The sequence below is a fragment of the Drosophila virilis genome, chromosome X (assembly GCF_030788295.1).
Source record: "Drosophila virilis strain 15010-1051.87 chromosome X, Dvir_AGI_RSII-ME, whole genome shotgun sequence".
Classification (NCBI taxonomy): Eukaryota; Metazoa; Arthropoda; class Insecta; order Diptera; family Drosophilidae; genus Drosophila; species Drosophila virilis.
The window spans coordinates 14805435-15053447 of NC_091543.1; the positions used below are offsets into that span (position 1 = coordinate 14805435).

Here is a 248013-nt window from a genome sequence, read left to right on the forward strand (position 1 = left end):
TATCAACAACAAGAAGATGAAACGTGTAACACATTCGCCAGTTAGCGCAGGATTTCAATGTGCCAACGCTTCACGAAATTGCATACCCTGTACAAATGTGCGAGCCTATGTGACAGGCAGAGCAGTAGATACACAAGCCCAAAGGGTGCTTATATGTATATATATAGTACTTCTTTAGATCTGTTCGACAATCTTTTATTTTATATTAAGGGCGACATCTTTAAACTAAGTAAGTTTGACAACAATCGGAAGGTAAACCAGGAAGTTCTTCAGGCGTTCATTTGTATAAATTTATAAAGCTAAAATAAAAATCACCAGAAAGTTGTGCATGTACAGGGTATGCCCCAAACGCACACTCTCGGCTAGATCAGAGTTTTCTTTTTTGGTTGGGGGGGGGTTTTTCTATCTTAAATTTTTTTCATAATGAAATTTGTGACCCAGTCGCATTGACACGTGCGAGCTGCCGTGTCAGGCGCCCTTTGGCGCTCATTTTGCTGCTGCTGCTGCTGCTGCTGCTGCTTGTCGTTGTTGTCGAATTTAATGCGGTTTGTTATTTATTAGATTTACACAAATGGCATTTTGGGGCCAGTCAGAACCTTACTATCCCAAGCGCCTACCGACGCTTATCGCCTGGGCGCCTGCCAGGCGTTAAGTGCTTGGCCCAACTCTATCGCCTGCTGTGCACGACCAGCACAAAGTACAAAAAAAAAAAAAGGATATCTTTGGCATGCCGAACATTTAATACCCTTGTAGATATTTAAGTATAGTGAAGCTCGTAACTGCTGAGTCTGGGAAAAATATTTTGGAAAGCAGAGTATTTTTCCATAATAGAACCTTCTTTTCGACTGATTGTTCCTATTGCAGTTATATGATATAGTAATCCGATTTTGATACGATTTTGCGTACATGTGAAGAGCATGGTAAAACTTATAAACGCCAATTTTCGTCAAGTTAGCTTGATAAACCAAAAGTTTCGAAGCAAGATCCTGTTTTTCGACTGATTGTTCCCGTGGCAGCTATATGATATATTTGTCCGATCCGGACGAACCCATGCAGAGTTACAAGGCGATAGCTTTAGCCTGGGAGACAGACGGTCATGGCTATATCAAGACGACTGTTGATGCTGATCTTCATATATATCAACTTTATGGGGTCAGAGCTGTGTCCTCTTAGGCGCTACAAATTTCATAAAAAATAATAAAGCCGTCTAAAAGTGTATAGGAAAAGGGAAAAGAAAGAAGAGCGTAAGAAATGCGTATTAAAATTATTGAAAATTCATTCAAATGTCAGGAGCGCAGCGTACAAAACAGACGCAACATGTCGTATGCGTAATATTAAATATTTAAGGCGCTTACATTTTTAATGCCTACCCGTTAGCAATGGGGTTGATTAAGTTGATGCTCAAACCCAAACTCTCGCAATGGGCGGCAAGTGTGGCAGATGTATGAAAGATACGAAATGCTGTGCACGCCAATCACGTGAGACACGCAAAATATTCACACGGAATCGACATAAGAATCGTAATTAATATTGTGCGAGTCGTAGGCGCCTTAGGCTTTATTCGCATCAGATTTCAATTCGCTAACGAACTGTAATTATATTAATTTCAAATCGATGAAGCTGCTTGAACTTGAACTAAAATAGCCTAAACGGGCCAAATCAATTGCTATGGCAACCAGCGCATGGAACTTCATTATTTTGACTAGCCCAAATGTGCAAACTGTGTGCGTGAACTTGAACTCGTTTAGTTCAAGTTTATTTAAGCTGAACTTGAAATTTCGAATTGCAAATCAATCATACGCTCATTGCACTAATGGCGCTGACATTCATATTTTAAATTCAACCCAATATCCACATAAGCCTTCGTCGTATATTTGTTATCTTAAGCAGCTTATCAAAATTGGCATTGAGTATGATTGCGACCAATTAACTGCGTGGCTCTTAGTACATTTTCCGATGTTCAGTTTATAATTAAATTTAAGTTAGCTGCTCAGCTGAACAGACAAAGGAACTATGAGTGTCACTTATCAATGGCCGAACAGACATTATTTTTTTAATGCCCCACGTAAGCTTCAATTAACATTCTTGCATATGCTTTTGAGCAGGCAATGCACAAATGCATCGTGGCCTTTAACTTTTGCATTAGAAGCACCTCAAATGTCGACAGTCTTGCGTATACCTGCAGCAAGAAACAAACAGAACAAGACAAAAACAAGTAAGAGCGCTAACGCGGCGTTCGCTCGACTAGGTGATACCCTAGCTAACGTTGCAAGCCCTTTAAGAGGGTATCATACGTTTGTCATGAAATATGTAACGCACAGAAGGAAACAGCTCCGATCCCATAAAGATCAGACTCAATGGCCGAGTTGATATAGTCTTTTCCGTCTGTCTCTGTCGTCTTGTAACTTTGCATGGGTTCGTCTGAATCGGACAAATATATCATATGGCTGCCATGGGAACAATTAGTCGATACACAGGATCTTGTTTGGAAACTGTTTGGTTTACCACGTTAACTTAACCAAAATCGGCGTTCATAAGTTTTACCATGCTCTGAACAACATCGGAGCACTATATCACATAGCTGCCATACGAACAATCAGTCGAAAATGGGATTCTTTTATGGAAAAATATTCTTTCCATTATGTTCTCACATGCTTGAATCAGGGCTTAAATATGGCATATAAATGTGAGCATGTATCAAAACGCAAGGCTCTTAAGAACTGAGTTTTGGCCATTTTAGCAAGGCTGGGACAACTATTCGAAATATCTAATCATAGTATAATCACATTATTATCATATTATATACAGATACTATACTGCAGCGCTTATGATTGTCGAGTTATGCGCAAAAAACAATGTCGCAAGATTTGATATGTATTGAGGTAGCGAAAATAAGCAAAGATCACGGTAAACAATTTCCAATGGATTCAGAGTATGCAAAACAAAAATGCGGAACTAATCAAATGAACTGGAAAACAGCGAAGTGTTGTCGGCACGTGCGACAAAAACAGAAAACAGAAAAAAAAAAAAAAACAACAACCACAACCACAACAAGTGCCCGGCAGCCAACATATTTTGATTGCCTTTCGCCGGTTAACTGGTTATTGTTGGTGGGATGCAATTTAAATCCAATGGGTCCCAACAATGATAAACAACTCGCTGACAAGGTCAATAGCAAGTGCGTGCAACGAGCCGGCGAACGGCAACATTTCAAATTCCCTCGCACGGCTGCAAGCTCTTTTTGATTTTTAGCATAAAATCTGCATATGCCCAGAGTGCCTCATATACTAATCTATGTGTGCATACTGGCGGCCATTGTCCGGCATTGCACGAGCCACCTTTCGCTTAAAGCCTGAACCCACTGGAAATGGGTTAAAAGGATATCATATGCTTGTGCGTATGCAACAGGCAGAAGGAAGCATCTCCGACTTTATACATATTCTTGATCAGCATCAATAGTCGAGTCGTATGTATGAGCACATCGAACCTCAGAACTTATAAGAGATAATGCCGTGAAACCTAGAACGTAGGTCCTTTTAGCGCGCCGCAGTACAAGTTTTCTTGTCCGATAATCGATAGCTTGCCCCGTAACCAGGCAATCGATACAAATCGATATCGAAATCCTGTTTTTTGAGCAAGTCTCTTGGGTACTAAGAGCTAGAGTCACCAAACTTGACATATAGCTTCTAGAATAGTATATATAGATATATAGATCGGTAGGAGAAGGCAATTGTGCTTTACTTTGCTTTGAATTCAATGCCTCAATACGCATTTCCCAACTGTGAGAATATTTAGACTTTTGCGTTCGAATTTATATAAGCACGTATATTACTGCGCTCTATGTGTCGAAGGTATCATGCAAGCAGCTCATATAACAACTTCTCCTGGAAAAAAGATTCCTGACGCATTTAGCAATGTTTCGCAACGTGTTGTGCGGTCGCAGAAATGACAAACCGTGTTTATGCAATAATATCAATTTCCCCCACGTAAATGGCTCACGTTTTTTGGTCTAAAGAATTTATTGGCATTGGCTCTAACACATTTTACTGGCTTTAAGGCGTCTTCGGGACACGCGCTCCGCCTGTGCATTGCCAGGCGAAACAAAGAAAAAAAAAATGAAATAACCAGAATACAGAACTGACGCAAATACAACGCGGCGTATGCGTAACCCAAGGCTAGAAAAATTGAAGGCAAGGCAATGCGAGCTTTATATACACTATAAGAAATATAATTTTTGTTATAATAATAGCCAGATAGAACTATGGATATTAAATAGATTCATTCAAATGATCAATTTGCCCATTTTACTTTGGTAAAGTTTCTCTTTTGTTTAGCCGGAAAATGTTTAGAAATCTTTGAATACCTTAACTCTTGCCATATTCATGCTACTTAGAAAGACAAAAAAAAATTTTAGTGAAAAAATTCAGAACAACATTTATATTAGCAAAAAGTTCAATTGTTGCCCAAAATAAGATATTTATTATATGCATATTTAATATTTCTGATGCCAGAATCAACCCGCATAAATTGCAAACACGGTCACATACACATGTTACCCATTTATATGTGGCACATGCAGCGTAAAAAAGGAAAAAAAGAAATTCAAACGATTTGCCGCTGAATTTCTATAGATTTTTATAAGGCGCACATACATAAGCCCCCATCCACACCTACCCCCTAATCTCTCATGACCAAAACCCACTTGGAGCCCATAATCAAAACATCTTTCTGCCCACAATCCCAGTTGCCTTTTTCGCTTTCACATTATGCACGTTGTCGATGTTGTTGTCGATGTTGTTGTTGTTGTTGTTGTTGTTGTATTGTGAAGAGGGAAATATGATTACAATGGTTGACACAACACCCGTGCCACGTGAAAAGGAAAAGGTGGGCTGCACGTTGTGTGCGAGCGTGATTCCACACGCATGCATATGTGCACAAATCTATACACAGATTGCTTATGCAGAAATATAATTATATAAATATATGAATTAGTAATGTTAATTTTTTAATGCATAAATAAAAATATATATAAATGTATAAATATGAACACATATGTGCATATATAAAATTTACAGCTGTTTTATATAACATATATTTTATACCCTTACTGCAGGCAAATATTTTACTTTTCCTACGAAACTTATTTAATATACAATTTTCTCGACCTACATTTCCAATTAATCATAGTTTTGTGAACGGATAAAGCGATTTATCGTTTTAGCGATATTTTTATTATGATCTCTAATTTCCAGATTTTTATAAATATAATATGTATATATATACCTATATATAAATATTCAACTTTGATCGGACTATTATCGATGCTCATAAAATACAAATTGTCTGCTTTCGCATGAAAAATATGTTAGAGATATTATAAATATAGTTGATTGAACTCCCCTTTGATCACATTATGATCGATTCTTATCATTAAAAATAAATTTTCTGTTAATTTTCGTATGCAAATATGTTAGATATGAGAGATAATAAGCAAGCTGATTATTATCGATACTTATCGATGCTCATAAAATACAAATTGTCTGCTTTTGCATGAAAACTATGTTAGAGATATAATAAATATAGTTGATTGAACTCCTCTTTGATCAAATTATTATCGATGCTCATTAAAAACGAATCTTCTTTTTTCTTTTCTATGAAAAATGTGTTAGATATGAAAGATATTAAGCCCAGTTTATTATTATCGATACTTATCGATGCGCATTTAAAGAAAATGTCTTGTTACGCTTGAAAAATATATTTCGGCACAAGATATAATAAATCAGGTTGATAAGACTCGTCTTTAATCGAATTATTATCGATACTTATCGATGCTCATAAAATTTAAATATATTAGATATAGCATATAAAGAAACTATCACAGATTAAATCAGAACCAAGACATGTTAAGTGAAAACTTTTCTTGTCATCAAGAATCAATCACTTTACTTTTGCAGCCAAAATGAGAGCATTTGGAGCCCGCAAAGGTAAGCTTTTATTTGGATAAAACGCTTGAATTTTTCATTAAGGCTGTTTGCGCAGTGCTTAATTAATTATAATGGTAATTATAAAATTCGTTTTTAAATCGTTGTCGGTTATTTGCCATGTGCTTTTAGTAAATTCAATTATTTGCGGGCCGGCCACGCGGACGTATCGTATTTATTAAGCAGACCACAAATTCGCTGGTTGGCATTTTAATTAACTTAAAGTGCAAATACCTGGTATTAAGTATTCAAATTCTAATTGAATGACATATTTGGCGTAATATTTTCGAGCTACTCACGTGTCGCTGAAATGAAACAAGATGAAGAAATATTAGATAAATTAAAAAACACGTATATATATTAATGTATGTCACTAAAAACAATCGGAAACATAGTTTGAAGGAAAGGCTTTAAAGAAACAGAACCGTTTTTCTGTTGCAGCCTGTACATATGTCGGAACTGGTCAGATCGAATAACTAAGTATATCATTTCCCAAATAAATTTTCATCAAACTCAGCATTTACGAGCTTTATTCTTCTCACACATCGCCAACAGGCAAGGGTCTACAAGGGTATCAAATCTTCGGCACATTAGGGATATACCTACATTATCGTTCATTCAAATTCTCAACAAAACAATCTCTTTGAATGTACTTCAAAATGAACCCGAACCACCCACTTACTGTAAATATCTAAACTAAGCTACTTTCAAGCTATTGTATACTATAAACAAGTAAGAGGTTCTAGTCGGGAGCTTCCGACTAGGGGATACCCTGAACCCTCTTCTTCCAATATTAAGTGCATATATATATTCTATTTTGGAAGCTATATGTCAAGTTCGGTGATTCTAGCTCTAATTATTTACAAAAATTGCCCAAAAAACAGAATATTGATATCGATTTTTATCGATTGCTTGGAAACGGCGTAAGTTATCGATTATCGGAGACAAACTCGATCTGCGCAGGCACTAGCAGCAGCTCCATATAATTTTCAAGTCTCTAGCTCTTATAGGTTCTGAGAACCTTGCGTTCATACATACGGACAGACGGACGGACGGACGGACAGACGGACATGGCTAGATCGACTCGGCTATTGGTGCTGATCAAGAATATATATACTTCTTCCTTCTGCCTGTTACATAAATTTGGATTTTGCACAAATACAATATACCCTTATACCCATTTTTAATGGGTTCAGGGTATAAAAAGGAAACATCCCAACTTATCAAATGAACTTAGCTGAAATTAACTTTTGTTTTAAATCGATATTTATCGAGGCGTTTCTGCAAACGCGCTGAGTGACAGGGCAAATTAATTGAAATGCATTAAGAGAATATATTAATATGAATTTGCTTTTAGCAAATTATCTAAAAAAGTAAATGTTATAGTCCATTATGCATCTAAATATGCAAATGTACCACCGCTAGATGTCGCCACACTGCAAATATATGTGCACTTGAAATATTGTTGCCTGTCAAAGGATAATTTTAGAATTGGGCATTAAGTTGTCAACGTGCCAAAGTTAGTTACACGCCAATTTCACTTAAAGTTTCATTTGCTGTGAATTTCTGTCTGTGTGGGGGTTGCATAGAAAACCCATCTAGCTGCTTGTCAAAATCTGTAAAAAAAACTAAATGTCAAAAATACGCTCTGCTGCAAAGCTTGACGAGAAAATACTCCAGCACACATTTATATTGGTCTTTGGCGATGTGTGTGTGTGTGTTTATATATATATATATATATAAATATATAATTCATGCACATATTAGCCTAAAGTTCAAAGCAAAAGCGAGCTCAGGTCGGTAGTGCCCGGCTAGAGGATGCCCTGTACCAGCTTCGACCAACACAAATGAAAAATACTTGATCGGTTTATAAAATTCCATAAACTTTAATGTCCGATATATGGACGGACATAACAAGAACAACTTTGCGATTGATGCTGATCAGGAATACATATGCTTTATTACATACATTTGCACAAATAGGGTATTCATTAAGCATGCCATGGAATACATCAGTCATTGTATTCTTAGATATTATGCCATATAAAATGTCTACGGGGCAAACTAAATTTATGATTGGCTCCGTTGAGAGTTCAGAGTAAAAAGCAAAGCCTCGACTAAAGATTTCCGATTATTTTTATTTGGATATTGTTTAACTAATGCTTATCTAATACAGAGAAAATATTGTCGAAGCAATGTAAAAAAAAAAAGTTTTAAATATTTAGAAATATTCGAAAAACAGTTTCATTTGAACCCAGCTCTTATATGATAAGCTAACCCATTTAAAATGGGTATACGGGTTATTGTATTTGTGCAAAATCCAAATGTATGTAACAGGCAGAAGGAAGAAGTATATATATTCTTGATCAGCACCAATAGCCGACTCGATCTAGATCCAGCCATGTCCGTCTGTCCTTCTGTCCGTATGTATGAACGCAAGGATCTCAGAACCTATAAGAGCTAGAGACTTGATAAAAAGATGTAGGTGCTCCTGTTTCCGATAATCGATGACTTACTCCGTTTCCAAGCAATCGATAAAAATCGATATCGATATTCTGTTTTTGGGCAATTTTGGTAAATAATACATATAGCTTCTAAAATAGAATATATATATATGCATTTGATGTTGGAAGAAGAGGGTTCAGGGTATTCCCTAGTCGGGAGCTCCCGACTAGAACTTCTTACTTGTTTCTATAGATCCTGTTCCGTTTCGGTTCAATTGAAGCCCGGTTTGCCCGGTCTTGTTATAAAATGCATTAGCGCACAACTTTATAAGGTAAGGCAAGCAAAAGAAAATGAAGAAAAACAAAATTGTAGCTTCAGAGAGCTGAAGGCGAAAGCGTGCTCGCTGCGGGCATCGAATATTTTTCCAGTCGCCAGAAATGTGTGAGGCATTTGCAAAGGCCAGTAAGCACACACGCACAGCAGCCACACACACACACACACACACACTAACACACATAGCTCAGCACACTTGGTAAAGTCAAAGAAAAGATGCAGCAAAGTATTTGACGCTCTTGGCTTTGTTTGGCAACAATTTCTAAGCGCATATTTACTTCAAATTTTTGTAGCAAGCTACAGTTTTGTTTCTGTTGCTGCTGTTGTTGCTGTTGTTGTTGCAGTTGATGCAGCAATATTGCAAAATGTTATTTCTTACTTTTGTTTCTGTTGCTGGCATTTATATCAAAGTTTTTGGTTTGGGCAACGGGCTGGATTTTGCATATTTAAAGGTGCCCCACGTTGCATACATTTCGGCTGGCTGCAACTAAATGCGGCAGTAACCCTTTTGCTTTATATGTTTTGTGACGCAAGTATCTGGCCAAGGATAGAGTTTTTAAGCACGATTGCTGCATACTACCTTCAACATTCCACTTTTGTTATTGTGCAGCAGCTGGGGCATAGTAAAAGCATTTGAATGCCAAGTAAAGTTCACATTTTCGGTACAATTTAGTCAAAGCGAGTTGTTCTATGGACATTATTATGACAAATATCTGTTTTATATTCTATTTTGAAAGTTTGCCTTTGTTGAGCTTCAAGTTTTGCCTGCAATTAATTTGATTCAATTAATCATAATATTTCACGGGCTTTTCATCTTTGACAATGGGCTAAGCAGATTGAATAGAAGCCTGCAATTAGCATTGGACACTTTACAAAATATATACCAGCAGCAGATATTGCCCGGCTTTGTCAGGCTCAAGTTGTTTCTTCTTTCAATTTTAGACTAAACTTTTTAAAATCCTTGTTTAATCTTAAGCTTTATGGAGCTTTGAAAGTGAGCATAGAGCCGCAAATTCAATTGCACTTTAGCTCGCATTTTCCATTCACGCAGCGTGTAGTTTGGGAAAAGCATCTCGAATGAATTTTTATGAAGCTCTTTGAGAAGAAATTTGAAGCCGACGAAGGTTTCCCACCAATTTTCCACAGTTTAGGGTTTAGTTGTTCCATACTCGCCTAAGCGAGCTCCTTCTTGGCCGTGCAGCTTGGGCTTTACGCTGCTCTCCCTCCAATCAGTCCAGCTTCTAATATATATATATATATATACTTATAGACATACCGATATCATCAATCTATTATTATTTTCATTCATATCTAACTACTCCATTAACATAACATATCCAGTCGGATAGCTAATCCTATTTCTTTCTCGCACTTTTATCAATTTAAGTATTTTTAACTTTATTTCGTTTACCCGCACTCGGGCCACTTAACTTGGCCCAATATGCATAAATTTTGTGTAGCTACAATGTTATGCATATTTCATATGTTATCACTGCGACAGTAAGATAAGAGACACACACACACACATGGAGCCGCACGTGTATGCATATGGAATGCGTTTTTCGGGTCAATTTCAAGGTTCAGTTTATTCGTGGTGTGAAACGAGAGCAGACAGATTTTTGCTTGCTTTCATTTGTAGCTGGGTACAGCCCATTTTGATGGTGAAAACAGTAAAGCGCAATAAAAATGCCGCAAGAAATTAAATTTCTTTTATATTATGATAAATTGCTCAAAGTGAAATGAAGCCAAAATAGGTTAAGAGAGATGTATTGAAAAAAGTAACTGCTAGTTCTATCAAACACGCTCAAAGATTAAACGGCTGTCAATCTCTGGTTCTATCAATCATCAAGTCGGTCAATCAATTTAATAATCAATTCGTTAGTAGGTCAATCTTTTTTTCAAACAGTTTGTAAGTCAGTCAATCAGTAAGTCAATCATTAGTCAATCAATTAGTCAATCAATCAGTCAATCAATCAAGTGCACTCAATCAATCAAATTATTTATTCAGGTAATTCATCTATCAATCAGTCAGTCAGTAGGTCAGTTGCCTAAGATATCAATCAGTTCGTCAATCAGTCTGTCTGTCAGTCAGTCAATCAGTTCGTCAATCATTGTGTCTAGTACTCAGTTTTTTCTTTCGCTTAATCCTTATTAAGCGAGTCCATCTTAACTGCAAAAAGCACTATATTATCCAGATGACAGACGCACTGTGTGTCATCTGGATAACACACACAGCACTCACACACACATACACACACACACACACACACAGAATATACACACAGAGTCCAACGCGACAGCTGCCGCTCAATTAACAGACTTAAAATAAAGTCAGTCGCAAATATTTACAACGGCATCATCTGGAGAATGGTAAATACTTGGCTAGGGTAAATGGAGAATGTGTAACGGATGGACCGGGGTCGGGGCTGGGTAGTGGGTGGTAGCTGGTACACTGGTGAGACTGTAGCTTTCGGCCTGGCAAAAGGATAAAAAGCCAACGTACTTCATTAATTTTAATTAAGCGCCCACAGCATGACAAAAAGTGAACCCCAAAATGTGAGGTAGGCCGTAAAATCCACCTTTTGTACCATTGCCGCCTGCTAAATGGTGACGGGTAACTGGTGACTTGTAACTGGTGACGGGTGACTCTGGCAACTGGTGACTCTGCTAACATGCTGAAATGTATTTCGCGTCCCGTTTTACACCCGAAGAGATGTGTCGTAAAGAAAGAGGGGCAACAAATAAAACAAAATGCAAGAGTATACCAAAAAAAAAAGTAAATAAAAAGAACTGAAAAGGAATAAAATTAAATGGAAATTAATATTAAATAATGAACTACATGGAATATTACTTAAGGCAAACAGTGCATATTATATAAAGAAAACTAAGATAATAAATAAAACAAAAATAAAAATTATGAATAACCTGAAATTTCACAAAAACTATTTTTCAAATTATTTTAAGCAAATAATAATAAATTGAATTCAAATATTAATTAACATTTTTGGAATATTATATAAAATATTCTCCAAATTATATAAAAACAAATATAATATTAATTAATAATTATAATTATATGTATTACATATTATACTTTATGTATTATATCCCAAATATTTTATATTGTATCATAAGATAAAATATATAAATATTATATTGTTTTTCAAACGATTCCTTAAACAAATTTGCAAGATTTTAATTAAAAGAGGTTTTAAATTTTTTACTTTGTCTTTCGATTTAAAATAAAATTCATTGGATACATTCCTCTAGTCTGACAATTGTGTTTCAGTTAAAGATTTTATCTCATTTTAAAGTTAAATTTCCATTTTGATAAATCTGTTATCGAAGTTATCGAAGCACATTTCCAATGGCAATCACGAGCGCATCTCTGGTCGCGCCTTAAAGTAGGCAAACATTTTCGCTAGGTGCCAGCGAAAGTGACAAATTAGTCGCTGGCTTTTTAGCTTTTTGCTTTTTAGCGTTCGCCATTTTCCAGCTGCCATTTTTTTTTTTTTTTTTTGGCTAGCCTTGAGATTTTCCAAGGAATAATAAATAAACGTCTCATGCCTTTTGGTGCTCATCTCGCAACTCTCTTTCTCTCTCTCTCTCTTTCTCTCTCTCTCTCTCTCTCTCTCTCTCTCTCTGTCTCTCTCTCTCTCTCTGGCCGTTTGTTTTTGTCTCTGTCTCACTGCCCAATCGGAGGAACGTAGCCGATTTTTAGTCTGGGGCAGCGCCTTATAAATATACATGTCGTGGGAAACATTACCATCTACATAAATAAACATCTATGTAGATCTCATGTCATTCGGTTAACTTTTTGGCGCAACGCGACCGCAAAACTTGAAACATTTCAATTTGGCTACGAAATGGTTGAAGTTGGCCGCATTTCCATGAGCTCGAGGCGAACTGGTCTTGTGGGCTGGGTGGATAGGGCTTGGGATGCGTGTGGCTAGCGAGCGCTTAGCTTCGCCTGGACTCAACATGTAACTCAAAAGCGGAACTCTGAATGCGTTGGCCACAGAACCACATGCAGACCAACAAACATTAAAGTGTAACTGTTAAATAAGTAACCATGGAGGAGCATGGAGAGGCATGGAGAAAGAAAACGTAAACTGAGATAAAATAGAAAATTGAAGCAAAATTGTTTGCATACGTATATGTGGACTAAAGGGCTAACAGAGCATGTGGTTAGATGCTGAATAAAGAGGCCATTGAAAATAAAGGTAGGGTATTTCATAATCGCCATATATGCTATGCATATAAGTATCTAAGATAGTAGAAGCTGTATCATATAAAATTTACACAGATTATTCCGAGCTGCGTTCACCTTAAAACTAACATAAAAAAGTCTGATTTTTAGACTTTTTTCCCGACTTGCAGTTGAATATAAGTTATTCAAGCCGTTAAATTGATGAAGTTACTGAAGAAAGCATTTGCCATAGAAGGACGAGAAGGCGCCGGGTACAGACTTGTTCGCAATCGCTATTCTTCATTTTATTTTCATTTTGCATTTTGAAACTGTCACAAAATTGATAAACAAATATAGTTCATGCCCTCCAACCTGTTCTAGTTTAGTTCTCAGAGGCCTTGAGCAATGCTCATAAACCTAGGTGGCCTTAGAGCGAGTGATTAAATGAATCTTAAGTGAATTGAATGAAATGAACATTTAGATTGCGAATAGTTGGCATAAGCCACAAAAATCAGCAGTAGCGACCTCAAAGAACTAACAAGTCCCACTAATCTCCAGCGTTTGAAATTTAAAACCTTAAACTAAGCGCACTTGCGATAAAGAAACATACAAAAAAAAAAAAAAAAAAATTACATATATATACTATATACAAATAAAAAAAATGAGGAAAAAAAAATAAATAAAACCTTCGCGCTTCTGGAATTAAGAAAATCCATTTAAGAAAATTTTTTTAATTGAAATGCGCGCGCGGTGCAGACACAAAAAAGCCATGAAAATGCCGCACAGAAGGCCAGAGGGAAAGAACGTGCAATAGCAAATGGGGAAGATGGTGGAGGGGGGAGGGTGGGCGTGGGCATGGCTTTGGCTTTGCTGCAAAACTAGCGAATAAGCAAATTGGAGCAACACGAGAAGAAGCAGCACAAACACCAAAAACAACATAAATAGTGCAAATCATAAAAGTTGCGACGAAAAAAAAAATGAGCAAAAAAATGGCCATAGAATTGCCATACACACACACACGCACACATACGCGCCGCGGCTAATTAAATTAAAAATGTATCCAAACATGCGTCAGGCCAGAACTTACTAGTCCACCATTTCAATGTCATCCTCATCGTCGCTGCCAGCGTTGTCGCCAACCCGTCGCCCATCATCATCGACATCATCATCGTCATAGAATTCGGACTCCTGGGCGGCATTGCTGCTGCTGAAGCGCTCGCGGCTACGTTCGCGGCTTTGTGGTCCGTTCGTATGGCTGATGTTGCTGCTGCTGCCACGCCCACCATGGCCAGTTGCGCCCATGCGGCGTCTGGCATTATCATCCGGTGAGACAGCAGCACGTCTGCGTATCGATTGTACCGGCAGGCCGATACCCTGTTCGAGCTCCTCATCCTCCTCATCGCTATCGATCTCAATCTCGTCCAGATCACGTTGGCTAATGCTGCGCTCCGGCATGGTTACTATCTTTGGCTAGCTTTAACTTGCGTTTGAGCACGCAGGCACACACACGCACACACACACACAACACTTGATCGTTAACAAGAAAAAAAAAGGCACAAGAAGTTGTTGTTGACACGTTTGGGTCCGGAGCGAGACAATCAATAATGGACCAATTCAATACCAATACGATACTCGAATACAGGCACAGACACTGCCACAGCTGGAGACTTGCACCGAACGCATTCAAAACTGCAATTGCCGCAGCGAGTGCGTCCCCAGTTGGCAGCAAGCGGCCAAAGCAGCCAATTGACTTGTTGTGGGGCTTCGAAAAGGCCGCCAGGTGATTTTTCGCTGCTAATTCAATTAGCAGCAAGCACTAAGATATAAAGCAAGCACTTTTTTTGTTCTTTCACTTGTTGTTTGTTTTTTTTTAAATGGGGTCAGCGATTTTTGGGGGCGACATTGTGTGGCGGCCAGCAATCTGTGCACCTGCCTGCCTGTGAAGCCCATGCGTTAAGCCAATGCGCTTTAAATGTGAAAGTATCTTTCAGATACAAAAATCAGACAGCTCCAAAAGTATCTATCAGATACAAAAACCAAAATAAATTAAAAGTATCTTTCAAAAACCAACAAAAGAAAATAAAGTATCTTTCAGATACAAAAAATTCATATTAAGAAATGCAAACGTATCTATCAGATACAAAAATCAGACAGCTGCTTAAGTATCTTTTCGATATAAAAATCAAAAAACAACAAGATTATATTTCAGATATAAAAATCCAATTAATTGAAAACTACATATCGGGTACAAAAATCCAAAATTTAAAAGTATCTTTCAGAAACACTTTAAGAAATGCAAACATCTTTCAGATACAAAAGTATCTTTCCAATACAAAAATCAAAAAAACTGTGAAAGTATCTTTGAGATACAAAAATGAGAAATCTACAAAAGTATCTTCCATACAATAAAAATCGCAAAATGAAAAAACTGCAAAAGTATCTTTCAGATACAAAAAGCACGCTTCAAGCGACCAGCTTAGTTCTTTCTGCAAGTTTGTTGTTTCCGCATAGAAAGATACACGTGCTCAGCACCCTTCAACTGCCTCACACCTCCCACCACGCTCTCTGGGCTTTGTGCTTTCAGTTTTAATTTGAATGAATGCAAAAGTATGTAATTGTTTTATTATTATTTTGAGTTTAATTGTTTTTACACCCTTCTACGGGGTGCCATAATTTGGTCACGAAATGTGTCGCCGACAGCTTGGGGCTTATATATTATACTAGCAGGTATACTCCGGCTTTGCCCGTGGTAAGTATAAAATGAATTCTCTCAAAGATCTTCGAATATTAGTTTGAAACCAATCGGAAGTCAAACACAAAACTTTCATACAATCGATTTCCACGTATTCATTAAGCTCTTATGTAGAGCTTAGAATACAAGTTTGAAGCTAATCGAACATAGCCTCAAAAGAAGAAAAAAGTTGCCAGACTCAGATGCTAAATTGATCTAGACCAGGAACACAGAATCAAACGTCTAGCAAACCAGATGAAATTTGACCGAGTGAGAGGGGAGGTGGGAAATTTCGACCTATGTCTGTATAGACTTTTCAAGGGTGAGTGTGTCAGTCAGTCATTCAGGATAAACATCATTAGACATCATTGACTTTTACATATGAACAAACACATATCATAATCGGACTATAATATATTCTATATGGCTAAACTGGACTTGGGCCATTGCAACAGCCACAAATTGTCGTGAGGACTCGAGACCGTGTCCTGTCTGCGAAGCTTGTCCTTTGCCAAGAACTGACTTTTTGGACAAATAATAATCATATAAATAAATAAAAATGTCCTATTCTGTTTTTTCCCAGCCTCCATTTCAAATGCGATAAATATTATTTGCCAACTTTTTGTCCGCTCACGCAAAAGTTGAGTTATACACACATTTTGTCCTTTGAGTCCTGCCTATTTTATATATTGATTTGATAATAGACCGAAAAATGAGTAAAGTATTAATTTTTGACACAGTATGGCAACCAAGAGCAAACAAAAAAAGCAAGTAAGAGCTCGACTAGGAGATACCCTATAGCCAAGGCCAAGCTGCCGTTACAAGCACTCTAGCTGCCTTCTCTGCTTCACATTTTCTCAGCGGTTCTGTTTCTTCCTCCCTTGTAGAAAGTTTCAAATAAAAAACTGTACATTTTAACCAATTCCTGCAGTTACAGGCTATGCAGTCTCGCCTGTTAAGTACGCGCTGCTGAGCAAGATAAAGGGTAACTATTAGTCGGTCATTTGTCTGCTAAATATATTGATTTTCGAAGCTGGCATAGCGCATACGGGCAGCTGGCTTATTAGCTAGCTATTTGCAAACAGCAGCAGCAGCAGAAGAAAAAAAAAATGATTAAAAATTATCGGCTGGTCGACTGTTCGGCTGTTTGGCCATTTGACGGCCGCTTTGGCAACGTTTCCGGCGTAGCCGGCAAGCCAAAAGAACCATAAAATCGAAAATGAGCTGAGCCAAGACACAAAGGCAAAACGCGCGCATTTAATGAGCCATTTCAATGCCAAGGCGCGGAGTGTGCAGCCAGTTGAAAATGTTTTCATACCCTAGTCACAAATTGCAGACGAGTATATTATTGGTCTTGTGCATTTGTCGTTCTGGCTGTCTGTCTGTCCTTCTGTCTGTCTATAGCTGGCAACTTTGTATATATTTCCGGGTTTTTTCTTTATTTCTTATAAGTCAGATGGACTGGTAGATCGATAGATCGATAAATCGATGCATAGATAGATAGATAGATAGATTGATGGGCAGAAAGATATATGGACAGACAGATAATATGGATAGATATATCGATATCGATAGATAGATATATCGATATTGATATATAGATATATCGATAGATACATAGATGTATCGATATCGATATATAGATATATCGATAGATACATAGATGTATCGATATCGATATATATATATATAAATCGATAGATATAGATGTATCGATACATATATCGATAGATATATACATCGGTAAATATACAGCTATTGATAGATGCATGTGTCGATTAATAGATCAATTGATAGATATATAAATAGATAGTTAGCTAGATAGATAGATGGATAGATAGATAGATAGATAGATAGATAGATAGATAGATAGATAGATAGATAGATAGATAGATAGATAGATATATCGATAGCTACATAGATATATCGATAGATAGATGGATAGATATATCGATAGATAGATGGATAGATATATCGATAGATAGATATATCGATAGATTTACAGCTAGATAGATGGATACACAGTTGGATTTATAGATAGAAGGATAGATTGATTGATAGATATTTAGAGAGATAGATAGGAGAAAGCGTGGAAAGACCGCAATTCCGTATTTTGTGCATTGAGAATGATGTGAAAGGTTTTTCTTGAGATACAATATCTTTTTTAATTTATTAAGTTTTTTTTTCGACTTTCCCAGACTTAAGTCGATAAAGTCACTTCAACTAACATCTTCACCCAACGTCAACTACAGAACAGAGTATTAAGCAGTCGTTCCCTATTATCTTTCACTGTTATTTGTTTTCTTCCTGTGCTTTTTTTTATTATTTTTCCAAAAATTATGGCAGACCAAAGATTGCAATTACATGTAAATAGGCATATGCATATATTATACAATAACTCATGTATTTTTTGATACAAATATTAAATAAATTTTCTTGCATTCGATAAGTTTGATCAAATTCTCCTAAACTATAATATTTTCTGTTAAATGCTATGCGATATTCGGAGACTTTTTTGCGATGATTTTTCATTCTTTAATTGGTTTTAAGCGAATATTTTAAAGAATTATACGCTTTTTCCATCTAAATATTAAACAGAGTTATTAAATTTTTGCCTTCTACAACATTTGCTATTAAAAATTTGCAGACTTTTAGGAATTTTTTAATTGGTTTCAGAAATTTATTCGAATTTTCAGCAGAAAATCAAAATGAATTCAAATATCGATCAGAAACTATCGAACTATAAGAACTATCGATAGTTTTGCCGTAAACACGCCAACATATTCTCAAGTTTTTCGGAATCAACTCATTTGTGCAGAATTTAATTAGTTCAAGTATTTGAGGAACGAGTATGGAAAATGAATTATTAATTAATTAATGTGCTTGATTTGGTTTTGCCAATGAATCAATTTCTGAAACGTTTTAAGCTAATTAGATAAATGTTATTTTGACATGGCCAATGCAATTGGCAACTTGCAACTGCAATTTAATATTTTATACAAACTGCTCTAAACTGTCGCGTTGCAATTAAATTAATGGCAATTATTGATGTCAGCGAATGACTCGAATGACTATTTAAGCGCATGTTAATTAAGGACCGTTGCACTCGCAACTCGCAAACAACCCAACACCGATTTGTATATCAATTATGCATACGAGTCGATGACGCGATGACGTCACAAACCGACAAAACCAATGCCAAGGCCATCGTCGCAAACTCTTGTCAGTCACTGTGGCAGCCAGCTGAGTGAAGCAATTACGCGCAAGACGAAGATAAACACAAAGGCGGATGTCAAAAGCAAAAGCACAGGGGAATAGGCACAACAACAACAAAAATAAACCCAAAAAAAGTGAGAAAAATACAACAACAAATAAAAGGTGTCAACAGAAACAACCTTCGAACTGTGGCGAAAACCTAACGCAATCTTTGTAATCAGTGTTATAAAATTTTTAAATATTTATAATACAAAATAAAAGTGTTAATAATTAAAGCTGACTGCTAATGGCAGCTATTAAGCGAATATAAATAAGACGAAAATAAACAGAGCTAGAATAAATACCCTGGCCAGTTAAGATAAGCTCAAAATAAAGTAATTGTGCTGTTTAAATTAAATATGCCAATATGTTTAAGGATCTTGCAACACTAAATTCGCTTAAAGGCAGCTTGCAGTTCTTTACAACACTGAATTCGCAATATGACAACTTTGAAGATCACATATAGCCGACTTTGCTTCTTACCGAATTACAAACAAGTCCACAAAACAAGCAAGAGAAAAAAAAGAAAACATTAAGAATAGAATAAAACAATAGAAATAAGAAAACACTCGTAATAATTTGTTAAGCAACCCACGTTGCGAATTCTGAGTAATGCTTCACACAACGCACACACACAACAAACCATAATATATTTTAATGAATCTATATGCATATAAATATATTATAAAAGTGCTTAACTCGCCCCCAGCTGTGCGGAGTCACGCGAGAATAACAACAACAGCAATGGGGCTGCCCATATAAATTATAAATAATTGAATATTTTGTGACGTCGCAATCGCATCGCATCGCATCGCATCGCTGTTGATAACAGCGATAACGGCTCGTGGATGGCCTTATCAGCTGTGCCCAAGCTCTTATCAGCAAGGGGCCTAAAAGACAACACTTAAACGCTCGTTAAACATGACTAATTAGTGCGAGCTGACAAGGCCAGAGTATCAGCGTGATTTCACAGTTACTTCGTGACTTTGTGAACCCAAATAGCTAATAGAATGCTATTCATCGAATTGGATATGCAAACAGTCTGATAAGAAAGCTGTCTAACGTGTTAAGGCCTGTCCTTTAATATGGCTGGGAATCCAACAAGAGTTTTCTAGGGTTCGATTTTAATCGAATTCGATCATATTAATCGAAAGGTTTAAAATCATAAATAAATATAAAAATGATATACAAATAATATTTAAAAAAATAAATAAATATTGTTATGGCAATAATAATAATAATGTCAATTCCAATTGGACAGCCGTATCAGGAATTGTTAGCTGTTCCGCGCAGCACTTAAAATCAATTAAATATTATAACTAACTGTAATTGAATTACGATAGACATAAAGGAGATGCATTTGGCCTGGTGCAAAAGCTTTTTATCCATTTTAACGGCAACTTAGCGACTTAGCTGCTTAATTAAAAAATTAGCGCAGCTGTCACATCAATTGGAAATTGCAAATTGGAAATTGGAAATAATGAATGAGTGAATGGATGAATGCATGAATGAATGGTGGATGCGAGGGGGGCACACTTAATAAAAGTGTAAAGAAGATGCTGGCACAACAAGTCAGGCAAATAAACAAGTTCAAGGCCAAGCACACACACACACACACGCACACGCACACATTTACACTCACCTGCCGTTGGCTGCCGGCTGCGCAGCTGCTGCTGCTGCTGCTGCTGGCTGCAGCGGCGACGTCACAAGCGTCGACGTCGGCGTCGACGTCACTATCACAGTGTCGGCCAGCACGGGCCTGTAGATGAGCGGCTTAACGTTGCGTTCGATGTCGTCCAGGAAGACGACATCGTGCACGGGTATGAGCCGATGATCGGCCACATTAAAGTGCAGATCGCGGAAGGGTATGTTCAGCCGACAGCGCAGCGTGGACGAGGCGGCTGCGTCCGTATCGTGTGGCGGCAACTGCAACAATAACAACAGACAATGCATTCCAATTAGTTGTAAGCCAATTGGAATTGTAAATCCAATTGAATAGGATGCAGCACCTTGATTTTCCCATTGGCCGCAGAGAACATTGAGCACAATCAAAAAAAAATAAATAACAATATTAACTAATAGAACAGCCGCATAGCATTCGGCTATGACAAACACACACAAACACACACACACACACACAGCACAACAGCAAAAAATATATTTAAAAAAAAAAAAATAAACAACAAAACTTTCAACACGCGTGCGTACGTCGCGTCGCGGCAGCGCGCAGCGGCAAAGAAAATAGGCAAAACAGAATGAAAGACACAAAAAAAAAAAAAAACAAAAATAATAATATACAAAGTCTGGGCACACGGAAGAAAACACAGTTAACTGTGCTTACGATTTGTGATTTTTCTTAATTAAAATGTTTGTGGCACATTTAAAGCTCATTGGACTGCGGCTGCGGCTGCGCCTTCACTTTGCATTTCACTTGCCCAATGCGGCAGCATTGCGACAGCCAGCAACAAAAACAACAGACACAAATTCACACACAACGGCAATATAATTTATAATCTTGAATGACGCCTGCTGCGCAGCCCCCGTACGCTAAGCAACTGGCGCCGCACTCCAATTGGTCCATTGGCTGGCGATCAGTTTAAATCAGCTGTCTAACTGGCTGTTTAATGTCTAGGTGGCAACGCCAATTAACCAGCCAGTAGCCAGCGCTGCCAGACAGCTGGCTAGCGGCATTCGCCAACACTGATGCGCAGCATTTGACAGCACTGTGCAGATAGAAGCAGCAGAGCAGCAACCAAGCAAGCCATGAGAAATGTAAAGATTTTATAACATTTAAAGTACAAACACTATAAGCAATATTATAATACACCGACAATCAGGTAAGTTACCAGCTAATTGTGTTAGCATTTGTTTTTGCAGAGGCGCAGCCCAACATATTTCGCGCTGCTCTGCCCAAACGTACACTGCTGCGTCCATTTGTATATACGCGAGTGCCTGTGCATGTGTGTGTGTGTGTGTGTGTGTGCGTGTGCGTGCGTGCTGGCGGCAAAAACAATGGCAGCATAAAGCGTGAGAGCGAGAGAGGGAGAGAAAAAACATGCTGCAACCTCTGACAGATTGACTGCAATTGCTTTGAAGGCAATGTCAAGAAAATTAATAATATTTTTCAATACAGCTGCAATTGCCATTATTTAATTTATATTCATTTCTGTGAATTTGCTCTTTTTTTTCCCCAGAATTTGTGCAGTCGCAGCAGCGTGCCCCGAAACATTTGCACAGTCTCGGAGACAACAAGAACAAGCACAAACGATTTAACAACATTTATATTGTTGGCTTTTCGTTTAGTTTTATTTATTTTTTTTTTTGGTTTCTTTCGGTAAGTAACTGAAAATCAACAAATGCAACGGTGAATGCTAAGCTTATTTTTGTGTTGCCAGATTGTGTTTTGTGTGCCGATTGTGTGCGCGCGCGAGAGAGAGAGAGAGGAAGAGCGAGAGAGAGAGAGATGTCGCATACCATTTTGCTGGTGCAGCCGGGCGCACGTCCAGAGACGCGCACATATTGCGACTATGAGAGCGTCAACGAGTGCATGGAGGGCGTCTGCAAGATCTATGAGGAGCACCTGAAGCGGCGCAACCCGAACACGCCGACAATCACCTATGACATCAGTCAGCTGTTTGACTTTATCGATACACTAATTGACATTAGCTGTTTGGTCTATCAGAAGAGCACAAACACATATGCGCCCTACAACAAGGACTGGATCAAGGAGAAGATCTATGTGCTGCTGCGCCAGGCCGCGTTCAGTCCGAATGCCTAAATCAAAATCAGCCCAAACCAAATACCAACAACAACAACAACACCAACAACAACAACAGCAGCTGCAACAACAAAATATCGAAATAGAGAAGCAAATCCGCAAATGAATCAAGTTGTTTTAAACTTATTTCTTTGCATAGAAAATAGAAAAAACGAAACGAATAAGAAAAGCCTAATAATAATTAATTAATAATTAATAATTAATAATTGCAACAAACAACTCGAAACATTGCGCATTTGCGGATTTTCTTTTCCAATTTTCCAAACTAAACTAAGGCAAATGGCAAATGCTCTACAAAATGATGATAAATGCGAACCTTAATTTTTTTTGTATTGTAACGATAATATAATGTATGTATATATATATATATATATACAAATGACAACACACAACGCTGCCTGTGCTATTTAATTGGGCGGCACAACTGCGCGTCTAAGACTTCGCATTGTAGAGTATTCAATGTCTGCTAGGCTCAAAACATTTCGTATCAGAACCAACAAACATTTGTCTTTGCCAGCTTTTCGGATTTCCGCAGTTTATTTTGTATATTCCTTATTATTCCAATTGTTAGTTAAACATCGGAATGTTTTGATGCTCAACTTTGCGGATTATATATAACTTAATTATACTAGTTAATTCCCATCCAGTCCGTCTTCCAATCCCATACTGTCCACCCTTCCCACCTTTCTAGTCCGTCCTTCTTATCCCATCCAATTCATCTTTCCCATCCTATCCAGTCCGTCCTTCCCATCACAACCAGTCCGTCTGTCTCATCACATCCAGTCCGTCTTTCCCATCTTTCCAGTCCGTCTAATCCTATCCAGTCCATCTTTCCCATCGCATCCAGTCCATCTTTCCCATCCAGTCCGTCTTTCCCATCTTTCCAGTCCGTCTTTCTTATCCTATCCAATCCGTCTTTCCCATCCCATCCAGTCCGTCTTTCCCATCTTTCCAGTCCATCTTTCCCATCCCATCCAGTCCGTCTTTCCAATCCCATACTGTCCATCTTTCCCATCTTTCCAGTCCGTCTTTCCCATCTTTCCAGTCCATCTTTCCCAACCCATCCAGTCCGTTTTTCCCATCTTTCTTAACTTAAATTGCGGTCAAATATTTTGAAAAATTTATTTTCTGATGCATTTTTCAAACATTTTATTGACGCCGTAAGTCTTCCCTATTTATATAGACATGCATACAACTAATTATATAGAAAACGATAATATATGTATACATATATATATATCTATTTTTTTACGACCCCTAAATGCGTTCTCGAGTCTCTTAGCCCAATTTTGAATGCTTTGTATTTGAGGTGAACTTTGTATTTTGTTCATAAGTTAAACAAATTATTTGAATGTTACGGCAGAAAATGTACAAAATTAAGTGGAAAATGAAGTTTTTGACATTTACAAACAGAAAACTCAGCTGATTTGCCAGATTTGAGTCACACCTTCAGTTTGAACCGCGAAGTGCAGGGTATCATAAAAATAACTGTTAACTGCCAGTTGACAACTTTGAACGTGTGCGTGTGTGTGTGTGTGTGTGCATTAAGACAAATAGAACCTTTGGTCGTTTTGGCGATAGTAGCATCAGTAGCCCGTAACGAGAATAAATAACAATAGCTCTAGAAATACAACAAAAGCAACTGCAAAGCTGAAGCTGGCTCAGCAATGGCCTTGGAAAGCGTCAGCGTCGGCGTCAACGTCGGCAGCGCCAGCGTTGCCACAGCTGCATTGAACTTGGCGTGCGTTTATTGTTTTTTTTTTTTTTTTTTGTTGTTTTAATAATTGCATGTATATTACTTTTAATTAGCCCGCCAAGTTGATGTAATAAACGCAAAAGCTACGCTATTCGATTTAGTTGTGATATTCAGAACTGGTTTCAGCACCTGTTGCGACTCCATCGACCAACAACAACAACAGCGCTGCCAATGTCAAGTTCATGCCGTATTTGGCCACACACAACGCACACACACACACACACACACAAGCATACGCACACGCACACATGAAAACTGAAATGCAACCGTTGTGGCTATCTCTTTCGTTTTAAAGATTTCTTTCAAGTTCTTAATCGCATTACATTTAATTAGATCTATACAATAATGAACGCATATGTTAATTTAGTTGCGTTATCTAGCTTGCTCTCTACTTCTTCTTCTTCTTCCTCTTCTTCTATATGTTCTTTAGTCTACCTCACTTATGACGCATTTGCCGTGCTGGAACAGCCTCAGCCTCATATTCCATTTCATATTCCAATTGCAGTTTCGGTTTGCTGCGTCGCTTCGATGTTGCTGCCGCTGCCGCTGCTGGCGTTGCTTTTGACTTCTTCTTGGCGTCGCCGCTCAGCTGCTTCTTCGTCGATTTGGCTGGCACTTGGGTATCCTGCGTGAAATGTTTACGTTATAATACACGATTAATTTTCAATTGTTTAATAGCAAATTTATCACTCGAATTGGAGTCAAGATGCGCGCGCGCGCGTTCGCCGACTGCCGCTCAATGTTGAACGCTTTAGAAGTTAGCAAGTCGTCGTCGTCGTCGCCGTCGCAGTCGCAGTCGACGTCAACAGCGCTGCAGCGGCGACGCCGGCCGGCGACACAAGTGCACAAGCTTTTTTAAGAGGCAAGCGAGTTGCCAGCTTGTCTTGTTTTCATTGCAAATTATGGTAATTAGGATTGTGCAATGATTTAGCATGAGAAAAGAAAGAAATAAGGCAAATAGCAAGAACAACAAAGCCGAGCGACGAAATGACATGCAAATGACAATATAAAGTAAGTCAAGCGGCAATTTGCGGGCGAAAAACAAAAAAAAAAAACAGGCATATTTTTTACCTCTATATCATCATTATCATCATCGGACTGCGCGAAATCGCTGTCCATTTCCACTTGTTCCCGCTGACCCGAATCGCTGTCATAGTCAGCCTCATCATCATCATCATCATCATCTTGCTGGTCTTCATCGTCGGTATCCGCTTCCACATACTCTTCCGTATCGTTGAGCGCGCGTCGCAGCTCGAGTGCCTCGTCCTCAGATGCATCCGCTTCCATTTCCAGCTCTTGTTCGCGCTCCTCATCCTCATCCTCCGCCTCCTGCTCATCGTCCTCGTCCACATGCTCCGCTTCCAGCGCCTTGTTAAAGGCCGTCTGTGAAAAGTTATAGATATCCTTGTAGGTGCCTATTTTGAGACGCGTCAATAGCTCCTTCTCGATATGATTATCAATCTTGGCCGCAACGAGCGCCTTCTGTTCACGGCGCGCCTCGCGTCGCTCGATCTTTGTGGAGAGCGGCACGATCAGCTTCTGGCGGCGCAGCTTCAGCTTGCGCATGCGCATCAGATACTGTGTGATCTTGAGGAAGCGCTGCTTATTCTTGGCTATCATGTATTTTGGCCAAAACACAAGATTCTCATTGATCTGTTCGATGGCCTTCTCGAAGTTGCGCGACAACTTGATGCGCTCCCACAATTTGCTGGGCATATGCGCCCGCTCCGCCGTCTTCATAAACAGATAAATGATGCCCTTCTCCTCGCGCACTGTGGCATATTGTGAGTTGGCCAAGGGGCAGGTGCGCCGCGTGCACAGGCCGGTCAGATTGTATTCGTGGCGACAGAAGGTGCGCGTATCGGTTCTGCAAAACAGCATATACCATCACACATGCCATCTTATATATTCAATTGTATTTAATGCCACTTACTTGACTTTGTGCGAGCAAAAGGTTTTGTTGATGATGCTCCAAACGACCTGTGCATTGATGGAGGGCGGGGGCAATGTCATTAATGGGTAACACAGTTGTACGCTCTCTACTTACATCGTCGTGCTGCATTTTGCGCCCGTTTTACGTATTAACGCTTCAGCTGTATATATTTCTGATAAATTTAATTTCTTTTTGATTAACACGTGCAACGTGCAAGCGGCTTCAAAATACAACAACAACAAAACACACGGTTCGTGTTTGACATTCGCTTGTTCACGTTCACGGGCTGTGTGACCAGTCGACATATCGATACTATCGAGACTAGTATGCATAATTTCGCTATATTGATGTGCTGCCTAATATTTGTGTTTTCTATTTTGCATTGAAAACATACGACTGAGCAATATAGAGCGAAAATTCGTTGGCTATTTAATGTCATTAATGTGCGAGCATGGCAAATGTAATGTGTGACCATATCAAAAATGAACATCACAATTTTGCTGCCTAGCGCGCTGCATACCTGGCAGCACAGAAACCTATCGATAACGATAAATCTCAAACAAACTGACATTGAATAACTAGAGCTAGCCGCTGTCACTGCCCGGTTTTTTTTTTTTAACACACATATATAAATATATATATATATATATAGGCCCTAACGCATGGTTTGTCACATTTGCCCAGTTGTAGTTGATAATAGTGTAAGTCGAGCATTAAATTCATAAATTCCAACAACGAAACAAAAGTTTTCAAAAAATAATAAAAAACAACAACAACAACAACAACAACAACATGCAAACTCTTATATTGATGCTTGCCGCCAAAGCGGTGCCACTTTTGGCGCTCATTTTTGTGCTCACCTTGCTGGCCTACAAGTGCTACATAAATGTGCGGTAAGTTGACTGAAATCATTTACCGCAAGCCGCTAATAACGACATCGCGCACCAGCTCACGCTTTGACATAACGGTAAATTGTTGGTTCTGCAACAAGAATTTGCGCGTGCCGTTCGAGCAGCGCAACAGCTGGACCTGCCCGGATTGCGAGCAGTACAATGGCTTTAACAAGGACGGCGATTACAATCGGGACATCTTGTCGCAGCGCGACTGCAGCAGCCGCACGGACGCCAACAGCTCGCGGGGCAGCAGCAGCGCCGCCACAAATGGCCACTGCGCGAATGCATACTATGCGAATGGATTGACGCCGCCGCAGGAGAACGGCCTGTGCGCGCAGTGCAATGAGGCGCAGCGCTTAAAGATTGAGAAGCTGGCACAGTTTGAGCCGCGGCACGAGTCGCGCTACGACCAGGAGCTCAAGGTGTATCAGTAAGTAGCCGCTGGTCCAGCTTGGCATATTTGATTCACGATTTTTGTTTTACTCCGCTTGGCCGCTGCAGGAACGAGCTGGAGCATAGGTATCGGCTGTGCGCCAGCTGTGAGCGGCATGTGAACAAGGTGCTGCACGAGAAAAAGAAAATGGTGCTCGGCTCCAAGTTTCTCAATTTCATAATGAAGGGCGCCGCCTTGCTGAAGCAGCCGCATTTTCAGCGTCTCGCCCGCGCCCAGCAGCAACGACGCCTGGCACGCTATCGCCGCCTAATGAAATGGCTGACATTGATCAATATTGTGTGCCTGGTGTGCAGCCTGCCGACGGCAACGCCCGAACAGTTCAGCTGCATGCTGGGCATATTGGCCAAGCCCTTCTTCTTTCTCTATTCACATGCGCTGACCGTGCTGCATCTGCTGATCGACTATGCCGGCGAACTGTTGACGGAGCAGCCCTTTGCCGCCAAATTGCTAATGTTCGCCAACATTCTGGGCAAGCTGCTGGTCTACTCGATGGGCATGAACCAGACGCAGGCCGGCCAAGCGACATTCAGCGTCTGCTACACCAGCCTCTATCCGTATGCCATGCTGGGACTCAGTTTCATAAGCAACTTAATATACGGATTCAAGCTGACGCGCTACACCGTGCTGCTGCTGCTGTGGAGCATCTATGCCAAGGGCTCCTTTCTGCTCGTCGAGGCCATCGATGGCGTCACCTATATTGTGAGTACTCTCAATTATCCAAATACGCCTATTCATAAGTTAGAAATGGGAAATGCAAGTCAAGTGTATTCCACAGAATCCAGAGCTAGGTGAGATTCGTAGAATCTCTTAATCGCTTAAGCTTGTGTCTTTATGCAAGAGCCGAATCCTATGCCAGGCTCTCTCTCTCTCTCTCTCTCTCTCTCACTCCCTTTCGATGGGCTGCAGGGTAACTGGCAGTCGGTCAGCGTCGACTCTTGTGCTTAACACGAAACTAACAACGAACCCACTCCCCATCCATTTGCAGCTGCTGGGCAGTGTGGCGACAATGCTGCTGCTGAGCAGCAAGCAAACCGATAGCCTGGAGCAAATGTCCGCTGGCGAGAGCTTCCATCGGCTGTGCGCGGACGAGTGCATCCATGACGATGAGACCATCAGCATGTTGAGCCAGCAGCTGAACTGTCAAAATGCCAGCAATGCCACCAACAATACCACCGCCAATCTCTCGCTGCCTGGCTCCGGCTGCAGCACTCCGCAGCTGCGCTCGCTGGGCGCCGGCCAGGGCAGCAGCAATACGGCAGTTGGAGCGCCCCCGCCCCCGCCGCCGCCGTCGGTGCTGTCTCTGGACTCGCTGCGCCTGACCACGCAACAGACGCCCATCCATCGCATGCTGGCATCGCCGGCGCCCAGCTATCACGCCACATCGCCGTCGCCCATGTACGCGGCCGGCAGCTTGGACCAGCAGGCCTGGCGCAGCAGCTATGCCGGCGTGCAGCACACGGATGCACTGAATCTGGGCCAGCCGGTTGCCAATGGCTGGCAGCGTGCAGTGTATGCGACGGGCCTGGAGCAGCGGCCGCAGTCATCGTATGGCTTTGGCCTCGACCAGCGTCCGATGACGCGCTCCACCAACAATTTGCTGTTCCCGCCGCGACTGCAAATGCAGCAGCAGCAACAGCAGCAGCAGCGGAATGGCGACATTAGCGCCTGGGTGAATGCTGCCAGCGCCAGTGCGCATCCGGATTTGCTGCAGGAGCCGAGCACGGCCAATTTGATGCACTGCAGCTACAATCGCGATCTGTCGCGCACCTCCTCGCAATCGTCCGGCTTTGAGTCGCAGCTGGGCAACAACAACAATCTGGCGGCACGTCCCGATGTGGCCATGCCTCAACCATTTTGGGCCCTTCCAGCTGCTACACAAGAGCTGCAGCCACAGCAATTCCAGCAGCTAAATCCTTCGGCTGTTATGCGCGATTGTCTCTGGTCGGAGCAGCGTCAGTTGCGCGTGCCAGTGCCCGCACCTGGCTCCACGTACGCCGTCCACAGTGAACTGGGACGCAGTGCAGCCGCCAAGAGCCAGAGCGATTATCGTCCGGGCGACTTGCTGCGCAATTGGATGGATCGCAACGGAGTCGCCACGCAGAAGACCAACGGCTGATTCGTCTTTGAAATTGATTTCAATTTAGTTTTCGTTCTAGTTCTAGTTTACGTTTATTTCGCATAGTTCAATTTTAACGGTATCTTTTGCACGGGTTCAATAATAAACACACACACACACACACGCACACACACACACACACACAATTGAACTAACGCGAGGCTAACGGAGCTCATTATCCTACATCGACTCAGGCATTTATGACGCTATATGATATTATTAATTAACTAAATAGGCTATTTCTAGGCATTATCCAAAGTAAAAGATATCTTTTAAAAATATGATAAGTTTAAACCCTAAAATAGGGAATTTATATTTTTATAACGAACTTGTTGAGCAGCTAATAACGCATATTTTTCCAAGATATCTTTACGAACTATGAAACTATATGCAATTGTGCATGAGACGGAAGTAGTTAGCTATTTATTGTAGTCAGGAAATTGTTAAACCTTAGAGATATATACGTATGTAACTAGATTTGAATGAAGTTTTGAATGACATTAAAATTGAATATATGCATTTATATTAAATCATTTATATATCTAGTCTGATGTATTGCATAAATAAACACAAAAGACAAAAAAAACAAAAGTGACTGTTTAAATACATTTAAGTTGACGCTGCATCATTTGAGCCACAAATACTGCGAATGCGCTCCACTGTGCGCACGACAGCGCTCCACTGTGCCCAGGCACAGCTCACCGAACGGGTGGCAACGCCGCGCCAGACCGGCAAAACAGCTGTGCGCGCGAGCAGAACAGCAACAATACGAAAGTAAAATATAAAAAATAAAAAAAAAAAAAGTAACTTAGCAGCTGCAGTCATAGCGAATGCAGTTACTATATATATAATCGGCATTAAAATTGAATATATGCATTTATATTAAATCATTTATATATCCAGTCTGATGTATTGCATAAATAAACACAAAAAAACAAAAAAACAAAAGTGACTGCCTAAATACATGTAAATTGACGCTGCATCATTTGAGCCACAAATACTGCGAATGCGCTCCACTGTGCGCACGACAGCGCTGCCAGGCACAGCTCACCGAACGGGTGGCAACGCCGCGCCAGACCGGCAAAACAGCTGTGCGCGCGAGCAGAACAGCAACAATACGAAAGTAAAATAATAGAAAAAAAAAAATAAAAAAAAGTAACTTATCAGCTGCAGTCATAGCGAATGCAGTTATTATATATATAATCGGCATTAAAATTGAATATATGCATTTATATTAAATCATTTATATATCCAGTCTGATGTATTGCATAAATAAACACAAAAAAACAAAAAAACAAAAGTGACTGCCTAAATACATTTAAATTGACGCTGCATCATTTGAGCTACAAATACTGCGAATGCGCTCCACTGTGCGCACGACAGCGCTGCCAGGCACAGCTCACCGAACGGGTGGCAACGCCGCGCCAGACCGGCAAAACAGCTGTGCGCGCGAGCAGAACAGCAACAATACGAAAGTAAAATAATAGAAAAAAAAAAATAAAAAAAAGTAACTTAGCAGCTGCAGTCATAGCGAATGCAGTTACTATATATATAATCGGCGGGCATATAGCAAGACGGCATCGATCGATCGTGCGCTAATCGTGGACACAGAGAGCGGCGACAACAATTTGGCAACAATTTGGCAACAATTTGGCAAGATGAGCAGTCAGCAGAGGACGGTGATTATTTTCAAAACGGAATCGGAAAGCACGGATGTGTATGCGGAGACCTTGCTGGGGCACAATTTTCAGCCGCTGTTCGTGCCGACACTGAGCTTCGGCTATAAGAATCTTGAACAGCTGCGCAACAAACTCCGGACGCCGGATAAATATGCTGGCATCATATTTACAAGTCCGCGTTGCGTTGAGGCCGTTGGCGAGGCTCTGCAGCTGGGCGAGCTGCCCGGCGGTTGGAAGCTATTGCATAACTATGCTGTGGGCGAGGTTACGCACAATCTGGCTATGAGCATGCTGCAGCAGCTGTTTACGCACGGCAAGCAAACGGGCAATGCCCGAAATCTGGCTGATTTTATTGTGGACACATTTGATGGATCTCGAAATTTGCCGCTGCTGTTGCCGTGCGGTAATCTGGCAACGGATACGCTGCTCTCCAAACTGGTCGAGAACGGTTTCTGTGTGGATGCCTGTGAGGTGTACGAGACCAAATGCAATCCACAGCTGGCCGAGTGCATGGAGCGTGCCCTGAAAGCTGAAAATATTGAGTTTCTAGCATTCTTCTCACCGTCCGGCGTGAATTGTGCGTATGAGTACTTTAAGGCGCACAACATTGTGCCGGATCAATGGAAACTGGTGGCCATTGGGCCGAGCACGCGGCGTGCTCTAGAATCGCTGGGACTGAAGGTCTTTTGCACCGCCGAGCGGCCGACGGTGGAGCATCTGGTGAAGGTGCTGCTCAATCCGCAGGAGAGTCGGGAGCGTTTGGTGCGTGAACGCATGGATTTAGCATAAATTTGTGGGCACATTTAGACGTGTTAAGTGTGTTTTAGTTATTCTTGTTCTGTTGCTTTCTTATATTTTTTTGACAAACAAACAAGCTATATTGACTATTTCTATCTATTTCTATGTGACCTCCATGAGTACAAAATTAGTGAGCCCAGCATTAGATGTTGCGCATTGTATTGTTATTTTTGATGCCAGATACTCACCTCAATTGAAGCTAAATAAATTTGTTTCTTTTGTTTTTCTTTCGTATCTATATTTACATTTGGCCGACATTATTTGAATACCAGTTGGACGCGCCGATAGAATTATCGACTGGCTGTGGCGGTTGGTCGATTAAATACTAGCAGCATGATTGCGCTTCATTTTTTTTTCTTGCTGCTACAGTCATCCGATACATGCTAGTTGAAAACTTCGATAGGTCGAGTTAATCGAATATCGCTCGCTGTTAAAGATTGTCGACCATAACTGAAGATCTATCGCTAATTGTGGCCATACCTAATGTAAACGATCGACAGTGCGTTTTGCTTAATTTTAATAATAAGCATAATAATTGCTAGGCAATACGCAGCGAAAATTTCAGTCAAATCTGCAACAAGGCAAATCGATTTAAATATCAAATTACGTTGCATTGGAAACGCCGCCGCAGTTTGAAAGCGCAACAAGCCGTCGTCGCATACACACACCAACACATACACAGGCACATATGCGGTGACACCCAATAGCAGCTCGGCATACCAATACACATTGACAGCTGCCGCCGGCAAAAAGCAGTTTCTCTTTTTATTCGTGACTCTTGTGCTTTGGGTGACGATACTATCGATACTATCGATTGTGGTGCAGCTCTAGCGACAACGACAGCGAAGTAATTTTTGTGCTTTTGTGCCCGCCGCGCCACTGAAGCAGTTTTATTCTATTATTTTTTTTTTTCGTTCAACTTTTGTGTGATTTTCTGCGCATTTATAGCCAATAACAAACAGCGATAGCTATATTGGTGTTTGTGAGTGTATGTTGCGTTGTACATAAAATAATAGAGAACAAAACTCCACGCAAACACTTTGTGCCGGTGTCAGCCGAAATTGCAGGTGAGTTCAGTCAAGTTAATTGGTTTTCTCATATCTTACGCCTTTTCAATTAAATGTACATTATGTGCAATTGTACATGTGTACCTAGTATAAAGGTTCTTTATTATTTTTTTTTTAATGTGTGATCATGCAGCATTGAAGGCAATAAAAATGAAGTGGGATGGCAAGAAAGCAAGCAAGAACCGAGCAAACGGAATGAGTGTGTAACGCAATGTTGAAATACCGGTGTGCGCGGCGTCAGTGTGCATACATACATATACCACTGTGCGTGCGTGTGTGTGTGTGTAGCAAAGTGTGTGAGAGAGAGCGCGACTTGAGTTAAGTTGGTTTGAGTGAGTCATTAACCGGCCTGCGCGCCGCTGTGTCAACGTTTTCTGTTTTTGGCATTGCAAATTGGCAAATTTGCTGCTGACACTTTTTATTGTCTTGTATTTACTTGCTAAAACATGCAACTAACACAGTTTCGCTGTCTGACAGCAATAGCAACAACATTAAGCTAGAACACAGTGGCAATCAGAGAGACAGACAGAGAGAGAGAGAGTGTGAGAGTGAGAGGCCTTTTTGATGCATGCGTTCGTTTGGCTCTCTTCGCCGTCGCCGCCGCCGCTTTAAATAAAATTCGCCAAAAAGTCGGTTAAATTTTTGAAATTGAGTGCCAAGCCTGAGTTCGCCTTAAAGTAGTTGGCGCGCGCGCCGCTGTGTGCTAGAGCGAGAGACGAATGTCAAATAATGTGAGAATTTGTATTTTTTAATGCATTCTTTTTCCTTTGTTGTTTATTTCTCTCTCTTTTTTTTTGTGGAAGTGCCAGCTGCCATAAATCACTGTCGCTGCCCGCCGGCTACCTATTTATGCTTATTGTTGTTGTTGTTGAAGTTATGCTAGGCAAAGCGTGTGAAAATTGCAGTCAATGTCGCCTCGCAACCACCGTTTTTCCAGAGTCGTCGAAAGTTTTTCCACACACACACAGACACACTCACACAAAGACGCTGCCGGCGTTGCGTCGTCTTGTATTGTGTTACCGTCTTTCTTTGTGTCTGCAGGTCGCTCACTTCCGTCTTTATCATGTGTCGCCGCACACACACACACACACACATGCATACAAATTATGTATATGTATGTAAGTAAATATGCACGCGTATAAGTTTGTCCAACAACAGCGTATTATCTAATTAGCATAAAGGCGCATTTTCCAGTTAGAACTCGGCATCGTCCCATTGTTGACTTTATAAGCTGTACAGTGCTGCCACCTTTTAAACGACCAAAAGACCAAGGGAAAATAAAGCGAAAAATAAATATGTATGTAGGTACATTCTGGTGTTCTTCCAAATCGAAAAGTTTACACTCTATTTTTGCCTAAAATATAATTGATGCCTATAAATAGTCGCTTAAACTAAACTGTTTTTTAGCCAGACTCCGGTCAAATGTGAACCACATTAAATGACAAATTTTTAGATCTGTTCGAGTAAATCACATTCTTGGTATACAATTTATCGAAAAATTGCTGTACAAATATTAGAATTCCCTCCGCCTTAAGATAGTCAGATTTGACGGGAAACGCAGAACTGGCAACGCTGGCCTGGTTCTGCCATACAAACACACACACACACACATATATACATATATATATGGGAGCTGTTTTTTAGAATTTTATTGAACCGGGACATTAGTCAAACGCTTTGCTGTTCTGGTTCTTTATGATTTGTCCAGCATCGCAACGGCTTGACATTCCCAAGCCATTTGTAACGGTTTGTCTTGTGGCAACCAGAAAGTAGCCGCATTGAGCAAAAGAGTAGAGCAAAAACCGCAAAGCCTATGTCGGCACCCAAGTTCTAATCTTTAAGAGCAGCAGCAGCGCAGCAGCATCAGCAGAAGACTCCCCGCACTGCTGCTCTTCTCTGTTGCGCTTGGCCCATTTTAGACGCTAAAGCAGCAACTCCGCAAAGCGAGAGAGCGAGAGAGTGCAAGAGCTCGAGAGACAGCCAAATGATTTAACAGCGGATGCTGCGACGCTGTTGTTTACACTCGCTCACATACTGGCAACGCCAACGCTCTCTCAGTTTCTGCGTATGCGTTTGTGTGTGTGTGTGTGTGTGTGCGCTCGCGAGAGCGTGTGTTCATTCATTATTTGATTTATCGGCCAAAAGTAGAACGATTCGTAATTAGCTTGTTGAACATGCCCAAAACGAAAAGGCGGCCAAAGCTGTGCCGCTCCACTATCTTTCTATCTCTCTCTATCGCTCTCATCAATTAGCACCTTATATTTTTTCTATGATTTATGTACATACATGTACATTGCTGCGCTCATCCGCTATAAAATGAGACAAAACCAGTTTGTGTGCCAGAGTTGCCATTTTGTGCGAAATTTGCGTAGATACCCAACGATTTTGTTGCTGCTGTTGCTGTTGTTGTTTTTATTGGGCTGCAAAACAAAGCGCTGGCAAGAAGCAGCAGCGGACAGCCACAGGTAAGCACCCAACGTTGACGTCTCTGCCAGCCGCTGTTGATGTGCGTTCAGAATTCAGCGCGTGAACACGTGAGCATGAACAATGAACAATTTACACATTATTCGTAAATCGAAAGTTTCTTACTAAACTACCAAAATTCAAGCTGATGACTGACTGGATCTGGAAATGCAATTAAAAATGAATGTAAATTTACTTTCATGACGCGCTAATGTCTTAAATAGATAAATGACGATTATTATTTTCACTTTTAATTCAATGTAACGTTTTTCGCTCCCGATGCGCTCATCTCTAGCGCCACAGTCGATCGTCGCCTTGGCTGTGCGTCTTTGAGCACTGAGTGCTGCTCCTCTGTTGCGTTTGTGTGCGTGCGTGCGCGCGCGCCTCTGTGTGTGTGTGTGTGTGCGTGTGTGTTTGGCATTGAATTCGCTGAATTGAATTTTTTGCACAGCAAGCAACAACAATCGTAGCAGCAGAAGACGCGCTGACGTCATTGACTCTGCCGCCTGTTGAATTTATTTGTGATGTGAATATTTTTAGGCAATGAATATTAAACAGAATTTACAATTTGCATTTTGGGTGCAGACAGCGATGCGGCAACAGCGTCAGCGTCAGCGGCAGCGCGGCAGCGTTGACGATGTCACACAAGATTTCGAACTTGAAAATTATAATGGCGCTCTCTCTAACTCGCCCCCTCTCTCTTCTTCTCTCATTGTTTCGCTCTCTCAATCTCGTAACCCTCACGTGGGCTGGCCATGAAGCGCAACAGACGGCTGCGCAGTCGCTGCTGTCCGGCACTCTCACTCGTTTGTTTGCTCAAGCATCCGACTGTGCCGCGTTAGGATGGATTTTCATGTTGGGGGAGGGGGCTGTGCAACAAGTGTGCAGCGGCTTGCTATTGTTGTTGATTTCGTTGCTGTTGTTGTTGCTGTTGTTGTTGCAGTACCGTATTTTATGTAAATTAACCAAAACGAGTTGTCGTTATGCTTGACTAGTTAAGCGGGCGCAGCGGCGCGTAGAGTACACCAGCAGCAGCGCCCGTGGTGGGGGCTGCATTACGTAACAAAACAAAACTAATACGAAACGAAAAACGTTAAGAGCGGGCGCTTGCTTTCAAATTTCAATGAGCCAGCGTTGCCACCTGACAACGGCTCAACTGGCACTTGTTACGCTCAGCGATCTCTCACTCTCCCTCCACTTAGTTGTGTGTGTGTGTGTGCATGTGTGTGCATGTGTATGTTTGAAGCTTCAAGTCAGCCGCGTGACTTGCTTTTTGGGCTGCTGGCCGGCCATTACAATTTCGTGGAGCATCTCTCGAGAATCGAATGCCGCTCCAAACCCCTCACCGTCCGTTGCACACAGATAAAAACGTTGTGCGCTCGCATTCGCTGCGCTGCGCCGCGCCGCGACGTCGGCTCATTTCGCATTTGACTTTCGGTACGTATAGTCAGCGGATAGCGCAGAAAATAAACTGTCGAAAAAACCAACTGTTATTGTTGTTGTGTTTGTCATTTTTTTTTTTTGTTTTTTTATTTGCACGTGTGCAAGTGAGAGTGCAAGAGCGCGAGCGCAACTGCATGCGAGAGCTTAAGCGCGCGCTTTTATCGTATAATAATTTGTGCATTATTTGCATGTAAGTAGAAATATTTGTGCACTGCTGGAACATAGGTGTGTGTGTGTGTGTGTGTGTGTGTGTGAGAGTAGAAATGGGTGAATTTTGTAGTGCAGCCAACATCGTTGATTTGGCAACGCCTTAAAACTGCTGCGCTATCACCCAGAGCAGCGCCAGCGGCTGCCCAATCAGAATTGCCCTTCACCCACTTATTGAAAACAGTGTGAGAAATTAATCAACGTCAAAGCAAAAGCAAAACTCTGGCAGAGACGCTGCGTCGTCGTTTAGTGGGTCAAACGCCGGACGACCTCCGACGCCGCCCCAAAACGATCCACACACAATCAAACAAGCTAACCCGCCCTTTCCGCCCGTTGCCCCATTGTCTTATCCAACAGATGCCTGGCGCTGTTGCTATCTTATCTGCAATATTGGACAAAAGTCGTTAAACATTGCGTGCAACACACTCGAAACGTCGGCGTCGACGTTAACATTTACGATCTGCGATCTCTTTCTCTTTCCACAATTCACCATTAAACATTGCGTGGGAGAGCTTTTACTTTTGCTTAAAACGCTTTTGAAAGTGAACAATAAGCAGCGAAGCCGACTGCGACGCTGACTGTCAAGTCAAGCAGCGCTGACCTTACACTGAGTGCAAACGCGTGCAATGCGTAAGGGGAGAGAGAGAGAGAGAGAGAGAGAGATGAATATGATGGCGGTGCAGAGGAAGAGAGACAGAGAGGAAGTGAGTGTAATTCAAGGCAGACGTTTATAACAACAGCAGCAACAGCAACAACAGCAACAACAACGGTTCATTCTTATTACTTCTTTTGTACTCTATTCCGAATTGCAGTTTATTGTAGATGTTGAACGTAACGCGTCTGTCATATAGACACATGTTAATATGTAAATGTTAAATCCAAGCATAACAGAATATACATATATATATTTATGTATGCCTGTGTGAAGTACATATGTATTTTGTGTTGTTCTTTTGTGCTCCAAGCAATTGCAACAATTTTTGCTCAAGTTTCAGTTTGCATTACAATATTTGTTTATCTATAAATGCTTCAGTCAATAGCTGTATATACATATGTATGTACATATATACAATATGGCTCCACCTTTCGGAATGAACTACAATTAGCACGCACAGCTCCTCGCCCCGCTAGGCCAATCATCGTTATATCATTTGCTCAGAAATGTTTCTTTTTGTAGATTGCGTATTTCTGGAGCGGCATTTTTTTTTTTTTTTTTTTTTTGTATTATTTTTATCAAAAACAAAACGAACCAAAAGAAGAAACAAAATTGATAAACTATTTTCAAAGTGGTTAGCTGTGTATATACGTAATGTTCTAATTTGGGTTGTGATCGCGGACGCCTATCTTAGAGCCGCGAATATTACTCAAGATGCGCTTGTGTGTGTGCGTGTGTGTGTAGACTTTGGTATTGCTACGCCACTCAATCTTGCACCTGCAGCTGCAGCTTCATCTGTGTGGCATTGAGTGAACTTTCAATTGATTGCAGCTGCTGCCGGATGAGTCAGACCTAAGCTACTAACTTGCAAGGCCCACCCCCTCCCCCACTCACACTGTTCACTGTTATTGATATGCTTTGGCGCTCATATCGCACAAAATGCCGCATGCCTCTATCTCGCTCTCACTCTCACTATATGCATATACAAATGTAAGTGTTTGTGTATGTGTGATATTATTTCCTGTGCTATCTTAAAACAGCAACAATGCTACTGCTGCTGCTGTTAACTGTCTTTCTTTGCTCTCTTTTGCTTCGCCTCGCTCTCTCTCTCTCGCTCTCTCTCTCTCTTTGGCTGTTACTCGCACGTAAGCTGGCGCTGCCGTTGCCATTGCTATTGTTAAGCTTTGGCGTCGTTTCAGCGCACAATGTGCTCTATTATAGAATTTGCCATTTAGTCAGAAGCAAACTTGCTAACGCGCCTGTACAAAGCACCGCACGCAGCAGCAGTATTTGCTGAGCAGAGTCTAAGTTAGCAGTTAATAGCAGCAGCAGCAGCTTAACCCCGCCCGCACTCACTCGCGCTCACTTGCCGACTCTCCCATTCTCCCACTCTCTTTTGGGAGTCATCGAAACGCAGCAGCGCAGCAGCAGCAGCAGCAGCTGCCGCCGCAATCGCAGCAACAAGCTTTTATTTAGACAGTCGCGACGGCGCGCTCGTTTTAAGCAGACGCAAAGTTTTTTGTGACGTTTCGAATTCGCTTTTTTTTCTGTGGAAATTGCAATTTGAATAAATGTCGTTTTTTTTCGTGTGCTGTGTTCAAGTGCAATTTGTATGAATACAACAAAAACAACAACAACAACAACAACTACTACTACAACAAAAATAATAACAATAACAATTACGACAACAGCAGCAGCAACAAATTGCTTGGGTTGGTATAAAAAAAATATATATATATGTATTGAATTTAACAAATTAAACACATGCATAGAAATGGCCCATTGTGTGTGTGTGAGTGCCTGCTGTGTGTGTGTGTGTGTGTTTGTGTGTGCGTTGTCCAGTCAACGGCTTTTCTAAATTGACATACTTTCTAAAAGCGCTAGTCAAGCAGCAACAACAACAGCAACAGCAACAACAACAACAAGCAAATCTGACCAAGAGCCAACAACAAGCTGTAATGGCAATGGCTAAGTGCCACAGCAAATACCGCCGCCGCTGCTTGCAGCAGTCGAGCTTACAACGGAGACACAGAAACAGAGACAGTGCCTCATAAACAAGTTGATAGACAGCCGAGCAGCAGCAGCAGCAGCAGCAGCAGCAGCAGCAGCAGCAGCAGCAGCAGCAGCAGAGGCAGAAGCAGAGGCAGGGGCAGCAGCGCCCGGCGGCGCGGCAGCGGCTAGCGACTCGTTTGGCCAGCGACTAACTGTAAAAAAATGCAATCATGCCTAGTTAGTTGAGCTGCAACAGCCTCTACACACATATTGGCCAAAATCTCCATAACTGTCGAGCTATGAAAATATCATATTCAATGGCATTACAAGTGTTGTAAAACGAAAACAAAATCAAACAAATATTAACAGTATTGGTAAAAGTATTACACATGAAATTAGCCGAGATCTGATTGCATCTCTCTTATGTTAATTCTACAGAATGAACTCGGAATCGAATGAAAAACGCAAGAAAATGTTGCATTAGATAGTAAACCAGCCATTTTCCACGCGCGCAGGTGAAATTTCCTAAACATACTCTACAGATAAACCATCCTAACAGTCTATGAATCATAAGAGTATAAACAAAAGGACAATTTGTAGAAAACCACCCATTTTCCACGCGCGCAGGTGAAATTTCCCTAACATACTCTACAGATAAACCATCCTAACAGTCTATGCGTTGTCATAAGTAAATGGAATTATAAGAGAATAAAGAAAAGGAATTTTTTTTAGAAATCCACCCATGTTCCACGCTTGCAGGTGGAATTCGACAGATGAACCTTTACTGTTGTTATTATCAATTATCAGATGCTGTTAGCAACTACATATATTTAATCCTGGAGGGGGGGTTAAATATTAGCACAGATCGTTTCGTTGCCCCTCTGCTGTAATTACTCCATTTGGTTAATTAGCATTGAAAGCACATGCTATAATAATAAAAATTAACTCTCCAAATGCGCACTCGAGATCTGCATCGAAGATCGTTTAACAAAGATCACATAATATTGTGAAAATGCACGATTGCATGTCGAAAGTTATGGATGATAATTCCACTCCGGTTTGCTGGCATGTGAGATGAGCGTGTTTAAATGCATTTAAATCGGCTCTTTAATTTATAATATTAGCGCTACAAAACGTACACAGCCAATATTTGTTTTGTGGCAATGAAAAATCTTCTCCACTTATTTGCGCTCACTCTCTCTGCCGCAGACTCTCTCCGGCACACTCTCTTTATCGCTCAGCTGTGCTCTGGTCTCCGGCTGGTCTAGCTAGTCTCTTGTCAGTCAGGCCTTGTCTTGCTGCTTGGGGAGGCCATTGGCCATTGTTTGGCCGCATTGCTAAAATTCCGTAGCTTTCTTTTGTCTTTTTGCAGCTTTCTTCGGTGTTGCTATGTAAATTGTTTTTGGGGGCATCTCAGCTCGTCGCTGTTAATGCGCTGTTAACGCGCTGTTAATTTTGTTCATTCTGCTGTCAAAAATCAAAATGTCATAATGCCAGTTTTTGAAGGTCATTATGGCGTTTTATTCTGGTAGAGCATGCGCTAAGGTGCTTGAATGCTTGATTGATTTTGACACCCTTTCAATTGCATTGATTCATTGTTGTTGTTGTTGTCGTCATTAGCATTAAATCAAAGCGCAAATGTCAAAGGCAAATACACGAAACGCAAATGTAAGCGAGAAACAGGTTCTCTTAAATTCATGGCGATTGTCGAAAAAGTTTACAGCTTTTTGTCTTGTTGTTGTTGTTACAGGTGCAACTTGTTATTGCATACAAATGCTTATTGATACAGCACACACATACACACACACACACACGTACGTACGTACGTACAGAAAGCTCGTAGGCGCCGATCGGCAGCGCTGCAGCCACTGCTCTCTTCTCTCTCTCTCTCTCTCTCTTGCTCTTGCTGTGCCGCTCTCTTCGCTTGCTTTCCTTTGCACTCGGCCTATGTCGAGCTTTGCACTGCGCTTTTAAGTGTGTTGCGTCAAAGTTCAAGGTGTACAAAATACGATAAATCTTGAAACATGCTTGTTAATAACTTTATGAGCGTGTGCGTGTGTGTGTGTGTGTGTGTGGGTCGCGCCTGCTGTCTCGCTCTGACATGCTTTAGCCAACGCTTCAAACTGAGCTCATCAGCAGCGCAGCAGCAGCGCAGCGGCAGCGCACACGTTTAAAAATAGTTAATTATTAATTGACGAAATGACTAATTGTGCAATTGAGATTTTTTGTCGTATAAGTAAATTTGTATGTGTGTGTGTGTGTGTTTGTGATTTTCTTTGATTGGTTTTTGTTGTTGTTGTTGTTGTTGTTTTTTTTTTTTTTTTCATTAATTTTCGTTGTTTGTTTTTACTTTTGCATGCGTCAAGGTAAAAATCGTCAGTAGCAAACAATTTAATTTTAACGGCGCTTGACGCGATGAATCAGTTTTAAAACTCAATGACGGCAATGCTCGTTTATAGCCAGGCTTACTCAGTTAGACATTCTGATAAGTATCTGGGCGAAATCTCACACACACACACGTAGAGGCACAACCACTCACATCCACATTCGGCATTTGCCAAAAAGGTTTGCCTCTGATTCAGCATGCGTTGTCGCCTGTTTACATTTGTTGCTCTACCCTGTAACCATTGAAATTGGGTTAAAATGGGTAAATTGGTTTTGTGCCAATTGTTTCATTTGATATCTTCATAATATCGATAAATATCGATATACTTTCGATAATTATATATTTCTAAACAAGCCTTTCTATGCGCAACTCAAGGTGTATAAGAGGTAGAAGCAGCAAATGTTGTATGTTGGATCGCGTTTCGATATCTTCCATATGCACAATATCGATAAATATCTATATATACTGTTTCGTTCGATAACTTCATAATCTCGATAAATATCGAAAGTCTACACAAGCCTTTCTATGCGCAACTCAAAGAGTATAAGAGGTAGAGGCATCAAATTACTTGTGTAGGATCTCGTATAAATAATAATTCACTTTTCCGACATCTGGTTACAGGGTACCTTCCCGTCGCACACTGCCGGCTGGGGCACTTTAACTTGTTCTTCATTTAAATTTTATCTGTTATAAAAAGTGTAGCTCACACCTTGCTATTTCCTTGTTCGGTTGTTTGTTTGTGCCGCATATTTCGCTATCATTTGACCTATTTAGCGGAACATTGCCAAAGGTTTTGATTGATTGATGCCAAATTTTTGCCAGCTGAGTTGGCAGAGCTCTCTGGTCATTAAATGGTTAATATAACCATAAACTTCGAGTAGTACTCATGCATTTATGCATTCAGGTTTCTGAGTCTTAAACTAAGGCTAACTAAGGCTAAGACTAACTAGGCTTTGACTAGACCAAAACTATTTCCTTTCGTTGCCCCAAATTCGTGTTCAATTACTGCAACGTTTAGTTTGTTTTACAAACCAATTAACCGGTATATAATTGTATTCCACGCATTTTCCACTCTTCGAGGTGGAACATTTCTGAAAATGGCGTCGTATTTATTTTAAACGGAAAGCCCTGCGATAAAACGCTTGCGAATCTTTAAGGCAACTATCTAATTTTGCGCTTTTCAATAATTTTGCTGTACGCGATGCTGTCACGCGATACTGTCACGTTTTACAACACTACAAACGTCAGCTAACCTCACTTTTATGCATTGCCATTTGTTTGTTCTTAATTTTTTTTTTTTTATCGTATTGTGATCCGTTTGGAAATGTTCTTTTTTATTCGACAGTCTCGATTTGTGTGAGCTTAATTTGTTGCCGCTGTTTGTTTTAGTTTTTTAATGTTGTTTTAATGACAGCTGCGACGCGCACGAAGTCGCTGTCGCTGTCGACGTCGCAGTCGCTGTTGTTTTGTTACGTTACGTGTTGCTGCACATTTAAAAAAAAAAAAAAGTTTTCGTTGTTCTTGTTACTTTTCTGTTATCGTGACTTACATTTGTATCGCATAAATCAATCGTGAAGCTACGCATAAATCCGCAGCATGATTCGAGGACTAGCGCGAGGAATTCCCAATTAGTCAATCAACTGGCGATCAGATTCTATAAACATACGCACACACACACACGCACAAATGAGTCACTCACTCAATGGAGACTTTAGCCAACTCTACAATTCAAGTGTCTGGCCGCAGCGACCGCGACCGCGACTGCATATCGTATGCATAACCTCAAAACTCAATGTCACGCATATTATATTTATACTCACGTGTGTGTGTGTGTGTGTGTGTGTTTGTCCGTCCATTGTCTATTGTCAGTGGGTTTTTTTTCTCTCCCTCTCTCCCTCTCTCTCTTTCTCTCTCATCTTTTTATTGTACTGTATTTGTTTTTGTTGTTGGTTGACGATTAATATTTGCGCTAGTGTTGAAGCTAAATGAAATTAACTAACGAGTTGCGGTTGCGGCTGCGGCTGCGGCTATCATAAAATAAGTTGCAAATAATAAAAATAATAACAGCAAATGCCAGATGAGGCGGAGTATCACTTGTTGTCTCTATTATCCCTATCTCTGTTGCGCTCCCTTTGTGTGTGTTGTGTGCGTGCGTTGTGTTGCATCATAAAATTGCCGGCGCACAGTTTTGCATGCACAAATTGTCGTTTCATAACCGCAGAAAAAAAAAAGAAGCTTGATACCTGCAAAAAAAATAATGACACACAAATGTACGTTTGCACACGTACATGCATAAAACAAATAACGGGAGCATAACCAATGTAAAACATAACCAACATACATACATTAAATCAAAGCTCGGCTCTATCCCTTCCGCGCTCTCTCTCTCTCTCTTTGTCCACTTAGCGTGCTCTTAAGCTCTGCACGGCTGCAGTTCTGTTACATCGCAGTTTTGGGCTTCTCTTCTCATTCGCAGCCTGCAAGCCTTAAGCCGTTAGTTCAGGCGTTTGCTAGCAACTGGCGCAGGCTTATTTAGGCTGAGTGACAGAGACAGAAAGAGAGCAGTTGGGTGCGTGCTTTTGTTTATCGATAACGCAAAATTGGGGAAGAGAACAAGCAACTCAATTGTGTCTGTCGCTATTTGAGTTGTCATTCATTATTTTTGTCTATTTGCCAATTTGTAATTGTTTCGGGCGCGGAACGTACACAACAAATTTTTTATATAAATTATTTTTGGAGCAATTGCTACACAAAACGGGTTGATGGGTGCGTTTGTGTATGTATGTGTGCATGTATGTATGCATGCATGTGTGTATGTATGTTTGTATGTTAGATAAGATATGCACATGATTTCATTGTACAAATACGGGAGAACAGTTGCTAACGGAAGTGACGTTGACAGCAATCGAAAAAAAAATTAGGTACTAGGCCGACCACACAAATGCGATGCCAATTTTTTCATAATTACACGATTTTCTTTTTTAGTTGTTTTCATTTAGTTGACTTGCCCAATGTGTTTAATGAGGGCCAAAACATTCGCTCGACTCACCCACGAACTATTAAAGAAAAAAGAAAAATACGTCAATAGAAGCAAAAAAAAAAAAAAAAAAAAAAAAGTAAAAAATTACAACTTCGGCTATGGAATGCACGTAGGGCGACTTTACGTGGCCAACGCTGATAAGCGACACGTCTCCGTCCGTTATTATGTAATATGACCCAATTGAGATTATCATAAAACCCGAGCAGTACGATATACATACATATGTACAACACACAATACACACACAGCAACAGCAACAACAACAGCCACAAAACACGTAATAACTATTCGAGCAAATTAGCCGGTCGCAGGCTTCCTATAAAAACTTTCCATTGATTGAGCTGCAAACAACCAAAAAAAAAAAAAAAAATTGTCAACAACAAAAAAAAAAAAATAAATAAATGCCAGCTGCTCTTTGAAAAAAAAAAACAATGTTCGCTTTGTCTATGTGTGTGTGTGTGTGTGTGTGTGTCCATGTTTGTTTTTTGCATGCACAACTTTCTGTCAAATTGACCAAAAGAGCAAATTTAACATCATGTTAAAAGCGCAGATCACGCTGACTTACTAACGGTGTCTCTCTCTCTCTCTCTGCCCCGAGAGAGCTTTTATGCGAGCAATTATTATATGAAATTCATATATTTTCAAGTGTTTTTTTTTTTTTTTTTTGCGTGTTTGAATAATTACGCATAAAAATATGTAGCTTATAATTATGCACAACTAATTGTTGTTATATGTTGGCAATTAAACCAATCATAAAGTGACTGAGGCGCAAATGTCAAAAAAGAAAACATTCGACTATTGTGTGTTGCTTTTAAATTTATTTGCGTGCCGTGTTAATTATGGCTGCGTTGATGTTTTTTTTTTTTTTTTGCTTCCGTTCTTTCCATCTTATGCATACGTGCCCTTCCCCCCTCCACCATCCTTACCACAACTACATTCTGTTAATTCTACGCCCACCAAGTTGTTGTTGCTATCTTGTTGCCGTCTCTCTCTCTCTCGCTTTCGCTGGGATACTGTCGCTGACTTTTAACAGTTGCCTTCTGCTGTTGCTGCTGCTGTTGCTGCTGCTGTTATTTACTTTACGTGCGCGCCATTTGCTTGCTATGAAGAACATTTAAGCCTAATTTGCTTCATTAAGTTGTCACATTTTGTATTTTTAAGACGACAGTCTGTCTATGTGGCAGTGTGTACATAAGCTTTTTAGATATTTTCGTATAGACATTAACGTCTTTCATCTGAGCTTTTTATATTGTATGTTATGTACATATTTATAATTAACAGCTGAACTAAAAATATATATTTGTTTTAACCTGTAATTAACATTTGTTGCTAAGCCAAGCCGCTTGTCTGACTGTTTGCCCTGTCTTACCTGTTCTCATTCACGAAACAAAACAGAATGCGTAAGAGTGCCATAGATTTGTGTGCTCGACCTCTAGATGCCCTGTAGTCTGTAGGTAATATAAGAATTAAAGCTTTTACATTAAAATGTTCGGGAGAAATATAAAAAAAAAGAGAGAAATCGAAAGGTTGATATTCAAGAAAATACAGTTTTAATACTTTCGCCCAGCATACACTTTCGACGCTTCAAGTACAGGGTATACAGACTAAACAGTTTACTTGGTCAGCAGCGATTCATTTGTACGCTTGATTGCCCCATTTTAATTATTGGCCACACAACAAACAGTTAAAACAGACAATGAGAGATGAAGTTAAAGAAAGTGCGAGCGGGATGGATGAAAATCAACGCGCCATGAAAAAGACGCATAATTGTTGAAATTAAAAGTTTGGCGCAGAAAATGTTTTAGCTATTTATTTAATGATTATTTATTATTATTACGATATGCCTCTTTTACGACTCCAAATGAAAATGAAAAGTAAAAGCGAATGGCAACAAGAAAATAATAATAATAATAATAAGACAGCGCACGCTGCGGCTGCTCTTGTTGTTGTTGTTGTTGTTGTTGTTGTTGTCATTTCGCTTTTATGTAGTTATTTGGCTTCCATTGCGTTGCGCATACGCAATGCGAGCGTTGCGTCGCCTCGCGTCGCTCTCTTACGACGCTCTCTTACATCTTTGCTTGCGCTCAACGCTCAAAAGCTCTCATTAGTTGCGTTTGTGTTTGTGTGCTTTTTGCGCTTGTGGTTCCGTTGGTCAAGCATTTAACGTAAAACGAAAACGTGATTTTTGGCCCGCTGCTTTTAGCTTGAACTCATTAAATGCAGTTAATGGATATTAAACATAAACAAAACAATGAGCAAATGTTGCGCGTGGGTTAACCCCCGGCGATATTATGTAAACGTAATGTGCATAACATAACTGTGCATATCACAGTGGACGCTTCGCTTAGTGCTGAGCAACGTATTGTGTTATCGATAATTTAAGCTGCGCTCCAGTCCTAGTCCATAAATGCGTCGCTCAAGCATTTTCGCCAAATCATTTTCATTTCCGTTTGTGGCGGTAAACTTAAAAGCCACCAGACCAGCCCTTACGCCTCCCGTTCGTCCCTCTCCTGCATACAAAACAAAAAAAAAAAAAAAATCAAGTCACAGATTAAGCAAAAGTAAAATGAAATAAAATCAAATAGCAATCAACTGAAGTAGGAAATGACGCATGGTTGCTCGAAGGCAGGATGGATGCATTGCTCGTAACTAAACGTTTGAGTGCTATGAGTATGTATGTGTGTGTGTGTGTGTGCGCTTAACATTCAAATGATTCATTCATCTGCTGCCAATAGACGCTCCGTTTTGGCCCTCAACGCTTGATTCAATCCAAAGGAATTTGTCGCTTGCCGCTGCCGCTGATTAGCACCATTTCGCTCATTTACAGCTGGCAAGAAATAATATGAGCTCATTTCAAAATTTACGGTACAGCCCACCACTCGAGTCCAAGGCAAATAAATAATATTTAACAGAAATCTCAAAATAATAAATATGAAGCAACAACAGGAAAGCGAGTTCATCGAAGCAAGCGGCCAACGATTATGGAATACCCTGTATTTTACAATTATCATTTATTTCTTGGTTTAAATATTATTTTTTTTGTGAAGATTTTAATATTTCATCTATTCCATTAGAGAAAGTTTTTGCTTAAGAACTTAAGAACACAAATTTTTGCGCGTAAATTTCTTTGAAATATATGTTTGTTAATAAAATGTTTACCAACACTGACATTCGTATGAAAAAGCTGTAGGAATTTCTATTTGTTGAATCTGAAATTGATATTAATTTAACAGCAGTAATAAATTTCTATCGAAGTTTGGTTTCCAATGAAAACGGAAATTTGAATATTTACTAACACTGGCGTCATCTTTTTGCTTTTCAAAGTTAGCTGCTAATAAAACACGTCTTTTGTGACAAGCACAACAATTAACAAGAATTTCGGATGATAAATACCAATACGAATTCCTTAGATAGTTTTTTTTTTTCTTATGATGTTTTGTAACCAACAACACTTAAAGAGTGTAACATAACTTACTTGTGTGTAAGTGTGTGCATGTGTGTGTGTGTGTTGATAGAGTAGTAGTTTGTGTTTAATATATATGTGTGTATGTGTATTTATGTACACTCGAAGTTCACGCAGAAGCGATAATAAAGTCGGCATGATGTCATAATTTGTGCAAACCCAACAACAACAATGAAAACCGAAACTTTGGAATGTCTTTTGCCTTTGCAGCTAATGATTATTAATTTGCATTTCGACGGAAACCGTTTGTTCAGGCTCGTTTCAAAAATCATATAGTGTATATATATATATATATATATATATATATATATATATATATATATACGAGTAAGTCAAACAAATATGGCGTCTCGTGTGACGTCAGTGTTGGTAAGCGGCGTTTCAAATGTCATATGTCAAAATGTCAATTGAGTTTTCATGGCATGTTTGACAGCTTTTGGCCACAATAAACCAAAACAAACAGCAAAATGCCTTTAAACATATGCATTTAATATTCGATTTAAGTTCTTTCGTTTCCATATTAAATATAAATAGCTTCAAGAAATTGATGCACTTGCTCTGGCCTCGGGTGGGTTGGTTCCATTAAGAGTTGAGCTTGTCAAAATATATATATGAAAAACGAGCGGTTCCTCTCTTTCTTGATTTTTGGCATTTCCGCTCGAAACATTTTTATCAATATTTTTCGAGTGCGCGCTTTAAGTTTTGATTTAACATGATTTCATAATTAGAAAGAAAAAAAAAGGCAGCAAATACAATTACTAGTTGTTTTTGAGGCTGCATTTTGCGTTTGTCAATGTGCCAGGTGAAATCCGAAAGAAGCGTATATACCAGATATAACCACATGCGCCAAGTGATATATACAAAACACACAGCTCCTATATATAGGAATTATGATCGTGAGCTTTCCATTTGCAGTCGCTTGGCGTGTGCAGAAAGCAACTGTGCCCAACAGCTTTACAATATTTATTTGTCTTTCATTTTGCTGCCCCCAAACTAGTTTAATCGAGACATATATTTATTTTTGTTCTATTTTCTCTCAATTAATTGCATTATTCTCCTGTCAATTCTCATTGCAGTCTGAACCAGTACTGAGGTAAAAGCAAACAGACACGAGAGCAAAGAAACGCAAACTTCCAAAAATTTGTGGCAACCCAAAAACTGTTAAAATTTCACTAACAACGACTGGGTGAGGAGAGACAAGCAGCAAAATGTCGCCAAAATCGGTAAGTAAAGCATTAAAATGTACATAATTGAAGTGGCAAATGAACTGTGTGATGTAACACTGCAAAGTGGCAACCTTTACACATGTAAAAACAAGCTGGCAGCACTGTTCACTGTACCCCGAACTTTGTTCTACCAATCGCGTACTGCGCGGGCACAAGATAGAGCTACATTCTTATAAGCTCGACTCGTTTAGAGTTCGTGCAAACGTCCAATGGGTTCAGCGCTAAGAATTCGCCTAGATATTTGGTAAAGCCAACAAAAGTTCAGTGTTGGTTAACATACAAGATGTGTAAGTGTTGCCACACTGTTTGCAAAGAAATCAACAAGAATAATTGAAATGTAGTTTGAAGTAGTTTGTTCGTTCGTCTAGAATTGTTATGCCATTAAAAATAAACATGCAAATCTACTTAAAAACATTTGATAATATGCACATTTATATTATTTTCATATGTAGACATTTGATATCAAATTGAATTTCAATCGTTATGCAATCAATCACAGCAGCAATCAAATTAATGAAAAACTCATTTCATGTTTTGAGAGCGCTGATAAAGAATAAGAAAAGAACACCAAAATATTATGGGAATGGCAACAAGCTTGTAAACTATGATAGATTATCAAGCACTTGGACATCGATATCAAAAATAAAAAAAAAAATAAAAATGTCATAGCGAGTGTGTACTTTTTCTTATCAATCATGATTGACAGCAGAACTTGCTGAAAAATTAAAAGACGTCATCTGCAGAGCGTCATTGAACTGGCCAAATGCCTGACGTCGAAACATTTAACTTGGCATTGAGCCAAAATAATAATAAAATACAAATATATTACGATGACGTCAAATATTTGCGGGCGACGTCATAATGCTTGTCGCCCCCCTACCATCCCTTGGAGGTGGGAATCACATTGGCGTTGCCCAATTTTTTTTTTTTTTTTTTTTTTTTTTTTTTTTTTGTAGCCGTCTTGTGCTTTTGCGGAATTTTCTATCAGTTGACAGCTTGGACGACGTGCAAAAAACTGATTTGTTGCGATTTCATTTCATTTGATTCAATTTGACTGACAGCGAACAGGGCAGACGGACAGAGCCAAAACAATAATTCAGTCAATAAGTTCAGTGTCAACTATTATTTTTATTTTGCCCACTATCTAAAGAGAGTATATTTTTTATGAAATGCGGTTAGCACGTATTGTAAATCGTTAAAACAAATGACCTCAAAATTGAGTTTCAAGATAAGTTCTCCGTGTAAGTATTTGTCGCGTGTGGGGAAGTGGGGTGTGTAAAGCACAGAGCTCTAGGTGTAAGTTTTTTGTCTTCTCCTTTTTGGCTACTCATTCGTAAACGTTTCCACTCATAGCTTGATGCGTTTGAATGATCTCACATTGTCTTGTTTCCGCTCTGATACAGATAGACATTTTCAATTCTTGCTTTCTGCTTTGTGTCTCATTCGTAAACGTTTCACACATTAGCTCTTACGTTTTATCGCTTAATCTATCTATCTTCTTTGCGGCGCATTCGTAAGCGTTGGAAATGGCTTTAGCATGCTTTAATAGGCTCTATAGCTAAAATGCCATAAAAACAGATTATCTTTTACGTAAATTCGAATAAGGCAGGGTAAAAATGATGGGACTTCACATATAATTTATATGCCCTTTCGTTATTCTTGATGTACATATTTACCTTAATGGGCTTGGCTAATTGCAGCTCTAATAGAACTGACAGCCAACGCGCCACATGATTGACGCTGATTTGTTTATTCAGGCCGGGCCCCTGCCCACTGGTCAGCTCAGCGCGCGAGCGAGAGAGAGATAGAGAAAGGCAGTGAGAGGGGGGGTAGAGAAGGTGAAAAGCACAGCTGTATTAATGTCTCAGTTTAGTCATTTGTCTATCTATTTTTAGCTCCATAATTAACATACAATTGCCAGCAAGTAGGCGGGGGTAAAAAAGTGAAATGAAAAATGAAAAAAAGAAAAATACGTAAAATCGAATTGAGGGAAAATATAATTCCAGCGTTTGTCCATTTCACTTTGTCGCTGTGACGTGGGTGCTCGGCCCCCGCCCCTTGCCGCTCGCCTCTCTTGCAAGTGCCACCCTTGCCTCTTACACCTGATCACGTGCTGCCTGAGACTGGGCCTGGGCCTGGGCCTGGGCCACTTTCTCGTCAATAGAGTCTATCGACTGTTGTGTGGAATTAACTTAAATACCAAATGGCGCTTTTCCATTTTCCTCAGTTGCCGCTGGACAACAGAACGACGCGCATTGTCTAAGTTTTCTTTTTGCGGGTCATTTGTTGTTTTGTTTTTTTTTTTTTGTTGCAACGCGTGTCTTTCGTCTCTCTTCCTCTGTGTGTGTGCGCGTGTGTGTGGGTGTGTGTGTGCGCCACGCGCCATCCCAAATTTTGCAGCTATTCAAAAACTACTAAAAAACGCCTGGCCGCCCAAAATGGTCGTCGTCTCCGACAGCCGTGCGCGGCTCTCGCGCTATGCCGGCAGCGTGAAGCGCAAAATGGTGCGTCCTCCATGTTGCATTACATTCCACTCGGAATACCCTTGAGGAGGGCATTTCAATGTAGTGTGTGTGCCTGTGTGTGTGTGTGTGTGTGTGTGTGTGTGTGTGTGTGTGTGTGTGTGTGTGTGTGTGTGTGCCTGTGTGCCTGTGTGTGTGTGTGTGTGTGTGCTTCCTCCTACAGTGGTCGCTTGCTAATTAGAACTCTTCGGTTCCGCTGATGCTCCCAATTTAAGCTAATTATATATTATATGAATGTAATGTTTTAACATTTTTTTTACATGAATAATTATTTATAAATAATAATAATAGGAATTTCAGTTTCAAGGCTGATTCTTATTTCTTGATAATTCTAATTGGCGAGCTGTCACTGTGTTTGAACAGCTTTTAGTCCAAATTGTTGAATAGATTTGTTAAATATATATAAGCTCAAAGATTTGATCGACAATTTATATTTTTAATACCTGGGCTCAAAAATATAGCTTAACGATCTTTCTTATGAAACCAGCTTAAAAATCTAGCCGATAAATCCAGCTGATAAATCTAGCTGATAAAACCAGCTTATTCAGGGTAATTCTTCACCGTGAAATTTAGCTCGTTTCTTTTTTTTTAACCTTAAAGCAAAGCTCTCTTTGGCTTCAGTTCTGCGATTGTTTTTTAGAGAAACAGTTTTTTGATTATATATATTTAGAGATTGTCATATCTTATCTTATGGCATGCAGATAGTTCAGTCCTATAACATTTATAGCTGTATTTTGCAAGATTATAAAAGGTTTCATCATATTTTTTAATAGTCAATGCCCAAAAGTTTTCCCCATTAATGTAGCTTTGTATTCTGTTTTTGCATGGAACGAGTTTCAAGAATCTTTTTTTTTTTCCAATATATACTTCTATCTATATATCTATATCTGTCTATGTCTTCAATTTGAAAGCTTGCACGTTTTTATTGGTATTATATATATTACTAAGGCGCACTATGCATTTATTTATTGGAGCTGTAAAATATGAAAAGCATCTTAAGAAATATCTTGGCTTTAAGCCAAAGTTGCATAATCACAAATACTTACAAATGAAGCATTTGCTGTTGGGCAAGAGTTTGCCATAAACTGTTGGAATTTGACAAACTAATTGAATAATTCACGACTCCGCCAGAAATATGCGACTATTTGCAAATATTTTCTTGTTTTTTCTTGTGCTTTGATGCATTTAAATGGTTTCCGGCTTGACAAAAAAATAAAATAAAAGTTAAAGTGGAAAAGTAACGTCACATAGGCCAACTTTTTGGCATAGCTTGAGAGCAATTTGTCATGCAGCAGCCGGCGCTGCCTATCAAAAAGCGACAAATCGACTCGCAGATGAAGCACACGGCCAAAGACTGAGTGAGAGAGAGAGAGAGAGAGAGAGAGAGAGAGGAGCAGAGGCAAAGCTAGGAGAGAGGGAGACGTGAACTGGTTGATTATGCGGCGGCTGTTTCCGTTGCCACACTCGCATGCACAGTGGGGCCAATGTGTGAGCTATGCTTGTATTATGCACGTACAGTAGACATAATAGCAGCAACAACTGCAGCAACAACTGCAGCAACAGCAGCAGCAACGTGTATTAACCCAAAAACGTTAATTGGATTGAAATGAACGTTTTCAATTTCCTTGCATTGTGTCACGTTTGATTTGCATTGCAAAAAAGTGCACTAATAAACAGCATAGAGAAATAGAGAAGAAAAAGCGACAATAACAACAACAACAACAACAACGCGCCAATTTACGTAGCAAAACAAATATGCAAAAAGTTAACAACACGTAACAAGAACTGGAATCATCTAGAAAGCGCGACATTTTGCACTCAATTATGAATTATATTGGAGCCTACGAGAACTTAGTCATAAAGATCGTTAAAATGCTCTAGAAAAAACTATTGTGGCATTTGAGCTTTGAAATCTATTTTCTGCAACAGCTTAGTTATCGATATCGATAATCGTTATCGATAATACTAGGCGATATCGATAACGTGGATTCATTCACAGAACCTTACGTTCAGAGCAACATTTAGAAATTCGATAAATATAACTTTTGCAAAGTTTTTACTCTATATGAACCTCGCTCAGCATTGCGCTTGATAATGCGATAACTGAGTTATCGATAACACGCTTTGCAAAAAATAACTTTGCAATATTGTTGCAAAAAATTCGATTTGCCCCAATTGGAAATAGATATGAGCGTAAATGACAATTTATTGATATCAAAGCAGAACAAAGATAGTTTCACACACATTTCCACATCGATAACAAGGGGAAAAAAAAATAAAAAATCGTTTGCTTGATCATTTAATGCTTTGATAAACGAGCAAAATTTGCTCGCATTGGAACTGGACCTGCGAGCGGCAACTGACAAAGGAGGATTATATAAGTAAAATTGGCCCAACATGTGGGGCGTGCACGTGTCAGCTAATTACGGGCGGGAAAGCTCCATACAGGAAAATCACGCTCGGGAAACGGCAAAAAGCAATCAACCATGACAACAACAACAACAACAACAACAACACACATAGATAGCCAATGGATAGACTAGCTGTTAAGCTTGTTGACCGCGCGGGTTGTCTAGAGAAGTCATCGTTATACAAGAGGTGCCCCCAGTCACATGGGCGTGTAGAGAGAAGAGTGGAGAAGGGCTGAGAGGAGAGAGGCAACTGTGTGAGCGTGTCTTTCTGTGTTTGTGTGTCACTTGACCAATTTGTTTGCCGCATGGTGGTGAAGGGTTGAACGCCAGAAAGAGAAGATAAGAAATGACCAAAACCCATTGAAATGGAAGAAATCACATGAACCAAGCACATGAGAATTTCAATTCTAATAAAAAAAAAAGAAGCTTAGGGATTTGTCATCCTAAGGAAGTAAATGTAAAAATCCCCAAAGATTCCTAGCTTCCCAATTGACGTCTATAAACCGATAGATTTGACCATGTTCATATCTATATTATTATTCTTAGGCAAGTGTTATCGTATTGGGGATTCCAAGTACACAAATTAAGAAAAATGCCTGAAACTAAAATATATTTATGATTACATAACTTCTACTACATATTCCCCATTTTCTATATATATTTTTAGCTAAATGTGCGCGTCACGACAATGGACGCTGAACTGGAGTTTGCCATTCAGTCGACAACGACCGGCAAACAACTGTTCGATCAGGTGGTCAAGACGATTGGCTTGCGCGAGGTTTGGTTCTTTGGTCTGCAGTACACCGACTCAAAGGGTGACTCCACATGGATTAAGCTATACAAAAAGGTAAGCAATTAAAAAAAAAAAAAAAACAACTATACACAAAAATTTATAGCTATATATCATAGTATTTTGCAAGTATATTGTGTTTGCCATAAAATCTACTGGATTAGACAATAATTAAGGTTATGTGTTCATGTTTAGCCTGAATCGCCGGCCATAAAGACAATTAAATATTTGAAACGTGTTAAGAAATATGTGGACAAAAAGACCGCTGATGGCAATGGACACAATCAGACGGATGAAAGCGAGGAGGATGACGATGCCGATGATATGGTGGGCCAAATCAAAAAGAAAGAAAAAAAACAACTAGATATTGCTAGTGTAACTCGCTAAGAAATTGCCTCGAAGCATTGTGACTCCTTTTTCCTCAATGCACCCTACTACCCTACAAAATTGCTAGCTGTGAAAATTGGCAACGCTGTAAAGTGAAAATTGCCAAGAAGCCAGTTGGCAAAGCAACCGGGATACGCTTGTTTATATTGTGTAATATATTTTTGAAAATGTTTAAATTCAAATATTCAATCCGTCGATCGAAGGAACGTTAAACTTAGCTAGTTGTGAAATTTGGCAACGTCGCGGCTGAAAACTGGCATCAGCGATAGCTTAAATATTGCTGTTTTCGCTGAAATCCTTGTATCTATCGATATGTTGGTATATTAGACCTTGCATGCCTTCTCCCCCGCCTCTAAAATGTAAAGTTTGCCAATGAAAAACTTAACTTAATATAATTCTTATTGATCTCTGATTAATTCTCCATTAAAAAACATGCTGCACACTTTTGCACCGAACGCACACACAACTGCATAGACTGGATCAATGCCGTTCTCCACATGGGTAACCCAATTGGGCAATATATAAATTAAATTTATGTAGAAATATTTAATATGTATTAAACATTTAAAAGGAATGCTTTTTAGCTACTTGTATATTAATCAAATATCAATCCGCTTGTATAGGTTATGAATCAGGATGTGAAAAAGGAGAATCCCTTGCAATTCAGATTCCGTGCCAAATTCTATCCCGAGGATGTGGCCGAGGAGCTAATACAGGACATCACACTGCGCCTGTTCTATCTGCAAGTGAAGAATGCCATATTGACCGACGAGATCTACTGCCCGCCGGAAACGTCGGTGCTGCTGGCCTCCTATGCGGTGCAGGCGCGCCACGGTGATCACAATAAAACCACTCACACAGCCGGTTTCCTAGCGAACGATCGCCTATTGCCACAGCGTGTCATCGATCAGCACAAGATGTCCAAGGACGAATGGGAGCAATCGATAATGACCTGGTGGCAGGAGCATCGCAGCATGCTGCGCGAAGATGCCATGATGGAGTATCTGAAAATTGCCCAGGATCTGGAAATGTATGGCGTTAACTATTTCGAGATACGCAACAAGAAGGGCACCGATCTGTGGTTGGGCGTCGATGCGCTCGGCCTTAACATTTACGAGCAGGACGATCGGCTAACGCCCAAAATTGGTTTCCCATGGTCCGAAATACGTAACATTTCATTTTCTGAGAAGAAGTTCATTATCAAACCGATTGATAAGAAGGCGCCGGACTTTATGTTCTTTGCGCCGCGCGTTCGCATCAACAAGCGCATCCTGGCCCTCTGCATGGGCAACCATGAGCTCTACATGCGTCGTCGCAAGCCCGACACGATCGATGTGCAGCAGATGAAGGCGCAGGCGCGCGAAGAAAAGAATGCCAAACAGCAGGAGCGGTAAGTGGATCCCACAAAGTTTCCACCAGTTCTCATACAGATTCTATATGTCATCTCTTGTTTGTTGCCCAATTGCAGCGAGAAGCTGCAGCTGGCGCTGGCAGCACGTGAGCGCGCCGAGAAGAAGCAGCAGGAGTACGAAGATCGACTCAAGCAAATGCAAGAGGAGATGGAGCGCTCACAGCGTGATCTACTCGAGGCACAGGAGATGATACGACGATTGGAGGAGCAGCTGAAGCAGCTGCAGGCCGCCAAGGATGAGCTTGAGCTGCGCCAAAAGGAGCTGCAGTCTATGCTGCAGCGCCTCGAGGAGGCCAAGAACATGGAGGCCGTCGAGAAGGCCAAACTTGAGGAGGAGATCATGGCCAAGCAACAGGAGGTGCAGCGCATTCAGGACGAGGTCAATGCCAAGGACGAAGAGACCAAACGCCTACAAGACGAGGTCGAGGAAGCACGCCGCAAGCAGGTTAATCCGCACCACATACCCATTATCCGTCATCATCATTCATCTTTTCCATTTGTTTATGCATCTAGGCTGAGGCTGCTGCTGCGCTGCTGGCTGCATCCACCACGCCGCAACACCATCACGTGGCCGAGGATGAGAACGAAAACGAGGAGGAGCTGACGAATGGCGATGCCGGCGGCGATGTGTCGCGCGACCTGGACACAGATGAGCATATCAAGGATCCCATCGAGGACAGACGCACGCTGGCCGAGCGCAATGAACGTTTGCACGATCAGCTCAAGGTGCGTGCAAACATACGAGCCAGCAGAGCGGCATATTTAACGATATACGTGCTGCGACCCAATAGATAACCTTTCTAGATAAATATGCTAAGATATGTAGATAAGACTTTTTGGCAAAATGGGCGCAGCAAACAGTTTATTTAACTATCTTATCATGGCATGGAGGAATTTTGAAAGAACTTCTTTTGTTATAATTAGCGGAAAATATGTTTAGAAAAGAAGAGAATTGTGCAGCTAACAATTGCTGAGTTTGAAGATAAACTTTTTATTGGATAGCATATCATATATATGTGAGCAGGCTAAAACTTGTAAAAGCCATGTTTGATAGGGATATTCCGAAAAACAAGCAAGAGAGAACTTAACTTTCTATGACAACTAAATGGTATAGTGTTCCCATTCAGTCAGTTCTGATTTAGATACTCTGTGTATTCGCAAGACGCACCTATGCAAGTTTCCATGATCGTAGTCTTAAAACTGCGAGACTAGTTAGCATAGAAGCAAATGATGTGCCTATATTGAAGCAGCTGTTATTCTTGATGTCTCCTTCTATACGTTCGGCATTCTGTTATAAATTTATAATATCTAGAATAAGTTAAGCATTTTAAACTCATCTCAATTGAGCATCAGTTTGGTTTATAGCTCAAAGACTCAGTTAAATACGTATTTGAGCTAAACTTAGCGAACGGCTGGACACTATAGAACTGTTTTTTTTTGTTCAAGAACTATTTCACACATTGTTCGTGCCTGTTTCTATCTCACTCTCTCGCTCTTTTGCAGGCCCTGAAGCAAGATCTGGCGCAGTCACGCGACGAAACGAAAGAGACGGCAAATGATAAGATTCACCGTGAGAATGTGCGCCAGGGACGCGACAAGTATAAGACATTGCGTGAGATCCGCAAGGGCAACACAAAGCGTCGCGTGGATCAGTTTGAGAACATGTAAAGCGCTGGCCACGCCCCAACAAACAACTATTAGCAGCGCTCTGTCCTAAATCCCGAAGGCAACCACAATCCAACCACCAGCACCATATCGACGCAGCGCGCCCCCCACACCCCACGCACCACACAACACAACAGCCCCTCGCACTCAACCATCAATAGCCAAGCTTACACTGAACCAATATGCAGACCAATTAATATATATATATATATAAATAATTTTTTTTTTGTGACCTTATGTAAAGAAGTAGCCGAAAAGGAGGAATCATATGTGGATCTATGGAGAGTATTAGTTAAAGGAAAAATAATAGAAACATCCGGTTTTGACAGTCTAGTGTTGAACGACAATCATACAATGAAACAGTCAATCAATCAATCAATCAATCGCTTCCACCACCCTCTTTCCTCAGTCTAACAAATATTGTAATATGGTCGCAAAGTTTGTTTAAAAAAACACACACACAAGCCTCCGCCGCACCGCCACCCTGCCCCACAATCCCATTTTCTTTGTCGGTTTTGTGCGCGCATCAAAATGAGAGAAACAACAACAACATGAAAAATCAACAACAACAACAACAACAGCTATTTGCATTTTCCCCCGTTATAAATATTATTTTTATTATTATATAATTACTATTTTTTTTAAATTTGTATAATTAAATAAGAACTTGATTAATTGTTTCTTAAATTAACTTGCAAAAGAAAAACAAAAAAAAAAAAACAAACAAAAAAACAAAACAAAAAACAAAACCAATATTTTTAATTAATATTATTACAAAAAAAAAAAAAAAAAAAACTACAAAAAACGAAAACACAAGTGAGAGAAAGAAAAAAAATATATTATATAAACTATATTTTTCTTCTTTATTTTTGTTTTGAAAAAATCGTAAAAAAAAAAAAATATTGTGAAAAACCAAACAAAGAGTTTTTAAATTAAACAATAAAAATGTAAAACAAAACAACAAACGAAAAACATGGAATCCGGCGACAAATCAATTGACTAATTCCTTACGACCGGCAAAAAAATCGTGAGTATTATTTATTGATTAATTATTAAAAAATTTAAAATTTGTTTTTGGTCGAGAAGTGTTCAAGATATATGATGACTCAGACATATGATATAATTTATGGTAATACAATATACGTGAAACGTGTTTAATCGAAATCTTTTCGAGAACTTTTAAAGTAATTAATATTTCTTATGTCAATTTTGAGAGAATATCAAATTTCGTCTATTCAAATCTGAGTTCGAATTTATATGAAAATTATATCTTTAATGTTTTTAGGATATAATATATATATTAAATATAATATTTATGGTATGTTATATATTTAATATATATAGTATAGAAACCTCAAACCAGGAACCTCGAAAACATTCTTAGGTAGAGTTTTCGAGCTTCCAAAAACTGAAACGATTTCCATGAAATATTTTTACCATGCAAAATTTTTCTTATTTTTAGTGCTTTGGCGTAAGTTTTGGAAGTGTTTTATGTTTGGATAAGGAATACATATAAATTGCATAATTCAGGAGTTAATAACGCATCACATCCGGAAAATAATCATTTGTAATGTAATTAGTAATTAGGATTTTTGGCTGAATACTTATAATTATTCTTGATGGATTTTTCGACATTGGCGTTATTTACTTCTGGTAAGTTTCTGCAGAAATCTTGTACCGACATTTTTGAATACTTAACTAGGTTAAATTTGCTCTAAATCAAAATCTAAACTAACACACACCCATTTTATTGTCCAGCTGAACATGTGGTACTTCCCGATTTAATTTGAAAAACAGTGTTACCACACTTTGTTGTATATTTTTTTTACTTCCTTTTATTAATAATTGGTGGCTCCCATTTAATATTTCTGCTTGTTGTTACAATAATATGGGCTTTGTTATGCGATTAGTTTAGACGATTTTGAAGCAGAATATGATTTAATGATCGTTTGCGAAATGTTATCTACGTGGGCCAACATTACGCAGGGTTGATTCGTATTTCTAGTTGTGCTCGTGGTGCCGAGAGATGGCGCCACTCTAAAAAACAAAAGTGTCTGATAGGCGGCGGATTCGAAAGGCCTGTTCCGAGTTACGTTTTCGCCTGTGTGAATTAAAGTAGTTTTTAGCTGAGACAAATTGACAACACCAAAAACTTAACTAAACTGAATGTTGTTAGCCAAATTTCGTTGTTTCACTTAAATGGACAACATTTTGGGTGCGATAAATAAAGAAAATTTTTATTATAGTTTTTTTTTTTCTAGCGCTTTATTAATGTAAATATCAAACTGATAACAATAGATACATCAGCTATATACGTGCATTATGCATACAAGTATCAAATATGTTGATTTAAAAAAAATAGATATCTATATATATATATATATATATATATGTATACTATATATATATATGATATTTGTATACCAACCAACCGCACAACTTAAGAATACGAAAAAAAAAAATGCATATATCAACTCTGATCGATTTGTTCGCGTTTCGTTTTTAGCTATATAAAAATATACATGCATTATACAGTCATAGATATTGATGCATATAGATGGGCTAATCTATATATATATATATATATATATATATGTATATGTATATGTATATGTATACGTATATGTATATATATGTATCTGTACTGATATAAAACATATTTTGAAGGCACATAATTACAGGCGCTGGCCGGCGGGGCACTTGGTGCCCGGCTGCCTTGTGGCGCTTGGATGGGGTCGTTCCTCTTCCCCAGACGGATACATTCCAAAAGTGGTCTGTGTCTCAGTGTGTGTGTGTGTGTGTGTGAAATGTACAGTAATTGAGTATGTTCATATAGAAGTGTTGTTGTAGTTGTTGTCGTTGCTGCTGCTAGTAGGGATTGACTGCGGCTAGGCCCACACGCCCGCCGGAACGCGCAAACACGGGCTCCGCATAGCTGTGCCGATAGCCCTTGGGCATGTTGGACAGCGGCTGTTTGCCGGAGCCGGAGCCGGCGCTGTTGCTGCTGTTGGGCGTCGGCGCCGGCGATGGATACCGCTCGGCATGGTGCGGCACGCGCGACGAGCTAGACTTGGATATGGGCAACGGCTCCGTCGGCTGCAGATATTCGCGCGAATGGGCGCGCATCTGGTGACGCGACTGCGACTGATGGCTGTCGCGTACGCGCTCACGTGCCCGGTCCCGTTCACGCTCCTGTCGATAGGGATCGTGTGGTGGCTCGCGTATATCTTCAGTGCGTCGCATGGGATAGTCGCGTTCGCGACGTTCCCGTTCTCGCTCCCGCTCCCGTTCCCTCTCGCGTTCCCTGTCGCGCTCTCGCTCCCGTTCCTGGCCATGACGCATATTGCTGTTGCTGCTGCTGCTGGCATGCTGCAGCTGCTCCTGTTCCCAGTGCTCGCGCGAACGAGCACGTGAACGGCTCATGATGGGCTCCTGCGGCTGTACGGGCTGCAGCTCCTCCTCCTCATCGCTCCACTGCTCATAGCTGGGCGGCTCCACGGAGCCGCGACGCCGACGCGACGACGATCTGTAATCTGTTGTTGATGACGCTGACGCTGCGGGCGCTGCTGCTCCGCTATTGTCGCGCTCATCCAGATCGTAGCCGCGACTGCTGCTGGTGCGTTCCATGGCCCGAAACTTGTCCTTGGCATCGTGGAAGCGCTCACGTGGCGACACTTGACTGCCAGCGGCGATTGGATATTCCCGGCCATAGTCTGTCGGATCACGACGTGCGCCATCCCGGCTGCTGGGCTTGCGGGGCGGCTCATCGCCGTAGCGCATGCCCGTTGATTTCATCATCTTCTCCATGCTCTGTATGTAGGGTAGGCTCTCTGCCTCGCGATACGGATTGCGATCCCTGGAATGCTCGCGCTCTCTCTCCCGCTCGCGCTCCTTCTCTCGCTCTCGCTCTCTGTCGTGGCGCTCCCGTCGCTCCGCATTGTTGCTGTTGCTGCTATTGCTGCTGCGCGTCTGCTCTGCGCCGCGATGCACTGCCGCATACTTGTTGTGCCCCACGGGCATTGGCTGCACGGGGCCCGGCAGCTGCTCAAACGGCAGCTCGGCAGGATCCACATAGCGATGGCGACTGCCGCCATAGCGCTGCGCCTCCTCGGCTGCATAGGATTTGAGCTGTTGCTTCTTGGATGCGTACTCCATGAACTTTTGCTTATCGGTTAGATTCTCCTTGCGGTAGCCGGCAGCGGCAATAGGCAGCTGCTTCTGTTGGGGCTCACTGCACGGATCCGAGTCATCAAAGTCATCCAAGTCGTCATCGTGAAGGGAGCGCTGCTTGACACGCTCCCGCTCCCGCTCCCGATCGCGTTCTCGCTCCAACTCTCGCGCACGCTCACGCTCCCGCTCCCGTTCGCGATCCCTGTCCTGGCCGGATAGCTTCTTGTTGAGCAAACGATTGATCTCATTGTATTTGTCAGTGTCGCGCAGCTTGGCAGCTGCCTCATGCTTGGCCGTTTGCGGCTCCAGCTGCATAACCCGATTAAATTTTGCATCATAGTCGGCCGGTCGTACAATGATCGGCTTGATCTCATCCTCTCTCGACCAGGACTTGGTCGCGACGGCCGGCGTCTTGGTGCGCTCCCGTTCCATTTGGCGCGGCACATACGGCTTGGCGGGCAAATCCCGCAGATAGCTATCCTCCGGCGGCTGCACAGCGCTCTTGCGCTTCAGCTGCGCGTGATGCGGCAGCGCAATTTGTGATGGCTTCAAGGCAATCACCGAGTTGTCCGCCTCATTCGACCAATGCTCGTCATCTGCGCAGGCAGCGATTAGAAATTGACTTTTTGATAAGTTTAGTTGGCTACTCACCACTTGAGCTGTTCAGCTCCTGACGTTCCGGACTGGGCGCCAGATCGGAGCCAATGCCCGAGGAGCCGCGCGAAGAGACCTGCTTGCCATTGGCCGTGGTGGCCGGTGCGGCAACTGTTGCTACCGCTGCGGTTGCCGCTGCTGTGGCAGTTGCTGCACCTTTGGTCGGCCCGGCGCCGCCCACAATCAGCGCATTGCGACAGCGCCGCAGCTCAATGGCCGTCAGATTGCCCTTGGAACGATGCACTGTATCATAGTCGCGCGGCGGCAGCAGCAGCGGCGGCCCATTGCCATTCAGCTTGGCGCGCAGCTCCGCGGCCAGCGAGTCGAACAGTTCGCTGTTCTGTTGCGCCGTCAGCGGCGGATGACCATGTGGCAGTGGATGTGGATGATGCGAGTGATGTGCCAAATGATGCTTGTTGCTGCTGCTGCTGCTGGCATGTGGCGGCGAACGGGAGACTGGCGAGCCGGCCAGACCCTGCTCCTCGCTGCACTCGGATTCGCGCGTGCTGTTGCCCGTATCGCTGCCCAGCGAGCTGCTGAAGCGCTTCGGTGATGTCTCATGGCGGCGCTGCTGCTGCGACGGATGCGCATAGCTGCCACTGGAATGGTGCTGCAGATGATGCTGCTGCTGCTGCTGCTGCAGCTGTTGTTGTTGTTGTTGTTGTTGTGACTGATGATGTGACGACTTGTGCGAGGAATCGTGCCTCTTGTCGCTGTTGTGACCTGGTGCTCCGCCTGCGGGCAGTGGCGGCAAAATGCCCAATCTGCAATGCCAAGAGGATCAGATTGCGCAATTTTCAAAACAAATACTTATATTTGTGAAATAGTATTAGAAATAGTAGTAGAAATAGTAGTAGAAATAGTAGTAGAAATAGTAGTAGTACTAGTAGTACGGCTAGTTGCCTGCACTTAGACTTGGACAGCTTATCTATTGCTATTTACATTTGATTATCGTAACTGCCTTGGTAGGGTTTACGGTTTGAACCAGCTTTCTGGTTTGAGTTTCGATTCGTGAAGCTGCTTTTACGCATTATTTTATCCTGTGTATACTTATTGCAATGGAATTCGCTTACACATATGTTTTGGGCAAACGTATGTAAGAGTCAGAAGGAAGCATCTCCGATCTTATAAAGTGTATATATTCTTGGTCAGCATCGAAAGCCGAGACCTGAAACATTGTAAATTGTTTGTTTTTCGATAATCGATAACTTGCCCAGTTTGCAAGAATCTTCATCAAACACTCTGAGGTTTGAAGGGCTAGAGTCACCAGATCTCACATGTAGCTTCTAGTGTAGTAGTAGTATATACATATGGAGTATCTTTAATTTCTTGGAGATTCCCCTAGTCGAGCACTCCCAATTAGAGCATTCTTTCGTGTTTTCCTTCAGACTCATTTCGACTCTGTAATATTGAGCTACGGTTCCTAAGCTCTTATATAATCGCCGAATTTCTCTTGAACATCTCACGATCTTGAAGATGCTTATCAATAACATTTAGCTGAAAGCAGCTACAAACGAAATTGCAGACTTGAAAAATGTGGAAATGGGGGCGCATGGTCGAATGGAAATTTGTTAAATGCACGTTTACCGCTTTGATCTTCAAGAGTTCAACATGTGGCAGGGTTGCTACTCATTTAAAAGCTGCGGCTTGCACAAAAGTTCAATTGATGCCAACGGTTTCTCATGGCTGTGTGGGGGGCAGGGCAGGTAGATCTTCTACAATTTACCGCAAAGCTGAAATTAATTGCATGCCGACCCGTCGGGCGCAACAAGCAGGAAGCAAGTGGCAACCAGCAGGCAGCTAAGTGCCAACCTGGCAACCTGGCAACCAGGCAGCCGGCTTTGCCCACCTAGACATTTAGACAATCCATTAACCGATCTCTGCCGTTGTTGCCGCAGATCGTTGCATTTGCTACTCATGATAATGACATGGAGATGCCACTGCATTTGCAGCTGACTTTCCCACCAACTCAAGAACTACTTACTATCATTTATGTGTACGTGCATGTGAAATCGATATAGCGAACTAAATTTGGGTGTATACAATTACATTATGAACTGTAATTGAATGTGAAGTCTACAATTTCTAGTTTTAATATGTTTCAAGCTTCGTTTAAAAAAATATTGTTGCATTGCTTAAGCGATTTGAAAAGTAAATCACCAAGTTTTTGCGATTTGAAAAGTAAATCGCCAAGTTTTTGCGATTTGAAAAGTAAAACCCAAAATAAAACATTTGCAAATTCATAAGTAAATCGCAAAGTTGAAGTGATTTAAAAAGTAAATCGTAAATGCAATTGAAAACTGAAAAAGTAAACATTTGCGATTCGAAAAGTAATTCGCATCATTGAAGCGATTTGAAAAGTAAATCGCAAAGTTTTTCTTAGATCTATAACACTTTCGATTTGAAAAGTAAATCGTATTGTTTTCGTGATTTGAAATGTAAAAAGCTAAGCTTTCGCGATTTGAAAGAAAAACCCAAGACTTTGCAATTGAAAACTGGGAAATTAAATATTGACGATTTGAAAAGTAAATCGCAAAGTTTGTTAACGATTTAGATTTGCGAACTGAACGTGATTTAAAAAGTAAACGCATTATGATTTAAAAAGTAAATAGCAAATGTGAAAATGAAAACCCGTTGAATGAAGAATACAGATATATTTATGTGAACCCACCTGGTCTCGAGCTCCTCGAAGCGCTTCTGATTGTCGGGCCGATTGATTAGTATTTGCAATTGTAAATGCAACGCCTCGGCCGTTGTCTCCGAGTCGCAACGATAGGCGTGCACATGCAAGGGGCATTTGGTGGCCGGATTATATAGGAGCAGCACACAGGCAACGATGTCATCGGTCTGCACGGAGCTGGTTATGGCACTGTGTGGTATTAAATGCTTCGACGAGCCCTGTTACCGACCGATTGAAATGACAATAAACAACAGCAGAAACAGCAGAGAGGAATGTGTCTTGGGTGTGTGTGCGAGCGAGTGTGTGTGTCTGGTGGGGTGTGGCGTATGCACTGCACTTACCTGCACGATTTTGATGCCCTTGTGCGAGACCTGCAGCGTCACCTTGAGCGGCTCCTGGCCGCGCGATCTGTCCACCAGATACGGCAGCACCGAGTTAATGACGCGCGCGCCACGCAATCCCTTCGCCTCCTCGGCGCCCAGGAACCAGACATAGTAGGAGGCCTTCTGGACGTCCCGACGCAAACGTAGCGCCATTTTCTGCGATCAATTTCGATTATTCAGTTGACTTCAATTTATGGATTGCCAGACGCTAGCTAAGTACTTCTGGGCATCTGCAAGAAAAACCACACGTAATTGGAAGATCAGCTATCTGCGTGTCTCAACTGGATTAAAGAGAACTATGTACGGCATTTCGAAAATCTTAGGGAAATGTGTTCGGCATGCATTTCTTATATATCTTGCATGGAGAGGTGAACCTGATGCAATTTTTACTGAGAGTCAATTAAATTGCCATCAAATAAACATTAGATGTTGACTTGACTCCGAGATATAGTCGTCTGATGTTAAGTTTACTTTATCTTTAACTCAAACTCTTTGATCAACTGATGCAATAAAGCTCCTTAAATATGAAGATCTGATTCTCGGCCTAGTAGGAAATTGTAAGCCCGAGCTAAACAAGCTAGTCACAAGAATTAAATACTGAAAGCGTTAAAGACTTAATGGCAGACTTTAAAGAAATTAAGCCCAGCTTAAATGTGCATAAAGCAAGAACAAATCCTTTTAGCATTAAATAGTTAAGTACGCTAAGAAATGCATGTCTTATTTATGGGATATGCCAAGGGGATGATCATCAATCAGAAAACGAACCAGAAGATTCGGGCGACTGAATGCGCATTAGCGTCTGGTGGAATTATTTCGCTCGTTAACATGGAATATAAGTGGAATGCTGATCGATCGGACAGGAAAAAATCTCAGCGTATTCCACGGCCAGCTGCGTTAAGTGCTTAATATTTATGCTCAGGTTAGGCATGTTTTGCGGCCTCTCTAACGGCATCTGATACTCAGATAAACTTCAAATTTCCCAGCTGCCGTTGCGTTTTCATAATGTACTGCCATTCAGCTGCATGTAGGCATATGTTTGCCTCAGAAACTGGTGCTATAATCAAGTGGGCAGGCAGAGAACGGCCTCAACGCTGCAGACATGCTCGTATATCTTCTCAATAATATTCATAATCGATGAGCCTGTACAACTTGTTGTGCGACTCGAATCTCGTTTATTTGTTTCAACTCGGTTCTTTTTTTCTTTTTTTGTTCGTTTTTACTGAATATATTTGTTTAACAAAACGAAACAAAACAAAACAAAAATCCGAAAGAGCAACAGCTACGTATATTTATCAGTGCTATATGCCTGGCATAATGTGTGCCTTTTAAATTTACATATGACACAAAAGCGGTTCCAACAGCACAAAAGCTGCTAAATAAACGAAATTATTAACCTTAAAAACATTTTTTAAGCACACACACACACACATACACATACCTTAACATCGAGAACGAGCATAACAAAAAGTGGAAAAACACCCAAAATAAATTCTGCAGCATCAAATATATATTCAGAAGTTTACATTCCTTTTCTTCAAAGCTCGCATGTTATGTTTTATGCTCTTATAGAGAGTATTATAATTTTGTCATGAAATGTGTAACGCATAGACATAAACAATAATGTTTATATGAACATATATTCTAGATCAGCATCAATAGTCGAGTTTCAATATGCTCCATAGGAACAATAGGTCTAAATGTAGGTTTGCTTTTTGGCCAAGTATTCTGTTTTCCAAGATATTTTCATTTGCTTTACTAGTCTCACATATCTGCAAAGCGCAAATACCCTTGTAGGGTATTATATCCTTCTTACTTTTTCGTTGGTTGCTTTAATTTATATATATATTTAGTCAGTATCTATATAATAATTGTTGAATCTACCATTAAATGATTTACATGTTAGATTAGATCTCATCTTGTGGAACTACATTTTCTATAAACTTCAAGCGTTTTTCTTTTAGCTCTGGCCATATTTCCCACAATTTTATGAATAGATTTATTTAATATGATAAAAAAACTCTGAAAGATGTGAGCAGAAATTTGGCCATTTGCAGTTTATATAACACTGAGAGCAGAGTATCTACAGCCGTATAGAGTATTAGACAATATTCCAACTTGTTTTTAAGATAATTTCTTGAATGTGGCTGAACTTGGGAGTGGCCATGAGTTTGCTCTTAATTATTGCATTAAAAATTCTGTAAGTTGGCGTTTTATTATAATATTGTATGCATATACATATGTATATATAGAGCGTATTTTCCTTAGTATTTCATATATGCAAAAAGTAGAAGGACAGAACAAGCTCAAATTAAATTAGCTAAATTTGAGTGCTAATAAAGTGCTAATGTTGATATCTATATGTATCTGTAGATGCATCTATATATGTATGTATGTGTGTATGCCGTGTATCTGTATCTTTTTCTCGATTTCGTATACGAGTTTATTGTGCATCATGTCACTATTTTTAGCATCAATCAGCATTTTGGGGCTTTAATATTATGCGTTTTAAAAAAAAAAGAAACGAAGCTCATTCTGGCTAAAATTACCAACGAGCTAATCGACATTCGCATTAGTGTTAACACCAAGAATTGGCATTGATGCAAAAATTATAATTCTCTTTCGAATATGGCAAACTCCCCTTCCACTTGTTTCAAATGCGTGACTCATTTTATTAAAAATATTTTGTATATGCGAATTGCTCAATATTCAATTTCCAGTGTCCGGTGTCAGCGTATTTGATATAACATTTAACTTGCACAGAACTCGTCTTAAACTCGTCCCCTCCCTCTCTCTCTCTCCCTCTCTCTCTTTCTGCTAAATTGATATTCAGTTGTCATTTGCATGGCCAAAGAACTTGTTAATATTAATTGATGCCACTCGCTGGCTTTTTCTTTTTATTTTATTTTTTTTTTTTTTGATAATCATTTATCCCATTTAGTGGGATCAATGGAATCGTGCTTGGAATACATGAAATGCCAATTACCAAGTGCTTATATCTTGTGCACAAAAGTGTAATCAATTGAAAATATCCCATTTTCTGCAATTGAAATACCTTTATTTCGCCAGATTTTCACTATTTGTATTATTATATTCATAATCGATTTTTTAGTACATATTTTAAGAATTTCTTTCAGTTTTGATTATGATATTAATTCCCCGTATTTTACTTTAATTGTGCAATTTAGACATTGGCTGCAAGTGTTCTTAAATAGTTTTGAGAAAACTTTTAACACTTTTTGCTGCTCTTCAACTATTCGATATACCATATATATAGAACTTATATAGAATGATTTGCTTCTATTGTAAAAGGCAACAAAGAGTTCTTTTGCATTGCTGAGCTCAGTTTAGATGTTGATTTTCCAGAGATGCGAAGGTATTCATCGATTTCAGCGCTTAATCAAACAAATTGAATTCTGCAAAGCTGCGCCTCGAACAGATAGGAAAGAGTTTCGCCTAAGCGATAGATTTGCGAAAGCAGGCAATATATTGCTTGAGCATTAAAATTGATATCATTTTAGCATGCTATTCAGGTTAAATATAAGCCTAACATATGGCAAGGGAAAAGAGCGACACCTGTGTTTTAGCCGTCTTCTAAGCTACAAACTGGCTTCTGCTTTCTATGATTAGCTGCGCCTATAATGCATATATGTATGTATGTATGTGTGTTCACATGATCATTCATTAAATAAAATCCATTCATTCATGTTCGGTTGGCTTTCTTTGGCGCAGTCGCAACTGTTTTGTTGTGTTTGCTTGTGTTTGTTGCCATAGCGCCCTCTTTTGGTGAGCGGCTGCAGGCCGCAATTGTCATTCTTTTGGCATTCTCTTCAGTTCGCTTATTGGATTTTGCTTTTGCGCACACACAAAGTGCTCACAATAAAATGGGTTAAGCGCATTTGACGAAGACGCCGCAAATGAAGCAAATTGGTGGCACACACGCACACACACACACGCAGCAACACTCATACACAGGCACTTGCACTGTTCTGTTTTTGTTTTGCTTTTGTTGTTTTTTGTTTTGTTTTTTTTTTTTTTTTTGTTGCTCTCTTTGCGTTTGTTTGGCTGCCATTGCTGTTGTTGTTGTTGTTTGTGGCATTTGCTCCATTTCAGCTGAACTCGATCAATGAACCGTTTAATACATACACATACAGACACACGCAGACACAAATACATGCGGCAGTTGTGGCGTTTAAATTTCTACAAAACTTATTTGATTAACGGTAATTGCAAGAGCGCAGCAAGGCGACTGCGAGAGAGCACAATCTGTGGCTCTCATCATTTCTCACATACACACACACACACCTTTGCTTGTTCAGCACAGCGCACAGTAAAAAAAAAAAAGAGCGGCTTCTGAGCTTTTGTTGTTGTTGGCAAATGTTGGCTCTGCTTGTATTGTTGTTGTTGTTGTTGTCGTTGCTCGCTTGGGTTTTGTTTAGCACGTTATGCGCGTACCGTAACTAACGACGTCTCAACGCTTTGGCCGTCTGCTAGCGACTGACTTTAGCTCGAGCTGCTGGTGCTGCTGCTGCCTGCCGCCTGGCTAACTGCTGGACAGGTATGCACACACACACACACACACACACAGAGTGTCAGTATATACATAGATGTGCATGTGTGTGCTGTTGTTATTGTAAGCCGCCGCAAAGAAAGTCGAGTCGCACGTACAAAGTTAACGCTGCCGCTGCCGCTGTCGCTGCCGCTGGCTCTGCCGCGAAGTCTTTGGCTGGAATGTGTTGAAATTAAGAGTTGTTGGGTTTTTGGGCGCAGCGTTGCCGTTGCCGTCGCCGTTGTTGTTGGCCCTGGCCAGGCCAGTGCATGTTGTTATTTATTTATTTATTTTTTTTTTTGGCTTAGACAGGTGTAGCAGGCGGCTGTGGCTGCGGCCACTGCGGCGGCTCTTGCTGCTGTTATTGATATAGCATTGAGCACTTTGAAAAGCCGTCGTCGTTTCTATGCATTCTACAAGTTTTCCATCTACACACACACACACACACATACACACACACACAGAGACACAGACTGTGCTGCAAAATTGAAAAACTTGGCATTTAGCTTGGACGTCACTTTGTTGGCCACAGATCGAGTGAAATCTGCACAAAATTATTCTATATGCCTATAATCGGACAGGTTTGTTGTTGTTGTCGTTGTTGTTGTTGCTTTTGGCCACGGAAACGGAAATGCTCAAATTTAGCCAGTTGCCGCCAAAAAGGTGTCGATATACACACATACACAATATTTCCAACATACTTTCGAAACGCTCCGTTTTGTGTCTCTTGTTATTGTGTACCAGTTCATGGCATCAGGCCAAATGTCTTAAGAATTTCATCTCAAGTTTTCCACTTGAATTTTCATAATGAGAAAACCGTCCACAGTTGTAAGTACACGTAGATTAATTGCTTAATTGCGACTTAAGATCCGTTGCAAGCAACCTTAATTGCTTTTATCTAATCTCATCTTGTTGCTAATAAGTGGAAAATGTCATAAAATGATTGATAGTCATTTTTGGTGCTCTTCTCTTCTCTCTTTTTTTTTTTTAATTGTTATGGGTTTATCTAATAATGTGCACTGATATTTTTTTAACACGCTTTTGGCGGAAGAACATGTTTGCGCAATCAATTTGTAAAGTTTAAAGGCAATTGCTTAAGTTTTTTTTTTTTTTAAGACTAGACTAAAAATTTACTTTAAAATTTAATTGTGTTTCGTAGAAGAGGTTGGCTATAAGCCTCGTGCGAATAGGTAAAAGATACATGAGCATATATATATATATATATAGAAAGCTTTAGCTATAGCTTTCAACGACATGAAATGTTTTTTATATTTTATTCAAGATTTTAGAGTAAGTAATCCTTATCCGTGGAAAGGTAGAAAGTATACCCAAAGTTGTTGATCTACTTCAAGAACTATTTTGTTTCGAGATTGCCATAAAAATATGTTTTTAGAATATGTCTGGGGACTTTTTGTTCTTGTAGCAGCGGAAAATTCTTTTACTAGAGTTCAGTTCTCGAAGAACTGCTAAAAATAATTTATCATCTCTTTAAAGCAGTTGCCCAAATCAATCTTTGGCCCAAACAAAAGCCGCTTCTAGTTTGTAGAACTGCACGATTTCAGCTCTTGCTTAATCTAGAAGACCTTTCTCAATTCTTGAGCACATACCACCTGGTAAAAAAAAAAAAAAACAGAAAGAAACTCAAATTTACTTGCGTGTTGAACTCTCAATTGATATGCATAGCTGTGTTACCTTTCGGAGCTGTGATTGCTTATGAGCGGGCAATTATTGTTGTAAATGCCAAAGCGTAAATTTGTTTACGGCCTTGGTTGGCGAATTGTGATTGCTTTTGGCCACATAGACGGCAGCACAGAAATGCATTTGCAGCACGTTTTGTGCCAAGTGCACAGCCAATTACAACAACAACAACAACAACAACAACAACTGAGACAACAATTCACTGGCAACTGCAATCTGAGAGATTTCACCAGCGCTTTTGACAAATCCCTGCTAACCTGCTGACATGCTATTGGCGCAAAGGCCCCGCCTCCCCGAAAAAAAGAAACAAGCCAGCAGCAGAGCAATTTCACTTTTCACTCATGGAAAAACTAAAAAAAAAAAATATAATAAAACCCGAAAAAAAATAACAAAATATAATAATAATAATAATAATAAAAACTTTATACGAGCACACTTAATAATTTGCAATTAAATTCGTCGATGGTCGTGCCGCATGGGAACTGGTTGCCTATACACTTATATTTTTGTAGTGCAGTGTATATCAAAGGTATTATTAACATTCCCATTCAGCTTGACAGCTCCGAGTATTGAAATATAAGCAAGTTTGAGCTTAAGTTCATAATCAATTTGGGTTTTTTTTTAAATTGGATTTTCATGTTTTGTATGGAAATTAAAGGGTTTCGAGGTATTGCGGGAATATCGCATTTAAGAAAATTCTTAAGAACTAAAGGCAAAAATACTAAAAAAAAACTTCAATTGTTAAGTAATATTATAATAAAAAGGGTGTATTTATTGAGTGGATGAATAGCTAAACAGCTAAAGTGAGCTGTATAACATGCTGTGAAAATTGTCAGAGAAATACTAAAAAAATAATGTGTTAATACTGAATCAGTATATTATAGCGAAAAACTTACCCCTACAACATGCTGTGAATATTCTCAAAAAAATACTAAAACAAAAACCAGCTATATTTTGGATTTTGCTCTTTTGCATTGACTGATTTATTTAGTGCATTTCCGCTTCGGTGTGATCAAGCTAAATATTTGCTTGCAGCATTTTATTTATTAATTTTTTTGGTGAAATCAAGCAAGTCAAAGCGCAAAAATCGAAATCGCTTTTACAGAGTTTTGTCAGCGCCCTCCCTACCCCCTTATCCCGGCAAACGGCCAGCCAACTAGTTGGCAACGAGCATGTGGCCAAGGCCGAGCTGAATCAAAGTGAATCAAGCCGATCGCTGTGTGCCATTAAATCAAAAGGAAGAAGCAACTGCCACGCCCACGGCCTGGCAGGCAGTCAATGTCGCCGCAACAAGTAGTAAAAGCAACAGCAGCAATAACAACAACACGAGAAACTGATTTGTGACGGCCTCGGAACAAGTGGCTTTCTTTTGGGTGCGACGACTTGCAGCGAGAGATCTGCTTGAAGATCGCCAGATTGGAGATCGGAGACCAGGGACTCAATGCACAGCTGCTAAGCGTTTTTAATTGAATCGCAATGAAAAAGAGTCTCGAACGAGAAACGCGTTAAACCGCTTTTGATTTTTATATGTACTCCATGCGCCAGGCCAGGCCTGGCCAGACCAGACCAGGCCCGACCAGACCAACAACTAGCCACTAGCCGCCACCAGCGCCTGGGTAAAAGTGGGTAATCATCATTAGCGTGCCGCGGCCGCGGCCGAGGCCGGGGCGTGCGGCATGGCAATACCAATCAGCTTCAGTGGTGGACAGCAAACGACCCCCCAATCCACAATCCCCAATCCACCATCTTCGGCCAATTCCAATTCCATTTCCAATTCCAATTCCCACATCTCTGTATGTGCTTATAGATTAGGCGGTGAGAGTGCGACAAAAGCCAAAAGCCGCCATCGCAGTCAAAGAAAATAAAATTAAAACATTTTAACTGCCTGCTTATAAGATGGCAACCCACACACACACAGACACACACGTCAAGTTGCATGCCACAGCGCAGCAAGTGAAATTGCCTCCCATCCACATGACCGAAGATCGCTCCGCTTTGCTACACTTCCCTGCCAACCCGCTGTCTCGTTCCACACACAGCCAAGCCGACAAATAGAAATTTGATCTATTTCATATGATTAGCGCGCATATAAATTGACTTCCAGCCAGCTTGGCTCGCCGATGGAAGACAGAAGACAGAAGACTGCTTCAGCTTGTTTATGTTTATGGGCGCCGAACGGGTCGGCTCATTGATTGAGCGTTCCGATTGATGAGGTGAAAACGCATGTGGGTGTGCCCAAACCGAACCTAACCGAACTGAACTGAACTGAACAGAACATGAATACAATCCCAGACACCATCATGAGCACGCACAACATTCCCGTCCGATTGGCATTGTTTTGGTGGGCGTGGCGGCAGCTGCTCCTGGCACTGAATATACAGCCGAGGGCTGTAGTTAAGGTGCATATTAATAGCTAGGGAGAGGCTATGATCAAAGGTAGCTACTATCACACCCAGTTACACTTCCCTCTTCTGAATGCTCTGTAATCATGAAATGGGTATGCACTTAAAGATGCAAGCCATTAACTTCATTCGAAAGTTAAGGGTACTTAGCATATGATTGCAGGGTATATTTATATCTATCAGTCTCTCCATATTCCATTTATGTGCACCTGCATCTGCAGATATCTGTTTGTCCATATATATCTCCATCTCCGGCTGCACTTGTATCTGTATCTGTATCTGTATCTGTATCTGTATCTGTATCTGTATCTGTATCTGTATCTGTATCTGTATCTGTATCTGTATCTGTATCTGTATCTGTATCTGTATCTGTATCTGTATCTGTATCTGTATCTGTATCTGTATCTGTATCTGTATCTGTATCTGTATCTGTATCTGTATCTGTATCTGTATCTGTATCTGTATCTGTATCTGTATCTGTATCTGTATCTGTATCTGTATCTGTATCTGTATCTGTATCTGTATCTGTATCTGTATCTGTATCTGTATCTGTATCTGTATCTGTATCTGTATCTGTATCTGTATCTGTATCTGTATCTGTATCTGTATCTGTATCTGTATCTGTATCTGTATCTGTATCTGTATCTGTATCTGTATCTGTATCTGTATCTGTATCTGTATCTGTATCTGTATCTGTATCTGTATCTGTATCTGTATCTGTATCTGTATCTGTATCTGTATCTGTATCTGTATCTGTATCTGTATCTGTATCTGTATCTGTATCTGTATCTGTATCTGTATCTGTATCTGTATCTGTATCTGTATCTGTATCTGTATCTGTATCTGTATCTGTATCTGTATCTGTATCTGTATCTGTATCTGTATCTGTATCTGTATCTGTATCTGTATCTGTATCTGTATCTGTATCTGTATCTGTTCTGTATCTGTATCTGTATCTGTATCTGTATCTGTATCTGTATCTGTATCTGTATCTGTATCTGTATCTGTATCTGTATCTGTATCTGTATCTGTATCTGTATCTGTATCTGTATCTGTATCTGTATCTGTATCTGTATCTGTATCTGTATCTGTATCTGTATCTGTATCTGTATCTGTATCTGTATCTGTATCTGTATCTGTATCTGTATCTGTATCTGTATCTGTATCTAGTCAGTGATTGATTAGAAATTAAATACTCCATAGATACTTTCTTCCCGTTTTTTAAACTATACTGAAGGTTCAAAATCAATGAGTTCTTTTAGATAAAAGATAAAAAAGTGGATCGTTTTTTGGTTTAGTTTTAGAGTAGAGCACTTGGGGCCCAACCAGTGGCATCTGGCATGTGCTGTCAATTGTGAAGATTCTTGGAAAACTGCACAGAGTTCAAGCCAAAAGAATAATAATAATAAGAAGAAAAGGCTATAAAGTGTATTGTACTCTGACCCTTGTAGAGAGACACGCGCCCAAAGAGAAAGAAAAATTCTTGAAGCAAAACAGCGACAGAGCAGAATTCAGTGGCAGTCAAGTATGTTTATAAGCTGAGCTAGCAAGAAGAAGGGGTAGAAGACGGAATTGTAATTATATCATTTAATTTTGGTAAAGCAACGAGCAGTTAAGCTAAACAGTGCTAGATGTGAGACGTGCGAGTACTTGGGTCAGGCCAACAAGATTTTGTTTAAGTTATTTTTTTTCTTTTGGGTAATTGCGAACCTTACGAAGCGTTAAAATCGCGTAAAGATTGTCTAAATTTGATTGTAGTCGCAAATGGCTCTAGGAACTGAAACTTTTTTTCCCCAAACAACACGGGCGGCTAGCATAAAGCGCCATCTAGCGGCCACCATATATCCAAGTCGGTTCTCAATTAACAATCACTTGATTGATACATCTCTGCATGTGTGTGTGTGTGTGTGATTGCGTGTGGCTTATCAATCATTGTATCTGCGGATGCGCATGCGTGTCTGCTGCCACTCACCAGAAAAAGAAAAAAAAATGGGGGTGTGGCTGCATTGATGGCCTTGCCTATTGTATTGAATCGATTGTATAACCAGCGCAACGATCGAAAGCCAAGCGCCAGGTTTATATGCCTGCCATCAGGTAATTTGCATCGAAGCCCAACAAAATTTTACAATCACTTCAAAAGCTGAAAAGCGTCCGAAATTCGTCGATCTCATGCGAAGCGTTTGATGCGGGCATCAGCCATATGAAAAGGCGGCGCCTTCAGATGCCAGGCCAATGATTAAGACTTGCGAGCTAATCACAGAGTATTAAACAAAAGTGTGTCATAGAAAATAATTATACGACGTGCCTGCATAATCATGCGTTTTACATAGACAGCGGCCGGAGGCGATCGTTACAATAAAATTAAGATCGTATTTAGCATAGCTAGTTTTTTGTTTTTCTATTTTCATAGGGATTTTCATATTGTAATTTTATTTAATTTAATTAATTTGGCTGCAGTGCTTGTTTCTTTTTTTTTGTCTTATTGTCCTTTTTTCATATTTCGGGAAGTGTTTTTCTCTCTTTCTAATCTTACAATCTCTATTTCTATAGTTATTTTTCTACTATGGGGAATTCTTATTAACTCTCTAAGGATTTTTATTTTACAACTGTCAATTTCCTATCTCTCCCATTTATCTTTTACTCTTTCTACCCTTTTCTATAACGATTTTGATTTATTTACACTAGGAATTTCCCAGCTTGCCTTTTCATTTCTTTAAAATATGTATATATGTATTTTATTTATATATACTATTATTAAGTGTTTATCATGATATTGAGCAGTACTTATAGTCTTTGTCTTTATTATACAACGAACAAATTGATCATGAGTTTTGCCAAAGCATCGCAAATCCAACACAAATGTACAATAAATCATGAATCAATAAATGAGCAGCACTACATACATACACGCACACATATTTATATATGTATATATAAGTATATATATATACATATATTTATTTATTTATATACATTATCTATTCATTTGTGTATACTCTTTGCTGAGCTCTTCACATAGGCTAAGGCAAATAAAATTTTTGCTCATTGTTGGCAAACAGAAATCACAGAAATTGATTTGTTTGCTTGCATTTGTTTGTCTGCTTCGATCGTTGCACTTTCACTTAATAATTTTTTATATAAATAGAAATTTCGTATGTAATTTATTTAATTTTCAGCAAATATAAACAGCTAATACGTGTGTGTGGTTGGGTATGTAAAAGTTAAATACATATGGCTAGATCAATGATACCAATAGTTATTCCGTTTAAGTCAATATTTTTTAGCCATGACTCTGCTTAAATTCCTATCTTTTTTGTTGTTGAACTTTTTATTTCGAAGATTTCTATTAAATATACTTAGCACAGTTGCCGCTTATCCGAATTCATTAGCATGTGCAGCAATTGCTTAAAAAATTATTAAATCGGCTCGATGAATAAAATTGTTTATCCTAGCAAATAAGCATATTTATGAAACTGCTTGCGCTGATTGATTGATTGACTGACTGATTGGTGATTAATGCGCAACCGAAATCGTAAGAGATAGCAACCTGTATTCCACCCGAATATGTGAAAAGCTTTTGAAAACCGGCTGCATGCAGCTTTTTTTTTGTTTTCAGGCTCAATTAATTCACTTTAACGTTTGCAACTGGGTGAGAAATGCGTGGAATTGTGTTTAAAAATGTAGAATTTATAACTTGACCTGCGCAAGACGTAAATACTCTTATATCAAGCTGCGCTGCATGAAATAGATGTATTTTTAAATATTGCTCTTCTTGGCGATTTTCATGCATTCAGGCAAGACCTATACACTTCTTGGCTTGGCTTTGCTCATAAGTGTTATATTCACGCATTATGTTGGCCTCAGTTCAGCTTTTACTCTCACTCTATTTAATTCATGTGCACTCTCTCTCATTTTATTCATCTTTCTTTTCCTGCGCTTACTCCATTTCCCTGGCTCTCTACTTATATTGTTCTTTTAATCGTGCGTGTGTATTTTTATGTCGATATTTACATATATATATATATATTTATATGAATCTATATTAAAGCAATTTAGATTTTTTTAGATTTGCCTCTTTTATAGTTTTAAATACTCTATTTGTATTGATCAATAGTTTCGATAGCTTTGCTGAATGTTATCGAAATGATTATAATTATTTTTTAAAGTAAATTTTGATGGTTTCCGGATGTGCAGCTTTTTGATAAGTTATTTAGTTATGCGAGAAGTCTTTACGTATTTTGTTGTTGATCAGCTGAAGGGCTTTAAAAACAATAATCAATCATAAAATCGATGCTGTTTTTATTCTCGTTCTATTGAACAACTCATTTATAGATAAATCATTTAAGAGCGAAAATTAAGTTGAAACGGAATTTGTTAATTAATTTTTGGTGCCTTGGTTAGTTCCGCAAAAACACATCGAAACCAATGTTTAGGGTGGCAAAGTTAAAAGCTGTGCATAGTTTTGGCTGGCAGTCCATTAGTTAGTTATCTATTGATGGCCTGTTCGTTATTGGGTGGGTAATAGTCGTAGCCATTTTAGCTGGCTCATTGCCTGGTATCCCATATAAACATTACATCATGACGTGCTCGCTGCTCGCAGTAAGCCCATAAAAAACCATACCTAATCACATCATAGTGGGCTGTGCCAGAGGAGGAGTCCCAGTGCCAGACTCAGTCTCAGTCTCAGTCTCGGCTCCCAGGCCCCGCCAGAGGCCATTACGGTTACTGAGACTGGAGGAGGCTGCGTCTGCGGCTGTTAGTTGCACAGTGGGTTAGGTTTTTGTTTTGCTTCCTGATTGCGTTGCACGCATGACAGGTGCTGATTAGTTGGCTGACACCGAGACGATGAATGCATCCAAATGGCTGCCGCTGCTGCTGCAATTTTTCGCGACTTGCCACAAATGCGTTTTTGCGTCTTTTACGCTTTTACGCTTTTACGATTGTCGTCATTCTGTGTGTGGCGCCCCATAAATAACTGGGCGAGATTTCGACTCGGCTTATGTAACTGTGCAGCCTCTGACTAGCTCAAGATGCTGCACGAAGCTAACTAAAAAATGCGCATAAGTATATAAGTATATATATATAAAAAAAAAACTTAAAAACTTAAAAAACGAAAAAAAAAAACAAAAGACTTAAGACACGAACTTTATGTATTTCTTTATTTTCGACGGGCCATGTTAATGTTATTGTAACTGTAACCGACCTCTGCTGGTTGCTGGTGTGCCATGCGCTGTTTCTACTCATTTCCTATTAATTTATGTTAATTATTTGTAAAAGAAAGAGCCACACCATATGCCCGTTACCTCCCCACCCCTCCCTGTATTCCGTATTCCGGTACCGCGCTACTCTGGTACCCCGATAGCCCATTTGGTCGCTTGGCTGCCTTTGCTGCTGTCTCTGCCTGTCTTTTAGCTGTCTTTGGCCCTCTTCTGAGCGTCGTACCGTACCAGACGCGCGCACACAAGTTCACTGACTTGTTGACAATGAATTGACAAAAGCCAAAATGCCAGACGCCAACTGTGAAAAGAGGCGCAGTCACAGCAACTGAATTTAGTTGTTGGGCCCGAGACGGTGGCAGCGTCAGAGTCAGAGTCAGAGTCAGACCCCAAGATAGCGTTAACAATGAAGATGATACCACAACACGGGCATAAGTACCAATACACATGTGTGGCTGCCAGCTATAATGGAAGTCAAGTGTGTGTGTGTGTGTGTGTGTGTTTGCTACAAAGCGAGGGATCTGCGAAGTATTAGAGAAGCAAATATATAAAAATTTAATTATCGTTTTCTCCTATCCCGAACTTGTTCTTGTTCTCTTTGCATATCAATATTAAATTTTGGTGGCAACCCTCGCTATGACAGCGTACGCTAGGCACAACAACCCCAAATATTTAAGTTTGATGTGTTGCAAAAAAGTGGAAGCATATTTAAGGCGATTTTTTAGCCGGCGTATCGAAAGATTCTTTTTGGCTAAAAATTCGGCCCGCAGCGGCCGCAAATTAAAAACATTTATTTAATTTTTTTTCTCATATATTTAGTTGTTTTTACCCTGAGTTCTTTGTTAGTTTTGTGTTTGTTGTAGTTGGTTTTTTCGCAGTTGCTTAGAAATTGATGCCGATAATGATGATGATTATTGGTTCGCTTGCTCGACTGCTGATGCGTTGCGGCATTTTGATGTGCTTACCGCAGCTGATGTCATGGCAGGATTTAGAAGCCGGTTTCTCAGTTTTTTTTTTTATTTAATTAAAATGTTTTGTTAACCGCACACTCAGCATTTGTCAGTCAAATAAGCAACAAATAAAAGGCATTGAAATTAGAAACAAATATTAAATGAAATATTTTCGCTTTGCATTGGGTTTAGCACTTTGAAATAAAATGAGCTTTAATTAAATACAAGCATTTTAATGCTAACAGTAGCTGTTTTTTTTTAAATTGATATTATGAAATTGATATATGAAATTCGAAAGAATAAAATGCAGAAAAAATTCGAGCACTTTATAAAAAGTATGACTAGGGAAAGAACAAAGCCGATTACAATAAAAATATTTTAAAAGTTTTTAATAAGAAATATTGCTTTATTTTTATTTGATATTCCGGCATGAAAAAAGTAATGGTCATTAATTATTTCATTAAGAAATAATATTAAAAAAATGTGAAAACCTAGTAAAAGACTCTAGTCGGGAGTTCGCGACTAGGTAACTACCCTAACTCCTCCTATACAAACAGCAAATGCGAGTAGTTCCAATTGATTTATTTATTTTGTTTATAACTTAGGAAATTACAGATGATATTCAAGAAGCTGCATGTCAAATGTTGGTGTTTTTAGCTTTTACATACATTTGCACAAGACCTTTTTAACATTCATACCCTTTATATTATGGGTTCGGGGTATAAATTTATTTGTTTAAGCTTCGAAATCAAATAAAATAATTGAATTATAATCAAAATGTCACCCGTATTAATGAGTTTTTTTTAGTATTGTAAATAATTTCAATGCAAAATTAATACTCAGATCACGTTTTTTTTTCCCCTCAACTCGCAAAAATCGGAAATAAAGAAAAAAATATGCCAAATTATTTCAAAGTTAAAGGCAATTAGATGCTTTAATTGGCTTCTGGTTCAGTTTCATTTCGGCAACCGGTTCGCGTCTCAGCTCTTGGCTTATTGTGCAACAAACTGTAAAGAGCTGAAAAGTAGTATCTGTTGGCCTCTGGCTGGGCAATTTCCGGCAGTTCTAGCAACAACACCTGCTTGGCTCTAAGCTCATGTCTGGTCGCCCTCCCCCACACACCTCCAGCCGTCTGTTGTGTCCATTTTGTGCGAAATGCGATTGGAAATGGTCTCAGATTTTTGGGTACATTTGTCTTAAAACACTTTTTTGCGGCTTGCCGTTGTTATTTGCCCCCAATTGAAGCGTTTTGTACTTGAAATGACTTCATTTGCACGACTTTTGTGGCTGCGGCTTTTGGCTTTTTCGGTTGTTTTGTTTTACTTTTTACTTTACTTTGTGTTGGCTTGCTTTGTTTTATTTATTGTCCGCATGTACTGCATATCAAGGTTAATTGCCTATCCCTCTGCCAGCACACCCCTGCAAACACTGTCCAGTTTAGTTGCTTTGGATCGCTTTAGTTGCGTGCGCACCTTTCCAATCAATCAGGCTCAATATTTATTGATGTTTGTTTTCATTTGGCTTTTGTCGTTGTCATGCACGCAATTTGCATGCGCCGTTAGAGCCCGGCCTGAAGTAACTGTAAAGCCAGCTAACATAACCATAAATGGAACTCCACTCACACACACACAGACACACACAAGCACACAGCTCCAAATGTCACGACGCGTCGCCCACGCCTCAAATTCGAAGCTCGACTCGTCTGAATGGCCAAGCTTTATTTTGTCTGCGTTATTTGGGAAAGTTCTTTTCAAATCAAAGCATTGGCCTATAGGTTTTCCAAAATGAAAATGTGTCAAGAAGTATAACTGGGCTAAGCCCGGAAGTGAGTTCCCATGCATTAGCATAAGAAATATATGAATTTATTCGTCTTGGCTATGTGCATAGATTATGTTATACTTACAATAGTTCAGAAAGATCAATCATAACCAGTTCTTATTACATCTGGCCGTTGTATAAAACACGAAATATTGCACAATAAGATTGTATAAAAGAAGAAGCGGCTTACAACAAGTGCAATTCCCTTAAGCTAGGCTCATATCCATCAACATTCGTCGAAATTATGTTCAGCATCATGAACCAACTTACGTTATATCCAAGAGAGAACTCAAATCAATCGTATCGGGAATTTCAGTTCATTTTAAAGACCTACAAAAAGCAGAATCGACTTACAATCTCTTATTTATTTAAAGGTCAAACTCAAAAACAACTTTTAAGACACGAATACCAAAGATGAACGTCGTTTTAATAAAATTCAAGATTTATTTATTTATGCCAATAATCCCACTTTTTTAAGGCATTTTCATGTTCGTTTTTATTTAATTTGTATAATCTAAAAATCTATCCTACTTTTTCTCTGAATTTTTCCATATATTTATTCTTGAATTTCTGTATTAATTACTTTTGAAAGATTTCTTTAATTAATTATTAAACAGATATAATTTATTTTGGATCTGTGATTTCTGTTACTTAACATAATGTAAGATTACATAAAAGTAGTTCAAAAGTAGCTCAATATTTGAAAGTAAATGAAAATTCTGTTAGCTGGCTGTAGCTAAAAATATGTTAATGCGAGCTAAAAGTGTTAACTGGCATTTTAACATAAACAAATTGATTGTATTATCCAGCTTCCAATTTGATGTTATCTTTGGCATCTTTTGAATAACATAAATTTAATTCAAAGACAGCTCATTGTGTATGCAGAGTTATCTAACATATGCGCCTGCATATATATCAAATGTGTTCTATATTAGCAAATATGCTCAAATGTATATGTTAATGCCTTAACAGCTGTAAATGGGTAAATTAGTTGGCACTAGAAAATAACGTATGCATATGTCGCCAGGGCTTGACTTTGATTTGTTGCTGTGATAATTTTGGTTTTATTTGGCCAATTAGGAGCACGTTTTGGCAACTTTCTAAGCAGCAATAGGGAAAAGCAGCTAAAAACAGAGGCAAACCTACAGACAATTGCAGGACATTGTGCGCGCAGTAAAACAAAAGACTTAGGCGACAAACTTGCTGCTGGCATTAAGCCCGAATCGAGCTGCATTTTGCCGACAAAAGGGGGAAGAGCAGTTGCAGGCTGACTGTCGCTGACAAGAAAATAGCAAGAAAAAAAGACAAGACAATGAAAAGTGAAATTGTCTCGATAAGTTTTCAGTTTTCAGTTTTCAGCAGTATACTTTTTTTCGGGGCACGTTTGTTTGTTTTTCACATATTTCAGCCAGCAAATCAATGAAAGTTGACGCCAAATGCAGTCGAGGCGAGCATGAAGCATGTGGGCTTCCAGGCAGCCGGCCAGACAGTCAGCCAGCCAGGCAGTCAGGTAATTTGGAATGCTCGCATAATCAAGCCAAAAATGGCAGCGAAAACTATCGAAAAAAATAACCAAAGTGCCATGCAAAAGTGGCAGGAGAAAGGCGACAACAACTGCGACAACAGCGATAACTAGAGAAGAGAAAAGCCAAGAGCAGGCGAGTTTGAGTGGCAGCTGAGGCAACTGGCCCAACACCTGACCATTTCAGCTGGTTGGGGTAGGCTGGCACACATATGGCTGAAGGACGTGGCCCAAAAGGTCAATACTAAAGACGTTTGGCAACCGCAACGAGCAATTAAACATTCAACAAGGCCTCAAATGACAGGCTAACAACTTTCACCAAACGCCTGCCATTGGCACAAAAGAAAGAAAAAAAATCAAAAAACTCTCATGTCATGTGGCTCAACACAACGTACCCCTACCCCCACCCAATAACAGCAGGAGAAGCGGGAGGGTATATCTATGCATGTGAGAAGCGGCGACAAAAATCAACACCCAGGCAGCCAACGATGTCAATCAGAAATGCCAACCACATGCAGACAAGTTGAAGTTTTGATTTCTTTGCTCTTCATGAAATTTCATTGAGAAATGCTGAAGGTTAAAATGCAATTGAAGACTCGAGTGGAAAGTTAAGTTCGACTGCCACGAAAATGTTATGCTCTTTACACAAATGAATGAGTATCTCAACAGTTTGTTAATTGGGCAGCAAATGTAACTGTTTGCGCTTTGAAGAGGGCCCATCAGCAGTTGCTTTTCATAATTGTATATTAAATATGCCCGGACACAAAAACTAAATTGGAATTTAAATACTCTACACGCATATGTGTGCATAAGTCAGTATATATATATATATATATATATGTGTGTATATAGATAGAAAGGATCTGCATGTCATGTACATATGCCAGCATTTGCTTACTTTGCTTTGTCAAGAATGATTATTTAGCTTGGGCAAACTTAGCACACTTTTTGTTTTGGCCCATTGCGATGCCGTGGGAACTTGATTTCCAGCTTGGGCAAATATTCAGAATAGATACCCTATAGATCGGCTCGTAGGCTGTTTTAACTGCCAGCAATTAAATCGAACTGGAGTAGCTCTCAAATTGTAGCTTAATTGATTTATTGTTTTCTCGCGCCGGGCTTAAGCGTCATTCAATGGAAAAGTTTTTGAAATCGATTTCGATTTTAGTTGCCCCCAAAAGTATCAATAAATATTGTGTTCTTAATGATCGTTCACATTAATAGCTTTTATTTATATTTTAACTACGTGACAAAACAATTATTTATTGCAAATATTATTTGTAAATTATTGAAGCTATTTTCAACCAGTTTTGCAGCTTGCCTTATGTTAGTAACATTAAGATCAGAATATTAACTGTCAGTATATTAAATTTTCTAAACGCAAATGTGCGAAATTCTATAAGTTATGAGGCTGAATGAGATTTCTGAACCAGTTCTATTATATTTGATTCAATTCTTGTGCGGGTTTCAAGCCGGAACTAGTATGTGCATTTAAAGCCAGAACATACATCTGGTAATTATAGCAGAACAGGTTATATAGTTTTTAAAAAATGAATACGTTTATAGAAATATATAGTTTATTTGCCTAACTATTGCTAAGAATATAAACTATATCAAAATACAAATGTTAAACAACTCACAAAAGTGATGCCCATATTTTTGTTGAATTGATAGTTGGCATTATCGGCACTATCGATAGTTATTCGATAGTGAACTATCGATCATGCTGAAAATGAAAAATGTTACAAAGAGAATTTCAATTCAATTGATTTAACAGTCCAACTCGATGGTTCGATTCTGACAAGCTGCACGACATATCCAATATGCCCTGCCACTGCCGCACTTTAAGGGGTATGCGCGCTGAATACAAAATATATCCCAAATTGTGCATTGTGCAAGTTGTTTTCATTATTTGTTGTTGTGGTTGCCAAGTGTCCACTTGACGCCACATCAAGTGGCGCCCACCCCCCGCTACAGCCCCTCGCCCCAGCACGATTGTGTCTTACCAAATTGAACTTCGACTTTTAAATGCACAGCGTGGCTTTGTTTGTTGTTTGCTGTTGTCGCTCTTATTGTGCATTTATTTTTTGTTGGTTGGTTTTTGTTTCTGATTATTTCGATTATCATTTAGCGCACATTTGCGTCCATTTGTTGCTATTGTCGTTGTTGTTGTTGTCTTACAGAAATAGTTCATTAACATTAGCTTTCTATGCGTTGTTGTTGTTCGGTTGTTTCAACAAATTAACGCCCAAATATTTTGTATGTCATTTTAATGCGTCTTTTGTTGCATTATTATTTGTTTGCCTGTGGTTTGTTGTTATTGTTGCCGCTGCATTTGTCAAATGCATTTTGAAAATCATGTGAAAATATGCATAGACAACGTTAAGGGAAACATGACAATGGCACAATTTATGCCAAATGCATTTAAATACGAAATGCATCAAATATTTTCCTTTATTTTTGTTTGTTTCCTTTTGTTGCATGACATATCAAACATTTCTTGGCGTCGCATGAACTTTGAATTATTGTTGGGAAAGCGCGAAAAGTTTGTTAGCTATTGTTATGCAATATGTTTAGATTTGTGTTTATACTTATAAAAGAGCTGAGGAATTAATTGAAGATTCAAAGAAAGCTAACTGATTCTTAATATAATCTTCTCTGCTGCTGAATATAAATCAATGTTCAATTTTAAATAAATATCATTTCTTTTTAACAGTTTCTTTAAAAAATTATAATAAAATATATGAAAGTAATCCATGTTAATTAGCATTGTGATATAATCATAATGAATTCAACTCTATGACGAGCTATGGCTTTATAACCTCTTCTTGAAACTTTACTTGTGATCCGCTCTAAAGGATTCCTTAAAACAAGAAAACTCAATTCAAAGCTCGCTTTTCTTTTCCACATAATTTTTTAATGACTGTGGAAGCTTGTATATATATTCTATATAATTACACTCAGAGAAACCCTACTTTTAATTATAAAAAAAAATATATATATAAACTAAGAACTAGATCCGATCTGAAGAGTACCTGCAGGTAGACTTAATGAATAAAACTCTACTGGTAGCTCTTTTTCTTGATTTTACTTTTGAATAGACAGACTTTTATGGCCATATTATGTAACTACACTCAGAGAAAACTCTCCTAATTCTAAAAGTTGTATAGATAGTTATTTCGAGAAATAACCTTTTTTAATTAAGCAAATTTTACATAGACTTCATTATGGAATGTGTACAAGCCGTATATTATTGAGATCATTTTCATGCTACATACATTTTGTTATATTTCGAACTGTATTTAAGTTATTATTTACTATATTTGGCATTTAAAAACAGAACTTAAGACAAGTATTTAGTGCGTATGATAGGCAGGTGTGATACTCCTTTAAGGGCAGCAATAAGAATATATTATTAAATTATTATTAAATAAATATAAGTTAAATATTAAACGGCCAAATACCAAAATTATTTAAGTGACTTACATGCTGCAAAGCTTCAAACGTGCTGTTAAAGATCTGCAAAAGAAGAAGAAGAAACGGAATAGTATGTTAACATTTGATAAATGTGAACAATTCTTGGAAACATATCTAAAGTTTGCACGGTGCAATCTGGCAATGACAAAATGCCAGGCAATCGCTCAAATGTCACACGACAACAAACAACAGAAAAATGTCATAACAAGCTCCAAAAAAAAAAAAAATGAATAAAAAATGCCAATTGCAAATGCCAAAGCGGCGGCCCACCTAAAGCGCACAAAATAGGCACAAAAAAAGGTAAGAAAAAATCGAATGAACAGAAGAAAAACAAACACAACAGCAAATTGTCTACAAAAATAAACAAACCGACAACAATTATATTCTGGCTGGCACAGCCACAGCCCCAAAGACAAGCAACAACAACAACAGCAACAAGCAGCTTCTGTGACCCACATAGGCGGGCATTGCAGGCGGGTAGGAAGTGGCGGTAGCTGCAACTTGTTGGCGAGGAAGCGGCCAAAGAAGCAGTTGGCCAAAAGTTTCAATTGTTGTTGTTGTTGTTGGATAATTGCAGCATTTTAAACCGCTTGCATTGTTTTGGTGGTTTGGTGGTGCCGCCTCTGCTGCTGCTGCTGCTGCTGGATTATGCAACCGCACGAGTGGCAAACATGAAGAAACAGTTATCTGTGAAATTGCATCGACAAACGTGATGAACGTTACCCCAATAGAGAAAAAAAGACGACAACACCAACACCAACTCCAACAACAACGGCTACAGCAATTTTAGACACTAACTACCTAACCGGCACCAGGTATATCTAGCACAAGCTCTCTTCCGACTTGAGTGCGCTTTTGCGCCTAATTCTCATGTCATGGCGAATAGTTTTTAGATCTCAGACAATGCCACGTCGAGGCAGCCAACGTGCTGCGGCAAAGATGCTGCACTTTTACTGCGCTTTTCCCACACCCGCGCCCACGTACCACAGGCAACAACAACAACAGGCAACAACAACTTGACACAGTCACACAATACATGCATTTGGCTACATATTGGTTGGGTTTAGTCAGTTACCTAGTTAGTTGGTTGGCTTAGTTGTAGCTGTAAATGCGAGAGCTGCTCACAATGCCATTTAATTAGCTGAGAAACAATTCTGTCCCATTATCTAAAAATCAGCTGACGCTTGTACCAGTTGGGAATCGTAGGCGAAAAATTGTAGAAAATGTCTATAATAACTATGCACACTTGATTTTTTTTTGATAAATGATGCGATAGCTTTGAGTTAATGTTAAAAAAGACCTCATCAGGTTTTGTTTCTTTGAGTGGGAGGCAAAAAACAGGTAATAAATAATTTAGAAATTAGTAGCTTCAGTGTTCATAGCTTGTTTATTTTTATTTTTTGTATACCCTTGTAGAGGGTATTAGAATTATGTCGTGAATTCTGTAACGTATAGAAGGAGATACCTCCGACCCCATAAACTATATATATCCCTCTTTCATTTTCATCAGAGCCAACATTTACGAAGCTTTACTATTCTGACATATCTGCAAAATGCAGCGTGTGAATGTTCTCAACTTTTTCCTTTTACTTGTATTCTTGGCCACTAAATTAAAAATGAATGCATTGAATATTAAAATATACAATTTTCTGCTGTGCTATCATAAAAGTTATAAACTTCAATAAGTTGAGAAAGGGTCGTGCCATAAGAGAAACAAAACAGGGCTAGCAACAGATAAGGCCATAAATCAACTGAGTCGAATGGGCAAGAGTCATTTGAATAGAGTTATTTGGGGGCGTGAAAGAAATTCACACTCGCGTTAATATTATCCCAAAATAGGCTCAATCAGAATTCGTATCACTTTAGCAGACAAGCTACAGTGATAACTCTCTTCGGCGGACAGCGCCGGACAAGAGTTTTCACTATAGTCTAATTCCCAAGAAATTCAAATACTGAGCAGATATTTCGTTTGCAGTTCTCGCCTTAGACAAACTCATCTGCGTGTGAGTGAGTGTGTGTGTAGGGTAGTGTAGGGTAGGGTAGGGTATTTGTGTTAACATTAAAGTTGCGCCTTGTCGTGTAATTACGTTGCGAACAACAGAAACAACAACAGCAGCAACAACAAACACAATGCACAGTTGCATTTAATGCGCCTAATGAGCGGTTTGTTCTGCAACAACAGCAGCCGCAATTGAGTCAACAACTGCAGCAGCAGCAGCAACAACAGCAACAACAACAACAACAACAACAGCAACAATGGCAACAACAAAAAGTCGAGCAAACGTGCAACTAATTTACCGCAGCATTTTGTTCCTATTCACATTTCGTAGTTGTTGTTGCTCTGGCTGCTGCTGCGGCTACTGGCTGTGCCACATTTTTTGCGTCACTTGTCTTGGGGGCAAGTTCGTTTCCTAAGTCTTTTGTTTTGCACAGCGTGGGTAAAAAACCAAAAAAATAAAAACGACTATATAATGCAAATCAAAGCCGAAAACAAAACCAACAGCAACCGCTGATTTTGATGGCTGTGCCACGCCCACAGCGTGCCAGTTAACAAAATTCTTTTCATTTCATAGGGGCGCGAGCGGCTTTTGGGGGTAGGGCATACTTCACATAGTTGTGCTGCGCTGCGGCGCGGCGCAACTCAAAGCCGTTGAATAAAAAAGCACACCAAATAATAATAATAAAAAAAAACTGTATTTATCTTACGAAATTCGATTATGAAATTTGTGGGCGAAACTTATTCGATTTCGAGTGACTCGTTTTATTGTTTGAGTGCATTGAAAGCACAAGTCACGCTTTCTTTGAAGCCAGCAACAGCATTGACACATTTGCACTAATTAAAAGTCAAGTGTTAATTAAATCAAGCAACAATTTGTCAAGGATGACAATCGTAACAGACCTTTCAAACATTATTGCAATTGCCTTTTGCTATTCATATAATTATGACAGCGGGCGACAGACCATAAAATCTTGCATATGTTAATTGCCTTTGAATTTGCTGTGTTCGCTTTTGGTCATTAATTATTGTTATTATTATAATTATTATTATTTAAAAAACCATTTTTAAAAATGTCTGCAAATGTTGTTTATTTTAAAATGTTGATAAATGCCATTACGTTAATACTTGCAACTAATGTAAAACAAAAGTTATATTCAAATTTGTATGAGACACATTTTAAAATTATGTTCTACAAAGCTTTTTTTAAATTTTTATCAAACATAATATGTAGTATAATCCACCATTAAAATTTTAACAATCTTAACAATTATTCTCATAAAAAAGTTGCATATTTAACGTTTTGATATAAAATATAAATTAGTGTAGAAAAAACATAAAAAATATATATTATTCAAATAAAATATGAAAAAAATATGTTTACAATAAAAACATACAATGTAACGTTTCTATTAAAATAAAATAAAAATTGAAATAAAATAAGAAAAGTACACATATACACATAACAAATATATGTATATATTTCTTATCTTATTTCTTTTAATATTTCGTTTTAACATATTTTATAATAATAATGATATATTTCATTATACAGTCTAAACAAATATTAGATATATCTTATATACATATATAAACATATTAATATATTAAGAGTGGTCTCATAGTCAGATTTCATATATGAAGAGAACGACTTGACTCCCGCAGTTTAGTTGGGTGTGTTTTATGGGATTACGTGACCGAATCATGCTACCCTCTGCCAGGGTATAAACCGGCTATCTTTTTATTTAACCATTTATTGTGCACTTTAGTTCATTAACTTACAGCTAAATTTCACATAAAGTCAACAAGTTTTCAATTTAGTGGAAATGACATTTGTTTATAGAAGTTGTTTGCCTTTTAGTGCGGCAAGTGCATGAAGACACATGCAATATCGTAAAGTGTCGAGTTTTGTGTTGTTGTTGTTGTGTTTTTTTTTTTTTTATTATGGTATGAAACCAAAAGCTAAAGAAACTGAAATTGAAATTGAAACTGAGTAGAAAGAAGAAGAAGAAAAATATACTGAAAAAGGAAGCGTCGCGTCGCATCAACCGCATCGGGGGTAAACAAATTAAACAAAGTTGCTTAGTTGCCGAACTGGCGAGTTGCTTAGTTGCTTAGTTGGTGATTACGTGGCCAGGGCCTGAGATCATTACATCATCCATTGGCGTCACATCATTATAATCGAAGAGCCGCAAAAAAAAAAAAAAAAAAAACAAACAAAATAACTAAGACAATGGACGGGCCGTACAGGGCCGATGCTATTGCTGTTGATATTGCCAACATTGTTTCCAGCTCTCAGTCTGAGTCTCAATCCGAATTTTAGTCTGAGTTTAAATCTCAGGCACCCAAAACACAATAGATATATAAATATAGATAAATATAAAAGATGTGCCTGACTATCAGATGCCTCGTGCCCAGCTCAGAGCTGCAAATGGAAAGCCTTAAGAATTCTCTAATTAGTAGATGTTATTTCTAACGGCCAAACTTTAACCCATTTTTTAAATGTTATTTACCCAGATCGAACAAGTTAACACAGCAGATCAAGATAATGCAATCATGGGTATTCGCTAAAGGTCACCTGCAGACAGCACAACACAATTACAGGGTATAGAAAATTTGCAATGCTTCAATGGAGCGACTTGCGGTCATATGATAGCCCTGCCTGGAACTGGAACACACGATTCACTATTCACTAGAGTGAGTACTACTCACAACTCACACAACTGATGAGTGTTGACTGGGTCTGAGGTTTTGCTTGACTTCATTTGCTGCTATTGTTGTTGTTGTTGTCGTTGTTGTTGCAGATGTTGTTGTTGTAATTAAGGTTTTTTTTTGCGTACACTTTGCGTTTTGGTTTCGGTTTCGATTTTAGTACGTTTCGTGTTCATTCGACTCGAACCCTGCTGCCTGAGAGATTGAGATTGGCACTGTCGACTGTGGAGTGTGGACTGTGGAGTGTGGCCTGGGCCTGGGCCTCGCCTCATGCATATACATATGGTATATACTTATATGGGGAAGTGTTTGCATGCAAGGTAATCGATATATCAGGCGCTCAGTGTTCAGTGCAGGTATCGAATGGGTTCGTGACGAAGGGGATGGGGAAGGGGAAGGGGGCGCGTGCGCAGTCTTTTATCTAATATGCATCACGTAATCGCAGTAATTGTCTAGCATTAGGCGCTGCATTCAACCGCAGTTGATTTCATACTATTTGCCTACATATGTATTTTCTCTCTGCATTGATACCCACAAAACCCCCAATCAACGAAGGCGCATTGTTTATGACTTGTGATTATGTCACAGTTTAGCTCATTCGCTTCCTTGTGCTCAGATATTGTGAATCGTATCTAAACTTGGTCCACCAATAAGTGGGTAATGTGAGCGAAAATTTGACAGATGCATTCGCTGCACAAGGCAATTGTCAGCTGGCACGGCGTAGATGGTTAAAGAGCCTATCTGATTAACAAACGAATCGACAATACGACTTTATTTTACTTCATAGACATAAGCTTGTGTTCTAGTACTGAAAAAATAATAATCAAAAAGTAAATAATAATAGCAAAAAAAAAAAATTTTAAAAAATAATAAAACTAAATATATTAATAATAATAATTACGCTAATAAATACAATAATAATAATAATAATAATACTAATAATAAAAATAATAATTATAATTATAACATATTCTGGCTTATAAAATACCTAAATAGTAAAAAGTTTAACTTTGGAATTCACCGGAAAACTTTTCCGCATCTTCTGATAACAGCCATTAAGCTTATCAATTTTTTTACAATCAGAATTTTATTATAATTGCATTGCATTTCCTCAAAAAAAAAAGTAAAGGAAAACCCGAAAAAAGTGCACTTTAAGCTTATTAAGCGCCGCTTGTGAAGCTGTCTTCGTTCAGCTATTATCAGCCCAATTAATCTAATTTTGACCTCTCTGGTAGGTGCAATGCCCTCCAGACGAGGGCCTCAAATTCCGTTACGGAAGTGCCCGCTTTAATTGCATGTGTGGGCTGCAGCTTGAGCTAATAGCGGCTGTAGTTGAACTGCATGATGTACAGTGAACGTTCGATAGATAAGAAGAAAAAACAAGTAAAAGGTGCTCAAGTCGGGAGTGCCCGACTAGCAAATGCCCTACACCTCCTATCAAATGCAGCTCGCTCTATAAGAGGGGGGGGGGGGGGGGAGATATCAATTTATCGATTGCTTAGAAACGGGTCAAGTTATTAAATAATCAGAAACAAGCTCGCACTGCACTGAAAAACTATGTTAAGTTTTTAAGTCTCTAGCTGTTACAGGTTCTGAGATCGAAAGACGGACAGACATGTTTCGATCGATATATATACACTATGGGGTCGGAGATGCTTCCTTCGGCATTTTACATACATTTGTAAATCTTATTTTCCAAAAAACCCTTCGATGAAATTTTACTTCTAAAAGTCGAAGGTATCTCTAGGTTCGGCATTTCCTACTAGGCTACTCGTATTTGTTTTTGAAATGTTTTTACAACATATGCGATGTTTGTTTGTCTCTTTAAGTTGAGGCTTCGACAAGATTATAGCCTTCATGGGCTTGTTGTTATTGTCATTTTTTTGTTGCTTAATTTAATTTTGTTTTACGCAGCGCCTCCGGCACGCCCCTCTGCGCTTGCACTCTCCGCAGACATTGAAAGGTTTCGCCTTGAATTCACATATCGAAGAGGGAAATGATTTTTTGTTTCTTATTTATTTAAGTTTAATTTTTTTTTGGGATCTCTGTGGGAACTTTTCAATTACGATGCACGAGTAGCTGGTCAAGGTAACAAAACGCGTAATACAACAACAACAAAACAACAACAACAACAACAACAACAATAACAATGACAGCAACTGGTTCTATAAATCATCGTTATTATTGTAATTGAAAATGTACTGTCTAAACTTTTGAATAGGCAAACGCTGAAGTCCGTATTTGCAATCAATACCTTAGGTATTTATTAGCTAATTTTGTATTTTTGGCCTATGTTTGCATAATATTTATTAATTGTTTGTAACTGTAAAAAATATGAACAAAAGGCAACGAATACAAGTTTTATAAGAAAGGATTATCACAAGACTTAAAAGCGGGCAAGCGATAAAAATTATAATAATAATAATAATAATAAAACAAATATAAAAATGAAATATTAAATAAAAAAAGCTAATCGCGTGCATTAAATACGAGTTGGTTAAAAGTCATGAATCATTCTCCGACTCGTTTGTCTATTGCCAAATTTTCCATTATTTTCGAATTGCGGAAGCTGAAAATTATGGCATGAAAAGCGCCGACAGACCCGGCACACACACACACACACACACACACACACTACAATAGAAGGTATTAATTGTTGCTGTGGAAAAAAAATAGCTATGTGCTCGTATAAAGTGCGCTTAATTGGTTTAATAATATTTTTTAATGTATTTTTGTTCAACACAAATTCTTTTATGTGGAGCATGCAAAATGTGTGTGAGAAACGAGACCGGCTATAGGCTAAAGCCCAGTACTCTGATATATATATAAACATTATATATGTAGGCTTAAATTAAAAAATCGATACAAAATGTTGGCCTGTTGTCCACTTCCGTGCTTGATGGCAGCAGTTAGTGGGTCATTGAAGAAGTCAGATACAACAAAAGCAACAGCAGCAACAACTGCACGACTGTTTTTTGATTGGCCTTTTATGAGAGATCGCATAAGAAATCGATTTTGTTAAATGCGCCGAAAAGGTCATATTTTGTTTCGATCGATTGTGCTACACTTGACTCTAAGCGCCAAGAGGCTAACAAACAAATAATGAACAGCCAAGTTGGCGCTCTGCGCGAACTGGGTCGAACTGCTGAACAGGGTCAGAAGTCAGTCGTTGTCAGAAATTGTCAAATATCGCAGCCGGAGACTATATATACATTATTAATATTTGAGGCTAAAATAAATAAATAATTCAAATTAATTTTAGTTATTTAAAAGAGATGTAATATTGAAAGATCATCGTGACAATGCCCGTTTCATGTTTGAAACTTTTGCAAAAATCTATCCCCTGAATTGAAAGTTGTCTTAAGAGTTGTCCGCCATATGTATGAGTGTGTCAAGCTCACATTTTATTTTCAAAAATCTCTGTGTAAATTTACGCTTCGTATTTGAAACTTTTGCCAAAAATGTATCCCCTCAATTGGGACTTAGGTGCTTTAGTCTTTATAAAAATAATTTTTATTTTCGTGCAATCTATATTAAAATATAAATATTAAGTACTTATTAAATAACTCTGCTAGAAGAAATCAAATTGAAAAATTGCCCTTCTATGCGATTCTTTTTATGCTTGCTCTGCAGTATGATATATAATATGATATAGTTATGTTGAAAATCTGATAAATATTCATCCATACTCTCTTGGAACTAAGTTCTTCTTGCTTATTACCCACTGCTCTTTCCCTATACCTCTGTCTTTTCTATTCTTATGTTATGTATGTCTTATGTTCTTTTAGTGTTCTACAGCAATTTCTGGACTCCGCGCTGTGTAAATTGTGGGTAAGTTCACATTATGTGTATATTTCTGTATTCATTAGATTAAGTCTATTCATGTCCATCGCCCAGTCACAAATCCATATCGAACAACTGAATTGCAGCAAAAATACATTTTATAAATCTAAAAAATACAATTTTTCAAATAGCCATCATATAAATTAAAGATAATAGGGTATATAAAGGGGTTACGGATTGGATGGCTTGCCACATTTTTGGTACTTGTCCAAGCTGTCTGTACATTTTTTATACACCTCGACTGCCATTGCATTAAATTGTCATAAACTTGTATTTTTTTTTTTTTTTTTGGTGTAACTGAAACTTGTTTCGCAGGGCAAGCTGTAAACCTCAGCGAAATAATGAAAATGAAAACGATATACGAGTGGAAGACGTCTGGCACCGGGTCAACTGGTTGTCCAAGTGAACATTGGGCGCTGCTCGACCGCCAAAAAGACAATGCGAAATAATCATAATAATGGCAACAACGTTGCCCCAACAACAACAACAACAACGAGAAAATATGTAATAAAAATAACAAGCTACACAGCAACAACAAGATTTATGTCGCATGACATTAATGACGGAAATCTGAAGCAGTCGCCTGAAGTGGCCGCCAAGTAGACGCAGTGCGTCGCCTGCCCAGCCAGTCAGCCAGCCAGACAGTTGGACAGGCAGAAAAAAAAAGTGAAAAAAAGTGGCCTCTGAGCTTGCAAAAACAAACAAAGCAACTAAAATTGACAACACTTTCAATTGTCGCATGTCGGCAACGTTGGCCTGAGAAACATAGAAATGCGCCCGCAATTGCCGCGGCTCCCTCGTTGTCCCACACCATCCACTCCATCCGAACGGGTCAGCCATTCGGATTGTTCAAAACGTAAAAAAAAAGGAAAAACAGTCGAAACAACACGCGGTGGGCAACGAAATTTTATGCTTTTTAATGAAAACAAAAGTGAAACACGATTTGGTCAACGGGGACCACTTGATGGCCAAGTGCCTGACGCTGATCCGTGGGCTCAGCGAAACTAAAAGTGGTTATATTAACATTTCATTAAGAGCCAAGGTTCACAGCTAACTAACTGCTTCGGATCGGATCAACAGGGGAAGTCCGTCCGGGCAAGACCGTCTGGGGTGGGTCCCCGAAAAGTAGCAACAACATTTTCTAAGAATTTCGGCTAGTTCTGTTGAGCCACACTTCGAATACTATAGATTCTATAGAGCAAGTCTTTATACATTGGGAACAAGCAAAAAAAGAAACGATAAAGTTAGGTTGACTTCAACATGATTAAAAGTTAATACCCTTGTAGACATTTTGCAGATGTGTGGGAGGAATGAAGCTCTTAAATGCTGAGTTTGATGAAAATATCTTTGAAATCAGAAACTAGTTTTGGACCGATTGTTCCTATGGCAGCTATATGATATAACACTTCGATGTTGTTAGGACTTTGCCTGTATATATGAGGAGCATGGTGAATAGAAGAAAGAAATATTTATACCCAAAAAAGTTTTCAATATAAGAACCTACTATTCGACTGATCGTTCCTAGGGTGGTTCCCATTTCTGGATCCTATATCATACTCTTCATTCAACGAACCCAATTTCTAAAATTACTGGGTTTTTAGGAAACCAAATCAGAAATCTATTTTTAATAGTACTCAATTCACAAATCATATATCTTCTTAATATAATTATAAAACTGGGCCTAATGCAACAATGGAACATGGGAAACTGCATTTCATATTGAAAAACTTCATTATGTTAATGAACACTACAAAATTGGTCCAAAACAAGCTATTTAATGGCATATTAGCCACGTCAGTAGCCCACTGGGCTCCGAATTAGGTTCAAAGGCAGCACAGTTTATCAATGTGGTAGCAATAATTACCAATTGTCTAGCCACTTTGATTGGCCTCTTAAAACTGTCTGGCTAAGTTGGACATCTAAACTGAAGAGCATAAAATTGCTTGGGCTGTGCCTGGCCGGTCCGAAACGAATCCGTTGACAATGCATATTACCTGGGCACATGGGAGCGGCTTTCTAAGCTGGCCCCTGGCAAAGCATTTGTTGTATTTTTTATTTAGCGCTCGAAAAGCGTTTGTTAATTTGCATTTAATTTATTTTTGCCATAAAATGCAGACAGTGCCCCCCATAAATTGTCCATTGCTACCGTCGCCGTTGGCTCGCCATTCCCAAGATCAAAAAGATTCAGCCCCAGCCTCAGCTCCAGCTTCCAACTCTAATTCCAACTCCAACTCCCAGCTTTAGTTTCAGCCGGCCAGACCTGGCTCTGGCCATTTCCAACCGAAGCGAATCGATTTTGGCAGTGTTTTTTTTTTTTTGTTTTTTTTCGCTCGTCTTGATTTTGTTTTTGTTTCTCGGCTCGCTCTCTCGTTGAGAGAAAGGTGCTGCTGATCAGTTGGCAAACCAGTAACAACAATAACAACAACAACAACGACGCACGCGCAATTCACTTTCTAATGATGCACATAAAAAATAAAAAATCAAAGCCAAAAAAACCAAAACCAAAAATAAATCAAAAATATAAATACAAAAAACCTGGCAAATATAAAAGTAAATTTCCAAAAAAGAAAAAATCTCTTTCATTTACAATATATTTATTTATGCGCCTTTGGCGGTGACCGCAACAACCGCAAAAATTTACAGCAAATGCAATAAAAAAGATGTAAAAAAGTTAAAATAAAAACAAGATTTGGCGCAAAATATCCTGTCATAAAATTGTCAAATTTATGCGCCAATTAAATATGCGAAACTCGAAAAATATTGAATTACTTGAGCCTTGCGCGCGTCGTTCACTTTTGCAATTAATTATACAGATATATATTATATCTTATATATTTATGCATATAAAGCATTAATCCTTCTATTGCTGCACCCAAAAGGGTACAAGCTGAGTTAACATCAGGAAAACACGTTTCCGAATATGAATATGAAAAAAAAGTGATTAACTTTATCCTTTATCCAGCATGCATTTGTATTTCAAGCTGGCATTAAACGTATACAGAAATTGCCGTAACAGCGCCAGCATAACGTTCACGAATATAGCGTAAAAGGGAATTAAAAAATCGCAAATGCAATAGAACAAGCTTGGCACAGGCGATTGAGACCTTGCACACATTATATGCCGCTCAGCGAATATATACGAACTGCTCTGACCGATAGTTAAGTTTTATAGCTATAATTAACTAATGGTTTTAAACGATTGCTTTTATATAAGTACACGTACTTAGGTTGATTACGCAGCAAACGCGCTCACAAAACGTATTTCACCTGCAGTTAAGAGTGTTTGGCAGAAAAAATTCATTTTGACTGTAAACTGGTTTTGTGGTTGGCCTTTTTTGGCGGGTTTTTCGTTACCATTTAGATGAGTTATAGGTGAAAATTGTCGCGAAAGTCGTGAGTTATGAATCGGTTGCTGTTACAGCTCGTAACGCATGCAGTTGTTGTTGTTGTTGTTGCTGCTCAAAGAAAACAGCGCCGTGAAGGTCAAAAAACTTTTAAGCGCTTCGTTGGCTCCGTTTTCCAGGTGTTGGCTCTTCTCTGGTTGTGGTTGTTGTTGCTGTTGCACGAGTATCATGGCATTTTGCTGGCATTTTAATTAATTAAAGTAAATCGCTTTTGCTCAGCGCGAGCCCCACAAAACGCATTTATCATTCAAAAATTAGCTCACATTTCCGTTCACCTTCAATAAATTGTATTTGCATGTAATTTTTAACAAGAAACCAGAGAAACATCAAAACAAATGCGGGTGAAACATCTGGATATCAAATAGATCTATGGCGGAACATTTACGAAAATGTTATGATCAACAAATGCTAAACATTTAATTCGTACATCTGATAATGAATTGGAACTTGGGTCTAGAGTTCGGTTTTTTATTCGTTTAATGTTATTATGAGAGGGTAATAAAATATATTTCGCATTATGTATTTGATATTAAGTTTCTAAATAAACAGATATCGGTTCGTTGAGGATTTATGTATATATGATATATACATATGTGAATATATGCTCTATATTTAATTATAAATTGCATTTTTAAGAAATCGTTACTGATAATACCTAGCTAAACTAGATAGTTTCTGTGCCTACGTTTAATTATCCTTTTCTCTGGTTACACCATTACCAAGAAAAGAAAGTTTATTGCTTAAAGGCTAGTTTGATTTTGTTTGTCTTAATATCTAGGCTGGAATGGACAATATTTCAGTCATATGTTGCCTTAAATTTAGGATAAATTTGGGCTAGATTTTGGAATGGATTATACTTTTGTCAAACATCGCTTGAAGTGCAGAAAAAAATGGATGACATTTTCGGATAATATTTGTACTAATATCTGAGTGCGAATGGACTTTATTATAGTTTTAGAAGTATTATATTTTAAATTTTACGAAAAATTGTCTAAATGTTGGGCTATATTTGTCCTACTATCTAGGCGGGTATGGATTATATTTAGGTCAAAATATTTTGTGCTTAATTTAGACAACCGTGGACTTGTTTTAAGTTTAAACTCCTAAAATCAAGTGAAAATTTCCTTGGACACAAGCTTAGGCAAAATTATTTTTGTTAAATAAATAGGTTTTTGCGACTATTAGAATTTTATTCTAATATGTATTTTTGTTGCGTTTTGTATGCCTCGGTATATTTATCGACCTAAATATGCCCAAATAGTAAGCTTATTTACCCCGGCACATAAACCCTATATATAACCAAAATGTAATCTTATTTCCTCAACTGATTTGCCCATTCATATATACATAGAAAATGTAATCTTAAAAGCCATATACCATAATATGCTACATTTTGGCAGCTACCTTGAAAGTAAGGCTTCATAAAGTCAAGCTTAGCTCGGGCGGAGATGGCGAAATATATTGCTGGGCAAAACTAACTGCTAACCTACTAACAGTTATATTTGTATTACTATTATTATTATTATTATTATTATGGTATTCTCCATTTCGCCTGTTTCATTATACGAAACAGTTAAATTAATTTTGAAAATTTTTATTGTACTACTTTAGCATTGTCTCTTTTGTGTGGTTGTTGTTGTTGTTGTTGCTATACACTTTGGCTTAACTGTTAATCTGACGTCGCTGTCAAATTTGTTGTTGCCATTGTTGTTGCTGCTGCGCTTCTCACGCGCCTTAATTAAATTGATTAACGCTCGCTGTCGCTGTAGCTGTCGCTGTCGCTGCTTGCGCCTATGCGCCCCTACACTTTAAGTGGGTTCCTCTTCTGGCTGTCAGAGCTTTTGGCATTTGTGCGTGTGCGTAGGTTTTTGTAGCTTTAGCATTCTTTTCACTTTTGCTTGCTGAGAGTGTGAAATTACAATAACAACACAATGGCACCTGCGGCGCGCCTACAACAGCAAACGACAGCTCCAGCTGCGAGTGACAGCCAGCCGGCGCGAGAGCAGGTGGACGTAGAAACACAAAGAAGAGTGAGCCAGGGAGAGGGAGAGAGCGCGACCGATATACAGAAAGTGCGAGAGGGAGGGAGAGCAGCAAGGCGGCTGGCTGCATTGTTCGATTTAACTTTCACTGATTGCCCGTTGACAATGCGACGATGCGACGTTGGCGTTAACTTTGGCGCCGACGTTGACGTCGAAGCTGGCGCAGACCTTTGGCATTGTTGTTGTTGTTGTTGTTGTTATTGCTGTTGCTGTTGCTGCAGGTGTATACTGCATGTGTGTGTGTGTGTGTGTGTGTGTGTGTGTGTGCATATACATATTAACGAGCAAGTACACGGCCTCCGCCATGCATCTATGGCAATTATTTTGCGCAGAAATTTCATTTACTTTCTATATGGAAATATTTGCACACTTTAAAAATCTTGAAAGCTTAGAAAGTTTACACCAATGGGGTAACGCCCAGGCCATGCCGCAGACTCTCAAAGATGATGCCCCAGCCAAGTGGGCAATTTCAATTTCAATTTTTTTTTTGTGTTTTTTTTTTTTTGAGTTTATTGCGTGCGGAAGTTTGCGGCCTCGTTTCTTCATGTTCGTCATCATCATCATCTGCGTCTCCTTCTTCTTATGTAGTTGGTGTTGTTGTAGCTGCTAATTAAATGATTGTTTGATTTTATTTTGACAGATAAACGCGAATAGATTACAAAATGCGAACACACACACACACACACACACAAACTTTAGTATAATGGGTCGCCATTTAAAAAGCTGTGCGAAAGTTTTATTCGGAATGTCATCTTGAGTCAACTGGTTGATGATGGATTGGTGAAATGTGTCAAAACGGGGTGTGCGAGCTATTTGGGTATTTTTCCGAGTCGAGTTTAATTTGAAAATAATAAATGATAATTGTATTTGTATAGCAATGAATGGATAATATTACTATGGAAAACGTATATCGATGGATAATGTTCATTCATGGGTATTAATTAAAGACACCAGCTTTGCTCCTATCTCAAGGCTCATTCATTGCAAGGTATGCACCTATAAGATAGCAAATATTGTTGCTTTCATTTCGTATATGCTACCAATGGTATTTTAATTGGTTGCTGCATTTGTGGAGAGCCTTAATTCAAGCGTGACTTAGCTATTAAGCCGTGTTCTCTATACAGGCCTGTGTGTCTGCTTGTGTGTGTGGTATGTGTGGCATGTAACAAGCTGCTTCACGCTGTTGCACACACACACACACACTCTAACACACACACACACACACACAGACACTCGTCTGCCTAATCAGCCACAATGATGCTTTGGCTATCCCCCAAGAATTCAACTAATCTCAATACCGAAATCGCAACAAGAACCGCATCCAGGTTGAAACTGGCTCAACGAGTTGTCTATGCAAAAATCAGTTGGTTGCATGATTTATTTGACATTTGGTGCAGCGCAATGCGGCAATAATAATAATGAAAATAATAGTCGGCTATAATAATAACAATAAAAAAATGGCAGCAACAAGCATTCAATTCAAAGCAGCGAAGCGCCAAAGACAACTGACCAGCTGAAGGGCGGGAGGTTGGGCGGGTGAGTCCGTTGGATCGGTTGGGCGGTTGTGGAGTTTTAGCCAAAAAGAACTGCAAGCGAAAAGCGAAATATATGCTGGAAAACTTGTTTGGCCGCAGCTCAAAGAAAAATCGCTGATAAAAATAAATAACGAAAAGCTTTGGCCTCTCGACTTCGTCGTAGTGCAACACGAGTCCACGACTCGGACGCAGCCAGCGAGGCGGACGGAGAAGCTCGTGTCGAAGAATTTTCCAGCAACATCTTGATTTTGTGTGCGGCTCGCTGCAGAAATTGCACAGTAAATTGCTATACATATACATAATATACATAATATACATAATATATATATATATATATATATATACGTATATATGCCCAATGGACACTCGGGCCACCCATCCCATCCCATCCCCCCTCGACAGGCCCTAACAGTTCTAACAACGCAGCACCCGTTGCTGCAGCTGCTGCTAAACTTGATTTCTATGTTGTTGATGTTGTTTATGAATTTCAGCCCGATGCTGTGCAGCATCAGACATCAGACCAGAGGCAACCGCAGCACTTGCTCCCCTCCGCCGTCCTAGGTGAATGGTCAAGTCATAAATAAATCTTGCAACGCACCGCAGCAGCAGCAGCAGCAGCAGCATCAGCAGCATCAGTTGCAGCAGCAGAAACGGCTGTGAATTGAACTGCAGATGTTGTCTGTTTAATTACCTACACACACACACACACTCACACACACACAGCGTTGCACACACCTCAGCGTATCTTAGTAGACACAAAGATTTCTTGCCCTAATGCGACTGACAACACACGGTTGTTGTTGTTGTTGTCGTTGTTGTTGCCGCTGCGGTTGCTGTTGTTGCCCCTTTCTTCGACACGGGCAACACTTCTTGGTACCACAAATTCCCCCCTGTTTGCCAGCGCCAACATAGCCCATTCACTGGCCACGTTCAGTTCAGTTCACTTGGCGCGCAAAGCTGAGCCGAGAAGCGTGAAAAGCAACGAAAAACAAAAAGAAATATCAAAAAAAGAAAAACCTGCAAACTGCGACCACCAATCCAAAAATTCAGGCCAAATGTCTCAAGTCAAAGTCATTTCAACCTCTGGTGTTTGCCGCACGCCTCTCTATGCAATTCTCAATGTGTTGAGTTGCTCAGCTTAGCAACTGTTGCAATTCTCACTGTTTCTCTTACCAGCTCTCCCTCTCTCTCTCGCTCTCTATCTATCTATTTTGCTTTTACATAAATTTGCATAGATATGGGTTTCCTAGGTACTGCTAGTCGTGCACAGACCTACATACAATATGTGCATATGCATATCTAAACTTTACTTGCATTCATTTGTAATTAAATAGGTAAGTGCAGCTTTCTAGACACTGCATTGTCTGTAATAAATCTTGCATTCAAAGCCACAGTTTGCTAAGTTAAGTTGAAACCCAGCTAGATTTTGTTTATAGTCTAGTTTATAGCCCCAAGAATCATTTATCAAACTCACGTTGGGCACCGCTTTGTATAGTGTGCTTGATAGACGAGCTAATGTCCCATAAATATACATGCTTGGATTCTCCTAATAGTTTCGCTTTACTTTGTAAATGTGCCTCTCCTTAGTTATATTCTCTGCGCCCACGTTGGGCGCCATTTTATTTATAATTTCACTATGAAATTGTACTCATGTGTATTCTGTTATTTCACTTGTCGTTCTCTATTCATTGTTTAACTGTCGAACTATCTAGCTTCTCGCTGTTCTAGAAATTTAAATACTGGATAATTAAGTTTTATTTTACTGTGTTTGTATTTACTTTCGACTGATTTCGAGCTGCGTCTAATAAGTGTGCGTCCATCTTAACGTTGCCATGCCTTATATCAGCGAACATCTGGGAATATTTTGACAAGTACATTTAGTAATTTTGTAATTAGCTGGCTGTTAATTTCGCACCCAACATGGGCCTTTCGCTGCGCTTCTCATGCTGATTACTTGAAGCGACTTCATTCGGTAACTTGGCCATGTCAGTTGGCAGCACCGCAGGCTCAAGTGCCGCAGTTCTGGTTTGGCGAATGCAGCTCTAGAAAGTGGGCGTGTCGACGTCTTGACACCACACACAATTTTCACCCAGCCAAGACGTCGTGAGCTACACTTGACGCTTACATTTGGCGTTGCAAGCGTTGCAGGCACCACAGAAACCACTTGTTGTTCTTGTTGTTATTGCTGTTGTTGCTGTTGTTGTTGTGGTTATTGCTGTGGCTATGTGGCACACACAGACACCTATCAAATTTGGATCGCGCTCTGTCATAAAAGCCAACACACCGGCACACACAGCAAATTGGCTTAAAGTGTTCCTCTTCTTCGTTTTTTGTATCATCTAACGGCAGTTCTGGAAGATTTGGCTTACCCCGTTTGCCGCTCGTTCTTCGTCTCTTTCCCTCTCCCTCTTGCTCTCACAGTTGATGTTCAGCTTGTCGCGACTTTCAAATTGCACTCGCGAGTTTCTCTCTTTCTCCCTCTCAATTCTCAGCACTGTTGTTGCGCTTTAAGGACGCAGGACTGGGGCATGCAACAAGTGTCACAAACAGAAAAAAAATGAAATACAAATTATGCGAAGCACACAAAAAAAAAAAAAATAGGAATCACAAACAATTGGATGCGGTTCGGTATTTTTGGTATTTGGTGTTTGGTTCATTCGCTGTTCGCTGATTGGTGGCAACAACCAACGTTGTCGAGTCGCGCGCACAAACTAACAAGGCACCGCACAACAATAACAACAAGCGGCAGCCAAGACGCCAGCCAAAACGTTCGCAGAGAAAACAACTAAGCCAACTGTTAACTATGCCACACCGACTCCGATTATACGCTAACTGCGCACAAAAAAGCGTTTAGCAGAAAAACAACAGACAACAAAAAACAATTGATAAGTTCTTAGCTTAAAAAAATGTCCTTGTTTAAAAATACTTTTTTACTCCTGGAATATAATGAGCCTAAAGTATACATATTTATATATTTCAGATACAATTTTTACAGTTCACAAAATATAGTAAATACATAAAGTATAAAAAAAAGTTTTAGGAAAATGTTTGTGGCATTTTCTCTGTTTGAAAAAGTTTTAAAGAAGAGCAAATTTAAAAAAATATTTCAAATTTCACTTTTTGTTGTAGCATATTTTTTACATACTGGAAAATATTTGTAGAAATTACTTTCTATGTTTTGAGAAACATTCATATATATATTTCACACACATATATATTCATATGCTACAGATCAACTCTTGTAGTGCACATAGCCAGCTACGCAAGTGTATTAAAAACCGGTTGGCTTTGACGGCGTTCGCGTCGGGCTCGTCTTTGGAGCGCAGGCGCAGACGCAGAGGCAAACGCAGCGAGCGTAAAGTTTTGTTTCGGTTTCGGAAATGGCATAGAATATCGGTTGGGTATTTTCTTTAACGGCTTCTTGCTGTACATATAAATGTTCTACGCGACATTAAATGTTTATATAACGCCGGTTGGCTTCACTTAATGGGCCATGTTCAGATAAATATTTATTTATTTCCACTGAATGCATTTATTGGGTTAGTTTTGTGGGGGTCTTGAATATTATTTAAGTTGCGTTTGTCTTGTTTTTAGTAACTTTTCTCAGCTTGATAAATTTACTACTTAAGATTCTTTCCCTTTACCGTTGAGCAGCTTTTTATTTAACAGCAGAAGAGTTAATAATTGTTAACATTTGTATTTCTGTAAACCAATATCGTAAATTCAAATATCGTAAGTGTTAAATTGGTTCGTGTCCCAGCTAATAGTGGCATACTTTTAGGCGCATTCAGATTTATTGTTTGACTACAGATGTCGCCAGCGTCTCCGTTGAAAGTTGGAACAATATAGTTTTGTGGAAGACAATTTTCAAAATAATTTCAATATTAGTTCATCGGTTAGAGAAGTCTAAAAGTATGATATAATACCCGATATATTAATGTATATTATATCTATTGTCGTATTTCATATATCTGTTTCTAAATGAAAATGGAATGAAATTCATTTTATTATAAAAAATATATACATATTTTGCTATCCAATAAAAGACAAATTATTATTCATATCAGTATGAAATTCAAATTCAATTTAAATTCAAATGAATTGTGTTTTGCAAAAGCCTCAAAATAGAAAATTAATGTTCTAGTAAGCTAAACAAAAATGTGGTCCTATTAAAATAGAACCCAGCTTACATAATAAAATTATTAAAAATATTTTCTAAAATTTCGCAAACTTAAACTTTTTGGCAATTTTCTAAAATGAATAAAGAAAACATGCTTAATGTGTGGAAACGAATATCTTAAATTGTTCCTAAGGGCGTGTCACACTTAAAAAATAATGCAAAAAAAAAGCAAAATTTCGGTATGAAATGTGTTGCATTTGGCAATTTGCGTGTGCAGAAGAAATTTTTAATTCAATTTTGATTTCATTTGTAGTTCCGTGTTTTATGCAAAAATATTATCATAGCGGCTGTGTGCAACGGCTGCGGCTGTTGGCATTCATTTTTTCGCTGCGTTTTGGAAGCGTTTTTTATTTTTATTTTTTTTTGGTTTTGGGAACTTTCATCATGAAAATCATAAAAGTTAAAGCCAATTTTTGGGTTATGTTTTCGCAGCACGCACAAAAGTTTCGGCTCAGACGCAACACCCGCGGCTTAGTGCAGCCAAAATAATATCTAAATGTACGTATGCGGCTATATATGTGCATATACGTATATATATATATATATATATATATATATGGCCATATACAGATATAGATATAGATATATAGGGTGCCTTTTGTGCCCTTTTTGTGCGCAAAGTTCAAATTGAATGCCGGAAGTGCTTTGCGATTGCAAATGCAAGTGTAGTTGGAGGTTGTGCAGAGCACCGGGAAAGGCAGGGGGGGATGTGGACAAACTCTGGTAACTGCTGCTGGTGAGGAGGTGGAGGTGGTGGATGGCGGGGTGTGACTACGCTGATAAACGAACTTGAACATTTTTTGACAGTTGTGCGTATAAATCTTGAAATGTTTTAATTTGCTTGCGAATCGATTTAAAGCGCCCGCGAAGAAGAAAAAAGAAGTTAACCCAAGAAACGAAAACAAAAACCGGGCACAAGCAAGCGAAACGTGGCCGGAGCAATGGAATCGTAGTCGTTCCAGCATCGTTGCGTATGATTTATGAATGACATTTTAGCTTACGGCTGACCCGATCAAGCGAGAGTCCGTGAACTGCAACAACCGTTTGGTAACATGCCTCTCAAAGCGCGGCACTTAGTGGACGGAATTTAAGGAAATTCACTATCGATTAACATGTCAAACCAGGCAGATAGAAAGAGAGCGAGAGGGCAGGTTAAGAGAAGTGAGAGATTTAGAGAAAGTGCTTGCTTGCTTGGGAACAAGCCAGAGGGCGGTAGAGAGAGATATGCAGAATAAGATTGGGAAAGCGGGATAGAGAGATACTGGTAAGAGGAAATGTACAGAGAGACAGAGAAAATAAAGAAAAAGAAAAGAGGGAGAGAGAGAGAGAGAGAGAGAGAGAGAGAGAGAGAGAGAGAGAGAGAGATAGAGAGAGAGATAGAAGAAAAGAAAGGGAGATATGGTGAGATGTTGGAAGAGAGTGCAGATAAGAGAGCGAGACAGAGATTGAGAGAAGCCTAGAGAGCGAGAAGAGAAAGAGAGTGAGGAAGAGAAAGAAAGAGGGTAAGAGCCAGAGACAGATACAAAAATAGAGAGAATGAGAGAGATCGGAAGCAAAATGGGGCCCCTCTAAAGCCGAGCACAATGCCAATTACCGAGGTGCTGCACTTCATCCATCACAGGCTAAGGTTGAAGATGGCATTCATAGAGGGGCGCCCACAACAGCAGCAGGCAGCAAATAATGCAGTTGCCCCAATTTCAGCTCTATTGTGGCAATCCACACCTCCCCCTGGCTGCTGCTGTGCGATTGCGTTGCATTTCTGAGAAAGCGAGCATGTTTTCCACGGAAATCGTTCTTCGAAGAACTGGCCAGCCTGGCTGACTGACCACTCGGGGGGTCTTGGCTGCTTTTTGTCGAGTCGACAGTTTGGTTTCAGAGACGCTTGAAATCGTATAAAATCACCCAATGAATTACCTGCTCCCCCGCAGCAGGCACGACAATAGCTCAATGCTGCTTCTTGCATTGCCTTACCCAACACTGGTAACATACATATATGGCGCAGATTTAGGTCAGAAATTCTATGATTGAATAATTTAAACGAGTGAAATTGAAAAAGTATGTAATTGAAGAGCTCAATTTAATATTTATATATTCTTTGATTACATTTCAAGTTAATATTTAGCATTTAATTACTTATATATTAATTTTCTCTCTTTTTCATAATGTCGTTAAATATCGATTTTGTGAAATGGTCTTCTAAACTTAGCTCGAAGATTGTAAGAGCTTTATGCACCAAACATGGTATATAACAAAACATTTTGATAGATAGAACTTTGTTCTTTGATATGTACACACTCTTTCAGTTCTCATTTGAGCCCTGAAAATGACACACAGATCGGATGCTAAGCGCCGAAGGCAAAAGGGAGAAAGTAGTGCAGTCGCTGCATATGTGATATGAATGTAAGGGTATGCGAGGTTCGTTCAGGTGCTCGGCATTAGCTTTGTCGCTTTTTGGTGCCGCGCGAATTAGCCAAAAGCTGTTGCCGGTTGCCGTTCGCGGAGTGTTTACCTTTGAAGCGTTGCAAGCGCGCCATTTTTTTGTTGTTGTTTTCTTTTTTTTTTTTTTTGTTTTTGTTGCCATTCTCCAGTCAGCAGTGAGCAGTGACCAGTCGGCAGTCGCCCGTCGCCAGTTGGCAGTTGGCAGTTGGCAGTCAGCATTGAGCAGTCGCTGGGCAGCCGGGCAATTCATATCATATTTTTGCACTGACCCCCGGCCCCAATGCAGAGCAGTGCAAGGCAGAGAGATAGAGATAGAGAGAGAGAGAGAGAGAGAGAGGGAGAGGGAGGGAGGGTGGAGCTGAGGAGCGGTGGCAGTGCAAAAGCGGCTCTTCGTTTTTGCTCTTGGCGTTTATAGATTGAGTACTTTATCAAAAAAACGAGACATCAAAGCGTATATCATGTCAGCTGCAGACGTGCAGAGGGAAATGCCAAGCCAGACGCAGCCAAATCCAAAGGGGGCAACAGAGACAGAAAAGCAGATGGAGTAAGTGAGAGAGAGCTAGAGAGAGTGAGAGAGGGGAGCGGGGCAGTAGATGGCAGTCTGGTGAGAGGCGGAGGCATGTGCTGCATTTGCATGCAATGCCCATCTCGATGCCAAAGCCTTTTTGTGGCCCGAACCAGACCAGATCAGACGAGGCTCAGTCTCAGGCATGGGTATGGGCACGGGCCAGAGACCATAACTTAGCCAATGGCCAGTGGAGTTGTTGTTGTTGTTGTTGTTGTTGTTGTTGCTGCTCGGGCGCCATTTTGTTTATCTTTGTCGCTGAGCGGGTGCGAAGCCTGCAACAGGCCAGAAAGTTAGGATACCCAGCCCCCATCCCCTTGCACGCACGCACACACACACACACACACACACACGCACACTTGCGTACGCTATGGAACTTTTTCGCTTTGATACTAGCTGTAACGGTGCGTGTGTTAGTGTGTGTGAACGTATATGCGTGTGTGTGTGTGTGCTTATCAAGTGCTAAGCATCTCAATGAAGTTGTCTCCATCTGAATAAACACACACACACATACGGACAAACGTTTTTAAGCATATGTATATATACACATACACAGACACACACTTAACAACATATACACACACACACACACACCTACACTCATATACAAACATATATACACGCGCAAGTGTCACAAACACAGACATCCACACTTATAGACATATATATATATATATATATGCACACTTACACACACCCATGCACAAATACACACACACACACCCACACCCATAGTCTAGCTGCAATTTGTGGACGTCTTCTTCTCGCCACGAACTGCTCCCACATTCTTGTCCTGATTTCGATCTTGACTGCGTCATGATCATGCCTCATTAGCTGCATGTACGATATGTAAATGCCTCAAATGAGTCGCAGCAAGCGGCTTTGAATGAATAACTCGTCGAATGTTCTTGTTTCTTGTTGTTGTTGTTGTTGTTGTTGTTGCTGCTGCTGCTGTTCGGCATCAATGAGTTGCCATTGTAGTCTTAGCCACATCCATGCAATATGCTGTGATTATGTGCCCCTCGGCCCATGCAATGTTGTGGGCGCCAAATCAGATGGTCGCCGCCGTTGAGCTGTTGCGCGTGGCATATGTCAGGCATTCAAATATCTGCGATACGCAACAAGCATCTATTGTGGTTTGCTGCCTGCGTCAATAAAATAGCTAAATTATTTAATTTGTGGTAAATGCTGTTTTATATAAACTAATACGTTGAAATGCTATCTAAACCCGGATTTTGTAAGTGTAGAATCTAGTTGTCTATTTATTGAAAAGAATTTTCAAATACTTCCTCAGCCCAGCTGCCGTCTAATTATTAATAATTAGAGATAGATAAACTTCTGTCCGGCTGTATCTATGTGAACTAGTGTCTCAGTCTTAAGGCTATCGTCTTAAAACTTTGCTGAGGTCCGTCTTCTTGTAGCAGGCAGAACATAAGTCGAAATTGGCCGGATCAGAGAGCTATATAGCTGACATAGGGAAGATCGGTCGAATGGTAAGCTCTTATATGGCAAAAAGTGATGGGGGTGGAACATTTTGACCTATGTCTATATATGATATTTGAGGGTACCATTTTACATTAATTTTGAGTAAAAATTGTGTTCCAAGATTTAGATGCCAGATTGATCTAAAGGCCAAACCAAGAAGAAAGAGGCAAGCCTTGCGGGAATCGGTTGAGTTTTGATCAAGTTTTGGGGGTGGGAAATTTCAATATATATCTATGTAATGTATTTATCTATGTATCTATGTAGCCCGTGGCACAGCCATAATAAGTTCTCTCAAAGATCTTCGAAATTGAGTGTGAGGCAGAAGTTTTTCGCCGATTTTTTCACCCATACCCCGTCAGTGAGGCCAAACAGTTTTATTATTAATATTATATAAAATTAAATAATTAATATTATATTAAACGCCAAAAGAATCCCTGAGTAGATTGTTCGTTTGCTGCATTCAGAGATCGTTATTTGGCAAATAAGTTTTTCCATTTAAGGCAACTCGAAAAGGAAATGATCTGTGCAGGTTGGGCGCATATGAAGAAGGCATCAGCGTGGCCCGAGCCACAGCAGGAAATCACAAATCAAAAGCGTTTTTGATTAATTTTGAATAAATGCAAATAGCAAACAAGCAAGATTCGCACATTTCGCCAAGGTTATACGACTGACAGATGCACAAGAGCCGAGTCCAGGGCCTGGACATGGATACACGGTCATGAAAATGGACACGGCCCTGCTCAACGGCTGGTGCTCAGGCGCAGGCACAGGCACAGGCACATGCACAGGCACAGGCGGGCACAAGGGAGCTGCCAGTGTGCTTCGTGGAATACGCTCTGGCCATGGAGTTTGCTGATTCCATTCTTACGGCTGTCGCTTTTGATAAATTTGACGTGCAACGTTGCGAATTGTGTCCTTTGTTGTTGTTGTTGTTGTTGTAGTTGTTGTTATTATTGTTGCTGCTTGCCCCGTTGAAAAATAACTTGTTGTGATAATTTCGCTGGGGAATTTGTTGCGCAAATATCAAAATAAAATTAATTTCGTTGATTTTTACACAGCTCCTATCCAGCTTCAGCTTCAGCTCCAGCTCCAGGTCCAGGCCCTGCACTTGCCTCGCATGCTGCGCGAGCTCGTAAGAGTCCTGATCTCCCTCTCTCTCTCTCTCTCTCTCGCTCTCTGCTTCTCTGTTTCTCGCTTTTTCTTTTTATGAATGGGCAACAGGTCGAAGCAGTCCTCAGAGCTGCCTGCCCTCCATCTGTGTGTAGATCTGAAGAGATTCCCTGCCGACGTATTCGACGTTGCACCGGAAATTGAAATTTTAAAAGTTTTGACGTTTGTTTAGTTTTTATTTTTTGTTAATTTTTTTTTTTTTTTTTTTTTGCTTTGTTTCACCCAATTTGTATTTTTGTTGTTGTTATTGTTGTTGCTTTAGCTTTTGCCATTCATTTGCAGTTGTTGTCTCTGTTTATTTATGCAAACAAATGCGTTTAAATAAAAGCGAGCTGGAAATTGATGTGACCATAACACGAGCCAGTTCAGCTTCAGATGGCCACGAAAAACAATACCACAAAAAAAAAATATAACAACAACAAAATATTAATTGACTGGCTGACTCTCGAATCGGATACGGTAGACACACACACACACACAGACAGAAATACACTCAGACACATCGCATATACCTGATTCATTTACCATATTTGTTTCTCGACTATGTGCTCCTACATCCATCCGCCTGTCCATCCATCTCATGCCTATCTGTCTCTCAGTCTGTCTCTCTGTCTCTCTGTCCGCCTGTCTCTGTCCGTCTATGCTCATATAACGTTTTCCGTTTCCGTTTCCGATTTGCGTGCTCTTTCATAACTGTTTTTGTTGTTGTTGTTGTTGTTGTTGCTGCTGCTGCTAGCCGGGTTATCAGCGGTCAACAGTTATCAATTTTGTTAATTTAAGCGTGGCCGCGACATATTCACTATGGAATAAATTACTATTACACAATAATTCCAAAAATATTCATGTCTGTATACCCTGGCTGCCGTGGTATACAAAGAATGTCGCAGACGCTCAGTTACATATTAATCATAAGCAATACAATTAAAAGCAAACGTAAAATAAAACGAGAAAGCGCCCTGCTCTTGTCTTGTCTACCCCTGCAGACGTTTGCCTATTGATGATATGATGTGATATATGATCAGTCCTTAACATAAGATATTTGATCTGTATATTGTACAATTCTAGAAGCTATATGTTAAGTGTAGTTACTTTAGGCCTTAATATCTTATCGATTGCTTGGGAACAAGCACGAACTGCGACTGCACGAGGAGGGCCTAGTTCAAGTTTTTAATTCTTTAGCGCTCTTTTTAAATAATGTTAAAGGTGAATGGCAGGGCTAAAATATATTATTAATATTTTTATAAATTTAAATAATAAATCTATATATATATATATATATATGTGTGTAAGGGCATTATTCATATGGTTTATTCAATATTTTATATCGTCCTGTCCGCGCACATGTAATCATATCAGATCTATGTATATCCTGTGAGCTGGTAAGTGGCTTAATTTGGCCGCCGTTTGACGGATTGACGCTTTATCCTTGCATCGGCTGGCACATTGTCAACTGTTCTCGAGCGAACAACTGTGCTGCGATGTCTATTATATTCGCTGTTGTACTTTTTGCAATAAGTGTGTACCATGTGTGTACCCTCTGTGTGTGTGCGTGTGTGTGCCACATATATCGAATGTGGCAAGAAAAAATAAAATATATATATATATATATATATATATGTATATATGTATAGAGTAAAATTTGCACAGAATTATAAATAAAATATTTGCATTTTTATTGAAAATTAAAATAATTTTTCGTGCAGTGCGCGTACACACACGCACACACACACACACGCGCACACGCACAACCAGGACTCAATTTATTTATATTAAAATAGAAATTTTAAATAGAAAATTACGTCGCATTCAGCTGTGCATATTTACATAAACACGCACGAACTTATGTATTGAACAGCAAAGAAAAAAATATATATTGTATCACATACACACATCCAATTCATACAATTTTATAGAGTATGTGGGACTTTACAGCGCGAAACGGTAAATGGGATACCCTCTCAATTATTCAATTATCAAAACAATCAGCTACAACAAACGTTTATTTTTCCTTCATGCAGCAATTTATACAATTTTTTATTAACTGAAATTATTTCAAATGCAAATAAACTTTGCAAATCTTCTGCTACAGAAGTCCAGGGCTCTAGCTGCCGTGTGAACAGAATATCTTCGAAATCTGATGAACAACATAAGGATCTATACACAAACGAGTAGAGTTTGCTAAGCATCAAAACTAGACTTTCATTGAGGGAGTCGAGTCAATGCGCTTTACAGAGTATTTTTAGAAGCTGTCAACGGTGTCATGTAAATTTTGTGTGTGAGAGCAAGTGCATGTGTGTGTACGTGTGTGTGTGTGTGTGTAAATTGCTGATGCGTCAATTTGTTGTATGCAGATGAGTTGTCATGAAGACGCCACAGCTCTGGCCACCAGCCAGTTGCCAGCATCACGCTGGTTTCTGTGTGGGGAACTGTCATAAAAATGGTTGTTGCTTCATTTAAGCAGCGCGTATGGCACGTCAACAAGAAAAAAAATCATCATCGAAATAAAAAAAAAAAAATAAATTGCAATTTAAATTATATGTATGTAAAAGCGTAAATTATTCAAACACTCATCAGCAGATTTCAGTGTGGTGTCTAAAATATCAAAAGAAACGCTGGCGCTGGAGCCAGCGAGCACTGACAAATTGGATATGTGTTACTTATGCATAAATGTAATTAAGTGTGTTTGTGTTCAACAAAGCCACCCGGCTTGGGGTTTTTCCAGGGTATATGGGTCGAATTCTATCAGGGCTTATATGCTTTTATTTTATTATTATTTTTATAAATTGGAATATTTAAATAAATAGGAATACTTAAATAAATAATCAAAAGAATATTTAGGTATATCCAAAGGCATAAAATTAAATAAATATTTCTAAAAATATGTAAATATCTTCCCGAATATTATAATTAATATCTCTTAGAATAATAATACATTTTTTGTTGTCTAACAAATTACTAATGTAGTTATTCTTTTTTTTTTTTACAGAAACAAGACCAACCTATTTAATTTTCAAATTTTCTTCACTTTGCGCATTTTTCGGTTGACAAAAGGTAAGTTCTAAAATGATTTTACATTTACAATGAAGTCTTTTAATGAGCTCTTAAAATATTGTTTAATTTTATGCAAGCTCTCCTGCACTTTGCAGGGTGCTCAAAAGTCTGTAATGCCCATGCTAGCTGTTGTACTTTTTATCGAATTCCGTTGATGCGCATATTTCAAAAAAATATATAAAAAATGTCGTTATATATTTTTTTTTGACTGGCTCGCTGATTGGTTGGTTTTGCCGTATGTTCGCTCAATTTCGAGCTCCACTAAATTGTCAACTGCAGTTTAGTTTCGCTTTCAGCGATTTCTGCTGCAAATTATTAATTTGCTATATGTACTCAAAAAGAAACTGTGATAGTATTGATAAAGACATCAAAGCTGTAGAAGTTATTTAGGGAAATGTTGTTATAGAAACTAAATGATAACCAAGTCGTTGCAATGCCTGCTTAACAAATTGTAGGCGTAGCATCGTTTACGAAAGCGACACAAAGCAGAATTGACAAATCAATTGCTCACGAGAGCGTACGCAATGTGTGCAGAGAACAAGTCAAGCTACAGTTGCGGTATTTGTACATTTTTAGCTTGATATTTTACTTAATTATGTATCCACTTAATAAGTACATTGAGAGAAGGAGGTACTTTAAAGTACTTTCAAAAAAATATAAGCCGCAGTAGCTCAAATCCGAGAGTGTTTCATTGACCTGGCGAGAGAGGTGCGAAAACGTCAATGTAACAAATATGCTGTTGTTCTTGTTGCACTTTGTGTGATATGCGAAAAGCGCATTAAACATTAAGCGGCCACAGTGAACAGATGGGAACACACATGCGTGTAGGGTGTGGGAGCGTGCTGTATGTAGATGAATGTAGGTGCAACGGGCTGACAAAGAGATGCAAAGGTTGCAACACCGAGTGGATTTGTCGCTAAACCCGACAGCTTAGTGTGAGGCACAACAGCTGCCTGCTTGCACTTTGTACCTGTGCCACACAAGCCGCTGCCTCGGTCTCGGCCAGTGCCTGTTACTGGGACTCTGAGTCGGAGATTGCAACTGCGTTCGGGCTGTGGCAGCGGCAAGTGTCAACGGTGATTTGCATACAAAGCCAGCCAGCAAGGTCTTTAAACATTTGTTGTTATTGTTGTTGTTGTTGTTGTTGTTGTTGTTGATATTGCTGCGCGTGCGGCTCATCATCATTTGTCAGGCGAGTGTTCGGTCTGTGACTGGGACTGGGATTGGGTAAGGGTACGGGCACGGGCAGCGTCTGAGTGCCAAGTGCGGGTGCCGCTTGATAGCTGATGGGTTCCGGGTGCTTTGCTGCTGGCTGCGCTATCTTAAATCACAACTGCCTCTGTTCGCTGTCCCCTGCTCGCTGCCACCTCACTTTCATTATCCGCAAAGGGTTTTAAGCTGCCTCTCAATGCGGCAGCCTCTTTAGGCTCTTTAGGTTTTTACCTGTCCCAGTTGTTGCTCAATTTTGCTGACTTATTGTTGGCAATTTGTTTGCGCTGGCCTAAGCCCAGACTGCTGTCAGTTTGCGTTCAAATATTCGGCTACAACAATAACAAGCCTACCCATATCCAGAGTGCATGCCATGCCCACATTTTTGTGGTCTCACAACTTGGCTAGGCACTTCATTTCAACCGAAACTGAACTGATTCAAAAAAACTATTCCATATAATTAGCCAAATGCAGTCTGTATATATAAAGGTTGTAATATATATATTTTTCTGAACGTATGTATTCTATTAGATCTAACAATCTATTGCCCCGAAAACGATTTAAAATGAACAACTAGTAGATTCTCAAGAGAGAGAGAGAGAGAAGCAGAGGCTGTCAAGCTTAAACTTATCCAAGATGAATTGTCTCGGAATGTGTTTTTTTTATGTATATTTAGAAGCGGGTATTTCGCGCTCAAATTTTAAATATCCCCTTTCCACTCATATTCCGTCCATGGAACGAAACCGCAAGCCTCTAAATTGTTTTTGCATATTAAAAATGACTTTAAAATACTACAATTAAAAAACCAAAATTTTCGATTAAAGTTTTTTTTTTTCCATTTTACCCGACCATAAAAATCGAAATGTATTTTCAAGCTTTTATAATACTTTTATAATAAGGAAGCCGTCAACCATTTTCAAGATGAATTTGTGGATCTCTTTGAGAAATTTGTGAAACATATCTCAAATGAATTTTCCCATAGATCTGGAATTTTTCAAAGCCCCAAGCTTAAAAAAGAGAGAGAGATGCGATAGATAATATCTAGTTTCACATCTATGTTCTACTTGGATAGCAAAGTTGTAAGCAGTTCCCAATTTATTATTATTATTATTATAATATTTATAAATATTATTGTTATTAATTCATAACAATTATAAGTAGCATTTGTGATATTGGGTCTCTGGAGGTGCTCTGGATTTTTTCTGCGGTAACCACAGCAACAACAACGACAAGGGAGCACGCATGAACGCACTTGAGGGCAGGACACAGACGTTGACAATGAAGAAGAAGAGCTGTGGCTGCGGTTGTGGCTCTGGCAATGGTCCGGGTTCGGTTAGGTGCGTAGCCGGACGGATCGGATGGGGGCGGGGCGTGTCGTGGGCAGTGGTGCGAGTGTCAGTGTCGTGTGTCAAGTGTCGACGCTGACGACGCAAGTGTCAAGCATCTGAGACGGAGACTTGAACCAGGAGCCCAATCTCTCCCAGGCGCTGACGTTGCAGGTCACCGCCCATTGCCAGCGACTGTATGGGGAAAGGTGGGAGGGGCTGGTTGTGGGGGGGGGCATGGCATTTCGGGGACTGGGACCATGTGCAAGGGCTAGGGTAGCTGCCTGACCATGGCAACCATGGCAAGTGGCACGCACACGAGCGCAAATAATCATAATAAAGAAGCAGAAAAAGAAGACGAAGCAGAGTAAGGTCCTGGACGACACTGCTGTGGCCATAGGAAAATCTTATTTCACGCTGTAAACCACAAGGGAACGTGCCAAACACCGCAAGCAATAAATGAGATGATAGCGATGAGCAGAAAAATTGCGAGACTCGGCAGCAGGCAGGACATGCGGACAGGGCCGGACAGAGCGGACAGGCGAAACATGGTGACATTGTAATAATTATGCCAAAGATTATCCTTAGACCCGCACACGCACACGCCGCAGAAGGAGACGACACACACTCTGTGTGAGAGCGAGAGAGAGAGAACGAGTGCAAACGAGCGGGTGTGAGGGCGACGACTGTGCCGCAGGATATGGCAACACGATGAGCGCAGGACACAGCGCTGGCGACGTTGGCAGCCGCGAGCGAGCCGCGTTAAGTAGATGAGCTTCAATTTGTGTGCCTCCTGCCCGGTCTGTTAGTCCTTCCGTCCTTAGTGCTGCGACCTTCCGTTCGTGCGTGCGAGTGCCTCTGCATGTGTGTGTGTGTGTGTGTGTGTGTGTGTGTGTATATGTGTGCTTGTGTGTGTATTTTCGCTGTTGCCAAAGGTCCTGTCCTGTCGTCAACGCCTGTTGATGTTGATGGCCTCCGTGCACGACGGATATCCTGTAACCAGATTTGCTCTATGTGATTAAGTAAGTCATTGAGATGGTCTTGGTGCCGATAAGCCAGCCCAGCACAGCCCAAACCCGAACCCAAGCCCACAGCAGGCATTCGACCCACGCGACCTCCTCGCCCAGCTCGACCAGTGTTGCCGTCGCGCTCGTTGATTGCTGTTGTTGTTGTTGTTGTTGCTGCGCTTTATGATGCCCTCGGCTTTTATCGCATTTGCATCTTAAAGTTAACAAACAAATGGCAAAAAAAATATATAAATAAAAAAATAATAATAATAAAAATAAAACAGAAAACAGCTCTAACCAAAAAAAAAAACCAAAACAAATAAATAAAAAACGGGAATTTCAAATAAATTTGCAGCCGCTTTTTCTAGTTCAGCTAATTAACGAGCCCGAAAAACGGGTGTTGCACTGTGTGACAATTTGAATTAACTCTAATGTAATTTAATTTGTTTCAAATATATTAACGTTAACTTTGTCAAAAGATTTTTATCTAAATAACACCTAATATTTGAAAGACGAAATATATCGAAAATCGAATCGAAAATGTTCTCATTTTTTTATCTCATATTTAATAATTAAATAAAACCCAATCCAATTTTTGATTTAATTTAATTTGTTATTATTTTGCAATTTATCTAGAGAACAAAAAGAAAACACAAACATTTAATTTAACTAAAAATATTCATTTATTAATTTTTGATAAAAGAAAAGTCAAACAAAATCAATGAACATTTTTGTTAATACATTAACTTATATAGATTTGGTAGAATATTGTTCCACTGTGCGACCTGTGGCCTGACTGCCAAACTAATTTCGCTTCATTGTGGGCGTGGCAGACAGCACTCGTGACAAAAAGATGGACAGCCCCAGTAAACAAATGGCAGGCATCCTGATAGACAGACAGCCAGCCAGATGGCAGCTGCTGGCTGAGAGCTGGCAATAGCGAGCGGCAGGGCGTGGAGCGTGGGGCGTGTGGCAAGGGGGGATGGAGGACTGGCGACAGTTAGTTAGTTAGTTGGAGTGTCGGCGGTTATGCCATAGGGCGGCCATGGAGCAGCCAGAAAATCGTGCATAGTTTGTTTGTTAGCCTGTACGGCTATTGTTGGTTTTAGATCCAACCATCTGGCAGCCAAAACTGTTGGCGACTTGACTGACGCGGACACGAAACAAAACTGACACTTCAAGCGACACCCAGAAGCGACACGACGGCCCAAACAGACAATAGATAACAACAAAGCATTTTACATTTATATATATATATATTAATGTGCAGTGCACGGCGTGAAAAAATTTCAACTTCAACCACAACAACAACAGCAAGAGAATAATACAACTGAAAAGAAAACGGAAAATCTCATCAAAAATCAACGAACAAGTCGCGTCACAAGTCACACAAAATTGTCATAGAAAATAACAACAACAACGAACTTCCTGGAAAATTCCAACATATTTTCAATATTGAAATTTCCAAATTGAATTTCTTACTTCAGTTCGAGCGCCTTATTAACTGCAGGCAAGGCAATTTACCCGAAATTGTAAAAAAAAAAAAGGAAAACAAACAACAAAAATTAGACTAGGACTTCCAAGGAGGGGAAGCCTAAATTGTATTTATCAGTGTCTGGAGAAACTTTTCTATTTGGGAAATGCGCTTTGTCAAGCTATGTCAATGCAATTTTTTATAAGCATAGTTTATTACGTGGCTTCATTTCCAAATCTATTTTATTGCTATCTCAGATGATTGCATAGTATGCATAGAATAAATCAGATCATGTTTCTACAATTTACAATATCCAAATTTTATCATTTGACAAGCGATACGTTTGAGTGCTGACATTTTGAATTCGATAACTGTTTTTTCAATCTGCCGCCTGGAACGCTTTGGGCTGATCTCAGCGATTGGCGTTGCGTAATTTGAGCCGCTTGCATTTACCTTATTTCACAGTTCGCTTTGTGTCTTGGCCATGCGACTTAATTACAGAGTACACACCACTTGCCGTTGGCTCTGCCAGTGGTTGCGGCTGTGGCAGTGGCAGTCGCAGTGGCAGTGGCAGTGGCCTTGCTGCTGGCAGTAGCATTTGTAGCTGGTGTTGAGTGCATATGAGCTGCCTGGACTGGCATCGGCAGCGGCAACGACATCGTAATTGGTAGAGGGACAGAGACCGGGACCGGGACCGGGACCGGGACCCGGTAGCTGTTGTACTTGTAGCCACCAACTCAGTTTTGCGACGTTCCCCTCCAGCTTGTGGTGTCCCGTGCTGTCGTTGTTGTCGTGCGCCTCCGATTAGATGTGGCCGTAAGATACGCGCACGTTTATTAGATTCCATTAACTGATTGCGAATGCATATGGTGTGTGCTCGTGTGTGTGTATGTGTGTTTGTGTGTGTTGGCTTTGTATGCATGCAAAAAGCATGCCACGCCCCTCGAGCAATCGAGCAATGGCACCACCATTGCCATGCCACCGGCCAGCCACAAAACCGGACTATCGAAATCTATTCAATTAAAATGCATAACTCATAAATCTCGTAAAATATTGCATTTTAATACACAATCTATTTGCGCCTTTTTTGCAGCCATTTCTTTGTCACACACGTCTAATTTGTCGTACTTAGCCAAGATTTCAATCACAGACAGCCGCGCGATGAATGCACTCAATAAACATTCGAACTGGTCGTGTGTTGTTAGCTTTCTAAAAATATAAATTTGCATATACATTTATATTTAAATCTTTTATGATGTGCACTAAAAATCAATTGGGAATTAAAGTAATAAGGGAAAAATTATATAAAATAAAATACTATATATATGTATGTATATACATGTTTGTATACATGCATGTATTAAAACTCTTAATAACTTTAGCAGCATGAATGGTTTTGTTATTAAGTAATAAAGTAATTACACTGTAATCCCATACAAGCCAATACACACACACACACAAATACATATATGTATATATATATATATATATATATATATATATACATATATATATACTTGCACATAATAGAATATACATGTATGCATGCGCACATGCCACATTTACACACATTTACATGCCAATATGTGCAGTGTGCACATAATCCATAGCCATATGCAAAGGGGCGTATACTTGTGCTTGATGTTTTATATTTTACTCCCTAAGGGCAGTTTTTTCTTTTTTTTTTAGCAATATGTATATATACAAAATGTTCTTTGCTGATCGATTGACTGACTGCGTGACTGACTGATTGGTGATCAACAATCCGTGAGAGATAGGTATTGCAACTTTCTTTTGGTTCGAATGTGAGCAGTAAGGTGGGATTTTAGAGAAAAAGGCTTTCAAGTGTAGAAAACGCTGGTTCAAACTTGTTTTAGATACATCTAACATTATTAATATGCTTTGCTTTGCGAAGGTGACGTCATATGCGTTTGTGACTTAGATGTCTGCGCGTCGAACTGTCAAATGGCAGCACGCTGGTTCTAAATCAGCTGCATTTTGCAATTTGCGTGTTTGTTTTAATGCTTAAAGAACGTAAACGTAAAAAAATGCTGAAAGAAAATTCAATTTTTCATTTATTTTTATTTGCATTGACAATCGATATGCTTGAGCTCTGACGCTTTGAATTCGATAAAAGATCCTTGCCTCTTCCGCATTAGCTCTCGATAGGTAGAATATTTCTATCTTGCGATATATATACTTTTATTTATTAGCTTTAATTGTAAAACATTTACTAGATTATAATACAAATTCGTAGCTAAAACAGATTTTATTTATATAGGTTTTAATAAATAATATAATAATTATAACTTTCAGTTAAATCTATCTGTATTTATATGAAATTATCTTGTTTAAAGAGTTCTTTTTTAAAGTAGATCAAATAAATTAGGTATTAGATTTAACCAATATAGTGTTTAGATCAGATTATCTTGGATTGGAGCATTCCTTTCTAATGCAGGTTAAATATATGAAATATTAATAACAGCTATTCGATCAATCCATCAGATTATCTTACATTGCACACATCCTTTCTAATGTAGGTAAGATCAATTAAATATTAATTTGTATTAATAATTGTTTTGCATGTGCTCCAAGTAAATTGATCTAGATACACTTCTTAGTTGATCAACTGCTCTTTCATAATTCATATTGCATAAATATTAAAACCTTAAAAAAAAAGTGGCAAGTGCGACATGTAGATCTTTATGCTGTCATGTGAGAGTAAGCAATTTAAAATTAAATAATATTGACGGCAACTGTTTACTTTGACCGCTAGTAAAAAACAAAAAAAATAAATAAATAAAACAAACAGCAATGGATTCAAAAATAAAAAATGAAAAGAACGAAATATGTCGAATAAAGTTGATGTGCATATGCTTAAAAATTCAAATATTTACCGAAACAGCAGAGGCGTAAAATTATTATTATTTTTATTATTATTGTAAATGGGCCAGCGACAGCAGCAACAATATCTATAAAAAAAAAAGTAAAAAAGAACCAACATCAACTGCAGAAAAAACAAAAATAATTGCCACAACAAAGTGTGCATGCACATATATTAAATGTGCAGCAGCAAAAACATGAATTAAATAATAATAAAAATAAAAGCAGCGCAAATACATGCAACATGCATGTGCAACATGCATATGCAACATAAATACATGCATGCATGCGAGTATGTGGACAGGAATGCATGTGTGTGCGTGTGGTGTGTGTTACCAAAGTTGTTGCCATTGTTTTTGTTGCTATTGTTGTTTTTGTTGCTATTGTTGTTGTTGTCATCACCATCAGCGCGTTGCCATTGTCGCCAGCTCTCGTTAATTCAAATATTTATTTATGGCAATAATGACAAAATGCATTTTGCCCATCAACACGAAGCAATAAAAAACACACAGGCTAACAAAAAACCTGCAGTCGGTCTAGACTGTTCGCATTGCAGTTACCCTGCAAAGCTGCGCCTAAATACCTGCATTTAAGTTTATTTATAAAAATATAAAATTATCCCTGTTAAATCTTAAAAGACAACAGAATTTAAATATGAAACTCTATGACAACAAATACTGAAATATGCTTGGACTTGACAAAATATGAGTGTTAACATAATTTCATAGATCAGTAAAAGAAATAATTTCATATGATAAACATTTATAAATGAATTTGTTATCGATTTTATAGTATGCATAGCATACATACAGAATACAGGCGTTGGCTAATACGGGGCTTCGGGAAATTCCATCCGCATGTGTGGAAAAATCGCAAATTATATTTGTATGCACATTTTTTGTTTGCCATTCGATCGGCCTCAAGCGCATTTTCAATGATCTTTGCTCAAATTCATTTGAGGGGTGTTTGTTGAAATGGGGCTCAAAGATTTGTTGGGTGACGTTTCGTGTTCAAATTTATTTCCAGCAAACGTTTTTTCCTCATCATTCAATCGGCTTCAAGATCATTTGAATATTTATTTGTTACGTTTTTGGGCGGCAAGTGTGGGTCAAAGTTTACTCTTCAGTTTTGAGATGCTCAACGTAAGACATTGCGGAATCCTTTGATTCCGTGTTCTCTTAATATAAGACTATTCTTGTATATTCAATTTAATATTAAATAATATTTGAATCATTTAGTATACATATACATATATATTTTATTTAAAACGAATTCGTATCATTTTGAATTAATTGAATTCTCGGCCAAAATGTTGCTCGCCTTAAGAAAAAATCAATATAGTTAAATTTATGTTAATATTTTGGCTGAGCATAGATGAGAGCTGGCTGGTTTGTTGTTGTTGTCTTTGAGGTCTAATGGGCTCTAATCGGAAGACCAGTGGCCAAAATGTGCGACACGCTCGTCGCGCAGTTCAATGAACGTAACCGGAACGAAACCGGAGCGAAGCGCAGCTCCGACTTACTATTAGAGTGCGGAGAATGGGTACGAGCATAATGCATATTAGTACGAGCCGAATGAATGAGCCAAGTTAAACGCTGAGAGATTGGCAACAGCAACATCAGCGGCAGCATTGTTGCCCGTTTGGCTGTGCAGCAGCAGCAGCAGCAGCAGCATCAAGCAACATCAAAGAGGAGGCAACACACGACTGACATAATCGAGACAACAACGATGCCGGACAGGAGTGCTTCGAGTTCGAGTTGTTGCCGATTGGAGCTGCCGCCGTTGCCGCTGTTGCCGCTGTTGCAGCACCAATGCAATTTCATTTTAAAAGAAAAATTAACGCGAATTGTTAAAAACAAAAAATAACCAGCAAGCTGAAGGAGACAGAGCGATAGATGCGAGACGGGGCGAGCGCGAGCGTGGTGCATGTGGCAGGGGCAGGGCTGCAAAACAGGAGTGCGCATAGTGCAGCCAGCAACAACAACAACAACAAATAATTGGTAATCTTGCAGATATAATGATAATCACAACAACAACAACAACAACAACAACAACAACAACTGAAGCAGACTCCGGAGACGGAGTCGGAGCCGCTGCCCCAGCCAGATCGTAATGTTAACGTGCGCTGAATGTCCTCATTGAAGTGAAGGTAAAAATGGCAACAGCAGCCGCTGCAGTCGCGACGTGCCCCGGCCACAGCTTGCAGCCTGCCCATTGGGGATTGGGTATCTCGGCTATTGGGGCCTGGCAACTGGAAACTAGCAACCGGCGACTGGCGACTGGCGACTGGGGTCTCGGCTCTGGTCCGTCCACTCGACCTGCTCTCGACCGCGCCGCTACGTGAGCAGCACACGGCGTGATTACGGGCGGTTGCGGTTGCAGTTCAGGCTGCGGCCGCCTCGCAATGAAATAACCCAAGCAATTTCAAAGCAACAACAACAACAACAAGGAAAGCAACAGCAACAAAAAAAAGACGCAGCAGATACCCTGTAAGTCGACACATTCGGTATATCTAACGCTCCTTGCGATTCCCAACAGTTCTATAAAAGTTGAAAGAGTCAAAAAGAAAAAGTAATATAGCTGGCAGAAAAATCATTATGTGGCTTAGTATGGAAATATATATCATATATATCTTCTAGGGTATTTATAGGGTATTTATAATTGGGCTAAAATGTGGCTTTGTCTTACATAAAGCTGACTCTCAAAGGCATTGGCAAAGTTTAAATCAAGTTGCAAATGTCTTAGCAAAATTTAAAACTTTTGTTAAGCAGTTGATTCACATTTTGGGGTTGAACAGATATACCCTATAAATATGTGATGGTTACTATTTGAAATATATGCATAATATAAATATGCATCAATTCATATGTGAAGCATACAAGTGTTATCATTGAGCCGCAAGTCTCTTTAAGGCAGTGCTCTATATACCCCATTTGTGGCATATTCCAGGGCATAACAACAACAACCACAGCAGCAGCAATTGCAACTTGTGGATAGAAGAAGTGCAATTCAAATGGCAACTGTAGCAGCGACAGCAGCAGAGACAGGGACAGAGGCAGCGGCAGAGGCAGCGGCAGCCATAAACATAATTTCATATCTGAAAACGCAGCAGCATATAAACTATGCTCGGCATACTACACACACACACACACACACACACGAGTGTGGCCATGCGGTGGTTGGGCGGTTGGGGGGTCGTTCGCGAAATCAAAATAAAACGATGGGCGTTTATCGTTATGCGAACTGAATAACTTCTGGAAGTTTGTTTTCTCCGCTTTGCTGCCGGCTGCTGCTGGCTGCTGGCTGGACCTCAACCTGTATCTGAACCTGGTTGGCCCTTGCATTGACTATAACCGATTCACTGCCAGCCTCCACTTGCCTACAACTCCTACTCTTGCACCTCGGCCCGCAACCCGCTGTCCAACCCACCCCTCTGGCAGCTGATGCTTTTGGTAGTTTTGCAATTCAAACGTGCCACCGAAACGTAAAGTTTCTTCAGTTTGTTTCGTTGGCCTTAGTTTTGGTCTTGGGCTTTGGTTTAGTTTTCGTGTTTGGTTTGCTTTCTGCTGCTGCTTCTTTCTCTCTTTATTTATATACATATTTGTATACCCTCTCATTGGATAAGCTTATCAGTTTTACAAGAGACGTGTAACGCGTGGAAGGAGATGTCGCCGACCAGTCGATATGGATATGTAGTTAGAAAGAGTTTCAAGGGTATTTAAAGTTCGTCATGCCGCAGACACACACAGGCTTTCATGTTTTTTCTTGTTTGCCTGCTTGGCTCGCTGCTCTTCAAAATTATTTCCTGTGTGCGCGCCTCTTTTCATTCTGGCTGGCTGACTAGCTGGCTGGTTGGCTGGTTGGCTGGTTGACTGTCTGCTGCTTCTTCTGCCCATTCAATACTCTCGCATAGAAGGATCCATCTCCGATGCATAAGGTACACATATGTATTTATAGTAATAAACATACATACATATATTCACGATCAGTATCAACAGTATGAGAGTCTGAAGTCTGCATTATAATAATTGACACAGCAAATGCCTTGATCCCGTTACACTTTTCGACTGAAGCTGTACAAGTAGCCCGTCGCATGGCTTTTGATCCCGTTATCTCAGCTGACGGCGAAAGCTCTTTGGCAAGCAGTCGGCCGCGCAGGAGCTTTCTGAACTTTAATTGTGTTTGAGCAATTGTCGCCCTAGCGTAGGCGAGCGACTAATGAGGCGATTTAGTTTGTGCGCGTCTGTCCTGCTGATCGCTCGTGTCCTCCGCGCGTGTCTGTGAAAAGTCTTTTAACAAACGCCTCACATTGTGTATAGTGTGTTAAATGCCGTTTGCGTTGTGTGAGTGTGTTACACTCGCCCTAAACAGTCGCTCATTGAGTAATAGATGTTTATCACTCAAAGACAATCGCTAAACTACGTTTCGTTACGTTGTTTCATTTTTGGCGCAGAGCTTTTTCGCTCTGCACAAATTGGCGCCATTTGAACGGAATCCAGCAGCATGGCGAAGAAGAGTGTGAAAGGCAGAATGGAAGAGATCAAGAGAGCAATTTGAAGCAGGTGAGCGTGCTCTCATATTTATGAGCTTACATCAACTAAAATACAGCTCGCTATTTATGCACCCTCTCGTACTCTTATTTGTCATTAATTGTAATTTTAAGCTGCCAGGGTATACACTATTCGGCGTGCCAAAGATAGCTTGTCCAACTTCTTTATCTCATAAGTTTTCAGCATGAGCAAAGTTCTTGCGCCTAGCCGGACCCGTATCCATAGATCTCTGCGTCCCGTTTCTGCTACCCATGATACTCTGTTCGCTGCCTATCGAAAGACATCGATTCGGGGTAGCTTTTGGGGGGCTTTGCGGCTTGTGAACAGTTGCTGACAAAAGTATTTGGAAACAGCCGAGCATAAGGCGTACATTCATATGCTTAAGCTAATGCCATAGCTTGTAATTCTCAAATGGTTTAAGCCCCAAGTTGCGAAAGCAAGTTGAAAGCCAAATTTACTGCCAAATGGCGAACATATAATACCTTGAAAGCAAAGTAGATAGTAAAAATTTTAAGTAGTTGTAAATAATTCAAACAAACAAGTAAAAGTTTAAAGAAATAAACGAAAATGATCGACTGCCAGATGCCCTGTACGCCGCCTTTTAACATACAGAAAGCCTCTGTATAAAAATTTGATAAAGATTTTAGATAGATAAGAAAGCAGATGCAATATTTAATTTGATGTAAGATGTATTTAACAGCTAAATTGTAGAGTATAGCATATACAGCTTTCGCAGTAACTTACTGACTGAAGCTTAAGACTAGGCTATAACATTATGAAAGTATTCTTCAGTTATAAATTCCTAATGCAAAGCTAACTATAGGAAACGACTTCCTAAATGCTTAAGAATTGATTGCCCCTGGAAGCTTTCTCTCTGGCCATGGCTCGAGTGCTGCATGTTGCGGCTTTTATACAATGTGTTGACTGTTATTAACGTTGAGGAGCAAGACTTTACAGTCTTTAGTTGGAGCTGGAGTTGGGATCTTAATGCAGCAGCAGGCCATTAGGAGAACCTTTTTCATAGCTCTCTGGCCTCTCGTCAGCCGTTAACGTATTGGCTAATTAGCTTTTGGTCTTTTTGTGCGTGCACCGTTTGGACTGGTTGCAAGTATGTATTGTTGCAGCTTTTCCGTTTGTCGTTTGCCATTCGACATTCGACATTTGCTGCCTTTGCCGTTGACCGTTTTTCACATTTGCTATTTGTCGCCGCCGTCAACGTCGCCGTCGTCTCTAATGAATTTTCAATTGTTAGTGCCGTTTTATGAGGTGTCCCGCCGCGCACTTTGTTGCGCAACGCCAGCTAGCCGGGAATGCTTCCGAACAGCTTCTGTTTTGCTGTTAATGTCGACTGCAAATCTAATTACAAATCACAAATGGCCAAAACGCTCGAAATGGCTCATAAAAACGGCGACCAGTCGAGCGCATTACGCAAAACGCTGCCCCAAAACCCGACCAGCCAATATCAGGAGCCACACACAGAACGTGAAACATTAGCGGAAAATTGAAAACCCACAGGCGATCGTTAGCCCCATAAAATCAATCCAAACTAAACTCACAATTCATTCAGCACCGTACTAAATCATACACTTGCTGACTGCTGACTGCTGATTGCTGATTGTTTTCTTTCCCTTGGCAATGAAATGTCGAGAACTATTAAATTGGATATACTCCCATTTTGAAAACTCGAAAACCAATTACATATGTATCTGTCGTATCAATACTTGAATATGTCCATAAAATTGTTGTCGTACTCCATCTTAAGACTGGCACTGTTCAATATATGTTCAAACTGTTTCTGCGGTTCCTTTCAAAGCCATAAAAACAATTGTCGAGCGTATTGGATTATTTCAAAAACTATAATTATTTTGTTTGTCAATTAACATAAATCCAAACTTTTCTTATAGATAGTTTAAATGTTGATTTCTGTTTGTTAATTGAGCACACAATTAAATTTCAAATATATTTCGAGCGTAGATTTCCCAGTTAAACACAAAGCAAATGTACCTCAAATGCAGTTTTTTATGGCGTTGCACACATTGTTGGTATTCAGCTGTTGCTGTTGTTGTTGTTGCTGTTGTTGTTGTTGCTGTTGGCAGCGTCTGTTTGTTACGCATACGACGCATTGGTTGCGTCGACAGCATCAAATCAGAGAAATGGCGCCAGCAAAGTCGAGAGTCGAGAGTCGAGAGGCGACGCACGTGACCGTCGCGACGTGCCAGATGTGGTCAAGCTGAAATGCAAATTGGAACTTCCGTTAAATTGATGCAGCTGGCATTCTCATGACGAGTAGCCGTCCACGGCCAATCATTGCATTCGACTGCAACAAAAATCTGCCGGCAATGGCTGCCGCATCTTCAACCTTTGCAACCGACGCTCGATGCGCTAGCTGTTGCACGCTGAGTGCTGGCAGTCAATCAGACGTTGCAGCCAGCTGCCAGCTGGCTGGCAGCTCGTCAGCTTCCAGACCAGGCCAGGCCAGGCCAGGCCAAGCCAGACCTTAGCTGGCTGATGAATTATGAGACTCGGCAGCGCAGCCTCGCTTTGCCGTTTCGACAAATGAGCTGAAACTGAAACCGCAGCCAATGCCAAAAACTGAGTAAAACTGTCTGCTGGCAGTTGAATTTTCTAAATTGATTTATGTGTCGGCAACGCTCGCTAAGATTTTTAATGGCACGTTACGCTTTTAATGCCTTTTAATGTTAGTTCATTTCGCCTGATTCGCTTGGTTCTTTACTGGTTCCTTTTTTTTTTTTTTTCATCATATTTTTTGGGTCCTTGCGTTCTCGGCTCTGCTGCAACTTTTTGCATGCGCGTTCTTCAGTTGATTTATTAAAAAAGTTGCAGCTAATAAATGTCACATAAACGTGTGTGTATGTGTGTGTGTGTGTGTGTGTGTGCGGCTCCTCCTATGTGCCCGACCTATTCAAGCTGCAGCCATACACACTCTCCTCTGCATGCCCCAAATGTTGACAGCTCCTTATCACATTCGTTAGCTGGTTAGAAAATTTTCTAATTACAAAACTAACATTTACAATGTAACTTAGAGACAAGCACAGTAACAACAACGTGTACGTGTGTGCGTGTGTGTGTGCGTGTGTGCGTGTATGTGTGTGTGCAAACAAAGCAGCAGTTGGCAGCACTGTGCATGTAAAATGGGCTGCACTGCGTGTGTGTGTGTGTGTGTGTGTTTGAGTGTGTGGCAAAAACAGTGGCAGGACTTTGATGCAACAAGTTGCATACACAATTAGCACACACACAGAGACACACACACAGACACATGCACACGCACACATGAGCAACATGAGCCGAGCTCCCCTGCTCGTGCTCGTCCTTTCGCTTGCTCTGCTTCGCCTTTGCCAGCGCCTGCATCTGCTCCTGCTCCTGCCGCCTCGCTGTGCATCTCTGAGGTTGCGGCTGTGGCAGCGCCAGGAAGCGTCTGTTCAACTTTCAAGTGCTGCTCGACGATACTCATAAAATTCCCTCCAGGTAATTTAAGTGTGTATCTCTCTCTCTCTCTCTCTCTCTCCCTCTCTCTCTGTGTTTGTATCTCCGTGTGTCTATATTGTTATTGTGGCACTGGACCTGAAACTGGGCCTGGCTACGCATAACAGCAGAAAGTTGTGTCCTCTTGTTGTCCCACGTCCACCTGCCTCCTGACCATGTTGCACTTTTGGCCACTTAAAAGCTATGCACTTGCCACAAGCCAGGCATAGACGAATTATCAAGGCCTTGGAGAGTAGGCATAGCTTTGGAGATCTTTAGGCTACTCTTGATGAAAGTATTCATAAAATTCATAAAATTGTTGTATATATGTTTTTAATATTTTAAGTTTTAAGTTTGATAACATATTGGCTTAATTTTAATTTTTTAAACAAAGAAACCCAATACAAAATTGCCTTTAGTTGAGCAGGTTCGATATTTTAATAATATTCTTTCGAAAGAAATTAAGAATGCTTGAAATATGATTCAAAATAAGTTAGAAAGACAAACATGTTTATGCTTTATTCCCAAATGTGACAATATTTATGATTGAACACATTCAACCGACTCGTGAAATCTAGCAAATTCTGATCTATGTTTCCAAGTTAAGTTTATGTTCGTGAAGTTTCTTAATAATTGTGATTTTTAGTGCATTAAAAATCGTTCCAACAAGCAGATCGACAAGTCTTGAGTTTTAAGCTGCACTTAAATATTTTCTGAAATATTATTTTTGGCTAACTTAAATGAAATGTTGGATATGTGACAAGCGGAAATTGCAAATGGAAAGCGTAACTAAAGTGCGTTGAGCGGCAGTTGTTGGTGTTTTTGGTGCTACTAGCAAGCGTAGAGTAGATACTAGTCAGACTCATTGTTGTTGTTGTTGCAGTAGTTGTTGTTGTTGTGGTTGTCGTTGTTGTAGGTAACGTTGACGTTGCTTTGATTCGCTGCATTTAATGAGCGTTGCTTTTGCGCCTGCAAGTATGCAGTTAAATTTTGTCAAATGCATTAAAACGTTATTAAGCTCTGCCCCCGGCACGTGTGCCTGTGTCTGTGTATGCGTGTGTGTGTGTGTGTGTGTGTGTGTGCGTGTGTGCGTGTGTGTGGCATGCATGTGTTTTAAATATTTAATTATATTTAGCTGCCTTAAGTACTTACAGTTTTGCGCTCTTAGTGACAAGGGCACAGACAACGTCACTTGAACAAATAATCCACAAATTATAGTCGCATCTGTGTGTGTGTCTGTGTGTCTGTGTGTGCGTGTGTCACCGTGGTTGCAGTCGTATGTACAACGTTGCGTATGATTAACATTTGCGCTTGGACAGTTCGAAACTGGCCGTCGGCAAATGCTTTGGCAATTTGTTCTTGCTCTTCCTGCGCTTATCTAATTTCTTACGCAAGAATACTTTTAATATGCCAAGACAAATTGGAAATTAACCAAACCCATCGAAGCCCCAGCCAAATACATTAGACAAAGATGGCTGTCCGTTGGCCAGAAAGAGATAGCCAGCCAGGCAGCCAGGCAACCAGACAGTTCGCGACGCAGTTGGTTTCGCATAGTTTCCCAGTCAAGTGCTCGAACAAATATATTTCCATAAATAATTTTTATAAAAACTTGTTAAAGTTCAAGACAAGTACGAGTAAATAAATAAATGCCAGCACAAGCAACAACAACACGGCAAGCAGATACAAAAACAAAAAAAAAGAAATGGAAAAAGGGAAAAGGAAAGGAATATACTTAAGCTCGCTCGCAATATTCGCGTGTTATTTGTTGCAGCTACATGTGGTAAAACGCGGATGTGCGTCCGTGGCCAACCATGCGACTTTATGCCCTGCAGCACAAAGTAAACACACTTTTTTTTGCCAGCATCTTCATCGCAATGAGCTACAATCAGAATGGCGGGCGCATCGCTTAGCTAAGGCGAAAGCGTAATCATTTTAACTTTAAAAAAAGATCCAAAAACGGGGAGGAGTTTTCTAAATTAGCTTGTCGGTAATATTGTTAGATAGCATAGGCATTCCCTTGATATTTATGTATGTGCTTGCATAGATATAAACTTAAACAAGCGCAGCCAGTGAAACGTTTAAGAAAACCACACAAAAGAGAATTGAAGAGAGCCAAAGGCAAATCTAATGTTCTAGCGAGAAAGAAAGGGCGCGAGAGGAAGAGTAGCGACAAAAGGCGTAAGCGGGATAAACCAAATGAGGTATGAAGGTACTTTATATATATAAAAAAACTCGGACGTTTTTAGAAAAATACTTCGAAATTGTTCTGGTACTATTATAATAATTCAAGATTAGAAAAATATTTAAGTATTCCTTAAATGTTAGATTGTTAAGAGTTAAATTTTAGGCGCGCTTTAGTTTTTTTTTTGTATATATGAATCATAAAACTTGGGAATCTTTGAAGAGTTTTCCCATCTGATTAATCAACATAGCCAAGTCTTGCATACATAAGCGATATTTACACAAATATAACTTTCTATTGGAACGATTTTTAAATGCTTTACTTAATAGTACTTTCTTTTAGGTGTTTTCTAAATGGGCTTATTAAGATCTTTCGCAATTTCTGTGCAATTGCAGCGCATTTTTGCTTCGCGCTGTCATTGTTTCCTTTGGGTGCTGTCGACCTGCGGATTGCAATTGCTCTCCCCGCGACATAGTACACGCAGCCCCCCCCACCCCCGCCCAACCCCTCCCCCGCCACCATCTACCCCACTCAGCTGAGTGCCCGTATTCATACTCGTACGAGCATTCGTATTTCAGCTTCCTTTCGCATTCCGTTTACTTCGTTTGGTGCGGTGCGCACATTTTTCTTCTGATTTCAGTTTTTTTTTTCTTTTTTCTTACTTTTTTGTACTTTTTTTTTTTTTGCATCGTTCTGTTCGGCAACTTTTCGTGGCCATAAACACGTACGCGTTGCCTGGCAGTATGGGCAGCTGCTTTTATCTCTTCGCTCCCGAACATACACACACATGTGTGTGTGTACTCCCAGCAGAGATCGTTGTTGTTGGAAAAACTCAATTTAGCTTTTTGCAACCTTACAAAAAAAAATAAGGAAGAAAGGAGAGAGAAGCGCAAAGCGAAAGAGCAGCGGAAGACGAAAAAAAGTTCCTTTTTTTTCTCGTGTCATTTTTCTGAGTTTCTGTGCGCAACGAAAAATCCACTTGGCCAACACGCACACATACACACACAATCACACACGCACACACTCGCACACACTCGCACACACTCACAACAATAACAACAAAAACTACAAAATGGCTGTCAACGTTGCTAACATAACCAAAAATGCCGAGCAGCGAGAAGCGAACACCGAGCACTGCCAAAATGACTTTCTGGCAAGGCTGGACGTGCCTCACTTGCCGCTTATTAGAAATCAAATCCCATAAAAGCCACACTGAGCCCAGGAGCAGACCAACAGCAGCAGCCGCAGCCATGGAACGTTTAATGGCACAGAAAAACTAACCCAACCAAAACTGACTGCTCCCAGCACTACCCCGCCCTTTGGCTCAATACCACAAGGATAAGGCGCTGCGAAATGGGGGCGTGTCATAAATATAAACACTGTTAGTCATACTGTAACATAAACTCATATATGTGCATAAACGACTGACTGACATAGTCCAAAATGCAAGATTTAGTTGAGAAGCTGAAAATTGATCGTTTTACGTTTCACTCGTTAATGTGGAAAATGGATGGATTCATGTTTGAATCGACTTTTTTGAATACCATTCAGCTTTAACCTCATTTTTCAAGTTCCTTCTGAAAACTCTTCCAAAATGAAATTTCCTGCGTGGCAAATTGAAGACTGCCGTTTAATACCCAAGTAACCTGCCCTATTTTTTGTACATGCATACATGCATATATGTAAAAATGTGTAAATGTATGTTTGGATGCTTGCTAGCTTTTACAAAATGTTAGACGATCAACACCCGCCCGCAATTAAATAAAAGTAATTTTCGGATAAGGAATGCCCTACTCCGTGATTCTCATGAATTAAAGTAGACTTAGAGATTTCCATACTCCGATTAAAAATAAATTATGATATGCATGCGGTTGGACATGTATGCATGTGTATGTGTGTATATGTATGCATGTGTATGCGTGTATGTATGTATGTATGTTTGTATGTATGTATGTATGTATGTATGTATGTATGTATGTATGTATATATGTATGTATGTATGTGTGTATGCATGAATGCACGTATGTATGTATGGTTGCATGCATGTATGCATGTATATATGCATGTATGCATGTATGTATGCATGCATGCATGTATGAATGTATGTATGTATGTATGTAACAAATTAAGTTGGCAATTGATTATGTATGTATTTTAATATATTTACGTATGTATATGAGTACACTTTTGTTAATGTGTTTATATTGTGGAAGCTGTCCAATATAGAGGCTTTCAATGCTTTTAAACTTGATGTTTAACTATTTTTTCAACCGAAATAATACGAATTTCCCTATTCGATGCAGAACATTTGTGTTGCCTATCAGGCCAATATACAAACTAAGAAAATTGTCCTGTGTATCAATATAATTGTGAATTTGATCATCAATTAAGTGCAAATTGTGAGGCTTGGTTAAACTTTAATGGACTGCCTTAGTCTGTGCCAAGGACAAAACTGAGAAGTATTTATTGTGATTTTATGGGTCGAGTGGGTCTGGCGGGTGGAAAGAGGGGGCAGCTTTGGACTTAACATATTGTCGTCGTTGCACGAATACTATCTATGACGCACACGCAAATTGACGATGGAGAACAAAGTCGAAGGCGCTGCCAGTTGTGGCTCTAGCCTTGCAACGACTTTTGCAATGACTTGCACAATGCCAATGCTTGTAAATCTGAAATATTGTCTTTGGCAGCGTGGCTCGAATCAGTGAGCAAATGGCCACGGCCCGGGGCAGCTGTTGTGTTAGGGGAAGTGGGGGCCGGGCGGCGCCAAAGCGGGGGATGAGCTTGAGTGGACAATGAGCTGACACTGCACAGAGTTGCGATATAAAACCGAAATCGACAGAAGCACGCACACACACGCAGACACACACACACACACACACATATATATGGATAGACAGGCGAAGGGACGAAAGTTGACTCGCCTGTGGTTTGTGTGTGTGCGCGTGTGCTTTTGTATGCGTGTGTGTGTGCGTGTGTGTCTTTGTGTGCGTGTCTGTGGATCCCAAATCTGCCCCCGGGGCGGCATCCAGAGTAGAGCGGAGCAGAGCAGAGCAGAGGAACAGTTGCCATAGCTATAGACATGGGCATAGCCATATCTGCGGACGCACAGGACATGGGACAAACAGGACAACAGAGGACACGGACACAGCCATTGCCATGGCTGGGCGGCTGATATTTTGTCATTTGTGTCACGTTCGCCATTCATGATGATTTCGTTCGTGCTTCTCGCTTTCTCTCTCTCTCTTTTTGTATCATTCTCTCTTTCTCTCTCTCTCTTTAGCGAATGCGCCTCATAGCTTGCGCTCTCGCTCTGCCCTTGTAACTGTATTTGTAGCTGTAGCTGTAGCTGTATCTGTATCTGTATCTGTATCTGTATCTGTGGCTGGCATTTGTGCGCCATTTTGCCGTTTTTATTTATGAAATGCAGCTACTCTACGCCCGTGTGTCTCCTGTCGCCTGTCTCCGGTCTCCGGTCTCTGGTCTCTGGTCTCTGGTCTTCGTTCGCCAGTCACCAGTCGTCGCTTGTTGGATCTGATGCCCGTCTCCCGTCTACCGCCTGCCCGCCTGCCCTTACCCGCTGCGCCGCATCTATGTGTGTTATCCTTTGGCCAGCCTTACATTCATTTTCCCCATTTCGACTGCCACAATAATTCTCACGTAGCCAGTTTCAGCTTCAGCTCTGTCTCCATTTCCATCTCTATTCCCAGCTCCATATTCCCGTTCCAGACCCATCTTCAGCTCTGTGTAAATGTATCCACTTTCAGCATTTTTTTGTGCAAGCATAAATTTGCAGCATTTTTCCTTGTTCAACAAGAGAAACAACTAAGAGTGCTGTGGTCGGTAATGCCCGACTAGGAGATACCCTGAGCCCCACCTCTGACTGTATAAAAACACAAGCTGCAGCTGTTATTATTATTTTTTTATTCTCACAAACAAGTTTTTATCGTCATTATGAAAATGTCACGAGATATGGAAAAAACGATAAGCCCGCTTTAAGTTCTGGAGTCATGAATCGGCTCTGATTCTCCACCTGATCGAGAATATATATATACATATATATAATTATATGTACTTACATACCTACATACATGCTTTTGCTTGTGACATACATTTGCTCAAAAACATAATACCCTCTCTAGCCATTTTCAATGGGCACCAGGTATAAAAAAATACAAATATAAAAGTAAAAAGAATAAAGAATAATAACAAAATCCATGGAACAAAACTTACCTACATTGTGGAGGTGCAGAGGGCTGAGGTGGAAGCGGGAGATAAGCGCAGATAGCGTCAAGCAATTTTCTATGCCGGCTGGCAAGGGTCGCTCAACGAATTTGCAGAGAATTCGCACCAAATTCCATTAAACAAAATGAATAACTAAATCAAGTAAAAGCTAACATCATTCGATATATTTTTGGCCAAGTCCCTGGTCAACAAATCTGAAGGAAAATAAGTTTAATGGGAATCACCAAAAAGAAACATTTGTTACCCAACACTGGTCAAAAATATGCTTTGCACATCTTTCATAAAAAGCCTTTATATTGAAGATATTTGGTAAGGAATGTAGGAAGTTGTTCAAAATAAGAATTTGAGCAAACCTAATTCAATTTGATTGGCAAAGCTCCTATAATTGCCGAGAAATACTTGAATAATCTTTTCGTAAAATATATATTAATGTGTGATGGAAGGTATCGCATGCGTTCGAGATACGAGAATATGCCTATGTTTCATTTGTAAAGTCTTCTAGCTCTTAGACGGACTATCGTACGAATCGCCTCCATTCGCAATTCCTATCCATTATATATATATATATATATGCCTTTTGCAGTCATAAAAATAGAAATGAAAATTAAATTAAGTGCATATTCAATTTGTAGCTACAATCCACAAAGGATCTCTCTATTTGCTTTATTATAATAATAACATTTATGCCTTAAACAGTCAGACATAAAGCTATATATATATACATATATTTATATATATTTATATCCATAAAGAATATATATATCAGTATAGAAATAATGTTACCTGAAACATATTTCAAAGCAGACCCTGAGCTTGTAGCAAAAAAATAAATTTCAAGTCTGTTGAACACAATTTTGTATCCATTTTCATTTTCATTTTGATTTCGATTTCGGTTTTGATTTTTGTTTGTAGTTCCATTTGCATTTCCTTTGAACTTCTTTGGCCGCCCTCTCGATTGGTTGGTTTGCGGTTTCAGGCATCGTTTGGTTTTGCGCTGGAATAGGTAAAGCTCAGTTTTTAACTGGCAACGTTGTCAAGTCCATGAGGGATTTCCATTTTATTAGCACACCAAAAACTCATGAAACAGGCAAAGGACGTGCATAGTTCACAGTTTCCATACTCCAAATAGAGAGACACGCCCCCCCCCCCCCCCCCCCCCCTCCCCACACAGACCCTCGGATCCCCCATCGGGCTTGTGGCCATCCCTTCCATATCTAATCCACTTTCCGGTTGGCCGTATTGCGAGCCAATGCAGTGCACGGGAAATGTATTTGACAAAATATTTCAGTTATTTACTTTTGTTCAACATAACGATGGCAGCCAACTTTTAGGCTAACAAGCAGACAGCCGGAAAACCAAACATAAATCTTGTTACATTTATGTGGCTCTAACACCTTTTTTTTCCCACATTTTTTTTGTTGTTGTTGTTGTTTTTTGTTAACATCATCCTGCTTCATTTTTTATTTAACTTTTATTTTTTGTTTTGTTTTTGGTAATCGCTACTGTTGTGCTGGCAGTTGTTGTTGTTGCTGTTGTTGTTATTATTATTCTTGTTTGCTGTCGCGCTCAGAGTTTTCGACGAAAAGTGAAAAACATGTGGAGGGACGCACTTCGGGTCCGTCGGGGCTAACAACGGCTCTGACAAAAACCAAATGAAACTTTATGCATATTCAACTTTTTACATTATTCCTTGTGGTCGACGCAAAGTTGCAACAACAACAACAACAACAGCAACGAACACAACAATAACTGTAGCAGGTCAGCAAGAAATTGCTTAACCAGAGACCCCACTGACAAAATACACATTTGTTATATATGTAAGCTTCACTTAACTAACATTTTGTTCTATTTAATCAGTTGATTTTCCTCAAATCAAAATATCATTAATTTATCAACTGCACCAAGTGCAGCCCTCAAATATTAAATGGCCACAAATGCTACCAATTAAGGAACTTTGCATTAGAGAGAGAGAGTGTGCGAATTGCGACTGGAGGACTAACTGAAGGAAAGGTCAGCGGCTTAGTCAGCGAGTGCTTAAAGTTCTTACAATGTTGGCTTCTTTAAGTAGTTGTAGTTACACTAAAAATTTAGTCACGAGATACTTAAGCAGCCGAAATATTTAAGTCATATTTATCATGTGGCACCTATGGAAACTTTCGGCTGCAGCTAATGCAGTATTATAAAAGGAAAGTCTTTGTCTACGAAAGTATTTAATATTCTTAATCTTCGCATCTGTCTTCTTACTGTCAACTTAGTTAAAATGTGGCTTCCAGAATGTTTTTAAGCTTTGTTTGAATTAGCGTTTGTATTTATTTCGCATATTGAATTAACAATCAATCCAGAACTGCAATGTTCTGATAACAGTTTGTATTAAGCCCCAAACTTGCAACTGGCCAAATCGCTGGTGGGCGGAGCATTGTGACAAATTTAAATCAAGACTGAAGTATCTTTTGCTTATGAAGCAGTTCCTCGAGGGCGCGGGGAACCGATAAGTGTGTCGGCAATAACAAAGGCAACATCTGAGTGGGTGGAGGTGGAGGGGCTGTAAAATTGGTATAAGCGAGAGCGGGAATGGGTTACAATTGCGCACATGGACACAATTTATGCGCAAAATGTTCACAGTTTAATTTAACAATGCATTTTGCATGCTTCAGTCAGCAGATGCACAGATACAGATACAGACAGAGACACAGAAACAGAAGCAGATGCAGATGTAGATGCAGATACAGATGCAAATGCACTTGCAGTTGCAGATACAAATGGCACTCACTGTTACATTTGCCAAGGAAATGCAGACGACGAATATAACACAGATAACTGAAGACTCGAGCTATATGCCAAGGCTGCAGCTTTGCAGCTGAAGCTCAAGACGGAGGCACTCAAATCAAAGCCAAAAACTGGACCATAAATAACTGTGCGTGTGTGCGGGTGTGCGAGTGTGTGCAGCCATGTCAAAAATATGTGAGAGCCAAGTTGAAAGGATGACAACACTGCAAACTAGGAAATTTAAATTTGAATTGTTGACGCAAACTAAATAAATGCGAAGTCGCCATGATTCAGAAATACCCTCTCATTCTCTCCCTCAATCTCTCTTTCTCTCTCTCTCTCTCGCTCTCTCTCTCTCTCTCTCTCTCTCTCTCTCTCTCTGCCTATCAGACAATGGAAATTTCGGGAACGCTACGAAACGTAACGAAATCAAAAATCTGAGCTTAAAACTTCCAAAAATTTAAACTGGGAATAAGCCTAGCAAACGAATTGTTAGCGAAAGGTGTGAGTGTGTGTGTGTGTGTGTGTGGGTGGTATGGGCCGGGGTGAGGAGTGGAGGGTGAGTGTGGCAACTAGTTTACTCCATGGATATATGTCGTATGGCGTGGGTAAGGGCCAGGGGGGCCCAGGGGCCATACATGTCACAAAACTTGGAATGAATGACGTTACGTGAAGTTGACAACATGTCAAAATGGAGAAAAGATACCGTAAACGGACAGGACAGGATGGGCAAGCAGCACGGAGCTGGAGCGAGGGGGCTGGTTACGAATGGGGCCGGGCTCGAAAATGGTTGGAAAAGTTACCTACGGCGACGAGCAGCAAGTTGCAAACAAGTGACATTTATGTTGCCAAAACAAATAACAAAGCGTTGCGGAAAGCAAAATGTGCTGGAGTGAGGCAGTGAAAGAGGGTGTGCGGGGGGGGGGGGGGGGGGTGGAACTGCTTGAGGTTAACAGTATGGGGTTGCGGGTGCGGCTGCGTGTGTGTGTGCGTGTGTGTGTGCCTGGGCGGGGAAGTGGTCTCTCCCTGGCTAAATCAGAAGTCGCAAATATTAGAATAAAGACTGTGCCATGTGCGAGCGAGACGCAAACAGAGACAAGACACATGTGCAGCTGTTGCAGCCAAAGCAATGCAATGCCAGCACACACACACACACACACATACGCACACATACACCAATGTAGACACACACACACACACACTGGCAGGGCTTGTGCAGCTCGCACACGAAGCTCAACTCTCAGGAAAAAGTATTTTTCCGCAACAAACAAGCAAAAGTGACACACAACAGCAGCTTATTGTTGTCGTTGTTGTTGTTCTTGTTGTTGTTGCCCTTGTTGCTTGTGCTGCTGTTGTTGCTGTTGTTGCAACCTTTATGGCGCCAAGCATTCGAAGCAAGGCGTGGCACTTGAGCACCGCCCACACAACGACAACGCTCGCAAATGTTAGCTTGGCTTTGATTTGCTTGCAATACCGCGCAATCACAGCCAACTAGGCGGGCATATACATTCTCATGTCATACCAAGATATGCATACATATTAATCTTAATGCATGTATGTAAGTATTATATATATAGATATAAAACACTTATTATCCAGCCCGGTTGCAAATTGGAAGCTGCATTTTATATTTTTGTTAAACATAAGCAATTTTCACCCACACTTGTGAAATATAAGTGAGAAACAAAAACTATTTTGTGAACCACCCGATTGGCTTTAGGCGCATTTAAACAGATGCATATTAAAACTCCTCAAACATGTGTCACACAATTTATGATTAATACTTGCTGATTCTGAAAGTAAAATGATTTATTTGAATTAAATTTTGTATATAAAGTAAACATGTAAATGCATATGTGAACCATTCCCTAGGTTTCGGCACTTTTTAGGGTATACCATAGTCGGTCAGATTTGAGCTGTCACTTGTTCGGCTTCCATTTGCTGCTGTAGTCGTAGTCGCTTTTGTCTCCGTTGTTGTTGTTGTTGCTCGTTTTGCGTCGCATCGTTAGCCGTTTGCTCCGTTAACTCCCCTTTGAAAGGGGCCTTTGTGAGTGGGTGGCGGTGAAGGGGCGTCGAATCTGCATGTCCTTCTGGGGCTGGGTTGGGGGCGGCGCGCGTGTGTTTGCATATCTGAGCACTGCGATCGCCAAGTGTCGTCGCAGTCGCAGTCGCAGCCGTAGTCCTGCGCCTGCCATGGGGCGTCCGTTTGCCATGCTGTTTGCTCGGTTCGTGACTGCGATAGGGGGCGTGGGCGGACAGGGCGGGGGGCGGCGCCAGGCACTTGACTCCTGGGCGCTCCTTTGTGTTTGCCTCGTGTTCGCGTCGCCCAAGCCAAAAGTTTATGGCACGTCGCGGCTTTTGTTTCTCTGCCCCTCTTCTTCTTCCATTTGCTGTTGTTGTTGTTGTTGTTGCTGTTGTTGTTGACATCGATGCCCCGCTCAGTGCCCCCGCACTGGGCGTGGTGGCTGCGGCCTTATCATGCATTTGGCCAACATTTTCTTGCCACTTGCTTGTTTGCTCCAGCGATTTTTGATAACTGACATTTGTTGGCGTTCGGCTACAAACAACTGTAGCTAAAAGGTGAAGCACCAGCAGCCAAAGGGGCCAAAAGCTAATTTTCTACTTCTGGCCAAATGATAGGAATGTGCAGCATGCAGATTGCCAGCCCGATATCAGCAATTGGAGCAGCTGCGCTCAACTTTTGCCCAGATTAGACCTTAGGTCACAACAATTTTCGTGGCGCCTCTCACAACTTTTGTTTGCGCCAACAAAAAAAAAAAAAGAACAAAAAAACAGAATTTGAAAAGCGAAAATGATGCGAAAACTAGAGACTAGAGACAGCAACTTATTAGACAGATTTACCGGAGCTTAAATTCACAAATATTTCGTCTTAAACTTAACTGAATTGGAGCTGCAAATAATTTGAGATTCAATAAATGAATTTAACAAAATAAAATAAGCATTAAAGTGTTTAATCTGAAGGACTTAACACTAGTGCTCCTTGGAATTAGCTTAATGCATGTATTGCAGATAATTTACGGATAGTAAAAGCAGCTTAAATACTATTTAGCTGCACGTAATTTGTTACATTCGTTTTTTAATAACAACAGCCTAGATCTGTATGAATATTCTTATGTATTTTAGGCCGAAATCCTAAGCTGATTTTAAATATTTTTTGAATACTTTGTCTAAAGATTTGCTAGGACCTTAGCTAATCTTTTAAAGATCCTTTTACGAGAATTTCTGAAAAGTTTTGCCCCGATTCCAATAGTTGCGAATAAGGCTTCAAAGTAGTTGGCAAAGATTCAAAGCTTTCCACGGACAGAAAATGAGTGGAAAAGTGATGCTTAAAACTTTGAAGCTTAAAACTTGCCGCTAAGTAACCGTTATGCATCTTCTGCCCTCCGATACCTAGAGCAAACTAAGTTTACATAACTATTTTTGAGCATAAAAATAAAAGAGTTGGGCATCGCCCTGCTCTGCGATTCTCATGAATTCAAGTGCGACTACATGCACATGCTTCGACTTTAAGTGTTGTTGCATGTTAAACATGCATATGTTGTGTGTGTGTGTGTGCGTGTGTGAGTATGTGTATTGACAAAAGGCTGGCAGTGCAATCGAAAGTAGAGTGTGATCGCATATCGATAACACTTTCGATGCACGGCGAATTGTTGACAGCAACAAAAACAACAACAAGCAGAAGAAGAACAACAACAATTTAGCTTTAACAGGTGACAGCTGCCAGGTGCAGGAATCGTGACACGCGCTTCGTGAGACGTGAGCACGTCGCGGCTGGCGGCTGACGGCCGAAGGCTGAAGGCGGCGGGACTGGGTGCGCGATTCGGCCAACTGCAACGGGCAAGGACATTGACAACTGAAACTTCAGACAAATGAGCGCGCGCGGTCTAAACACCAATACAGAAGCGCGCACACACACACACACACACGCACACATCGCGCACACACACAGTGCGGCAGACAGACGTGCTCAATGTGGCGCAGGACCAGGACAGGCAGAGGCAGCCAAGCACTTCACAGCTTAACACCCTAATGTGCAATATTTTTGACTCCCGCACACACACACACACACAGGCACAAGCAGATGTATAAAAAGGAAATACAGGAGGCTGGCAAGTCGCTCCCGCTTCCGCTCACGTTCCATGACGCTTGCCTGCCCCCATGCCCCCTCTTCCCATTAGTGCTCAACCAGCTGTCGAAGTCGAAGGCGCGACTGCGTTGCCAGCAGCAGCATCCGCATCCGTATAAGCGGCAGCCGCCAAGCGCCACTCAGCAAGCTGCGCTGCCCCTCTCTGCGCCCGGCAGCAGCACCACGAGCAGCAGCAGCAGCAGCAAACGACAATGGCGCTCACACGCACGCACACACACAAGCACACACACACACACGCGCGCATACAGACAGCAAGTGGGCGCCACCCACTGCCCAACAACAAAGCTCATTCGTTCGCTCGCTCACACTTATGCTCTGTCGCGCTATCTCTGGCTCGCTCACACACTCACTCTCGCTCTCGGGAGTGTCAAAGCAGCTGCTGCTGCTGCTGCTGCTTCTTCTTCCCTATTTGAAGTTTGGGATTTTTTTTTTGGTGCAGTTTTTCGTGTATTTTTTGCTTGTTTAATTTTTGTTATTTTTTTTTTTTGTTTTGCTCATTTTTTATTGCGCTTGATCTTTGGCTTATTACCATGTCACGTTGAATGCGAAATGCGAACGCTGCCGGAATACCAAATGTACACACACACACACACACACACACACGCACGTCTGTGTTGTGTTTCCTTTTTTCTCGCTTTTTTCAATTTTTTTTCTTTTTTTTTGTTTTGCTCCAATGCGTTAAAACGCCAAAGGGGCGTTGAATTTTTCTGCTTTGCTGCTGCTGCTGCTGCCTTTGACAACGCTAACGACAAGACTTTGGCAGCGGCAGCAATGCCTCTTCTTCTTCTTCTTCTTCATCTTCTTGCTCTTGTTGTTGCTGTGCCTAAACTTGCGCCTTAAAAAAAGCTACCTTGTATTCTTGCCAATGCAAAGTTTGCACAAGTACAGAGCAAAAAAAAAAAAAAAATAATACAAAAAAAATAAAATAAAATAAATAAAATAAAATAAAAGTAAGAAAAGTTGCGACCAACAGTTGACAGTCCAAAAGCATTTGACATTTTACCTTGGCAAGGCAACAACTCGCACACACACAGAGAGACAACAGACACGCACACACACACACACACACGCACACGCACACGCACACATGCATATGTCTACACACAGACAGAGAGACAGAGCGGCGAACATGAATGTGACTGTAACAACACGAGCAAAAGCGCCAAATGTCACTTTGAAAAATGCCATTGGTTCGACAAACTTTCTGCCCCAACCAGCAACAACAGCAACAACAATAACAGTCAACTGCTGCTAGTGCTTGCAGAGAGGATGCGCAGCAGCAGCAACAGCAACAGCAGCAGAGGCAGCAGCTACGATAGCAGCGACAGCAACGATATTCGAACGCTTCTGCCATGAAACCGAAACCGAAACCGAAACCAGTTGCTTAGCAACGCCCCCTTCTAACCGCAAACGACGACGACGACGTCGACAGCAGCAGCGGCAGAGGCAACAGCAACGGCAACTGTCGCCGCAGCCGATGACTGCGACAAATGTCAGCAACAGACTCCATTGCTATTTTTGCAGCAGCGTTGTGTAGCAGCTAGTTGTCTCGCTCTGGCGCATGCAGCTGCATGCGCAGGGGAAATTGTTTGCCATTGAGCAGAGTGCGCGTGTATGCGTGCGTCTGTGTGAGTGAGCGCGCATGCGATTCGTACACGACCATCGCTAAGGGGTAGGGCAGACGCTAGCAGCAACAGCAGCAGCGACGAAAGCAGCAGAAGCAGCAGCAACAGCAGCAGCAGCATCAGGTATCGGACTCGTGTACCGGTTCAGTTTGTGTTTGGCTGTGTTTCGCCTTCGCATTGCCATTCGCTCGCGCTCGCTCTGCCGCCGTCGTCGTCACCGTCGCTGTCGACGCAGCGAGTTTTCGGTGTTCGCCTCGTTGCTATTGCTGCCCGTTGCTGCCGTCGCCGTTTTCAGTTTTTGTTTGACGTTCGCGTGGTGCGCTCGCATGTTGCGGCCCGTTATCGTTATCGACATCGATACGTTACCGTTTACCGTTACCGTTGCCGTTCTTTCGAAAGACGTTGCCAAAAACAAAAGCCGTTAACCGACACACAAAAACAAACAAATTTTTGAAGAACAGCTGTTCGTGTTCCTGTTTCTTGCCTCAATTACTGCTAAACCCGCCGCGTTCCGCGCGTCCTTATTTTTGGTTTTAACACTTAGCTGTGTCGCGATTCGATGCGATTCGATTTTTTTTCGAGCACACAAGAAGTTGTTGCCAAAGTTTTTTTCAAGTGAGTTACTTGCCAAGGAATACAATAACAACAACAACAACAACAACAACAACAACAACAACAACAACAACAACAACAACAACAACAACGCCCAGCTCCTTCCCTGCGAAAGAAAGTGCCAAGTGGATTACTAGCAAGAAGAATAAGAAGAAGAAGAAGAAGCTTAACAACACATACAAAACATAAATAACAACAACAACTGTAAATACGAATTACAACAATAACAAAATCAGCTGCCAGCTGTCGCGTGTTTTGCCGCCGGCATAAAACACAACAACACACGTGCTCCAAACATCTCGCTCGGTCTCTCTTTATACCGCTCTTGGCCGCTCTCTCGCCCCCTCCCTCGCTCGCACCTGCACTCACTCTGCCTGAGTGGGTGCGCCTGTGTGCGTGTGTGCGTGTGTGTGCGCACGCGTTCGTCGCGCCTGTGCGTGTAGCATTATCATCGTGACCATTATCATCTCGCCCCCCAGCTTCGATATATTCGATAACAAAATTCTCACCGAGGCATCCAAAGCGCCCCTCAGGGCTGTCGCGCTGGCGTCATTTCTGGGCGACGGTTTTGCCGCCCTCGGTAGCCGAGCACCACCCGTCAAGGATCTAATGGCATTTGGTGCGGTCCTGCACACAAATCAGCACAATATAGGTGAGTCCAACAGTTTGGGGCCAGCGTGGGTTAAGCTGCTCAAAATATCGGCTACGTCATGGGTTAATCCGACAAAAAGATCAGTATCAAAGTAATTAGCTAATAGCTTGTTCCTTTTTGCTCAGCCTGGTCAGCATGGGTTAAGTTATGTTTAATGACTTTCTTGACAAGGATTTTAGCAGAGAGAACCTTGTTTTAAATATATTATTTTTAACTCTTCTTTATATGTGTATCTTAACTCATATAAAAAAAAAAACCTTCGCTTTTTCGAAAACTTCTGAAATGATCTAGAAACTGGCAAATCTGTCGAAAGACTAAAAGAAATGAACTGAAATGAAATGGGCTTAAAATAGAGCTGAGTATTAGTTGTAGTTCATTTGAAAATTCGGAAAACTACAGAACTTATACCAAGCCTAACTATTTGGGCGCTTAGTCACGGTTTTACGATTAAATCGCATACGAGGGGCAACTGAGAATGTCTGCAGACTTGATCTAAAGATCCAGTTACTTGATCTTACTGTGCCTTGACGCTTATTTCCCATGAGATTAAGCTTAATCAAGCATATTTTTGCGGAACACAATTAATACATATCCTAAGAGGAAAGCACAAAGTCTCCAAGACATATGCCGCATGGCTTAAACATAAATCATTATAGGCCCAATGAATTTCGGATGGAAGTCTTTAATCCTTTCAATTTCGTGTGCATAAATAGTTGCTGCTGCGAGCAGCCCAGGGCATTGGGCGCACATGGGTTAAACATTGTGATTTGGCCGGACAGAAAAGTTTCGCTCGTCAATTCCTTACTTTTTGCCCCTATTTTGTTTTTGTTTTTGTTTTCTTGTTTATTTTTTTTTTTTTTTGGCGTACTGTTTTGGGACAAGCATGAAGCAAAGTTTTGCACTTTTGAACTTGCTGCAGGGTCGCATCACACACTACCGAGCCGCTAACTCGCAACCCGCAGCACCCAGCACCCAGCACCCAGCACCCAACCCCCAACCTCCGACCTCCAACCCACAAGCGACTGCTGGACTCTTCGCGCTGCCGCTGCGCTCCTGTTGCTATCTTCTTCCTGTGCGCCCATTTTGTGCGCCTTGCTGTTGGCCGGGCAAAAAGTTTGCAGCGACTTGTCAAAAGTTTTCTTGTTGTTGCAAGCTGTTGTTGTTGTTTCTGTTGTTGTTGTTGCGAGTTGTCGCTGTTGCAAGTTGTTGTTGCCGCTGTAGTTTGTTTGACTGTGTTGCTTTTTGTTTTATTTCATTTGCTCTCGTGTCAAATTTTCACTTTTGCTGACTGTTTAATGTCAGCCAAAAACTTTGAATTCTGCTGCCCAGTTGACGTCTTTTGCCTCGGCTGCGTCGGCTGCTTCGACTGCTTCTGTTCCTTTTGCTTTCGCCCCCAAATGGCCAACAAATTGCGTCAACAAATTTGTAAGCCTGCTGATTTGTGCATGCACATCGCCAAATGGGACTCAAAGCGGCCCATAAAACTGCCGACTTGCAGCTTGGTGCTTGCAACTAGCTGCTTGCAGCTTGCCAACTTGCCAACTTGCCAAGCTGCCAACTGACGACTCATAAATTGTGGACTCCGCTCGGACAGGCGTTGCAAGTGTGGCGGCAGGGAGGTAGAAAGGCGTGCCCCCCTTCGGAAGGGGCAACAGAAGTCAAAAGTCAAAGCTGTCAACGGGCACAGACGGGGCCACAAGATGGGGCACGGCCATGGGGCATACACATAGAACAAAGCGCAGCCAAAAGTCATAAAACATTTGCAACCTTTTTTTTTTGTTTTGTTGTATCTGCTGGTTGCATCTTTTCAATTTTGTTGTTGCCGTTGCACAGCAGCAGCAGCAGCAGCAACAACAACAAAAGCGCAGCAACGCCTTTAACAAAGTTCGCCTGCTGTTCATCAACATTTATGACTGTCCTGAGTTGCAGCTGATGATGATGATGATGACGTTGACGATGATGAAGATGAAGAATGTTGGGCCTAGCTGGCTGACTGACTAACTGCCTGGAAGCTGCCTCGAGCTGCCACAGGCCGCAGGCAACAATATTTGCAGCCTCATATTGCTGCTGCTGCTGCAACAGCAATTGCTGCTGCTGCCGCCTCCGCCTGATCTTGCAGTGGACGTCAATGCGGTTCCAAGTACGTCAGCATTTTTTATGCGCCATTTTCTTCATCATTTTTACGGTCAACAGTTGCTCAAGTCGCTTTACGAGCCACCAGCAGCAACAGCAGCAACAGCAGCCGCTACGGCAGCAACTGTTGCTGCTAGAATAGACAAAAAGCTGGCAGTCTTGTGTCGATTCTATGGCTTTTTAGCTCAGCTGCTTTGATTTATTGAGCAAAAAGCGTAGCCGGCAGCAGCTGCCGCGTTTAGCCTGAAGAATTGCGCATTTCGTATATGGCGATGTTAGATGTCCATATGGGCGTGGCACCGACTATAAATTAACCAGCATAATGAGCCGTTGAGATGCAAAAACCGAATGCCAGAAAAGCCCTCAGCCTCAAATTTTGCCACTGGGTGGTCACACAATTTGTGGGCAGTTAGTTGGGCAAACAGAAAGAGCAAAAAAAAAAAAAAAGAAGGGAAGATTGTTAACTCTCATCTGGTGCTTAAGGGCTTTCACAGAAAATAGCTGCAGGTGGATTATGGCTGACTTTTAGGCACATTTGGCAAGCACTTAAAAGAAGCAAATCCCAAAACTGTAAATTATGTTGCAGGCTGTAAACTTGTTGAAGGGACATGCGACAATAGCTAATACAAACTTCTTGCAATTCTCAAGCACTTTAAGCAGTCAAATTCTAAAATACGATACAGGTTGTTTAGTTGCTCGACGAACACACGTGACAATAAAGAAAACAGACAACAGTTTTTATAATTCTCAAACAGTTCAAGCGCACAGCTCTCTCTTTTTAATATTTGGTTTACTCAATGATAGTCACATATTACCTATAATTGTCAAAGTAACTTGCTTTGCGTTTTTAGTTTAGAAAATGTTGAGAAAAATCACTTTGAATAGACCTAACAAATTTGCCATATTCAACTTTTAATTGAAAACGATTTGAATTGAAGGAACATTTCGAATTAGAATATTTTGAATGAGCCAGAAATCTTTGTTATATTCAAAACTAGAATAAAAGGAGGTTTTAATGGTTGATCGATTTTGAACATTATATAAAAACATTTCTGATTCAGAGATAAACATTTGCTTGCCTAGGTCTATAAATATTATTAAATATATCGCAAGAATGTGTGAGTACTAGAAGATGCAATTATTCTGAGAAAATACTTTGAATATACCTGAAATCTTTGGCTTATGCAAAGTGCATCTAAAACATTTCTAAAATTGAAACATTTTCAGTTCGTATAGTTTATCTTTGCCTAATCAACTATTCATCCTCACTTCTCTTTTATGTATATATATAAAAAGGGTATTTTAGGGAAAGCTTTTCTTTTGCTAAATGTCATAATATGCCAACAAATCCTTTTTTCTTCAATTCCTTTTTAATGAAACTCGTTTGATTTGGCCACAAAAACCAAAAAAAAAAAACAAACAGTGGCAAAAGGCATATTGATCGTTCAGTGGGGCGCATTGATAGCATGGGCTAGCTAATGGCTGCCGATCTTTGGCATATCATCAGATAAATAAATAAATAAATAGAATAAATGAAAATTAATAAATAAATATATAAATAAAAAGGAAATGCTGCCGTAAGCCAGCGCGAACTTGAAGCTTAGCTAAAATTATTTGACGGCCGTCTCAGGAATTGAATACTTATCGCGCCGGCTGTCTCCCGCTTTTGGCCCATGATATGCAAGTTATGGGGCCCACCAACCGTTGGGAACTTTACCATTTTGTGCCGGCCGCTTCAGCTGCAGAGCGTCGGTCGCGGGGGGAGCGGGTATTATGCCACGACATGGCCACATAGGACGATGCTTTGGGGCCAACGTCGTCGCCTGTCTGACAGTCTATATACATTTTTGTTTTGTGGTTCTCGCTCCTTTTTTATTTTAGTTTTTTTTTTTTTTTTTGCAGTTTAGCTCGAAGCCGAAATAGTAATTCACATTGAATGGCTTCGGTGGTGCGACTGCGACAGCGACTGCGGCGGCTGTTCTGGTTTCGGTGGTGCGCTCTGTGGCTCTTTTATGATTTCTTGGCCGTTTTACGATTATTTTAAAGCTGTCAATAGTCAACGTGTGAGATAATTTATACGCCATAAATTTCAATGCAAGCACAACTCGAGCTCTGAGTCCGACTTCGAGTAGACGAAAAAAAAAAAAAAAACTGAAACAAAAAGCACAGGCAGATTTTTTTTTAGTCGTGGACTTTTCACTAGACCGCGCGGGGCACGGGGCGCGGAGGCTGGCAACATCATCAACAGGTTCTATTGCGCTTTTTTTTTTGTTTTGTTTTTATTTCAAAAGTTATTGTTGTTGTCTGTGACCATTTCGGTTGGGCCACAATTCATTTGTGTAGCTTATCGCCTTTTTGGCTTGATTTACTGCCCCGGCAATACCAACAACAACAGCAACAACAACAACATTAAGTGCACTCAACAGGTTGTTTAACACTTGACACGGGGCATTTGGGAGCCATAAACTGGGCCAACGAAATGAGAGCCCAGTAGAATCTCGGGCTAGTTATATTAGTTTAAAAAAAGAAGAAGCAGAACAGGCTAAAGTCGCCAGAGTTGTTGTTCTTCTCAAAATATAATTGAATATGTACACATATGTTTGGCAAATGTTTAAACTATTTTTTTTTGGCTGCAAGTAAAGTTTTTTTTTTTCGCTTTTGTCTCAACTCATCCGCTTTGTTCGGCGTGTAGCTGTAGCTGAAACGGTAGCCAAAGCCTCGGGAATTGATTTATAACCAAAAGACTCGCCAAAGCGGAGAAACAAAATACAAGAGCAACAACAACCACAACGACTACAACAATAGCCCATAAACAATAAAAACAACCAATAAAAAATGAACAACAATTTGCAGCGAGTTTCCAATTGAGCCACTTGACGCGCTCTCACGCAGTCGCAGCGTCTGTTGCCGTCGCTTCACGGGGGGAGTGGTAATGACCTTTAACCCGCAAGTCGCAGGTCCAACTCAGGACAGCGTCCGCGCAACTGGGCCCGGCTCTTGCCCTTGCGCTCAGCTCCCCGCCCACCTTCCCCGCGTCCGTCTAGCGGGCTGTCTTCGGTTTACTCGCGCTGCCCGTTCGGCTGGAACCAACGCGCCCAAGAAAAACGATCGCGCCGCAGATGACCGCAGCTAAATGCGATTAGTTCCGAGTGCTTCGACAGCAGCCGCAGTCGGAGTCGGAGTCGCAGTCGCAGTCGCAGTCGCAGTCGCAGTCGCAGTCGCAACGGCATCGTCAGCGTCAGCGACAGCCACCCGACAAACTTGTCGCTGGCCAAGTACAAAAGAAAATGTGTGACAAGTTTTCCTAGTTTGAAGAAATTAATTAAACTCAAAGCTAAAATTCTACAGAAATAATTGCTAAGAGTTCGTCAAAGAATTTCGTTTAATGTTTCTCAAAGGTTCGCAGTAATTCAGTAGTTCAGTAATAGTTAAATTGGCAAGAGAGTAGTGTATTCAGATATAATCAATAAGAATTTACATATCAAATTGGCTTGCATTCAGTATTCGTATATACAATTATGAAAGATATATATGTAAAAACAAATACAATAGTAAATTACAGCCACAGTCTGAGTAAAATGTTCCACAGACATATATATGTCGTGTATCCAATAAATTATTGTGAGTATTATTTTGAATGCTAACGATTAAGTGTTAGTAAGAATCAGAGAATTTGACAGAAGGTACTGCTATTTAACATAACTGTCCTACTTGTATTAGGGTTGCTACTGAAAGCATGGTGTGAGACAAAAAAGATAGTCTCTGCCGAGCATGGCCCGAGTGTGTTGTATAACGTCCAGTTTGCTATAGTGTTGAATGTTCACTAACAGTACTAAAAGTCAGAGAAGAATATAGAATGACAAGAGCATGAGTAGTATGCTCGAGGACGATGAAAATTATTCATTCTAAAAGTGGAAGTCATAGAGAACAGACGTGCTCGCTCCTAAAAATATAATTATTTTGTGACTATAACGACACTCGGGACTTGCTGTACTGCCAGTATGCCTAATTGCAAAGAAAGTGATTTCTCTGTTCCGACATCAGAAGTGGGATTAGGCGATGCCCCTCCACGAGGCAATTCTGACGATTCGTGGCGTCAGCTTTTGGAATCTCAAAATCGAAATATTCTTGAGATTATTAAAGCAATGCAGATGTCAAATTCAGCATCCTCAACAAAGAAGAGCATCTCGTTGCCAAAGTTCAACCCGGACATTGCAGGCGCAGATGCAAATGCCTGGTGCAAAACTGTGGACATAATACTTGACGATAATCCTATTGAGGGCAGTACACTGGTGATGACCCTCAGCGGCTCCCTAGAAGGAAGCGCCTCGCCCTGGCTTTCTCAAATATGCTATACTGGAATGAACTGGCAAAATTTTAAGGAATTGTTTTTGCAACGTTTCGTGGGAATGGAAACATCGGCGGCAACTTTAATGAACATTTTTAATGGCCGACCGAATGATGGCGAATGCCTCTCCGTATATGCGAGCCGTCTTGTGACCTCACTTTTATCCAAATGGAAGACAGCGAACATGGAGGAAATTGCAGTCTCAGTTGTTTTGGCACATACATCGAAAATCGACAAAAGTCTGCAACGTATGTTATATACGACTAATATTAAAAGTCAAGACGAGATGCAACAGCATCTGAAGGCCTATGCTTATGGAAGGTCAAATGGAGGTCTACAGCCAAATATCCCAATGGAACCAGATCGCAAGAGATCGAAAACATATGGCATTAAATGTCATCATTGTGGAAACCTCGGACACAAAATGGTCGAATGTCGCAAGAGGAAGTATGAAGAAGGCAACGTGTCAAAAAACTCAGCATTACCTAAAGTTCGATCTGCCGTTACCTGCTTCAAATGTGGCGATGCTGGCCACATTGCGTCTTCATGTACGAAAGGAGTTTCTACGAGCGGTGTTGGATCACATGACAAGCGTATAAACATCTGTTGTGTGTCCGAGCCAAAAGGAATCCTGCGTCAATCTGGTGAGCTCGTTCCATTTTGTTTTGACTCTGGAGCGGAATGTACGCTCATCAGAGAGAGTTGTGCCGAGAAATTTTCCGGAAAAAGAATTAATAATTTGATAGTTTTGAGGGGTATTGGAGAAAATCCTGTGTATAGCACTATGCAAATCTTGGCTACTGTTAAAATTGATCAGTACTCCTTAGAAATATTATTTCATGTAATAATGGATAAGTTTTTGAAATACGATGTATTGATAGGCCGTGATATACTCGGATTAGGCTTTGGAGTCTCCATCGAGGCCGACAAATTTGAAATGTACAAAACCAAAACTGTTGATGTACTAATAAAAGTGCCAGATATAAGTTACGTAGAGCATCTGAATAACGATAGAGCATTAAGCAACACTGATAAGAATCGTCTGCTAGAATTATTGCAAAACTATGCTGATAAATTTATTGAGGGTATTCCTCAAACGCGAGTGACTACGGGTGAACTTGAAATCCGCCTGCTTGACCCAAATAAAACTGTACAAAGGCGTCCGTATAGGTTAAGCATAGAAGAAAAAGAAGTCGTGCGAAATAAAGTAAAAGAATTGTTAGACGCAAACGTTATACGTCCTAGTTGCTCTCCATTTGCAAGCCCAATGCTGATGGTAAGAAAGAAAAATGGAACCGATCGACTATGTGTCGATTATCGGGAACTGAATGCTAATACGGTCGCTGACAAATATCCGCTGCCTTTGATTTCTGATCAAATTAATAGACTGAGTGAAGGCAAATATTTCTCCAGTTTAGACATGGCAAGTGGTTTTTACCAAGTTCCAATACACCCAGACTCTATCGAGCGCACTGCTTTTGTCACGCCAGAAGGACAGTATGAATTTTTGGCCATGCCTTTTGGATTAAAAAATGCTTCCTCGATTTTCCAGCGCGCAATCGTGAGAGCATTGGGTGATTTGGCTCAAACGTATGCCATCGTCTATATAGATGACGTGTTAATTCTAGCGAAGACAAAGGAAGAGGCACTTGAAAGGCTACAAACGGTCTTGGAAAACTTGTCTAGAGCTGGATTCTCATTTAACATTACAAAATGCTCGTTCTTGAAAACAAGCATAGAATATTTAGGATACTTGGTTGAAGCGGGTCAAATTCGACCAAATCCACGCAAGATACAAGCGTTGGCCGAATTGCCGTCACCGCAGTCAGTAACGCAGGTGCGACAATTCATAGGCCTAGCCTCGTATTTTAGGCAATTCGTACCAAAATTTTCTGAGCAGATGAAAGCTTTATATAATCTCACCTCCAAGAATAATAAATTTGTCTGGAAGCCGGAATATGAGGAAATTCGTCAAAAAATCGTATCAATTTTGACTAATGACTCCGTTTTGACAATTTTCGATCCACTAAAGCCAATTGAATTACATACAGACGCAAGTTCTATTGGATATGGTGCTATTTTAATGCACAAGATAGAAAATAGACCCAGAGTCATTGAATATTACAGCAAATGTACGACAATGGCTGAAGCAAAATATCATTCATACGAGCTTGAGACCCTCGCAGTTTACAACGCAGTAAGACACTTCCGCCATTATTTACATGGTCAAAAATTTATTGTGCATACAGATTGCAACTCCCTGAAAGCAAGTATCAAAAAAATTAACCTTACCCCAAGGGTACATAGATGGTGGGCATATCTGCAATCATTTGATTTCAGCATTGAATACAGGAAGGGAGAACGCATGTTACATGCTGATTTTTTTTCGCGCAATCCGTTGCCTACTGATTATAAATCCTCAGCGAAAACGGTTGAAATGCACATAAACCTAGCTGAGATAACCGACGATTGGCTTCTAGCCGAACAGCAACGAGATTCTGACATTGCTTCCATAACCTTAAAATTGCGAAACCATAAGATGGGAGAAGCTATCTCAGCGTCGTACGAATTGAGAGCAGGAGTATTATATCGAAGGATTCAAAGAAATGGCAGCACAAAATGTTTGCCTGTAATACCTAGAGCCTTTAGATGGTCAGTCATTAACAATGTTCACGAAGCCATAATGCATTTAGGGTGGAAGAAAACTCTAGACAAAATGTATGCCAACTACTGGTTCGAGAAGATGTCTAAGTATGTGAAAAAGTTTGTAGAAAATTGCATTACCTGTAGAGTGTCAAAACCACCATCTGGTAAGCTACAAATAGAAATGCACCCGATTCCTAAAGATGACATACCCTGGCACACTGTGCATATTGATATAACCGGAAAATTAAGTGGCAAAAACGACTTAAAAGAGTACATCATAGTTCAAGTTGATGCATTCACAAAATTTGTTCACCTTCAACATACGCTGAACCTTAATACGGAAAACTGCATTAAGGCAGTCAAAGAAACTGTTGCACTATTCGGAGTGCCGGCACGCATCATAGCTGATCAGGGTAAATGTTTTGCTAGCACAAGGTTTAGGGAATTTTGTTCTTCGCAGAAGATAGGTTTACACCTGATTGCGACGGGCGCCAGTCGAGCAAACGGCCAAGTAGAGCGTGTCATGAGCACCTTGAAGAGCATGCTCACAGCGGTTGAGAGTAGTCAGCGATCCTGGCAAGACGCTTTAAAAGACATACAGCTGGCAATAAATTGCACGACAAATCGTGTAACGAAATATAGTCCGTTAGAATTGCTAATCGGTAAAGAGGCAAGGCCGTTAGGAATGATAACAATATCAGATGAAAAAACAATTGATAAAGATTTAATAAGAGCACAAGCGAAAGATAACATGGTGAATAACGCTAAATATGATAAGGCTAGGTTTGATAAAAATAAAGCAAAAATTGTAAAATATAAGCTTGGTGATCATGTCCTACTCAAGAGGGAAGAACGAAATCAAACGAAGTTAGATCCCAAGTTTAAGGGACCTTTTGAGATAATCGAAATACTTGATGGAGACAGATATTTATTAAAGTCATTGACGAGTAAGCGCACGATTAAGTATGCACATGAGTATTTGCGAGCTTTTCCAAGCAACAATGTATCGGAGGAGTTGATAGATTTGAGAGATGATGAGTGTGACAATGTTGAGGACATTGCTCAAGACACTGTGGCACTAAGAGAGAGTGCGGTTGGGCTCATACACGATGGCTAAGACCGCACCATAATACTCACGCCGTGCACAAGTGCTCGATCATGGCGTGCTGAAGCGGGTGATATTATGGCGGGGGTCAGAGGTTGAAGGACCTGTATGGATCCGCTCCATGTTATCGTTGCTGGGCAGCAAGAGCCTATAGACGTGTGATGACAGAACAACAACAAAAAAAAAAAAAAAAAAAAAAAAAATAAAAAAAAAAATAAAACCTACAATGACCGATGATACTGCTGTTTGTAAAGCTATTCTTAAAGTAAAGTAATGACTAATAAATTTTACCCAACAATTTTGACTATGGCATGATCTAAGCGAAATGTACACACGAGGACGTGTGAAATGTCAGGAAGGCCGTGTCGTGTATCCAATAAATTATTGTGAGTATTATTTTGAATGCTAACGATTAAGTGTTAGTAAGAATCAGAGAATTTGACAGAAGGTACTGCTATTTAACATAACTGTCCTACTTGTATTAGGGTTGCTACTGAAAGCATGGTGTGAGACAAAAAAGATAGTCTCTGCCGAGCATGGCCCGAGTGTGTTGTATAACGTCCAGTTTGCTATAGTGTTGAATGTTCACTAACAGTACTAAAAGTCAGAGAAGAATATAGAATGACAAGAGCATGAGTAGTATGCTCGAGGACGATGAAAATTATTCATTCTAAAAGTGGAAGTCATAGAGAACAGACGTGCTCGCTCCTAAAAATATAATTATTTTGTGACTATAACGACACTCGGGACTTGCTGTACTGCCAGTATGCCTAATTGCAAAGAAAGTGATTTCTCTGTTCCGACATATATATATACTCGAATGAATTTTAGAAATTTTTATTTAAATTTTGAAGAAATTTATATTGAGTGTATGAGATCGTTGACATATCTTATATATATATATATATATATAATAAACCAGCCCAGGAGATAGCAAAAGTGCTTTCGCATACCTCCTCGGGAAAGACGAACTTTTTATACAACATCCATTTAGATAGAAAACCACACAGAAATTACATGATATCTGAATTAGATAATGAAACAGAATTTTTGCCTGGTGTATTAAGTTGAATATATCTGCTGTTGTTCTTCTGTACGTGTGTGTGTGTGTGTGTGTGTGTATGTATTTCTTCATATCTTTCCTCCTGTGCTTGCTGCGTGTGCCGTTTGACCAAGTGAAGCGTTGCAGACGGTGCGGGCGTCCCTGTGAACCGGGTCCACATCATCAATAACCGAAAAACGCTCAACATAATGATGCGTGTAATGTTGCTGCTGTCGCTGGTTGCCGATCGCAACGGCAACAGCAGCGACAGCGGCAACTGCAACACCTTCGAACTAGCCGTAGCCCTAGCCCTAGCCCTAGCCCTGTGTGTGTATGTCTCCATCTTTCGGCTCTCTTTCCGCATGCTGCTGCTTGTGGCACTTCATTTGGTAACGCATCTTCAGGCTGAAAAGATCTCTCAGCGAACTCCCAGCCATTCGCCGCCTTTTGTGCGTCGCTTCGATCTCAATGAGCGGCAATTTGTTATGCGTTTTTATTGTGCGTTTATTAATTTGATTATGGCTGCATTATAAACTCGGCGGCAAATGGTATTTATAGGCATTGCTGCCTGCACGACATCGTGTTGTCGCTGTTGACACGCCGCACAGCAACATGTTGCAGGCGCCCGCTCATCAGCAGCAGCAGCAGCAGCAGCAGCGGTAACCGCCGCAACATCAGCAGCAACAACAACCGCAACAACTTAAGGCACGTTTTTACTTTTTAATACTCATATGCAAATTAATTAATCAAAATCGCGCGCATACACGTGTCGCGGTTGTTGTTGTTGCCTTTGTTGGCAAACCATTTGCGGCAAAACATCAAAACGCAGCGCGAACAACACAAAAAAATATGTGTATAGTGTATATATAAAGAAGAAGCAGCGGGCGGCAATGCCGACGTCGTTACGTTAAGAGGAGCGTTAACGTAAAATTTGTTTGGCAACGAACCGTAGCCAATCGCACATCAACGCATGCCCCATTCGCCGCGAACCGAATTGAACCAAACTGAACCGAACCGAACTGAACCGAACCGAATCGAACTGAACCGATCCGAAGCAAAGCCGAACCGCTTACTGAACCCTTTTCGTAGCTGAACCCTTGCAATGAAATATAACTCCTTGAGTAGCTGAGATCTAAGGAAGTTTTTATTTGTTGAAGTTTCAAAACTTTTATCCATAAATCTTATGACATTTAATTATGGAACTCTTATGATATTGTCCTTATTCAAATATTTATTAAATAAAAGTTTAATAAGTTTATTATAGAAATAGATTTAATTGGCTCTACATTACTTTCAGAAATATCATTCTACTCTAGTCCCCACTTGATAACTCCATATATCTCTAAATTTATCCAAACATATATTTATTTTGCATAGGAATCAGTTGGGCAGACCTATTAACAATTGCCCAGTTCAGACACAGCAATTAGAAGCTTGCGACTAACTAATTGCCGCGCTAATATTTATAGAAGTCAAGGAAATCGAAACTATTTGAAAAAAATATCTCTCCACATCATAAATAATTTAATTGGCCGCAATCAAAATGGTTTCAAGTTTATTTTCCCCCTTGATTTCACTTATAAATGATTGTGATATTATTTAATTGCTGGCCACTTTGCAGAAATGTGAAGATGGACTCAACATTTCTTTTTATTTTTTTTTTAATTTTTGTTGTATTTTTTTCACTATTTTTGCGCTCATGTCTGGATATGAGCTCGGAAATTTGATACCTCTTTAGGGGGAGCAGTTAACGGGTGCGCTGCACAAGCGGCTGCTGGCTTAATCGTCAGCTGGGCAAGATTTGCAGGGGCTGCTCCTGATGCTGGGTGCCGATAAGCCATGTCCTCGGTTGACTTTGCCACCCCAAAACCCCCGAAGCGCAGAGGGTTGCTGGCATTACGTGCAATCGCATTCAAGGTTAATGCTTTGTCACAAAATCGCTCGACTGAACCCCAGATATATGGCGATAAGAAATTTTTGTATTTTCAGTATTTTCCTATTTTCGAATTTTCCCTTTCTGCTGCGTGCTTTATTTATTTTTTTTTTATTTTTATTTTGCCTGTTTGACTTTGGGCGAAAGTCAGCAAAGCGAATTTCAGAATCGGAGCAGCGCATAAATTGCGCTTATCGCGGACTATGCGGCAGCTTATGAAGCTAATGGCCCAATGGCAAGGCCAGGATGGGGAGTGGCAGCAGTGAGCGAAAGGTTGGGGGGATAGCAAGAGTGGGCGCGCTGCAGGGTGGCAAAAAGTTTGGCCAAAGTTTTGCGGTCAGCAGGCTGTATGGAATGCTGTGCGAGTTGATTTCCAATATCATTTGGCTGTCAAAATCACATAACAAATTTCTCACATGTTGTTTATTATTAATTGCATTCCCAAAGGGGAGCAGGCCGTGTGAGCGGAGTGCGGGGTACACATTTAAAAGCAATAAATTTTGCAAAATTAATGTGAAAACCAATTAAAAGACATTTGATAGGCAAAAGAGCACAGACAAAGGCGCAAACTAAATATATATGTATTTATAATGTTTTGGTATATCCACAGAGAGGGAGAGAGTGAGAAGGAATGAGAGAAAGAGCGAGGGAGAGAGAGAGAGGGGGGTTATGGAGCTAGAGCTGGTGTGAAAGAGTCGGTTGCGTTCATAATTAGAATATGCATAATATAATGCTTTGCTAAGAAAACGGCCAACAAGGCTCGTTCTGGCTGTTATTGTTGTTGTTGTTGTTGTTGTTGTGGTTCTTGTTGTTGCTGTTAACCCAGTTAGCAAATCAAAGCGATTTGCAATCGCATCTGGCATCGTGTGCTTTGGGCCAGCCCATTGCCAAAATGCAATTGCAAATTTAGCAAAATGCCCAGCTGGGGAGTTCGGGCTGCAGCTGGGCGCTGCGAGTTCGGGCCATACGCTTTATTTGGCACAAAACTTTAAACCTTTAATCGCATTAAACGCTGCTAAAGTCACTCAGCTAAACGGGCCAGGGCCTGGAGTGTGTGTGCATGTGCGTAACTGCAGTGTCTGCCACATTAAATATTGAAAAATGCAAATTTAGAAATACATAAATTTTAAATGAATCGCCAACACCAAAAGCATTTAAAATCAATCAATGTGCCTGCTGCAAGCTGCTGCAACACAAACCGAGCTAAAGCGACTGCTATATAGCTTCTATATATATATATATATATTTATATATATATGCGTATATAGTATATATAGATATATGTATATATAGATATATATAAGTATATACGTGCATATCAAGAGCCGATAGGCAATGTCAAAGCGACCCCAGCGACCACATCAAATGTTGGCTGCCATTCAGCAGCTTTGGGCGTGTGTGTGTGTGTGTGTGCCTGTCTGTGTGTGTGTGCTTAAAGGGTATTGCCGCAACTCCATTGATATTAACCAAATGAACAAGCAACGTCAGCGACATCAGCATCGCACCAACCACAACATACACGACTGATGGTGTGGGGTAGCGTGGGGTGTGGGTTGAGGTCAGCGGTTGGAGCTAGACGTCTGTGGTTTTTTAGCGGATTCAGTTTTTGGCACAGACATTGCACAAATAATGCAATTTTTGCAGTGGCTGGTCTCTTTTTTTCTTGGGTGAGGCTTTTCTTTTTATATAATGCCAATCTGTTAACGTCTAGAGTTAGAGAGCTACAAAAAAGTCAGCTTTCCATATCAAATAATGTGTTTTGTTTTGTGCAAGCATTTAGTTTATTTAATTCTTGCCTATTGAATCTCTATAGCTGATATCATAAATAGCTATTTGTCGTGTCAAAATTAACTAGAAAAGCAATGCTTAACGCTTGAATGACTCCATGTTAATAAATAGAGAATATTTAAACGTTTAATTGACATACCAAACGTTTATTTATTATTCTTTCTGTTGTTCAAATGCGTTCAGTGCTGCCATATGGGTCAAGCATTGCACAGTGGCAACCCTGGAACTATTTGGGGCAACAGTTGAAATTACCAACAACATGCTAAATCGGCTTTAGCAGCAGGTTAATGTGCTTGTTAACTTTGAGCGAAGCATTTAAAAAGTGAACACTTTTAAGTCGGCCCAACTACATATTGGGCAAAGTTAAGAAACTTTGAATAAGGGCAATAAAACAGACTTGGGCTGGAATGCCAACCGGATGAGCTTGAAACGAAAAGAAACACAATCGAATCGTTGGGTAGTTGTGTGGGGTTGGCTACACAACAGGGTGGATGGCACAGGCCGGGGCATGACAGGACAGGACGGGAGCACATCACTCATACGCTAAGGCTTATCATTGGCTATCTGTCTGCTGACAAACGCAAACAGCGGCCGGACGAGCGCCAGGACGAGGTGAGGTGCGCGACACGAACTGAAGCGAGGCGAGACAACGAGACACGAGTTCCACGCGATTTGTGAAACGAGTGGGCGCATTCAACTGAACCAACCGAGTTGGAGGTCGCACTCCACCCCCCCACACACACACACACACACACACACGCACACACACACACACATAGAGAACAAAACTGTCGAGCCTATAAAAAAAAAATCTGTGCGTCCTGACGACAATGTTGATGACGATGGCAGCCAGACAGATGACTATGAAGATGAGAATGAGAATGAGCATGAGAAAAATGAAAATGAAAATGAAAATGGGCATGGAAATGGCGGATGGCTGTTGGAGGCTGGCGGTTAGCCTATGCACGAACTGGGGGTAGGAAGGGTATTGAGTATGGTAATGCGAGTGCAAATGCAAATGGAAATGTTAATGGCTATGTTGACTAACTGATCGAGCAACAATGCCAGCAACAACAACAACAGCATCAACAATCATAAGCTGCTTTTGACATACAGCAAAAAACATCTTAAACATGCAACCTGCTGAGCACGAACTCTCTAGAGAGCACATTGAGAAAATGATGTCCAACAGCAACAAATGCAAAAAAAAACATGAAAGCAAGAAAATGGTCTTCAATGCCAGGCTAAGACTCTGTGTATGTCGTTCTTCCTCCCTCTCTGTCTCTCTCTCTCTCTCTCTGTCTCTCTCTCTCTCTCTCTTTCTCGCTCTCTGGTGCATCCCTTTCTCTGTCTCAGACTCTGTGCTGCGCTGGCCTTTCCCCTGCTGTCTCGCATTCACATTTTGCAACGCAACATGAATTTTAATACAAAGCAACAACAACAGCAACAGGAAAACAAACTTGTTCGTGTGTTGGTTTGTCATGGACGTACGCGAAAGGGGAAACGAGGGAGGGGGAGGGGGGGGGGCGGCAGTGACAGTCGCTCGGGCATGGCCAGATATAAGGCAGCTGATAGGCAAAGAGCGATAGCTGCACATACTTTTATTTTATTTTACTTTACTTTACTTTACTTTTTTTTCGTGCCTTGGCACAGGATTCGACGTGGCAGCAGCAGGCACAGAGCGGGGAGTGGTGGGGCCAGCTGACTGTCAGCCGCCTCTGGTTTTGGTTTTGGGAAATATAATGGCAAAGTAAACAGTTTCGCGATGGGGACGACGACGACGCCGACGACGTTGGCAATGGCTTCTGGCTGCCGCCGCCCTCAGCTTTCAGCTCTCAGCTCTGAGCTCTGAGCTCTTCGCTGTATGCCATTAGGAGGAGCTGTTCCTTTGCTGCAGTCACCCTCTGTGCCCCGGCCCACCCCTAGCCGGCTTATGCTCCCCTACACACAGACTACAACAAGGCAGAGCCACTTTCATGTCGCTTTGTGCGCTTGTGTATCTAGCAGATACTTTATATGCATGAGTTACAGAAAAAGAGGCGTATTTTGTATCTTGAGTGCGCATAAAATAAAAACAGCAACAACAACGCGAACAAACGAACAACTACAACAACAACTCCGTTTGTGTGTGTAGCAAAAAATATAAATATAAAATTTACATGGCTGAAGCGCATTCAGAGCTGTAGAAAAAAAATATCGTGAACAAGCGCGAAAGAGAGAGAACAAGTGGCTAAGACAGGGATAAAAGATAAGCCAAACAAAGGAAAGAAAAGAATAAAAAACATGTAGAGCATTTTCATTGCCTTGTAATGACAACTACTTAAAATGTTATATCGATAAACGATTCTTAAAGGGGCTTCATGAAGATTGTTCAAAAATATGGACAGCACTTCAGTTAAACATAAAGAACGAGTGCCAACGGATTGTTTTAAAGGTTGGAATGCAATAAAATATCGATATATTTATCTAACTGAAATATCGATAAATGGTACGACTCTAATAGTAACCTATATAGCAAAACCCTTAAATACAGTCTGCACGATTCCAAATATTTCATATACAATATGGACAAGCTACAAGCTACAGTAGCTTAACATATTATAATATTGCTTTAAATATATATGACGGCTTTCAATTATATATCGTTAAGCACTTATCGATTTATCTATATCGAAAAATCGATTATTTGTGCCATCAAAAATGTCGACTTGCAATAATCAATCGATAAATATTCGAAACACTAATTAGACTAAAAGATGATGCATAAATATCAATATAAATGTTTTTCTGTATAACAATAATGTGAAATACAATCCTAAATTGGTTTCATTATCATGAAATTCTTAGATCGATAATAATAATTTATAATTGAAATCTGTTTTCCCATATGTCACAAGTTTTAATTTAAAAGCTGACAAGTTGGCGAACTTAAAACTTACATTCACATTTTGTATGACAAATACTTCTATTTTTTTTTTGTTGGCAACTCGCGAAATAGCTCGTCTGAGGCAAGTCAAGTCGTTAATATGCGAAATATTCGCCCCAACATGGCAAATAATTATGTAATTTAAAATGTTAACAAGTTGCATGAGAGCCGACGTGAAAAAGGCCTCAGAAATAGGTGTTAAATTCATATAAATATTTTAAGCGTATTAACAACCAAAACAACTACAACAACAAGCCACAAACAACAACAACAACAGCAGGAGCAACAACAACAGCAATAACGACGGCGACGATGACGAACTTTGGTACCAGCCGCGCGAAACGCAACATTAAATATTCTTTATGTATTTTTCTACATTTATGTACAAATTTACATATTGGTCTGGAACGTTGTCTGTGTGACTGTGAGTGCGTGCGTGTGTGCTTGTGTGTATATGTGTGTGCTACTAATTTGCCCATACCCAAGGCGCTGGTGAATGTAATCAAAATGTCAAATCAGGCGCAACGAATCGCATTAAAAATAGCAGCTCAAGTAGCCCGACGGCCCCGCATCGCAGATGCCTCAAACAAGGCGAAGGCGCAGTCCATGGTGAAAGGGAAATGCCCAGCGAGCAATGCTTCGGATAGGTGACAACAGTTTCAAAGAGATGTGAAGAGCTATGGGAGCTGTTAAGGTTAAAGCATATATCTTTATATGTGGAAGGTAGTGTGCATAAATTAAAATTATATTTGAAAGCTTGAAGTTTCTTAGATGCTTCATAAAGCGACTTTTTTTAAGCATGGCTATTCTTCATTTTCCTTTTTTTACAAAAGAATGCAATCAAATTAACACACATGAAAAATAGGCGCGACTCTTCTATTCACTTCTCAGTTTTAAGGTCGGCTCATTGCTAAGCTAAGTACAAGCGCAACTGACAAATTTCCTTTTTCACGGCTTATTTTGCTGACTGTAGAGCTATCTAAATACTAACATTCTACAACTGCACAAGCAGTTCTTGTATGCGCTTCTCAAACTTACTTCACGTTGCTCAAACTGAACGCTTCGCACCTTCAGATATATTAAGCTTTCCAGCGTTCGCTCTGGTATCTTTAGGATTTTCTATGCTTTGTGTTTGAGTTAATGCGAAGCTTATCAAAGTAACTGCTTGCACCGGCTCTGTTCTTCTATGCGCTTCTCAAGCTGCACAAACTCTCTGATTAAAGTCGCTTGCTAATCCTTCTTTTTTTTTTTGGTTTTGTTAGAGCTGCATTTGCTTTCTTTGGCAAAATGTATGTTTAGCGTCTTGGGAGTCTCATTAGCATTCGCAAATGGCCAAAAAACTAAACTGAAAAAGAGAAAATGTCACTTTCCAACACTAGCCTGGCAAATGGCATTACGCATACGCCGCATATAACAGGCAAATGCTACTGGTACTGCCTTCAGCCTCTCCTGACGGTGCCCGCCACATCTTTCACTTTTCTGCTTTGCTTTCGTTTCTCTGTTTTATTATTTTATTTTATTTTACTTTTTTTTTTTGGTGTGCGCCTGCATTTCCATTTGGATTTTTGCATAAGATTTGCTGTCGAAAAAGGAAAGAAAAAGAAAACCGAAAAAAAAAAAATAAAGAAAATGATTGCGATTGAGCGACGGCTGCTGGTTTGGATTTTCTTTCTTGTGGCTTTAACATTTTAGTCACGTTTTATAAGTGGGCAAGGAAATGTTGGCCGTGGAGCGCAAGGCAGGGCGGGGGCTTTGGGTGGGTTGCTTGGGTGGAGATTTATACTATAGGCGTAACCAACATGGCGCAGCAGGCAACTGGCAGCACAAGTGCTTTTTGGCCAGAGTTGCAACAAAAGCTGAAGCTGATTTTTTTGCGCTGATGTCGAATGAATTTTTCACAGTCCGCACCGAAGCTGAGCAAAAAGTTGCTGCTTGTTGTTGTTGCCGTTGTTGTTTGTTGTTGTTGTTGCTATTGTGTATTTATATTGTTTTGGTCAGGCAGCTGCTGCTGCTGCTGCTGCTGCTGTTGCTGCTATCGTCCATCCATGGTTGCCTCTTGCTGTGTTTTGGGGCTGGCCTTTTGGGTGTTGCCCGGCCCGACCCAGCGAGCCATGAAGAAGCTGCTGCTGCCGTTGTTGCTGCTGCTGCTGCTGCTGCATTATAAATGCAGCTAGCCTGTATGGTTCTGGGAGTCGAGTCTGCTGCCTGGACACACAATTATTGGCCTTTGTTGAGCGCGGAAAATGTTGTGCAAAATGCTTTGTACGTGCTTCGTTCTCCTTGCCAGCGGTCAATGGCTGCACAGTGGCCAAAACAGATCCATGAACTTGCGATTGCGATTGCGACCGACAGAAAGACAGTGAGAACGAGGGAAAGAGGGGGCGGCAAGAAGAGGCAAAACGTGTGGCTGTGCGAGCAGGATGCCAAATCATTTTGTTGACAGTAAATTTTGGCCGCTCACTCTGTCGCCTAGAGCTGTGCCCTACAAAGCCCGGCGCGCTCTGCAGTAGCGGCAATTTTTCCACATCGTTACATAAATTTCAGCACAAAATAAATGGCCAACGGTAGCCAAAAGTGCACTCAACAATATTTAAATTGCGACACTTAAGCGGCAACAACAACAGCAACAACAGCAACGGCTACGGCAACTTGAGCAACGTCGGCGGCGTCTGCAAACAACAATTTGTCGCGTTTTAAAAACGCGCCAGAAGCAACGAAGGCAGCGACAAAGACGACAACCGACAACCGATAACCAGCAACGGCGACAAGCAGGCGAAACAACGACATCAAACAACAACGAACTGCAAATGTTCTGCCAAGAAACTCAAATTAAGAGAAGCTTATCCATATAGAGAAGCTCAATCAATATAAAGCTCAGCACTATTTATGAAGCTTTGGCAGCTCAGCTCTTCCCTTAAAACATTACCTTAGACAAAAAAAAAAAAGGATCGAAATTGTTGCATATTTAGCTTCCCCAACTCATTAGGACTTTACATTATATACAAAAATTTAAAAGATTATTAACAGTTAGACGATACCTAAAAGTTATTTATGCATAATCTCTAAATACTGTCGCTGTGAGCAAGTGATACAGTTGAGAATCGCATAGAAGATCGGCAAAGTGCAAAGCTTACAGCAGATTTGAAAAAATACTCTAGCCAACCCCCGCACTGTTTCCCCAAAAAAAAAAGAAGTTTATTCCAAGAACTTGTCTTATCGAAGCTCGTTGAGAGAAATTTTTTGAAACAGCTGCTGTTCCATTTACGTTTTGCAAACTTTGCCAGCCAGTGTAGACGCCCCACAGAACAACAACCACAACAACAACACATGCGGCTGAAAGCAGCGCAGAGAGATGATGAAGATGATGATGTAGTGAGGCAACCGTTTAACCTGTGCTGGCAGCACAGCCTTTTTGGACTGCAGCAGCAAATGTCGGTCCGATTGTCTGTCTGTCTATAAACGTCTATAACCTTCATTAAAAATTGTCTGCAGCGGCATAAAATGATTGATAACATCCGTCAATTTTGACATATGCGAGGTCTGCTATCCAACAGCAACCATTCCCAATCCCATCCCCATCCTCATCCCGCTCCCTGAATCCCGCCTACTCTGCCCCGCTCGGCAGCTCCAACTGCACCTTTGCGCTGCTGTTGTTGGCTTGTTCGGCTTGTGGCTCGCCCGCTCTTTGGCCGCAAAATGAGTCAATTCGTCAATCAATCAGTGTGTCAGTCGCTCATTTATAATGGAGAGCGCAGGCTGTCAGTTTGTCAGCTTGTTCATTCCATCATTTGTCCATACATTCACTCACTCACTGACTCGGTCGCTCCCTCGCTCAGCGATTCATTCATTCATTCATTTTGGCTACTGACACTCGGGGCGTATGAGCAACGCGAAACTTGTCTTTAATAGCATTATTAATGCGCTCGCTTGAAGCTGCTTCTGGCCAGGCTTAGCCAGGATGTGAGGACACGGACCCGTCTTGTACTCCCCAGCGCTCCCCTGGCCTTGACAACCCTTTGCACTCTTGACTTGACTGGACTCAACTCATTTCGTCTGCTTGAGCATATAAAGTGCAAAACTTTTTGAATGAAAATAAATTTCACACACACACACACACACACACACACACACACACACACACGCACACAGACAGACAGACAGACAGGCGAACGGACCGTCTGGCCGGTCTTTTACCTGAATGTGAAGCTGATGCTGGACCACGCCCCCGCTTATACATATATTAGCTGTGGTCCCAGCTTAAATATGCCCCGCGGGTGCAACAACTTTTTTCTTTGCAATTTTGGCCAAACGCAGAGTGCCCGCTGCCCCTGTCTCAGCCTCTGCTTCTGCCACAGCTACAGCCATGCCTCTTGCCTTTTGCCCATTGACTGATTGACTGAGGCAGCAGCAGCAAAAGGAGAGCCAAACAGGCAGCGCAGCAAGAGGCTGGCATTGCGGTTAGGGCAAAGAAGACTGTGAACTATGGTCTCTCGCTCTCCACTTGGCGAGTGGAATCAGCCCCCGGGCCGTGCTTGGCGTCTATCATTATACGGTTGCAGTTATCGGGGTGTGCGCCACGCCCAGCTTAACCAAGGCAGCCCCAACTGGCCGCAGGGTGGAATCGAGCCTCAGCTTCAGTTTCAGCTTCAGCCGTGCCATTCACAATTCAAAGTTATTCACTTGTGCTCAAATATGCCACTCAGTCGGACACTCAATTTGAAAAAGGTGCAAATGAGTGGGCAGCCCTCGGGTGTTGCCACTGTATGCGTTTGCCAAATTTGTCTAAGTTTACAGGTGTAGAATAAGCCAGCACCTGCCCGTCTCCACCCTCCACCCTCCTCTACTGCCTACCACCTCTTCTACCCGTCACAGTTTGTGCATTTGTAAATTTGTGCATTTGTAAACTGTGTGTTGCGTGCACAGTGCACGTCAAATGTTTGCGCCCAGGCAACCATTGCTCATTTGTTCATCTACACACACACACACACACACACACACATGCGTGTGAAAACTTAATGAGCACCCCCCCTCCCCCGCCTCCTGCGTGCCTGCTCTCTACTTGAGGCACCGGCGAGGTGCTAATTTGCGCCTCAAAGGATTTTGGCGCACAACAGTCGAGAGCACATAATAACAAAGGTCAACAAAAGCATTCGAGTTCCGTTTTTCACTTCATGCTTATTTCGTAGCTGGCATTTTAAAGCGTTGGCCAAAGCAATGGCAGCACCTGTTAACAGTTTGTTAATTGACTGAAATACCTCTGCAATGACCTGTTCCCAAAAAATGCAATCTACAATTAAGTTGATATTATGAAGTATGCATTTGAAAGCTGAAGTGTAAAACAGCCTGACCCTGTAAATACATTCTTTTATTTATTTAACAATTTTTTTTTTGTAATCATGCAGAAGATACGATATTTCTTAATAGTATTATTATTATTATGTAAATATGCTTCAATTTTTCATGAGACTTTGAAGGGGTTACGATTTGCTCGAGCTAATTTTTTTTTAGCTCTTCCACTTAACGATGTGCATTTTTCCGAAAAGTATGAAACATATGACAGGCATTTTTGTAATACTTGTTGAAAATGTGTTTCAAAGATCGTATGTTAGCAAAAAAGTTTCATTTAACCGCTTTCCAGTCAATTAGAACTGAGTGTCAGCAGTATATCGCCTTGTAAATTAACGCAAATCTTTTTAAACCTTTTTCATACTCAAAAAAAATGTCTATATAAATTTTAATTTCTTTCGTGTCCTTTCTTCTTGGCATGCAGGTCGCAGCGAGCCGCCGGTCGGCGTTGGCGATCCTTGTGCCGGTTGCAATAAGCCCATATTGGACAAATTTCTGCTGAACGTGCTGGAGCGAGCCTGGCACGCGTCCTGTGTGAGATGCTGCGAATGCCTGCAACCGCTGACGGACAAATGCTTCAGCCGCGAGTCAAAGCTGTATTGTCGCAACGATTTCTTCAGGTGAGTGATGGCTAAATGTCCGAGTTTGGGGCTTGGCCAATGGTAATGGCTTTGCTAATGGGCAGTCAAATCAAAGCTCGAGCCAATCAATCAGCAAAGCAAGTGCAGAGCAATTAACCCGAAGAATAAAAGTCAGGTGTTGAATGCTAGCTCGACTCTCTGCACTTGGCTTGGGCCCTTTGGCGTTGGCTCGAGAGTCCTTTGTGCGCTTCCATTTGATTTCACTTTGCATAGAAAATTTTCTAATTGAAAATGAAATAAAAAAAAAAATAAAAAAAATAAAATAGAAATGAGAAGCGAAATCAATTAACATGCAAAACACCTGCACAAATCAAATCAAATTAAATCAAATGCAGCTGCCAACTGCCAACTGCCAGCTGCCAACTGGCAATTGGCAGCTGGACAACTGGACAACTGGACAACTGACAGCTGACAAAGGGCAATGGACAATGGGCGAAATGGGCAAATGGTTAACGCCCGACACTAGGCCAGGCAATCAACAACAAAAATAGCCAAGACTGGCCGCAACTCAAGTGTGCCCCAAGCAAAGGCATTCACAATTAAGCCTGGGAGCGATTTCATTTAAATCTATTCTGAGCAGGCTCTTCGACTATAAAACAGATCCAAGTTTAAGCTTGAATTCCACTGGGTATTACATTTATTCCATGAGAATGATCGCAGGTCAGGCTCGAAACAATGCTCGCCCTAGAGCTCGCTTCGTGATCTTAACTTTCAATATGTACATATGTATACATTCAGTTTTTGTTTGGCAGCTAGCTTCAAAGAACTTACAATTCAACTTATAAAAAGATTAATTAACTATTTATATATATATATATATATATCTTCTTTTTTGCTTAGACGTTACGGCACCAAATGCAGCGGCTGCGGTCAGGGGATTGCCCCCTCAGACCTGGTGCGCAAGCCGAGGGACAAGGTGTTCCATTTGAACTGCTTCACATGCTGCATTTGCCGCAAGCAGCTGAGCACCGGCGAGCAGCTGTACGTGCTGGATGACAATAAGTTTATCTGCAAGGACGACTATCTGCTGGGCAAGGCGCCATCCTGCGGCCACAATTCGCTGAGCGGTAAGTGAGGCATTGCCAAAAATCGTAAATCTCTTCCGTTCGCTGGGGTCTCATCTATGCTAATTGCGCCAGCAGGCAGGTTGGGTTTGGTCGAGTGTGCCCCGCAAACCAGCTGCAGTCCTTGGCTATTGTTTTTTAAAGGGTCGCACGCCTCGCTCTAATGATATCAGCAATAAATACAAAATTACGCATACGACGCGTTGTACGTATAGAACAAAACACATTTCTGACTAAGCGAACGCACGAGGGACTGGGCAGGAATGCTGTTAGCTAAAACTGGGCTGCTGTTGACGCTTTGGGTATATTTAGGCTCAATTTGCAAAGCAATAGTTATTGCTGTTGTTGTTGCCGTTTTTGGTTGTTGTCGATGCTTTGGGCAAATATTTTAATTTTTGGCCGCGCTGTGCGCTGCATTTGTTTGTACTAATTGTTTACAGTTTGATATAGAAATATTTGCCATTCAAATTATCGTGGGAATAACTTTTAGCTTGTTATTCTAATTCTTGATATTAGTGCCGCAACATTGTTATTGTTGTTGTTGTTGCTGCTGTTAATGCGCTTCGTTGCTGTTGAATTATTTTTATTTTATTTTATATATTGATATTTTAAGCCAGCGTTTTGGCGTTTGCAACTTCAGAGCTAAATGCTTGCCAAATATTTACACAACACGCAAGCCATACTCATACACAAATACACTCACACACGCACACACACACTTGTACATTAAAAGCGCCCCTCTTAACAGATATTATATCTAAATCATTTATGTTTTCTTTCACGAAATTGATTTTCTTTTGGATATATTTTATATATATTGTGTATTTGGATATAGCCAAGTAACATGGGACAATTAAACAGTGTTAAGCAAACCAAATTTAACCCTTTGAAAGTTTTTTTAAACAAATTAAACAAATGCTTGACTTATGGTAGCTAATACCTACATAAGAGTAAACTAATTTTTCTTTATTATGCAACACTTACGAGAGACACAATTTAAAGCTTAATGTGTCGTTTGTTTGCTTAACTAATGTGCTTGGATCGTTTTACAACACTTGCAATACAACTTATTTTGTTTGCAAAATATTATAATAAAAAGTATTTTTGGTTTGCGTCAGCACATTAAATAAAGTAGAAGTCAATTTGATTGTCAACATTTGGCATTAACTAACAAAGTTAGTGCGCTTTTGTCGCTTGACAACACTAAAATGTAAACATTGCTTAGTTTTCGAAGCCATTACTCAAAACTAGGGCACACACAGGTATCAAAATAGTCTTGCTGCACCTAAAATGCCATTTTTAGTTCAGTTGACTTTTTTTGGTGTTAATTTATGTAGTCTTTTATTTAAAAAATATATAATTCACTAACACTGACAGCTAAAGCTTTGTGTTGTGTTTGAGAGGCAAAGCTAAAATTGAATATTATGAATTATATTAATGAACTTTTGGTAAGTCAATGCAGCCATATGAAACATCCGAGCAAACCCTTGAAAGCCAAATTCCAGCAAAGGACTTTTTATAATTAGCTAGTCGGTTGGCCTAAAACTAGTTGAAAACTGTTGTGACATTGATGCGAAGTTTATTAAGCTTCAGTTTCACACTTTTAAATTAATAAATTGCCAGTTTTCCTTGTTTAACCTTCAAATAGGCGCAGCTTCTTTGCGCCCGTTTGTATCTCTCCCCCTTTCCAAGCTGCATGCTTGCTGCTCTCACAGCTTTCCCTTGAACTGTATGGCAATAATTTTCCACGTTTCTTTGCCTTTTAAAGGGGGCGCAACTCGCCCGCTTAACGCCTTCAAATTGTCTGCAGAGTGAACGGGAATCCAAACATGGCTCAAAGCAGCAGCTCAAGTGTCGCGGCTGTCGCTTAAAGGTTGCGCTTTAATGCTTGATGTTGTTTTTGTTTTTGCTGCTGCAGAGCAACATAATTATGAGGGCCAATTAAAGCTTTAAATGCTGCACACACACACGCACACTCACTCTTCAACACACACACAAACACAGAGGCAGAGCCGGTGACTGCTGTCGCACGCAGCAACGCCTCGCATTTCCTTCGCTGCCGCAAAATATTTTCATTTTCATCATCTTTGTTTTTCGTGTTGTTGCAATAATTTTAAATTTTACAGCAATTGTTGTTGTTGTTGTTGTTGGCAGTGGCTTTTGGGATATATTTTCGTAGCATACTTAGCGGCGTTAAATATTTCAACGCGACCATTTTTGCTGTCGCTGCTCGCTGTTGCGAGGGGAAAGCAGCGACTGCGACTGCGACTGAGAGCATTACTCCACAACAGACAAAGAGAGAGAGTGAGAGAGAGAGAAAGAGAGAGAGAGCGCGAAAGACGGCGACACGGCGAGTCGGTGAGCGAGCGATTTGCTGCCAGCTTTCTCCTGGCAGCTGCGCACTTGCACACGCTGCAGGGGCGCAGCGTTCTGGCGTCTGCGCAGCGGCGCCGCTGCCGACGCTGGCAGCGCAAAAATATTTGCCCTGTGCTCAGCCACAAAATGGCTGCGTTTGTGTGTGGCTTCTTTTTTGTTGTCGTTTTATTTTTTGGCCTCTGCTGCCCTAAAAAGTAGGCATGCTTTATTGTACTCTGCACACACACACACACACACACACACACACACATGCACAGCGCTATTAAACAACATTAAGCAGCTGTGCGAGAATATTTTGGTTTGATTTTACTTTGAAATTTCTTCTTTTTTTTTGACCAAATTGTTTACAGCGTCAACGTCGCTGTCGCCGCCGCTGCAGCTGCCGCTGCCGCCACCGCCGCAGCTGCTGCTGTGTGTGTGCGTGTGTTGTGGCGGCGCCTTAGCGTCAACGTAGCGGTCGCCGTCACCGTCACCGTTCCCGTTGACGCCAACGCTTACGGCGGCGCCGACGCCAGCGTCGACGTTCTGGAGCCGAGCGCAGGTCATTAATGTTTTGATTTTAATTGCGTTAATTACGTGCAACGGATTTTTCACTTAATGCCGCAAATGCAACGCGCAAAAACGCAAACGCCGTCGGAAAATGCGTGTAAAAACGGCCAAAATGATTTAACTTTGCAAATTGCGTATACGCCGCATGGCCAAATGAGGCAAAACAAGAAACTTTAACGTAAATTCAAGCGTGATTCATATAAAAGGCAAGAAGACAAAAGAAGAAGAAAAACATATAATGAAATAAAAAACTGACGCAGTTCCGAGCGTGAATTTGTGGCTAGCCGTATAAATTAAACTGTTTGATGGGTGTTAAGCAATAAAAAGATAGAAGAAGAACCGCAACAAAAACTACATAATTTATATGACAACAATATTGCTGCAATCGGAGACGGAGAAACGGGCTATGAAAGAAAGTAAGCGAGTAAGAGAGGAAGAGTGTGAGAGTGAAGTAGAATGAGAGCGAGCGTAAGAGACAGGCAGAGTTCGAGTGAGAAAAGCTAAGTAAACTAGAGAGAGCAAGTGATAAGCCCCAATGATAAGAACTAACAAAGGCGCAAAAACGAAGAGGAATAAAACTTTTGGAATAAATTGTGATGCATATAGAAGTAAATCGTTGTTGTTATAAGTACAAAACCAAATACTATGTCAAACTCTTTCAAAGGTAGAGGGAAAGTAAGAGGGAGGGAGAGAGAGAGGGAGAGAGAGAGAGAGATAGATAGATAGATAGAGAGAGTAAATGAGTGAAAGAATGAGATAGAGAGTGAGATCGAAAATGGGTAAGGAAGAACGACAAATAAATTAGGCATTTAAAATTGATTAAACTTATATTGATAAAAGCTCCGCTCGGAAAACACATTAAAGCTTTAAATATTAACCGGTAACAATTAACACTTCAACCCTTTGTCACACCTAACATTGACTTATTTTTTACCAGAAAAAGCGTGAAAGGATTTTTTAAAAGCACATTGAAGCTTTAAGCATATTACAATAAGCTCAGCTGGCACTAACAGCATGCCAGGGATTCCTTTCGCAGACCTACCACTAACGAGAGTATGCTTAAGCTTCTTTTCCACACAAGATTGCCTTAAAGAGCTTTTGAAAGCACATTTAAGTTTAAGGTGCTTTACAATGTATAAGGCAAATTACAATATGCTCAGCTACTACTAAAAGCTTAAAAGTTCTCCTCTTCTTAAACCTAACTAAGAAGATTTTAAAAGCACATTAAAGCTTTAAGTCTGAGCTTAATCTTTAGGGCAATTCCCAATAAGCTCAGTTACAGCTGGAGCTTAGAAGTTATTCTTTTCTCTGGCTATAACCCACACTTAAATTATATTATGTGTTAAAAGCTTTTCTTTTAGTATTTAATTTAACATCGTGACACACATATCTAACACACATAATAAAATAAGCTTGCAGTAGGCCTCGCTCTAAACAGTTTACAGCTTTAAGCAAATCTCCTTCAGTGATGTTATGTTGGCAGGCAAATAAACATGATATCAAACACTTTTTTTCGGGCAGTTCTCGGCTACTTGACTGTAAAAATGATAAGATCCCACACGAACGATTGTCGCCAAAATGTTGGCTAGAGAAGGCGTCGTTAACCATTTGTTCGTTGTTCTCATTGGGACACATTTAAATGCTATGCACACACACACTCACACTCACACATCGGCATGTGTGTGTGCGTGTGTGTCATGGCCAATTGTGATTACACTTAAATAAACTTCGCTTCGAGGCCCAAGCCCAGCAAATTAATATAAATATAAGAATATAAATAAATAAAACACCAAAATGTTCGGCCCCTTTGCTGTTGTTTTTTTTATTGTCATTTGTTTGTTTTTGGCCCTAACGCCCACTTGGCCAGAAGGTTCAAACACGCATGTGACCAGCTTCAGTTGCGACTCTCATCAACTCCAATCTAACCAACAGAAAAGGCTGCCAAAGATATCTTCTTGGCCAGCAGTTGCTGTTGTTGCTGCTATGTCTCTTTAAGGCCATGTCCTGCCCACATTAAAGAGTCCGCAACGCCAATGCCAAAGTTCAAGCCGGCCCTTTCGGCCAGCTTACAGTTTACAGCTTTCAGCTTCCAGCTTACCAACTTGGCCCAGAGGCGGCTGCCACTGACCATTGTTGTTGTTCTTCTTGTTGTTGTTGTTGTTGCCTGCCCCATGGCCACATGAAAAATACCGCAGATTTACGGTTGTCGTTTGGCGGTGCACATAATATATAGTATGTGGCTTATGTGTGGTTCTGTGGCTCTCACACTCTCTCTCTCTCTTTCTCTCACTCTGTCTCTCCCTTGCCCTCTGACCACCTTGCTTCCCGTCGGGTGCTTGGGCTGTGGCTATTATTGTTGTTGTTGTTGCTGTTGACCGTTTGGGGACTATTTTTATTTGCAGTTTCAGTTTTTGCAACTGTGGCAGCAACTTCTTGTTGTTGTTGCTGCTGCTGCTCGTTTCGGTCAGTTTGTTGTATTTTATGTGGCGGTTTTTTATACCCTGAACCCATTGAAAATGGGTGAATAGGGTATTATGGTAATGTGCAGATGTATGTAACAGTTCGATGAAAGCATCTCCGAAACGATTCTGTCTCTTCGTCAGATTGTGCGTCGATCTCGAAGACAATGATCCGCCTATTAGCCGTGTGGTTTAGTTTTTTATTTAAAATGATCGACAGTTCACCCCATTTCACATCGAACTCGATATATATCCATTTTCCTCAACTCGATGCTTATAAAAGCTATAAATGCTACATTTGGAGTATAGTTTGTGCAAGCGTGTCACTGAACTGGAATATTTCACTTTTCGCCTTGCCCTGGACCTGGGTACTTATATAGATTTGTGTGCCCTGAAAATTTCACAAACAGTAGACACTAAGCGCCCCAGTTATCAAAGCACAATTTCCAAAATGTGGGGCTAACGTTAGGAGAAGCACAGCAGCGAGTGGCAAGAGTTTAGGTGTATGGAAAAAAGCCAGAATGCTTGCAATGGCAGCTTGATACGAAGCTTGGGGTATCTCCTCGTCGTGTCTGCCCGACTAGAGCGCTGTTAGCTGTTTTCTTTTTTTGGTCATTGCTTCAAAAAAGTTTATGGGCACCTTGCGTGTGCCCACCCTTTGACCAGTCGCCTCCAGTCATGTGTTGGTTACGGCAATACACAACAGCAACAACAACAACAGCAACAACAACAATAGCAACAATAACAACAACGGAAAATAAGAGAAGTAAAATAAGAAAAACCGTTAAAGTTTATTTGACATTTACTTCGGCTATTTTTTATTTTTATGACTCTTTGGGTTACTTTATATATGAGAGAGTCAAGAGCATCGCAGGCCCAAAACCGAAAACCCAACCGAGCTCAACTCAGCAGCCAGCAAGCCAGCTGCAACCTCTTTTCTCGCATATATTTTTTAGTATTATTATTATATATTTTTTTAGCTGTACTTTTTTCGTATTTGGTTTTTTCTTTTTGGCCTTTTCGACAATAAATTTGCGGCTATTTTTTGGGGCAAAAAAGAAAAAAAAAATGCTTGCGAGCGATGCTGCTAGTGCGATAAGTCCACACAGAGCCCCTCCCCCTTTTGGGCAACGGCTGCCCACTTGTCATATCTAATGCCAGACGCATTCGTAAATCATTTGGTTAAACACGCGTTGCCAACTATTTTACATAAAAGGGCGCTTTGATTTGTGAGCAGCGGCAACCGGAAGTGTCGCCATTTTCTTTTTTTTCTGTTGCCACTCGTAAATCAAGTGAGTATTCGTCGGCTATTCGAATGAATGCATAAATAATAGAGTGAATAAGTACGTGAGATTCAGTTTGAAACGTATTTGAATGTTGAGTACATTTGAATGCATTCGCATGAAGTAAATGAGCTTTGAGTGTACTTCAAATAATTGAAAGCACATTAACTGATTCACATTTATATGTTCTAGATTTCACAATTGATCAATCGATACCTGAAAGCATTTTTACATTGATTACAAACATGTTCTCCTCTATTTTGAATGCATTTGAAAATGTTTGAGTGTTTGTTTAATAATTGAAGTACTTGTGTTGTGCCTGTTCAAAATGTGTTAAATGTGAACGACTATTTAAATATATTTAAAAGATTTGTCTAAAATTGAATACACTTACTTACTTGATAACTGTGAAGTAACATTATTTCTACACTTCCGCAATGCGAATGAATTCATGAGCATTCAAGCATTTTATTTATTTCTTTTCTGTCTTCGGCCAATTATTTGAATACATTGCTGCACATATCTGCAGTCATTAAATGTGAGCTTCTTTTATCGTCAATTAACTTTTGTTAACGATATGTGTCTGCTGCACTCTCGCCCGACTTATTCATTAATAACTGACTGAGTTGGCCCGCCCCTAGACTGCAATTCGACACCTGTCCTTATGTACGGGCACTCATTTTATATGACTCGTGCGACACGATAATTCAGCCCAGCTCCGTTCAGCTCAGTTCAGTTCAATTCGAGTTTAGTGCTGTGTGTTATTGTTTATGGGAGTTTGTCAACGACTTGCGCTTAATGACAACTCGTAAGCATTCAAAGGGTCACCACACATCAACAACAACAAGAAGAAAAGCAACAACATTTTAGTGTCTAAACATTGCGAGTGGCCCATCAAAGTGTTTGTTGATGATGTGCCAGAGCAAATTACGAGGCCATTGTCGAGCCCGTTGCCGTTGCCATTGCCTTTGCCTTTGCCTTTGCCTTTGCCGAGGCGTTAAAACTAGAGCGACTTTTCGACCCACAAAGCAACTTAAACGACTCTCGAGAGTTTATAGATTGGGACTGACTGACTGACTGAACTTTACAGCCAACCGGCCCATACTCATTAGATTCATGAACAACATGAAGCCATGCAAGATCTGATTATCTGTGGGTTTGTTTGCTTGTTTGTTGTCGCTTCTTGTCCCATTAATCTTCAATCAAAATTTGAGTGGCAATTAACTGTAAGGCACAGCCAATAAAGGGCGGCACAAAGTGGAGCTTATTTAGCAGATGTATTTGTTGCATTGTCTTCTGCGCGCATTAAAAATGCCGCAGTTTTAGCTGCAACAACGAAAAATGAAGCTTTAAGTACGCTTTTGGACACATTTCTCTTGCTTTAAGCCAAGTTAGGAGACATGACTGTGAGATTTACGAGCATGCGAGGCGTGGAAACTGCCCGGGCTATCATTTTGTTTTTTCCTTTTTTTTCTTTTTTTGGTTCCTTTGCTTTGCTTGTCAGGCAAGCCCAAGGCCTTACCCCGGCACAACCAGCCCAACGACCCGCCCCTCCCTTGCCACGCCTGGCGCCAACGAGCAACGTGTAATCGTGTCATATTTCAAGCATGGGCAACCATTTTGTAAAGCACAACAGAGGGCAAAAAAAAAAAAAAATAAATGGCACGAGACGCCAGAGGGCGCCACTGGTGCGTGGACTGTCGCTGAAAACATGGCGCAGCCCCCTACCCCCCTATACCGCTGTCCACAACAAGAACAACAATAGCAACAACCCTGAGGCTCTAGCGCAGAGATAAACGCCGACGTTGACTGCGACGTTGACTGCGACAACAACTACAACAACAACAACAACAACAGCAGCAGCAATAAAAAAAGGCGGGCCGGCGGCTAAAGCCAGAGCGAGACAGCGCCAACAAGCGCGAGAAATGCGCCAAAAAAAGAGTAAGCCAAGAGAGAGCGAAAGAGAGAGGGAGAGCGCGCGAGCCAGAGAAATCGTGTTAGACACTGCGCTGGGGTTGCTGTCAGAAGGGAATGGGGCAACAGGGCGTCAAGTGGGCCCGCTTCGGGTCGGGAAAGGGGGCCACAACGGGCTAGCACTAAGCCCCACAGGGTGGTTTGGCGGATTTGGTGTTGGCGGCTGGCTAAGAAAACAACACGGCAACAACAACAACAGCAACAACAACAACAACGAGAACAGCAACAACAATAGAAGCAGCAAAAAATAGAAACTCAACCAAACGAAACAAAAGAATTGTGCGGCCATGGATGCTGCGAGCGGTGTATAAAGTATGCGTCTATGTATGCGTGCGTGTGTGTGTCTGCCTGTGTGTATGGATTGGGGGTTGCTCTGAGGTCGCAGCACAAATCCAACTGTCGAAACCAAAAGCACGCAAAGCGCCAGAGCTGCAGGTGGCGTTCGTAAGGCTGCTGTGGGTGTATGGTTAGGTGGTTAGGTGGTTAGGTGGGTAGGTGTGGGGATTGGGCGTTGGGCGTTGGGCGTTCGGCTTTGTGGGCTGGCTTGACAGGGAGTTCAAATCGAGAGCAGAGCATTGGTCGCATGCGGTAGGGGTGCGGCGGGGCGCTGTTGAAGACGTGCGCTTCGTGCTGGCTATGCCAAAATGCTGAATTGAGGTTATGTATACAAAACGGAAACGGAAATGTGCAGAGCTTTGTGCACAAAATGTCTGCGAGGAAGGCGGCAATGAGGTGGACATCATGGTGTATATGTGTGTGTGTGTGTGTGTGTGTCTGTGTAGCTGTGTGTGGGGCTTGCGCTGCAGGATTGTAGCATGAAGCTGGCTTAAGGCCGCACAAAGCTGGCTAAAAGCTTAGAATTGCGAAAAATACGAAATCGATTTTGAAAATTCTTTCATTTCTCTTTTTTTCCCCATCGTTCTGCGTTTGCTTTTCCAGCTCTGCGGCTGCTCCGGCTGCTGCTGCCGCTCGTTACCATAAATAAAATACAACAGTCCTTGGCGCAGGGACGGGAGCGGGGGCCAACATTCTTGTGCTGGCTTTAGACTTTAAGGCTTTAAGTCTAAAGACCAAAGCAAAGTTCACAGCACATCTTATCGGTATTTCGTATTTTGTTTGATGTAAGAAACGGAGGCTGAACTATATACATCATATACGTGTGTGCACATATATATGTGTGTTTATATATAACAAAAGTTTTAGCTTTGTTTCTTTGGCTCATGTTAGTTTGCTAGTTTTGACTGACAGGCAGTTGACAAGCACAACGCACAACGCTGTGTGTGTAATGTGTATGTGTGTGTGTGTGTGTGTGTGTGTATTATGTTTGTCTGTGTGTGTGCAGTCACTGACATTCGCAGAGGCTTCAGTTGAGGGCTTTTACACGCTGCGGCTGCTTTTTGCGGTTGCCTGCATCGCTGACTGAATGACAAGCTGTGTGCGTGTGTGTGTGTGTGTGTGTATTGCTGTTTTTGTTGATATTATAATTGTTGTTGTTCATCACACACACACACACACACACACGCACGCTCGTGTGTCTGTGCATGTCTGTGCTGCTGTCATTTGTGGATATTCGCTTTTCTGTTTGTCCTTGTTTTATTTCATTTTTTTTTCCCCAGTCACAAACAGCAACTATTCAGAGCACTTGATTTTTTCCTTTATTGTCGTTATTCTCAGCTTCTCTTAGCTATTTTTTACTAGCTATGCAAAACAGCCTGTCCGGCATTTGGATTTTGGCATTGTTTATTATGTTTATTTATATACATATATGCATATATATTTTTTATAGCCGAAACTAATCCTCATGACAAACCCGACAAATCATATAGATAAATATGCGATTATTTGTGGATAGAGAGGTGCCTTTTCTGTTGATTTCGTGCAGTCAGTGCAACGTTTGCGAATACGCTGCAAAGCGGAACGCAAAAAATCGACACTCTTAAGAGCCTAAGCAGTCTTTTGCATAATCTTGTGTGCAATGTGTGCTTTGTTCATTCCTGAACCGTTCTGGCACATTTTAGACGCTCGCACATACAAATGCACTTTGGCATATATATTCGATATAGTCGCGCCTCTACAAAGCGCTCACCTGTCCCTGCTCGGGCGCACTTTCATACAGTCTGGCTGCGGCTGGTTCTTTTGGCTTTGCAGTTGGGCTTGGGGCTGTTGAGGCCCGCACTTGGTGCGCATTTTATGTTTATTTTATTTGTAGTTTGCCTTTATTTTTACAGCCACTTTAAAGCTATTTTTAATGGGCTTTTACCACAGTGAGTAAGAGAGACACAGAGACCTGGGGAAACCTTTATTTTATTTCATTTTGTTTTGTTTTGTTTTGTTTTGGACTCTTTATTTTTTTTAGGTTAACTTTTTCAGACTTGACTTCGACTTTGAGGTGCTTGTAATGCGCGTGAAAATAAAGTTTTTCGCTTGAAAAAACGTTAAATAGCGGCTATAAATGAAACAGCAATAACAACTACTTACGATTATAGGCAACCGGAGGGTGAGATGCACAGTTTTTTCTTTCAACTATTCTTAACTCATTCTATTTGGCATGAGTCATTTGCCTAAATGAAAATCTAGCGACTGGCAACTGGCAACTGGCAACTGGCAACTGGCAACTGTCGCAACAGCAGCCGTTCCCCAAATTGTGAGTCAGTTTTATTTTGCTTGACGTGTGACTCGATCCAGCGATCCGCCCGCCAGTCGATCTCTGAGTCAGTTTACAACACTACAAAATCGAAATGCTCGCATTTTGCTGATAAGCCTCAAACACGAATAACAAATTCAACAACAACAGAAAAAAGCAAAATATTTAACGAAAACTGTCAGCAGTCAGTCAGGGCGTCTGGGAGCCAGGGAGTAGGGAGTCAGCGAGCCAGTCAGCCATTTGAGTGGGTCGTTTTGCCCGCAAAGTGGGTCAAATGCATTTTCATGGCTCTTGCAGTTTGCGCCCGAACGCAATTTTCGATTTGAGTTTCAGGCTCGTAACTGGAGATCGAAACGTTAATTATTATGATTATGACCAAATATGATGACTTCCAATTTGGGCATGAATGCGAATGTGGGGCACAGCATTTTCCTGGGCTAGCCAAAAAGTAAGACGTAAATAGTGTTGCAAAGGTGTAGAATATATGCACAATAATGTTCTCGATAACTGCAAAGGCTGTCGTTAAACTAAGTAATCGGTTTACTGGCTCATAAAGCGACAATAGAATCTAATGCTTTTTTAACCATTTTTAAACAAACTAAACTGAAGAATTGCATAAGAACTTATCAAATGAATGCATTAAATTATATATATAGAAATGCATATATCCTTCAAAAATATTATTTTCTTTGTCTTAGAAATATTGATATTGTATATAATATTTATATATAATTAGAATTGTATGTTGTGCAGATTATTCGAAATAACATAATCGGGTACCTAAAAGAGAGCACTATTAGCAAATAGCTAAATAGCTGCATTTCCGTTTATTCATATGCTATTTTAGTTAGCCTGTTCTTATATAGAAAGTCCACCGAGTACCCTTTTCCACACCAAGCACTGAACCGGCCAGTGGCTTGCACAAATCTCAGCTGCACGACTCTGCGGCAACCTTTGCCACCTGCCGGACGCATTTGGTGGCAAGTCTTACAGGCAGAGTCGTGCTGCTGCCACTGCTACTTGCTACTGCTGCTGCCTTTGGGCAGCTACCAAGTGGGCTGCTGCTCTCTGCCCGCTCTCCGCTCTGAGCCCCTTCTCGCACTCGCACTCGCATCAGCAGCTGCCATCAAATGCACAATTCATTTGCGCATAAATTTGCGCAGATTTTTACAGTCACATAAAGCTCGAGACGCTGCAGTTTTTAAGAACGGGCAACTGGTGGGGGGCGAAGGGAAGGGGGACAGCATGGTAGAGAGGCTGTCGAGCTGCGGCCCAACTGGGCGGGCAGGAGCCGAGCGGCGCAGCCATAAAAATCAGCAGGCTGTGACAATTTCACGGGCGTTTCTTTTGCCGTTCCGGGAGCGGCCCACGCGCCGCCGCCGGCGCTATGCAAATGTCACAAATGATAAACGCAATGAGCATAAATAAACAAATAAATAAATAAAGAGCAACAAAGCACGAATACTCGATATACACGATATACGCTGTGCGAATACTCGAAATACTCGCGCCCGAGAGTTATGGGCCTGCGTATCGGGCGACTTATTTATTAGTGTCGCAAATCGTTTAAGAAACATTTTTTGAAAATAATCTCTTAGTCTTTGCCTTAAAATATTTTTGCATTTATACATATTCGCTTATGTGTTAATCGATTTGTTGCTTCTGCTGCTGCTGTTGTTGTTGTTGTTGTTGTTGTTGTTGTTGTTCGCGTTTACTTATAGCACACATAAATTTGCAATACAAAACGAGCAGCAGCTTGTCCAACAAATTTGACTGTGATTTATATTTTAGAAGCGTTGTTTCGATTGTTTTCCTGCTGCATGGTCTCTAACGGAGAGAGGGGCGCGGCTGGTTGGCGGTGTGGCGACGGGACGCAGGTGTTGCAATCCATCACAGAAATATGTCAAAAATCTATGTAGGCAAAAATGCTGACAGACAATTTATGTATAAACAACAACAACAAACAACCGCAACAAAAACAACAATGGGCCAAAAGAAAAAACAGATCAATACGAATATCAGCTCATGTGTGTGCGTGTGTGTGTGTGTGTGTGTGTGTGTGTGTGTGTGCTCAGGAAAATTTGTTGTTCCCTTTGAAATTGATATGTTTGACAGGCATCAGACTACTAACAACAACAACAGCAACAGCAATGAGAGCAAAAACAAAAACAACGCAATGTGAAAATATTGCCCGAAGGCCGCTGGGAAAATTGGAAAATGCAGAGCACACACAGCACATGTCAGACAAGTCAATGAAATTAGATACAAAATGGCGTAAAAACTGGAACTAGCTGAACACAGTTTTTACAAGAGTTCTAAGCGCAGCTACCCCAAGTAAAATACTAAGCTGTCATAGCTTCGTATATTTCATTATATGAAATATTTTTCTTAAATATATGGGAAATTTAATTAATTGAATTATTATTATATACATTTTTTTGCAATTGTTTTGATTATTATTATTAAAAACATAGTTTAGTTTAATTATTATTATCGTATATATTACTTTTCGGACGTCAGCTTAGCGAACACTACCTGAGGCTTCAGCCCGTATGCTTGCGGCCATTCACTTCCCTCGATAGCTGGGATACATCTATCGTGGACTGCGCTTAAGAATCTGATTCGATTTTAAATTTCGCATGCGTCACGCAAACTACTTGAACTAGTTTGAGACATATTTTTCTTGGCGACTTCATAAATTGCGACTTGCTTTTGCCACGCCTCTCAGCTGGCTATTGCTATTGAATGCCGCCCACAGGCAGGGCCAGAGCACAGCTCGATGCTCACATGACAAATTGTTGACAACACAGGCTCCAGGACCACACAGACGCACAGCAGGCAGGAAACAAGGCCAACAACAACAGCAGCAACAACATATCCCATCTCCATCTGCATGAATTGCAAATGAATTGATGCGCTTTGTTGACTTTTGTCAATTGGGATTATGGCCATGGGCATGCCCAGACTCATGCCCATGGTCTGGGCCTTCAGTCCGCGGTCTGCTACCCCCTTGCGCTGGGCCCGTTCGAGTTCCCGGCAGGCGATTAACAATTGGCTTAAACCGTGCCAAACAAAGTGTCGAAAAGCGGGGCCTAAGCCAGACCGGATCGGTATCGGTATCGGGAACGAAATTGGGAACTTGAACGGGAACGGGCCACAGTCAATTGTTGTGGCTGCTGCTGCTGTTGTCATTATTATTGTTGTCGCTTTTGTTGTTGTTGCCGTTGCTGTTGTTGTCGCTGTTGTCGTCTACCTGCCCACGCGATCATAGATCAGAGATCAGCGCGCCTAGATTATGGTACAGCGAACTGAACCCGGTTCGCTCAGCCCGCCAGGGATTTGTAAAACAGATCTTTTTACGGATTAAATAAACGGAGCGAGCAACGCGGCGAACTGCGGTGCGACTCTGTGGCCATATGACAGCCCAACTGACTGACAAAGTGACAGACGAATATTATTCAGCTTGGTTTTACTTTGTTGTTGGCTTTCGATCTTAAGCCGCATGACAACAACTTTTCGAACACACACGCGAGCCACCGAATCTCCCACTCTGATCGGGGGCAGAGGCAACAGAGACTTTGCATAAGCAAATGATATAAAGAACTGCGTTGAAGCAAATTGCAAGATATTCTTAAGTAAAAGTATGCCTGGCCTTACATAAGTCAATAATGTACGTACCCAGCATATTTATCTCCCCCTCACCCCCTTGCGCTCTCTCTCTCTCTCTCTCTCTCTCTCTCTCTCTTTTTCTCTCTTTCTCTGATGTCGCTTACTTTTACTCACTTAGTCTCTTGAGTGCTTCCTCTTTCTATTAATCTTAATTGTTGTATAATATGCATTGATAATATTGATATTGATAATTTTCGAATTTCTCTTTGTTTAACATTCTTAAACGTTTCATGTACGCAATCGCGACCCACTGAGTCGCACAAGCAAGTGAACATCTTCTTTGTAAATCTCCCTTTTACAATTTTATCAATACTTTGCTTTCTCTCAAATTTTATCAAGCATGCACAAATGTCAATTATTCGCAGCCTTAGCTCAGATTTCCCGTGTGTGTCTTGCTATCAATTTATAAATGGGCAACACTTTTTATGCAAAAGTTCTCATATCACTTATGGGACGCCATTTTACTGTATTTTAATTTTTTTTTGTTTTTGTTTTTTGCATGTCTTTGAGACACCTTTAGCGACCCTTTTGAGGGCGCGTTGAAATGAAAGAATAACATAAAGCACACACACAAACTCACACTCGCACACACAGAAACAACAACAACAATAAAGACAAGAAAACAATGGTTATGGGGCCAGGGAGAGAGATAGATAGATAGAGCGAGAGAGAGAGACAGAGCTAGGGGCAGGGAAATGAACAGGAACAGGCGCTGTTGGGTAAAGGCGCGACTTAGTATCAATTTCTGCAACAACAGCAATAAAGAAAACAAAAATAAGAGCAGAGCGCATTTAAAATATTGTACAATACACACAAACTCACACACACACACACACACACACACACACACACACAAACACACACACACAGTAGTCGCAGGCCTTGTTGTGCTCTATGTAAATCCTTTTTGGCACAGCTCAACGCGTTTGCCAGGGCGCGTTGGCTGAAAATCCTGTTGCTTTAGGCAACGGTGACGTCGACAGGCACAACAATAACAACAAAAACAACAGCAATAACAACAACTGCGACGGCGGCAGCAGCAGCAGCAAGAAGCAGAAAAAAGGTCCTGCCTGTTAAACCAACATGGCAAAAAGGATCACTTTACAAATGCCCACAAATGCGGCCGGTTTTGATGCGACTTGCGAGCAATTTTGTTGCCCCTGTTATTGTTGCTGCCAGGCCAAGCGGCATTTGCCACAAGCGACAAGCCACAGCAGCAGCAGCAGCAGCAACAACAACAACAACAGCAGCAGCAAAGTTGCCCAAAAGGTAACAGAGCGCGTTGAGGCCAAGCCAAAAACAGAAAAGAATAAAAATAAATACAGAGCAGCAAAAAGCAAAACCCAAACCCTAAACGAACCCAGGGCAAACCCCAACCCCTTAGACTTCCCCGCCCATATACCTTTATCATTTGAGGCGCTTTTGTTACCGTAATGCCAATGAAAACAAAGTCTTCCTCTGCTCAGGAGAGGGGGGGCACAGCAACATCTTTAGACCCGGCATTCTGCATGTGCCCAATTGTAATTGGTCATAAATATGAGAAGAGTACTTACCCCTAGATGAAGCTAGGCGCAGACTTTCAATAACTACTCATTTCTAGTCCGCTTGCTGCGGGTCCTGAGCCAGATACAAGCCAATTTTTTTGTGGTCAGCGATTGTCTTTTTACGCTATTTGAAATAACATTTATTTTTTCTTCATTTTTGATTATGCTTTGCCGATATTTAATTTTGTGTGCTTATCAATTGAAAACTTGGCTTAACTTTCTATATAAAACAGCCACAGCTATTAAATGTGGCTATATAGGGTCTAAGGCTGCACTTACGCAGCCGGACAAGCACCTGCTTATGCTAGTACCTTTTCCAAAACGCTAAGAGCTAATAACAGTCAGGAATATATATAGTTAAGCGACATGGTTGAAGCATTGTTATTACACTAAAAATACCAAACCAATCGCAATATGTCCACGATGGTGGCCCACACCACAATTAAGCTTTCCAAGTAATGCCCAGTAGTTGTTTCTTCGTAATTCTCGGTAAGCATTTTATCAAAGGAAAAAAAATTGATTACCCAAAATGTCAGACGGCAGCGTCTCTTGGTCGTCTGTTGGCATTTAGTGCCAGTTGAGCGACAATTGGCGGACGTCACGTCAAGGTCAGTCTTCGGCTGGGGTCATCGAGTGTCCGGTGCAGAATGACAGCTACCATCACCCAACCACCCAACCAACCCGCCACTCAGCCAGCTAGCAGTTTTTTCTCTTGCACTTCCATATACTGCTGCGTTAACTGTTCCAATTTCATGTGTCTTGTGCCAAGTCTCGTCTATCGTTCTTAGCACTTGTGTCTTTTGTGTTAGTTTGGACTTATTTTCGATGTGTCTTGCGTGCAGCATTTAAAATTTATAGACAAATACTCGAGCTGCTGCCACCGTCCAGCCCCAACCCTTGTCTCACAGCCCAGCCACTTGGCATGCCCAGTGAAGTGTAAAGTGTGGCATGCACGCACACTAGCCCAAACCCAAGCCCGAATGCCCCCCCACACCCAGGGGCAGCCCCCTGTAGTGTTGGTTGTGCAACCCTCTGGGCAAATGAAGTTGCTCTCACTACCCCCATAACCCGCCCAAACAGCACCCACCCACCTCAGCGCTTTTTCGTTGGCATTTTCATGTTTCCCTCTTTGCTGGTTGCTTTGCGCGCTTTTCATGCTTTGATGCGGCGTCACAAATTGTTGTGGTATTTGTTATTGTTGCTGAGCTGCTGCTGCTGCTGCTGCACCCTCGCAAATAATCAACAACAGGAGCAACACAAATTCGTTTGTTTAATTCATTGGGCACTTGCCGCTTGCCGTTTGCCGTCGCCGTCGTCGTTGCCTTGGCTTTAACTTTGGCTGTTGGCCGCCGTATCTGTCGGCAGCATTTCCTTGGCCCGTCAAACAAATTCCGCTCCAAGTGTCAAAAACAGTTTTCAGTTTTTGGTTCTTCAGTTTTCAGTCTTTCACTTTGACTTTTGCGCTGTGCCTGCCTCAAGGGGGGGCCGGCATGGGCTGGAAGGGGCGGGTGGGCGGCAAAACAATCGCAAAACTTGACGCTGCACTTTGCACACCATTCACCAACAAAAGCAACAAAAGCAACAACAACAACAACAACAACACGGAGCAGCAGGCGTTGAAGCATAAATTGCATGACAAATAAACTGGCAGCTCCTCTGTTTCTCAAAACCCGCCCCATCCCTTCCCCCTTTGCCACACACTCCAATGACAATGAAAGTGGCAACAACAAAGGCCAACGAAATTTGTTGGCCAAGATGCGTGGCTGCTGCAGCTGCTGTTCCTGCTGCTTGCAGATTTGTTCAGCTCCCTCTTGGCATCCATTAAGTGCATTCAAAAGTAGCTACACACACACACACACACATCAGCACACACGCAGACAAACACATGAATTGTCAGAGAGAATACTCACATTTTGGCCAGGTCGACACTTCCAACAAATTGGCAAGTCCATTTAGAGAATTTGCAGGCTTTGTGTATGCGACAGCTTACAATATATTTAACTCAAAGAGTTTTTAAGTTTTTTTTGAAAACTTTCGCTTAATACATGCTCTTGCTTCTTAGCCGGCATATAAACCAAAATATTTCCAAACATCCTTCAAAAGATTCAACCTGTCTCCTTCAATTGGGATGCAATATAAATAATGATATTTCCCTACATCTTCGACGAGCCAATCGCAATATGTTGATTGAGGTTAAATATAAATTGTTTGGATTTGGATAGAATTTGATACCTTTGGCTGGTTCCACAATGTTTTTTAGATTTCACAATTTATTTTATGAAGGAAGTCTCACCATTTCTTGCTATATTTCAAGCTCAATACATTTTATTTAATAAACAACAAATAAATGATTTATGATACGGTGAAAACCATTCTACATACTATATCTCTATAAATCGAGCATATTATTATGTAATCTTCATGCGGCTGGGTTTTAGCTAATGTTGAGATTTTTGCTTTTTATGCGAAGTGAGTTCGATTACACAATATCCCCCTTCCCGTCCCCTCAATACGCCACAAACATGACCAAAGCTGTCGCATTGCCATTTCTTGCGTAACTCCCAGCCAAAATGCTTTGAAGCGTTTCAGTAACAGACAGCAGCAAGAACAACAAGAAGCAGAAATGAAAAAAAATAAGTGAAAGAGCAAGAAGAAGTCTGAACCCAAAGTACACATATCACATCTCATATGGGGAGTCAGGCATGCGGATTAGAGCCGCCGCACTAAGCCGAGCGACAGCGGACAAGAGTTCGAGGTACAAGGAACTGCGAACTGAGAACTGGGAGCTGAAAGCTGGAGGAACGAGGAGCGGGAAGCGAGGAGCAATACGCTGGCAAAGGTAACAACGTCAACGGCCGTCAATGAGGTTGGCAAAAGTAAATCCCATGCCAAAAGATGTTCCAGCAGCGGATTGAAGTCAGGCTGAGGCGCACTCAAGTTCAAGTTGGAGCTGTTGCAGAACCAGGTGCGCTGCCACCAAGTGTTGCACTGTTGTGCCCAGCTCTATGTGTGTGTGTGTGAGTGTGTGTGACAATTCAAATCAGCAACGCACTGACAGGAATTAACCTAATTTTACAGCCAACAAACTTGGGCCGCAGCCGCACTGCGCCGCCTCTCTCCATGCCTTGCATGAATGAAGATGACGACGATGACGACGACGACGACGACGACGACTCACGGATAGTTTCAGTATGCGCTCATGTAGAAAATCCAGCGATCTGTTCCACGTCCATGCCGCATTTTTCATGCCGCGTACGTTGTGTGCACTTAATAGTTGCCCATAAACACGCTTTCCCGTCGCAAACCCCCAGCCCGGTTTCAGTTTCAGTCCCAGCTGAGCCAACGCAATTCATCGACTCGATGCTGCCGCTGCCGCTGCCGCTGCTGCTGGTGGGGAGCATCAACATTTCGTCCCCCTAAAAGAGAGTCGTTGAGGGTTGTCGGCAGAGTCGATTTTTCTGCATCGTGAACCACATGATGCAAAACTAATTCGAAATTAATGTGTGTGCGCTTTGTCTATGCCCTTTTGCTGCCTGGGGAGGGGGTCGCTGGGGGCTTTGGCTGCGTTCCCCTGCTCTGAGGGTGGGTTTGACCACCCACCCCACGCCCAGCCCACTTGTGCACTTGTCACACACAAATCCGTATTATTCACATAGGTGGCAGCCCTGCCAATAATTGAGCTATAATCAAGATGTGTATTTGAATTCTTGAATTGACCAAAAAATATTTTGACAAAAGTTTATACTTCTTGCTGCTATATCTATAAGAACGAAATATTTGTAAGGGCTCTTTCTCTCTTTTTCTATTTGAGGCTAAGGCTTTGTTTTATAGTGAGAAATAAATTTGAGTCTGGTTCAGTTGGAAACTTATTTTCAAGCTCTCGAAATATTACGCTCAATTTCTTATCCGTTATTCCAAACTTTGCCTCACAAATTTTGGATTTATAATCTAGTAATATTTCAACATATTCAACTGATTTCTATATAGACCAGAGGTCTCTTGGATAAAATCTATTATATGTATACCAGGAGACATGTTTACCGGCAAAGTTATCATAACAGTCGAGTAAAGAGTATCTAAAAATAAATACCGAGCGTTTGTCAAGCATTTGCCTAGGGGTTGGGAACGGGCTATTCGGAATGAGAGTTTGGCATTGAAATGAGTTTTCGGTTTCTCGTAGAGGGATGTGGCGAGGAAGGGGGGAGGGGGTGGCTGCTGACAACGGTGCGACTGTTGCAAGATGCGTTGCCAAACATCGCACTTGACTGTGCAAACAAGCAAGTGGGCGTTCAATTGGGGGCATGGCCGGGCAACATGCGTCACTGTTTATTTATTTGCCTGTCCCCGCGTTTTCCCTGTCTGCCCTTTTGTCTGTTTGTATGTTTGCTCGGCTGTCAGTCAAACGGATGGGCTGAAGGCTCAAGGATGCTGTCGTACCCGCCGCTGCACTTGTGCGACTTCCTCGAGGACGCCGTTGGCTGATGTTTGCCTTGGCTAAACAGAGGCGTTAACGAGAGCAGGGCCATGAGGGCGTTGGGGCGGAGGGGTCGCCAGTAAAAAGGGGGGGGGATCATGGATGCGACACACAAAACGCGAAATAAGAAAAAAAATAGTACATATAAATATATACATATTCCTAAGCGAAAAATGAGTGTTTGAACTTTTATGGCTGTCGGGCAGGCGATGCCAGACGTTGTCAGGGGGTGGAAGCACAGAGGGTTGCTCTCAATGGCATAATTGCTATTGCTACAACAACAATTACAAACAACAGCAGCAGCCAACGTTGCTGCATAGGTTTTTGTGGCAATCAAATGAAGTGTTCCTGAATGGTTTTCAAAGTTAATTTGAGTGATGCTTGAAGCAAGTTGTTGTTGTTGTTGCTGCTGTTGTTGTTGCTGCTGCTGCTGTTGCTGGTATTGACAACCCTCCTCGTGCTGCCCCCTTCACAGTCCAACCGCCGTCTTCAATCGCCCATCGGTCGCGTGTTTATTAACATGTGTTAACAACAACTTAAAGCGCCCATATGGAACGCTATGGAACGCCTGGGCATGCTTGTCTGGACCCGGGCTCTATGCCGTATTGGGTGGTTCCGCTTGTGGTCCAAGGGTTTCCCTTTGGCTCTCGATTCCTTTGTCAACTGGCGACATGTAAGCGATGCTGGTAAACACTTCAAGTTTCCGTTTCGCTTCATTTTTGCTGTAGCTGTTTGGTGGTTGGGTGGTTGGCTGGTTGGGCGATTTAGCTGGTTGAGTGGTTTAGCTGGTTGGCTGGTGCTGCGGGTCAATTGAGAAAGATTATAAAGAAACGCTTGATCTGAAAAGCAACTACAAAGCAAGCTTGCAGCTACTTGAAGGGTGCGCACCTGACGCAACTTGAAGCCACGATTCAATTGGAAGCTTGCGCCTGAAAGTATAAAACGCTGTGGGAAATTTAAGATTGAAAAAGGGGCGGCAACCACTTGAAGCTGTGATAAGATTGAAAACTTTGCGTAAAAATATAAGAGTCGTAGCGCTATAGCTTTTAAACAGCTACTGCTGGGAGACTTAAATTACCGAGGGTAAATGAGGATTTCCTTAGTTAAGTGGGTTAGTCTCTCCAACAAGCCGAGCTTGTGATAGCAATCAGTTTAATAATGTATATGGTAATTTATCGCAGCTGAGCTTTTCTTTTTTGAATTGCATTTTAGATCTCAAGATGCCCGGCTGTCTGAATAGAAAGTAGAGGCCTTAAGCGGAAACTAAGGTGGTTCTTCCCACATTGACAAAACTCAGAGTTCCCTTTGGGCATAGAGACTCGTATATGAGAGTCTGGCTATACCTTGATTATATTTAACTGAAAATAGTCCAAGAGCTACAGCTCTGTTGCTGTCGAACTAGTTGCTCTTAAGCGCCTTGGGCCAATAATAACTTCCCCAATAAGTATCAAGTGAGAGTGGTAGTCCATTTTTGTATAGACGTGGATCTTCGTAGAGTTTCTGCCTCTACCCAGTCTGCCTTTGTCAGTCGTATCTTCTTTCCAAACCTCATGCCTAACGCCTAACGCCTAAGCAGCCGTCAGCTCGTGCACATTTCACAGAGTTTTGGCATTTCCGACTGCAGCTACGCAGCAATTTTCGCAATTTTTGCAATTTTTTCCGCTGTCTGAAGCGCTCAGCAGTTCTATCAACTGATTGCAATTAACCTTCAGTCGCTCGCATTCATACTCGTTGGCGCATTTTGTGTTTGAGTCCAGGCGAGCTCTCTTCCTGCTCGTCACTTGCGATTTGGCAAGCTGCGATACGCAGCTGCATTATGGTCATCATCTGGGCTGGGATTTGCATATGCTGATGCAAGAGACAGCGACTCTTAATGCGTTAAGCTCCAGAGCTCTGGCAAATGGCTATGGCTCGACTTCCCGCTCGGCCTTCCTTAGCCAGCTGACTGTCTGACAGGTGGATGACTCGCCTGGGACTTTGACTTTAACTGCGACTGGTGCTGGAACAGGGGCTAATGACTCTGAGTCAGGCGCCAAATTCGAGGCATATTGCGCGACAAGCAGCACAAATCAAAGCCACAGCCGCAGCCACAGCCAACCCCCTTTTCGAGTGTGGTCTAAAGGGGGCGGCTGCTTGTTGTGCCGCATCTGCTGCGGATTAGATTATGCATAATAAAGTGTAATTTATTTTTCGGCAAGTCTCAAATGCTGCCAACTGGCTGAGAGGCAAAAAAAAAAAATGAAAACACAAGGAGAAGCAGAAGAATGAAAAACAAGAAAGACTTGCAACGCACCCAAGGGAAACCCACGAGCGGCAACCCTTAGTCAGGTGGATGCGTTGTCTGCAAACTGTCCCCAGAGGCGCAAGCACAGATTTGCAAGAGGGGTGGGGAACAGCGCACGGCAGTCAGCAAACGGCGGACGGCGGACGGCGGGCGGTTAGAAGACAATCGAATCGAGCCATTTGAGTGACACGTTTCAACGCTCTTCCAATGGCCATGGACGACTCTTTGGCCTCGTGCGGCGCTTATCTAGAGCGCTGCAGGATGATGAGATGATGTGAATGGGTACGTGAATGGGAATGTGAATGGGAATGTGAATGTGAACGTGAACGTGAACGTGCCAGGAGAGAACGACGCGTGTCAGCATTTTATATGGCATACAGCTCGGCGATAAGAGCTGCGTACCAGGCATACCAGAGACGAGCTCAGTTAGCCGTCAGGCCATTGGGAAAGGGCCTTAATCAACTTATTTGGGCATCAGCGGAGCGGCAAACACCAGAGCGCTACGGAACTGCATTTGACACGTGACTCAAGGCTAGAGTGGCGGGGTTCAAGTTGCTCGTGGGCGGGGTTTTTGGGGTCGGTGGCTGGGGGTTGGGGGTTGGGGGTTGGGCTACTTAGTGCATGAAATGGCGACACGTGACCAAAACGAACGTTCGGGGCGTCGTTTTTGGCTTAGCCCAGCACAAATATTATTTATTGCAATTGTATTTTAAGTGGCTCTCGGCTTTCGGGTCTTTGCATACGTATTGTTGAGCAATTTGTTAGAGATTTGGTTAGCAATTCGTCGTAGAGCTGCTTCCATTTGCATTCTATAACATAAGCATAAGTATCTATATATATATGTATATACTAACTATATGGCGGTGAAGAGAAACTCATAATCTTTCATCTCTCGCGCAGATTCATTAATGGGCTCGGCGAGCGAAGACGAAGACGACGATGATCCGCCACATTTGCGTGGACCGGCGCTGGGATTGGGCGTACTTGGACCGAATGGGCCAGACTCAGCGGGTGGACCGCTGGGCACCTCGGATATATCAGTACAAAGCATGAGCACCGATAGTAAAAATACGCATGACGATTCTGATCAGGTAAGTTTGCTCGATAAACGCCGACTGAGCGAAGATGTGGCGAGAGGGAAGTCAAGTGTGTGTGGAATGGAGTGGAGTGGAGTGGAATGGAGTCGGTGAAGTGGATTGGCTTGCATCATTAACAGGTTTCCGTTTCGATCCAATACATGTGCATGTATACAAAGTAATGAATGGAATTGAATGGCGTGGAGTGGGAAAGCGGGCCGCACTTTGTAGACCCGACGTCAGCCCCTTTTGATTAATGATTGGCAAATGATTATGAGCTGCTCGCTCCATATACACACTATATATATCTCCATACATATTTATATATGCATATATATGTATACATATATATATATATATCTTTCTTTATCTACGCAGGGCTCCTTGGATGGTGATCCCGATGGACGCGGCGATTCTCAGGCGGAGAACAAAAGTCCCGACGATGCCAACGGCTCAAAGCGACGCGGACCCCGCACCACCATCAAGGCCAAACAGCTGGAGGTACTGAAAACGGCATTCAATCAGACACCGAAACCGACACGCCATATTAGGGAGCAACTGGCCAAGGAAACGGGACTGCCTATGCGCGTGATACAGGTGAGTTTTTCCACTCCAATTCCATGGTTCCATGTTGCTCTACAAGGCCCCCATCGCGACGAACATACTTGAACATACCGGCTACACACTATAACCAAAGTGTGCTCAGGCGTAACCAACAACTGGACTGCCGACATTCGAACAACCTAACAACCTGACAGCTGCAGTTCGTAAACAGTTTGCCCTACCCGAAAGGAATACTCCTATTCCTGTTCCTATATAGAGGGCACGATTAGAAAGAAACTAAAAATAAAATGAGCTTAGTTGGCTAATAAAAAGGCATTCGAAAGAAACTTAAAATAATGTGGGTTACTTAGTTTGCTGACAGAGAAGTTTTGGAGAGACAAGATCTATTAGTCATTCATATACTTCTTACTGATAAAAACATCTGAAACTAACAACCTACTATGTTCGGTTGAGCCTGTTTTTCCACATTCATCAGCCCAGTCTTTATTTGAAACCCTAGTTTTTGATATTTTTTCAAAACTTTCTCGAAACAATTCAATTTTATATGACCCGTTGTACAGGAAATATTGAGAGCATTTCTACCCACAACATTTTGTTAGGTTACCGCATAAAATATACGCTTGTATATGTATTCTGAACATTAGGTTAAGTGACATATTATATAATGCTAACAGATAAATTTATTGCCTCAGGAGATAGAAAATCAATCTGAACCCATGTTTCAAATAGATCTCCACTCTCTACTTTAAGAGTTACACGAGGTTCAAGTGAACTTTTGCTTTCGTCAAATGTAAACGTTGGGTTTTTGCGCTTTACCGATTCCATTTTTGCGGCTCCCGACTTTGTCTTCAGGCCCAGAAACGAAGAGTTTTGCAACGTCTTTGGGCTTGAGCTTGGGTATAGGGTTCGAGCTGGCCCTCAGAGTGACCAACAACTGACTTTGGTTTTGGTTTTGGTTTGACTTGGTTAGGTTTGCCCTGTTCCTGTCTGCGTTTCATCAGCATAAAAAACGCATAAATTAAGCGCGTTTCGAGTGGCAAATGTTTAAACTAAAGCAAAGTCGCGGCTCTTGAGCCCGTTATTGTTGTTGTCGTTGTTGTTGCTTTTTTTTAAACTTTTTTAAAACCAAATCATAAAAAATAGTCGGCCGCGATATTTCAACGTCGTGGTTGCCGCCTTGCAACGCTTCATTGCGCTGCTCTCTCGCATTCTTTGCTGTGGTTTTACGAACAACAGCAACAACAACAACCATAATGGAAAAATGCCAGTAAAATACAACAAACCAAACACAATAAAAATAAAATTAATGCCGGCCCCGCAAAAGCTTCTAAGGCGGGGGCGCGCATAAAACCGGAAGTTCATTGCGCCGACCCCACTGCAAAAAAAAAAATACTGAAAAAAAAGAACACAAAAACCCCAAAAGCAACTGATAACTACACACACATACTCTATATACACGCGTATAGGCATTTCTGTTAATTTAAATAAGAAATTCTTCGACAAGAGAAAATGCCCTATGAAAGCGTTTAAGATTCTAACGAGCTTACCCCTTGTTGCAGTGAGAAGCGCTGAGAGCGGCACTGCAGCTAACAGTCATGTTAAAGGCATATGCTAGCAAACATGCAATGCAACTGTTGTTAATTAACATGCAACACCTTGGAAAATCATGGGAAACTCACATGAAAATGCTAAAAAAAAAACAGGCGTGCCGATTAGCCCAAGTTCTCGGATGAACCATTGTCATATGCAGCTTAAGGCTTTATAAATTGCCAACGAACATGTTGAAATGTTCAAGCACTTAGCAAAAAAAAAAAGGAATGACTGTCCGATAGCGTGTATGGAGCTTAGCAAAATGGCCGACAGCATTATATAAATATAATCCATAAATAAAGATGATTAACAGCAGCAGCAGAAAAAATGACAAACTTTTGTTTCTCTTCGTTTCGTTCATTTGGTTAGTCCAACTACAAAAGAATTGACTGTGATTACATCCAATGCTTGATATATTAAAGACCACAAATTAGTATATCATACAATAATTATCAAAGACAATGCGAATACTAAAGACGCACAGAAGACACAAAGACGTGCAGAGCAAGTAAGGTTGCTGGTTCAAATTCCAGTTTAGATGCAAACTTAAATCTTCTAACGCAACGCAATTGACTATGCTCACATCCAGCACATGATATATTAAAGTCGATATTATCGTATGATATTCACAATGCGAGAACAAACGTTGTAAATTTTTTGTGCTTCTGTTGAGTCAAAGTAAATCTTCCTATCCAACAAAATATGCTTAGCTCCCATCCAACACATGATAAATTCAACCTAAAATTATGATATATAAGAAAATGAAGGAGAAAAGCAGGGAGACTGAGTGAGAACTATAATTTTTCAACTGTTGCATAACGATGAAAGCATCAAGCACTTGGAATCGATACCCTTCAGTCCGCTGTCAGGATCAATGTGAAGACGTGATGGCGCATCTGTTGGGATCTGTCAAGGATATCCGCAGCATATGCCGGCTGGGCCCAATGAGTGCAACAACATCATTAGCGCCGTGGCAACATTGTGATGTGCACCTTGCTTTCGATTTTCAACAGGTTTGACTTACAAATTTTCAATGCCGCGCCCCCACACGCACACGCACACACGCAAGCACGCACACTCAGCCAGAACTCCTACACAGATGTTTAACGAGGCCAATTCTGAGCGTTTTCCCACCAGAACAGAAAGAAAAACGAAGAAAAGCGAAACATTTAACGGGGATTACGCATGCGCAGCCGTTGCATATGGGGCACATGGGCAACATGAGGGTCAGCGGACTGCGGGGCATGCAAGGGCATGCCGCCTTTGATGTGTCATTGGTTACAGTTAAAGGATATTTAGGCGGCGTGTCGCGTCTTTTTTAGTTGAGTCTTTAAATGCGACAAGTGTGACACAATCAACACCTCTTTATGGGCAACAGTGGTTGTTGTTGTTGTTGTTGTCACATCGGTTGTTGTTGTTGTTTTTATTGCTGCTGTTGCCGTTGCCCTCTTCAATTCTAAACGAAAGTGACAAATGCCAACAAGTTGAAGAGGAGGCGATGCTGCTGACGATGTCGCTGACGTTGACTTAATCGCCTTGCTTGGAGCAGCTTACACTCACACACACATACACACACGCCCAACACACACACACACACACACACACACAACACACCCAACACACATTTACAATACACACACAGCTGTGCGCTGTCAACTTTTGCATCTTCATTAATGTTGCATTTTTTGTTGTTGTTATTTTTTGGTATTGTATTTTTTATGTTTCTTTTTTTTTGTTGTTTTCTCTCACTTTTTGCGCGGTTTTAAAACTTTGCGCTCGTGACAAGCGGCTGACAGCTGAAGCACTTGTTATTGTTGCTGCTGCTGTTGCTGTTGCTGTTGCTGTTGGTGTTGTTGCAATCAACAATATCCAATAACAAGTTGTCAGTCAGTCAGTTGCAACTACCAGGAAAATAAGCAAGCAGCAGTTGCCATCTGTCTAGCACGCCCTCAACTCAGCTTCAGATACAGATACAATAATGTGAGATACAAATGTGAGATACAGCTAGATATGTGTATGCATTGGCGACTGAGTGCGACCCCTTTGTGTAACTTGATCTGTGGCTGTGGCATCAAAGAGTTGCCACACTTGCCACAAAAGTTGAGAATTTGGTTGTCTGCTTTTGTGCTATGCGCACATCTAACAAAAATGTCAACGCCAAGCGATCGAGCTGAACTGAGGCCAACTCCAAAAGGCAAATACCGATTTCTGGGCCAGCGGCGTGCTGTGACTTTTATAATAAATTTAACAACAGCAACAAAAGCAGCAGCAGCAACAGCAACAGCAACGGCAACAGCAACGGCAACAGCAGACAGAAGCAGCGTGACACTAAAACTTCTTTAGAACTTTGCCGACAACGCGCAGCGGGGTTGCTCCGCCACGCCCCCGTTGACCCCAACCCACCCCCTCCGAAAAGGGCATATTTAACAGCAAGCTTTTGTTAAGGGAGGCGGGGGTGCGACATCAATCGGTGAGAACGGGGGTTACACTGTGGCTTGAAAAATTTGCATAGCTCGAGGCGCTGCTGCGATTGGCAGGCTGAACTTTGACATGACAGGTGAGCTGGGGCTCCAGCTGGAGACTAAGACGCAAATGGTTGCGAAAGAAAGAGAGAGTGAGAGAGAGAGAAATGAGAGGCAATGGCCAGCTCGATGGCCAAAAACAGCAGCAGCCGCAAAAGCCGCAAGACAAATAAATCATTGGCATGTTTTCAACATTAAAGCCAAATGGCTATCACAATATAATCATGCCCAAAACAATGCCCATAACAATGGCCAATAACAATAACAGTCACAACAACAACAGCAGTAGAGGAGAAAAAAGTTTTTGATTTCATTTTATAGGCCGACAATTTGTTAAGCGCCTTCAATCGACTTTAAGCCAAAGCAAAGCTATAAACGCATATGTATATTATAGAGCATTTATATAGGGTGCTTCAGATCAAATACTTTGACTACCAGTTGCCAAAATGTAAAACTCTCATTGGCATTATACGTTTAACAGTTGGCTTTACGACAAGTTTATATGACAATCTCGTGATCAAAGTAAACGCCTTTTAATGAACTCGTCCGAGTGCGGCGCTGTTCACAACAATTCGCAGCCCGAATTGACAATGGGTCTAATTTGACATGAGGCTTTTTATTGTCCGCTGCAGAGTTTATGCTTTGGCATAGTTTATGTCTTGGCTCAATTTAATCAATCGAATATTTTATTCATTTATATATTTCAATTATAATAACTTTTTTGCTGTACTCTTGCTTCGTTGCCTTTCTTTAAATAACAATGAAAGTCTGTTTCAGTGTGAGGGATTTGGGAAACCTAGCGAAATATCGCTATATATATATAGCGGCCAGTGATCATTTGGATACTTCTATTGAACTGGTTCACAGATGAGGCAAGACGAGCTTCAAGGCGAGGCATTAGCTCAGGCCTAAGCTGAACCCTTAGCATTTGTTGGGAAACTCTTTTTAAGCAGACTAGATTTTTCCCACTGGCACTTAGATAAGCCTACTCGTAAATAATATCCACATGTAAGCCCCAAATAGTTACTAACGCAAAAGTCACGACTTTGTCATTTCCTTTGGTTATCAAATCAACCTGTTGCAGTGAAAAATTCAGCTAAAGATTAAGCGGGCTCACAAGCTGGCCCAAACGGATCACCCATTAGGCATTGGCCTTTTAAGCTGAACTCTTGCCGCCGCGCTCTAGCTTTATGGGCAAAGCTCGTGTGACTTTCAGCGGTTTTCGGTTCGGTTTCGGTTTTGGGATTTTAAATTTTTGTAGCTTTTGTTTTAATGCGTGCGCTCCATTTACGCCAACGTTAAACGTCAGCTCCGGCGACGGCGGCTTCGGCGGCGGCGTCAAATAAACTAAGCTTTGAAAAATTATAAACAAATAAAACGGGGCAGCCGATTGTCGGGGTGGGACGGGGCGGGGCGGTAGACCAGCGGGACGGCGGAAGGCAAATCACACGGACGACCGCCGTTTCGGTCGAGCCGGGTAGCCCAGTTAATGTGGCGTGCGTTCGGCTGGCGCCACTCGGCGACGACGATCACCAGATACAGATACAGATACAGATACAGATACAAAAGCGCGCCCAGATACACAGATGCGGATGTGAGAGAGACGGACACAGTCGCCGCGAGACATTTGTCAAGTGTCTCCCGGCCAAGTGTCTCCGGCTCGGACCACTCGCATGCAGAGGCGTTTATTTGTCAACATACGAATTTCGAGCGCATTTCAAGTTGATTTACATTTTGTTTTATCGCAGCGGCGATTTATAATAATTTTTGTTGGTTTTTTATTTTGTATTTATTTTATTTGACTAAGGTTTATGTGTGTTTTTTGTCGGCCTCTTTTTTTGTTTTTTTTTTTGTATTTTGTTGTCAACACGATTTGCATTTTGGGCCACGGAAGTTGACAAACTTTTGCTTCTCTCTGTCAAAAAGAACTTGTGTTCTCTTTTTGCTTGAGGGAAGCTGATGGCATGTAGGTCTTTGGGGGGGACCAGCGGGGGGATAGGGGCTCTCTTAAAGTGGCGTTAAAATTGCTGCACTAATTAGTCAAAGATTCGGTGAACGACGCGTTTATTAATTGAGCGGAAATTGTTTGATTGCATTTGCCGTTTTATGGCATCAAAAGCAAAAACAACAGCCGAAAAAAAAAAAAACGGTCAAACAACTGTTGATCAAGGCTAATTATGTTATCTGTGAGCGGTGGTAACCGCAAGAGCTCAGTTTTGGCTATTTGAAAGCAACAATTAGACTCGTTGCGGCCAAAACAAACTACAACAACAACAGCAATAAATCCCATTGAAGAGAGGCACAAAAGCGGCTAATTTAACGCATTTACCCATGGAACAAGATGTGAAGAGCTTGCCGCTCAAAACAAAACCTGGAATTGGGTATGGACTATGTATGGGCCATGCGAATGGAGTTGGAATCGGAGGGGGAGTCGCAGTTGGAGATGGAGATGGATGAGGCTGTAGCTGAGGCGGCGCCTGCGCAAAACATGACATGGCAATACGCGCACAGTTGAATTATTTGTTATAGGGGAGCGAATCTTGAAATTATAATTTCAACAACTCATCAGCTTGCCATTAATTCTCGTAGGGAAGTCGCTGTGAGGCGCCGGCTACCAGCAAATAGAAAAAGAAAATGAAATAGAACTGAAATTCACATTGAAATCGAAACCAACATTGAGACCAATTCATCGAGGGCCAAGGCGAACAAAAAATTGCCTTGTCACGCGGCTCAAGGAGCCATGTTAGCCCTTCAGCGACTGCGACAGCGACAGCGACTGCGACTTGAGCTGACTGATGAGCGGCAGCAACACCTACTAAACTATGGGAAAAACAACAACAGCTACCAAAGGGCCCAGAGGCCAATGAGAAGACCGAGACAGCAGCAGCAGCAGCAACAGCAACAGCAGCGGCAGCCAAAGTTAATTATCTGTTAACTCTTACTCAGAGCTAGTTCACGCCTTGCCAGTTGTATCTAGGTATCTTGTAGATACAAGTATATATAAGCAGACAGCAGCTGTAGTAGGTAGTCGTTAGTTTCTGCTTTTGGGTAGCTGGTAGCCGATTCATCAGTGCTCAATATATAGCGATGGGGGCGTGACAGGCGTTTCAATAAATGCCCCGTCACGGCCCCTCAGCAAGCTATGCGGCCAACTTTCAAGTGAGCCCAACAATAACCCAAATAAAAACAAGCTAATGAAACACACAAGTGCACAGTTCTACACAGAAACATAGAGGGGGGCACTAAATAAAATATCATTGGGATTAAATCAATGTAGCTGAAGCAACATAGCAGCAAATCAATGAGCTATCTATTAGATATTAGCTGCATATATATCAGAAGAAACTTTCTTTGTATATCTGCATTAACCGACTCGCAACTCGCGCAAAAGAAAATATAAGAACCACATTCGGACCAAATAAGGCACGCAAAAATTGCTGCATCATAGCAAAGTAATTTAAGGATCAAGCAAAAACTGACTGAGAGCTTGGGGCAGCAGTTGTTGGCAGCGGCAACAAGGGGTTAATGCTGATGGGCATCTTAATTTTAATGCCAAATGCTGAATGTTGAATGTTGAATGCGAAATGCTCATATATCGCATTGCAAATGGAGCCACAAGCAAATCATGTCAATCAGCGCGCCTATACGTGACACACATTTGCAACATGCCCCATGCCGCATGCCGCATGCCCCAAATGTGCTGATGATTAGGAGCGCGAGATGACGAGGTAAAGGAACTGAGCTGAAACTGAAACCAAACCCGAAACTGAAGCTGAAACCCAATACTCAATCGGGTCACAATGAAGCAACTTTGACTTTTGACTGGCGGTTCCACAAATTATATGTTAAGCTCTTTAATGGGCCCACAAAAACCGTGGTAAGCGCGGGGGTAAACGCTCGCCCAAAACGGGGCGAATGGGGCGAACCCGAGCCCCACCCGCGCCGAGGAGCTGCCGTTTAACATAATTTGCTATAATTTTCAACACAACGCCGAGCCGAAGAGCTGCCAAGTGGCAGCCGCCAGCCGCCAGCCGCCAGCCACCAGGGCCACCTTAACAACATACAGACATCCCCTACCGCTCCAGATATAGCCTCACTTACCCCTCTTTGGACCGTTCAGCGAGTCAAAAGCGCAATAATCATTTTGTTATGTTTCGCTTGGCGAATCGAGGGAATCGAAGGCTTGAGGGTAGCGTATCGGGGTTCTGGGTTCTGGGTTCTGGGCCTGATTGCTACCACGGCCATTATGTTACGTTGTTTGCCCTTTTATGTCAGGGCCTAACCTATAATTTAACTAAATGTTCAAATGTTTTGCGAGCAGTTCCGCACCTGCCCCGCCCCACCGTTTGCCGCCTGCGCCACAAACAGCAAAATTTGTTGAAAGCTACACGAAATTGAAAACAAATTTCTCATCTCTTGTTGCGCCTCGTTCCCGATGTCGGTCTCAAGTGCGGAAATAAAATATTATAAGCGCTGCCCAAATTACACCATCAGCCAACAATTTGGCTGGCAACGCATTATATCATATTATATCATAACATATCGGAACATAACATAACTCAAGCTCTTCTGAGGCGCAAGTCCACAGTCGGGATAAACAACCAGAGCTAAAATTATAACTCGCTCACACAAACACACGAGCGCAATTTAAAATTGTGCTCAAAAGAAAGGGAAATATTTAAAAATGAAAAATTGGACGCAATTGAAACAGCTTCAAATTATCCAAAGAGTGCTCTTCAAAGCTAGAATAGATTTAAGATTTTAAGATTTGTTAAATGGTCGAGCATAGTGCGTAGCTTTTCCCTAGAGTCTTCAAAGCATTCTATTGCTACATAAATTGTCGTTGCTTTTGGTATATTCTGTCTATTATTTGGTGGACAGAAACTATTCCGATAGGATTCCAACATCTTTACTGTGAAAAAGCAAGTGTTTCTATGCCGCATGCTATTCAATTTCCATGCGAGTACAAAAGCGTATAAACACATTTGCTGGCACTGTGCATAATGGATTTCTGGCCAACAGACTGTGCTGAACGTATTACAAACTTGCCGCAGTTAACCGCACTCAACGCACCTGCAGCTCTCCGAGCTCCGCCGGCAGCCAGCATCCCGGGCTCCGGCTAGTTTCCTCTGTGCTGCACGCCCACATCCAATTGCCATTTTTTTTTTTTTGCTTGCACCCATTTTCTTTGGCATTTGTTGCTGTTTTTCTTTGTCGAGAAAACAATACTACAGCGCAAAAGTGAAAAAAGAAAAAAAATATATATCAACGGAAAATACTGAAACTTCAGCTGAATTGCAAAAAATGAAAAACAAGAAAACCCACCGCAACAACAACAACTGAACTTGCTGCAACAATGCTGGGAAAACAAATGGCAAATAACAAACTATTGTAAATGCATTTTTTAGAGAAGTTGTTGCTCTCGTTTTTTGCCCGGCTTCCCCCTTTTATTTTGTATTCCGCTCAATTTTTTCCTCTTTGATATTTTCTTTTTTGCTTTTCGCTGTTTTGTTGTTGCACATATGAAAATGAAAAATTGTGTGACCGCAGGGGCCAAAAGGGGCAAATTGCAAAAAAATAAATAAAATATAAAAAAAAAAAAAAAACAAACAAACACACACTTTTGCATGCATGTGTATGTGCATGTGTGTTAGCCATGGGCAATGGGCTAGCACAAGGGTAGGGGCTGCGGCTATGTGGTTTTATTTATTATGTTGCGGGTTACAAGTAATTGAAATGTGGCGACAGCTAACCAGAATTATAGAAACGGAACTAGTTACTATTCATACAGCTCTTTTTCTCTTCAGCAGAACTAATGTAACTGAACTAGTTTATGTTCATTCAGTTCTTCTTCTCATACGCAGTACATAAGAAATCATCTATTCGTACGCAGAGCTAGCACTCATTTTCACTCTTCTTCTTCACTTCTCTTCAGCAGAACTAAAGTAACTGAAACTAGTTCCTGTTTACCTACCTCTTTGGTTCTTCAGCAGAACTAACGTTACTGAACTAGTTCCTGCTCACCTAGATATTCCTGTCTTTAGCAAGACTAAATAAACTAAATTAGCTAAAATCAAGCTCAATTTCTCGGTCAAAAGTTTGGCAACTGGAACTAGCTCACACAACCAGTTCCTGTTGACTTGATCCTTTTACTGTTTTACTCCTCAGCAGAATTTTAATAACTGACTTAGTTTCTGTTTACCTATTATAGTTATTCTAATCTATAGATCAACTTCTCAGTAGAACTTAAGTAACTGAAACCAGTTCCTATAACCACTTCCAGTTTAATCGACTCGTTAGCAGGACTCAAACAACTGAACTAGTTCAAGCTCATCGAGCTCGCTATTATCCTAGGAATAGTCTCTAGGAAAGTCTTAGCGTCTTTCTCTCTCCTTCACTCTAGCATACGATTTCGTCACTACTTTTGCACTAGTATCAGCTGTGAATTTTAAATGATAATTGATTTAGCTCAACGCTTGCCCATTTTTTTTCAACCAGGAACGTTGGGTGCACTTACGTAGGCAACGTAAGCGGCTTACGTAATGCTCACTCAAACCCAATTTCAGATTCAAATTGGTGGGGTCGCTGTCAAAAGTCACACGCTTGGCCAACTGCTCGACACGGACTCAGACTTAATGTCAAAAGCTGACCTGAGCTTTTGGCCAAGTTGGGTGTAACCTCCATGCACAGCATGTTACTTCCTTTTGTGTGCATCCTGTGCGCCGCCAGCAACGCTCCGAGTGGCACTCAATTCTCGAATCTGAGTTCTCACAGCCTGAAGGCTTTTTCTAGCGAAATATTCGCTCTGCCACAAAATGTCAGTTCTTCAGTGTTGTGTGCGGGGCAGGGCAGGGCAGGGCAGGGCAGGGCAGAGCGGGAAAGGGCACCCCAACTCATATGCATGTCTATGTTGCGGTTAGTAGGATTCGCCGGTTGGCCGAATGGAGTTCATAAAAATGCGCAGAAATTCAAATGAACTGCAGACGACGACGACGACGACGACGACGGCGCTCATCATTAAAATTCACGCTTAAATTGCCTCTAAGAACGGCAGAAAAGGCACGGGGCAGGGTGAACGGGAACGGGAACGGGAACGGGAGAGGGAGCGGGAACAGCTGCTGATGAGGCTGCCGCTGCCGCTGCTGCTGGCATAGCCCAGGCCCACAGACGTTCACGAAATCTAAGCCAAATTCATTGGAAACTATTTGCCAAAAACAGACAGAAAGGACACAAACTACAGCAAAAGTGAAAAAGGAAGAAAAACAACAACAAAACCAAACACATAAATCACATAATTTCATTGAGAAAACTTTGCCAAAACGAAAAGCAAAAACAAACCAAAAAAAAAAAAAAAAAAAAACGCAGTTCAAGTCCAAGTTGAAAACAGTTTCGTTGACCGCCAGCAAAAGATCATTAAAAAACGCGTCCAAGATATGAATATTAAAATGCCAAAAAACAACAACAGCAAAAATATTCAAAAGATGAACCAAAAACCAAACAAAACGAAAAAAAAAAGGGAGACAAAGCGCGGCCCAGGCGAAAAGCCAAAAAGGTGCCACTAAAAATTTTGAAATATGTTTTTATTTTATTACTCTGCATGCTGTGCACGGTGCTTCTGGAGCACCCGAAACGATGCAGAACCTCGTAAAATGTTTTACCCGGCTCCATATACACAATCCGCGCTCCGCTGCCGTTCCCCAAGCCGGGCCGGGCTAATTTTGCAACGGCCGCCCGGTGTGGTGGCGGTAGCTTCAATGCAACAACTACAGCCACAACAGGCTATTCAGAGAGAGAGAGAGAGAGGGATTGAGACTGAGATTGCGACTGACATACAAGACATACAGCCCATATACATGTGCATATATAAACATATATGTTTATATATATATATATAGAACATCCACTAAACGTTCGCCTCCATCCATCCTTAGGTCTGGTTCCAGAACAAACGCTCCAAGGAGCGTCGCATGAAGCAAATCACCAGCATGGGCCGTCCGCCGTTCTTTGGCGGCGCGCGCAAAATGCGCGGCTTTCCCATGAATCTCTCGCCGGGCGGGCTAGACGATGGACCCGGCTTTCCCTACTTTGCTGCAGATGCTAAATTCGAGTTCGGCTACGGTGGGCCCTTCCATCCGCACGATGGCCCCTTCTTTCCCGGCCATCCCGGCGGACCGATGCCCTTCAATGCGCCAGGTAAATATACACATATATAGTATAAATTGAAAAACAATTTCCAATTACAACACCTTGAGCAAGAATTTGTTCCTTAAGATTGCACTTGAAAGCCTCAAACAGTAAATTATACAAGATATTACTTTTTACCAAGCATTCAAATAGACAGCACTTATCAGGCATATGTAGAGCTACATTTGTACAAACATCTTGCATAGCAGAACTACCTGTAGGTATTCCGGATCGTTCCTTAGATAAATGTTAATCGTTTTCAATTTAGTTCTTCTATCGGCACATTTCTAAGCCAATTGAAATTGAAATTAAAAAATATTTCCCACAAGATTAAAATATGGGAATATAAAATAATAAAATAATAGAACAGTTATCTTCAAAAATAATACATATTCAAGAATTTTAAATAGAACACAAAATACAAAAAATATTATCACAGTATTTAAAATAATACCCATTTGAATTAGACATTTTAACAACATTCAAGTTTAAACAAATAAATCTCTCCATTAGAAATATAACATAATTCCCTCCAACTTTACTTGCATATCCTATTTATCTGAACCTAGAGCAAATCTAGTTCCGTTGCTGTTCACGACTTAGATCTAATTTATTAATTATAGATGAAGTCGATGAGGCTGCCAGAATCTATAGCTATTTATTTGTATTAAAATAGTTAGAGCTCATCTGAGCTATTTTCGATCAAAATATATTATCTAAGATATATCCAAGTGCTCTAATTGTCCTACCAACTATTAAAAACTGAATCAAACTAACTCTCTCTCTCTCTCTCCCTCTCTTTCTCGCTTTCGCTTTCGCTCTCCTGCCTCCATTGACAGGTGGACCAATGGATCACAGCGGCCCCATCCCAATGGTCAATGAGTTTGGCCTGACGCCCGAGTCAACATTTCTGAGTCAGGCGGGCGCACCGCCAATGCAGCTGCAAACGGCTGTGGGGCCGCCGCCGCCACCGCCACCAAATGCCGCTGAGCACTTGCTGCAACAGGCGGCCGCGCAGCAGCAGCAGCAGCAGCAACAGCAGCAGCAGCAGCAGCAGGCGGCACAAAATGCGCAACAAGCAAGCCAAACGCAGCAGCAGCAACAACAAAATGGCCCGCGCACCGCATCTCCCGAGTTCATGAGCTCGGCGAACTTCAGCGAACCGCAGAATATGCAAAATGAAGGTCTTGTTTGGTAATATACAAAACAGTTGGCAACGCGCCTGCTGTTTCTCAAGACCTACACGCAGCGGCAGCAGCAGCAGCAGCAACAACAACACGAGCAGGAGTAGCAGCAGCAGCAGCCAAAACAACAACAATAAGAGCAGCAGCAATAACAACAACATAAACAGCAGCGGCAGTGACAAAGCTTCGTCTCTGCCGTCGCGTCAACGTCGTCGTCGTCGTCGTCGTCGTTGTCGTCGCTGCCGCCGCCCACTGCGCGCACACTGTTGCCATCTCGCTCTAACACACCAGCGAGCCGCAAGCAGCACGCGTCGTTTTAGAGCGAGACAGTTGCCGAATTGTGCGCTCGCTCGCTCGCAATTCAAATGAGGAGAAATTTCGTCGTTGGCTGGCCCTGCCTCGCACCCCCGCCGCTACGCCACCCACAAACCAAAATGCGCTGCCTTTGGCCAAAAAACAGCTGCTCAGCTTGGTTTTGTTGTTTTTATTATTATTCTGTTTATTGTTTTAGTCTTCTTTTTTTTTTATGACTGCGCCAAAATATTTGTAAATTATTTTTAAAAATTCATAGCAAAAAAGAAAGAACATCAACATAAACAAAACAAAAATCTCTAAATGTACATTAAAATGGGCGCTGCACATAAAAAGCTAAATATATATTTATACATACATACATATATATAAATAAATATATGTACATGTTTTTTTTTTTTTGTTTTTAAATCTAACTAATGAAAATTAAGAAGAAAGAAAACAGTGTATAACTTTAAAAAAATATTACATAAACTAAACGTCTTGTCTGTAATAAACAATTTATGTGTATGTGTGTAAAAAAAAAAACAAAAAAAAAACAAATTGATAAAAACAAAACACAAAAAGATAGCCTAAAAATCGTGTTAGCAAGCAAATAAAAATATAAAAAAATGGTAAACACAATATTATTTTGTTGTATATTAGCACATTTTTTTATAATTCGAAAAACCAATTTGTTTGCCTAACCAATTTTTTTTTTTATTAAACTTTTTTTTTTTATTATATAAATATATAAATAAACATATTTTATAATCGTTGTCTAACAACATAAACGTAACTAGGCATGTACTTGTGTAGTTTTTTAGCTGCTAAGTTTATAACTATATATATATATATATATATATATATATATATACATATATATATATATATATATACATTTATATATATATATATAAAATATATAAAAATATATACTGAAAGGCGCATGCATATATAATGTAAAGCTATATACAACAGCACACATAGCAAACTATTTTTTTTTTTTTTTTGTGGTCCTAGCTATTAAGCAACATAATTTATTCTAAAAAAATCTATGAATGATAAACAAAACGAAATATTTAAAAATGCTAAATAAATGTAATATCAAAATGTAAAACTAGCAAAAAAAGGTATATATATATATATTAAAACGAAAATAAAAAGTAAAAATTAAAAAAGTAAAGGCACCAGCAAGAACAGCTATAAAACAAATATAAATTTCTATATATCTCTAACAAAAACAAATATATATATATATATTTATATATATATATATATATAAAGCATAAACGGTGTAACAGCTAACGATATGAGTTTTCAATTGATATTATTATGGATTGGCCCCAGGAACTGAAGCTGCGACTGTGGCCGCATCACCCTATTACTCTTATTATTATTATAATTATTATTATTATTGTAAAAAGTATTTAGTGTTAGCTTAATGCGTAAGTTTATTAATTGATGATGCAAACAGAACAGCAACAGCAACAACAACAACAACAACAACTAGAACAACAACAACAGTAACAACAACCGCTGAAGGAAGCATAAGGACATCCATATATTTATCATGCGAAATCTTTTAGATGATAATTCGTGGAGCAAAGCAAATCAATAATAAATAAACAAAAATTGTTAACAAAACAAAAGGCAACAAAAAAAAAAAACAAAGCGTAAAAACAAAAACACAAAAACGACAAACGATAAAAGGAAAATCTTTGATGAGAAAAAAAATATAAAAATAAAAAATTATATAAAAATATGTGCCGTGTGTTTCATAAATAAATATTGCACGTTCTACTCATTTCAGCTAATTTACGGATAAAGTGTAAAAAATGTTCTTTGGCAAGTTAAAGATAACTTACTATTTATATATTATAAGGTAACTCGCATCTTTAAGATAGTTTTGCATATTAAATATCTATAAGTATCTAATGGCTACGTTTAGTAACAATAGCAAATGTATCTTAAAGCACAAAACTCATTTGGATGATAGATACTTGCATATCTGGTCGGTATCTTAGGTCTTAACTTTACAATCGACGCGCAGTAGTTTGTGTTCATTTGTGTACCTTGAAAATCAATTTCAATGGTTACGATACAAACGCGTCGTAGAGTAGCAATTGTATCCCATGTATAATGGAAACTTTTGTATCTTTTAGATACATGTATTTGAATGCCAAGGATCACAAACACTATTGTATCTTTTGGATATATTCGTATCAATGCATAAGTATTTAAATATGTATCTTAAAGATATAACGTTTTGCAAATTTGCCCATGGTTAGCTTTACTTGTGCACTAAGGCTTATAGATAGTGCTGCATCTCATTGATATTTACATATCGATACATTACATAGTTATATAATAACATTTTTATTTTTAAGATACATTTGACGTATATTTTGCGTAATTTGGATAATTAACCATGGTTAGTTTCAGTTCTATCGCATCGATTACAGATACTTTTGTATCTCCTAGAACAGTTCTTACAGTTGTATCTTAAAGATATAACGATAAGCAAATTTGACCATGGTCAGTTTTGGTTGTATCCCTTTATTTTTAGAATCTTTTGTAACTCCTAGATATTACATATCGATTCATAAGACTTTTCATTTGTATCTTAAAGATACACATTAGTAATATTTGTCACAATCTGCGTTCTTAGCCATGTTTAAGTTCGTTTTTATCACAAAGATCATAGATACATTTTAATATATCCCATAGATCATAGATACTTTTAATTATATATCTTACCATAATTGTATCTTAAAGATACATTTAAAGAATATTTTGCACAATTTGCCTATTTAGCCAGGGCCAAGAAATAGCTCAAGCAGCAGCTATTAGGAAGTGTGCACATTACATCATGAATCGTTACACACATGCACTTTATACACGCACTTACACACACACACACATGCAGGCACAGGCATAGCAACAATAGGCGTCTTGGCACACAGATACATGCGAAAGTTAATATGCGTGGCTAATATCGGGGCAACATTATTAATGTTGTGGACATGCACATGCGTGTCCGTTGTTGCGACCAGAGCCCAAACTCAAACTCAAACTCGAACTGGAACTTAAGCCCAACCTCCAGCACCGAGCCTTAAGCGGCTCCACACTTGAAATGGGCGACTGCGTGGTCTGAGGGGCTTGTAAGGGGCTGGCGAATGGGCAGGAGTTAGCTGAGCCATTGTTCGACACATGTGCGCGCATTCACACCTACGACTAGCCTCAAGAAACGAGCAACTCGCATGGAATGGAGGGAGTGGGCGGGGGCGAACACAAACTATGAACAATATGCGAAGTATGTTGGATGGACGCTGAGCGTTGAGCGTTGGATGTGGCCTGGACACGGCAGCATGATAGCCTTTCATACAAAACAATGCCATAGAACTCGTGTTGTTGTTGTTGTTGTTGTTGTTGTTGCAGCTGACCAACATCTCTGGCCATGACGAATTCGGGGCTCGACACAAGATACCCAAACACATTTGCAGGCGTTGCAAAACGAGCCACGCACTGGCCAGGCTAGATGGGTTGCCAAACGGCTGGCAGGCTGACTGGCTGGCTAGCTGGGTAGCTGCTGGAATCGTAGATGAAGGCCATGCAACAAGGCATGCAGGCCAAAGCGTTGCACATCGCCAGCACGCACACACATTCACATGCCCATCCATATATTGCTGAGGGGGAGGCATATCCTTGTCTAAAACGCATATTAAACGTCCATCAGGCGCTCTCTGGGTCCAGCAACAACAACAACTACAACAACGTGCTATGTTCAATCTGTCCAGCCATCAATCCAGAAAGGCAAAAGGACTCGAGACTACCCTGAGCTGACGTGTGACGTGCGTTTATCAGTGGCAGGACAGGCAGGAGAAGCCAGGATAGCCCAAAATGCTGGCTGTCCAGTGGGTGTGTGTTGGGCAATGCCTACCGTTTGACTGATGGACATCCAACATGGCCTAAGGGCAGCGGCGCGATGGCCACGGCTGGCTGTGAACGCATGCCAACCGTGGGGATGCCAACTACGCACAGCCCCCTGTTCAGCGCTGCAATGTTTCCGTTTCCGTTTTGTCGCCAAAAATGAATTTGTTAACATTAAATGGCATTTAGACTGGGCTGGCACACACACACATACACACACACACACCCCAACACGCCCCACCCACCCAGCTACCCGTGCCCAGCGCCTGCCCTGTGCCAATCATCATTCATAGCACATGTCATGAGGAGGAAGACTGGCAGCCGCTCATGATAAATGCTTCCGAACTTGCAACTTAGTCACGCGCTCTGCTAAGCCCGATCATCATTTAGATGATATATATATATATATATACTTATATGTATGTATGTGTGTAGACATGTGTGTCTGTATGTTAACCGCAAAATTGGCACTTAAAGATGCCTTGATCGGCTAATGGAGGGGGATTTGCCGTTGATTGCTGATTGCCGCTCTTCTGACCACTGCTGACTACGCCTAATGACTCAATTTTTCTCAAACCAAGTCAATTATGTGGCAAACAACATGGCAAGCATTCACAATTATCAACATGACTCAACGCTCGCTGAATGCAGCATACACCGCCTGCAGGAACTAACAACTCACAACTTGCAACAAACAACCGGCAATCGGCAACTGGCAACTGGCAACTGGCAACTGGATTTGTTGTGTGCGTGCCACGCAATGACAGCAAACGGCAAACTATGTTTGATTTGAAGCTGTCGAAAGCCAGCTAAAAGCTACAACAACAACGACAACGATCGCAACATGATTAAAAAAAAGCGGCCAAACAGCGAATATCTGATATCCTTACACAAAGCAAACCAAGTGCGCAAAAGAGAACTTTCAATTTCGGGTTAACTAAAATTGTACTCGAACCATTTACTTGAACAGTAAACGAATCAAAGGCCAAACGGAAGCATTGAAATAGGTACGTAATAAAATAGGTAAGTAGGTAGACAGGTACACAATATGAAAGAGGTTTATTAAATAGCCCCAGGTCATTTAAAAGATTTCTTCTATACAGTTTATAGTAATCTTAGATTTTCCCCTCGCTTTCCTGACAAAAATATATTCTCTTTTGCGAATTGCATTTACAATTGAAAGCAATCAAATGCTGACTTTATACATGCAGAAAACCAAGGTTCACAAACTGAACCTTAAGCTGTGACATTGTTATCAAATATAAGCTGACACAGCAGCAATATTCCATCTATGGTTGAAGCTTTGATTAAAACAGTAAATATATGATAACATACGTTGCAGGGCCAAGAATACGATAAAGCAGAAATTAGAGGGTGCTTGGTTTGAATTTTTTTTCATTTAGTTTTGTATTTTTAATTTCAGTGGCAGAAATATCTCTCCATTAAACATCCTTATGTCAGAAGGCTTTACACATGCTTGTACCGATTTGGCTCCAGCTCGGCTTACAGGTAAGTATTGTTATCCAAAATTAAGAGTAAAACATAAGACCTATTAGAAAGAAATATTAGCAAGAAAACCACAAACATTACAAGTGAATTTAGACAAAAGTTCAATAATTGCTTGTATAGAACAAATTCAGCCTTAGATTTACCCACTATTATTTTGTCGAAGACAATGGCATAGCCGTCATGCCAGCCACAAGGGTAGGAAATACCGGCAAAGCCAAGCTAGAGGTACTGCTGGGCAGACACGCCAGTGCAGGGTTAGCAAATTGAAAAGTTCAAGTTGTAAAAAGAGACACGAAGTGACATCAGAAAGGAGCCAAAAACAATACAAATCGAATCGAATCGAACCCAGCCGAACTGAACCGAACCAAACCGAGTCGAGCTAAACCGAACTGAACTGAACTGAACTAAATTGAGGAAAACGGAACTAAACGGAACGAAAGTAAAGCGAGCTGGGGGTCTGCTACTGTTGCTGCTGACACGCAAACCTACTCCAATTTCCAGGGCGACGTGTCTGCCAAGTGTCAGGCGAGCCAACAGGATTTCACTTTGGGACATCGCTGACACTTTGCCGTCTGCCCCAACGGGAGCCATCCACGGCACGGATGAGCAATGCCGCACAATGTCTGCAGCCATAGCCACAGTGTGCCCGTTGCCCGTTGCACGTTGCACGTTGCACGTCGCCAAGCTCAGGTTGCTGCCCGATGTTTTGTCATTAAAACGATACAACTGCAAATGCCAAGCAAAAGCAACAGCAGCAATTGTTGCGGCGCTTATTAGTTCAGTTAAGTGGTCGATTGTTCAGGTGGTTGGCCAGAAAAGTTTTCGACCAAATGTTAGAAGATAATTCACTCTGGTTAAAATCGAACAGATACTTGAACTGCTTTTTTTCAAAGCAACTGAGCAAGTATGCGGCTCGGCTTAACAAATACTCTTACCCTTGTTCCCCCTTGTCTTTATGGTAACTCGTTAATTTTAGGACTCACATTTTACTTTAAATCCAATCTCACGTTTCACCTATTCAATATGAGAATATGAGTATATATATATACATATATATATATATATCTTTATACTTCTATAAGTTAAGACACCTGATCAAAGCATTCGTTTTCATGATAATACTCAACAAAAGTTTACTCAAGCTCTTTCCTTTTTACTCGCTCTGTCACTCTCTGTCTCTCTCTGTCTCTCTCTGTCTCCTCATATACCTCTCTCGCTCTTTGTTTCTCTCCCTCTCTCTCAATTACCCTCATTCTTTCTTTTCTATACATTTATAGATACAAGAATTATGTTTGACATTTTGATAAAAGAATTTTTAAATATTTAGCCCAGGATAAATATTTAAATATGATAGAAAAAGGCTTTCAAGCTACCTTCTTCCCTTTTTCTTTCTTCCTCGAATTCCTAATCCATATATCTAGTGCTAAATGAGCTAAGCTCATAAAACACTTAAGATTTTATTGCTAAATTATCAACCGAATCGATTATAAATATTATTTAGTTAACTTATTTCTCTGACTGTAATATATTTATACTTTGGCTATTATCTATTTTCGATTAGCTATGGTATATTATTGTATTAGAAAGTCTGTGTTGAATATGCTTCGGTATATTGCCTGTCTTTTGGATTTTTAGATTCTTTGCTTGCACACCTCGTAGACGAGTCGCATATGGGCTCTCCGGGTCAGGCCAGGTCTGGATGATATATGAGCCACTGCTGGGCCGTCAGTTAGCCGTTTGTTTGGGCCCTCGTCTCCATTGGTGTCCACACATGCAATGCTACTGTTCAGTGTTCAGTGTTCACTATTCGTTATTCGTTATTCGTTATTCGGTGTTCGGTGCTCGTTATTCACTATTCAGTAGTCGGCTTTTTATATTCAGTGTTTGGTTTTTGGCCGCGTTTTCATTGTGAACACGCAATGTCATTTCACGCTAAGCTCCCGACATGGGCATGGACATGGGCATGTCCAAGTGTGGCTAGGCAGCGATTGCGACAGGCAACGAGACGTGCCCTGGGACTGGCTGATGAGCAGAGGGCAGGCTCTGCGGCACGTAACAGCGGAAGCCGACGGCAGCGGCAGCAGCAGCGGCAGCCGGCAGCCGGCGCATGCGTAACAGGGGCCAGCGGAAGGAGGGTGGTGGGAGGAGGTACCCGCATATGTCAGCGCTCGCAAATGTGTTAATATTTGATAAGCTCAATATGTGGTCGAGCCAAGAGCTGCCACCTGGGGAATCGACCAACTGCGAAACTGCGACTGCAGCCAAACTGGGAGTGGGAGAGTTGCGTGTCGCATGCACATGCACATGCTCCAGCTCCAGTTCCAGCTCCCACTCCCGCTTCCGCGCCATCAGCAGCGCCTGTTTACGGCCACGAACCTGAATGACACCAAAAACCCGTAACGTTGGAAAACTGTTACGAAAAAGTATTAAAGCCTGTCAGTTTGACACCTTGCAACGCCACTGATGCCACAGAGGACAACGCTTCTCCGGCAAACCGAACCCCCCGCCCATCATGCTGCCCGAGAGCTCAGCAATTGGACATGCGACGCTCAAATATCAGCTCCAGCTGGCCAACAACAATTGCGAGGGTTGCTCCTCGAGGTCCCGAAACAATCGCGCATTTGTGAAAACAAACCGAATTGGGAATCTCTAGAATACATATCATACATGTTATATAGAACATTTTTAATTGTTGTGGTTAATTTTTGTTTTCTCAACTTTTTCGCCAGCTCTTTGCATATATATAAACATTACAAAATGTGCTCATTATTGTGAGTGACCCAAAATATGGCTGAAAAATGATTCAGTTAAATATGTATTAGCAGGCATATTAAATATGATGGCAATAATTCTAACATAGTCAACGGATAGGGTAAAGAAGTGCCTTAAAAAAAAGCTTGTGAGTTTTGAACAACTTTTGATAGCACTTCAATAAGAAGCTATGTGAGAGCTCATCAATATGAAATGCAAGTTATATCCGAACTACTTCAAATTCAATATGTTGTAGTAGGATTCCTTTATAAAAATCGTTAAAGATGTTGCTCAAATATTTAAAAAGAATTTTCGTTTTGAGAATCGCTGAGAAGAGCGCTTGACCTTTAAGTTCTTTAGCATTTAAATGGAGCGCAACGGCGCCAACAGGGACAACAACAATTTATACTAATCTTTCGACTCGACGCACTTGAGAGGAACAAAACGAAATGGCATCTTGATGCGAAATGGTTCCCGTGCTCAGTCCCATTCGCATTCCCATTCCCATACGCAAGCCCATTGCCATTCTCTTATCCGTTGCCAGTTCAGTTTCGGTTCCGGTTCGCAATTCTCAATGCTCTCAGTTGCCATTCAGATGGAGCGCTTAGCGCTACGGTTAATTAAACGATAATTTCGCATGATTTTAGTGTAGCATTCGGTCTTGGTCACCAGCTCCACTGGCTCCACTTGTTCCAGGGAAATCACAAACGGGCCACAGGACGATTCTGATTGCTCGACTGAAGCGCTGAGCATAAAGCGTTTAAATGGACCGTGCCGCTGCTGAATTTCAGCTTATTTAATGCAAATGAAGCGGCCATCGCTCAACCACAGCAGCAACCAGCAGAGCCCAAGCACTTGCCCCTGCCGCCGAGAGATTCGCCTCCATGGCGCAGACCATTTCACAGTCAAGACAAACATGCGTGCTCTTCTCCACATTCGCATTCGCACCCGTATGCACATATTGACAGGCACTGTTGACGGTTGCGCCTCGATCCGAACGTCTCTTTTCGCCTCCCTTACCCCCCTCCCCCCCTCTCCCCACTATCTTTACCACACGTTACTCCGCTGGCCCTTGTCAAACTTGCCCAACCCTCTGTCCAGTGTCTTTGTCTCTGTCTGTGTCTTTGTGTCTGCAATCTAGTTCAATCTATCTAGACATCTAGGTGGGGCTCCGGCTCCGGCCCCGGTCCCGTCCACGTCCAAGTCCCCGTTCCCGTCCCCAATTTCGGTCCACACACAGGGCCACACACTTTTTACGTAGGCAGCTCTTCATATTGTGCCTGTTGTTGTTGCTGTTGTTCGATATGTGTCGCTGACACGTGTTCGTTTCGGGCGACAACAGACAGCTTTATTACACGAGTTATGAACACACAGATACAAACGCAGATACATTGCACGCACACACTGAGAAGAGGCGGCAAATTTACATGCATCACATAGCCAAGGTGTGTTCCGATTGTTGTTGTTGTTGTTGTTGTTGCTGTTGCACGTACGAAATATGATGAAATTTTGCACCACATCAATATTGAAATTAATGCAAATTACGAAAATCTAATTGATGACCAGCTTGCCGCATGAGATACCCTCTGTCGCAGCATGGGACTTGTAAGAGGCGACCGCCGATGAGAACAAGCTACATTTAATGCGTTCTGAACTGCAAATAGAGAAAAAAGAGCAAATGTTATCCTAAAAAGCGTGCTATTTGCTTGAAGTTAGGATGGGGAATTCAATGTTGTTTCAAAGACTAATTCCTGCTCAATCTTTACCTTATAATCATTTAATAGAATTTTTCGTTTCATAACAAATTATAAATTTGTATTTAAGCTTTCTCTCTCTCTCTCTCTCTCTCTTTCTGTTTGTCTGTCTGTCTTGATTAAGCTAAATCTTAAATCGAATTCTTTAATATACTTTTAAGAATTCTTAAGCTCACTTCTTGCCGAATTATCGAACGTTAAATGGGCTGGCTTGAATTTTCACGTTAGAAACAGCTGTCGAGTCATTAAAACTAATTTGCAAAATGTGGGACATTAATAAAACTCTTTTTTTTTATGATCTCCACGAAGACGCACACACTCACACACACAAGCACACAATTACACAGCTGGTATAAATTCGTGCGTATTTTGATTTTTATTGTTTCTTTTTGTTTTTTTTTTTTTTTTTGTTTTTGGGGGAACTGAGGAGCTGTTACTTAATTTTAATGTCTCTTGTCTGGGGCTTGCTTTTGTTTAGTCTTATATTTTCTGTTGATCTAAGCGCATTTTGTGAGGTTTTCTGATTTTTGCTGAGCTTGTGCAAAACGAATGTGTATCAACAGCAGCAACAACAACAGCAAATTATTCACATTGAATTGCAATAAAAGCAAAATCAACACAAAAATCGTAATAAAATCAAAGCAAACAATGCGAAAAAACCGACAGACACAAGCCAAATGCAAACACAGACGAGCAAAGAAGCCATAGAAAAAGTGCGAGAGCGAGAGAGAGTAAGAGAGAGTAAGAGAGAGAGAGAAAGAGCTGTAAGCGGCACAGCGCCAGGGTTGCCATTTCAATGTGCGAGTGTTTGAGTATTTGAGGGCATATCTCTTGCTGTATATCTTTATAAGCTATATGCATAAGTGTCAGTGTGTGTGTGTGTGTGTGTGTGTGTGTGTGTGTGTGTTTGCCCATGCGACGCCATATTTAATAACATATCAATGACTATTTTATTTTGTTGTGTATTCGGTTGGGCAATTTAGATGACAGTCACAAAAACTATGTTGGCATACACCCGATTTATACACTCTTATCATGGCCCAGCGCACACCCACACATGCATGTATTGTGGCATGTGCCACAGCAGAAACAAAAAATATTTGTTATCACAATAGTCATATGCTATTTGGGGCATGCTGCTCTCCAATTTATCCAAATTCACCAACACAGATATTGCAATTTTTCCGATAATTGCATTCACTTTTGCTTTTGTTAGTCAAATAATTATAAGAGAATTTAATCAAATACGCAAGCGTCCTTTTCGCCAGCTTTAGCTTGGCTAACATATATTTAACTACACATTTAAATACTTGTTTTTATTGCAATGCATATCCATCAAAATACTCCAAAGCAGCCCCAGAAATGTGTTTTATGTGAAATCATGTGAATTCAACAACAAGAACAGAAATTATTAATAATAACAAATGAAACTTATTTATAAAATTCCACATGAGATGCTCGCTATTGACAGGCAAAATTAACAGACCATAACTTCGGGCAATACAAAACGGCTCCAACTTTTTGCTCCTGCCCTAAACCCTCCGCCCACTACCTCCTATCGTCGACCCTCTTATTTGTCTGTGGGGTCCGTCGCGGCTGCTTTGGTTCGGTTTTTGGTTCGAGATTTGTTGGCGCTTTGTGTTTGTTTTGTGTTTAGCAGACAAACAGTAAAAATGAAAATCAACAACAGATTTGCAAAAGCGCCGAAGCCTCGTTTACCCATCACATGCCCTGCCTACCTCCCACACACCTCTCCCCCTACCCTGGCTTCAGCTCCTCCCTCTGTCACCGCTGCAGCCTTAGTGTGTGCGCCCAATGCCAACGTTTTTGTCTCTCTAAAAATATCATAAATTCTTATTACAATTTTTCATTTATTTATTTTTGCAGTGCTTTATTATTTGTTTTGCCATTTGCCCCACACACACACACGCACACACTCACACACACTCCGACAAGGCAGAAGCAGCAAAAAATGTTTAACTGTATGCAAAAAGGAAACGGAAAGCAAAAATTTATGTGTGTGAAGCATTTAAAAGCTTTACAAACATTAAAATGTCTGTCTAAATGCAACTGTGCGTGTGTGTGTGTGTGTGTGTGTGTGTGCTTATCGGCATCAAAAATTGCGCACGTATGTGTCTGCATGAGTGTATGCTTGTGTGTGTGTGTGTGTGTCTCATGTTTGCGCAAATCGTTAGAGCGAAGAGTTGTGTAAATATTTGTGTGAAAAATTTTTCCGAACGTGGATTAAAAACTTTTGCCATGTTGCTTGGTTACAGTTTTCCTGTGACAGACAAACAGTCAGACAGAGAGCCAAACTGCAGAAAGAGAGACAGACAGAGAGGGAGAGAGGGAGAGAGAGAGAGGAAGAGAGGGCGCAAAGTGAATGCATTTAGTTCGACGCTGGTTATTTTGTAGCTCTATCTGTTCTATCTATTACAGATTTATTTTGAAAATTTTATTAGCATATTTATTTACTTTTTGCAGCGTGCTTGTGTGTGCCTGTGTGTGTGTGTGTGTGTGTGCGTGTTGGTGTGTGTGAGTTTTGAGGTTTTATGCCGCTCTGTTTGGGCTTTGTGTTTTGGTTATTTTTGGCATTACGCATACGCCGTGTGTTGTCTGAACAATTTTGCGAATGGTTGCCAGCACACGCCGGCTCGGGGCAGGGAGCTGCTGTTGTAGCTGCTGCCAATGATAAAGCTTAAATATTCATTCCATTTAATGCAAATAACTGAGCCGAACAAGATAGCTCTTTAAATTGAGCAAATAAAAACTAACTACAATTTTGCTACAGACTGCATCAGCAGGGCATTTACCCTTTCATAATAACTAAAAGTCGATAATCCACGGTTAAAATATGCTATACAGCTCTTTTATTAGCTTATTTATTGTTGCCCTTCCGCAGCATACTCAGCTAGCTGTACAATAAGGGCCTTGACGTACTTAAGCTTAAGGATAAAGTCGTGCAGATTGTTGTTTATACAATAAAGGCTAGGATATATTGTGTTGAATACACAATTCGATTCGTTAAGGTTAATTCCGCGAGTTCTACGTCGCGTTCTTCAAGACATACTCAGACTCAGAGCAGAGGGACACGCCTTGTGGCTGAATGTAAAAAATAGGTCCAGTATGTTTGTGAAATCGGCCACCCAAGTATATATGCTCTCTAAGTTGTATGCTGCGCATTTCTATTAAGAAGAAGAAAAAGTGCCTTACACTATATTGCATATTATTGCCTGAAAGAATCAAGAAAATGAACATTGCACGAGTGTGTCTCTGATTCTAAAAGAAACAGATCCTTTTCATTATTTAGTAGCAATCCCGACTCTGGCACTCTTTAGCTTTTAAATTAACTCAAATTTATCGACCAAGCTAATTTGTAGAAGTTATTATTTAAATGCTGTCCTCTTTAAAGCACACGCACTCTCACGTTTCTTGGTGTAGACGCGACTAGAAGAGAAGCCAGTTAAATGGGCGAATGTTTTGTCATTATTTAGGGCTTATTACACGTTCCATTTCGCAGCATCGAGTAACTTATAATTTGAGCAACTTTTTAAACTTTGCCAGCACAGTTTAGAGCCAGCTACGCCTCGTATGCCGAGTGTGCTGCCCAATCAAAGTTAGCCTATTTCCATTTTAGCCATTCAGCGCAGAGTTTCATCTACGCAGCAGCGCTCAACTTTAAATTGAGGCAACAACTTTTTCACTTTAAGCAAGAACAGCAACAATATAACAACAACAACAACAACAACAACAACGGCAACAAAAAAAAAGTGTGAAATTTTAAGTACTTGAAGCGCCGCTGGCGCATCCACAGCCACCATAAAATGGGGGTAAGGCGAGGCGCGGCGAGGCGAGGCGAGGCATTCATACTGCCACCTGGGTGGGCATAAATACAAACACAAGCACACAGGCACACACACACAGATGCATACATACAGCAATATACACACCAATATTCATATATACGTATTTATAAACAAGCAATACGTATTCATAACGCGTATACGCCATGTTGTTGTTGACAGCCATTTTGTAGATATGCGCGCCGTCGCCCCACTTAACAACCACTCGAGCCTGCTCCATCCCAGGCACCAAGACCAGCTCCAGCTCCAGCTATGGCTACCGCTCCTGCTCCTGCTCCTGCTCCTGCTCCGACTGCTACTCAGAACTCTAGTTCCATCTGTAGCTCTCCCTTGTCTGCTGCAAATTCAACGAGGCGTTCGTTTATTTGAGCAACGGCACCTTTGCGTGGCAAAAGCTCATTTGAGGCCGCCTCCACGACCCAGCCCGGCGTGGTGCTGGGTGTGGGAGTTGGGGCACGTAAATAAACACAGCTCAAGCGCAATATATTGACGATGTTGAAGCGGAAGAGCATCATCATAGCGGTAATCATGTTACCTCAATTCGAAATGAATTCATAACTGAATTTTCGCATTTTCCACCCCAAATACCCAACTAACAAGCCAAACCAGACCCAGTCCCAGTTCCTGGCCAGACCCTTGAGCGCTGCAACGTCAACCGGCTAACCCTGTGTCGCCTTCGCTCCCCGCCCCATCCACATCCACAGCATCAGCCAGCCCTGGCAGTAGCGTGAGGAGCAGAAGTCGCAGCAACAGCCAACACCGACAGACAGCAGGATATATGTAGGACGTGTCGCTGATGGGTTCTCCTGCCTGTCCTGGCGTTTGTCAAACCAAACGAAATGCTGTTTTAAAGTGTTCTTCGCGCACTGGCAACAAAACATAAAAATACACAAAACAAACAACAATTCAAACTGAGCCCTTCACTGAACTTTAAATACTCTCTCACATATAATTTCTGATATGATTTCTCTGTGATTAGCTGACTGACTGACAGAATGATTGATTGACTGACTGACTAACTTATTGGCGATTAGATTATGGCAGGAATTTTAGACGCTTTTTTTTCTATTTCATTTGGATTTTTTGTTGGAAATTCCACCTGCGAATGTGAAATATTAATGGAAAGTACTTGTGTGCAACTTTCTTGTCAGTTTAAAGCAAATTTTCACAGACGTGTTTCTTCCTTTTCGGAAAGCTCACGTCTTCTGGTGAATTAGGGGCTCAATTGTTGTTTAGACGAATTTAAGAGATTCATCTAATTTCCATATTAAAACAAATTAAATTTGTTTTTCAGCAATTTTTGAAAATTCCATCTGCAAATATGAAAAATGTATGAAAAATGGAAATGTGAAACATTTCTTTGAACAAGCTAATGTTTAAATATCTCTGTCATTTAATCGGATTCACCTACTGTAGGAAATCCACTGCACTACGTGGAAATGGGAGTAAAATGCAATGCTTTCACCCCGGGCGAAAAATGGTTGACTACAACTTTTTGATTCGCATCCAATTATTTCTCACATACAATACTTAAACGTTATATAAAATGAATTCACGCAATAATGAAATAATGCCAGAAAATAATAATATTAAGAGTAAACTAAAATGCGAATATATATTTTTGATAATCTATAGATTGGGTATTTTATAGAATTAAAGGCTTGGGCCCTGGCAATTCAGTTGACCTGCAATGACAAGCTGACCAAGAAATGTACTATATGCCAGGCGAGTGTATAAAAATGGCAAAACTCGTTAACTGGGATTCCATTGCGCTAGATTGGCAGCCTGGCAGCGGGACTATGGCCAGGTCCTGGCCTCGTCATCAACACGCCGTCGCCGTCACCGTCGCCGACGGATTTGCAACTGGCTGCATGTGTTGGTTTGGAGGTGGTGCTTGCCTGCCAGCTGCCAGTGTGGGTGGGTTTGGGTGTTGGTGGTTGGTTGCCTGTTATGGTGGGTGTGGGGTGTGGGGTGTTGCTTTCTATTTGCTACCGTTGCATGCTGGCTGCTTGGACTGCTGCATGTCCGCCAGCTTGTCCTTGTCGCCAGCCAACGTATAATGTATTTTGTCGTCCTGGAACTGGTTCTAGGCATGCAGTTTATCTTGTTGTCGTCATCCTTGTTGCCGTTGCCGTTGCCGTTGCCGCCTCCCATGCCCGTGCACAGGATGTTGCTCGTTAAATTTTCTTTATGAAGTTAACTGTAAATGCAGCCACGTTGCCTACCATTTGAGCCAAAACCCCCCTAGCCCACCCAACCCCTTGGCCAAGCGAGACTGCCACTTCAATTTCATTGGAAAAACGAGAAAACTGCGCAAAATAAAATGTAGGAAAAGCAAAAAGCAAAAACATACCAAAGTAAAGAAAATGCTAAAGAATTACCATGTAATGCAATTTCCCAGCTGGCGCACTGGCAAATGTTTAAAGCTTTAAGGCCACGCCTCCACTCGCTGCGACACTTGCGCCCTTCCAAAAGATCAGAAGCGAAGCAGCAGCAACAACAGCAACAATGCATTACACGTGCCATGAATTTCCATTTTGAAAACAAATGCAAATATTTAAATTGCATTCGCGACAGTCACCGCCATTCGCCAAAATCTCAGTTGCCTCTGACACGCCCTCAGTCCTCAGTTTTCCCAGTCCAACGCCCACCTTGCCTTCCGCAAACACTTCGTTTAACATTGGCCCACGAAGTACCGAGAACATGCACCTTAAATCATTCGTTCTACAAACAGATAAATTATGTTCTACAAGAAAATTCACAAAACGCAAAAAAAAAGAATAAACGGAAAGGAACTTATTTAAAAAAAAAACTCCCTCAAAAAATTATAAAAATAAAAGCAAGAGTGCGCTTTGGGGGAAGTGAGAGAAACAAGTAAAGCGAGCTATAAAAGAAAGTCGGAAATACGATAAACTTTAGGCTACATAGACCAGATTAAGGCCTTGTAATTGGTTATCGAAAGTACGCATATCTCAATATATTACATATATCTAAAGATATCACCTAGAGCATAAAATGCCCTATTACTGCTCTATGTGACACATAAAGCCTGTACGGTAAGTCTTCAGACAAAACTAGTTACAGCAAAGTAACGAGTACTTAAAGTAACGAGTAAATTGAAAATAAATCTCAAAATTGAAAAATTAGTTGAAGTATATAAAACCGGTTTTAGGCTTAGCCCAAAAGTTGCAAGGTAACGAGTGCCTTAAGTAACGAGATTTGCGAACTCTCCAAACGCAATTACGTGTATAAGCGATGTGAATATGTCACTTACTAATATTCGAGTCCGCAATACGCTAATCAAGCTAAAATTTCAGTTCATTTGATATTGGTAGCTCGCAATGGTTTGTGCTAACATCTGCACAATTATCGATTTACTCGTCAGTAAAACTCGTCACTTTCATCAATTCGTTGTTGGTGCTGCATACTTTGTATATAGTCTTTAGTTAGGAACTGAATATAAACGTCTAGTCCATAAACTATTTCTTCTAATTGGATTAGCTAAGTATGCCTAGTACTGGCCCCAATGCTACTCAACTGGACTGAACTCATATTCATGCTGGCCTCGTATTGCAGCTTTTCGTTTATAATAAACCAATGAGCTCCAATCGAAGCGTATTAAGCTCCAAACGAAAGTAGCCAAACAAAACGCAGAGATGAAAATATGTGCATGTAGGTGTGTGTACACAAGTCCGAGTAGAAGGAAAATCATGAAAAATTTCCCCAAGTAGTCAAAGTACAACAACAACAGTCACAACTGCCAGCACAGTGGCACAAGAATAATGTGCACAAAGGCGTGCTGCCAAAGCACGAAAAGGAGCACAGAGGGGACAACAAGGCGGCCAGTAAGCAAACAGACCAACGACCAAAAGAGGCAGCCAGGACGCAAGGAACTACGCCATGTTGGAATCAAGGCGAAAGATGTTAAGTGGCAAGAAGGCGGACAGCACTAGGATCAAGAAATGCGCACAGTGGTGGCCAATTTAAAAACATCAATGTGATACCAAAGCAAATTTTAAGCATAACAACAAAACTAAATACTATCCATGTTAAGTTTCAGCACATATTCAGCAGTGTGACCGTATTTGAGTTGGACATTTTTAGCAGTCGTCTTTCTTACATATATCCTGATCAATGTACTTGGCCCTAATTCGTGCCACTGTCCAGTGAAGCACTCGCAATTCACCAGAAGAGGCGAAAGGAAAAACGAAACGAAACTGGCAAAGGAAATGAACCAAGAAAAATTACAATTCTCAACTTGTTGTTGTTGTTGTTGTTGGAACTGTGAGTGGGGTTGGAATTGAGTTTTGGTACGCGGCGACGGCGATGGCGACTGCGACTGCGACTGCGACGTCGGCGCCATTTTGTATGCAGGTGATTTGGCAAACGACGCAGCTGTGCTTGTGTGTGAGTGTGTGTGTGTGTGTGTAATTTTTATCTGGCAACTTTTATCATTTTTTATTTTTACACACATTTCGTTTGCCTTTGCACCAGCAAAATCTCATAAAGCGCGTCAAGGTAAACTGAACAAGGGCTGTGGCAGCGGGGGCAGCGAAGGCAGCCACACACATGCACACATGCACACACACACTCACGCACGCACACGCTAGCAGAAAACCGAAAGAAAAATTGCGTTCAACTTTGAATGAGTTTTCACGCAGCAGCCAAAGAAATGAACTAAAGACACGGCACACAAACGAAACGAGTCCCTCAAGGCTGAAAACCAGACCACGAGCCCAGCCCCCAACAACAGAACTCCCATTGTCATCGTCCTTGTTGTTGTTGTTGTTGTTGTTGTTGTTGTTGTTGTTGTTGTTGTTGTTGTTGTTATTGTACGGGCAACACAATTACACAATGCTTGAAGGTGATATGTATATAAATACGAATACATATGCTTCTATAGAACATACAAACGCACACGCTAAGATTCTGGGGTCTTGAGATCTTCAACGAATTAAAAAACGTTTAACAACTTTAAGAAAACATTTGGAAACAGTTCTCAAAATGCCTTCAATTGATGGTCTGTTTCGATTCCTTTCAATAACTGTTGGGCTAAGAAACTTAAGCTGACCAGGCTAAAATCCTTTCTAAGAATATTTGCACTCCGTTTTTTGGTACGTTTAATACTCTTTTAGTCACATTATATCTTTGAGTTTCCTTGATAACTATCCATATTAAGTTGAAGTCTTAAAATCTACAAAATTCGAATTAAATCCTGCGAACATATGTATTTCCTGCAAGGACTTAGAGTGCAGTGTTGCAAGACGTCTGCTAAAAATTAAGATTGGAAATGGATTATAATTAATTTAAAAAAAAGGTTATTATGTAAATAATTATAAGCAACATAAACATATAAGTCGGGTATACATACCGGCTAAGTATCCTTTGTGGCGCAAAGAGCTTGACGAGTTTTACAACACTGTTAAAATTGGATATTATTAATGGTCCCGGGCACACGAACTCGCTCAGCTTACTCAATTCAATTGAATTGAATTGTAAATACTTGTGGCAAAGACTATTGCGCAATATGGAAAACATAAGGGGGAAAGCCACGGCAAAGAGTTCCCCTCGACGGTTCCTGTAACTGTCTTTATTCACCAATGCGCCAATAGTTTATCATAGCCTGTTTTTCTTTTCTTATTTCTTTTGCCAACCCCCAATGTCTCTGGTCTATCAGCCCCAAGGCTTAGCGAGCTGGGCGAGGAAGTGGGAGTGGAAGTGGGGGTCGGTCTATCTGCGGCCTTTAGGAGCCACATCAATTGGCAGGCAGGACATGCTGTAAGCAGTCAAAGCAAATTTAGCTGCGTTGCCAGTAGCTATGGCCAGGACCAGCACAAGCCCCTATTCCGACTCGAAACGCTTGCTTCCTTTATCCACAGCTGTCACTTTCTCTCTCCCTCCTTCTCTCTCTTACCCACCTAGCGAACCTGGCTAGAAATTGTCATTGAGCTTTGACTCAGGTAGCTGCCACAGCAACGGCAACGGCAACAACGCCCCATCAAACGTCTTCAAAGACTTTTGCTTCATTGGGGCGCAAGTGGCATTACAACAACAACAACAACAACAACAACAACAACAACAACAACAACAATGAACCTGGCAGCCATTTTGACTGACTGTTAGCTCGTCCTGACGGCTTTCCGTTGTCCTCTGTTCACCTTCTACCATTCCTCCTCCAGCTTTCCGTCTATCCGTCCGCCTGTTTATGCCTGAATCACTTTTGTAACTTTTGGCTGAGCGAAAAAGATAGAGAATGTGGGGGGGAAGTAAGAAAACTCATTCCGAAATCATTTTTGGAAAATCGCCTGCGGCTGTGTTTTGTTAAAAACTGAGAAACGAACTGAAATACAACAGGCGGGCGCTGTCGAGGGGCGTGGCTGGCAGCAGCTTCCCTTTCGACTTGTTTAACTTTAACTCAAGTGGATTTCTCTTTTCATGCTTTTTTTTTCGCCACTAAAAACTCGACAAAATTGTCCAATGCCGCACTTGATATGCCCTAGTCAAGGTGCGCAGAGCTTTATATGTGGGTCAATTGATTGGGTCTTGGCTGAAAGACGTGGCACAGTTGGCAGGCCCAAGTCAAGATTGGCAGCATGATATGCCGAATTTGCCATTATTCCAAATATATGCTACTTTTATTTGAATATGAATAAACTCAACATGAGCTTAAAAACCCAAATTTGATTGAGCTCTTGAATTGGCAGTCCCAAGTCAAGACGGATGGACAGCACAGCATTATTATTATTATACATTATTCCATATACCTATTTAACTGAATATAAGCTAAAATCTGGCTTAGCCCTTAAATTCGCCAGCATTTCATAAGAAAAGTACACATGACTTTTGTTTTGATAAAAAGCGAACTGAAAAGCCTAAATTTGGATTAGATGAGCAGCTCTAGAGCAAGCAGCTTGACAAGTTGACAGCGCCATGGAGCTCGAAAAGTTGTCAGTTCCAACTCATAAATCACACTGACAAACTGTGCTCAACTGTATATTATCCCGAAACAAACTAAGTACAAGTTCAAAGCCTCAATTTCACGTCAGATGGGCAGCTCTGGCAGTGAGCCCATTGACAAGTTGGCAGCCCTGTTCAGCTGCTGCCAGTCGAGCTACTCGTTCCGGCATAGAGTAGATCTGAGAATAACACAAAATACGTAGAAAATGTGAACAATTTGCCGCGGTCTTGCCAAAAGTTTTGACTGCCGTTTCACATTCTTTTCTTGCCGCTCCTCCTATTTTGTTTTTTTTTTTTTTTTGTTTATAGAAATTTTGCATGATGATGACTATGATGATGATTATTAGAATATTGTTAACGCTGTTCAAGTTTTGGTTTAGTGGTGCAGAAAGAAAAATGGGAAGTCTTCGTGGAATTGTTAAAGCAATCGCCTAATCGAAAACGATACAGATGCATTTCGTCGGTCACATATGGCACATGCTGTGGAGAGATAGGCGAGGAAGGGAGTGGAAAGGAAAGAAAAGGAAAGGAAAGAAATCAAAGTAATGTGATATATGGGCGATTGTCTCTGTAATTAGATGATCCCCAAATCAGCCGCTAATTTTTCCGCAATTTGCTTAGTAATGCAATCTAAATACAAACAAAATATGCGCCCGTCGAGGGTTGCACAGGGGGGGTTGAAATAGCTCCGAGATCGACGGGCCGTGAAATACACACTCCAAACTCAATGGCATATGTACACATACATGCCCCGGAGTGTTGCACATGTCCCTCTGCGGCAAAACAAACACGAGCCATGTCAAAGCCATCCAAGCGATGTCAGCGGCGCATCTCTCAGATCCCAGCGGGAATTCTGCCCGAAAATCACAGCGTGTACCAATGTCGAAAAGGGGTTGGCGGAGGGGGGTTGCCCGCCCCCTGCCCCCGGTCACCGGCCCACCCGTCATTGTCGTGTATCTGGTGTTCGCCCGTACCGGAGACCCTTTTCAGTTCCATCTGGCCCACATGCCGTGCACGCTGGTTCTTGTCTTTAATTTTCAGCGCATTTGGCTTTTATAACGTGATTATCAGACGATTTGATTTGGCGCTAAATGCAATTGCCAAATGCCAAAGTCAACGCAGGCAACCAATAGAAACGGCCACGGAGACGGGTACACACACAGACACACACACACACACACACACACAGACACACAACTGCCCGACAGACAAGTGTCAATGGACAGAAGACATGGACAGGGAGCAGGGGGCGGGGGGTGGGGGGGGAGGGGTGTTGTTCCATCTAAGATACGTCCGAACATCCTGCACCATATCCAAACAGGAAATTGTTTCACAGATATCGCACCTCTGACATTTGTAATTGATAAAGTTTCACCTAAAAAATGATGCCAGTTTTTTTATGCTAGCAAGTTTTTCGGTTTATTACAATAAACACAAATAATTAAACGTAAAAGTCAAATGGTTTTATTTGAAAATTAAAAACCCAACTAAAATTCAACAAGTTTGCTTAGATGTTTAATATAATAAGTAATAAAAACTTAGTAAAAAGTCATTAATAAATAATAAACAATAATAAGCAATAAATAAGCAATACAAATTAAACAACAACTAATAACAAAAAATAGTAATACAAATAATACTAAAAAAGTAGAAAACATTGCCAAAATGATATCTAAGAAGTATGCCTTACTAAGTTTATATTACTTTTATTTTATTTTTTTATTTTATATTACTAATTCAAAAATATTGAAAAAGTTTTCTTTTCAATTGTTTTTGCTATGATTCATTATAACTTTATTTTGGAATTTATTTTTAATATTTATATATATGAGTTGAGGTACATGATGGATATGTTTAGATACATGCAATAGTTAGATTGATGGCAAAAACAATCTAGTTAGTTATCAACTGCCGACGAGTTATAAAATTGTGCATTCAATAGTATTCGCACACACACACACACACACGCACACCCAGCTAGCACATCACAATTAATGTCGATAGAGCAATTTGTCCGCTGGATAGCAGCAGCCTGTTGCCAATAGGGCCCTTAACTATCTGCCCCGCTGCCCCTCCCGTTGACACCATTAACACAGCTGCTGTGCCAACACGCACTTCAGAGGCAGGCCCAGGCTCAGGCTCAGGTCCAGGCCCACGGTCCGCGACCCGTGGCCCACTCCAGTCCACAGCACGCGGCGCAGGGACGAGCGAATCTGCAAATAAACGGAGAGAGAATGCAGATGCGAATATGAATGTGGGCATGGGCACGGGTATGGGCATGAGTAGAGGGGGGAGTGTGTAAATGTGAATGCGAATGCGAATACGAATGCACCCGTCGAGACCTTCGGGTCAGTTGTTTAGTGGCTGCTGTTGCCACGACGGATTGAAACAGAAACAAGTGGGCTCGACGGGGCTGTTGTTGTTGTTCTTGTTGCCGTGGAAGTTGACAGGCTGCAAACAGCGAGAGCGAAGGCCGCAAGGGAAAGGGTACGGGCACATGTTGCAATCTCTGTACGAGTACGACTGCGAGTGCTAGTGCGAGTACGAATGTGAATGGGTGTCTATCAGGCTAGACATGGACCACAGCCGCCGTAGACAGGCAATATCATGTTGTGGCGCGAGGCGACCCGGCTCGACTTTGGCCCAATCAAAAACTCATCATTGCCATTGTTCGCCGCTGAAAGGCAATTTGATTGATCTTTTCAGCGCAAGACGGCCAAAGAGCCGCCAAGACGTAAGCCCCGTCGCGCCATTGATCGAGAGCGCCGCATGGGGGCGCAACAGCATCAGCAGCAGCAGCAACATCTACAACAGCAGCAGCAGCGGCAGCGGCAGCGGCAGCAACTGCAACCATCATCATCAGCAACTCTTGATGATCTGGCAACTAATTTTCTTTACCCCCGCAACGCTTTGCGTAACGTTTTTCATAACAGATGCTAACTGGTCGTCCGCAGGTCTTTTGGGCACGGCTCCCGGGGGAGTTTAGCTTTAGCTGTAACAGTTGCAGTAGCCACGCCGGCAGCAACAACAACAATAGCAACAACAACAACAACACCTTGCTGCCACACAGGTCATCTATATGTATCTATATCTTTGCCAGTCAATCTCCAAGGCGCACATAAATATATAAAGAAGACAACAACAAAAAACTGCCAAAACATAAAAATACAAAAAAAATGCAAATCACTGAACCTCAAAAGCCCAACGAGACACCAAAAACCCAACGCTGAGCTGGGACCGTAGGGTGTTGGGCGAGAGATTGGACTGGCTTGGATCGGATTGGCTTGGCTTGGCTTGGCCTGGGCTGTGCTGTGCTTCGTTGGGTTGGGCTGGGTTGGAGTTTTTGTGGCAGGCAGGCGATGCTTTGCCGGGTGGTTGGCAGCAAAGTCAAGCCAGGCAAAAGTATTACAATAATTATGATAATCTATGCCATAAAAAAAGCACCACCCAAAAACTCAAATCGACACCAACAGCAACAGCAACAACAACAACAACAACACCTATTTGTGGCTCACCCCACACTCCACCCACCCACACACACACACACACACAGGACTTAAGCAGGGGCAGGATATGCTGGGAATTACCATACTTTAAGCTACCTCAAGGCAAGCGTAACACGATGAAGAAAACCTGCAACGCAATCCACAAACATTGCCCAAGTTTAGATATTTTCATATTACGTATGCTAAGTATCTAGGTTCTAAAAGGCAAAAATACTCTGAAAACCAAATAGACATCAAATATATAGAATGGATGGTAAGAGAGAGAGAGAGAGAGTGAGTAGAGAGGGAGAGAGAAAGAGAGGGAGACAGAGAAAATGCCGTTAGTGTTTGCCCGAATAACTACGAGTGGAAGCGCTACAAATAGACCAAAAATAGGTTTAAGATGCTTTATCGCTTGTGCATTATATCCGCTCAATAAATCGATACTTGAATGACGAACTAGCAAAGCAAAGCAAGTCTGTAAGCGAAACGTTTAAGGACAGCACAAAGAGGAAGCCAAAAGTGTATGTGTCTCTTATTTGGTTCGTAAGAAAGCAAAATCCTTTCAAAGCAGCTAACTCACTTGCAATTTATCCACTATTAGGTAGCAAAGGATTTTCTCGTTATGCGCCTCTAATCCTTGTTCCACATGTGATGAAACTTCCACTGGGCTACTAGCTGGCCATCTATCTGCATTAAAAGCAGGTGTCTGTTAAAGGTAACTGTAACTGTAACTTTTAATGTGGCTGTTAAACTTGTTGTTGTTGTCGTTGTTGTTTTTGTTGTTGAGTGCTACTGACGACTATTGACCGACCGTTGGCCGTGGGCCATTGGATATGGGTGGCAAATGTAGAGAGGGGGGCGATCTGTAGCTTCAGCTGCAGTTTTTGAACATTGTGTGTTTGATTTTTATCTGTGTACGTGGCGTCGCATGGCGTGGCCATTCCGTAACGTCACATAGACGCGACCAGTTACTTTGACCGCCCACTGGGCCACTCGGACTGCGGCAACGGCATGGCCACGACCCTGGCCCTTGGTGCGCTCCACTGATCCAACTGGCCACATCGACATATCGACAACAACATTGTCCCCGGAGTGCGAATGCGAGTTGGCAACGTTGGCAGTTTCCAGTGCGATGACGCCTACATATCCTTGTGGCCTGCCAGTGTTGTTGTCAACATTGTTGTTGTTCTTGTTGTTGCTGTTGTTGCTGTTGTTGTCGACAGCCCATCAAAATCAGGCAACTGCTGCAAATGCTGCCAATGCTAGCGATGAGGCAGCCGCTCCCCCAGCGCTCGTATTTCGTTTACAATTTGACCCTTGAAAGGCACACAGACAACAACAAACAGCATAAACACCCACGCGCATCAAGCGAGGGCTGCCACACAAGTTTCAGCTTCAGCTTAACAGACCTTCCCAATCGAAAGCTAAACAAACGCAGTTAAGTTCTAAGTTCCTTCATTCTAATCATGACTGGGCGAATCTTATTAAATACGTATTGTTATTAAATACATATATTTAATATATAATGAGAGTTTTGCTAAGAAATTTCTATTTCTTACAGCTTTCGCGACTTTGATATAACTTGCATAACTTATATTTCTTACATTCACTTCAACTCACTATTCAGTCTTTAAGATAATGTCAATCTATAGCTGAATTCTTAGTTAACAATTATTTAAAAATATAAATAAAATAAGATACATGCTTCTTCAGCCAGACAGCTTATTACATATTATAAGGCTTACTAACATGAAATGGCATTTATTAACGAATCATTCATAATTAGCTTTGTTCCGAATTTACGTAATGTTCAGCCGCTACCAACTTAACAAATACAAAATATTAGATGCGTGCTGCCAGATCGTTAAACTTATGTTTAAAAAGAGCAAACAGCAATTTCAGCATTTTGACGATCAAATAGACATATGTAGACATATTCCTGAGAAGAGATTTTGTACAAAAGCCGTGTTTCCGAACGATTGTGCCAATAGTAGTAAGATTTGAGAGTTTTCTTTGTCAGAATAATAAAGTTTGTAATTGCTTAATTGCTAAATACTACCTTATGGAGTGCAAGATGTTACAATCTGTGCATTACGTTATTATATTATAATGCCCATTATTTAATTATTTCTTTATCCATCGGCTGATCGATAATATTTGATTACTTAAGCATTATACAGATACTAGCTATACAGCACTAGTTAATACTACTAAAAATATATAATGAAGTTGGGCAATATCTTAAATGTCTAATCAAATTTTAGAGTCAAGTGTTCATGTTGCTATCTGGCATAGAAAATCAAAATTCATAGAGTTTAAAGTCTTGAGTATGAAGTATAGACTTTCTTTCTTCCGAGAGCTTATGACTCTAATTTAGTTAATGTGACTTTCATAACTACCATTATAAATAATAGATATGTAGCAAAGTTTATTAAAAACTTGCTAACAGCGCCTCGCACACAGAGCCTGGGACCCGGCAATGGCAATGGCTGGAAGCAGAACAGCCTGAACCGAGGTGGAGTGATGGGAATGGGGTTGTCCGATTTTGATTGCAAAGTGTGAGTCGGACGACAGGTTGTTTTCTGTATGGGTTTTGGCAGCAAAGCCATTGCTATCCAATGGCTCCAGCAAGGGGCTCCAATTCTCCATTTGCTGCCGTGGGTAGTTTTGATAAAACGTTTCAATGGCTGAGCACATAACAGTTGACTGGCTGCCTGGCCGTGTCTCTCACTCGGCTGCGAGTGTGTGCCAGTGCATGTGACTCTGTGTGTGCGTGTGTGTGTGTGTGTGCGTGTGTGTGTATGTGTATGTGTGTGACAAAGACCATAAACTCCAAAAAAGCTCGACATACAACCAGGACAAACGTTGTTCCTGCTGCTGCTGCTGTGTTGGTGCCAGCCCCGCACTTGGCCCGATTCGCCTGCTGCTGCTGCTGCTGCTGTTGACGATGCGACGCTGACTGGCATTTTGAGGGTGGCAGCGGTGATAAAAAGTTGTGCTTGTTGTAATAACAACAGCTCTCGATGCTCTGGCAACGACAACAACAACAACAATAACAACAACAGCAACATCAACGACAATGCCAACTCCCAAGCCGCATATACAAACATGCTCAAGTTTTTTTGCTTGTGTGTGGGCGCGCTGGGCTGGCATTTGGGGCGTGGCATTGATAGAGCGAAACGAGGGGTAGGGTTCCGGGGCTGTCGGGGGAGGCTCGAGCAAGATTGCGAGCTGCACGAGCCGGCTCAATGAGGCTATTTGGAACACAACGATTTCGCGTCGTTGTTGCTTCTGCTGCTGCTTCTGCTGATGTTGATGACGATGATGATTACACGTTCGTGTGTGTGCGTGTGTGTGTGTGTGTGTAGTTGTTGTGCTGCAGATATTCATCGAAAGCAAAATGACAGCCTAGAGACACATTCAACAGCAAAAGCAGCAGCAGCAGCAGCAGCGGCAGCGGCAGCAACAGCTCCAGAGCCAAAGATAAGAAATGAATGACAGGCTAAAGAAGAAGACGAAGCAGAAGCAGCATAAGCAGCACAAAACCAGGAGCCACAAATGGCGACAGCCAGACAGACACACTCCAGCTGGAGCAATGGAGACGCACTCCCGTGCCCCTCGCCCGTGGCCCGTAGCCCGTAGCCCGTAGCCCGTAACCCCTGACCCTGCCAGGCGGTTCCATTATGGAGGTGGCATATCAGTCAGTGTCAGTGTGAATGCGAAATTGCTTTGCTTTTACGATGGCTCGTCGAGGACTCGTTGGGTCGTTCGCATTGCTATATTGCTTCTTCTTCTCTGCTTGCTGTTGTTGTTGTCATTTGGTGGCACGGCAAAGGTACATAAAAGTAATGGCTAATGGATATTATGTACCCAGAAAGAACGTTACGTTCTGTAAGGTAAGCAAAGCTCGCCCCTCTCTGCGTCTAGTATAAATCACATGCATATATATAACTCAGGGCCCCATTGGGATACTAGCAATGATGAAAATCTCGCCGAAATAGTTACGCTTATAAAACAAACAAAAAACTAAATAGAACATAAACAAAATGTGCGCTCAGTTGGCCACGCGGCATAAAAATGCAAATAAATAAATGACTCTTGAGTTTCATTTAAATTTTATGGTGACCCGAATACTTCAGATTCCTCTACATTTTAGCATATAAATTTGCTCGAGCTATAAACTATTTTAAACAGGGTATGACAAGGCCTATGCTGCTCATGCTCCTGTCAAAGTTAACTAGCACTTTAATTTAAAACCGACCAACAACATTCTGTAATCAGCCAGTTTTGGAAGATAAGTTTAAATTTCCATGCTGCCACCTTTTGAAACACTGAACATCTGGCAGCACTCAGCTATGTTTACAATACGAACAAGTAAGAGGTTCTAGTCGGGAGCTCACATCTAAAATCCTGAATGAGACTACTCTCGAGATCAACCCTTATGTGTATCATTTCACAATACTGAGTATCATTACCTTATCATTGCCAGCTTGCTCATGAATGAGACTCTTACGAGACTCTTACCAAAAACCATCTTCATCGACAACATTTTACAATACGAACTGCAACTGGCAGCCTTGCCACATAATTAACTAATCGGCAATAGAACTGCCAAATCCCTTATTACCATGAATGAGGCTCCTATAAAACCCAACTTTGCCCAACAAATTGACAACCTTATGTACATTTTCTTTGTATTATTTTACTCGCAACATTTTACAATTTTTACTTTCCTTTTACTTTCATATATTATCCATGTTCCATGCTTTATATTAGGGCTGCTAAATCACATACATTTAGTTCATTCAGACATATATCATATATACATTCCGATTCTTAATAATCATATAAATTTTATTAACTATTTATTTTATTTTTTTTTTGTCTCTTATTAAAAAAGAGATATGTATTAGCCTGGGCTTACATTAAGCCGTGCTTTATCCAGTTAATTCGCTTTTGAGGTTTCGAAGATTGGGCTGCAATTTTACAACCAGGTTTGCAGCCTGGTTGCAAATGCAGCCACTTTCAAAACTTATCCAGCTATTAAATAGTTTGGCTTAACTGATTTGTAACTCTTGAAGAAATGTATTCTAGTTGTATGCTTATATAAAGGCTAAGGGTACGAATCAAGCTACCCAAGTATAAGAACAACAAAAGCTGCACAATAAATACGTGCATCGGCCTTTCAGTCACGTAGCAGAAAAAATAATTCAAACAACGATAAGGCAACCCCAAAGCAATAACAACAACAAACAAGGACAACAACAACGTCAGAAGCAGCCGCATTTCTTACTGTTACGGGAAAAATGTCGGCCGGATATCAACAAAATATAGTTACACCCCGCCTAACATATATTCTTTATAGTAAATATGTGGTGTACGTGTGTGTGTGTGTGTGTGTGTGTATTTGTGTTTGTGTGTATTTTTGGGGCGTTGCATGTCAAGAGTGTGTGGCACTGAGAGAATTGGCCGTATTGGTGGTTGCCACGCTTGGCGGCCATAAACCCAGCCCCAGCAGCCCCTCACACAGCCAGCAACTGCGAGGCAATGGGCCTATCTGTCTATCTTTATATCTGCCTTACACACACACACACACACACACACACACACGCGCACACACAATACACAAGCCTCAAAGTCCATATATCAGTGCTCCATCTATGGCTCAGACCTTGAGTCCTTGGCACCATGGTCAGGAACGTGAATAAACTGAATAAAACGTAGTTCGCGCTTCAATTTCCAGTTAAGAAGGAAACCTTCTCAATAATTTTCTTTTAATGCTTGTAAATAATTTAATCTATTTATATATTAAATAATATGTTATTAATATCATGTCTGTGACTGACTGACTGACTGCCTGATCTCCATCAATGCACAGTCCAAGTTGGGGTTTTGTAAAGTTCCACCCACACGTGTGGAAACATCATTTTTTAAAGATCTCTGTCTAAGTTCATTTAGAAGGTATAATAAGTAGTTCACACTTTTGACAAGTCTTCTTGGCGGAAATGAGATTCAATGGTTTGATGGGTGAAGTTGCTGGTTCAAACTCATTAACTGGAATCTTTATGAAGAACAATTTAAGTAGTGTCTTTCGGAAAACACATTCATCTGTTTAAGGGTTATACGTTTGCGACTTCAATTTACTTTAAGTATATAAATTTCGTTCGTTTCTTATATTGCGTTTGGTTCCACTGTGACATTTCGGTGGCAAGCCAAGCTCGATAAGACGCCCATCGACAAAGGCGACACCCAAAGCTCATTTGTTACGCTCCCCGAGAGATGGCTCTGGCGCTGCCGCTGCCGCTGGCTCTGGATTCGTGTTCGAGTACGAGTTCGATTCCAGTTTCGGGTCTGGGACAACGCCTTTCATAGCAGCAACAGCAGCAGCAGCAGCTAATATTTTTGCTTCTATTTGTAATACTCAGGGCTGAGTCCGGGGCGCAGAATATTGTTACCTTTGGCGCTGGGTCTTGGTGGAGTAATAACTTTATGCTAAAGTCGGCAACCAAAATCAGGCTCAAACAAGCATAAAACTTTTCCAAACGCCAGTTATGTGTGTCCATGTGTGTGTTTGTGAGCCAACCCTTAAGATTGCCCGGCCGGATAGTCAGCCAGCCAGCCAGCCAGCCAAGCGACGTTTCATGTCTGGCTCTGTCTGTAGTTATATCAGCGCCGTCATCATCGATATATAAACTCTTGACTGACTGTGTGACTGACGAACGGACCAACTGACAGACAGAAGCAGACGAAGCCGATGGCTGGTTAGATAGTCGCCCATTGGCAGCGTCCCAGGCAGCGCCTTGGCTTGGCCTCTGCGCTCATTCATCCATTCATTCATGCCAGTCCAGGCAGACCCGGCAGCCCGGCAGCCCCGTCAGCCCCGTCAGCCCCGTCAGCTGAGGCAGCCCAGTCAGCCAGCAAACCGATACACCGCAGTAATCGGCGTTGGGAAGGGAAGGAAACGAAGGCAAGAGCGTAGCTCAGTTGCCTCTCGTAGGCAGTGGAACAACACGGGGTGGATTGTGGGCGGGGTGCAATACAGGAACTCACCATGCGTATACGTAATCTGGCATTAGATTACTGATCCATGTCAAATCTTTGGCTTAAGTCCCGTCCAAGCGCACGTCTCTGCAAACGCGTTGTTTTGATTGATACGAACCAAACGCAACTCCAATTCAAATTCAGCTCGGTTGCCAGTTGCCAGTTGCCAGTTGCCAGTTGCCAGTCGGCAGTTGGGAGTCACCTCCGATTTGGTGTCGACGCAGCTCTGGATACATTTAGCCAGACCGCCCGCCCGCCTCGACTTCCACTCACTCCATGACTCTGTTTCATCCTGTTCCTTACGCGCCGCTGATTTTATGCGCATCGCTTCCACATCAACAGGCAGCCGTCCGAATTCCAGGCTGATGGGGACAGCCGCTTACCGCTGCCCTCCCAACTCCCACCTCCGACCAGTCGCCTCTCTAACCGCTCCAAAAAGAAAAAAAAAAGTAGAAGCTGAATGCATTACTTATAATATTAAGCAGTGGCAAACGTACAAAACAGACAGAAGCCCAAAATCAAATCGAAGGTAACACAAGCTCGTCGAAAGGGTGTTCGTGGTGTGTGTGTGTGTGTGTGTGTGTGTGTGGTGTGTGTGTGGTGGCATTTTGGGGTGTTGTTGTGTGGCGTGGAAACTGTGGCTGAACAGGTGAATTATTAGACAGCGGGACGACGGCAACTGGAAGCAAAACTGCCAACTGGCAACTGGAAATGCCAGTTGATTGAACTTTTTGTGGAGCAGCATGGAAGGGCCAGATGTGCGGCGACGACGATGGGGCAAGTTCAGGTGTTCGGTTAGGATTTAGTGAAATGCCAAAGAAAAGTAGAAAACCAATCTCGCACTCTGATGCTCTCACATTCGACTGCACGCCGCAGCGTCGCAGCGCCGCCATGCAAATGGGGCTCGAGGACAGCGCAGTCAAAGATTGGCAGCTCGATAATCGAACCGTTTGTTCACATCAAATGCTCTGGAAGATCAACATGAATGTAGTACTTAGTATTTAGTCCGTAGCTGCTTTAAGCTGTCGCATCCAAATTGTCAGCCGCTGTCGAGTGTTTGCGCCGGATTTGACGATAAATGCATCGAGATATTCAACCCAATTCAGTTTCGACAAAGATAACAAATAACAAAGTAGATATTATTATTAAGTATATATTGATTTATAGCTTTCATTGAGATTAACATAGTTCGCACTTGCTGCATAAAAGTGTTTTCTCTACTTCAAAGTTATTAAGGAATTTGATCATTTCATTTATTCTTACAAAATCCTCATGAATTAATTTGAGTTTTTTTTATTATTTTTACTTGAATTATTTCTTCATTTAATTTTTATCATTATTATTTATTGTATTCTATTTTTAACTAGTAATAAATGAAGTATAGATTCTAAATAAATAGTACAAGTACATTTGTAAGAATGCATATATGTAAGTATTATGTATGTGTGTGTGTCTGTATGTGTGTGTGTCTGTATGTGTGTGTGTGTTTGTGTATGCATGCTTGTATGTATGCATTTATGAATATATGTATGCATGCATGTTGTTTTCTAATATTAAACGCAGACCAAGCGAATTTCTACCAAGGCTCTACTCCTCGATTCTCAAGAATTCAAGTAGGGTCTGGAGTATTTCATGCCTGGCTAGTGTTTTTTTTTTTTTATTTTTTTTTTTTTGTGGTTATTTTGTTGTGGTTTTTTATTTTTTTGTGTGTGTGTGTGTGTGTATGTACGTATGTATGTATGTATGTATTTATGTATGTATGTATGTATGTATGTACGTGTGTATGCATGTGTGTATGTATGTGTGTATGTATGTATGTATGCATGTATGTACGTGTGTATGTATGTGTGTATGTATGTAAGTATGTATGTATGTATGTATGTATGTATGTATGTATGTATGTATTTATGTATGTATGTATGTATGTATGTGTGTATGTATGTACGTGTGTATGTATGTGTGTATGTATGTAAGTATGTATGTATGTATGTATGTATGTATGTATGTATGTATGTATGTATGTATGTATGTATGTATGTATGTATTTATGTATGTATGTATGTATGTATGTATGTATGTGTGTATGTATGTACGTGTGTATGTATGTATGTATGTATGTATGTATGTATGTATGTATTTATGTATGTATGTATGTATGTATGTATGTATGTATGTATGTATGTATGTATGTATGTATGTGTGTATGTATGTATGTATGCATGTATATATGTTTGTATGTATGTATGTATGTATGTATGTATGTATATATATATTGTATATAAGCTCGCCAGAATTAAATAATTAAATAAACTGAAAGAGAAAGCCAGCCTTGGCAAATATGCTCCACTTGGAGATGAGCAAGAAAAGTTATTTGTCGTGCAACAAGTTCGGTTAAGGCATTTGGCTAAAAAGCTAGGGACAATAGATCGAACAGGTGGCACGTGGTGTATTATAAAAAGAGCGGGCAAACGTTGCATAGTATAGTTATAGTATAGTTCATGTATAGCTAAACATAGCCTGATCCTAGGGCTTCCACATGAGTAGCTCGGGATATTTACGGCGAGTTAGTTCGATAGACACGTTTGGGAATTGCGCCCCAAGTGTAGAAAACGCAGCCCACACAGCGGGACGACATCATTAATAATGCACAGTTTACCTTAAGAGGATTTTCAACGCCTCCCCAGGATAATAGGTAAGGACATAAGAGCACACCACGCCCCACTCCGCTAGCAGCCCCAACATTTGCTCAAATTCCCCTTGCCGCCACGCATTGTAAGCAAATATGAAAGTAGACGTGGGAATATAATGTGTGCGTGTGTGTGTGAGAGATACTGTGTGTGTGTGTGTGTGTTTGTTGTTGTTGTATCGGTGAGTCGACAGCACGCCCTAATTTTGGGCTTATTATTAACCAGCTCGCTTGGCTCTGTGCTTTGTGCTTGTCCTCGTTTTTGTTGCTTTTGTGTGTCGCCGCCTTTGACGGGGGCGTGCGTTGGCAGGCCGGCGGGTGGGCGGGCGGTTGGACGGTAGGCGTGGCCACAGTTAACGGCAACAACATCTGTGAAGATGCTGCCAAACGCCGAAACGCCAGCATAATTATAATAATCATTTCATAATCATATTTTATTTTAGTTGTATGGCCCGCCCGCTGCTCGCCCGTTCGCCCTCCGTTCGCCCCCTGGCCCAAGCACGCCCCTGGCTTGTCCCAGCAGGTTTCCTCGCGCGTTTTGCTCTGTTCGCCAGCCTCGACATTTCTTTTATTTTATTTCATATTTTTTGCCTTGCTCGTTTATTTTATATACATATACATACATACATACATACATACATATATATATATATATATATGTGTGTATATTTTTTTGAAACAGTTGCCAGCTACGCAGCGTACGGTTGGGGGAAGGGTGAGGGGGTGGGCACGGACTGGAGTGCGACAGATGTGTTTCTCATTCGATTTTTAATATGCGGCCAATCTAACTGTAATTGGTTTGTT

The 248013-nt window shown here is 41.0% G+C and overlaps 7 protein-coding genes across 16 annotated transcripts; 5 read left to right on the forward strand and 2 right to left on the reverse strand.

Annotated features, from left to right (window-relative positions):
• The first annotated feature begins 21617 nt into the window (after positions 1-21617).
• Positions 21618-24100, forward strand: e(r) (enhancer of rudimentary). Its single transcript, XM_032439892.2, has 3 exons — positions 21618-21771; positions 22129-22268; positions 22330-24100. The coding sequence occupies exon 3, from the start codon at positions 22398-22400 to the stop codon at positions 22710-22712; it is 315 nt and encodes a 104-aa protein (XP_032295783.1). The 5' UTR covers positions 21618-21771; positions 22129-22268; positions 22330-22397; the 3' UTR covers positions 22713-24100.
• A 309-nt stretch (positions 24101-24409) lies between these two features.
• On the reverse strand, positions 24410-26665 carry Rbm13 (RNA-binding motif protein 13). Its single transcript, XM_002059062.4, has 4 exons — positions 26516-26665; positions 26402-26448; positions 25540-26335; positions 24410-25093 (listed from the first exon to the last, which is right to left on the reverse strand). Exons 1-4 carry the CDS (start codon positions 26528-26530, stop codon positions 24905-24907), a joined length of 1047 nt encoding a protein of 348 aa, XP_002059098.1. The 5' UTR covers positions 26531-26665; the 3' UTR covers positions 24410-24904.
• Positions 26666-27001: 336 nt separating this feature from the next.
• Positions 27002-30394, forward strand: LOC6635550 (uncharacterized). The gene is made up of 4 exons (XM_002059061.4): positions 27002-27294; positions 27350-27724; positions 27796-28447; positions 28734-30394. Exons 1-4 carry the CDS (start codon positions 27194-27196, stop codon positions 29862-29864), a joined length of 2259 nt encoding a protein of 752 aa, XP_002059097.1. The 5' UTR covers positions 27002-27193; the 3' UTR covers positions 29865-30394.
• A 905-nt stretch (positions 30395-31299) lies between these two features.
• Positions 31300-32582, forward strand: Uros1 (Uroporphyrinogen III synthase 1). Its single transcript, XM_002059060.4, has one exon. The coding sequence runs from the start codon at positions 31523-31525 to the stop codon at positions 32330-32332; it is 810 nt and encodes a 269-aa protein (XP_002059096.3). The 5' UTR covers positions 31300-31522; the 3' UTR covers positions 32333-32582.
• A 278-nt stretch (positions 32583-32860) lies between these two features.
• Moe (moesin) lies at positions 32861-60330 on the forward strand. Of its 6 annotated transcripts, none has more exons than XM_015169083.3 (9): positions 32861-33408; positions 50134-50280; positions 55884-56063; positions 56202-56333; positions 56868-56894; positions 57017-57783; positions 57862-58249; positions 58318-58530; positions 59308-60330. In XM_015169083.3, exons 2-9 carry the CDS (start codon positions 50266-50268, stop codon positions 59470-59472), a joined length of 1887 nt encoding a protein of 628 aa, XP_015024569.1. In that variant the 5' UTR covers positions 32861-33408; positions 50134-50265; the 3' UTR covers positions 59473-60330. The 6 variants fall into 6 exon arrangements, with proteins under 6 accessions (XP_015024569.1, XP_015024568.1, XP_032295781.1 ...); XM_032439890.2 differs by lacking the exon at positions 32861-33408 and adding an exon at positions 37482-37504; XM_015169085.3 differs by lacking the exon at positions 32861-33408 and adding an exon at positions 39441-39888.
• A 79-nt stretch (positions 60331-60409) lies between these two features.
• On the forward strand, positions 60410-213944 carry Lim1 (LIM homeobox 1). 2 transcript variants are annotated; one of them, XM_032439588.2, is made up of 10 exons: positions 60410-60496; positions 60932-61122; positions 97482-97524; positions 117343-117407; positions 173280-173475; positions 174337-174563; positions 198717-198907; positions 199271-199489; positions 211500-211761; positions 212592-213944. In XM_032439588.2, exons 2-10 carry the CDS (start codon positions 61089-61091, stop codon positions 212948-212950), a joined length of 1596 nt encoding a protein of 531 aa, XP_032295479.2. In that variant the 5' UTR covers positions 60410-60496; positions 60932-61088; the 3' UTR covers positions 212951-213944. The 2 variants fall into 2 exon arrangements, with proteins under 2 accessions (XP_032295479.2, XP_002059092.1); XM_002059056.4 differs by lacking the exons at positions 60410-60496; positions 60932-61122; positions 97482-97524; positions 117343-117407 and adding an exon at positions 149316-149588 and having other exon boundaries at positions 212592-213942.
• LOC6635547 (fl(2)d-associated complex component) lies at positions 61881-107215 on the reverse strand. 4 transcript variants are annotated; one of them, XM_015169166.3, is made up of 6 exons: positions 106887-107215; positions 88995-89027; positions 67315-67586; positions 66965-67191; positions 64291-65057; positions 61881-64235 (listed from the first exon to the last, which is right to left on the reverse strand). In XM_015169166.3, the coding sequence occupies exons 3-6, from the start codon at positions 67507-67509 to the stop codon at positions 62338-62340; spliced, it is 3087 nt and encodes a 1028-aa protein (XP_015024652.1). In that variant the 5' UTR covers positions 67510-67586; positions 88995-89027; positions 106887-107215; the 3' UTR covers positions 61881-62337. The 4 variants fall into 4 exon arrangements, with proteins under 4 accessions (XP_015024652.1, XP_070067290.1, XP_015024653.1 ...); XM_070211189.1 differs by lacking the exons at positions 88995-89027; positions 106887-107215 and adding an exon at positions 71809-71888; XM_015169167.3 differs by lacking the exons at positions 88995-89027; positions 106887-107215 and adding an exon at positions 71659-71859.
• Positions 213945-248013: the final 34069 nt, after the last annotated feature.

What these genes read in the sequence shown, in the direction of transcription:
- Rbm13 (XM_002059062.4), bottom strand. An exon ending in TTTTGCTCGCACAAAGTCAA is followed by an intron (nt 26,336 to 26,401) that starts GTAAGTGGCATT and finishes GCTGTTTTGCAG; the next exon opens with AACCGATACGCGCACCTTCT. An exon ending in ATGATAATGATGATATAGAG is followed by an intron (nt 25,094 to 25,539) that starts GTAAAAAATATG and finishes CATTTCACGCAG; the next exon opens with GATACCCAAGTGCCAGCCAA.
- LOC6635550 (XM_002059061.4), top strand. Translation starts at nt 27,194, where the DNA reads ATGCAAACTCTTATATTGATGCTTGCCGCCAAAGCGGTGCCACTTTTG. An exon ending in AAGTGCTACATAAATGTGCG is followed by an intron (nt 27,295 to 27,349) that starts GTAAGTTGACTG and finishes ATCGCGCACCAG; the next exon opens with CTCACGCTTTGACATAACGG. An exon ending in TCGATGGCGTCACCTATATT is followed by an intron (nt 28,448 to 28,733) that starts GTGAGTACTCTC and finishes ATCCATTTGCAG; the next exon opens with CTGCTGGGCAGTGTGGCGAC.
- Uros1 (XM_002059060.4), top strand. Translation starts at nt 31,523, where the DNA reads ATGAGCAGTCAGCAGAGGACGGTGATTATTTTCAAAACGGAATCGGAA.
- Moe (XM_002059059.4), top strand. Translation starts at nt 52,722, where the DNA reads ATGGTCGTCGTCTCCGACAGCCGTGCGCGGCTCTCGCGCTATGCCGGC. An exon ending in AATGCCAAACAGCAGGAGCG is followed by an intron (nt 57,784 to 57,861) that starts GTAAGTGGATCC and finishes GCCCAATTGCAG; the next exon opens with CGAGAAGCTGCAGCTGGCGC. An exon ending in AGGAAGCACGCCGCAAGCAG is followed by an intron (nt 58,250 to 58,317) that starts GTTAATCCGCAC and finishes TTATGCATCTAG; the next exon opens with GCTGAGGCTGCTGCTGCGCT.
- Lim1 (XM_032439588.2), top strand. Translation starts at nt 61,089, where the DNA reads ATGGATTTTTCGACATTGGCGTTATTTACTTCTG. An exon ending in TGTCGCAACGATTTCTTCAG is followed by an intron (nt 173,476 to 174,336) that starts GTGAGTGATGGC and finishes TTTTTTGCTTAG; the next exon opens with ACGTTACGGCACCAAATGCA. An exon ending in CGCATGACGATTCTGATCAG is followed by an intron (nt 198,908 to 199,270) that starts GTAAGTTTGCTC and finishes TTATCTACGCAG; the next exon opens with GGCTCCTTGGATGGTGATCC.
- LOC6635547 (XM_015169166.3), bottom strand. Translation starts at nt 67,509, where the DNA reads ATGGCGCTACGTTTGCGTCGGGACGTCCAGAAGGCCTCCTACTATGTC. An exon ending in AGGGCATCAAAATCGTGCAG is followed by an intron (nt 67,192 to 67,314) that starts GTAAGTGCAGTG and finishes GGTCGGTAACAG; the next exon opens with GGCTCGTCGAAGCATTTAAT. An exon ending in TTCGAGGAGCTCGAGACCAG is followed by an intron (nt 65,058 to 66,964) that starts GTGGGTTCACAT and finishes TTGGCATTGCAG; the next exon opens with ATTGGGCATTTTGCCGCCAC.